The 236714-nt window shown below is 43.4% G+C and overlaps 8 protein-coding genes and 1 long non-coding RNA gene across 25 annotated transcripts; 4 read left to right on the forward strand and 5 right to left on the reverse strand.

Moving 5' to 3' along the window:
• Positions 1-49862: 49862 nt before the first annotated feature.
• Positions 49863-56949, reverse strand: cbx5 (chromobox homolog 5 (HP1 alpha homolog, Drosophila)). The gene is made up of 5 exons (XM_055931120.1): positions 56626-56949; positions 55814-56031; positions 54086-54308; positions 53009-53109; positions 49863-52709 (listed from the first exon to the last, which is right to left on the reverse strand). The coding sequence occupies exons 2-5, from the start codon at positions 55954-55956 to the stop codon at positions 52568-52570; spliced, it is 609 nt and encodes a 202-aa protein (XP_055787095.1). The 5' UTR covers positions 55957-56031; positions 56626-56949; the 3' UTR covers positions 49863-52567.
• Positions 56950-57110: 161 nt separating this feature from the next.
• Positions 57111-62010, forward strand: LOC129860581 (heterogeneous nuclear ribonucleoprotein A1-like). Of its 8 annotated transcripts, XR_008760390.1 has the most exons (11): positions 57111-57220; positions 57714-57830; positions 58007-58364; positions 58460-58555; positions 58779-58865; positions 58960-59049; positions 59234-59425; positions 59760-59951; positions 60122-60203; positions 61742-61812; positions 61902-62010. XR_008760390.1 is itself a non-coding variant. In XM_055931112.1 (10 exons), the coding sequence occupies exons 1-9, from the start codon at positions 57209-57211 to the stop codon at positions 60190-60192; spliced, it is 1215 nt and encodes a 404-aa protein (XP_055787087.1). In that variant the 5' UTR covers positions 57111-57208; the 3' UTR covers positions 60193-60203; positions 60457-60753. The 8 variants fall into 8 exon arrangements, 7 of the variants coding, with proteins under 7 accessions (XP_055787087.1, XP_055787090.1, XP_055787088.1 ...); XM_055931112.1 differs by lacking the exons at positions 61742-61812; positions 61902-62010 and adding an exon at positions 60457-60753; XM_055931115.1 differs by lacking the exons at positions 61742-61812; positions 61902-62010 and adding an exon at positions 60457-60753 and having other exon boundaries at positions 59234-59383.
• nfe2 (nuclear factor, erythroid 2) lies at positions 60634-68838 on the reverse strand. The gene is made up of 4 exons (XM_055931111.1): positions 68574-68838; positions 66441-66519; positions 65962-66105; positions 60634-65719 (listed from the first exon to the last, which is right to left on the reverse strand). Exons 2-4 carry the CDS (start codon positions 66486-66488, stop codon positions 64406-64408), a joined length of 1506 nt encoding a protein of 501 aa, XP_055787086.1. The 5' UTR covers positions 66489-66519; positions 68574-68838; the 3' UTR covers positions 60634-64405.
• A 7388-nt stretch (positions 68839-76226) lies between these two features.
• On the forward strand, positions 76227-88013 carry LOC129860584 (coatomer subunit zeta-1-like). 3 transcript variants are annotated; one of them, XM_055931121.1, is made up of 9 exons: positions 76227-76335; positions 78401-78469; positions 81691-81772; positions 82627-82718; positions 82846-82901; positions 82991-83068; positions 84270-84321; positions 85238-85276; positions 87434-88013. In XM_055931121.1, exons 1-9 carry the CDS (start codon positions 76318-76320, stop codon positions 87479-87481), a joined length of 534 nt encoding a protein of 177 aa, XP_055787096.1. In that variant the 5' UTR covers positions 76227-76317; the 3' UTR covers positions 87482-88013. The 3 variants fall into 3 exon arrangements, with proteins under 3 accessions (XP_055787096.1, XP_055787098.1, XP_055787097.1); XM_055931122.1 differs by lacking the exon at positions 76227-76335 and adding an exon at positions 76695-76860; XM_055931123.1 differs by lacking the exon at positions 78401-78469 and having other exon boundaries at positions 76251-76335.
• Positions 88014-99416: 11403 nt separating this feature from the next.
• Positions 99417-110872, reverse strand: znf740b (zinc finger protein 740b). Of its 5 annotated transcripts, none has more exons than XM_055931126.1 (7): positions 110675-110755; positions 109251-109413; positions 108660-108890; positions 106077-106217; positions 105790-105916; positions 103956-104074; positions 99417-102741 (listed from the first exon to the last, which is right to left on the reverse strand). In XM_055931126.1, the coding sequence occupies exons 2-7, from the start codon at positions 109293-109295 to the stop codon at positions 102556-102558; spliced, it is 849 nt and encodes a 282-aa protein (XP_055787101.1). In that variant the 5' UTR covers positions 109296-109413; positions 110675-110755; the 3' UTR covers positions 99417-102555. The 5 variants fall into 5 exon arrangements, with proteins under 5 accessions (XP_055787101.1, XP_055787103.1, XP_055787102.1 ...); XM_055931128.1 differs by lacking the exon at positions 110675-110755 and adding an exon at positions 110517-110558; XM_055931127.1 differs by lacking the exon at positions 110675-110755 and adding an exon at positions 110045-110508.
• A 12757-nt stretch (positions 110873-123629) lies between these two features.
• On the reverse strand, positions 123630-128119 carry zgc:174906 (uncharacterized protein LOC571548 homolog). 2 transcript variants are annotated; one of them, XM_055931134.1, is made up of 4 exons: positions 128033-128119; positions 126056-126427; positions 125862-125942; positions 123630-125739 (listed from the first exon to the last, which is right to left on the reverse strand). In XM_055931134.1, the coding sequence occupies exons 2-4, from the start codon at positions 126393-126395 to the stop codon at positions 125447-125449; spliced, it is 714 nt and encodes a 237-aa protein (XP_055787109.1). In that variant the 5' UTR covers positions 126396-126427; positions 128033-128119; the 3' UTR covers positions 123630-125446. The 2 variants fall into 2 exon arrangements, with proteins under 2 accessions (XP_055787109.1, XP_055787110.1); XM_055931135.1 differs by lacking the exon at positions 128033-128119 and adding an exon at positions 127005-127764.
• LOC129860590 (uncharacterized) lies at positions 128064-136922 on the forward strand. Its single transcript, XR_008760391.1, has 3 exons — positions 128064-128147; positions 129067-129236; positions 130333-136922. It is a non-coding gene; the product is annotated as an uncharacterized LOC129860590 (long non-coding RNA).
• Positions 136923-138672: 1750 nt separating this feature from the next.
• Positions 138673-152138, forward strand: LOC129860587 (LIM domain and actin-binding protein 1-like). Its single transcript, XM_055931130.1, has 11 exons — positions 138673-138778; positions 140363-140519; positions 141522-141567; positions 142993-143379; positions 148313-148382; positions 148940-149034; positions 149547-149615; positions 149701-149752; positions 149923-149993; positions 150098-150231; positions 150434-152138. The coding sequence occupies exons 2-11, from the start codon at positions 140398-140400 to the stop codon at positions 151551-151553; spliced, it is 2166 nt and encodes a 721-aa protein (XP_055787105.1). The 5' UTR covers positions 138673-138778; positions 140363-140397; the 3' UTR covers positions 151554-152138.
• Positions 152139-153554: 1416 nt separating this feature from the next.
• spryd3 (SPRY domain containing 3) lies at positions 153555-235465 on the reverse strand. 3 transcript variants are annotated; one of them, XM_055931132.1, is made up of 11 exons: positions 235361-235465; positions 231722-231941; positions 219956-220031; positions 205199-205323; positions 204761-204896; positions 202800-202988; positions 185052-185201; positions 170769-170826; positions 166985-167104; positions 158795-158943; positions 153555-157650 (listed from the first exon to the last, which is right to left on the reverse strand). In XM_055931132.1, exons 2-11 carry the CDS (start codon positions 231838-231840, stop codon positions 157516-157518), a joined length of 1257 nt encoding a protein of 418 aa, XP_055787107.1. In that variant the 5' UTR covers positions 231841-231941; positions 235361-235465; the 3' UTR covers positions 153555-157515. The 3 variants fall into 3 exon arrangements, with proteins under 3 accessions (XP_055787107.1, XP_055787106.1, XP_055787108.1); XM_055931131.1 differs by having other exon boundaries at positions 185052-185204; XM_055931133.1 differs by lacking the exon at positions 185052-185201.
• Between the last annotated feature and the right edge of the window lie 1249 nt (positions 235466-236714).

Raw genomic sequence — 236714 nt, forward strand, 5'->3', positions numbered from 1 at the left:
ATTTCTCTGTAAACAAATTAACATCAGACTTTCAGCATGCTTATAGAGAAGGGCACTCAACATGTACTGCACTGACACAAACGACAGATGATTGGTTGAAAGAAATTGGTAAGAATATTGTGGGAGCTGTATTGTTAGATTTCAGTGCAGCCTTTGATATGATTGACCATAACTTGTTTTTGAAAAAAATGTACACTACTGGTCAAAAGTTTTAGAGCACCTCCACATTTTCTTTATTTTTACTAATTTATACATTGTAGAATAGTGAAGACATCAAAACTATGAAATAACACATTAGAATCATGTAGTAAACCAAAAAGTGTTAAACAAATAAAAATGTACTTTATATTTGAGATTCTTCAAATAGCCACCCTTTGCATTGATGACAGCTTTGCACACTCAACCAGCTTCACCTGGAATGCTTTTCCAACCGTCTTAAAACTTCTTATGGCTGGGAGGCGCTATTTTCACGTTCGGATGAAAGCGTGCCCAGAGTGAACTGCCTGCTACTCAGGCCCAGAAGCTGAGATATGCATATTATTAGTAGATTTGGATAGAAAACACTCTGAAGTGATTGCCTATCCAATATACAGTGTAAATCTGGTCTGATTGCACTTCCTAAGGCTTGTTTCAGGCTTCTACTGTGGAGGGGAGAGAATAAGAGCTGTTTGAATCAGGGGTCTGGCAGAAAGCCTTGAGTTTAGTCATGCGTGCAGCCGTGAGCGTGAGCTCCGTTCCTTTTCATTTCTAAAGACAAAGGAATTGTCCGGTTGGAATATTATTGAAGATTTATGATAAAAACATCCTAAAGATTGATTCTATACACATGTTTCTACAAAATGTAATATAACTTCTTTGACTTTTCGTCTGGACTTAGTGCCCGCGCCTTGTGCATTTGGATTACTGGACTTATATTTGGACATAAATGATGGACTTTATCGAACAAAACAAACATTTACTGTGGAACTGGGATTCTTGGGAGTGCATTCCGATGAAGATCATCAAAGGTAAGTGACTATTTATAATGCTATTTCTGACTTTTGTTGACTCCACAACATGGCGGGTATCTGTATGGTGGCTGAGCGCTGTACTCAGATTATCGCATGGTGTGCTTTTGCCGTAAAGCTTTTTTGAAATCTGACACAGCGGTTACATTAAGGAGAAGTATATCTTTAATTCTATGCATAACACATGTATCTTTCATCAACGTTTATGATGATTATTCCTGTAAATTGATGTGGCTCTCTGCAAAATCACCGGATGTTTTGGAGGCAAAACATTACTGAACATAACGCGCCAATGTAAACTGAGATTTTTGGATATAAATATGAACTTTATCGAACAAAACATACATGTATTGTGTAACACGAAGTCCTATGAGTGCCATCTGATGAAGGTCATCAAAGGTCATCAATCTCTATTTCTGCTTTTTGTGACTCTTCTCTTTTTGGCTGGAAAATGGCTGTGTTTTTGTGACTAGGCGCTGACCTAACATAATCGCATGGTATGCTTTCGTCGTAAAGCCTTTTTGAAATCGGACACTGTGGTGGGATTAACAACAAGTTTATCTTTAAAATGGTGTATAATACTTGTATGTTTGAGGAATTTTAATTATGAGATTTCTGTTGTTTGAATTTGGCGCCCTGCACTTTCACTGGCTGTTGTCAAATCGATCCCGTTAACGGGATTTCAGCCGTAAGAAGTTTTAATTAAACGAGTTCCCACATATGCTGAGCACTTGTTGAATGCTTTTCCTTCACTCTGCGTCCGACTCATCCCAAACCATCTCAATTTGGTTGAGGTTGGGGGATTGTGGAGGCCAGGTCATCTGATGCAGCACTCCATCCCTCACCGTCTTGGTCAAATAGCCCTTACACAGCCTGGAGGTGTGCTGGGTCACTGTCCTGTTGAAAAACAAATGATAGTCCCACTAAGCCCAAACCAGATGGGATGGCGTATCACTGCAGAATGCTGTGGTAGCCACAAGCTGGTTAAGTGTGCCTTGAACTCTAAATAAATCACAGACAGTGTCACCAGCAAAGCACCCCCCACACCATAACACCTCCTCCTCCATGCTTTAAGGTGGGAAATACACATGCAGAGTGTCACGTTCTGACCATAGTTCTTTTGTGTTTTCGTTGTTTTAGTGTTGGTCAGGACGTGAGCTGAGTGGGCATTCTATGTTGTGTGTCTAGGTTTCCTGTTTCTATGTTTGGCCTGATATGGTTCTCAATCAGAGGCAGGTGTTAGTCATTGTCTCTGATTGGGAACCATATTTAGGTAGCCTGTTTTGTGTTGGGTTTTGTGGGTGGTTGTCTTCTGTCTTTGTGTTCTATGCACCAGATAGGACTGTTTCGTTTTTTTCACATTAATGTTTTGTAATTTTGTAGTGTTCACGTTTATCGTCTTTATTAAAACATGTTGAACACTAACCGCGCTGCGCTTTGGTCCTCTCCTTCGTCCACAGAAGAAAGCCGTTACACAGAGATCATCCGTTCACCCACACCGTGTCTCACAAAGACACGGCAGTTGGAACCAAAAATTTTCAATTTGGACTCCAGATCAAAGGACAAATTTCCACCTGTCTAATGTCTGTTGCTTGTGTTTCTTGGCCCAAGCAAGTCTCTTCATATTATTGGGGTCCTTTAGTAGTCATTTCTTTGCAGAAATTCCATCATGAAGGCCTGATTCACACAGTCTCCTCTGAACAGTTGATGTTGAGATGTGTTTGTTACTTGAACTCTGTGAAGCATTTATTTGGGCTGCAATTTCTGAGGCTGGTAACTCTAGCATGGAACACAAACCGGCTGCGCGCGTGTGCCATTGTGCATAAATATATTTTGTCCCCCCACACCAAACGTGATCACGACACGCAGGTTAAAATATCAAAACAAACTCTGAACCAATTACATTAATTTGGGGACAGGTCGAAAAGCATTAGATTTTTTGGGCAATTTAGCTAGCTAGTTTGCACTTGCTAGCTAATTTGTCCTATTTAGCTAGCTTGCTGTTGCTAGCTAATTGGTCAACTGAATAATTTCTAGTCATCTCTCCTCCTTCCAGGCTTTTTCTTCTCTTGACTTTATATTGTGATTGGCAACTTTCATAAATTAGGTGCATTACCGCCACCAACCTCATTCATCTATCAGTCACCCACATGGGTATAACCAATGAGGAGATGGCAAGTGGGTACCTGCTTCTATAAACCAATGAAGAGACGGGAGAGGCAGGACTTGCAGCGCAATCTGCGTCACAAATAGAACTGACTTCTATTTTAGCCCTTGGTAACGCAGACGCTCGTTGGCGCGCGCGAGCACTGTGGGTGCAATAATTGAATATTATAGATTTCTAAATTTGTTTTGCAACACTCACGCACGCGACGTGAGCGGTGTAGTCAGGGTATAATGAACTTGTCCTCTGCAGCAGAGGTAACTCTGGGTCTTCCATTCCTGTGGCGGTTCTCATCAGAGCTAGTTTCATCATAGCGCTTGATGGTTTTTGCGAATGCACTTGAAGAAACGTTTAAAGTTCTTGAAATTTCTGTATTGACTGACCTTTATGCCTTAAAGTACTGATGGACTGTCGTTTCTCTTTACTTATTTGAGCTGTTCTTGCCATAATATGGACTTGGTCTTTTACAAGTAGGGCTATCTTCTGTATACCCCCCCCCCCACCTTGTCACAACACAACTGATGGGCTCAAATGCATTAAGAAGGAAAGAAATTCCACAAATTAACTTTTAACAAGGCACACCTGTTAATTTAAATGCATTCCAGGCGACTACCTCTTAAAGCTGGTTGAGAGAATGCCAAGAGTGTGCAAGGCTGTATCAAGGAAAAGGGTGGCTAATTGAAGAATCTCAAATATAAAATATATTTTGATTTGTGTAACACTTTTTTGCTTACTACATGATTCCATATGTGTTATTTCATAGTTTTTATGTATTCACTATTATTCTACAATGTAGAATAATAATAATAAAATAAAAACCTTGAATGAGTAGGTGTTCGAAAACTTTTGACCGGTTGTGTTGTTTTTTTTTCATCGTCTGCCATATCTTGGATTCAGAGCTATCGATCACAAAGAGGGTTTTCTTTAATGGAAGCTAAACATGTAAACTGTTTTGTATCGCAGGGCAGCTCTCTTGGCCCTCTACTCTTTCCTATTTTTTACCAATGACCTGCCACTGGCATTAAACAAAACCTGTGTGTCCATGAACAGTACGTTGATGATTCAACCCTATACTCATCAACAACCACAGCTAGTGAAATCATGGCAACCCTAAACAAAGAGTTGTAGTAAGTTTCAGAACGGATGGCCAGTAACAATCTGGTCCTGAACATCTCTAATCTGATCCTGAACATCTCTAATCTGGTCCTGAACATCTCTAATCTGGTCCTGAACATCTCTAATCTGGTCCTGAACATCTCTAATCTGGTCCTGAACATCTCTAATCTGGTCCTGAACATCTCTAATCTGGTAATGAACATCTCTAATCTGGTAATGAACATCTCTAATCTGGTCCTGAACATCTCTAATCTGGTCCTGAACATCTCTAATCTGGTCCTGAACATCTCTAATCTGGTAATGAATGGCGTGGCTGTTGAACAAGTTGAGGAGACTAAATTACTTAGTGTTAGCTTAGATTGTTAACTGTCATGGTCAAAACATATTGATTCAATGGTTGTAGAGATGGGGAAATGTCTGTACGTGATAAAGAGATGCTAAGGTTTTTTGACACCACACTCCACAAAACAAGTCCTGCAGGGTCTAGTTTGAGCTTATCTTGATTGTCCCGTCATATGGTCAAGTGCTGCAAAGCAGGAACTAGTGCAGCTGCAGCTGGCCCAGAACAGAGTGGCACGTTTTGCTCTTCATTGTAATCAGAGGTCTAATATCAATACTATGCGTTCCAGTCTCTCTTGGTTAAGAGATGAGGAGAGACTGACTGCCTCACGTCTTGTTTTTATAAGAACGTAAGAGTTGCATAGTCAACTGACACACAGCACTGACACTCACACTTACCCCACCAGACATGCCACCAGGGTTCTTTTCACAGTCCCCAGGTCCTGAACAAATTCAAGGAAAGGTACAGTATTGTACAGAACCAGTATTGCATGGAACTCCATTCCATTTTACATAGCGCAAGTGAACAGCAAACCTGGTTTCAAAAAACAAATAAAGCAACACCTCGCGGCACAATGCCTCTCCCCCATGTGACCTACTTTTTGTGTGTATGTAGTGATATGTATGTGTAACTGATAGATGCATACACACACACGTACACACTCACGCACACACACACACACAACAATGTTTTTTAATATATGTAAAATGTCAAGTCTTTTGCCTGTTATGTCTTTTTCATCATGTGTCGGACCCCCGTAAGACTAGCTGTCGCCATTGGCATCGGCTAATGGTGATCCTAATACAATTGAATCAAAAAGAAGCACTGTTTTTTAGCTACCACTCCGCCATGTTTTCTCTTCATTGTACATCAACAAGGCATCTGAAGTGGCTGCTTTCCCATTTCCCCCCATTTTGTCATACTGACAATAACATTAACTCAGATTTGCATGCCACAGTGACCAAGCCCTTGATGAACACCTGGATCTGGGGGAGACACAAGGAAAGACACCTCGACGATTATACATAACAAAGACACTGAAGAGGACAAGAACTCAGGAGCCTAAAATCAATGAATAGAATAGAACAGAATAGAATAGATGACAAAATGTGGAAGTCACCAATCATGACAAGATATTAAACATCATTGCCTTAGAAAACAACAGGGTAGAACACAATACGACTGAGCAGGTAACAGTCCATGAGAGCTGCTGAGCCCTACAGTGGTTCTCCCTCCGGTATCATGATTTATCCCTACCAGGCTGGGCGGGGGGGGGGGGGGGGGGGGGGGGGGGGGGGGTGCTGGGAGGGTAGGCAGGGGTGCGGGTGCTGGGAGGGTAGGCAGGGGTGCGGGTGCTGGCTGCTGCACTGCTGGAGGCTCTAATCCATGACACAGGTCCTATCGGCAAGGATCATTGAGCTAATTAATAACATGGCACAGAGAGGGATGGCAGTCATTAAGGAGCCGCTGTGTGTGTGTGTGTGTGTGTGTGTGTGTGTGTGTGTGTGTGTGTGTGTGTGTGTGTGTGTGTGTGTGTGTGTGTGTGTGTGTGTGTGTGTGTGTGTGTGTGTGTGTGTGTGTGTGTGTTGTGTCTGTACACTAAATACTGGTAGCAGTAGATTTGGAGACTTGGTGAACCAAGTTCTGTAATTCTCCAACTGTGGCCCTTGGATTTTTCTTTGCCTCCTGAACCATCTTCCTCACTGTGCGTGGGAATAAGGTAAACTTGCGTCCTCTACCAGGGAAGTTTGCCCAGGCAGATCGCTCAAGATTGACTTTGAAATTGGATGTCTGTCTATGTCCTGAGGATGTTGGAAAATACCTTCAAAACCGACCAATAGGGGCATCAGTGAGCGCTATTACCATCAAGTAGGTTTGGGTTTTGCTAGGCTTGGGTTGTGTTAGTCTTGGGTTTTTCTAGGATGGTGTGGACGGTGGTGGTGCTTGAGTGTAATCCCATGACTCTGGATCCAAAGGTTGTGTGTTCGATCCCAGTGGTAGACTAACCCTTGCCTTAATTATTCAGAATGAAAGCCTGAACTTAGTGTTTTATGCCTATCCAAAACCTTAAATTTAAAAAATGACTATGGGAGAAAACGGAACAATGTCAAAAACACTTCGAAATTTGACGTTTGGAGTAACTTCGAAATTTGAAGTTTGGAGAAATTTGGAAAAACTTCAGAATCTGAAGTCAAATTGTTAAAACTGTGATATTTGTTGAGTTTAACAATGTTCCAGTGGATTTAAACTTCTTAATTATTTCCCTAAAAGTGGTAAGTGGTATATATTTTTTACATGAAGGTCAACAACCATTTGACTCTTTTCGTTTGTGAGTTCTTTGCCATTCCCCATGGTGATGGATGAAACATTTATTTTATACTCCGGTGAAACAGGAAGCCATGGAAGGCCCTAATACAGTTCCTTAAGCTCAGATGAACTTTTAAAAAGTACAACGTTAATGCACTTTTAATTTTCTTAGATTTAATTTGAATTTTAAACAATCTTTTTGAGATGTATTTGTTATAACTTTTTGATATGTGTGTGAATGTGTGTGTGTGTGTGTGTGATAGCTCAGGCTGTTTCACTAATTAAAGGAAACATCAGGGGCAATTAGCAGAGTTAACAAGGCGCTCAGCAAGGCCCCAGTAGTCCACACAGCCTCCCTCTGACAGCACAGGGACTAACAAACACACACACACACACACACACACTCACAAGCACACACGTACACACACACACTCACACACACACTCACACACACACTAACAGGCTGTGGCTGGAGGTAATTGGGGAAACAGGGAGCCTGAGACAAAATCAATGGCAACACACGTACACACAGAGGATGATTACTCACTGTGGCATGGCGGTCGGAGTGCCGTTCGTTGGTTTGGTGCCCTGGGGACTCAAACACGACAAGGTAATGTAACAGGTTTGACCCTGCCGTAGTCAGGGCAACAGGGAACAGTGTTCGACTAGTGCAGCTCAACAACCTGCAGACACACACACACACACACACACACACACACACACACACACACACACACACACACACACACACACACACACACACACACACACACACACACACATAAGCAAGCTATCGACTGAATGCTGCCACATCAAACATCTTGGTCATTCATTGCACACAGGGCTCACGCAGGTTCTATTTTAAGCGTGCCACTCTCCTTTTGCCAAATCATTGCTATACCTCTGCTTTGTCTGTTTCCTTCTCTTCTCCCTCTCTGTCCGGAGTGAGCCAGCAATATAAAGCACATTAGCATCTGTAGCTACCTGCCTGTGGCTCGGTCATGCAGACAGACAGCTGCAGTAGCTTACACAGACGAGCCACAGCCACGTCTAGTCTGACATCTCTCTTTCAGCGGAGCCACAGGGTAGTAGAGAGTAGAGAGGCTTTACTAATGCAAGAGCCTGGCTGGCTGTCACTCCGTCTCCACAGGTGTTCTGCAGGCCTCATACTCCTCATTCATATCCTGGCTCTGGCCTCCACGGAGGAGGCTGCACAGGGCCATTGGAGTAAGAGATGAGGAACATAGGAGATTCAGCCCAGTCTCCTCGTGTCTAATTAACGCAGCGGAGTGAGTCGTGATCAGGATGTCACGTTGTCCGACGCCTCTCGGTCCACACCGTTCAAAGCCTCATCCTCCAGCCTGCTTCCACCACCACCCCATCAGTCAGACAAAACCTTCCCCACACATCCCCTCCACCTACACCACTACCTTCTTCTTCCTGCCCTCCAAATAGCAGCACATTACAGTCCTGGTGCTCATCAACTGACCTGCCACACAGAGCAGAGACGGATACACCTCCATGGACAATCTGACTCGACACCCTTCATTGACTCATTTGTCTTGCTGATCTAACTACCTTTTAATCCAATGCTGAAGTGTGTGTGTGTGTGTGTGTGTGTGTGTGTGTGTGTGTGTGTGTGTGTGTGTGTGTGTGTGTGTGTGTGTGTGTGTGTGTGTGTGTGTGTGTGTGTGTGTGTGTGTGTGTGTGTGTGTGTGTGTGTGTGCATGTGAGAAGAAGAGTCAACATAAAGTAGTTGATGTGGGTACATGCTTTGCCTGAAAGCATGTCCATGTTTACAATTCCTTCGGGGCCCCAGACACAACTCAAGGTTCAGTCCTTTACTGTCTCTAAAACTAGCGTCAACTTCCATCTAACTTTCAACAGCATATGATAACCTCTCCACCAAGATATTGTGTAAATTATGCTTTGTTACTCATTTATGCATGCTAGCCTCCCACCACCTTCATTAAAAACATGGAAACCCTCATGAAAAAGTACTACTGAATTACGACACAAAACCTATTTGTTCAATAGTGACTATGTAGAGACTTGTAGGAATTGTGTAGTGAATGTGTAGATGATGCACTACTCAAGATACACAAGTAGAGATTTGTAGTGTTCAGATGGAAAACAGTAGTGTTTCCAGTAGTAATCAGGAAGAGATTGTTACTACTTAATGTTGGTAGTAAATAAGTAGTCAAAACACTAGAACTTTGCTACACAGGCTTTTCAATAGTAATCAGGTAGAGTTTTGCAGCTCGTGGCTTCCTGTGCTTGAGACCGCACAAGAAGACAAAGCAGGAAGTTGTTGGTTAGCACAGATGATCGATTATTTTGACCAGATACTCAAGTGGCCATTCTGAAAATGAAAACAAATGTCTTAAAAAACGGAAGGCAGTGCGGAGGAGGGAAGATCAGGTGGGACCATTCTAGCCAATAAGAAGGCAGATACATGTGTGAACAACAGGCACAACTCCAATATAAAGTTTTTTTTTCTCAAAGTTGCCGGGATATCACCTGTCCTACTTACATTTACTTACATACAGTACCCTCTACCAGTACACTAGTAACAACCTAAGCATTGCGAAACTTCTGTTCAGTCAAATAAGCCAGATGTGGCAAATAAGCCATACATTTTTTTGGCAACCAAATTCGACACTCCGTACAAAAAACTCCTCTCTTGGTGAGCGAAAAAAATTACAAAAACACCACCTACTGGAGAAGACAGATTTTGGACCTAGTTATGCCTCTCGCTTCTCCTAGCCCAATTGAAATGTAGCTATGCAGTTGTCGTAATTCTAGCTAATAAGTATGTGTGTTTGAATGCAAATGTACAGTATGTCCATATTAGTAAACTTACCCATTCTACTTACCTCTTTTGACTTGTTGCCAAGGAGGCCTTTGACATAAGCAGACTGGAGGCCATTGTTGGTAAGATTAACATTGTTTATCAAATGTTTTTCTGTATTGTCTTATGTGTCCTCTGTTAGCAAATGATTGATAATGTTTGATGATGGCTTATAATTGGTTATCTCTTGTATTTGTCTTTATCTTCAAAAAGGCTATGTGGCTGCAACTAAAAAGAGGATATTTTTATTTCTTTTATTTCACCTTTATTTAACCAGGTAGGCAAGTTGAGAACAAGTTCTCATTTACAACTGCGACCTGGCCAAGATAAAGCAAAGCAGTGCGACACATACAACAACACAGAGTTACACATGGAATAAACAAACATACAGTCAATAATTGAGAAGGAAAAAGTCTATATACAGTGAGTGCAAATGAGGTAGGATAAGGGAGGTAAGGCAATAAATAGGCCATGGTGGCGAAGTAATTACAATATAGCGATTAAACACTGGAATGGTAGATGTGCAGAAGATGAATGTGCAAGTAGAGATACTTGGTTACAAAGAGATACTTGGGTACAAAGGAGCCAGATAAATAAATAAATACAGTATGGGGATGAGGTAGTTGGATGGGCAATTTACAGATGGGCTATGTACAGGTGCAGGGATCTGTGAGCTGCTCTGACAGCTGATGCTTAAAGCTAGTGAGGGAGATATGAGTCTCCAGCTTCAGTGATTTTTGCAGTTCGTTCCAGTCATTGGCAGCAGAGAACTGGAAGGAAAGGCGGCCAAAGGAAGAATTGGCTTTGGGGGTGACCAGATATACCTGCTGGAGCGCGTGCTACGGGTGGGTGCTGCTATGGTGACCAGTGATCTGAGATAAGGTGGGGCTTTACCTAGCAGAGACTTGTAGATGACCTGGAGCCAGTGGGTTTGGCAACGAGTATGAAGCGAGGGCCAGCCAACGAGAGCATACAGGTCGCAGTGTTGGGTGGTATATGGGGCTTTGGTGACAAAACGGATGGCACTGTGATAGACTGCATCCGATTTGTTGAGTAGAGTGTTGGAGGCTACTTTGTAAATGACATCGCCGAAGTCGAGGATCGGTAGGATGGTCAGTTTAACAAGGGTATGTTTGGCAGCATGAGTGAAGGATGCTTTGTTGCGAAATAGGAAGCTGATTCTAGATTGAATTTTGGATTGGAGATGCTTAATGTGAGTCCGGAAGGAGAGTTTACAGTGTAAACAGACACCTAGGTATTTGTAGTTGTCCACATACTCAAAAGTCAAAACCGTCGAGAGTAGTGATGCTGGATGGGCGGGCAGGTGCAGGCAGCGATCGATTGAAGAGTATGCATTTAGTTTTACTTGCATTTAAGAGCAGTTGGAGGCCACGGAAGGAGAGTTGTATGGCATTGAAGCTCGTCTGGAGGTTAGTTAACACAGTGTCCAAAGAAGGGCCAGAGGTATACAGAATGGTGTCGTCTGTGTAGAGGTGGATCAGAGAATCACCAGCAGCAAGAGCGACATCATTGATGTATACAGAGAAGAGTCGGCCCGAGAATTGAACCCTGTGGCATCCCCATAGAGACTGCCAGATGTCCGGACAACAGGCCCTCCGATTTGACACACTGAACTCTATCAGAGAAGTAGTTGGTGAACCAGGCGAGGCAATAATTTGAGAAATCAAGGCTGTTGACTCTGCCGATAAGAATGTGGTGATTGATAGAGTCGAAAGCCTTGGCGAGGTCGATGAATACGGCTGCACAGTAATGTCTCTTATCGATGGCGGTTATGTTATCGTTTAGGACCTTGAGCGTGGCTGAGGTGCACCCATGACCAGCTCTGAAACCAGATTGCATAGCGGAGAAGGTACGGTGGGATTCGAAATGGTCGGTAATCTGTTTGTTAACTTGGCTTTCGAAGACCTTAGAAAGGCAGGGTAGGATAGATATAGGTCTGTAGCAGTTTGGGTCTAGAGTGTCTCCCCCTTTGAAGAGGGGGATGACTGCGGCAGCTTTCAAATCTTTGGGAATCTCAGATGATACGAAAGAGAGGTTGAACAGGCTAGTAATAGGGGTTTCAACAATTTCGGCAGATCATTTGGTCCCGTGTGGCTCAGTTGGTAGAGCATGGCGCTTGCAACGCCAGGGTTGTGGGTTCAATTCCCACGGGGGGACCAGGGTTCTATTCCCACGGGGGGACCAGGATGAATATGTATGAACTTTCCAATTTGTAAGTCGCTCTGGATAAGAGCGTCTGCTAAATGACTTAAATGTAAATGTAAATCATTTTGTAAAGAGAGGGTCCAGATTGTCTAGCCCGGCTGATTTGTAGGGGTCCAGATTTTGCAGCTCTTTCAGAACATCAGCTATCTGGATTTGGGTGACTGAGAAATGGGGGAGGCTTGGGCGAGATGCTGTGGGGGGTGCAGGGCTGTTGACCAGGGTAGGGGTAGCCAGGTGTAAAGCATGGCCAGCCATAGAAAAATGCTTATTGAAATTCTCAATTATAGTGAATTTATCGGTGGTGACAGTGTTTCCTAGCCTCAGTGCACAGGGCAGCTGGGAGGAGGTGCTCTTATGCACCATGGAATTTTTAGTGTCCCAGAACTTTTTTGAGTTTGTGCTACAGGATGCACATTTCTGCTTGAAAAAGCTAGCCTTAGCTTTCCTAACTGCCTGTGTATATTGGTTCCTAACTTCCCTGAAAAGTTGTAAATCACGGGGGCTATTCGATGCTAATGCAGAACGCCACAGGATGTTTCTGTGCTGGTCAAGAGTAGTCAGATCTGTAGAGAACCAAGGGCTATATCTGTTCCTGGTTCTATTTTTTTTGAAAGGGGCATGCTTATTTAAGATGGTGAAGAAGGCACTTTTAAAGAATAACCAGGCATCCTCTACTGATGGGATGAGGTCAATGTCATTCCAGGATACCCGGGCCAGGTCGATTAAAAGGCCTGCTCGCTGAAGTGTTTTAGGGATCGTTTGACTGTGATGAGGGGTGGTCGTTTGACCGCAGACCCATTACGGACGCAGGCCATGAGGCAGTGATCGCTGAGATCTTGGTTGAAAACAGCAGAGATGTATTTGGAGGTTCATTGATCATTTGTGTGAAATTGAGGGCATCAAGCTTAGATTGTAGGATGGCTGGGGTGTTAAGCATGTCCCAGGTCAGGTCACCTAGCAGCACGAGCTCTGAAGATAGATGGCGGGCAATCAATTCACATATGGTGTCCAGGGCACAGCTGGGGGCAGAGGGAGGTCTATAGCAAGCGTCAACAATGAGAGACTTGTTTCTGGAAAGGTGAATTTTTAAAAGTAGAAGCTCAAATTGTTTGGGTACAGACCTGGATATTAAGACAGAACTCTGCAGGCTATCTCTGCAGTAGATTGCAACACCGCCCCCTTTGGCAGTTCTATCTTGTCGGAAAATGTTATAGTTAGGGATGGACATTTTGGGGTTTTGGTGGTCTTCCTAAGCCAGGATTCAGACACGGCTAGGACATCCGGGTTGGCAGAGTGTGCTAAAGCAGTGAATAAAACAAACTTGGGAAGGAGGCTTCTGATGTTAACATGTATGAAACCAAGGCTTTTACAGTTACAGAGGTCAACAAGATCTGAAGCTAGTTAAGTCAAAGCTGAATGAAGACAAGGCCTCAAAGGGATGAAATAATATATATAAAATAGTCAATGCAATGAAGTTTGTATAAACCTAGTATTTCTTGTTTGATGTTATAACTACAGTTAGAAACTTGAGGAAATAACATGTGCACTAGTCTAATAGTGACACAGTAATGAAATAAGAATTTTGAATAAGCAAACAGTAGTAAATGTTTCTATTTTCAATAGTAACTCCAAAAGGGATTTATGTAGGAAATGAAAAAGTATCAGAAGCAATTCAGTAGCGATCAGTAGTGACTAAACACTACACACACAGATGGCAGTGGTAATTCAATAGGGATTGCATAGGCATACAGAAGTAATGCAGGGGCGCAACATGTCCCCTGCACATTCTGAAATTGTAAAAAATCTACAGTACCAGTCAAAAGTGTGGACATACCTACTCATTCAAGGGTTGTAGAATAATAGTATATTGTAGAATAATAGTGAAGACATCAAAACTATGAAATAACACATATGGAATCATGTAGCCACCAAAAAAACAGCGATATGCCATCCCATCTGGTTTGCGCTTAGTGGGACTATCATTTGTTTTTCAACAGAACAATGACCCAACACACCTCCAGGCTGTGTAAAGGCTATTTGACCAAGAAGGAGAGCGATGGAGTGCTGCATCAGATGATCTGAGATGGTTTGGGATGAGTTGGGCCGCAGAGTGAAGGAAAAGCAACCAACAAGTGCTCAGCATATGTGGGAACTCCTTCAAGACTGTTGGAAAAGCATTCCAGGTGAAGCTGGTTGAGAGAATGCTAAGAGTGTGCAAAGCTGTCAAGGCAAAGGGTGGCTACTTTGACGAATCTCAAATATAACATATATTTTCACTATTATTGTGCAATGTAGAATATAGTAAAAAATACATAAAGACCCTTGAATGAGTAGGTGTGTCCAAACTTTTGACTTACTGTATATCACAACAACCAGGATCTACACATATCTGAGCATGGTCCCAAATCTGTTATTGCTGTTTTTGTCAACTGCTATGGTCATTGTCACACCAAACACAATGACCATAGGAATTGGAAAGACAGCACAAACTGTTCTGGGATCAGGGCCAGGCTACACATATCCCACAAGAGAGACTAAGAAAAATAGGCCACATTCATCACACAGGCTTACTGTCTCAACTATATTGATTAGAGTTAACTGGTTGGGTCCTAATGAATTTATAGAGTAGCAACCCTATAGCAAAGTCATTTGTTTCATCAGTACAATACAACAGTGGGATGGATAAGATAGTGTTCCTTAACAGTAACAGGTTCACTCTGAGATTCATCTCTCCAAAGATCTACAAATGCCAGAACTCATTCCCAAATCAAATCAAGTGAAAATCGAATATGATTTGTCACGTGTGCCGAATTTCGACGGGTGTAGACTTAAACGTGATACGCTTACGAGCCCTTCCCAACGACGGAGAGTTTTAAGAAAACAATAATTAAAAGATATCTTTTAAAGCTGACATATGGAATTGTTCAAGATGGTCATACCAAGGATCATTTAGCTATTTGATTTTAGGACCACTTTAGGTATAAAAAAAAACAACATACGGTATTTGATGAAACATTGAATTTGGCCTTACTGGTATTAGCCAGTATAGAAACGCATTGAATTGCAGATTCATACATGGAATAACATATGTTTTGAAGTGTCTGTTCTTGGCTACATAGCTTATGCCTGCTTGACTGTCCATTAATTCACGGTACTCCATTCTGTTTATTTGTGTTTTATCTGTCGGCTCTGTGCCTTAACTCAGGATCTGTGTGTAGTTAATCCGACCCTCTCTGCCCAGTCGTCGCCATTTTTTACCTTCTGTTGCTGTGTTAGCCGACTAGCTGCTGTTATCTGACCTGCTGTTTTAGCTAGCTCTCCCAATCATGACCTGCAATCACTTTATGCCTTATTGTATGTCTCTCTCAAATATCAATATGCCTTGCATACTGTTGTTCAGGCTAGTTATCATTGTTTTGGTTTGCAATGGACCCCGTAGTTCCACTCTCCGTACCTCTGATACCTCCTTTGTCCCACCCCCCACACATGCGGTGACCTCACCCATTGAGACCAGCATGTCCAGAGATACAACCTCTCTTATCATCACCCAGTGCCTGGGCTTGCCTCCGCTGTACCCGTGCCCCACCATACCCTGGTCTGCACATTATGCCCAGAATCTATTCTACCACGCCCATAAATCTGCTCCTTTTATTCCTTGTCCCCAACGCTCTAGGCGACCAGTTTTGATAGCCTTTAGCCGCACCCTCATCCTACTGCTCCTCTGTTCCTCGGGTGATGTGGAGGTAAACCCAGGCCCTGCATGTCCCCAGTCACCCTCATTTGTTGACTTCTGTGATCGAAAAAGCCTTGGCCTCATGCATGTCAACATCAGAAGCCTCCTGCCTAAGTTTGCCTTACTCACCGCTTTAGCACACTCTGCCAACCCTGATGTCCTTGCCGTGTCTGAATCCTGGCTTAGGAAGGCCACCAAAAACTCTGAGATTTCCATACCCAACTATAACACTTTCCGTCAAGATAGAACTGCCAAAGGGGGAGGAGTTGCAATCTACTGCAGAGATAGCCTGCAAAGTTCTGTCATACTTTCCAAGTCTATGCCCAAACAGTTTGAACTTCTAATTTTAAAAATTAATCTCTCCAGAAATAAGTCTCTCACTGTTGCCGCCTGCTACCGACCCCCCTCAGCTCCCAGCTGTGCCCTGGACACCATCTGTGAATTGATCGCTCCCCATCTAGCTTCAGAGTTTGTTCTGTTAGGTGACCTAAACTGGGATATGCTTAACACCCCGGCAGTCCTACAATCTAAGCTTGATGCCCTCAATCTCACACAAATCATCAAGGAACCCACCAGGTACAACCCCAAATCCGTAAACATGGGCACCCTAATAGACATTATCCTGACCAACTTGCCCTCCAAATACACCTCTGCTGTCTTCAATCAAGATCTCAGCGATCACTGCCTCATTGCCTGTATCCGCCACGGGTCCACGGTCAAACGACCACCCCTCATCACTGTCAAACGCTCCCTGAAACACTTCTGCGAGCAGGCCTTTCTAATCGACCTGGCCCGGGTACCCTGGAAGGATATTGACCTCATCCCGTCAGTTGAGGATGCCTGGTCATTCTTTAAAAGTTACTTCCTCACCATATTAGACAAGCATGCTCCGTTCAAAAAATGCAGAACCAAGAACAGATATAGCCCTTGGTTCACTCCAGACCTGACTGCCCTCGACCAGCACAAAAACATCCTGTGGCGAACTGCGATAGCATCGACGAGCCCCCGTGATATGCAACTGTTCAGGGAAGTCAGGAACCAATACACGCAGTCAGTCAGGAAAGCAAAGGCCAGCTTTTTCAAGCAGAAATTTGCATCCTGTAGCTCTAACTCCAAAAAGTTCTGGGATACTGTAAAGTCCATGGAAAACAAGAGCACCTCCTCCCAGCTGCCCACTGCACTGAGGCTAGATAACACGGTCACCACTGATAAGTCCGTGATAATCGAAAACTTCAACAAACATTTCTCAATGGCTGGCCATGCCTTCCACCTGGCGACTCCAACCTTGGCCAGCAGCCCCGCCCGGCCCGCTGCTACTCGCCCAAGCGTCCCCAGCTTCTCCTTTACCCATATCCAGATAGCAGATGTTCTGAAAGAGCTGGAAAACCTGGACCCATACAAATCAGCTGGGCTTGACAATCTGGACCCCCTATTTCTGAAACTGTCCGCCGCCATTGTCGCACCCCCTATTACCAGCCTGTTCAACCTCTCCTTCGTATCATCTGAGATCCCCAAGGATTGGAAAGCTGCCGCTGTCATTCCCCTCTTCAAAGGGGGAGACACCCTGGACCCAAACTGTTACAGACCTATATCCATCCTGCCCTGCCTAGCTAAGGTCTTCGAAAGCCAAGTCAACAAACAGATCACTGACCATCTCGAATCCCACCGTACCTTCTCCGCTGTGCAATCCGGTTTCCGAGCCGGTCACGTGTGCACCTCAGCCACGCTCAAGGTACTAAACGATATCATAACCGCCAGCGATAAAAGACATTACTGTGCAGCCGTCTTCATCGACCTGGCCAAGGCTTTCGACTCTGTCAATCACCATATTCTTATCGGCAGACTCAATAGCCTCGGTTTTTCTAATGACTGCCTTGCCTGGTTCACCAACTACTTTGCAGACAGAGTTCAGTGTGTCAAATCGGAGGGCATGTTGTCCGGTCCTCTGGCAGTCTCTATGGGGGTACCACAGGGTTCAATTCTCGGGCCGACTCTTTTCTCTGTATACATCAATGATGTCGCTCTTGCTGCGGGCGATTCCCTGATCCACCTCTACGCAGACGACACCATTCTGTATACTTCCGGCCCTTCCCTGGACACTGTGCTATCTAACCTCCAAATGAGCTTCAATGCCATACAACACTCCTTCCGTGGCCTCCAACTGCTCTTAAATGCTAGTAAAACCAAATGCATGCTTTTCAACCGTTCGCTGCCTGCACCCGCACGCCCGACTAGCATCACCACCCTGGACGGTTCCGACCTAGAATATGTGGACATCTATAAGTACTTAGGTGTCTGGCTAGACTGCAAACTCTCCTTCCAGACTCATATCAAACATCTCCAATCCAAAATCAAATCTAGAGTCGGCTTTCTATTCCGGAACAAAGCCTCCTTCACTCACGCCGCCAAACTTACCCTAGTAAAACTGACTATCCTACCGATCCTCGACTTCGGCGATGTCATCTACAAAATAGCTTCCAATACTCTACTTAGCAAACTGGATGCAGTTTATCACAGTGCCATCCGTTTTGTTACTAAAGCACCTTATACGACCCACCACTGCGACCTGTATGCCCTAGTCGGCTGGCCCTCGCTACATGTTCGTCGTCAGACCCACTGGCTCCAGGTCATCTACAAGGCTATGCTAGGTAAAGTGCCGCCTTATCTCAGTTCACTGGTCACGATGGCTACACCCACCCGTAGCACGCGCTCCAGCAGGTGTATCTCACTGATCATCCCTAAAGCCAAAACCTCATTTGGACGCCTTTCCTTCCAGTTCTCTGCTGCCTGCGACTGGAACGAATTGCAAAAATCTCTGAAGTTGGAGACTTTTATCTCCCTCAACAACTTTAAAAATCTGCTATCCGAGCAGCTAACCGATCGCTGCAGCTGTACATAGTCCATCTGTAAACTACCCACCCAATTTACCTACCTCACCCCCATACTGCTTTTATTTATTTACTTTTCTGCTCTTTTGCACACCAGTATCTCTTCTTGCACATGATCATCTGATGATTTATCACTCCAGTGTTAATCTGCTAAATTGTAATTATTCGATTTATTGCCTACCTCATGCCTTTTGCACACATTGTATATAGATTCTCTTTTTCCTACCATGTTATTGACTTGTTTATTGTTTACTCCATGTGTAACTCTGTGTTGTTGTCTGTTCACACTGCTATGCTTTATCTTGGCCAGGTCGCAGTTGCAAATGAGAACTTGTTCTCAACTAGCCTACCTGGTTAAATAAAGGTGAAATAAAATAAAAAATAAATAAAAAATATCTGAGAGATATAAGAAAGATCAGGAAATTATCATTATATATTTTTTTACACATACTTACACCCTTTTTTATGCACTAACCTACTTCCATATATACTTCCATTTGTCACAACCGTGAAAAGAAGAGGACCAAGGTGCAGCGTGGTGAGCGGACATTTTCTTTTATTAATAAAAATAACGCTGAACAAAAACAACAAACACTACAAAAACAAACCGTGAAGCTACAGGCTATGTGCCCTAAACAAAGTCAACTTCCCACAAAGACAGGTGGAAAAAAGGGATACCTAAGTATGGTTCTCAATCAGAGACAACGATAGACAGCTGCCTCTGATTGAGAACCACACCCGGCCAAACACAAAGAAATAGAAAACATAGAAATAAAGAAACTAGAATGCCCACCCTAGTCACACCCTGGCCTAACCAAAACAGAGAATAAACGCCTCTCTATGGCCAGGGCGTGACACCATTAACTGTTTTAACTGGTACCGGGGACCTTCAGACTAACTTGCGAGGCTTGTGGGAGTCCTAGAGCAAAACAACTGACACCTACGTGTTCGTGAGTCCTCTTTTCATAATGGGGTCATAGTTTGGTAGGCCAAACCGTTTTGACACTACTGACGTTTTTCGTGAGAAGACCGATCTGACAAACACCGCTGTAACTCTGCCACCTTTCACCACAGATGCGGATGGCCGACATCTGCGGATGAGGTGGATTGAGACCATGCAATAAAAAAAAATTCCTTTCTGAAAGCACTGTATTGTGAGTCTTGTGAGTGTTTATAGAGTCAGTGCAGATAGTCCGGGAAACCATGAATTAACTATTTAACAGAGTGAACAGTCAATGTTTTAAAAAACATATAAATAATAAAGGCTCGGGTGGCCTGGAGTCTTTAGCAATTTTACGGGCCTTCCTCCGACCTGATATAGAGGTCCTGGATGGCAGGGTGCTTGGCCAAGTGATGTCCTGGGCTGTCCCCACCACCCTCCGTAACGCTTTGCGGTCGAGTGATGCAGCCAGTCAAGATGCTCTCTACGGTGCAGAAGTATAACTTTTTGCCAAATGTTTTTTTGCCTCCAGAAGGGGAAGAGGCGCTGTCGTGCCCTCTTCGCTACTGTGCATGTGGACACCTAGGAACTTGAAGCTCTCGACTCAAATGAATGTAAATCTTTCTCAGGTAGGTTTTGAGCTATGAAATCCGTCAATACCTACCTCTACAGACAGAATCTTTGACCACCATACTAACCAGGGTTGGTTTTCAGCTTCAGTTTCATCCAGATGATCCTCTAGTAGTTGACATTGAGACCCTCTATAAATGAATGGCCCGTCTTTTCCCGTATCTCTCCTCCTGCATTTGACCGTCAACGGCGGTCTCACTCCCTCTGTGTTTTATGTACACAGCTCCACCTATTGGCAGGCCAAAAAAACCGACATGGGAAATCACAATAAATCTTAGTGATGTACACTATGGACCCAGACAGCTTGGGGTATGTCCAAAAATATTAAACAAACCATGCTAAGTTCAATGAGAAGTAGAAAGCATAAATCAATATATGCTTTTAGCTACGCTGAGAAGTGTGTGTGTGTGTGTGTGTGTGTGTGTGTGTGTGTGTGTGTGTGTGTGTGTGTCACAGAGAAACTACCATAGCTTAGATAACTTACGCAACTTTCATACAAAGAGGAGAAAGGAGAGATAAGACCCTCTTGAAGCACTTGAGATAAGCATTCTTCTTGTCTAAGTGGACGAACATTGTTCCAGAAAGCAGGGCTCAGAGGAAAAATACTTGAGTTACTCTACAATCAAAGGGGCTCCAAACCTCACAGAGAAGGTGTTCAATTGCTAACTTAGTGTGTTATATGAAACCGTAAATGACTGTGCATCAATTCATCTAGATTCAAGAGAAATCATCAAAGCAGGAAATTCAAGTAGTTGAACATCAAAGCTTCGTCCGTGACAGCTCTTGCTTTAGCATGACACCAATAACCATTTATCATGTTTGTTTGGGGAAGAAAGCCAGAGGGAGGGGGAAAGAAAGAAAGAAAGAAAGAAAGAAAGAGAGAGAGACGAAAGAAAGAAAGAAAGAAAGAAAGAAAGAAAGAAAGAAAGAAAGAAAGAAAGAAAGGGGGAGAGAGAGGGTGAGAAAAAGCGAACACTTCTGAAATGGGACTCTCCAGGTGTTATGGCTGTGAACTGACATGCCTGTCTCCGACTGCCTTCGAGGGCTCAGACCCAAACCAGGTGGAGTAGCGTCACTAGAAAATAGCTTTTGGATGCCACTGCTGCTTCTTGCTATTAATTATTAGTCACATGCCCTCCCTCTCTTCTCTCTAACTTTTTCTCTCTTTCCCTCTCCCCTTCTCTTCTCTTCTATCTCATTCTTGCTTTCACACTGTCTCCTTTCTCTTCTTCTCTCTCTATCTCTCCTCTATTTCTTTGTCTTCCCATCCCCCTGTCTGTCTATCTCTCCTCTTTATTTGACGTCCGAGGACTCGTCAGTGTCTCTCCATCCTCCGAGACAGTAACTTAACGTCAATCATTTTTAATGTATTAAACGTGCAGTATTTCTAGAATATGTGGTGCTGCCAAATAGTGGTTGCAAGCAGACGTCTTAAAGTCTACACTTGTGTTTGAAAGGGTTTTATATCCCCTGCGGGTGTAGTATTTTCCTCAACACCTCATAAAAGAGCTTGTACTTCTAATTGGGGTTGCAATTAGCAATGCAAGCTACGTCCATCAAGATGTGCCTTATGGCCATCTCAAACCCCAAAAGCCTATTCAACCACAACATCCGTATACGCTTTTAATGAGATATGAAATGGAGAAAAAGGGTGAAAGATGTGAGAAGGGGTAAAGAGGTGAGCCAGATTATAGGACAGCTATAAGATCCACATGATGCAGCCCTGCATCCACAGACTGCTCTGTTCTGTTCTGCTGTCTAGTCGCCAGTTGCCATGGCAGCAGCAGCTGTATCCACCGCCAAGGAGGGAGGCAACAGAACCCCCCCCGGCTCCTGACCCGCTGATGAACCTGGATGGGGGTCAAAAGTCTCGTGGCTCCGAGCGACAGAGTGACAGTGAAGGATGACAAGAGAGAGAATGAGAAAGAGAGTCTCACCACACAGATGGGAAGAAGAGATAAAAAATGAGATAAAGATGGAATGGTTCTTTTTTTAAGAAAATGGCGGCTGTTTGTTTTGCGGCAATCCGTTTTAAATGGAGGCTTATGGGGGGGGGGCGGGGGTTAGGAGCCCCCGAGCACACACTGGTTGAATCAACGTTGTTTCCACGTTCAATGACGTTGAAATGACGTCTGTGCCTGGTGCTCTTGTCTGTGTGGTATCTTGTCTAGTAGTCTGCTGTAAGCACAGGTACGAGTGAAAGTGTTTATTGCACGTGTTGTCCTGAGGTCAGCAGGTCATCCAATAGGTAGACCTCAGGTACGTCTCCTTCTAAAGGGTCAGACAGTTTAGATTAGGTTAGGGTAGAAAACAAATGTGTATTTTCCCCAATATTAGGCATCTGTATATTTAATGTATCTGTGCTATTATACAGGCACATGACATGTATCTGTTCCCTTCAGGTGTACTTTACTCTTCAAATTAGTTTAGTATCACATTTTATAAGCAATAAAGTGTATTTCATTAGAGAAAATAAAATTGTAATTTGTAAAGGTAAATCTGAAATCTGTACTTTACCTTCAGCTCCGCTATCAATAAGCGAATCCACTGTGAGACAATGCCCAGTGGCGTCTCAACACCGTGAGGCTAACAGCAGCCCCTAGTGGCTTCCATCTCTAACAACACTTTGAACCCTGCAGAGCCAAACAAATGTCAACAACCAACCGCCAATACTATCAATCCTCATTCTTATCACTGTATCTAGGAAATAAAGTATCTTCTTTCAAGCGCTGTCTATTTATCAGACAATTTCCTCTCAATGTTTTCAAACAACTGTCAGCATTTCATAGTTTGTGTGTGTCTCTGTGTGTGTCTCTGTGTGTGTGTGTGTGTGTGTGTGTGTGTGTGTGTGTGTGTGTGTGTGTGTGTGTGTGTGTGTCTCTGTGTGTGTCTCTGTGTGTGTGTGTGTGTGTGTGTGTGTGTGTGTGTGTGTGTGTGTGTGTGTGTGTGTGTGTGTGTGTGTGTGTGTGTGTGTGTGTGTGTGAGAGACAAGTGGAATCCTGGAGTCAGTCAGTGCTGCTGTCAGACATCCACACACTAGCGAGCCTAGAGGGAAGCCGCGTCACTGCAGAAGTGTGTGTTTGTGTGTGGAGTGTATTTGTTTTTACCGCCTCACACATGCTAAGTGCACGACAAAACACACGCAGCCCTCTCGCCTCTCGCCTCTCGCCTCTCGCCTCTCGACACAGCGGCAACATTCTTTTTCATTTGCGTGTCTTCCAGATGTCTTGTCCTCTCTGTCACCCCTTCCTTCCCCGCTCCATTGTCGCCCCCCTCCCCCCTCCTCCACCACACACACACACACACCCACACAATCTTCCACCACCGCGCCCTGAGAATTGTCACAGCCCCTAACCGTATCAGCAGCACTGCTAGATTGGAAATAATACAAGAGCTCTCCCTCCATCAATGGAGAGGTGGGGAGAGGGGGGAGAGAGAAAGGGGGAGGGAGAGAGGGGGAAAGAGGAGGGGGGGAGAGAGAGAGATGAGAGAGACAACGATAGACAAAGAGAAAGAATGAAGTAGCGTATAGGTTAGCTACTACAGTGCTGTTTTGGCCACGCTGTCAAGGTCAAAATGAACAGCCTTGATGGACTGCAAGGTCTCAACGATATACCTTTTGGTCTGTGGTTTGCTTTGGACTGCAGGTGTGCTGAAATTTGCTGGATCTCAGCGATGTCTATGAAAACTACCACCGAGCAGGGAGCTGTTACACACAGTCCGAGTAAAAGCGCCTGTAAAATGGGCCTACATAGGGAAAACCTCAGGAGGGTGGGTAGCTGGCTATGAGATGTAATGTGGTCTGTAGCAGCAAGCTGAAGGATGAGCTTGGAGGCTGTGCAGGTGTGCTAGCTTGGCTAGGTGTTTTGTACATGCTATTATGAGTCCTCCGGAACCACATTACAGAGCGATTCCTTTATAAATGCACATACACCAAATTAAATACAACACCTCTACATGCCCCTATTGGATGCACTTGAATGCTGACCAATAGGAATCGCACATTATGTGTCATACGTCCAGTGTTTTATGGCTTGTGTGCATGGTTCACTCTCAGGTTGGCTTGCCACTCTCTCCATCTTCTTATCTGTTGATGTGCCTCTCTAACTCTCTTCTCTCTCCCACTTTCTCCTCCCTTTCTATCTGTCTATTTCTTCTCCCCCTATCTGTCCACCATCTGTACATCAGGACCCCCACATGCAAAGCTGCACATCTTTCTTTCTTCTTCTGACACTCCCCGTCCCTGTCTCTCTCTCCTCTTCCTCCTCCTCTCTCGCTCTCCCTCTCTCATTCTCCCTCTCTCTCTTCCTCCTCCTCTCTCGATCTCCATCTCTCTCATTCTCCCTCTCTCTCTTCTCTCTCTCTCCTCTTCCTCCTCCTCTCTCGCTCTCCCTCTCTCATTCTCCCCCTCTCTCTCCTCTTCCTCATCCTCTCGCTCTCCCTCTCTCATTCTCCCTCTCTCTCTTCTCTCTCTCTCCTCTTCCTCTTCCTCCTCCTCTCTCATTCTCCCTCTCTCTTCTCTTCTCTCTCTCTCTTTCTCTCTCTCTGCTGTGCTGTGTGAGTAATAACCTTCCCCTCCTGGTGAACTCGGCTGATAATCCTGGGGAAGCAGTAAGAGCTCATTGATCAGCCTCGCCGACAGACCCACAAGCCCCAGCACAGAAACAACAAGCTTGCAACATACACACTGCTAGAGGGTCTGCATGTATTGCATACGTGTGTGTGTGTGCGTGCGTGCGTGTGTGTGTGTGTGGGGGGGGAGTTTTGAATCACATGACACACGTAAGTCTACTGATGTCTATGTTTGTAGTGCTTGTTTAATGTAACATGTCATCTGCAGGTCAGTAGACTACCGTAAGTCTACTGATATCTATGGTTGTACTAATGTCAAATGCATGTTGAGTATTGTACGTCATCTACAGAGGTTAAAAGCAGGTTAACACCTACCTTAAAGGAACAATCCGCAATTGCTACATACATTTTTGGACTTTTAAATGAATGATAGAGCCATTTATTCTTGACGAATATAACTTATGAACTGTCTAACCCCGTCAGAACCCAAAATATAAGCTTGTTTAAGTCCACTGTTTGTTAACAATGCATTTGTAAACAAACACTGTGGGCTATAGCCTCAAAACACGGTTCAAATGACAATGTTGATCTCCTGCGTGGTCACGCATCCATAGCTCTGTCTATGAGTTTGAGAGCGGTTACATGTCTCCATCCCTATCCCTAAGCTGTTGACCAAAACATTGTTTGGGTGTGAGCTTTGTTATTGTTTGAATTGCAGATTGCCCCTTTAGGTATACTAATGTCTATATACAGTACTTAGTGTAGGGTCTATGTTTAGTTAATGCTGTCGATTCCCCTCTATGTTCATCCTTCCTCTGCACATGATCTCCCCTCTATATTTCTCTCCTGCTGTGACAAGCATGTGTGTGTATTGGTGTGCATGCGTTTGTGACTGCAGGGTTAATGTGTGTATACAGTATATGCCAGGGTTCCCCAACTTCCCCGAGTTTGGCCCTCGGGTGGTATAATTTGGCCCCCCAATTCTTCTGAGCAATTAATAAATAAATATTTTGTTTTTTTTGGTTTGGGCTTCTTGCGGTCAATTTGCGGTCTACAAATTATTTGTAATTATGTTCCGAGCCCCCAAACATCCGCTCGGGAACAAGACGGCTCGCGACTGAATCTAGTTGATGATCCCTGGTATATTCTGTATGTGTTATGCTGTGTGTCTGTCTGTCTGTCTGTCTGTCTGTCTGTCTAAAATTCAGAGACTCGAACCCTGGCCCAGCAACGGCCAACAGATCCTAACCTTTTGACGAGGTCGCAGAGTGTATGTTAAGGTCGCCACAATATCTACTAGAATCCAGGGAAGGAAAAGATCATGCTAAAGTAAACTTTTTTGCGAGATCCAACCAAATTCACATAGAAATGTCAAAGAAATAGTAGATATGTTCTATGTGCGCTGTTTCTATGCTGCCGGTTCTAAAGTTTCATTTTGGGGTCTTTTATTTTCGGTTTCGTACACCGGCTTCACACAGGTGAAAATACAATATTTTTGGTTATGGAAAACATATTTCACAGCAGTAAACTGAAATTAGGCAAACTATTCTAATTTTAGCAACGAGGAAATGGCAGAGCGATTTCTGCATATTGCATCTTTAAGGATGGTAACACTTTATGTAGCCTCCAAGTATGATGTTTTATTGGTTGTTATTAGCTCGTCTGAGCCTTTAAAACGTATTATCATAATGATATGTCATGTTTCTGTATGTAGGACATTTTCAAAAGGGCTAACTCAAAATTGTTGTTATTTAGTCACGGCCATTATGAGATGATAATAAGACATAATAAGGGAGTCATAAATGCTTATGTCACTTCTTATAATGCATTATAACTGCATCATAAAGCCTAAACGCTGAACTGTAATTCTGTACTTACCTTTGACTCTCTGGTGTCTGTGTTGGTGTGGCCCTGGATCCTACAACCTTTATAGTGAAAGAAATAGGTTTATATTACAAACCTGTGACACATAATACCTGCAGGGGTTAAAGTATTACCCGGATGATAAAACGCATCTGGGATTAATGCGAGGAAATTGAATGTAATGACATTAATTAGTCTTATACTATTGGTTTTGTATGCTACATATACACTGATCTGTGCAATCCCATTTGTCTTGTCCCTTTTTGAACACAACAATAAGCAGCTTTCGCGACTGATCAGAGTTAGAAGGCAGACAGAATAGCCAGCTATAGGACTATTTTAAACTGCGCTGCTTTTTCACTTAGGGAGTTTCACTATTCGTATTTTATAATGTATTATTTTGGTGCTGGTCTGTTTGTAAGTCGTCTTCTGATGGGATTTTCTCTGCTGCCTTGTTCCTAATGTACTATATCATGGTGAGTTCATTAGGTTTACGCTGCCTGCAGCAAACACATTTACGTCCCTGTTTTCATTTTCTACATTTCATTTTGCCCGTGATACACCACAGCACTGCCGACAGTGCGCAAAATGAAGCCAAGTAAGTCAGTGTGGTGGCTGACTCTCTTCCTAGTGAGTGAGGCCTGAGGCGACACCTTGTGGGAGAAATAGAAAACTGCAACCACAACATAGAAAAACTAACTGCCAAGGATTTCCTATGGAAATTCCAATAAAGACAAACTGACACATGTGCTGGGACAAACTCTGCCAGAGAAACGCCCACCATTACTGTCTGTTTCCAACCAAAGGAATAACGAAGGCAGAACCAGACAGAACAGGGGTTGATGAAGATGCACTATTGAAGGCCCTTGAACACATCAAGGTCACACTATAAGTCGAGCAATGACCAATAAATTGAGTCTAACCAAGACAACACGGCATGACCACAAACTGACTAACCCTAAAAGAAACCTGCAACAGGTATTTGTGGTATCTAGGTGGTATGAGAAGGTGTTTCTAAGTGACGATTTTTTCAAATTCTTTGCAAGTGACTTAATCGGAGGGTGGGTGTGCATTCTTGCGTGCGTGTGCCTGCCTCCATGCTTGCGTTTTGTATGTGTGTGTGTGTCTGCCACGGGAATGTGTTCTACGTGTATGTGTCCCATGTGCTTACTTGCTTGCGTGCGCCCAGGTGTCGGTTTGTGTGTTTTGCGGGAGTGAAGTGAAACGCAGTGTGGACATTGACAGATCATACAGGGTTGTACAATTGCAGGTTGCTGCACCCTGCTGTCACTGGGCTCATCTGTCACTGGGCTCATCTGTCACCGAGGCAGGCCTAACTGGGAGGAAGGAGCCTACTCCTCCTCTTCTCCTCCTTTTGTCTGTCTGTCTGTCTGTCTCGTGTGTGTGTGTGTCTGTCTGTCTGTCTGTCTGTCTGTCTGTCTGTCTGTGTCTGTGTCTGTGTCTGTCTCTGTCTCTGTGTGTGTGTGTGTGTGTGTGTGTGTGTGTGTGTGTGTGTGTGTGTGTGTGTGTGTGTGTGTGTGTGTGTGTGTGTGTGTGTGTGTGTGTGTGTGTGTGTGTGTGTGCCATTACCAGGGACCAGGCTTGGTCTTGCTCCCGTGGTACCTTTGAATTGTGATCTTTCTCAGTCACTTCTTCAGTGGAATAACACTGTATCAAGACATTGATGAAAAGGAATAGAGAATAATTGGCAGATGTGTAAGAGGAAGGAGACAATATATTTTATTATCTTGGCCATGGTGTTGTACTGACTGGGGGATCTTTCTGGAGCTGAACTTGGCACACAGGAGACCGTGACAGACAGTGAGCTGGATCATCTTCAGACGACCGCTTCATCCACCAGCACTTCCTTACAGACAGACAGACAGACACACACACACACACACACACACACACACACACACACACACACACACACACACACACACACACACACACACACACACACACACACACATCACTACAGACCCTCCTTAGAAACACGACAGTCCCCTCCTCCTCCTTCTCCCCCCCCCCCCCCCCCCCCCCCCCCCCCCCAATTTGACAATTGGCCAAGGTACTTTAGCAATGTCGCCCTCTGCAGGTAGCTCCAGGTTTTGTTGATCAGTTGAGGACAGAAACAGGAAAAGTCAATTACACCAGACACAGGAATTCGTCTCTCACAGTCTGACAGCAACACAGCACCAGAGAATGAATATATGACACAATATCATCAATATCAATTTAGCATTTCATTTTACATTATTGACTCTAGTTTAAAGAACAAAAATATGACAAAACTTGAAATGTGAAAAATAATCTGTATGTAATTTGATTTAAGTGTCAAACACGATTTAACTAAATTGAACAAAAATATGAACGCAAAATGTAAAGTGTTGGTCCCATGTTTCATGTGCTGAAATAAAATTGTCCATACGCACAAAAGCTTATTTATCTCAAATTTCTTTACATCCCTGTTAGTGAGCATTTCTCCTTTGCAAAGATAATCCATAATCCATAATCCGTGGCATATCAAGAAGCTAACTAGCTAGCCATTTCAAATCCGTTACAATTACACAGGTGTACCTTGTGCTGGGGACAATAAAAGGCCACTCTAAAATGTGCAGTTTTGTCACACAACACAATGCCACAGATGTCTCATGTTTTGAGGGGGCGTGCAATTGGCATGCTGACTGCAGGAATGTCCACCAGAGCTGTTGCCGGAGAATTTCATGTTCATTTCTTTACCATAAGCTGCCTACAACGTTGTTTTAGAGAAGTTGGCAGTACATCCAACCGGCCTCACAAACCGCAGACAATGTGGATGGCGTCGTGCGGGCGAGCAGTTTGCTGATGTCAACGTTGTGAACAGAGTGCCCCATGGTGGCGGTGGGGTTATGGTATGGACAGGCATACACTATGGACAACGAACACAATTGCATTTTATTGAGAAAGAAATACCATGACGAGGTCCTGAGACCCATTGGGAGGCCCATTTTTATAAAGGTATCTGTGACCAACCGATGTATATCTGTATTCCCAGTCACGTGACATGTACAGATTAGGGCCTGATTCATTTCTTTCAATTGACTGATTTCCTCATATGAACTGTGACTCGGTTAAAATCGTTGAAATTGTTGCATGTTGCGTTCATATTTATATAAATCAATGCTCTACAATCAAACACATTATTTGATAAACTTTTGTATACCAGCTCAACAACATCTCTACAAGACTCTACAACGACTACAACTCCTTACTCCCTATAGGTTAGCAGCAGCTGTCTCACCCTGAGGGCTCCATTGCTATTGCAGATGCTTTATGACCGGCAATTTAGCCTCAGCTGCTATCTGAGCCATCTCTGGAATGGACACGCTAGAATCAAATGCAATAAAGCACAGAGTGCCACAGACTGCAGAGAAAGAAGGGGGGGAAGAGAAGGAACAAGCTTGTCTGGACAGCCATTGACAAAAGGAGGGAGTTTGAAGGGGGGGGGGGGTTCCCCCTAAGGACCTTTACACTGACAGAAATTCTCTCACACACACACACAGAGAGAGAGAGAGAGAGGGAGTGAGAAAGAAACGAAAACAGACAAACACACACACCCTTGCCCCGCAGCCAATTTTCTCAGGCTCTAGGCAAGACAGGCGCCCCGGTTCCAGTATCGCAGAAACGTCTGGCCTCCTGGGCTTTTTACGCATGACAGTGTTGAGGGTTTACAGAGAATGGTGAGACAAACAAAAAACATCCAGTCAGCGGCAGTCCTGTGGGTGAAAACAGCTGGTTGATGAGAGGTGGAAGGAGAATGGCAAGAATCGTGCAAGTTAACAGGAGGGCCACAAACAGGCAGATAATGGCGCAGTACGACAGTGGTGTGAAGAACAACATCTCAGAACACACAACTTGTCGGTCCTTTACACAGATGGACTATTGCAGCAGACGACCACACCGGGTTCCACTCCTATCAGCTAAAAACAAGAAGCGTCTCCAATGGGCACGTGATCACCAACACAGGACAACTGAGGAGTGGAAAATCATTGAATCCAGGGTTCCTGTTGCATCATGCTGATGTCAGAGTCAGGATTTGGCTTAGCAGCATGAGTCCATGGCCCTATCCTGCCTGGTGTCAACGGTACAGGCTGGTGGCGGTTGTGTAAGGGTGTGGGGAATGTTTTCCTGGCAGACGTTAGGTCTCTTGATACTAATTGAGCAATGTTTGAACACCACGCCTTGTAGAATTCAAGCTGTTCTAGAGGCAAAGGGGTATCTGACCCGTACTAGATTGGCGTACTTAATAAACTGGCCATACAGTGCCTTCAGAAAGTATTATTTCGCCACATTTTGTTGCGTTACAGCCTTATTCTAAAATTGATTACATCGCTTTTTTCCCTCATCAGTCTACACACAATACCTCATAATTACAAAGCAATTTTTTTTTTTTACATTTTTGCACATTTATTCAAAATAAAAAACGGAGATATTACATTTACATAAGTATTCAGACCCTTTACTCAGTAGTATGCTGAAGCCCCTTTTGGCAGCGATTACAGCATTGAGTCTTCTTGGGTATGTCGCTACAAGCTTGGAACACATGTATTTGGGGAGTTTCTCAGATTCTTCACTGCAGATCCTCTCAAGCTCTGACAGGTTTGATGAGGAGCGTCGCTGCACAGATATTTTCAGGTCTCTCCAGAGATGTTCGATCGGGTTCAAGTCCGGGCTCTCACTGGGCCACTCAAGGACATTCAGAGACTTGTCCTGAAGCCAATCCTACGTTGTCTTGGCTCTGTGCATAGGGTCGTTGTCCTTTGAGAGGTGAACCTTCGCCCCAGTCTGAGGTCCTGAGCGATCTGGAGCAGATTTTCATCAAGGATCTCTCTGTACTTTTCTCTGTTCATCTGTACCTCGATCCTGACTAGACTCCCAGTCCCTGCCACTGAAAATCATCCCGACAGTATGATGCTGCCACCACTATGCTTCACCGTAGGGATGGTGCCAGACGGGACGCTTGGCATTCAGGCCAAAGAGTTCAATCTTGGTTTCATCAGACCAGAGAATCTTGTTTCTCATGATTGGTGGAGTGCTGCAGATTGGTTGTCCTTCTGGAAGGTTCTCCCATCTCCACAGAGGAACTCTAGAGATCTGTCAGAGTGACCATCGGGTTCTTGGTCACCTCCCTGACCAAGGCCCTTCTCCCCCAACTGCTCAGTTTGGCCGGGTGGCCAGCTCTAGGAAGAGTCTTGGTGGTTCCAAATTTCTTCCATTTAAGAATGATGGAGGCCACTGTGTTCTTGTGGACCTAGTGCCAACTGTAAAGTTTGGTGGATGAGGAATAATGGTCTAGGGCTGTTTTCATGGTTCAGGCTAGGCCCCTTAGTTCCAGTGGAGGGAAATCTTAATGCTACAGCATACAATAACATTCTATACGATTATGTGCTTCCAACTTCGTGGCAACAGTTTGGGGAAGGCCCTTTCCTGTTTCAGCATGACAATGCCCCTGTGCACAAAGCGAGGTCCACACAGAAACGGTTTGTCGAGATCGGTGTGGAAGAACTTGACTGGCCTGCACAGAGCCTTGACCTCAATCCCATCGAACACCTTTGGGATGAATTGGAACGCAGACTGCAAGCCAGGCCTAATCGCCCAACGTCAGTGCCTGACCTTACTAATGCTTGTGGTTGAATGGAAGCAAGTCCCGCAGAAATGTTTCAACATCTAGTGGAAAGCCTTCCCAGAAAAGTGGAGGCTGTTAGAGCAGCATAATGGGGACCAGCTCCATGATTTTGGTAATGTAGTGTATATTTATATTCCGGACTCTGACATCGCTCCTTCTGATATTTCTTAAATTCTTTCTTTTTACTTTTGGGATTATGGGTGTATTGTTTTGTATTGCTATGCATTACTGCACTTTTGGAGCTAGAAACACAAGCATTTCACTGCACCTGCGATAACATCTGCAAATCTGTATATGCGACTAATTAACATTGATTTGATTTGACATGATATGGTTGCATCGTTCTCCCCCCTTGTCTCTGCCCCCCTCTCCCATCTCTCTTTTTCTCCCCCCTTCTCTCTGCCCCCTCTCTCTTTTTCTCCCCCCTTCTCTCTGCCCCCTCTCTCCCATCTCTCTTTTTCTCCCCCCTTCTCTCTGCCCCCTCTCTCCCATCTCTCTTTTTCTCCCCCCTTCTCTCTGCCCCCTCTCTCCCATCTCTCTTTTTCTCCCCCCTTCTCTCTGCCCCCTCTCTCCCATCTCTCTTTTTCTCCCCCCTTCTCTCCCATCTCTCCCCCCTTCTCTCTGCCATCTCTCTTGCTCCCCCCTTCTCTCTGCCCCCTCTCTTCCATCTCTCTCTTTCTCCCCCCTTCTCTGCCCCCTCTCTCCCATCTCTCTCCTTATTTTCCTCTCTGCCCCCCTTCTTTCTAGCCCCTCTCTCCCATATCTCTCTCTTTCTCCCCCCTTGTCTCTGCCCCCCTCTCCCATCGCTTTCTTTCTCCCCCCATTCTCTCTGCCCCCCTCTCTCCCATCTCTCTCTTTCCCCCCCCCCTTCTCTCTACCTCCCTCTCTCCCATCTCTCTCTCTCTCTCCCCCTTCTCTCTATCTCTCTTCCCCTTCTCTCTGCCCTCCCTGTCTTTCTCTTCACATACACAAAGTCGCAGTATTTCTGCCAGTGGTAGGTAGCTGCTGAGACAAAAACACATCAGTTTCCAGACAGACAGCCCAGAGCTCAGCTGGGTTTGGAGACAGAGCAGATGTACCACTACCTGCCTCCAGCACAACAGATAAGGGCCAAGATTCCCCTCCTCACTCTTTCGTTCTCTCTCCTTTTATTCTTGTCCCTTTACCTCTCACTCCGCCTCTCTTCTCGTCTCTTCCCCTCTCCCTCTCCCTCCTTTTTTCAACTTCACTTCTGCTCTCTCTATCTTCCCTTCTGCTCTCCTCTCTCTCTCTCTCTCTCTCTCACACTAAGGCCCTGCAACTCACCCACTTAAGGGAACAAAACGATACACCAGAGACCCACTCATTGTTGAGCAGGACAGAGACAGCTGGGGGAGAAAGAACAGACAAAAGGGTAGATAGAAAAAGAAGACAACACTCACACTACAGACAGGGGAAACAGTAGTAACAAATACAGGGAGTATGTAACCCTTTTTGCAATCAATCACACCATGACAGGTCTGAAAGCCTGCCAACTGATACCTGAAGACCTGTCCTGAGGTGGCCTCGATGCAGTACAAGTCTCTGTATAACTCAATTGCAAAGCTTGCCTGAAGTGTCAGATGGGTGGGTTTGCACTTATGTGACAATTCTATTGGTTCCATTGTACCAGGCAAGCTCAATCAAGTCCAGGTGAAGTATTTAGGTACAGTGTTGCAAGTCGGTTTCATGTCGACTTCCTAGGCTCTGTTTACACAGGCAGACCAATTCTGATCTTTTTTCCACTAATTGGTCTTTTGACCAATCACATCAGATCTTTTCACATCAGATCTTTAATAGAGCTAATTTGATTGGTCAAAAGGCCAAATAGTGAAAAAAACATCACAACTGGGCTTCCTGTGTAAGCGCAGACCTAGAGAGGCAGCTGTAAATATAGCTTTTAGTGGGGCGTATTAAAACCTGTTAATGATTCTATTGCTATGTCTGTAGCAATGGACTAGACTCAACCATGCTGTCTCTAGATCTGTGTTGGTGGCCTCACCCCGCACCCTCACTGTTAGCCTGCACACACACACACACACACACACACACACACACACACACACACACACACACACACACACACACACACACACACACACACACACACACACACACACACACACACACACACACACACACACACACACACACACACACACACACACGCACACACACTTATATCTAGCTTACACGTTTGTATGTTTTATTCTTATCTGACCTACTATTGATTCTGTGCTTTTTGTAAAATATCTATACTGGACTTTCTTGATATTGAACACTGCATTGTTGACATTGAGCTTTTAAGTAAGCATTTCACTACTCTTCCTGGGGTCCACACAGGTTGTATCCTGTGAACGTGACTAATAAACGTTGATTTGCCTTGACACACACACCACATGCCACACCACTTAGCCAAACAAGCTCACACACATTACACAACAGTCGCACGCACATGTAAACACACACTCTACCCGCCGTCTTTCTCAGAATGGCTCGGGGTACTTCTGATTTACTGCAGAGTAAATGGCTTTAGTTGCTCATGTCACTCCAACACCTAAACAACTGACAGGCTACTCATAAATAAAGCTTAGCCAGAGTCTGCTGCATGGGTTATCTGCACCTGCACTATCTCTTAAACTAACATGTTACATGTCTCCACTCTATGTTTCATCACTCAGGAGAGAGGAGAGAGGAGGGAAGATGAAGGAGCCAGATGGGGGAGAGGGGATGGGGGTTGGAGCGGGGACTTCAAAGTTCCAAGGCCCAGAGAGAGGGTTGAGGGTCTTGGGAGTGGTTTTGGGGCCCGCGGGGGAGTTGGCTCATCACAGGCGGGGCCCACAGAGGGGCGGGGCCGGCCTGGGTTGTTCTCTTCGGGACTGTGGGAGCCAGTGGTGTGGTCCTGGCCTGGGGCTGGGAGCGTCCCTAGCCTCTGGCCACAGTCATGTACAGACACAAACCTGGCCACAGAACCAGGCAGCAGTAAACTAAGCAGCTGGAAAAAATCAAGGGAGGAACACAGCCACAAGTTCTTCTCCCCCACTTCTCCCTCCATCATAAATCGCCCTTCTTTGTCTCTTATCTCTTTCACTGGGTGAAAACTTATCCTCTTCCATTAAGAATGATGGATCTCAGGCTCTTAGTGCTGTAAGAGCCTCTGGGGTTACTGGTCGTTCAGTTAGATATCCTTTCTACTGAAAGCAAGAGGTAAATAGCCTCCAAAAATGTTGCCTCTAAAATCCTTAAGAGCACAGGCATCTATTTCTGTTCACTTCAAGCACTGCCTTCACAGAGAGCAGGAGGGAAAATGGCCTACATTTGACCTTTTTTTATTTTATTTAACCTTTATTTAAATAGACAGTTACAAACGAATTCTTATTTACAATGACAGCCTACCGGGGAATCAGGGGCAGTAGGCAGATTTATTCACGTTCAAGCAAAAATCGAAAAAATAATAATAATTGAATTGCAATAATTTGGCTTGGATTTGGCTTGATTTGGCTTGGACTATTTGTAACATTTGCATAGCTTGTTGCTGCATATAAAAACGAATTTACATAACCTTGGCTTTGTGTTTCCAACTGTAAGTAAATATGACGCCGAATGCAGAAGATATATCTCAATCTAACTAGATTTGACAGCATCTTGCTCCCTCTGGTGGGCATTTTTAGAATATTTCTAAATATGATTTATTAGCTCTCTAACAAGTCTATCCAGTAGCCTACAGTTGCACTGCATGAAAAAAAATGCATTTTGAAGACACAGCTGTTAACACAAACACATCACTCAACATTATTTCTGACAATTCGTTTATTGAATACTCGTTTTAAATGCTAAGAAGAGTGAAGTACTGCAGCTAACTGGCTCTGGTCTGTTTGAAATGAATGGGAGAACAAAGTCTGGTAGAAGATGTTAAGTGTTCCTTTGCACATGTTACAACAGCTACCTGAGTGGGCTACAACACATGTTACTAGGAGTGCCTGTGTGTTGTAATGGGGCGGTGCAGCTGAAGGAGATGGGTGGCTTTGCTTGTAGCGTGACACTCAAAAGGTAACGTCAGTGCGTTGCGTTCTGGCACTAATTTCACCAATCAGGGCTGAGGAATCTCGAGGAATCTAGCCCAAACATTGGTGCGCCAACCTCCAAAACAGTCCACTGAGGGGTGACGCCCTCTAGTGGTGATATCCTGATATGACAATGGCCAGAGCCCTCGTTCAGCAGCCTTGCAGGGTGAGCCAATTCTTTGAATTATTTGAAAAGTGATACATCCGCATTGTGTTAATACCCACTTCAACCTGAACCAGCTTTAATCATTTATAAATGTGCGTGTGTGTGCGCGCAGGTATGAGTGCATGCAAGTTTATGTACGTAGCCTACGTGTGTGTTTAGACCATACATGCATGGTTTCAGTCAGTGTTGGGGATGCTTATCTGAAAATATAGTTTACCAAACTACCAATTAGTTCAAACTGGAAGAAATTAAGCTAAACTAAAGCTACCAGTAAAACCTTTTAGATATAAAGTCCCCTGTTTTGGGGACCTACAATTTCCAATTTTTTTTTACCAAAAGGTGAGATTTTAACCTTTCTTGGAGTATGCAGCATTACTAGTTGTTGTTTATGGCCCTCATGATAAATAATTACTTTTGGGGATTACATAGATTACATTTACGATTACATTTAGTTACATTTAAGAGGTAATCTATAGTTGCTACATCCACTTATGAATGAATTATATATGCCCATTGATTCTTGAAGAATATAACGTATAAATGCCTCATGAGCTTAGTTCAACTGTTGTACCCCATCAGAACACAAAATATTTGCTTGTTTTACGCCAATGTTTGTAAGCAAAGTAAATGTAAACAAATGCCATACAGCCTCAAAACATGGCTAAAACTATACTTTTGGTATCATGGATGGTACCATGATTCAATCCATAGTCCTGTTTATGATTTTGAGAGTGGTTACATTTATCCAGCCCGTTCCCTCAGCTTTTTACCGAAACAGGAGTGGGGAGTCCTCTTTGTTATTGTTTAAACTATTTATTGTCCCTTTATAAAATATATCGTTTACTTAATGTTACTTTTATAAAATTTATAGTTTACTTAACGTTACTTTGAAAGTAGTTTGCTACATCCAAACTACTTATTGAAAAATGATATGTAAATCTGAAATGGCGGACTACAAATCGCAAGAACAGATCACTTTGGGGTCACATTTTAAGAGTGTGTGTAAATGAGCCTCTATAAAATACAAAACATGATATTTCCTACTTCACCCATATTTTATTTTTGCTAAAAATAGGTAGGGTGTAGATCCAGCAGTTGGCTGCACCGCTATTTGGCAACAACAACAACACAAACTACTGAAGACACTACCTAGATTTCAATTGATTTTGACTACCACTGGAAAATGTAGTGAAATTACTAGTTGAACTACATGTAGTTCACTACACACCAACACTGGTTACAGTGCACTTGTGCTGTGGGCACACCTATAGCTCCTCGTGCTGTGCTCCACCCACTGGACAGTAAAGGCACATAAAGCCTAGTAAATTGCAGGAGGGTAATAAAACAGCCATAAAACGCCAAACATAGTACATGAATCAATCAGCAAAGAGCACTGGGTGTACTGTGTTGAGCTGGAGGAGCTGGTTGAGCTGCTGAGAGGGAAATCATTTCTAGGGTTTATCAGCTCAGTAGTTGCAAATCCCATACTAAGGGCCAGGGGGCAGTGTGGGGCCAAGAGGGTAGGGCTGTTCCCTTCCCACCACACCCGAACCTCAGCAGGCATGATGTGATCAGCCCCGCCGCCACTGTTATATTTTTAACGCTATGAAACAAATGGGTTGATACACTCATTTTCAGTGTACACTCTAATTTCACAATTTACAGTTAAACAAGCAAATAAAGTGATTGAGTGGTAAAGTTACAGGCCTACTCTCGGTGGTGGGAATAGGGACCCCCAGCTTTCAAAATGTTGGCTTTTTTTCTGCAGAACGCTAACTGGGGCATTTTAAGAACTCGTAGCATGTTGATTAAGGGGGTTGGGTTAAATGTGGAAGACACATTTCAGTTGAATGCATTCAGTTGTACAACTGACTAGGTATCCCCCTTTCCTTTCATAGCCCTTGCCTTTCCAGCCCCTCTAGTCCCTCTTCCATCCTTCAGCCTCCCTGTGGCGGCTGCAGAAAGAGACGCCTGCTCAGGAGCACCTGGATTTATGTAGGGGAACCAGACGCAGCAGGTGTTGTAAACTCAAGGCCCAGTGGGTTGGCAGTCAGTAGAATGGAGCAGCTTCAGGAGGGCTGTAAGTGTACCCAGTGGTCAGACTTTATTACAGACAGAAATACACCTCAGCACCCACCCCCCCTCAGTCTTTCACATCTCTCTCCCAATCTTTCACTTCTCTCTCTCTCTCTCTCTCTCCCTCTGTCTCCTCCACTTCCCCGCCCCTCTTTCTCACTCTCTCCTACTCTCTCTCCCCCTCTCTCAATATCTCTCTCTCTCCTACTCTCCTTTTCTCCCCTCTCTCAATCTCTACCTCTTTCTCTCTCTGTCTCGCTACCTTTCTCTCTCTCTCCCCCAGCCAATAGGAAACAGATGAGATACTTAGTCCGAGGCGGCCCTCCTTTGCCCTTCCTGTTGTCAAGGCAACACATCTGACATACATTTGCACATAGTTTGGAGTAAAGTCTCCTTTTTCGAGCCGACCGTTTTGAAAGTAACAACGCACTCAGGAGAGGAAGTCTTTTCAAGTTGAAAGTAGCACGGTTATTTATTACAGTTGGGATTAGGATAACGTTCTTGAACCTAGATATACTGTCCAGTAGCTCTGAGATGTGAAAGAGGTGTATATTTCCCACCTTCTTACCTGGATCAATAGTTCACCTCAGGGAAATAAAGACTATACCATCCATGTTGTATCCCTGACCAGATAAAAGATGACACCCTAGTCTAGCGCCATCATGGAGGAAATATAGTCAAGATCATTATGAGATGACAAAAACACATTATAAGAGGGTAATAGGCCTGCATGCTTATGACAAGCCTTACAATGCATTATAACTGCATCGTAATGCACCTTACCGGCAAGCTTCAAGTGTTACAGATCAATTCAATTTCCCTTTCTACTCTAGTTTAAAATGATCCCTTCCAAAATTGCATGATATACTGTACCTTTCCGACACGGAGTCAGCCTTTTTACAACAACTCACTGAAACAAACCAGGTGGAGGCATGCCATCATAGAGAGGTCAGTAGTGGAAACACATGAAACACGTGATGCTGTCTCTCCTCTCTTTACTCTTATCATGTCTAGTAGATGGTCAAATGCTACGTGGTAAAACGGACCATTAAACCTTGCCGTATCAATATTGTAACATGTATGTCAGGCTGAGTCAGGAAACCAGGGCAGGGTGCCACGGTGGTTCAAAGGCCTAGATACAGAGGGTAGTGAGAGAGGGAGAGAGGGAGGGTGAGTGGTGAGAGAAAGGAGAGAGTTGAGAGATAGAGAAGGGGAGAGGGAGTGAGAGATGTAATTTTTTATTATATCCTAATTATTTTGTGTATTGTATTGCTTTGGCAACATTTGATCGTTCCTGTCATGCCAATAAAGAATATTTGAATTTGAGAGAGGGGAGGTGAAGTTGGTGAGGAAAGATTAGGGGAGGGTACTGGAGAGGGAGGTGTCTGGTGGTGGAGAGGCCATCTGTTCTGTCTGCTCCCCAAATTCACTCACATTTCCTGGATTCTTGCCACGCTAATCTGGGCTACTTTGGGAAGATTGGCTTTATTTCTGGCCAACAGAGAAGAGACGAGATGGACTTGATGTGAAATGTTAGTATGGTGGCCTGTGTGATCCAGCGGTGAGAGCCACTGACTCTGGCATACATGTATGAGTCGGCATGGGTTCGAATCCATCCCACTGCCCTTTGACTCACCCTTCCCTGTTTTTTCAAACACATCTCTTCAATAAAGCAAAAAAAACACAAAATACCTTCAACATTTTTTTGATGTATTATGGTCATGTGGCTCTTCTCAACCACTAGAAATTAAGGATCTGATGATGACACACTGTCTATGATCAAATACATTCTCAACGTAATTAAAGATACTTCCTACTTCTGATATAAAGGGCTTGGAACTGTTGTGAATGCATTACGCATGCGGGTCATTCTATGAAAATGGTGGCTTTTTGAACAGACAACTTTTACAAATTTGAAATCTTTTTTAAAAATCCAAACTTATAGTCAGATAATAGTTAACCCCTTAACATTATAAATCAACATAAATGACATCAACATATTTTTACTACATTACATTTTTGATTAAATGCTTGTGCTGCCTTTTTGTCACTGGTGTTACCTATATTTTAGATGACAATTCAGGCTTTCCAGAATGTAATTTGACTATTTAATTTGCATATATAATCAAAGACAGAAAAAGTTCATGATAATACTGAGGAATTATTTGGATGAGTAATAATTTACTTGAAACATGTAACATTCTATTGTCTGACATTTTTCCATTTGTAAAATAGTTTTTATTTTTTGTAACATTAGAAATAATTGAGGTGGAGTCGTCAAAATTGAATGATCATATCCTTAAAACGTTTACTAATGAATGTAGCAACAGTTAGGTAAATACAAAAAAACGTACTCAATGCAATTGAGCAACTCTGACGCCAGAGCACCAATATGCCATACAGTAATAACAGTTGACACAATGTGAAACCAGTGACAAACGCAAGATCATTTCAAACACATTTTTATCAATTTATTAGTACTATTTTGAATTACAAATCATTTCAGATTTCATGAGGTGGGTTGATTTAATATGAACATAAAAAGGAGGGTTATTGGTCAAAGATTAAGACCGAAAGATGAAGCCTATTGACTAAAATGTGTCTTTCATAACACAACATTGTCATGCAAACATATTAAACATGTCCACTAGAACATTAGAAACACCAACATTGAACATAAACTTAAACTGTTTTCCTAACCACACTGATACCAACATTTTGTCTGCAGTAAAACATGTTCATGGAATTTGTCCTGTATTGTTCTTCACTTTTACTTCAGATATGTTTGTCTTTGCCATGTTATTGTGTCGTGTCCATCTCTTATCATCTCTGAGCCAATCTCCATTGCTTTCTAGCTACTGACGGCGTCTTCACCAGTAGCCAGTTCACGTCTGCCACTTTCACACAGTCAGGTGCTCCTCCAAGTACTTCCAGATACTGTGGCAAATTGAATCTGATCTTTTGTTCACTGGCAGCGGCTCTGGCATCAGACAAACAATCTGGTCATCCCCATACTAGATATCATCTCTTGGGCTCGGCCAGTAGAACTTGTTGACACCATTCCTGTGCATGCACTTAACTTTGACATGATGTTCTTCAACCTCCTGTATAATGCCAGGGTTGTTCGTTGTAGTTCACGATACACCACTGTCCACTGTGGTGAGACTCAACGACATCTGGACGAGGTGGACCTGAGGTATCCAGGTCGATGACATCTGGTTGAATGTGGAGGAGAGATCACGGCCATTAGCCGGCATTGTCGGGAGGGTGACTTCTTGGGAGTCCATAACATGGGCAATCCCACACACCTTCCGCTGCTTGGCAGAGACAACTTCTGTCTCTATATTGTAGGATGCCAAGTGTGATACTTACAACCTGGTGCATTCGCATGGTTCCTTTTATGGTAACCAGAGATACCTCAGACATCTTCTGTGACTTTCTCTCCACCTCTTCCTCGCTGACATAATGCAACTGTATTTGACTGCCAGAGTCCCTCAACTCCTGGTAGAAAGACATTGCATCCGTTATGTCTCTCCCGTGGTGGACCAATAGGTCGGCTGACCTCTTTAATGAACCTCCCCACTCCATCCGGAGCACCTATTCCGTGACTGGCCTCAAAAAAGTTCCTCGTAGTCCCCTGGAAGCCCTTCTTGTAAGGTTCTGTGCAAATCATGTAGAAGTTGCCCGTCTGTTTATATTGTGTGGCAGGGCCATCACTGAAGAAATGAAGGTGTTGCACGGCAGGGTACTGGTGTTTTATCATGTCCAGGATGGGGTCCAGGTGAGCCCATATGGCTGCTGGATCATGCCTTCTGCTGGGTGAGATGGTGCAGAAGGAGATGGGGGGCTCCTCTGCCACATAGAGGACACCAGTGTGGAAATTCAAATTGTTAACATATGAAGAGAGCGCACACTCACCGTGTGCTTTTCAAAATAGTCTCGTCTCCAATGAACCTTTGACCCAGGAAGAATTTGGCAAGGATGTTGCATTTTTTCAAAGTGGTGGTTTTTATACATTTTAACACTAGTGACATGAAATTGAGGGACAGCTATTACTCGTAAATTATTTGTAATATTTTTTTTTTTTTTTTTTTTTTTAAGTAGTCCACTAAATAACTATAATACTTTCCTTTGTATTATGACATTTAAAGAGGGAGTAAAAATATATTTTTAAACTCTAAACATGTCACTAAACCAGGACTCCTGACCTGAGGGACAAGCCAATTTCATGGTACTGACCGTGCTCTACAATGTTAGTTTCTCCCTCTTTAATTGTCATAATACAAATTATTATAGTTATTTTGGGGTCATTATCTCACATTTTTAAGTGTTTTTCCTGGTGAATAAGGCCGGGACAGGAAAGCCTCCATTTTCGTAGAGTTACCCATGCAAATATCCAGAGTAAGAAGGATTGATCATCTACACCACACTTAAACTATGTAACACTAATCCCATGAGCATCAAAAGTCCACTGTGCTTTGTAAACCTGTTTCCTCTTGTGGAAAGGATTCTATTTTGAATCAAAGGCACTTAAAAAAATTAGCCAGATCCAACTCCGTGCTTAATCAATGACTATGAGAACCACATTTTGTGATGAAAGAAATATCGCAGTTGGAAATCTAGAGGATTTCACAGGCTCTTAGAACCATAAGCCCCCATGAAAAGAGTGTGTTTCCTTCTAATGGCCATTTCAGTTACCGTCTGACAATCTCCAGTTGAAATGTATGAAGTGTAGACAGAGCAGACCTGGGTTCAAATAGTATTTGAAATCTTGACACATTCGATTGAGCCTGCCTGGGGTGCAAGATGAGCATTGTTTGCACTTTTGGAACTTCTCCACTTTTCCAGCTGAGTCAAGCACAGTTAAATTATTTGAAAGTAAAATCAAATCTTATTTGAACCCAGGTCTGGTGCATAGGTTAACATTAGACAGATGTGGCCATTTGGTTTTTTTTCTCTCCATTGCCAAATGTGGCTTCTTAGTTCTACAGTCACAGCTGTTTTTTTTTGTAAAAAAAAACAACTTGATCCCCCATATTGAAACCTCAAGCGTATAATACCATTCATTGAGAGAGTGTAACGTTAGATACTTCATGGCGAAGCATTATGCTCAGATAAAGGGAAAGCAGAAACGGTTCTCTGCTTGGCTCTAGCATGCCTTGATCAGTGGTGGGCAGTGGACATGCAGCACCCAGTCAGGGGTTTGGGCAGGGCTAAGAGCCAGAGACCCAGAACGTGTCTAGGCTAAATGTGAGCGGATTAATGCTCACCACACATTTGACCTCTTTAGGAAATACAAGCCGACTTTTCAACGTAAAAGGGCGCCAATAAGGCTCTGTAGTAAAATGCAGGGTCACATGCTGTCTGAAACAGCCCAATAGTCAGGCAGCCGTGATTCCTTTGGGCCAAGGGAGGACAGGGGACACAAAGCTGAGGAGTGAGGCAGGGGGCCTGAGGCTGGGTGATGGAGGATTGTCAGCCGTGATTCCTTTGGGCCAAGGGAGGACAGGGGACACAAAGCTGAGGAGTGAGGCAGGGGGCCTGAGGCTGGGTGATGGAGGATTGTCAGCCGTGATTATTTCCGGCCAAGGGAGGACAGGGGGCGCAAAGGGGCTAGGTGGTGATGAAGAATAGGATAAGGCCAAGGAGCAGGTGTGTACTTTTGACTGTCCTTCCCCTTTTTTCTTTTAAGCCCCAGAATATCTACACTTTCAGCTGTGTGTGTGTGTCCTCCCCAGTGAGGACATCATGGGATGCAGGTATCTTTTCAGTTTTCCACTGAGATCTAATGGTGACTGGCTGCATATCATCACCCTCCCTGTTAGCATATCTGTATCTTCACTCTGGCTGAGGCTCTGTTCCGACATCCATCCTAGCACACGACTTAGAATGAAGCTATGTATTGGCCATGTATTCTAACTGCTGTTCTAGGGTAGATATTAGACAATGCAACCTCCAAAAGGATCCCGTTTAAATGGCTGATCTACATAGCCTGTTTGTGGTACTTCAAAGTCAATCCCTGCTGAGAATGCATTTTCCAACACAAGGGAAGCTCATTATATTCCTTAATTAGCCTCTGAATCACATTGTGCAGCTGCCTGGTAACTTAGGCTTGTCTAATAGGAATTTACACATGGCAAAGAGAGCTCCATCCCAGAAAAAAAATTATTTGAACTGTTGTTAAAATGTTCAGGAAATCCATTGCGACAGTCCCAATCTCCATGTGTAATTTACCAACATGGACGATAAAATGAATCAGGATTCATTTGGGTTTTAGAGCTCTCCTCTTAGCTGCTGCACTGTAAATAAGGAGGACCTGGATTGTATTCATTAGGGCACAATGGAATACGAAAACTTCTTATTGTACAAGTTCAGGTAAATCTAGTTGTCTGTCCCTCCATGTTTTAGTCAATTTTCTTCCATTTGGAGCCTGATGAATACTACCCATGGATCAGTCGCTGCACGGTGGTCAAGAAGAGTGCGCTGAAAAACTATTTGGTCAATCCATAGTATTTGTTACAGTCCAAAGAGTCACACTATTTAATATGATGGATCCCATACTTTTTCTTCTAACAATGTATTACGTTCTTATAACGTATTGCTACGGAGAAAAACTTTTAGTTTATAACAATGTAATAACAATTGTTAGAACAATGAGCTAATTTCAGCTATTTGTGCCTCTTATTTAGCTCCTCACCAAATTACAAATGTATCATCTGAAACTTGCAGGAATATAAAATTTTGTTGTATTGGAATATATTCAGCAAAATATTCTATTATACAATAACTAAAACACTGGAACCATTGAGTGTGTGCCTGCATTGCATATCAATTCATTCCCCCCCACCAATCACGAACGGCATACTTAATGCTTTCAATCTTCTTTCTCTCCCTTTCTTTGGTGCAAATGAATTGATGATGTAATTACAGGACAAGCCAGATCACCATCCTTAACAGATGGCAGAGAAACAGAGCTGGATCATTGAAATCTAGAACGGGATCAATATTCAGAAGCCCATGGTAACACTGAGTATGACACCGGCTGTATTAACATGGAAATATCATTCAATATCATGCATTATATCCAGTAACTAGGCTTTCATTCTTTGCTGGTTTCATTGGTGAGGAGAACTCGAATTACCCCTGTCCCACCACATGTAGGTTACTCAACAACAACATAACAAAGACATGCCCGTAAGAATCTGGTGCTGCTATCAATTTCATCTTCCCCTCTCCCCTTTCCTCCTCATCTCTCCTTTACTGGATTCCCCCTCTTCTCTCAGGGCTAGTCAGTCGTTTCACACTCTGCCTCCAGCATGTAACTCTAGCTAGCCTGTTTAAATTATATCTGCTCATAGGGGCCAATAATTAGCATTTACATTTTATTGGAAGCACTGAGATTTAGAGCGAGGGGTATATCAGCTCTGAGCAGACAGAATTAGTTAACAATGCATTACCTGCCTTTTATGGCAGCTATAACTCTCTGCCCTGGTCAGTAGAAGAGATGAAGGGGAGGAGGGAGGAAAAGAAGGATGGAGGAGGGAAGGGAAGGGAGTCGGTGGAGTGGGTTGGTCCCAATCCCGCCAGCGGAGGGGGACACAACGGGAGTGTCCTAAATGGAACACTATTCTCTATACAGTGCAAAACGCTACGTACTGAAAATGGAGAAGCTCTCTCTGTTGCCTTCTTACTGCACATTAACCATGATAGTGAGTCAAATTAGCGCATCACTCTGCAATCACCTTCATACGGATCAGTGATACTGCACTGTGCTGTGAGAAGCTGATGTCAGAGAATGAGTTCAAATACTATTCAAAATCTTTCAAATACTAAGTGCTTGCTCTAGCCTGCCTGGAGTGCCAGATGGGCGGGGTTTGCCATTTTGGAACTATTTATTTGGTCCATTAAGCCCGGAAAGATCAATCAAACACAGATAAGGTATTTGAAATGACTTCAAATAGTAATTGAACCCAGGTCTGGTTCTGTGCTGTGAGAGGCTGAAGCAGAAGCCGTCACTCACCCACAGAACAACAGCTGGAGGACAGCTATGCAGACCTGATCAGAACACCAGAAGGACCACATGACATGGCATTGGTCTCAGAGATATTCCGACACACAGCCCCTATTGAAATACAGTATCATTATAACTCAACATTTAACAGCAAAATACAATAATAGATGCTGTATAAATTCAGTTGCCGTGTGTGTGTGTTGTTGTTGAACAGGCCATGTAATATTGATCAAGCCCACTGCAGCCATCCTTCCCTTCCCGACTAACAAACCCCAGCTGCACAGTAGCCCCCTCAACACTCATTTGTGATGATGTGCAGCAAGACAACCAACCGATTCCACAGGCAATGCCCTCTGGAACTCATTTACACTGAAAGTGACACAAACACAGAATATGCGGCACGGGCTGTGCTCTGGGAGGCTGGCGCGCACGCTTTTAATGACAGAAAGCAACCCACACACGCTTAATGGTACATGTGCTCAGTCAATTTGTCATGTCTGCTTACACTCCATGACATCACTGCAACAATCCTCCCCTGAAATCCATGTACTGTATTTTAACAGTACACAACAGATACACACAATACCGGGGTGTAATATTAGTGCCTGATATAGCTAGACAGCAAATTCTCGTCCGTAGTCCCTGGCTGGTTTGATTCAACCCTCTCTGTAAGACTGCTCATATTTTTCCAGAGATGCCTCAGCCTTATTCACCACACACATCATGGACAGAGAAAGCTGCCCTGGTCCTGACTAAGGATGCGTTATGATTCTGTACCCTTCTCCAGAAGTGTGTACTTCCTTCACTCCCCCTCATGCATTGGATTGGCGCAAGCATGGTTGGAGGGAGTTTCCACTTTATTCCTTACACCAGTCAGTCCATTCCTTTTAAATCCATAAAGGCAGGTGTACAAGTGCACACTTTGGGAGAATAGCCAATATGAACATGGAGTACTGCAAGTTCTTCAGCAGAGTGAGCAGACAACTCCAGGTTCCATAAAACCCCCTTCTGGACTTAATGGTCCCACGGGCTGGATCATTTACTGGTGACCTTTGCATTCCATTTGGAGTGGAAGAACTTTTTCATGTTTTTTGCTTGGAAAATTCTACCCCCCTAAATGTAGCTATATATAAATAATCGGATCATATATATGAATGAGAGAGATCCGATTGCACCAACGGGCATGGGCGGATTGACCGTCTGGCAATTACTTTAAACGATAATTATTTTATTAGGATGGGATGGGCCAAAAATGGATACGGCCGTCGGCCCATGAGCCTGTTTTTTTCTGACCTTTGCGCTATTTCTGTTGTCATAATGATTCTGTATTGAGCATTTGGCTGACCATCAAACGCACCAAAGAGAATGAAACCCGCTCTGACTCTGTATAAACAGAAAGATGGTGCAGGAAAAAGTTAAACCAAAAAAAGGTTTGAGGCTGACGCTGCCAAACGTGTGAAATTAACCAACTTATTTTCTAAAAGTTCTGGTTCTGCTGGTCCGAGTGCTGTGTCTGTGAGATCATGACAGATCACATGCTGTGGTGCAGTCGAGGTAGGAAGGAAACAGAGACCGACACACTCACTCAGAAATTAATCTGCATTCACATAAACTAGTCCCGGCATCATGCTTCTAGAAACACAGGTTTTATATTGAATTTTAAAAAACAGAGAAAGGGAGAGACTAACAGTTCCTTAATGTATCCATTGGCTACAGCCAAGACATTAAAGAACTGGCAGTCTCCCTCTCTCGAATTATATATAGCCTAATATTTACACACTTTTCTAAAGTGGACAGGGGGGGGGGACACACTTGAAATATGTAGTTAGGCTGTTATATGAGCCAATGGTCATCTAAAAGGTGTTCAGTGATTTTCTTTGTCTAATGTAAGGTATGTGCTTAAAATAAAGTGTTACTAATTCTGGTAGTGATTGAATAAAGGTCAGTAATAAACCATTAATAAATTGTGTGTTCATTTATTTATAATTACTCCTACATTTAACCATTTGCTAATCATGAGTAAAGTATTTTTGCAGTCTCTAATCTAAAGTGAGTGCCATTTACACTTTATAAATACTTTGAGCGACCAGTGTAATTTCTCACAAAAAGATGGACACGCCCTTGGTAGACATTCCTGCAGTACCTGGTAAAGAACAAGCACACAACATTAAAAGGAACTATATAGACGTGTGAATAACCAGCTTACTAACATTTACAAATGTGGGAGTAATTATTATTAAATGGTGAACAAACGGTTTGTAAATATCAAACTGGCAGTACATGTCAGTGTGTCTCTCTCCCCACATCCATTACACGACTGCTGCAGCAGCAGAGATGCCTGTGCTGCTCAGCATCACTGGGACCAGAAGACCACACTGCCTGTGCTGGGCCCAGCAACATCCTAGTACCTATACCTGTAATAGTAATTAACACTTAGGATGGCAGGGGACATATGACAGGCAGGCACTTATATTTGCAATAAGCAGTTAGGCTTTTAAGGTATAAGCCAATGATCATTTATTAGGCATTTATTCAGAAATCATTATCTAAAATGTGTTTATTTATTCACAACTTGGATGTTGCTGGGCCCAGCACAGAAAGACAGATGTACTGCCTGTTCCTTAACGTTGGCACTATATGTAACAGCAATCAACATATAGTGGTGAGTTGTATCTCCAGTGGTGCTTTTACATGTCGTCTTTTAAACACGAGCTGGTTAAAAGGAGGACTATATTTCACCGGTCACTGGCACAGTGATAAACGCTGTACTATAGTTGCCTATGTATACGTGTGAGGGTGTTTTCCTGACCACCATGTGATCAAAGCAGGAATACCTTAAGGGCCTGGTTGTAGTCTTTACTATATAAAGCCTCTTCATACGGGCCAGATGGAAGAGAATATTCCATTGAATTAGCTCAATATACAGAGTTGGACTAATGGAGTCAATATGCCATCTGTCACCTAGATGGTACTCTTGAATTAAACCATTTTTTGAAAGTCTAAAATAGTCTAGGCGATGTATAAAGCAACTATTAGTATATCAATCATTGAATCTCTCGATAGATATAATGCGCATTCTCTGTAATGTGGGGAAATTAGATTAGTTTATGAGCAATAAATACTCAATTAGGTCTATTTCAGGATTTCCTTTGACATGGCTCCATCTGCTGGTTAAATATGACTAGTGCACAGCAGTCTAGCAGAAACATCACCAGTCCGTTGAATGTTGAAAACAGTTTACCACAATACATATAAAACCCAAATTTCAGAGCATTAAAAAAAAATGGTAAGATACACCAAAATGTAGAACACTTTGAAAAAAATAAAATCAAAAAGGACTACAAATGAAAATCTTTGAGTAAATATAAATAAAAAACAGACAACCGTTACATTTGTCCTGAATAGAGGTGTTTCTGAAGAGAGAAGGATATCAAAGTAATCTTTCACTTGTTTCTATGACTACAGTGACAACTCAGGACTCAATTGCTCATTTAAAAAAAGAAATTTGAGTGGGAAAACATCACAAATTGAATACGAGAATATTTGACCACAATACATAGCAATAGCACTCTGTCCATCATCAACTCAATGGTATAGGCTACAAATATACTGGAATACTTTTCCTCTATTCTGTGACTAAACAACCTTGCTCTGTTACCACACATGTGGATATGATATCATTCAACACAAGGGGTGGAAAGCCAAAATGGACAGAATAGGCAGTTAAAACAAATCTGTAATATGAAGCCAATGATGTGGATAACATCTTCCCAAAACATTAAGTATTTAGCATTAACAAGAAAGATGATAAAACAAGAAATTCAGGTCAGGACAAATGATCTTTCTACAAGTGGAACAAATACTCTGTAGGTTGAGTGGACTTAACACTTAATACTCTAAATAAATCAAAAATCATTGACAGGATCTTAAAACGTTCAAATGGATCGATAAGCATTCCCAAGAAGGAACAGTGTCTGGAAGTAAGCACCGATCTGCCTTATCCCATTCTCTAACTCAGGGGACTGGGCAGAGCAAGTCGGCAGAGCCATTTAGCCCCAGGGTGGCATACCTTGATCAAATCAATCAGTATGGTCGTTTGGTGTCACTTTCTACTGCAGAGCATGTGGCATGCTGATTGTCAACTGACTTCTGATCTTAGGGTCGGGTTCCAATTCAGCACCGCTGTGATTATGTCATTCACATTTGCAAATAAAGATGGCTTGAAACATTGGGTACAACTTTTGAAGTGGCCCGTCTGTGCATCTGTAATATTTGCTTAATTGTGCTCGTTGTGGTGATAAAATTGTCTGATAAAAATAAAAAATAAAAATGGGTAATCGGAAGAATCCAATTCCAAGTTAGGAAAAAGCAGCTACTCTGACTATATATGTTCATGATCTTAGCAATGGAATCGGAGCTACATGATTACTTGACCTACAGAACAGCTACATAACAGAAGCCAATGGACAAAAGAGTTTAAATATTAAAATGTAGGTTATTCAAAACTTAGTCGAGCCACAGTACTAGCGAAGAATTGGAGAAATAAAACAAGACATGGAGTACTTACAGGGGACCATATTGACCTTAAAACATCAAAAGGTGGACTAAAACTACTGAACAAAAAAAATAAGCAGGGGAGATTTTCTACCAAGGTGATCTGATTACAATAAAACAATTTTATCTACTGCATAACTACTGTTATGTTCGAGGTTTGATAAGACTTGGAAGGCGATCATCTTCCCAGGAGAAACATGTCGAGGGCTCGTATTCAAAGTTTCCCCAGAGTGCCTGATCTAGGATCAGTTTTTTTATACTTTTTAGATAACAATGAATATGAATATATGGACAGGTGGATCAGCACTCCCACTCTGAGACGCTTTGTGAATGCGCTATGAAAGTCCCCCCTACTTCCTGGATCATGTCCCATACCGTTTTTGAATGGGATTCCAGAGTACATCAAATTCATGAAAAGGGTCATTAAAGATACATGTAAAATGATATTAGTAGATTTACTCCGAACTGATGGCTTTCATGAAGGTAGAAGTAAATGAATCCACTAAAACAAATATATGCTTAGGATGGCGGCGCACAATTGGCCCAACCTCGTCCGGGTTAGGCTGTCATTGTAAATAAGAATTTGTTCTTAACTGACTTGCCTAGTTAAATCAACTTTTTTCCCTTCACGTTTTCATGATTTACTCTTGAATCCCATTCAAAAACAGCCAGTACATGATTCAGGAAGTAGGCGGGACTTTCATACAGGGCACTGGACCATATTTTGATAGACGAGGCCATTTTAACGTTACCTCTTAGTTAAGACGACTACCTTCAAGTCACCTTAAGATGGCTGCCAGTACCTAGACAGGGTACCACAGAATCAAGAATCGTACTTACACAAAAATACAGAAAGGGAATAAAGCAAGAGGAAAGAAAGACAAGCCGTCCCCAGTAGCGAGCCCAGCCAGCCTGTTTCACCACCTCCAAAACCCACAGTCTTCCCTCATCCTTCTCAGTTTGTGTGTAAAACAGCTAGATTGGGCTCTTTGTTATTCAGGGACATTAACCTGTACATTAGGGCATGGAGGGAGGTATCATGAAGTGGGCAGTGTCGTCCATCGTTGGTTTGTGTGTGTTTTTGTTATGGTCATTAGCGGGAGGGGGGGAGGGGGGGGGGGGGGTCTTTCAGTCCCAAATCGCACACAAACCCCCCATTTTGCCTTAACCCGTCACTGGTGGAAAGTATACCACTACACTACTTACACCTACCCAAGCCACAAAAAAAAGGCAATCATAAAAAGTGTTAAGGCCAAGGGGAGGAATAGGGTGCGATTTGGTACTGGTTATATGAGTGTCTCCAGGTTGTCCCTGCAGTCGGGGGGGGGGGGGGGGGGGTCAGTGACCATTCCTGTGATGACACTTCCTGCTTACATGCTCACAGCGCCTTTCTCCTTCTTATCCCCGTCTTCATGCCAGGTGAGGCGCTCTTCGTAGAAAGCTATGACGATCTGCGGGCACTTGTGATTGGCCTCCTTGGCCAGCACCAGATCTGCCTCATCAGAGTCCTTCCTGTAGCGAGACGAAATAAAGAATTAAATAAACATGCTTTATTTACAGGCCTATTACCATGAAGTAAAGACAAGACGCCCTAGTAGACTACTTAGGAAATAACGACAATTCACGATGTCACAAGATTGGATCAGGAAAACCAGAAAGCTCTTAGACCCACTGTCTTGAAGAAGAATAGTTAACAAAATCAACTTTAAGTGAGGAACCACTTCAGTTAATCAGTTTCCGGTCACCAGTTTGAAGACATTCTTAGTGGCGTAATCTAGTGGACGACATATGTCTTAGTACTCAACACTCACCACTTCATGAGGAACATGAGGTCTCCACAGGAGTCTGTGGCTCCAATAATCTTCTCTGGTTCCAGACCTCTCTCAAAGCCTCTCGCAATCAGGACGTCATCCTGGAAGAAAGGAGAAATGACCAATTATTTTACATTACATTTAAGTCATTTAGCAGACGCTCTTATCCAGAGCGACTTACAAATTGGTGCATTCACCTTATGACATCCAGTGGAACAGCCACTTTACAATAGTGCTGATCATCTCTGTTGTACATTAGAAGTGAAACTTAGGTACCACCGCAGGAAACAAGCACAGACAAGAGTTGTATTTCACAAAGCCTTTGTCATTCTAGTGGTGGTAAGCAACACCCAAAAGCTCAACTATTTCAGTTGGAAATGAGGCGTCTTCAGTTGGTTATAAATATGCAAAGGAAAGTTCTCCAAGATGATCAAGCTTTTGTTCTAGCCAACAATTACAATGCTGCAACACTTGCTTGGACACTTAGGAGGTCATAAAAAAAAAAAGAAGAAGTGTTGAATGGCCTATCAGTGAGTTGCAAAAGCTGGAGAGGTAACGAATCTCAATGAAAGTCACACCCTTTCATAAAGTGATGATCTGTTTTGTAGACTTGCAAGTGGCAGTCAATTCACATAGCTCTTATCTAGTGTTAACCAAGCCTGGTCTATGTACCCCCCCCCCTCCTTGATTTTTGTCTATGTAATAACCCCCCCTTATTTTTGCACTTTCACACACACTGCTTCTACTGTTTATTATCCTGTTTGCCTAACCTCTTTTACCCCAGCAACATGTACATATTGTCGCAACTACCTCGTACCGGTACTCCTCATATATAAATCTCATCATTGTTATATTGTGTTACCGTTTCCCTTTCGCAAATGTCTTCATTTCTAACTCCCCATTGTTGGGAAAGGTCTTGTAAGTATGCATTTCACAGCAAAGTCTACACCCGTTGTAGTCGGCACATGTGACAAATACATTTCTATTGGATTACAAACAACTCATTCTCGCCGGGTTTTTTTTGGGGGGGGGGGGGGGGGACTTTGTCCACACGAATTCACGAGGTAGGTTACGCACCTCTTTTTTCCGTTTGGGCTTATTGCTGCTCCCCTCCTCATCATCGTCAGAGTTTCTCCTCTTGCTGCTGCCTTCCTTGCTACGGCCTGATGACCCCGCACTGGACTTGGCTCCTACGCTGCTGGGGGTGGCACCGCCGCTAGGCTTCTTGTAAGTCTTCATAAACTCAGCAATGAGCTCGGGGCAGCCGAGATTCTTCTCTGGCTCCCATGTGTTGTGCTTTCTGCAAAAAATAAATGCATTGTCATAGCAAGAACAAAATATATTCGATAGGGAAAACACACCGCAGGGTTATTTCTGAATATTTTTTATTTTAAGTATTGGGCAGGTGTATACTTAGTATGTAGAAAATTGACCTATTTTAAATAAGATATTTTTCATTTTTTAATGTAAAACTGGTGAAACCATTCCCACCGCCTAAGCCCCATTTTGACACAGAAAAACACCTGCGCTGGCCTTCTCACATGGTTTCCAATTCATTTTACACCCAACCCTCGGTGTGCACGAGTCAGAGCGTTGTACAGAGCATGAAGGTAACCAAAACAGTTCAGCACTGAAAGCCATGAAAAATCAATACCATTATGAATTGTTAGGGGTAGAAATTAGCGAGCAACTGGAAACGTCGTAAAATAATAATTCTCAGTAACATGTAACTAGAACACCAAAATATTTTTCTTCTTGGGATTTTCACCAAAATGTTATCCATGGAAGGGTCCTTTGATGTTCTGTTGACATTTGCTTCTTAAAGCATAATTTTTGCCTTACCCAGGCCCCCTTTAAGATGCCATGTTTTGTCTGCAGGTGCTACAAAGCAAAAGTTAGTGTCATTTGAAGCGTTATGGCTTGTAAACATGAATATTTAAAATATAACATATTTGACATATCAATATTGCTGCATTCCTAACACGTAAAAGACCCAACCTCCTCCACTTATGCCCTTGGGGAATATCCATGGCCATCTTTGCCGTCGGTCCAAACAATTAGCCAAGCAAGGGAAGTTGGCAGCGTAAGCACGTCAGCCCTTGTTTGTGATAAGAGTATGCAATTCTGTTCACGCCAGGGCCTGAAATGCCCCACAATTAAATTTGGGATGATTGTACATCCGCTAAGAAAAGCCTACCAAAATGTAAAGACTAACATCAATATGGAGAAGTCAGCATACAAGTGTAAGCAAAAATGAATGTAAATAAGTTAGACAATAATTACAATCATAGTTGACTGTAGCTCAAATAAAGCACACCACACACCAACTACCGGTGGTTCCATGATCACTGAAAACAACGATAGGATGAACGAGTGGCGATTTCCAGGCAAGGGCGGTCCAATAAAAAGTAACCAAGTGTCCACTTAATTTGAGGGTCTGTCTTTTACGTGTTTGGAATGCAGCTATTGTTTAACATAATATACAAGTTCCAGGGTGGTATCTCTGCGTGCTCCTTGTGTACAGTTGTGCTTGTACATGTGTGAAATTGTACACCCACCAAGTTATATTATGTTCAACAATATTGAAAAGTGAGCCAAATCAAAATTCTAAACACATTACAGAGCAAGCAGTAAAGCTTTATATGACCCCAACTTTTGCTTTGTAGCAACTACTTAAAACTTCAATTAATTATTTCTCAAATATATGTCAACAATACTTTCTCCAAAAGTCCCTTCCATGGATTTACACATTGTAAAAATCTTATTTTGTTATAGTCTCGTCTGGAATCACCCAGATGGACTTACTCTGAATAGCCTTTCCACTTAAGGAAGAATTCAACTCGGCCCTTCACCGTCCTTCTGTCAAGAACCTTCTCCACAATAAATTCTTCCTCTTCTGAAGATGAGCCCGAGGCATCATCATCATTTTCACGCGTCTTCTTTCCCATGATCTGGTAGCGGTACCTCAAATGAGTGAACAGGGGGCACGTCCCAACTTGGAAATGAAACGTTCGAAATAAAACCTAGAAAACATAGAAACAAAGTTAAGTAATGCGTGCAATATAATACATTGGTCAGCACATTACATTACTACTAGCTAGCTACAGCAGATAACTAACCTAACTAGTATAAAATCATGATACAGCTGACTGTCCGTTTAAAGGGAATCACTCGAATTAAAAACCATGCTAACGTTAGTAGGTTAACGTTTGCTAAATTAGCCAACACGGCTAGTTGGCAAGCAGATGCTTTGCTTCCTTGATACAACACATGGCCTGTCCTCTAAAAGAAATAAGGGTAAATTAACTAGTTATCCAATTGCCGTTTTAATTTGTTCCAGTTTGCCAACGATAATGTTACATTTACAGTACATAGAGGCATTTCAATCTAGCTAAATAGCCCTAAGCGCGTGTAGACTTGTGTTTGTCCTAACCCCCGCCTGGCTAGCATGAGAATGAGCTAGCTAGCGGTTCGCCACTGGCTAACGTTAACAATTTATCAAGCGTTATCCTCAATACTTTTTGCTTGAGACGGATTGATTGAAATGGGGGGGGGGGGGGGGTAAACTAGCTAATATTAGTTAAGTAGCTAAGAAATTGCTATATGTATTTACTCACCCTTGCTAGCTTTAGCGGTTTACTGGTTCGTTTTCTTGACGCTGTTGCTGGGCTTTTCGTTTCCCCTCCCAAAACGACTTGCTTGTTTGCCTCGCTGTGCAAGAAAGCGAGCGCCAAAATGCACAATGGCAGACCGTGTACGCCCACGAAACCGTCAAGCCAAATAACTAGGAGATCATCAGTAAATGTTGTAGCTATGTTCACTTAGGAAATATGCGGACGTATTTTTGGTATTACTTCTATCAAATAGACTATTTGCTAAATGTATACAGACTAGCCTGGGAATGGAATGGAATTGAAGTGACGTCTACATAACGTTTTGACAAAACGTAAGCCCACACCCACCACCGGCTAGTATCGTTTTGTTATTGGACATTGCTGATAATTGACTGTAAAATATCCAATTGGAGTTGCAGCGGAAGTGAGAAATTGAATGCAACGGCAATAGATAACCAATCGCTGAATCCAAGAGGCGTATCCTCCCTATTTATTGTACTCTTTGTTTCATTTGCAGGGTCGTTGCATTCTGTCGCAGATCGTCTTTCTTCGAATAAGGCAAAGAAATCGTAAGCTACCATCCACAATGTCGAAAGAGGTAAGTTTCTCTAACGAATATCTACATACAATTTTGTTCTTATGTGCATAAAATTTTAACGTGTACGTTGCCCAATCTAACCAAAAGGGTTTTCCACTCGCGCGTACTTATTAATACAGCCATAGCTCATGTGGGGACGCCGCCATCTTAAAGGCCTCATGGCCTTATTGTTCGTGCGTTTTGCTCAGCCATTTTGCTAGAAAGGACGTATCTTTTTTTCCCCCCATTGCGTTTAATATTAGTCAGATAATTTAATCCATACTTCAACCATCACACATTTCATAGTTTTGGGTCACATTTGCCAAATGCCCCGCCATGTTGACGCCATCTGATATTATTGTTTGACCCCCCCCAACGTGTTTGTTTTTGACAAACTTAACTGCAGGAATATTGACGAACGGTTGGTAATGAACTTTGAGTTCGCTAGAGTGTAGCGTTCGCTTGTTGATCTGCGTCTTTTGTTCTAAATACATTGCAATTTTTTTTTGTCCAGGCCCCACGTGAACCCGAGCAGCTCCGCAAACTGTTCATCGGAGGTCTGAGCTTCGAAACCACGGATGAGAGTTTGCGAGAACACTTCGAACAATGGGGATCTCTTACAGATTGTGTGGTGAGTATAATGCAAGACATATTATCAGCTACAGGGAGAACTGTACCCGAATTGACTACAGCGTCACACAGATTTACATTCCTTGTTAATGCTTGATTGGTAATCCTAAATATCGGTGAATCTGTCGTATTTAATTTTTTTATTAATACTTTTGCCTTAAATTAAATCATCAACAGGTCATGAGAGATCCAGCCAACAAACGCTCTAGAGGTTTTGGGTTTGTCACCTACTCTGGTGTGAACGAGGTCGATGCTGCCATGGAAGCACGCCCCCATAAGGTTGATGGTAGGCTGGTAGAGCCCAAGAGGGCTGTTTCCAGAGAGGACTCTAGCCGTCCAGGCGCTCATGTCACAGTGAAAAAGATATTTGTTGGCGGTATCAAGGAAGACACTGAAGACTCCCACCTACGAGACTACTTTGAGCAATTTGGCAAGATTGAAGTAATAGACATTATGACCGACCGCACCAGTGGCAAGAAGAGGGGCTTCGCCTTTGTCACGTTTGATGACCATGATGCAGTGGACAGGATTGTCAGTAAGTAGCTGTCTGAACAACCTCTTTGTATTGATGAAAATAGTTGACTTTCATGAGTTACCTGCTGTATTTTAACACTGCCATTGTATTTTCAGTCCAGAAATACCACACGTTGAACGGTCACAATTGCGAAGTGAGGAAAGCATTGTCCAGACAGGAGATGCAGACAACAGGAGTGGGTATGAGGGGTGGTAAGTACATTTGCACACAGACGGGACAGGAGTATTTCCTGCTTCGGGACATGTGATATGGCCTGGGAAGGAGTCCACGCCCTTGCGATAAGCAGTATCCCTGTGTAACACATTATGATGCATTTTATATCAGTCACTTAACATAATAGAATTGCCAAGATTGATTCATAGTTAAATAATGAGTTGTTGCGTTGGCACTAATTCTTTGAGTTTTCTTTTCCAGGCCGCGGAGGTGGCGGCAACTATGGCAGAGGTGGAGGATATGGAGGTAATGATTTTGGCCGTGATGGTGGATACTTCGATGGCCGTGGTATGTTGTGGTCCTGCACCACTCTCTCTCTCTCTCGCTCTCTCTGCTTTAACCTGTATGCTTAACCCCTTGTGATTGTTTCAATATACTTTAGGTGACGCTGACTCGTCTGTTTCAGGAGGCAGAGGGGGTGGATACGGAGGAGGAGATGGTGGTTACAACAATGGTTATGGGGGAGGTGACGGTAAGATTTGGATTCCAGAATAGCCATGCAATAGCTTTTCTCACCGGTGGCAATTTTAGCTGGTGAACATGTCATTACAGTAGAAAGAACTTAACACAACATACATTATTTGAGAAGCCACAAGGATATTACCTTTTTTTTTTTAGGTGGCTGTGTATTTAGATTCAAACTTTCCTTTCTATAGGCGGTTATGGTGGAGGCCCTGGTGGTTATGGCGGTGGTAACCGTGGCTACGGCGGAGGACAAGGTTATGGTGGTGGACAGGGTGGCGGCTACGGTGGTGGAAATGGCTATAACGACTACAACAATGGCAATGGTGGAAACTTTGGCGGCGGTAAGTCCATGGCTTCCCCACAAGAAGCAGCCCCAGTTGGTGGTAAGTGGATGGCATCATAGGCTGTGACTTAATTCTCACACTACATTCTGTTTGGTGAAAAGTATTGATATTTTATATCCTGTTTACAAAAAGTAAGCAACAAATGTTACCATACTACACCTGAGATTTCACGTGCTACAAAATCATATTGTAAACTCAAATGGCCTACTAAATGTGAAGTAGTATGAGGACTATGTCATGGCTGACTACGTGAAAGTGATGTACAAAATACTGTTCTCAGCTGTTCTAAACATTCAAAACATCCTTGGGCCTGTGTAAAATGTACAGAACCAATTTCATTATAAGTAATGTGGCTGTTCAAATTGTGTTGCAGGAAACTTTGGCGGTGGTGGTAACAACTACAATGACTTTGGCAACTACAACAACCAGGCTTCCAACTACGGCCCAATGAAGGGTAACAACTTTGGAGGCAGCAGTGGCAGCGGTGGAGGTAGCGGTGGTGGCAGCAGTGGTGGAAGCAGCAGCGGTGGTGGTGGCGGCGGCAGGAGTAGCGGCCCATATGGAGGTAGGTCGCAGACTAGCTTTAGACCAGGCACTGGTTGAGCTGTTAACTCAAGTTGGTTTGGCACGCCTTCAGGTGACTTAGGTTGTGTAATAATTATTTGGCTCACTTGACTAGAAAGCACAAGTTAGTGTGTTTTGTTCAACCTTTGACGGTTTTCTTTTTCATTTCAGGTGGATATGGAGGTAACTCAGGAGGTGGCGGCGGTGGATATGGCGGGGGCTCCGGTGGACGACGATTCTAAATGTTCAAAAGGTATGCTTTTTTTAACGTGACAGATTGAAACCATAACAACCGAAGTGTGTAGATGAGACTAGCATATTCTAGGATTTGTCTTTAAAATGTAGTGTTCAGAAACTACCTCCATTCTTGTACCCTTTGATACATACAATCCTAGTAGTTGTGTTTGATCCAAGCGTTACTAATGCTGGATCTCATGTAGTAGGTTCTGGTTAATCCAACAGTCAGTGCACAGTTTAACTTAATGTTGTTCCGTATTGTTCAACAGGACTCAGTACTTAGGAGAGGAGAGCGAGACAAATGACAGGGCAGCTGCAGGTTTACACCCTAGATCTGCTCAGCCAAACAGTTGTGGCAGGTTACAGCTGCTACAAGAAGAGATGTGTACAATAGAGAAATCATGGAGGGGCTTCATACATTTCTGTACTGTCAAACAGGTTTCTTATGTTTCTGGAAAGCAAGCATTCCAATGAGGTTTTATGTAGATTTTGCATCTATGGTTTTTATTTGTGTAACTGCAACAATCAAGTTGAAATAAACCACCTTTCAGTTTTTTTAAACTGTCGTTCAGTCTTGTTAGCCTCTCTTTTAGGGGATTGGGTGGGAGGGGGAGGTTCTCTTCTGGTTTGTTTTAATGCATTAGACTGTATACAAATCCACATTTGAATGAAAGATGCAGTCAATGGCCATTCTTTAGAAGATGAAGTACCACCTGTCAATGGAGACTGCCTAGCCCAATATGCTTTATTCCTTTCTTACACGAGACATTCTTAGTCTGTTCCAATGCACATACTACAGAATGTAGAACATCTCATATCCCAGCACATCAATGGAAGGTTTGTAACCAAGTAGTGTTACAATAGCGTTGAAGTCCTTGATGAACTCCAATGGATGAAGTTATGGTAGTACAAATACTAAGTCCACACAGAGAGCCCATCTCTTTGAGAACTGCACCAGAGACGTGAGTTGGATGGCTAGATCAGACTTGCCTGTCAGACAGTACAGCTGCCAGCAGAAGGCTAGCTTACATGATGCAGTCTTGAGGCTAGCCAGCCATGGAAGCCAGCTGAGCTGAGGGAGAGACGTAGCAAACAAACCCATCGCCTGGCAGGAAGGAGCAGTGTGAAGCAGGAGAGTGAGTAGCAAGAAGGCATGTGAGACTAGCAGACAGCAGCTCCCAAAGCGCTTAGATGCCGCCTGTAGGTAAGAAGACTTTTCCAACTACTGTCAGTTTGAATAACATGTTCTGTAGTTGGTATGAGCAAACACTAGTTTTATTGTAGAAATTAATAGTATAGCATTAATGACCGTGTACGTTTTATTTGGATGTGCAGTGTTTTATTAGAAACCAATGCCCCCATCTAATACAACGGTCTGGACCTTTTGCGTAACATGGTCTTTACCGGCGTGCCAATCTCATAATGCATGCTGACGTTTGCAGTCAAATCATGGAATATATTTTGCAGTCAAATCATGGAATATATCAGAATAACGCCTTTCATTGGTTTATCTTCTGATACTCATTTGTCTCCTTTTCCTCTGGTGCTTTCTAGGAAAATGACTGATCGAAAGGACAGCTATCCAAAAGCATGATTTTAAGCGGAACATTGTTGCATTGCATATAGTAAGCTACAATAACCTTTTTGATAACTTGGAAATATTAAGGGATTGTGAGGCTGTCCTGATTTTAAACAATGGTCTGTTCTCTTTTAGGGTGACTGGGAAGATGCAATTGGCTATTTTTATACTGCAAAGACTGCTGTGCAGGATGTTAACCTGTTTTACCCACTTCCTGTTTTATCAATAAAATATTTTTTACCAACATACTTTTCCTCATATTATAAATACTGTTCAACTACCACACTGTACACAATTTTCATATTCTGGTATACAGGGACAATTTTACAATAGAATTCCCAGGTGTACATTTTACATTTAAGACTTATTGTATCCAGAACGAGCATAGGCATATGACTGGTTAGCTCATGTTACTACAGTGCCTTCAAAGTGACTTGACTTTCTCCACATTGTCACAGCCTGAATTTAACATTTTATATTGAGCCTGTCACTGGCCTACATACAATACCCCATATCAAGGTGGATTTTTTTGTTTGTAGTTTAGCATAAATTTCAGGAGAAAATGTGCTTAAGTTGCACCAACTGCTGATTATTTTTAAATTTATTTATAATTCCGTCAAACGGAATTTCAACCGATTTGACCTCCAAGACCAGGGAGGTTTTCCAATGCCTCGCAAAGGGCACCTATTGGTATATATTAAATATCCCTGAGCATGGTTAAGTTACTAATTAGACTTGTGATGTATCAATACAAGTCACTACAAAGATACAGGCGGCCTTCCTAACTCTGTTGCTGGAGCGGAAGGAAACCACTCGGGGATTTCACCATGAGGCCAATGGTGATTTTAACAGTTTTATGGCTGTGAAAGAACTGAGGATGGGTCAACAGTTTAGTTACTCTGCAATACTAACCTAAATGACAGTGAAAAGGAAGCCTGTATAGACATTTTCCAAAACATGCATACTATTTGCAGTAAGGCACAAAAGTAATGTGGCAAAGAAATTAACTGCCCTGAATACAAAGTGTTATGTTAGAGGCAAATCCAAGACCATATTTTCAAGCGTGGTGGTGCCTGTATCATGTTATGGGTATGCTTGTCATCGGCAAGGACTAGGGAATTTTTCATGATAAAAACAAACTGAATAGAGCTATGCACAGTTGAAATAGAGGAAAACCTGGTCTGCTTTTCAGGCAACGCATTCACCTTTCAGCAGGACAACTTAAAACACAAGGCCAAATATACACTGTAGTGATATACCAAGACGTCATTGAATGTTGCTGTGTGGCATAGTTTTGAATAAAATCTGTTTAAATCTATGGCAAGATGGGAAAATAGCTGTCACGCAATGCTCAACCAACTTGACAGAGCTTGAAGAATAAAAAATATAATGTGCAAATATTGTACAATCCAGGTGTGCAAAGCTCTTAGACTTACCCAGAAAGACTCTGCTGTATTTGCTGCCAAAGGGGATATCACGTGTTGACTCGGGTGGGAACACTAATGCAAATGAGATGTCTATTTAATTTTCAATGCATTTGCAAACATTTCTTGAAACATGTTTTCACTGTCATTATAGGGTATTTTGTGTAGCTGAACAAAAATATAAACGCAACATGCAAAGTGTTGGTCCCATGTTTCATGAGCTGAAATAAAAGATCCCATAAATGTCCCATACACACAAAAAGCTTATTTCTCTCAAATGTTGTGCACAAATTTGTTTATGTCCCTGTTAGTGAGAATTTCCCCTCTGCCAAGATAATCCATCCACCTGACAGGTGTGGCATATGAAGAAACTGATTAAACAGCATGATCAATACACTGCTGAATTGTACACAGATGCACCTTGTGCTGGGGACAATAAAAGGCCACTCTAAAATGTGCAGTTTTGTCATACAACACAATGCCACAGATGTCTCAAATTTTGAAGGAGCGTGCAATTGTCATGCTGACTGCAGGAATGTCTACCATAGCTGTTGCTAGGGAATTTGAATGTTAATTTCTATACCAGAAGCCGCCTCCCCAACGTTTTAGAGAATTTGGCAAACGGCCTCACAACCACCGACCTCGTGTATGGCGTGGGCAAGCGGTTTGCTGATGTGAACAGAGAACAAACATGGTGGGGTTATGGTATGGGCAAGCATAAGCTACGGACAACGAACACAACTGCATTTTATGGATGGCAATTTGAATGCACAGAAATACTGTGACGAGATCCTGAGGCCTATTTTTATTGAAGGTATCTGTTACCAATAGATGCATATCTATTCCCAGTCTTGTGAAATCCATAGATTTGGGCATAATGCATTTATTTCAATTGACTGATTTCCTCATATGAACTGTTGCGTTTATATTTTTGTCCAGTATATTTGATCCATTTTGAATTCAGGCTATAACAACTAAATGTGGAATAAGTCAAGGGGTATGAATACTTTCTAAAGGCTCTAAGTATTGATTAGTTTGTTTAACATGGTGCCATTTTAGCTGCCATTTTATCTGTTCTCTACATACACTTTTCCATGGTTTTGTATGTAAATATCCTTAATGGCACTTATTGTACTGTAGATTTAGCAACAATTTCATATTGATATATAAACTGAGGCAGTATACAATAACTGTCCAATAGATTTCATCTTTACATTATTCTCCCTCCAACACTTCACTACGAGGCACCAAGTATACGTTCCCATCAGGGGTCTGCTGTAGAGAGTAGTCATCTATAGAGTAGGGATGTCCATCCTCATCCCGGAGCTGAGAAAAGACTTCAGCATACAAGTCTGTGAGGCGGTGTTTAACAATAGTCATGTTGCGTTGGAACTCCAACCTCTCCCTGGCCAGGTGTTCCCTCTGGGCCTGTAGCTGACCCAACTCCCCCTCCAGGTAAACAATGTTCTCCAGTTTCCTCTTCCTGCAGTTCTGGGCTGCCACCTTGTTCTTCCCCCGCCGGCGGATGTCTCTGACGAGGGCGAGCTGGGAGTCCGTGAGGGTGTACTGTGTCAGGAGCTCGTTGAAGTCATCCACAGGTAGGTTGATGATCTTCTCTAGAGGGAAATGGATCTTGAGGGCGAGGGCTCGGCGTTCATCCCGGCTCAGAGGGACAGGAAGTGGGTTACCTCTGGGTTTTACATAGAACGCCTGGGGAGAGCTCTCTCTGGTGGCAGAGCTGTTAAGATGCCGGTCGTTCAAGGCACTGGGTAAACCTGGTTGATGTTTCATTGATATGGGAGGCAGGAAGTGAGGCTGTGGTTGCATTTGGGATGGTTGTGTTACAGGAAAGTAAGAGGAGTGCATCCCTGAGTAGTGGTAGGGGTGATTGGGATGCTGCTGATAGTCCACAGAGTAAAAGAGGCTAGCTCTCCTTCCTTGCTCACCCATATTCTCCATCTCCCTGTGACTATAGTTCAGACCAACCTCTGTGCTTAAATAAGCAGGGACACCAGTCATGGCATCATCTGGTGAGGCTAGTGGTGGGCTGGACCCCAGAGATAGGCCAGAGTCAGATTCCAGATCATCCACAGTGCATGGCGGGTGTTTGCTCTGCCCATGACTTGTCCCTAGCACGTACCGACCCGGGCCCTGAGAGGGGCCAGCATTGTCGTTTCCAACAAGTCCCTCACCACCGACGCTCGGCAGACTCATATGCTCTAGAAGGCCCATCAGCGAGGGCTGTAGAGGGTTCAGAACTCTGGGGTTCAGCTGGGCTCCAGAATGGTTTCCAGAATGTCCGTACAGTGCCTCTGCTGCTGCTTCCCTGGTGGCCTGATGTTGGCAAGCTGGCATTACTTTAGAGTAGGATCCCTCATAAGCAGCATCAGGATTTGTCTCACCACCACAGCGGAGGGGCTCTGTATGAGAGTGAGCCTGAGCCATGCCATAACCTCCCAGAGAGATGGGCAGCTCCATGGGATGGTACTGAATATTTTCATATGGGCTGTCATGTGGGACCTCAAACTCCTGAAATGAAAAAAAAAGGTAAGGCTCATTGGCGGATGCTTTGTCTATGGAAATCTATGCATCGTTACAGTTTATCATTACTATATGTATTGACGACAAATAAAACAATTCGACAAGTTTGTCATTGAGTTTTAAAATGCTGTGTGTATTTGTGAACACGCAAAAGTACATATCACAGGATATGTATGATCTAGGCTATATGGTGACGTAATTGTCAGGTTATTGAATACTCATCCTCCTACCTGAAGCTCAGTAATGGTCATCAGTTCCTGCCAGGCCAAGTCCATCTCTTCGTCGTGTGGGTGGGGGGCTCCATGTGACCAGGCTCCAGGGGCATGGGTGGGCATCGATACCCCCCCACACAGCCTGCCAGGATTCGCCAAGCCCTGGAGAATAGAAATAAACTTATAGCAAATCACCTTAGATATTGATAGCTCATAGGAATTTGTTGGTAATGCTTTATTTTACAGCCCTGTTTTGTCCAATTTACGTGGCATAAGAAGTGGAAACGACAGGTACTTCCTGGTACTTGCTTCAAATAATTAAACACAATCAGTAACAACCTGTCATCAAATCATATGTAGTTTTGCTTGTTTTAATGAATAAAGTGTATGTCTATGGTCTATTACACTACATGATGCTACAGCCCTCCAAAAGAGGAAATATCCGAGCCAGCACAGTTTAGTTCAGCATGATATTGTGAAAAGAGTTTTCGACTCACCTCACTGTGTCTCCTCAATGGGAGCACATAGTTGGCTGCTGCACACATTCAGGACAGGCTGTGGTTGCAGCGCCCCCTCCTGGAAGAGATAGACATTGACAAATATTACTATCAGATATTCAGCCATTAGAAAATGCTGAAATCTACGGATTCAATACGTAGCTGCGAACTAACAAGGAAAACACTCATCTAGACGAAGTCTCCTCAAAGCAAAAACATTACATTTTAAAATATAGAAAATCATGTTATGCTATTGTTATACTATTTGCCCTGCAGAAAGATGTATATACCAAAACTATACCCACTGTGACATGTAACCTACTATATGAGTGTTTGGGTGCTATTCTGTGTTGAACTCTTTGGGACATGCGAAAGCCAGGCACACAGAGTTCCGTTGGGCTGGATCCATCCTATCAGCTGAGCTGTGGTGCTGCTATGCCAGACACCGATAAGGCAATCTCCTGGGAGACAGCACAGCGTTCCCTCCACAGCAGCAGCAAACAGAGGCTGGGGCTGGGGCCTAACCGCAGTCAAGTTCCATATAGTAAAGTGAAAGTCAGAGAGGGCTTTATAACCTTTATAAAGGGTTTAACCTTATGTCTGGGACAGCACATAAATAAGTCCTCAATTGAGAATAGCAGACAGTACATTGTTGTGGTTTTATAGTCATTATACCATGCATGAATTCCATATTTAGTTATGTGTATTGTAGTTGGCACTATAGAATGCAAGGTATTGACTGAGATACTTTGGATGAAGAGAGTTCATGGTCTAACTTTTGAACATTGCAAAAATTAAGTTATGTATTGTCCAGCATTTGCTCTCATTCCTCACTGGCTTTGTTTGGATCTCAACAAATACCCGGGAGAAGAGCAAGAATTCTCTGCAACAGCACAATTATGACCATTCCATCTTCCATGACCACAATTGTTTATTTACTTGAGGTGATCTTTATTTTTCATTTACTTTCCATCTCCTCAGCAACAGAAAATATTTTCACGCAATCTGGATATACTGCTTCACAGTGGAACATTTGATGAGGAATTACTTTGTCTCTCACACTTGCACTCCACTCTACATGTATCTCTCACAATTAGCAGGTGATGGCTCTCACCTGAACACTGTTGCAAAGATATGACCTTATCCCACAAAATACCCACTTGCCTAATTTATCAAACCAACTACAGGTTCATCCATCGTTGTATCTCTACTATGTGATCTGTAGCTACAGGTTCCCATGCATAGAGTAACCAACATGGATGGGCTTGTAACTCTCACCATATCTTGCCACAGCCACTGTTATGTTTGTGGTGATGCTTCCTAAGGCTGTTTCCTCTAGTACTGAGGGGACAAGGTTGCTTGGCCTGTCTAACCAGAACTCTTCTTACATGTCTTACATCAGGTGTTGCATAAACAAGAATATCAGTTGTGAGCACACTGGTAGGGAACATAGATCCATTAGACTACATTTTCATATTTTAAATTGTCTTTAAAATTGTGTCGCATGTCATTATCTGAAGAAATACAATTAAATTTAACAGGGAACACTTACTCACATAACTAAGAGCAAAATACATGTAATATATTTGTATGCAAAACCCATAGACAGTAATGTGGATAGGATTAAAGGATATAATATGCTGTTTGTGTGGATAATCCTTCTTAGCAATGGTCAGTGTGGTAAATTTGACATTAATTACTGAAGAGGGAAAAAGGCTTGTGAGTCAATACTTCACCAAATAAATGGCTACAATAAGTGCTCTGGCCTAAATGCTTTCTACTCTTGAAGATGACAGTTTGATTTGAATTCTATAATATTCCTGTCCTTCAGCTTGAGCATATGATCGTAATATTTGCTTGTGACTCATTTTGAATGAGATACATTTGACAATTTATTGCCATTATATGTTTTCAATTAAGTTACATTTGTTCTTTGAATAACCGCTTCTTAAGTTTGTAGGACCTGTTTTGTACATTAATATGACAAAGTAACAAAGAGTTAATTCAAAACAGATTATATTTGACACTGGAAGGAGACCTGAAAGAGGCAGCAAATCAACCTTATCTAGCAATGAAAAAATATAAACTGCTAAAAAGCTGTAGAGAAGGGGGTTGTGAAAGAACATACTGTACCTGAGCAACATGTCTCTGTGTTTTCAACAGGTGTTCAGGAGAAAAAAATCTTCAGACTGACACGTAAGAAACATAATCCTGGTAAAGAAAAAAAAAAAGTAGAAACAGAACAAAAAAGTCTTTCTATTCAGTTAAGTGAGGACGTCTGTTAATATGTCTGCTTTTAACCGACCATTATAGGGAGTGCATGTGATTTCACTCTCACTCACTCTGTCTCTGTCGCTCTCTCTCTAACTCTCTGCTCTGCTTCACAGACAATCACCAGCATAAATGGGATGTTTCTGCCTGCGATGTAACCAACCTTCCTGTAAAGCAGAAAACCACAAACCAAGGGCCTGACAGATCAAGAAGTATCCCGTTGAATCACCTTTTAAACCAAGGCAAATAGCTTAGCTATGATGAATAGGTGTTTAAATGTTAACTACATTCTGTGACAAATTAACCATTCAATGATACAACACGATGCACAAATCCTTACACAAATCTAACAGATCAGAATTCATCTTCCTTTAACTAACCAAACCCATTACAATAAAATGTCCCAAAAGAAGTCCTCTGAAAGGAGAGGTTTATGGAGTGTGATCTGGAGCACCTAGAGTTAAACCAACCTGGTATTGTTGTTAGAGAGGGCCCTGTGCAGACGGGGGCAGTGGTGGGTTGGAGACAGGCTGGATTGCAACTTAGTTTAGTAGGGATGGAATGTACACCTCCACCAGGTAAGAAAGGACACATTGTTCCTTTATCTGGCAGAGCAACCACTAAAGGGGGGAGGGGGGGGGGGGGGGGGCAGGGGGAGAATGGAGAGAAGCGTGTCTTACATAGCAGGTGACCAGTAGAGTCCTACTCCCCCAAAAATCCCCACACCACTGCCCCAATCCAACACATGCTATATGCATAAAGACAAGCCGAACAAGCCTAAAACTAACATTAGCACGACGGACATTTCTCTAGCCTTAGCAATGCACAACCAGGAGTTGGTAATAAGTCCATTTAACCATTAGAAATAATTTGATGAACTTGGTGGAGTAGTTTTACTTCAGTGCAACAATGGCCGTACAGTCAAAAGGGCTGGTGTGATATTCTCATATTTAAATCTATATTCATAGCAACGACATGCAACATTTATGTTTAGAACAAAAAGAACATGAAAGAGGAATTCTATGAGGGATTTATAGAGGTGGGGTTGGGTTCACATTTCAAAAATGTTGATTAAACAACAAAATACATCAAATTACTTTTAATCGTAGGGGAGAGTGGGGTAAGATGTGCCACCATTGTTTCTAAGAGACCATATACAAAATTAATAATTTCCTCAACTATTTAGGAAGAGTCTGTGAAGGAAGAAAACATATGGAAAGTGGTAAGTAAGCAAGTTAGGTAAAAAATAATAATTCACCAAGTCAAATGAATGTATTGTGTTAGATGTTTCAATAATGCTTGTATCGAAACCAAAATAGATAATTTTAAGATTGATGTCTAGACATCAGTTGGTGCTTCTATAAGCTTCGATATGAGGTCCTAAACCTAGCATGAAAGTGCATCATTGTAGCTGTGTGGGCTAATACAGTAAGTTGGGTTAAGAAAATGGCAAGTTGAGCAAATTGAAGTGTTTTCCTCCCAGGTGTAATGCAAGGCATTATTGCTGGGATATGAGATAACAACAGGGCCTGGTGTTTGTTAGGTGTTAAGCCTGTGTTAAAGCCTGTGCTTTAAGCCTGTGCTTACAATTATTAAAAGACAGACAATAATTGTGATTGTGTTGAATGGTGCTTAGGAAATAAAGATAGACAAGGTTTTTAATGGGTAGTGGTAATATTTAATTCAGTACAGAAGTGTGTAGACGGCCTAAATTACCATATCCCGCGTTTCAACTTACCACATACAAGCTATGTTTTGTAATGTTTACAATGATTTCTGATTATTTCCAGGGATACACAACATCTTGACGTAGATACTGTATCTTTGTAAGAAATAATACTATATTTCGCTTGACAATGATGCTGAATGTAAAAAATGCTCAACACATAAAATAAAATAATCACCCCTACACATAAAATAACAAGCCAGAAGTTTGAAAAAGTCCTATTACAAAGACAGATCCCATCTCCAAGCTATAGTTTATGATGTTTTCGTGTCATTGTTCTCAAAACATGGGAAGAGTAGGTGGCTGACAGAGTCAACAGAGGTGGGTGTTTACCAGGAATAAGAGAGAGAAGGGACTTCCCAACTTCCTAGCACCCAGCGCCCTACTCACCCACCTCCTAAGGATGCTAGAGAGCAGGCTGTTATTACCCCGACCACAGTGGTTTTCACTCTGGCTGCAGTTACCAGCTCAACGCCCCCTCTCTATGGTTGTGTTTGTTTGCTGCAATTGGTCTTTGACATCTTGGGCAAGTACTTTTCAATTTGTTCTCTTAAAGTATCTCATCCATCCTCCTGATTTTTACCACATCTCTGAGAATAATCCCCCAAAGGCACTATTATAGTCCTTCCTTTGTCCCTGTCCCCCAAAGACCTACGTAGTTCCATGTAAGTGTAGGTGTAATGACCTGATGTGCGCCCTCTGCCTTTTGCATGGCACCCTGCCCACACCTAACCCTATATTCTCGTGACCTACAGAATATGGGCTAGAAACCATAGCCATTTATATACATATATGGATACACACAAATAATGGTGTTTCTAGCATAGTCGTATCCATATACACCATCCTAATATTGAGTTGCACACCCTTTCAGCATCAGAACAGTCTCAATTCGTCGGGGCATGGACTTCACAAGGTGTCTAAAGCGTTCCACAGGGATGCTGGCCCATGTTGACTCCAATGCTGGATGTAGTTTAGGTGGTGGACCAGTCTTGATGCACACGGTAAACTGTTGAGCGTGAAAAACCCAGTGGCGTTGCAGTTCTTGACACACTCAAACCGGTGCGCCTAGCACCTTCTACCATACCCTGTTCAAAGGCACTTAAATATTTTGTCTTGCCCATTCACCATATGAATGGCACACATCCATGTCTCAAGGCTTAAAAATCCTTCTTGAACCTGTCTCCTCCCCTTCATCTACACTGATTAAAGTGGATTTTCAGGTCATCAGATCATAGCTTTCACCTGGATTCACCTGGTCAGTCTATGTCATGGAAAGAGCAGATGTTTCCAAATGTTTTGTACACCCAGTGTATATGGATACGGCTATGTCAGAATCACCATTCTTTCCACAGATAATTCTAGAATTAGAACTAGGAGTCAGGTGCATGTTCTACTCCATGATTAATACATTGCTTCTTTCTCGACAAGTATTTTTAATTATTGTCACCATTTTGTCATTGAAGAGATGTGGTATTGGAAATAATGCCTTAACAACCCGAAAACATGATTTATATGATTTGAGCGGAAAAAATACCTCACCACGAATTTGTTTCCCCTGGTTGCGGTCTGGAGAAGGGAAATTCTCTGAGCCAGTAGGCCCACAGCTGTTGGGAAGAGAGGAATAGAGACTGCATGGACAGAGGGGAAAGTGGAAATAGTTCTTTATTGATTATTTAAAATTTAACTACGCAAGTCAGTTAAGATCAAACTCTTATTTACAATGACGTCCTACGAACAGTGGGTTATAACTGCCTTGTTCAGGGGCAGAACGACAGATTTGTACCTTGTCAGCTTGGGGATTCAATCTGCAACCTTCCGGTTCCTGGCCCAGCGCTCTAACCACTAGGCTACCTGCCGCCCCATTCATACCATGGAGGGAAATGTATACTGAACAAAAATATACTGAAGAAAGATATAAACGCAACATGCAACAATTTCTAAGATTTTAATGAGTTACAGTTCATATAAGGAAATCAGTCAATTGAAATAAATACATTAGACCCTAATCTATGGATTTCACATGACTGGGAATACAGATATGCATCTGTTGGTCAAAGATACATTTAAAAAAAAAGATATGGGCGTGGATCAGAAAACCAGTCAGTATCTGGTGTGACCACCATTTGCCTCATGCAGCGCGACACATCTCATTCGCATAGAGTTGATCAGGCTGTTGATTGTGGCCTGTGGAATGTTGTCCCACTCCTCTTCAATGGTTGTGTGAAGTTGCTGGATATTGGCAGGAACTGGAACACGCTGTCATACACGTTAATCCAGAGCATCCCAAACATGCTCAATGGGTGACATGTATGGTGAGTAGGAAGGTCATGGAAGAACTATGACATTTTCAGCTTCCAGGAATTGTAGATCTTTGCGACATGGGGCCGTGCTTTATCATGCTGAAACATGAGGTGATGGCGGCGGATGCCTGCCCATACCATAACCCCATGCCACCATGGGGTGCTCTGTTCACAACGTTGACATCAGCAAACCGCTCTCCCACACGATACATGTGGTCTGCGTTTGTGAGGCCGGTTGGACGTACTGCCACTTCTCTAAAACGACGTTAGAGGTGGCTTATGGTAGAGAAATCAACATTCAATTCTCTGGTAACAGCTGTTGGACATTCCTGCAGTCAGCATGCCAATTGCCCGATCCCTCAAAACTTGAGACATCCTGGCATTGTGTTGTGAGACAAAACTGCAAATTTTAGAGTGTTCTTTTATTGTCCCCAGCACAAGGTACACCTGTGTAATGATCATGCTGTTTAATCAGGTTCTTGATATGACACACCTGTCAGGTGGATGGATTATCTTGGCAAAGGAGAAATGCTCACTAACAGGGATGAAATACAAATTTGTGCACAACATTTGAGAAAAATAAGCTTTTTGTGCATATGGAACATTTCTGGGATCTTTTATTTCAGCTCATGAAACATGGGATCAACACTTTACATGTTGCGTTCATATTTTTGTTCAGTGTAATTATCACCACAAGCATTGGGAATAGATAATGCTCAGAGACAATAGCAAACAGACATGGAAAGGAAAATGTGTTTTTGTATGCTTCATCCAGCATCCCCTATCTCTATATGATGATGTTGTTCAAAATATAACCCATTCCCATTCCTAAGTTAATATCGATGTGTTTTCACATTGCATGGCAAATGCAAGTTTGTGGTGACGGTAGACAGTGGACAACGCCCAGTGTGTTAGTCCAGCATTGTGCAACGGACGGTGCAAGGCAGGGAGGATGGAGGGACAATGCGATAGCATGGGCTGCTCCCTTCTCCCCCTCTCATGGCAAAAACCACAGCAGTTAGCAGCTCCCTTCATAAGCACCCAATGCTGCTTTTATCAGCACCCAGCAGAGTTTCCTCTACCCAATATCCTCCCTTCCCGTCTTCCCTCTTTCTCTCTCTCTTTTTCTCTCTATGCATACACACCACACTGCAACAACAATACACATTCCTGTTGCACGTCATTGAAAAAGTCCAGGTGATAAATGTAATCTTATTATTGTTATAAGATAGTAGTAATAGGCCATAGTCATAGAATAACAACTTTTCAAAATGGGAGGTTTAAAAAGGTGAAATACTCTGTATTGTGAAAGATCACAACTAGGGTAATCTGAACATCTTATCATTGGTCATATTGAGACATTAGCAATGAATGCAATGATAGTGCAGGTTCATGTTCCTCATTTGCTGTTATTCCGATGTAACAATTCGTCAATGGCGAACATTTTACTCAACCTCAACAGACCGTCTTCTGACTATTCTGCAGAATCTCCATGAGCATCAGGTTTGCTGTAATGATGAACATGATAGAACTACCAGATAAAGAGGTTATTTGTTACACCAGTAAATGCTGTTGTTCAATTTAGTCATATTGATTAAGCCGTTAAAAGTGTCTTGAGCATACTTCAGGAAGGGGCATACTGCCAAAGTGTTGCCTTTAGACTTTAGCGTCCACGTCTTGTGATTTTCCATCAGTTACATGAACATTTTTATCCTCTAGCTCAGGGTTTCCTAAACTCGGTCTTGGGGCCCCCAATGGGTGTACGTTTTGTTTCTTGTCCATGCATTACACAACTGATTCAAATAACCAACTCATTAACAAGCGTTGATTCTTTTAATCAGCTGTGTACTGTAGTGCTAGGGTAAAAACCAAAACGTGCACCCATGGCCCCAGGACAGAGTTTGAGAAATCCTGCTTTTGCTCACAATACAAAAAGTGTTTTATTTTATTTGACTATTTAAAACACATGAATATGTTACATCAGGCAACAGATACATATACCAAAATTGCTTCGTATTATATATACAAAAAGTCAAAAGACTTGTTTCCATTGTGGTCCTCTATTGGTAGGTAAGGGATGTTCATTATATACTTTATAAATCTAGTAGTATTTCGCTACACCTGCAATAACATCTGCTAAACACATGTATGTGACCAATAACATTTGATTTGGTTATGGAGGGAGGTCCTCTTTCCTCTCTATTGAATGGAAAACCCATTTGCCCATATTGTATAGAAGTAAATGATGAATACATTTAGGAATTAAACATGTAAAGTACTAACAGTCACTGTTGTCATGGTTATATTAAGAACATGCTATACTGTAAAAACACAGGCATCAAGGATGAGAACAGAGGAATCTGTTAAAAATAAATGTTCTCATACTGCTATACTAAGTACAAGCAATGCCAACATGTGGCATGCCAACATTCTTCTGAGAAGCATTCAGGCTTTTGACTGTACAGTCAAGGCTGCATATTGTGTTTCCTCTCAGACATCAAGGGTTATTTCGAAATCTTTAGTGGTACAATTGTGAAAACCCATTGCTGCATTGCAAAATGTGTCGGTTAGCCACAGAACTGTTGCAAGTGAATTTTTAGATAATATGATCATTTAATGCAGGCTATATAATATATAATATACATTTAGATTTGGAAAAATACATTCTATGACAAAAACAAATAACTTCAATGGCAATGTGTCTTTCCTGTGAAAACAATATTACACTCACAATACTCCTTGCAATAACAGACAGAATTGATGTTCATAACCAAAATGGAGGTTGACACGTAAACACTGCCATTCTGAATAGAGGGGAAACCCCATCACTAGTATGGGTTTCCAGATTGATACTTCCCAGAAGAAACAACCAGGGTAATTAGGTTGGTTTAATGTGGGATGATTCTTAAAAAAAAACTTTTTCATATAACATGACTGACTATACTCAGACACACAATAGGAATCAAAGGGGAGAACAGATGAGCTGAAGCCAGAGAGGAATACAGTTGGCCTACCTTCATTACTGTAGGCCTACCATGTAGGTTATACTGTATTATGCTGTAATGTAAAAACCTAAGGTTTGCAATGGTGGAGTTGAAGCGCATGTCCTTTGGTCAAAGAAATCTAACTGACTTGAAACTTTTATAATACCCACAGAGCAAGCTAGTGGTATACCACCACCCCTGCTTGCTGGAAATGTTACTGCCCAACTGCACAGTCCCTCCCTAACGTTGTCTTAATTAGTACTGTCAGCTCCTCCAACCACAAATGTTGGCCCCTGGCCCTCACAATTAAATCCTGCATAATGAATGATATGAGCAGGTAACCCAATTGTATAATTTGTAGTAACAGAAACTATACATTCAAAGTTTATTCACTCAAGTATTTGCACCTTAATGGTCTGGACTGGTTGGCAAATGCCTTATACCTTTGTACTCTGTACTCAGTACAGAATGGACGGTGTCATTTCGGGGTGTTATGACTGACGCGGAATATCATCCAATGGGAGATCACATAAATATTTAGCTAGGTTGCTAACAAGCTAAGAAGGTTGCTAGCTAGGACCTATTGGAAGAAGATGGATACTGTAACGCTGGTAACGTTTGTTTTGAAAAATAGAGTTTTTTTTATGTTATACTCCTGATGTGACTTATTAAAGTCTAGTGACTTTGACCACGTCACGAGAGATAATGTGTTTGCTGCCTGTCGAGAAATTGGAAGATATTAGCTAGCTAACTCGCCGGATGTTTTAACAAACTAGCTGATGTAGCATTTACAACAGTGTAACTAGCTAGCTAATCAGACGATACAGTATGTAAGTTCAGAAACTCTGTGGCTAAATCCTCTATCTCTGGTCACAATGCTTAGTCAGCTTAGTAATGTAACATGTTTCCGTTAGCGAATGTCCTTATTTCTTGCGTCCTTACCTGCTATCATAGCTAGTTAGCTAACTAGTTGCTAATGTTAGCCAATTAGCTAGCTAACGATTGATGATGTGTAACATAGACAGAGCGAAAGAGGCGAGCGAGAGCCCAACTCCGGCAAAAATGTGCCTTCCCCAGCAGGGGGACATGTTTCGTTTTTTTCGCTTACATTTAAAGCGATGAGTTTTTGTCTGGAGGTCAGTGTCTAATTTGCTCAACAACAAATGTAATGGTTTATTTGTTCGAATATAAGTTTTGTAATGTTTTTTTACAAGTGTTCTGATAAGTAGGGCGTGACAACTCCGATGTTGTGGGATGTCTCGAGCTGGCTATTCTGACATGAGGCTGTTAGCATAGCATCTCTATTCATTGACGTCAACACTATATTAAAAATAATTAGATGTTTCCACCAATCCAAAGAGGAATAAGCGGGAGTTTGACAGCCCGCTGTGCTGCTTTGCGGACAACTACTCCATTGTTTGGAAGGAGAGACAACGATATCGTCAGTGCATCCATCATCTTTGCCTTAAAGCAGGGATTTGGAAACTCCAGTCCTCAGGGGCCGGCGTGGTGTCGCAGCCCTCCCAGCAAACACAGCTGATTTAAACTAAGTGCATTCTAAACTGGAGATCATGATTAGTTGATTATTGGAGTGAGGTGTGTTAGCGAAAGTGTGACTGGCACAAATCAGGCGCCTAGGACCCCATAGAGAAGGATAGAGGCCTCTAGTGGCCAACGCTATTGAGGGCTTCCACCATTTTAAAGACGCATTTTGTTAATTTGAGTCTGTAATGCCCAGAGCACGCAGGACCCTCTACCAGCGAACAATGACCTGAAAACTTGAAAGAGTCATGATTATACAAGCCTCTCGTTCAGCATAGTTGGCTTATTGAAGCTGTCATTTGTGACGGAGACTTGTAAAGGTGTGCTTTAAACAATGTACATTTGTTGATTGCTTGGCGTTCAAATAAGAGTATTTCTTGATATATTTGAAACAATGTCTAGTTGTGGCGGAATGCATAGCTTGACTGCCGCGAGGGTGATAAGTAGCCTGACGACTCGCACTCAATTCTTCTGTTGCTTTGTCATTCGCTACATACTTCTAATTGCTGAGAATAAACTAACGTCCGTAGGCGTGGCGTATCGTTTGTCCGGAGTAAGGAGTCTGGGTAGCCAGGCCTGGTGATAAGCACAGTCGAAAGCGAACTGCACCCCCCCCCCCCCAAACGATAAGTGTTTGAATTTGTTGAGCAGAGGCTGTGTATGTTTTGGTTTTACAAAGCTGTATCCATCCTAACATTAAATAATCAATTAATTGCAGTCATTCTTACACCATGCGATGAAATATCAATTCTAAACATGTCTATTTTCTTGCGCGCATATGACAGACTGTGTGAATTGAGCACGTCTCTGAAGCTGCTGAGCCGGAGGAGCGTGTATTATTCCTGCTGTAGTATTCATTGCAGCCAGCACTAGCAGGTCAAACAAACGACTAAAATGAAAAACGAAATGACTCGAGCCATTAATGAGTTGTTCAAAAATAAATAATAGTTTGCAACTCACTAATTCCTATGGGTGTAGCCTCATTGGCGCTGCCCATGCTGTCACAGACGTTATAATGGCACAGATATAAAGATGAGTCCTCTATCTCTGTGAGTAATTTATTTCGCCACAGAGGAAGAGTACGCCCATATTCCCCTTCACTGCTACTCATGTCTGTGTACATCTGTCTAACAGGAACCATCTTTGTACACTGTGAAAGCAGTCCTCATTCTGGATAATGATGGAGAGAGGCTCTATGCAAAAGTAAGACTTTGATGATTAGGTGTGTTATACTGGGCTTGAACAAAAGCCTGCACACTCAGTAATTCAGAACCGAAGTTGGCAAGCTCTGCTATGTAACTAATTCTGTCGTTATGCAATACCCAGCTGCATTAGTCTACCATTGGAAATGTACTAACAAGGTCGATCCATATGAGTTCAATCACTTTTTGACAGCATCCCTTTTGATTTAAACAAAACTTTCCATACATCTTTGCCCATGGATGAAGTGGTCAGAAAGTGACTTGTTGGACATGAATGTCAAAACATTCAGGAGATAGGGGTGCTCAAAGTTTCCCATTTTGCATACCCCACCCTACCATGAGACATCCATGTCCATCACTGGAGAAGATACATATTTAAGTCTGATATAATTTATAATCTTACAAAACAGGATCTTCAAACAATTTTATTTCATATATTTTTTATTGTTGAATAAAAATCGTTTTTTTTTAACCTTTTTAATGTAAATTATATAATAATGTGTATACTCCAATTTTTATTATATTTTTTTCTTATTTGCATATATAGCTTATACCCTACTTTAAATCTTCAGAGGTTTTTGTGATGTGCCAGCCATCGGTTGAAACACAACATGCTCTTGAGTACAAGGTGGGTGTCATTTCAAACATAGGTCCATTCTATGAATTATATTTCTATCCCTTCAGACCAATGTCAACTTAAATGGTCATGTCTATTCTATTATCTATATTTCTATGATTTCAATATGTATCCTTTGGAGGATTGACAGTATAATTTTAAACTAATAAAAAGCATGAGCTGGCACACACCCAGAGAAAAGTATTTAGTGTAGAGGTGCTGACTAATGGTGAATAAACTGTAAGCTATTAAAACCAGAAGAGCCGCACACTCTATATATAACCGCCCTGTAATTCATTGGGTAAAAAAACATTTCGGCATCACTGTGCCTTCTTCAGGGTGGCACAGTGATACCCAATAAATTACTGGGAGTTTATATATATATATATATATATACACACACACACTGCTCAAAAAAATAAAGGGAACACTTAAACAACACAATGTAACTCCAAGTCAATCACACTTCTGTGAAATCAAACTGTCCACTTAGGAAGCAACACTGATTGACAATAAATTTCACATGCTGTTGTGCAAATGGAATAGACAAAAGGTGGAAATTATAGGCAATTAGCAAGACACCCCCAAAAAAGGAGTGATTCTGCAGGTGGTGACCACAGACCACTTCTCAGTTCCTATGCTTCCTGGCTGATGTTTTGGTCACTTTTGAATGCTGGCGGTGCTCTCACTCTAGTGGTAGCATGAGACGGAGTCTACAACCCACACAAGTGGCTCAGGTAGTGCAGCTCATCCAGGATGGCACATCAATGCGAGCTGTGGCAAGAAGGTTTGCTGTGTCTGTCAGCGTAGTGTCCAGAGCATGGAGGCGCTACCAGGAGACAGGCCAGTACATCAGGAGACGTGGAGGAGGCCGTAGGAGGGCAACTACCCAGCAGCAGGACCGCTACCTCCGCCTTTGTGCAAGGAGGAGCACTGCCAGAGCCCTGCAAAATGACCTCCAGCAGGCCACAAATGTGCATGTGTCAGCATATGGTCTCACAAGGGCTCTGAGGATCTCATCTCGGTACCTAATGGCAGTCAGGCTACCTCTGGCGAGCACATGGAGGGCTGTGCGGACCCACAAAGAGATGCCACCCCACACCATGACTGACCCACCGCCAAACCGGTCATGCTGGAGGATGTTGCAGGCAGCAGAACGCTCTCCACGGCGTCTCCAGACTCTGTCACGTCTGTCACATGTGCTCAGTGTGAACCTGCTTTCATCTGTGAAGAGCACAGGGCGCCAGTGGTGAATTTGCCAATCTTGGTGTTCTCTGGCAAATGCCAAACGTCCTGCACGGTGTTGGGCTGTAAGCACAACCCCCACCTGTGGATGTCGGGCCCTCATACCATCCTCATGGAGTCTGTTTCTGACCGTTTGAGCAGACACATGCACATTTGTGGCCTGCTGGAGGTAATTTTGCAAGGCTCTGGCAGTGCTCCTCCTTGCACAAAGGCGGAGGTAGCGGTCCTGCTGCTGGGTTGTTGCCCTCCTACGGCCTCCTCCACGTCTCCTGATGTACTGGCCTGTCTCCTGGTAGCGCCTCCATGCTCTGGACACTACGCTGACCGACACAGCAAACCTTCTTGCCACAGCTCGCATTGATGTGCCATCCTGGATGAGCTGCACTACCTGAGCCACTTGTGTGGGTTGTAGACTCCGTCTCATGCTACCACTAGAGTGAGAGCACCGCCAGCATTCAAAAGTGACCAAAACATCAGCCAGGAAGCATAGGAACTGAGAAGTGGTCTGTGGTCACCACCTGCAGAATCACTCCTTTATTGGGGGTGTCTTGCTAATTGCCTATAATTTCCACCTTTTGTCTATTCCATTTGCACAACAGCATGTGAAATTTATTGTCAATCAGTGTTGCTTCCAAAGTGGACAGTTTGATTTCACAGAAGTGTGATTGACTTGGAGTTACATTGTGTTGTTTAAGTGTTCCCTTTATTTTTTTGAGCAGTGTATATATATATATATATATATGGAGTATGGGACTTTAAAAAACATTTTTTATAGCTTCCAGTATAATTTAAAACCGGTATTCCCATTCAAGTCAACATTCTCTGATGTACCGCCGGTACCATTTTGAAAGTCTAAATTTCTATTTTATTATTTTAGGACACCCACCCTGTATTCGAGCATGTTGTGCCTCAACCGATGACGTGCACAAAAACCTCAGATGACGTAAAGTAGGGTCTAAGCTACAACATATAAGATTTTTTTGGTTTGTTGAGTTTACACGTTTTTAGATCATTTACGAAGAAAAAAGAAAAGATGACAAAATTATAAAACAGTTTGACAACCCTGTTTGTAAGCTTGTAAATGATATCAATCTCAACCGTTTATCTTTTCAAGACATGGATGTCTCATGGTATGGTGGGGTATGCACCTTCTTATCTCTTGAATGTTTTTGTATTCAGGTCCAAAAAGTCACATTCTGAGCATTTTCTACAATGGGCAAATATGTATGGAAGGTTTCATTCAAATCAAAAGGGGTGCTGTCAAAAAGTGATTGCATTCAAATGGATTTACCCAACAACCAAAAATATTTGTGGTATCAATCCCCTCCTTCTGTTCATGCATTTTACTGCTTTATTGACAGTATTATGATGGCACCTACCCTTCAGTGAAGGAACAGAAAGCTTTTGAGAAGAACATCTTCAGCAAGACACACAGGACTGACAGTAAGAAATGCATTTGAATACACACACGCACGCAGACTAGTTATGTGTAGGTCAGCTTTGTTCACCTGCACCTGCCCATGCAATTGCTAATAACCCATCTTCAACCCCCGACTATTTTTGATAAAGTGAAAATCTGAGGCCCGTACCCGACCCTAAACCACAAAAATATAGAAAATTGACAGTGGGTGCAGGATAAAAAAAAAAAAAAAAACAATTACGCCTAATTTAGATCGCCTACCAAGATGTAGTAAATTATAAGCAGAAACATAAGCCTATATGTTAATCAACTTGTCTATACTTAAATACGCATCTCTTCTGTCGTTACTTGTTTTCCTAGAAGACTAAATGAATCCTTGGTCACCAGAAAATGTCATACAACGATTGAAGCATTCATTCTATCTAGTTGACTACGATTCGGTGCAGTAACTCTCTCTTATTGAATTAAACTCAGACATTGTCCTTTTTGCCTCAGTTGATCGCCGTTAACTTTTTCTGCCCAAATTCCCAAAAGCATTTGGCGCGTGAACAGTTGGTGCGTAAGCCTAAGCTTTACGGCCTAACACCAGATCAAAAAAATATTAAAGAAAAACCTAAATGTAGACTTTAGATATGAATTGCACAATAATTATACATTTATGGATTTTTAATGCAAAGTTTCAATTTTTTTCAACCCACACTCCACCCACATGCCCTTCATCCACACAATATTTCATGACCCTAAACACACCAGCCTCGCGGATATAACCGCAGGGACTGCAGGTTATGAGTCAACTCGCACTTCACTAACACATGCACAGGTCATTGAATCGTGTTTTACCTCTTTGTCTCATTGTCATGTTTCTGTGCCTACTCAGGTGAGATCGCTCTTCTAGAGGGCCTCACAGTCGTCTACAAGAGCAACATTGATCTCTTCTTCTACGTTATTGGAAGCTCACATGAAAATGAGGTCATCATATTGGAAGGACGTGATTGGAAACAATTAATGCATTAATTGTATGTTTCATTTCAGTGCACTCTGCCATTCTCTAAATAACCTTTTTGGTGTGTCGGGTGTTTTTGTTTCCCTCCAACAGTTGATGCTAATGGCTGTTCTGAACTGTCTGTTTGACTCACTTAGCCAAATGTTGAGGTGAGACCTAAAGCTTATTAATTACAGCACATATTTAGTCATCGGTCATCAAAAGGCAAGCCTTGAAAATGATTTGTCTGTCTCTGTAGGAAGAATGTTGAGAGGAGAGCTCTACTTGAGAACATGGAAGGTCTCTTTCTAGCTGTGGATGAAATTGTGGATGGAGGGTGAGTTCTATATTTTATACATTGATAGTTGAGCTGTCCTCTTATCCAGAATGACTTTCATCTTAAGGTAGCTAGGTAAGACGACAACATGTCATAGTAAATACAACTTTTTCTCAGTAAGCAGCTGTCAGTAAAATCAGTGCTAGTAAGACAAGTGTGGGCAGTTGCGTGTATTCATGGTTGCCAAGGGTAGCCAGGCTTCCCCCAAAAATTGACCAGAAAGAAAAAATTATCAGAGCAAACGAAACAGTGCCGATCTGTCTCTGTGTAGGGCATCTATCTGACGCTGTCTGGTCCAAAAGAGTATGACGTTGTTGCTGCCCATAGCATTGAATGCAAGGGATGCCAGTGAACATTTGACGTCACTTCATTTCAAAAAAGTTTAAAAAAGTAGCCAATCAGTGAGATCAACTGTGAATGGTCCTGGCGCACCAAAAAAAAAGTGTCAATGGAAGCCAGTTTGGATTTGGTGTCACTCCTATCAAATCGCGTCGAGAGAAAAACGTCTTTGACAGAAAAACCTGAATGGTTGCATCTCGTTGTGTTGTCCTCCAGTAGCTAGCTAGGTAAAATTGTCCCTTTCCTAAATTAGCCATGGATTGAGAGACATTTGGACCTGTGGTTTTACTTTATTCTCCGTACTGGCCAATGATTGTAATGGCGATTCTGACCCAACCATTAATTCATACATTGTACCTCTGGCCTTTTAGTTGTCACTGTATTAGACTAAGCATTGGTGATTTGATGATGTTGAAATGGTGCTGGAATAGTGGAGGCAGCTCCTGTTTTCTTTGCGACTTGCGGTAACTCTCCGTGGTTCTAAATCCATAGTTGTTTAGTGGTGCGAGTATGTCGGAAATGTTAACTTGCTTGACCATGCTGTAGGTCATGTAACTGTTACATGCAATATGCTTTGTGGACTCCACCGGACAGAGGTTGCTCTCCGGTTTTGTGATGAAACAAAGGTGTGTTTGAAATAATTCTGCCGCTGTGTCTTCTTATTGTCTCTGCCTTTATATCACAGTGGCAAGACATATGAACTAACAGGTTACGCAATTATCACAACACATGGGTTGAAATATGCCTTTATTTCTGGCTTCCCCAGTGGTTATTATTTATTTTATTTTTTTACCCACCCACTGCTCCCTCTGTCCTTGCAGTGTGTGAGTGATAACAAGCTTTTCCCTGCTGTCTCCTACAGCGTGATTCTGGAGAGTGATCCTCAGCAAGTGGTCCACCGCGTAGCTCTAAGGGTAAGTAAAGGTCTCTCTCCTCCCCTCCCATCCTCTCCCTAGAAAGTACTCTTAACTCAACCTAGTGGACCTTAGTGGAAAGTGTTCTGAGTATTGGTGCTGTTGTGTGACCAGGAGCTAAGAACACCTGACAAATGCGGGTAGATTTTTGTAATTTTTGGAAAATGTGTCTATTTCACCAGCCATTGTTGGTGGGTGGTCACGCCTCCACAATGTGAGCATTTCACTAGCATTAGGGAATAAAAAGTCAAGTATGATCACATTTATAGTCAAATAAACGCTGCAGTAGATGTTTTCAAAGTATTTCTGCCATTTTTGTATCATAGCTGGTAAATTAATCTTACAAAATCAAAGAACTACGAATCCTATATAGCCTATCAAACCTTGCGCTGAAACACTGCCTGGCTGGGGGTTGTGCGCAGGTGAAACGAAAGTTTACTGAAGTGAGACTTTATGCTTGTTTCTTGGCTGTTTACATGGTTTTGTAACAAGCTAGGTTGTTTTTCTATGTTTTGAGTTTCAACTGTTAGGGAAGAGAAGATGACACGGCTACTAGTCAGATTAAATCTCACGGGCACAAACATGACTCCAGTCGCGCAACCATGGCAACCTCCCGCCCTTAAAGGGGCAGGTGACATTTTTGTCTCATCTGTGATATTTTGGTTAAAAGACTGAGATGACAAAAAATTACAACTATTCAATATACCAGATTATTTACGTCTTACTAGTAATATTGTTTCAGAAACATTACAAAGCATGCTCATCTGTTTTGTTGGTGTAATTTTTTTTATTTATTTTTTTGACTTGAAAAAAATCTGAGTGGCTGGTAGATTCTTTTTTTTAATCTACCACAGAGGCTGGTGGACCAAAATGTTATTGTTATGCCCTGAAGGCCACTATGTGTTCTCTCCTACAGGGGGAAGATGTGCCTTACTCAGAGCAGACTGTTACCCAGGTGAGGAAAAACATCCCTAATTACCTCGTCCATCTCAACATACTACACTGCTCAGTGTGGAATATGCTCCATTGCATTATTGACTTTCCACTCGCCGGAGACTTAGGGTGTGTCCCAAATGGCACCCTATTCCCTATGTAGTCCACTACTTTTGACCAGGGCCCATAGGATTCTGGTCGAAGTTAGTTCACTATATAGGGAATAGGGTGCCATTTTGGACAGAACCTTAGAGCTGTGCCAAATGTCCTCGCTTGGGAATCCAGACTGAATCACGCTACATTTCACCTCTCTTGTTTTAGTGACAGTGGAGTGAAACAAAAACTGAAACGGAGCTGAATTGAGTCTAGATTTCCAGGCTACCAATGTCCCTCTCTCCTATACATGATGGTGATCCGCATACTTCACCATCTCCAATCCTACCGTGTTGCTTTCACACTTCCTTAGTCCTTTTGGATGTAAATCACACAATTGGAAATGATTGGCTGATGGTATGGTAGCCAGTGGTGGTTTCCATTGTGTGTGCACACGCCTGTGTGCGTCTGCGCTTAGCTCCTCTCCTGATTAATGTTCTCATTTAAGAGGCCTGTGACAGGCTGCCATCCTGCCATCCCTTCCCTCTCTCTCTCTCTCTCTCTCCATCCCTTCTCTCTTTCTCTGTGTCTACTGATTAATGGCTGGCTGTCTTCCTCATGCTTTATGGTTCTGGTTCTCCTTTCCTTCAACGAATTAAGATGATTAATTAATTCCTGCATATTTTCCTTTACTGGCATTACTCATCTTCCTCCATCTAGCCTTTGTTAAACTTTTTGTTGAGGTCAATTTAATGATTTCATTTTTATGTGAATCATATGGTCTCCCTCCATTTCCTTAAAATGGTCAATTGGTCTTCTTAACCAAGGTGGATGAGATTAGATTCAATCGGTGGATTACATTCATTTGTTTCGATAGGGAAAGTCTTTCCTTTTTTTAAGTGCAATAAAAAAAAATGGAAGTCAAAATTGTAGGGATGTAACGATTCCCCGATACGCGTTGGTCCCCAGTTCAAAAGTTTAAGATACGAGTGCATCGCTCCGCAGGAGCCCAAACTGATCCAAATGAAGCATGCATCGGTAAGAAAACCGAATGAAACATTACGAATAGCCTGTTCACTAAAGTTTGTTTACTTATATATTTTTTCTGCCTTATTGGGAAAATACCTATAATCTATTGTGACTGAATTGCTGCGTCCTCTTGTTCAGCCTATTAAACTTTTTTGCATGTAATTGCGATTGAAATTGATCAACAAGTCACCAACGAGGGTTAGGTCTACCCTATCCCTGTTCTAATATTCGTTGGCTACATCTGCGTGACACCTTAAGCATTCTGATGTTTGTAAAAGGGCTTTCGCAATATTAAATCATAGGCTTTATTAATTGAGGGACAACAAATGTAATTTGCTGGGTCATTGTTACCAAAATGCGCTGTAGAAAATGGTGTTTTACTGGTGGAGCTGTGTATGCTACGAATTGAACACTCATATCTTGCTGATTGCACATCCTAACTGCTGATTGGGGCTTTTCGATTGCCAGGTTCACTGTACAAAATCTTTTTGGTAGTTGTGCTTTCAACAGTCAGTGCATTTACATGGACAGGGTAATGGTGTGATGTCATAACAAGACCAGTAATCAGTTTTGTTGGGCCTCACTGGTCTGAACTCGAGACGAGAGCAGCTTTCCTCCGTAAGGTTTCAACTGTCAAAACCATTCGCGTTTGAGATGAGGGTGAATTCCAAAACTGTGTTTTAGTCATTTCTAAAGAGTAACATGTCTATTTATATCTCAACATTTTAATCTGCTATATGACAACTTAATCAGTGGGTGATGAGGATTTCAGATTAAAAGTGGGGGGACAAAAACATAAATTGCCCCTCCTATGGCTCAGCTCAAACACTACATCACACACAATCAAATCGTTTTGAGTAAACGTATTGCTCCTGTATCGTATCGGAGCCCATGTATCTAGATGCATATCGAATCGTGCTTGTAAGGAGAGATGCATGCCCTCATAAAATGGATGTCGTTAACGAAAGCTGGATGCTTATTACACAAACAGGTTTGTTTGTATGTTTACTTGTGTTGGTATGATCTGTTTTATAAGGCCAGTTTTTTTCATCTACAGGTGCTGCAGTCTGCCAAGGAACAGATCAAATGGTCTCTGCTACGATAGAACCTGTCGGCTCCCCTCATTTAACACTGTACCACCATTACCCATGGCTCCTCTCTCTGTGACGCCATCTCTTCCCCTGTGCTCGTTACTCACCATTCCTTCAATCAGGACTGATGAGAGGATGATCGCTCAGCCAATCAGACACTGCCAGGGGAAGGGATATCTGAGTTTTGTCTGTCTGAATCAATCATTTCTAACATGTGTGTGTCTTTACTGTAAAGGTTTATTCTTCTGATATCTAGTTCTAACGCTAGCTATGAGAGATATTGGATGGTAGCGTGTCCATACATTCCAGTAGTTTGGTTCGCGTTTTCTTCCACAGTTCCTTACCACTTCCGTTGACCGCTTCATGCCCCTCATCTCTGATAACATTACATGGGTTGGTACAGACCATAGAAATAACTCCTTTCAAATTCTATGGTCCAGACATATGGTCCGATCAGGCAACATCGTTGTTCGTTACTATGTGCTCTTCGGAATACTTTATGAACTCAGTCATTTAAATCTTTTGAATAAAAAACATTTATAGACACTGAAGCTTCGACTATCATGATATTGTGTGGTTGGTTATGTTCTTGGTCGCCCTATTGATCTTGTCACACATTGAAATATGTTAATGTGAGGTTTTTATAAATGAAAACTGGTAGACTATGCTCCATTACGCTCATACATACATACATACATACACACACCACGGCTGTCAGCCAATCAGCATTCAGGGCTCGAACCCCCACAGTTTAAAATGCCCTGTAGATTATGTGGAATTTCAGTCCACTTGAATCATGTACTGTCTCAGTTGCAACATTCCCATGTCAGACTATGTATTTCCAGAGAACTTGGCTGGCCAAATAGGGAGAGACTCACAGCTAAAGCAAGGGCTCCATCTCCTGGTTGATGCGTCAAAACCCATTGCTGAGGTAAATTATTTTGATGTAACTAAGTGCGTCTTTATTGAGACACTTTCAGTTAACGTTATGTGTTTAGGTGCTGATGAATCAAGTCTTACATGTTTTTACCTTGAGTTACCTTGATTTCCCTTGGTAATCTCTTTACACATCCAATCCAAATTGAGAAGTAGAGAGATAAATTGAAGCATGCAATTCATCTTTTTTTTTTGTAGAGCCCCCCCACCACCACCACATTAATTTTAAATCAATTGAAAGATGCCCTCCAGAGAAATGGGTGCGGAATCAGGCACTATATCACGTTCTTTTAGTGTCTGCATTCCTCCAGCACTGCTGGGTTGTGTTCATAAGGGCACGCAAATTAAAATGTTGTTTAACTTTTCGGAATGGAAATTGATATTAAGAAGTCCAGATGGTCCCTCTCTGTTTGGTGCCTATTGCCCCTAGTGTAGTTACATTCTCAATCTAACTTCTATAAGGTATTTGATGCAAACTGAGATGTGTACCATGTTCCATAACTGGTCTACCATTTATTAATGTGAACCGAATTGGATCAGTATATCATCAGTATGATAATACAATGGCTTTAGTATAATATATATATATATATATTTTTTAAGGCTTGTGAATGTTATAGATTTTCCCTCTGTGTCTTGAATGTACTCACACAGCCTGTTTTAAGTTGACAACCCCAGCATGTACAGACCCATCTCTAGGACAGAGAGCATGTACTGCTAATTGACAATGGATGGATGAGGTTGCTGTTCACCTGGGGCTCCCTTCTCTTTTCTATTCCCTCTATCCTTAATGAGAATTTGGCTCGGATATCAAAGGCGGAAAGAGATGAAGGGAGTGTTCAATTAATGTCCAGTCAGATCAGAGGAGTTTGATAACACCGACACTCATAGTCTCGTTAAAGTAGAACCAAAGCACCCTTTCTTAGCAAGTTTGTGTTTCATAGAACAACAGGCCTCAAACCTGCTAGTGAGGTCTTATAAGCCTTGACATAGACATGATTGTCCTTTGTCTTAAGATGTTTGCTTATTCGACCTGCTCAGACACAATGCCGCTGTTTTTGTCCATCAATTACAAGGCTCGAGCCCACCACACACCCCTGGCTGTTTTACAGCGTGTTATGTACAGCGTGTCAACCGTGGCGTTTCTGACTATTATACTCATTCCTGTATAATTAATATAAATTACCTCTACGGCGTTTTACGATGAAAGATAATTATCTGATGAAAGATAGCCGTTGACTGCCCCAAGGTGCTGCCAGCCCTCCCGTCGGTGGAATATCTAGTTGGAATTAAAGGGACGGCAGGACACACACACACACACAGTGACTGGGACATATAGAACATCTAGATGACAACTACGTGAGTGAATGGCAATACAGGAACTACAAATGTGTGTTTTGTGCGTGCGGGATCCATTTGAACTGTTTCCCTCCGTCCTCTGCTGGGTGAGGACACGGTGAGATGAATCGAAGCACCTACGGCAGTGCTGCTGTCTAGATCTGCTGCTGTCTAACCATGTCCTCTTTAACCTTCACATCTCCCGATTCCCCTCCCGTGAAACCACACACTGACTGAGACATGTGCTATAGGTTGACCTTCAGTATCAGCAAACTGGTTTGATATTGGAGTGAATAAATAGCATGGTACCAGTGATGGTAACACACCTGTCAGTCATGGCATCCTTTTATCCACTTAAAGAGTGGTGGACTTACTAGCAACACAATAGAGGATCTGACTAGAGGCCCGACAGTGGGTCCGTAGGTCAAAGCCCATAACTGTTTCATTACCCACACTTCCTCTTCATCGATCACTGGTATACACCAATGCTCAAACATCCACTCAGCTGCTACTGCAGCGTCCACAATGTGATCATTCAGAAGACATCGGGTTTTTTTTAATCATAGGAAAGACTGACGCGTCACACAAACCAAACATTTGCATCCCTATCTGCCTTCAACAGAATAATGTAGAAAACTAGAGTCATGAGCTGCATTTACTCAATTTAAACCAATCAGAAAATCATTTATTGGCACAGACTGTGTGAACGAGAGCTATAAAGGCTTGTGTATGCATGCGCGCAGTCGTGTGTGTGTGTGTGTGTGTGTGTGTGTGTGTGTGTGTATGTATGGAGGGGAGCTGGGACTGAAAGCACGGATGGAGGAGGGGTAGTAAAGGGGTCTTGGGCTGGTCTCCTCTTCTCAACAGCATCACTACAGTATGGCATGCTTTATGGCTCTGGTCGCCATGGTGGCCCTCAGAGGGGCTGTTTATGGATTCCCATAGAATAGAAAATCATTGCTGCTTTGCTCTGTGGAGTAGCCGGCCAAAAACAACAACACCATCAGAGCACAGACCACAGCACTTTCTCTCTGCCCTGGCCCCCTCAGCCATAACTCAGCACACAGTCTGTTTTTGCGAGAGAAAACAATTATTGTATTAATATCAATGACATAAGATGACGATAAATCACTGATGCAAATGTTTAATTCCGTGTTGATGTATGATAAAAAATGTCACAAGGACCGTAGCTGGTTTATTAGCTGCTGTTGATCCTTTCGGTGGGAAAGTTACATAGGTTTGTTAGGATAACGCTTTTTTTTCCCATCATTGAATAACTTTTGCTTTTACACAAAGCTATTTATCCATCCTTCATCATGTTTCATTTGCTTCTCAAACTGTGTCATATAAATATTCCAACACTTTGATAGGTTAATGGCGTACATTATCCAGGGTGTAGTAAATGGAAAAAATACTCCAACTTGGCTTGTCTTCTCTCCATCTTTGTCCTACCATTCCTCTATGCCTTTTGCAGTTCCTATGCCTTCAGCAGTTTACTTTTGGCAAAATGTTTTTCCTTGTTCCTCACTGAAAGTCTGTTCTCATTAAAACATTTTATAGTATGTTATGTCCTAACACATGTGAAAAGTGTCATACGTGATGTGAACCCTCAGATGTCATTCCGCACAAGGCTGTTGATGTGGGAAGAGGAGCTGGTAGTTTATCTCTGTCTCTCGCTCTCTCTCTCTCTCTTTGTGATTTAGAAGCATAATGAAATCCCTTCAGATCCAGGCCTCTGTCTTGCTGTGCTGTAGTACCCAGACAACAACCGCTCTTCATTTGGACCCGCTGACTGCAGACTGCTGCAGAGAGCTGGAGGAGGGACCACATCTGGTCAGCCAGAGGCCTCTCTGAGCAGAGCATGCAGCTCACAGCCCCTGACCCCTAGACCCGGGGCAGTCTGCCTCCAGCCAGTCAGTCCCACTGTCTGCCCTCATGCCTCCAGCTTGTCCCAGCTTGTCTGCCCACTGATATTGCTGTTTCATGGCTATCAGAGCCAGAGGTGAGTGTTATTATGAAACAGTCAACCTACAGTTTGGACTGGAGGAGTTGGGTAGTGATGCAAAGAGAGGGTGAAAAAATAATTCCCATAACTCATTTTCACTGCAGACATCAGACATACAGCCGTCTGTGGTGGCAGTAAAGGTTTATGGGTATTTTTCCTGGTGTTATCCAACTCCAGTACCATCCCTCGGGGGGGGGGGGGGGGGGGGGGGGGGGGGGGGGGGGCACACATATGTTTCTCCTCTTTTGTGGCTGTGTTTAGTCTTGTTTTTGTCACATTCCTCTGTCTGCCCTCTCTATGCTCTTTAAGTTTTTTAAACAGTATGTTTTGGATGTGACTTTGAACATGGCGTGGCTAAAGAATGAGAGGGAGAAAACAAGCGTTTTATTCTGTGGCATACCGCTGTAGCCTTCAGTTCACCCACCCCTTCTCCCTCCCCTCCTCCCTCTGTCATCTATTCTTTCTCTCTCTCACTTTCTCCCCTCTCTTCCTCCCTCCCCACGGATTCCCCAACCACACCACAACCCCGTTAACAGACATACCCTTGACAGATTTACCGCCGCCGTCTTTCCATTGGCCGCCAGCGCGACGTGTGATTTAGTGCCTTGTCCTGATTGGCCCAGGCGTGACAGGGCAATTTATGGCCGTGCTGTGATTTGATACCAGCTGCCTTTGAAGTGAGTTACAGCTCTGCCGCTTATAGGACACAGAAACGGTGTCAGGTTTCAGTCATAAAATCTTATCCCTGAAGGGAGGTGGTGCTGCCTGCTGGATAACACTGCTGGGCTGACTGACGTCACCATAGGGGAGGAGAGACCCAAACACTAGCCTACTAGTAGAGAGTCGCAGAGAGAAAGACGGATAGTAGGAGAAACCCACTACAACTAGAAAGAGTCACACAGAGAAAGAGGTCAATATAAGAGGCAGCCCGAGTCACACACAACTGCTCCACCATCATCATTGAATTGTGTGTGTCCTGTCCAGATATTTATTTCTCCAACAGTAGACAGGTATCATAAGGATCAGTAACTGCCTCCTCAACCATCCACCCATCTTACTCCGTCCCATACATCCTGTAATCAACGAGGCAGAATTATATCACTTATTATATATCAAAACCTATAATAAGACTTAAAGTGGCAAACTAAATCACTCTCGCATAGCTGATCAATAGAAGCAAACTGCCAGTCATTTTGAATCCCTGTCTATCTGCCCACTGGTACAGTATCTCCTATCAGCGATAAATACAGTTTGCACGCTACACATAATCTATCTACCGCCTAGCTATGTTTCCATCAGCCAGACATAAGTTGACGATAAATCACTGATGCAAATGTTTAATTCCGTGTTGATGTATGATTAAAAAATGTCACAAGGACCGTAGCTGGTTTATTAGCTGCTGTTGATCCTTTCGGTGGGAAAGTTACATAGGTTTGTTAGGATAACGCTTTTTTTTCCATCATTGAATAACTTTTGCTTTTACACTAAGCTATTTATCCATCCTTCATCATGTTTCATGTGCTTCTCAAACTGTGTCAAATAAATATTCCAGCACCTTGATAGGTTAATGACATGCATTATCCAGGGTGTAGTAAATGGAAAAAATACTCTAACTTGGCTTGTCTTCTCTCCATCTTTGTCCTACCATTCCCCTGTGCCTTTTGCAGTTCCTATGCCTTCATTCTATCCTGTGGAGGTCCAAAAGAACCCATGGCCTGTATTCATGAAACGCCTCACAGTAGGAGTGCTGATCTAGGATCAGGTCCCACCCATCTCTCCAACTCTAATCTTTTTTTGTATCTTTTTAAAAATATTAAAACATACAATCTACCTGCAGTGAAGCCACTCAACATTTACATTACATTCAGTCATCTAATCGTCTCCCGTCCAGAGCGACCCACAGGTGCAACCAGGGTCAAGTGCCCCGCCCAAGGGCACGTCGCCAGATCTCCCACCAAGCCAAAACGGGGTCCAGAACCAGTAGCTTCATCTAATTCATTATGATCCAAAAGACAAAACTGATCCTAGATCAGCACTCAATACTCTGAGACGCTTTATAATATTAATAATAATAATAAATAAAGTTAATCCAAATAATGAATATGAGCCCAGAGTGCACTTTTGTACCGGCAGTGACCCGTGAATATCTCTAAGGGTAAATGGTAAGGCCGACCCTGTCTATCAAACCCCAGGGATTCATGCATCATTCACCTGATATCAGATCCCTCCTCACTCCTTCACCTGACACTTACAGGTTAGGTTGGTCTGCTCAAGTGGAAAATTGCTGGAAAATAGAAAGGGAGGGAGAGAGAGAGCGTGAGTGAGAGAGAAAGAAGACCTGGACAACTGCAATGTAATTGCATAATTCCTTGAGAGAGAGAGAGAGACCGGGATATGAACTTGCTTAGCTCGAGTTTAGTACATGGCAGACGCAGACTCACTGTTGCTGTGTTAAAGAGAGAAAACAGGTTCTGCATCTAAACAGCATGGCTCCTCGCTTCTGTGAACTCATGACTGACATTTCGACCACAGATGGGCAAAAGATACGTCTAAGTATCTTGTTACAAATACAAAATATCCGACAGATCAATGTCTCAAAATAAAATAAGAGACACTTGCCAAGTATTGTATCGAGATAAAATACAAGAGGCTTTTGCAAGCAAAGTATTGTATCTACATAAAATATATATTGTTTTGCTATTTTCATTCAAAATACAAAATATATAAAAGTAGATGCCTTAACTACAACAACATTCTCAGTAATGTTTAAAAAAAAAAGTTTTATCATTATTGCTATGACTGATGTGTTTTTTGTTGATCGACCTTAGTTGAATGCACTGACTGTAAGTCGATATGGATAAGAGTGTCTTCTAATCAACCAAAATGTGAATGTAAAAATGAACAATTGCAAAGCACACTGGGTATTATTATTGGCCTTGTTTTGGGGGCAGAGTTCATTAGAATAATACCCAGCATGCTTGCAAGTGTTCATTTAGATTTGTTTTTACATTTACATTTTTGACACTCATTACACCATAGTGCCATCAGACTTCTGATTCCAATGCAGGGTGAGCTGCTATACATTCTTTTTAAATACAGGTCTCGAAAGTATCTTGATACAAATTAAATTGGATTGTATTTCAGGCCGGTGAAATAAAAATGACTCAAAAGTAATTGAAATACGTATTTCAAATACATGTAACAGAAATACTGCCCATCTCTGATTATGACAAGACAGCCTAATCATATCAAAAGCGTATAATAGTTATCAAGTGAGCATTAAAAAAAATATATGTTGCCACAATGTGTAAGGTAAAGCTCTAAACCTTTTTAATGTGCTGTTTTTGATCGCTCCCATCCGCCTCGTTGGGTTAATATGCCATGATTGTATCATATCTCCATGCAGATCGATTTCAGAAATGACTAAGTATGTCATACAGGTTGATTACAAACAGGGCTGGAATATTGCTTTAATAAATCCTCCACATGACTTAAGTGTGTCAGAGCAGAGCAGTCAAGTGATCAGACAGTCTCTCACACCAGGGATGTGTCTCAAATGGTACTCTATTCCATATATAGAGCCTGGTCAAAAGTAGTGCACTAAATAGGGAATAGGGTGTCTTTTGGGATCAGCCCAGAAGTCACACTGCTACAGCTGAGCCTAGAAGTTGAGCCTTGAAGAAGCCTTGTTAAAATTCTCCTCTATAGTGAGCACAGATTAAGGAGACTCATATTTCATGTGCAGCATATCTATGACCTGTACTATATATTTTTTTTTACTTTCTCTAACCTACTTCTTGGTCCTGACTCCTGACATGACATACTGTTGCTGTAGCAGATTCACAGCAACAGTAATCTGTTACTTTTGCCGTAACAGATTCACCCTTGGTGAACTCAGTGACTAAATATGTGAAGGGCCTCTTTAGACAAGCAAAATATGTGAAGGGATTTTTTTTATACCAGCAAAATATGTGAAGGGACTTTTTAGACCAGAAACATATGTATTTAACTAGTCTTCCTGACTTGTGACATACTGAAATATAGCTAACAGGTTTAGGGCTGTATCCTGACTTGAGAGCCGGTGATTACATTTTTGCCCAAGTCTCCAAATGAATGATTTACACACAAGTCTGAGTATTGCCTGCGTATCTCAATTCTGAGTTGGGCCCTTGAGAGACTTTGGAGATCTCAGAGTGACTTACGTAAATAGAGACTAGTAGTGCAGACTACAGCGTGCTGGCTGGGTGGCAGTGACGCCCACCCATGATGTCTTGGCTTGATATTCCCTGAAGAGGGACCAGCCCCGCCGGCCTTGACGGGTCCCAACGAGCTGCAGATTAATGGGGTGGTGGTGGCGTGGGGCCACGGTGGGTTAATGTAGCTGTCTGTCCCAGCTAAACGCCTATGACTCTCTCCGGCCTCCTTCTGTCTGCAGGGGGCTGGGGTGGCAAACCACTCACTGAAGCACCCACCCATGGTGTCTTGGTTTGGAAAGAAAGAAGGGCTGGACTGGGCACCGGCCCGGAAGTGGTATCAATCCTATGCAGGGAATGTGAATGACTATTGAACCAATACAACACCAGATCTCCACTCTCTCAGCATGGGGGTGGACAGAAGGGGAAAACATGAAACTTTGTTCTAGTCTGTGAGTCTCATGGGTTAACACATGAATATGCATGATTTGGTGTGATAAACATGTAAGTAGGCCAATCGTGTGACTGTTTCATCGTTCAAGTCCCTAGTCACTCATCATATGCTCTGATGGTGACAACTTCTCTCCCAGACTTGATCAGATGGGACAGGAGTGTTGAGGAATGGGAATAATATGCTTCAGCTAATTAATCTTGAGTGTTACAAAAATGTCAAAAAGCAGCTAATCGGGTGGTAAACGAACTGTAAATTGGACCTTTTTTTACAGCTTTTGCTTATCGTCCCATATAAAATACATTCTATAGTATCACAGCCAGGGGACATTTTAGTATGTTTTTTTTATCAAGTGATTGCCTGTGCAAAATAGTGCTGCTTTCTATCTTTTTTTTAGTAGGCAAAAGATACATCTAAAACAGTGGAGGCTGCTGAGGGGAGGACGGCTCATAATAATGTCTGGAAAGAAGCTAATGCAATGGCATCAAACACATGGAACCCATGTGTCTGATGTATTTGATACCATTCCACTAATTCCGCTCCAGCTATTACCACGAGCCTGTCCTCCCCAATTAAGGTGCCACCTGTGATCTAAGTCTTATTACATTTTGGTAATTTTGATGACGCTCTCATCACACCATAGTACCATCAGAAGTCTGATAGCAATGCAGGGTGAATGGGGGCAACGAAATTGTGAACTGCTGTAAAAAAAAAAAAAAATGGAACACAAATGTATCTTGTTACAAAAAACATTGGATTGTAGTTCAGGCCGGCAGTGAAATACAAATGACAAAATATTCCAAACGAATTGAAATACATATTTTACAGAATTACTGCCCGTCTCTGCATTTACCCATTAAACCAAATGAATACAACTATTTGGAAGCCATTTTGTCTATCACCCTTATGCAGTAAGTCATATAAGATGGCTGCCATTTTAAGGGTCCATTCTTGCTTTCCTTTTCCCAAGAGAGTACTTCATGCTCACTGATGTCTCGGGTCCTCTGAACAGCTCTTTTATGGGTCTATTATGCCTCTGTGTTATACTGTGTATAAGGATTCAGACCCTCATATATAATTAATTTCAGAATAATTGCATTCAGTATTTCAGAATATAATATTATTTTGGTGTTCATGAAAAAAATATTGTTTTCACAATTTCTTTATGCAGAGCTGTTGGGATTTCAGAAATTATGGAACATGCCTCCTGGTAATGGAAGTGTTTGGTATCTGTTTACTAATAGGCTGTCGTTTGAGAAGCTTTGGAAGATTGTGGTTTACCTTAGAAGCACATCATGATATAAACCATGCTTTACGACTTGGTACTCATTTATAAACCAATTGATCTATCACACTTTTAAGTGACTAAACCTGAACTCTAGGTTTCAAGGGACAAGACCATTTCTGTATTAATATTTTGTCACTGGGTGGCCACACCGCCGGTATGTACTAGGTAGTACCTGTGTGTGTGTGTAGAGGTGGTAGTACCTGTGTGTGTGTGTAGAGGTGGTGTACAACGGGCGGTGGGGTTTGGAGTAACGAGGACGTGAATATTTAATGAAGTGTGCACACACGTTTAAAAGGAACACCTAGCTCTGTCTGTATGCTGGCTTAAATACCAGAGCTAATTAACACAGAGTTGGGCTGTCATGATGAATAGCAGGGAGGGAGGGAGCGCGCGCACACACTCTTCAGCAGCATTCACACAGAGCGGCTGTACCATTTACTAATCAAACATGAAATGAGAAGAGAGGAGGAAAGGCTCTTGGGCCGTGCACCTTGGGGAGAGGGAGATATTGTTGGGACAGAGGGTTTCAATCATATTGGCTGTGTGTGTGTGTGAGGTATTTGACCATAGACAGGAACCAAACCAGGGGTAAGTAAAGAGACCGAACCCTGGAAAAATACAAAATAACCACAGATATTTTTGTAACCTATCAACCTCTTACAATAACAGAGATATTGACAGATTTACATTTGGTTATAATTGTTCATTTGTCTTCAGACTATCCTTAGTGTGTAGGGCCCTAACAGAGCAAAAGTAGCAGGAGAAGAGGGGCTTCTGTCAGGCCAGCCACGCCTCACTCGTCTTGCTGACTGGGTGATAATGGATAACAAAGCAGGCCTCAGTCTCTGCGTCCCAAACGGCACCCTATTTCCAACATTGGTCAAAAGTAGTGCACTGACCCCATAGTGCTGTCTGTAGAATGATTTCAAACCTGGATGATTTCAACACTTTCTGAGATTATGGAGTGGTATCACCCCCTCTCTCACCTCACTTAAGGCAGTACAGTGTTAAGTGCTCTGGCCTGTGGGGACTGTAAATCAGGGGTGGAGAGGGAGCCGATGTCTCCCCAGGGGCAGAGCACACGCTCCCTGGCCTGCAGTCTCCAGTGTAGGCTGATCTAATCCAGCTCATCTCCTTGGAGGTTTAATTACAACGCCTGGCCAATTAGAGGGAGGATAGCTCCAATACAAAGGGGAGAGAGGTTTGGAGAGGAAGGGATGGCCCCAAACAAGAGAGGGGGAGAGGTATAGAAGGGCCTTCCCCACTATGTAGCCTAGTGGTTAGAGCATTGGGTCAGTAACCGAAAAGCTGCTGGATCGAATCCCCGAGCAGGCAAGGTAAAAAACATCTGTCATTCTGTACGAGGAAGGCAGTTAACCCACTGTTCCCCGGGCGCCGAAGACATGGATGTCGATTATGGCAGCCCCCTGCACCTCCCTCATTCAGAGGGCTTGGGTTAAATGAAGACACATTTCAGTTGAATGCATTGTTGTACAACTGACTAGGTATCCCCCCTTTCTCAACTAGATCATGGGATCAAAGCCTGACTGCTGTTGGGTTGCAATCAGTGACATAATGGCTGTGGATAGAGCCTCCTCTAGTGGCGTCTCACGGTCACAGCTATGCAATATCGTTGTCCAGATATGATTTGGAGTCCAATTCAGATGAACCAGTATGGCAAGATGGGTGAAACTACAATTCTCTAAATCATATGAGAAAGCATTGACAGTACCAAATGTTTAAAAAGAAAAACACATTTATTAAAGCTTGAGGCCCTAGTTTTTCCATTCACTACAATATCTTACTGAGTCAAAACTTTATTTTATCACAACTTTACTAGGATTGTGATAATGAAAGTTATTTTACTTTAAAAAAAAATATTTATTTATAAACCATTTTTACGGTCTTTACTAAAAACATTTATACAATATCCCTTCATTTTGGCGATCACAGATGCATGCAAAACTACTAGTAATAAAAAGTTAATGACTGCTACAGTAGACAGGCACTAGTGGCAGTTCTGCCTCTACTCCTAATTGAATTTTAAAATATATTAACTTAAATTCAGAAGTAGAAAACTAACTGCCTTTAGTCTTTGTAAAGGGCCACAAACTCCTTTGACACGACTTACAATCTGACAGTGATGCAATAGTAACTACTGGTCCTCTATAGAAAACCTTCTCGGTCTATACAGATAACTGTTGTATTACCTATATTTTGGGCTTCCTCAATCCAGTGTTTACAGATAGAATGTCAATGATAGCTTGGTCCCAGATCGCTTTGTGCTGTATAGCCAACTTCTATGGTCGTTGGGTATGGCAATGACCATAGGAGTTGGCAAGCCAGTACAAACTGATGTGGGACCAGGCTACCATAATGGAACCCGAGACACTCCAATAAAAATGTGAGTGAAAAGAACCCCAGTGGAACTTCTGTTACCATGGAAATATACTGAATTCTAAACCGACCCCTAGCACCTACTGTTCAGCCATTCCTGTAGATCTGAGAGGACTAGACAGATGGTATTACCAATTCTCTCAGATCTACAGGAGTGCCTAGGTTGTAGGGGTCGATTTGGATTTCAGTAATGGTGATCTTCCCTTAAGATGCTAGAGGTGAATAAAGTGAGCTTAAATTATTGGGAGTGACATTTGTTGTTTTGGCTCTTTACTCCAGCACTTTGGATTTGAAATGATACAATGACTATAAGGTTAAAGTGCAGACTAGACTATCAGCTTTAATTTGAGGGTATTTTCATCAATATCGGGTGAACCGTTTTGAAATTACAACACTTTTTGTAAATAGTCTCCCCATTTTAGGGGGCCAAAAGTATTGGGACAAATTCACTTGTGTTAAAAGTAGTAAAAAGTTTAGTATTTGGTCCCATATTCCTAGCACGCAACGACTACATTAACTTCTTTGTTTCAGATTTTGTGCACAATAGAAATTAATGGTAAATAATGTAGTGTCATTTTAGATGAACTTTTGTTGTAAATAAGAATAGAATGTTTCTAAACACATACATTAATGAGGATGCTACCATGATTCTGGATAATCCTGAATGAATTGTGAAATGCTAACGATTATCCGTAATTATGGTAGCATCCACATCAATGTAGAAGTGTTTCGAAACATTTTCTTATTTACAATAACTGACTCCAAAATGACATTATTTACCATTAATTTCTATTAGGCACAGAATAATCTGAAACACAACCAAAACAAACAGCAAATGCATCCAAGAAATGTGTAGAGTCACAAGCTTGATGTAGTCATTGCATGCTATGAATATTGGACCAAATACTTAACTTTTGACTACTTTAATACACATCCTGTATAAGTGAATTTGTCCCAATACTTTTGGCCCCTTAAACAGGGAGACTATGACCAGAAAGTGCTGTAATTATTTAACGGTTCATCCGATTTGGATGAAAATACCCTCAAACTAAAGCTGACAGTCTGCACTTTAACCTCATGTATCATTCAAATCCAACGTGCTGGAGTACAGAGCGAAAAACAACAAAAACTGTCACAACACTGAGCTCACTGTAGAAACATCAACACGGTATGATATTATAGAGGAAGCATTTGTTCACAAACTGTTCAACTGTCCTGCTTCATGAGATTACCCCTTTAAAATAACACCAGAAATATGACAAGATGGATCGACATACTCAGGACATTTGATAATGAAGGACAAAAATAAAAAAAATTGTGATACTCTTCAGAGTCTGAATGAATATAGAATAAGCTTACATGCACAGATGTCCTTTGAAATAAAACACCTGATTATTCACAACAAAAATACAAGATCACTTAGATAGAAATAGAATACTAGAATGGACATGAGTAATTCCATTTCCATGGCCACTGTCCTCAAAACGGTAGCTATGAGAGGTTCTAGAGTTAAACATCTGACCAGTGTAGCAAATTAGAAAGTTAGAACAAGAAATGTGTCAACTACCCAATGATCTCACTATCAAGGTAGTGTCAGCTAGTTACACAGGTCTATTAGGCTACGGCCATTCACTAACAAGTCAAACCAGGAACTGTTAAGCTAGTAGTAGTAACAGAACCAACTTGAATGAATCTGAGTGGTTCAAGGCCACAAGGATTTGTGTGTTCAACATTGTCCTTCAAATACTTAATAATGTCCATAGTATGTGCTTGGCCACTGAGGCTGCTAGTGGATCAGGAAGAGTGTCCTAGGTTACTGATCAGTATTGTCCAATGTTAAGAGTACACATACAATCAAATAGAGAATTTTTTTTTTGAAGCAAAGACATTTGTTCATATTGGTACGACCAGACCAACCTCACATTAAAGGGCTTTCCAGGCAGGAAGTGGCAGTGGAGTTTCCCATTCAATGGAGCTAGGTGGGGGGGGCGAATTCTATCCAGGCGGAGCGGTCAGCAGTGCACGTGAAAGCTGCCTAGCTCAGATAATAGGAATCTGCTCGATTTTGCCGAACTCCATTCCGAATGTTCACTTACTGTCTGGAAAGAGCTTAAGTCTCCAGTAAAAAAAAAACACTTGTCCAATTGAGGCTAAAACATGTCAGTTAATGAATTCATTATTGCCGTAGTAATATGACAGCTTGCCCAAACTCCTCCCACCCCACCCGAGGTCTCGTCTTCTCCTTCTGTTAAGTACCATGTACGTAACAATACAACATTTATTAAAAAAGTTATTACAAAAAGTAGAAAATAATCCACTATCCCATCAACAGGATATGAGCTAGCTGGTGAGAAAAACTTAAGGTTTGGTGTCTTAGCCAGGTTTATCTGGGCTGAGGGAGGATTCAGTACTGGTCTGCTCTAGTATGTGGTGCCACTGAGCTGAGGACTGTTGTCTGTGAGAGGGTCAGCGGTTAAAGGTCAGACAGCCAGACGGCTGTTCTGCTGCTGTAGGGGGCTCCAGGCAGCCGTGTGCCCAGGTGCATCCTGGGAGTAGGCTCCTCCTCTGCCCTCGCAGGAGAATGACTGGTTCTCCTCCTTGGGAATGCTCCTTCCCGCCCCACACAGACGGCGATGACGTAGCAGACGGTCCGTCCGCGAGAAACTCTGGAACCGGGGCAGAGGGAAAGCATACAAGTAACCACAAATGATGGGAGTCAGTGTAATGTACGTATTAACCCCAAACCCTGGACCATGTTCAGTAGGCAAATGTTGCAGATAGAAATGTCATGAATAGAGCCGATATGATTCCATATTCATACATAACATATTTCTATCTGAACGTTCCACAACGTTGTGCCTTGCTGACAGTGCCCCAGGTGTGTGTGTGTGTGTGTGTGTGTGTGTGTACAGTGTGCACAATGTATACTGAACAGAAATATTAACGCAACAGGTTGTGTTTGTTCGTTGTTTCATGGGCTGAAATTAAAGTTCCCATAAGATTTGTTCGATACGCACAAAAATCGTATTTCTCTCAAATGATGTGCACAAATTTGATTACATCCCTGTTAGTGAGCATTTCTCCTTTGCCAAGATAAACCATCCACCTGACGTGTGGCATATCAAGAAGCTGATGAAACAGCATGATCATTACACAGGTGCACTTTGTGCTGGGAACAAAAGGCCACTCAAATGTGCAGTTATGTCACAGAACATAATGCCACAGATGTCTCAAGTTGAGGGAGCGTGCAATTGGCATGCTGGCTGCAGGAATGTCCACCAGAGCTGTTAAAAGTGAATTTCTCTACCATAAACTGCCTCCAATGTCATTTTAGAGAATTTGGCAGTATGTCCAAACGGCCTCACAACCGCAGACCTGACTGCAGCTCGGCGTCGTAACCGACTTCAGTGGGCAAATGCTCACCGTCGATGGCCACCTGCACGTTGGAGAAGTGTTCTCTTCACGGATTAGTCCCAGGCGATGGGGTTATGGTATGGGCAGGCATAAGCTACAGACAACGAACACAATTGCATTTTATCCATGGCAATTTGAATGCACTGAGATACCTTGACGAGATCCTGAGGCCCATAGTCCTGCCATTCATCCGCCTGATCAACTATGCGAAGGAGATGTGTCGTGCTGCATGAGGCGGTCACACCAGATACTAACTGGTTCTGGTCCACGGCCCTACCTTTTTTTTTAAGGTATCTGTGACCAACCAATGCATCTCTGTATTCCCAGTCATGTGAAATCGATAGATTAGGGCCTAATTTATTGATTTAAAATTGACCGATGTTCTTATATGAACTGTAAATCAGTAAAATCTTTGAAATTGCTGCATGTTGCATTTATATTTTTGTTCAGTGGAGATCTCGCTTACCTGATTGCAGCGATCACACTGGTAGGGCTTCTCTCCACTGTGAACTCTCTTGTGTCTGTCCAGGTGGTATCGCTGAATAAACCGCATGTCACACACGTCACACGCAAACGGCTTCTCCCCTAAACACAAAGACACTGTTCAAAACATAATGCTATAGATTGAATTTGATGGATTTGTACCTTTTGGGGGAGGCATACACCGCCCCCCCAATTTCTTTATTATAGCTTTTTATTTTTTGTTACATTCTACACACATTTGACATGCACAGCACATTTTTTACACAGTAGTTACATAGCAAAATATATATAGTTATTTGATATACATTATTACATCTGGATAGATAGTACTTAAACACATCCAGTATACATTATACACTCAGTGGCTAGTTTATTAGTTACACCCTGTTCAGGAAAATGGTTCACTCCTACAGAAAGTGAGTCACGTGGCCGTGGCTTTCTATTAAAAGCCATCAGACAGACATCGAGGCATTCAGCTACTGTTCGATTGAACGTAAGAATGGGCAAAACGAGTGACCTAAGCGACTTTGAGCGTGATATGATCATCTGTGCCAGACGAGACGGTTCCAGTATCTCTGAAACGGCCAGCCTCCTGAGGTTCACACACGACAGTGTCTAGGGTTTGGCAAAAATGGTGCGACAAAACATCGTCAGCAGCAGTCCTGTGGGCGGAAACAGCTTGTTGATGAGAGGTCGAAGGGGAACGGTAAGAATTGTGCAAGCTAACAGGAGGGCCACAAACAGACAAATAACAGAGCAGTACAACAGTGGTGTGCAGAACAGCATCTCGGAACCCATCGGTCCTTGTCACGGATGAGCGAATGCAGCCACACCAACACTCCTATCAGCTAAAAACAAAAAGCGGCTCTAGTGGGCATGCAATCACCAACACTGGACAATTGAAGAGTGGAAAAACATTGCCTCGCCTGACAAATCCCAGTGTCTGTTGCTTCATGCTGATGGCTCCATGAGACCATGGCACAATCCAGCCTGGTGTCTACGGTACAGGCTGGTGGTGTAATTGTGTGGGGAATGTTTACCTGGCACACGTTTGGTCCCTTGATACCAATTAAGCAATGTTGCCATGCCCCGAAGAGTTCAGGCTTTTCTGGAGTCAAAGGGTGGTCCGACCCGGTACTAGTTGGGTGTACCAAATAAACTGGCCACTGAGTGTATATCGTTTTTTCAGTCATAACTATTATAGATGGTGGTCTTTTAAAAACCACCCCTTAGCGGTTCTCAGCCCACCCATCTCCGTAAAGCACCCTCTTATGATTTCCATGTGCCATATATTTTTTTTAACTGCGCTGTGATATTCACATAAGTTCTGAACCTTTAATCACATAGTATCCACAGATTGTAAAATTAAAGATAAACAGTTTTACTGTTTCCACTAGCACTTAAAATTAGGGCCAAATTCGAGTTGGCTCAAATGTTATTCTCAAATTCGAGCTGGGTCGAGGGAAACCCGGGCCAGCGCAGCTCAGTTTCACGACTGGTCGGGCTGGTGACGCCGTTACTATGCAACCACCAAGCTGATCACTGCTGGTTGCTGACAGCGTTTAGCTAGCTCGTCTGGGCTTGTTGCTGTTAGCTAGTACATGGACAAGCAGTACTGTAGTAGTCAGACATGACAGGAATTACCACCATAGCGGGATCCTTCATTTTAAAAAATAAATAAAAATAAAACATCTGCTTTTAATTGCGAGTCGTGCATGTCTCTCTACTAATGAATGTTCTTTATGACTAGTGTTATAACTTAAAACATTTTATGAGTATTCCTGAGCAAGGAAGGGGAAACGTAATGCGATACAAACCTGTATGAGTGAGAATGTGCCGCTTCAGGTGGTAGCTACTTCGGAATGCTCCATAGCAGTGCTCACAGATAAAGTTCTTCTGTACTTGTGAATTATGATCATCACCGTTAATATCCATCTCCACCTGCTGAGAAACACAATGAGTTTTCAAAATATTACAACTTCTCATATTATATACACACACAATAAGTGTAACGCTACAGCACGCACACACACACACTTCTGTCCTGCAATTGTATCCATCATTGTACATTCCATTTTCCCACTCTCACATAAACACAACTTACCTCCACTTTCTCTCTCAGCTTGTTGGGTGTTGCTGATTTTCTGTGCTTCTTTTTTGTCGGTTGTGTATTCTGGCTGGGCTGCATATCTTTCTCATCCAGCAGCCTGGGTGCGTGAAATGAGTGTCCATCCTTTCTAATAAACTATCGAGAGGAGAGATGGTTGATAATTCATATGTTTCTAACATATGAACCAAAATAAGCTACTGCTTAGATATGTATTCTTTTGTTGTTGTTGATAGATTTACTATAATTATATTAATAAAAAGGGAACACTAAAATAACACATCCTAGATCTGAAAGAATGAACTATTCTTATTAAATACTTTTTTCTTTACATAGTTGAATGTGCTGACAACAAAATTACACAAAAATGATCAATGGAAATAAAATTCATCAACCCATGGAGGTCTGGATTTGGAGTCACACTCATAATTAAAGTCATTTGGAGTCACACTCATAATTAAATTGGAAAACCACACTACAGGCTGACCCAACTTTGATGTAATGTCCTTAAAACAAGTCAAAATGAGGCTCAGTGGTGTGTGGCCTCCACGTGCCTGTATGACCTCCCTACAACGCCTGGGCATGCTCCTGATGAGGTGGTGGATGGTCTCCTGAGGGATCTCCTCCCAGACCTGGACTAAAGCATCCGCCAACTCCTGGACAGTCTGTGGTGCAACATGGCGTTGGTGGATGGAGCGAGACATGATGTCCCAGATGTGCTCAATTGGATTCAGGTCTGGGGAACGGGCGGGCCAGTCCATAGCATCAATGCCTTCCTCTTGCAGGAACTGCTGACACACTCCAGCCACATGAGGTCTAGCATTGTCTTGCATTAGGAGGAACCCAGGGCCAAGCGCACCAGCATATGGTCTCACAAAGGGTCTGAGGATCTCATCTCGGTACCTAATGGCAGTCAGGCTACCTCTGGCGAGCCCATGGAGGGCTGTGCGGCCCCCCAAAGAAATGCCACCCCACACCATGACTGACCCACCGCCAAACCGGTCATGCTGGAGGACGTTGCAGGCAGCAGAACGTTCTCCACGGCATCTCCAGACTGTCACGTCTGTCACATGTGCTCAGTGTGAACCTGCTTTCATCTGTGAAGAGCACAGGGCGCCAGTGGCGAATTTGCCAATCCTGGTGTTCTCTGGCAAATGCCTGCACGTGTTGGGCTGTAAACCCCCACCTGTGGACGTCGGGCCCTCATACCACCCTCATGGAGTCTGTTTCCGACCGTTTGAGCAGACATGCACATTTGTGGCCTGCTGGAGGTCATTTTGCAGGGCTCTGGCAGTGCTCCCCCTGCTCCTCCTTGCACAAAGGCGGAGGTAGCGGTCCTGCTGCTGGGTTGTTGCCCTCCTACGGCCTCCTCCACGTCTCCTGATGTACTGGCCTGTCTCCTGGTAGCGCCTCCATGCTCTGGACACTACGCTGACAGACACAGCAAACCTTCTTGCCACAGCTCGCATTGATGTGCCATCCTGGATGAGCTGCACTACCTGAGCCACTTGTGTGGGTTGTAGACTCCGTCTCATGCTACCACTAGAGTGAAAGCACCGCCAGCATTCAAAAGTGACCAAAACATCAGCCAGGAAGCATAGGAACTGAGAAGTGGTCTGTGGTCACCACCTGCAGAACCACTCCTTTATTGGGGGTGTCTTGCTAATTGCCTATAATTTCCAACTGTTGTCTATTCCATTTGCACAACAGCATGTGACATGTATTGTCAATCAGTGTTGCTTCCTAAGTGGACAGTTTGATTTCACAGAAGTGTGATTGACTTGGAGTTACATTGGGTTGTTTAAGTGTTCCCTTTATTTTTTTGAGCAGTGTATAATTTCAGATTAATTGCCAGATTAACCCCGCAATGTAAAGAGTCAAATAGCTTTCAAATAGCCACATCCTTCTAGTCACCGAATTCCATTTTCTGTGTCATTTTCTTCCCGTTCAGGTTTTTTTTTTTTTTTTTTTTTTCAAACTGACAATTATTTATAGAGAATCAACTAAATTGAATGTCCCGAGTCCATGGCAATGCATAGATCACAACGGTCTGGGAAAAAACGAAAACATTTTGATTTTTTGGTGTAAATCCCCTTTACCTCAAGTGTGTACCTAGTGAGAAAGGAATGCGTTTTGGTAGCAATGTATCTGTACTGCACATGTGAGTTTGCTAAACAAATTCCCACCAATTGATACAAATAATCTGTATATTATTGTCAGGTAGGCCTACTTTGCAGTTAACATTTAATTGAGAAAACGTTTCTGTCTACCCACAAGACGGTTATCATAACCATTGCTAACTGGCTATACAAAGTGAGTCAAACGCGCGCATACACAGACAGGCAAAGTTGCTGGAAATTAATCGCCAGATATTGTGTTATATTTGGATTTTTAAACCAATTGTGGCTAACCAAGGGTGGGATAATGTAAATGTGGATGTGATTGGATAGTATCTGGGAGCTTGTAGTGTCTGATACAGTATTTGTGAGATTTGTTTATGACAGTTTGCGGTTGAACACATGAAAAATGTTTGTTCGGCGAGCTGCTCATAGTCGGGCTGCACGTGTCTCTATTTCTCACCAGGGGTGGACAGCTGACCCCCAAGGGCAGGACCATGTGGCTGTGGTGGGACTGGTGATTGTTGTGGTGTCCATGGTGTGATTGGTGAGACTGCTGCTGGTGGCTCTCAGGGTTGTTGATGTCCCTCTGGCCCTGGTCGTGCTGTGACATCTTCTTTTGTCCCCCAGACATGTTGTTGGCCTGCATTAGGGCCATGCTGGACAGCACTGCCTCACAGCCCAGCAACCCAGCCTGGAGGAACAACACAAACAGCAGTTCAGTTGGACAGTAGTATGGTGGCCTAGGATTGTCATCAACTTAGACTGCAGGAACTACACAGGACAAGCAGCAGCTCAGAGTCAGCATCAGGGTCAATGTCAGGGCCAGTCTCACACATAAAGGCTGACACACAGGGACTGCAGATGGTCATCCACTGACTGTTTTCAGACTATTTTTGGCCTGGTCTGTCAGGCCTCCAATGGAAAGACTAATGGAAAAAGTGAGGATGAGAGAAAGGCTTCAAGCCATGCATGTAATGGAATTGTGGCACAAAGACAAAAAACAAGAGTCAAAATAAATAAAAACAAAAATGGAAAGGAGGATTCAACTGACCCATTTCATGTGGTCTCGAACTGAGTTGTTGGGATGGTGTGTCATCGCCGGTGCGTGGATTGAATGCGTGTGTGTTTGGGGGTACAGGGGCGCATCAAGGGGGTTCACTCAGGATGAGGGGTGTGAGAAGACTACACCCACCCAAATCATCAGGTGGCAAAGCCTGGAAATAGAGGGTTATTGTGAGGCCAAATGATTTGACCATGACTACTGGTATTCAAATTCAGGCCTAATATATCTAATAGAGTGTAATTTGGTTTAATTATCAGGGGTGCTCGGTCATTTCTCATCCATATATTTATATGTACATATTCTTATTCCATCCCTTTACTAAGATGTGTGTGTATTAGGTAGTTGTGGAATTGTTAGGTTACTTGTTAGATATTGCTGCACTGTCAGAACTAGAAGCACGTGCATTTCTCTACACTCGCATTAACATCTGCTAACCATGTGTGACCAATAAAATTAGATTTTATATATTTGGCATGGTCAACAAAGAAAGTTGATCAGGCTTGTAGACAGCAGCCCCAATGGTTAGGTGTATGCCTCTTCTTCCCATGGAAAACAAAAGATTCTTGTCAAATATTGTTGCAATGATAACAGAAATAAAGCTGGAGGAGGACAAACACATTCTGTTCATAAATATGATCTGGAAAAGGGGTTATGATTCATGCATGTGCAAGTTACTCAAGATACCATTCAATATTGACCCAAGTATAGGCTAATGATATACTATCACATGTTAAGAGTCAAGTACAAAAACAAACAGGAAAGCATAGTTACACTATACACACAGTTGATCGATCATCGTGTGTTCCTTCCACTCTACAAACATGTACTCTAGTCTCCATGCAAAGTGCCCGCTAAAGTTGGCTAGAAGTGAGTGGCTAAAGCTGCCTGGAAATGAAGGGCTATCTACCTAGCTTGATAGAGCTCTTCAAATGCAGAATTATTCAATGCAATTAGACTGCACTGCTCTAGTTAACTACAATAACGTCTGAATACTGAGCGAGCTCAACGTTACAGAAGGAGCTAGCTACCTAATTAGCAAGCTAAGTTAGCTGGCTAACGTTAGCCATTTAACGATAGCTAGACATCACTGAGTTTCCGAGGCCAAACACCAACACATAGCTATGGGGTAACGTTAGCTAAGACAATGCGTGAAAATATTGTTTGGTTAAATATTTGGAGAATTAGCAATCAATGAGGTAATTTATGGGGTAAAGCAAGGGTCTGCTTAGGTAAAGCTAGCGCAAGATGACTCACTGGTTGGGTACCCCCCTCAGACAACACAACAACAGCCAGGTAGGGCGTGCGGGTTGAGCGCCGACTACAAACTGTCATTGCCTTACAATTCTGGGAAATAACTTATGCATTGCAACTAGGGTGGCTTTGTTGGGAATTACATTTTAGAATGGGTTTACCTTAGTTTTTTTTTGAGTTTTGCAGATTAATATTTCTTGTCGGAGTTCCAATTTTCTCAGTTTACAAACACAGGAAACTACACCGGAAGTGTTCCCCGGGGAGCACGTCCACGTGAGTTTAATGACGCATGATATCGGCCATGTTGGTAAGGGAAATATAGGGTTTTGCTGTTGTGGCGCCATTTTGGAAGACCAGAGTCAGTCTGGTGGAAGTCCTCCAATCACCCACATGGCTGGCTGCGTTTAAAGTACCAGCGGAAACTTCATAGGGATTACCTATGAGCTATCTAGTTAGCTACAGAAACAGTGTTCAGGTTAACTCAAATGAGCTGCTAAAGTAGTGTAGCGACCCGCACAGACAGCTGTGTGTTATGTGTTAGGCTAGTAGGTGGTTGTGTTCGCGGGGTCCGCCATGTCAGTCAACCTGCTATCTGCCAATCACGGGAATGCCTGGAATGTTCTGATGCCGGGCATCCTGGTGGTTGGCGGAGTGGCGTGGAGGGGGGTTGGGCAGGGGGATGGAGCATTGGAAGTTAAGACCAGGTTTTGCCTTTGTTCTCTCTCTTACGTCTGGGCTTCACAAGAGAAGGTCACAATTGGCATGTGGGTTATCTTTCATTTATTTGGCGTGGGCTACGGCCAAACAGTAGCCTGTGTAAAGTTGGTTTAATAAACCGTCCATTCGTAAACTCAATCCTCTGTCTGGACAGTTGTTCTTTTATGATCTAGTCAGGTCATTACATTGGTGTCAGAAGTAAAAACGTTGATAAAAGTTTGCCAGCTAGCTAGCTGACTTCTGTGGCTAGCTACCGTAGGTGAGAACGGGGGTTGAAAATGCTTCGAGGGAATCCGAAAGTGAAGGTGGAGGTAGGGGACGATTATGGCCAAGGAGATACGTGTGAATGGACGTCGGAGGTTCTGGCTGAGGAGATCGCCAGGGCGTCGGAGCGCAGAGGCCGCTTGAGGGAGGACGCTAGAGTGATGGCGGCTGAAGCGAGGATGAGCGCCTCGTCGACTGTGTTTCGCGCGGATTCTGGTGGGCGGGCCGAAGTGGTGACGTCGACGCGGCGGGACGAGGAATCTGGGGCTCAGGATGTAAACAAACATGGCGGCGCCCAGTTCCCGGCTGCGTCCGTATCTGTTAAGACCCCGAAGTATTCCGGTAAGGCGGATTGGGAAGCTTTTCATGCTCAGTTTGAACTGTTAGCTCATTTTAGGGGGTGGTCGGATGAAGAAAGGGCACTGCAGTTGGCTTTATGCCTCACGGATGAAGCTCTGGCCTGTTTGATATTGATTAGCCCCGAGGACAGACATGATTATGGCGCTTTAGTGGGAGCACTGAGGAGGCGCTATGGACAGTGTGTACAGCCCGGGCTACTGCGCTCCGAACTGAGTAATAGACGCAGGCAGCCTGGAGAGCCTCTACGGGTGTTAGCTAATGACATTGAGAGCCTCTCTCGGCGGGCATATGCTCACATGCCCCCCTCCGTGCAGAGCGAGCTAGCACGGGACCAGTTCATACAGGCGCTCTCTCCTACGGAGCTGCGCATACAGACCCAGCTGGCTCATCCTGAGTCATTGCAGATAGCCTTGGAGATGGCTTTGGAGAGGGAGCTGGTGTGGGCTGGGACTTCAGCTGGGGCTTTGGTGGGGGTGCAGGGAGACACACCCTCTGTGCGAGCTGGGGGGCAGAGCAGCCCGGAGCCGGAAAAGCCTGCATGGGTGGCTGAAATGACAGAACTCATTCGTGCTGTGTCGCTACAGGCGGCACAAAACACACACCCTGGTCCCAGGGTCTGCTGGGGTTGTGGCCAGCCAGGCCATCTGCGCCGAAATTGCCCCATGTCCCCCAGAGCTCAGGGAAACGGCTCGGGGTCCGCATAGACCGGGTAGTGCGGACCCCTGGCTTTCTATCCCAACCACCATCATCTTCAGGAGGAGCCCACCGGCACAGACGGGGAAGCAAGGCTCCACTTCCCCCAGAAGCAGACGAGAGCAAGCGAATGGAGCCTGTTGTTGTGGTGGGCCGGACCTGTGTTGGGGACTTTTGTCATGTCCCTGTCACTGTGGAGGGTGTGCCCTGCTCCGCCCTGGTGGACACTGGGTCCACAGTAACCCTGGTGAGGCCAGATATTGTGCCAGGTTGGACTCAGTGTGAGCCTACAACTGTGCAGCTCCGCACAGTCACAGGTGAGCTGGCACCCATGAAAGGGAAGGGAATAATGACTCTGACAGTAGGGGGCAGGACTGTGCGTCATCCTGTGTGGGTGGCGGCTGTGCAGGACCCTTGTATCCTGGGGTTGGACTTTCTTAGGAGCACAGGCTGCCAGTTAGACCTAAATAGGGGCACACTGAGCTTCCAGGGAGGGCCGGAAGTCACCATGGCCCCCCCTAATGTCACATTCACTCAACCCAACAAACCCTTTACTCCAACAGTTAAAGCAGCAGAGACTCATGGCTGCCCCCCCTCCCCCACAGCTGTGTGTGACTTTTCCCCAGCCCCCCTGTCACCTACTGCGGTGTGTTACATTCCCCCAGCTACCTCCATGACACAGCCCTCTGTGAGCCCAGGCCGCGCCCCCCCAGCCCAGCTACCCCAGATGGGAGAGGAGAGGACACTGTCTGCAGTGAGGGAGATATGGGGGAGGAACTGTGTTGGTCTTGACCCCGAGCAGCAGGAACGGTTGTGGCAGTTGCTGTTTGAATTCAGAGACAGCTTTGCGCTGAGTGAGGAAGAGGTGGGTCAGACTCATCTGGTGCAGCATGAGATCGACACAGGTGATGCTCGACCCATCAAGATGCGTCCCCGCCGTATCCCGCTGGCACGCCAGGAGGCGGCAGACAAGGCTGTGTTGGAGATGCAGCGGGCAGACTTCATTGAGCCCTCAGACAGCCCCTGGGCGGCGCCAGTCGTCATGGTTCCGAAGAAGGGGGGCAAGCTGAGGTTCTGTGCGGACTACAGGCGGCTGAATGAGGTAACCAGGAAGGACTCATACCCCATACCACGTATCGATGAGTCGCTGGACCTGGTTAGGGGGTCCTCCTGGTTCTCCTCACTAGACCTCCGCAGTGGCTACTGGCAGGTGCCCCTCTCCCCAGAGGCCAGAGCCAAAACTGCATTCTCCACTAACAGAGGACACTGGCAGTTCAAGGTCCTGTGCTTTGGCCTGTGCAACGCTCCAGCTACTTTTGAGCGTTTGATGGACAGGGTGCTGGATGGCATCCCCAGACAGCAGTGTCTGGTATACCTCGATGACATCCTGGCCCATGGCAGCTCCTTCCAGTCAGCCCTGGGGGCGCTACGGCGTGTGCTGGAGAGGGTGGCTGCCACAGGTCTGAAGCTCCACCCCGAGAAGTGCCACTTCATGAGGAGAGAGGTGTCCTTCTTGGGCCACCGAGTGGGGAAGGAGGGGATCAGCACCATGGAGGACAAGGTAGGGGCTGTCAGAGACTGGCCCACCCCCACCGACCAGCGTCAGCTGAAGAGCTTCCTGGGCCTGGCCTCGTACTACAAGAGGTTTGTACGGGGCTTCTCAAGCGTTGCTGCTCCACTGAACCGCCTGCTGCCGAAGGACAAAGCTTTCACTTGGACAGTGGAGTGTGAGGAGGCGTTCAACACCCTCAAACGTGCACTGATCGAGGCCCCCGTGCTCGCCCCCCCTGACCTCACCTTGCCCTTTATCCTGGACACAGACGCGAGCAATGTGGGCATGGGTGGGGTGCTGGCCCAGGTGGGGCCAGCGGGGGAGAGAGTGGTGGCGTACTTCAGCAAAACATTTGACAAACATGAGCGCCGCTACTGTGTCACCCGGCGGGAGCTCTTGGCTGTTGTGGCTTCCGTCAAACACTTCAAGTACTACCTGGGTGGTCTGCCCTTTACTGTAAGGACTGACCACTCTGCTCTCCAGTGGCTCATGTCTTTCAGAGAGCCAGAGGGGCAGGTGGCACGCTGGTTGGAGGAGCTTCAGCCGTATGACTTCACAGTGGTGCACAGGGCAGGGGCACGCCACTCCAACGCCGACGCCATGTCCCGTCGGCCCTGTACTGCAGACGGCTGCCGCCACTGCGAACGGAGAGAGGGACGGGAGAGAGAGCTGTGTGCAGAGGGGGTCTGTGCCACAGTGTGTCGGGCGAGCGGGCCTGTCTGCTGTGAGCTGCAGACTGTCGACGTGGCTGAATGGCGGCAGCAGCAGGGACGGGACACAGACCTACAGCCAGTGCTACAGTGGGTAGAGGCGCAGGTGAGGCCACCATGGGAAGAGGTGACAGCGCTCTCACTCGCGACCAAAGGGTTGTGGTCAAAGTTTGAGAGACTGCGGCTGGCTGATGGCGTGCTACAGCGGGCATGGAAGGAGTCAGCTACGGGAGAGGAGAGGTGGCAGGTGGTCCCAAAAGCATTGTGGGAGGCTGTGCTCCAGAGTACTCATGGCGGGGTGGTGACTGGACACTTTGGGGTCACAAAAACACTGCGCCGTCTCCGTCAGGGCTTCTACTGGGGGCAGCACAAGAGGGATGTGGAGGACTTTTGTCGCCGCTGTGACAACTGCACAGCGAGAAAGGGCCCCCCAGGCCGCTCTCATGCTCAGCTCCAACAGTTCCCAGTGGGGGCTCCCATGGAGAGGGTGGGAGTGGATGTAGTTGGGCCGTTCCCCACCACAGACAATGGAAACCGCTGGGTGCTCACGGCCATGGACTATTTCACAAAATGGCCCGAGGCCTATGCTCTGCCTGACCAGGAGGCAGAGACCATCGTCGACGCCCTGACAGCGGGGATGTTCAGCAGGTTTGGAGCTGCAGAGTCCATCCACAGCGACCAGGGCAGAAACTTTGAGTCCCGTGTGTTCGCCACCATGTGTGAGAGGCTGGGTATGCACAAGACCCGCACTACTCCTCTCCATCCTCAAAGTGATGGCCTTGTAGAGCGCTTCAATAAAACGCTTGGACAGCAGCTGGCCATCGTCTCTTCCAAACACCAGCGTGACTGGGACAAGCACCTGCCTATGGTACTCATGGCATGCCGCTCCGCTGTCCAAGACTCCACCTCCTGCACGCCTGCCCTCCTCATGCTGGGGAGAGAGATCCGCACCCCTGCGGAGATGGCGTTTGGTCGGCCCCTGGATAGCCCTCATGTTCCCCCGGGGCCGGAGTATGCCCGGAGACTCCAGGACCGCCTGGAGACAGCCCACGCCTTCGCCAGAGAGCAGCTGGTGAATGCAGGTGTGAGGCAGAAGAGGAACTATGACGTGCACACCCGGGGAAGGCACTTTGTGGCTGGGGAGCTGGTCTGGGTCTACAGCCCGCTAAGGAAAAAAGGCAGATGCCCCAAGTTGGACAGTCACTGGGTGGGACCCTGCAGTGTCCTGGAGAGGGTAGGGGAGGTTGTTTACCGGGTGCAGCTTCCTCCCAGGGGGAGAAAGGTGGCACTGCACCGGGACAGGTTAGCCCCATACAGAGGGGCCTCTTCTCCCCAAACCCCAGGAACCCCCACAATTCCCCTCTCTGGCAATGACATTCTCCAGGCACCCACCCCCAGGTGCCGCAGACAAGGCTCCAGACAGCCCACTCCCCCTGTGTCACCGCGTGGTTCCCCAGAGCCACGGACTGTATTACCCGTTCCCGCTTCCTTGTCCCCCATATCCCTGCCTTCATCCCCTGGTTCCCAGAGGGGCACTCTGCGACCATCACGGCCACGCAGGCAAAGGAGACCTCCGGGTCGCTTCAGAGACTTTGTTTGTTCCCTCGGGGACGAGGGACTTTGTGGTGGGGGGGCTGTGTAGCGACCCGCACAGACAGCTGTGTGTTATGTGTTAGGCTAGTAGGTGGTTGTGTTCGCGGGGTCCGCCATGTCAGTCAACCTGCTATCTGCCAATCACAGGAATGCCTGGAATGTTCTGATGCCGGGCATCCTGGTGGTTGGCGGAGTGGCGTGGAGGGGGGTTGGGCAGGGGGATGGAGCATTGGAAGTTAAGACCAGGTTTTGCCTTTGTTCTCTCTCTTACGTCTGGGCTTCACAAGAGAAGGTCACGATTGGCATGTGGGTTATCTTTCATTTATTTGGCGTGGGCTACGGCCAAACAGTAGCCTGTGTAAAGTTGGTTTAATAAACCGTCCATTCGTAAACTCAATCCTCTGTCTGGACAGTCGTTCTTTTATGATCTAGTCAGGTCATTACAGTAGCTTTACATACTGTATAGTAGGGGTCTCCAACAGTTTGATCCTGAGTTACCAGTAGCTTGCAGCCCACCTTTGAGTAGATCACCAAACAGTTCTGAAACTATTTCCAAGTGTACCACCGCAAACAAATATCAGAAACCAAACTCCCAGCTGCTATATAATCAACGCAAAATTGCTATTATCCCAACCCTGGTTGGCCACTATTGTCTTACAAAGCCAAACCTATCAAAATATCTGTCACTTAATTTCCAGCAGTATTGCCCCTGTCTGTCTGTGGTGCCCGCATTTGTTTATCACTCTTGTGTGTAACCATCTTGTGGGCTGATAGAAATACTTTACCCAAAGCCTTCTCAATTAAATGTTAACTGTAAAGTAGGCTTACCTGGCAGAAGCACTGTATATCATGTAAGTATATCATTTGTATTTGTTATTTGCAAATTTTGACATGAAATTAGCAGCAGCAGTACAACCATTGCTAGACCGGCACATTCCTCACACCATACCTCTTCTGATGTGATTTAAGAATTGACATGGACTTTGAGGCTGGTGAGTAATCAAGGGCTGATTGCTCACCAGCCGAATGGGGCCCATAAAGCTGCCAGAAAAAGCAGCACATGGGAGGGTTGCAGGTAGTGAGAGGTTACTACCAGATAGACGTCTGCATGGTCTGCTAGAACCAAGGGGCTCTGTGTTCTACCCCAGAGGAGACAGCATTCCCTGGAGCCTAGAAGGCTAGAAGGTAACCCGGAAGAGGTCTCCTGGAGGAGACCGATTAATTTTCCTTGTTTTAAATAAACACCTTTGAAACTGAGGTATCACACTTGTGTTCGTGTCTGATCTGTGTAAACATCTTGATCAAACCCCCTGGTCTGCCAAAAGTGATGGCGAATGCGGGCAGACCAGGGTTGACGTTTAAGCAGTATCAGCATAGACAAGTTGATAGCTCAGTTCATTTGGGCCCAACAAGCGCAATAGGACATTCAGGAATGAATGCTGGAAGAACAGCATCTACAGAATTTCTGCCTGCTTGAGGAAGTCCGGAAGCTGTGAGGAGAAACGCAGACTGAATCACATCCCAATCAGTTTTTTATCAAGCTAACTGAGGATAAAGACATTGAGACTTACCTCTCCACGTTTGAATGGACAGCACTCCAAGAAGGATGACCCAAGGCGAAACGGGAGTCTGCTGGCCCTGTTCCTGTCCGGAGATGCCCAAAAGGAGTAGTATAACCTCATCACCGAACAGGCGGCTAACTACGACTGTCTCAAGAGGAAGGTACTCAGCCGCTATGGATACAGCTTGCCCCGTCGGGCCCAATTGGAGGGTCGTGGCGAAGCTTCTCCCCCCCCCCCCCCCCCCCCCCGAGCCCAGATGAGCGACCTATTGTACATCACCAGGGCATGGCTCCTAACCAACATAGCCACCCTCCTGGTTATCGACAAAGTGGTCATGGATTGCTTCTTACGGGCGCTACCTCACAACATGGAGGGCGGCGAGCAGACGTGCGCCCCAGGCCTTGGAGGACCTCTTGGGAGCTGTGGAGAAGCACCAGAATACCGAGGCCCTGCTGAAGGGGACGCAGGCCGAGTCCGGGATCCGTCAGAGGGGAAGGATGACCCCACTACCATACTCTCCAATCCGACAGTCATTCAGGCTAAAGGACTGCAGACCCGCGGAGAGACAGCCGGGGGAGAGTCGACCCGCTGCCGACCCCAGGTGGATGAAGACCAAAGGAGGTGTTTTGAGTGTGGCGCCCGGGGACACCTCGCATGGAATTGCCTGGGTCGAGAGGAGTCAATTCCATCAGCGGGCCCCAGAGACGAGCTGGGCCATGCAGTAAACTACGTCACCTCCTGTTGGGCCCAAGTCGACGGTCATGACACGCTCTGTTGGATAACTCTTGTACTATCGTGCCTGCTGGCCCATCCGAGCGACCATGGTGATGTCCATCTCCTGTGTCCACGGCGACACCACGAGGTATTTGACCGGGCAGGCAACCATCTTGACGCCACAAGGGAGCTGCCAGATAGTGGTGAGTGCCGGGGAGACGGAAACCCCAACAGATTTACCACGTGAACCTGTTGAAGAGGTGGCACGTGAGGACAGCCTTGGCCATGTTGTGATCAAAACCCGGGACATCGACAGGAGCAGTGGTGGTCCCGAGCAATGAGGACCTCGGACCGGCCCAGAAGCAAGTGCTCCGGGAGCGCAGAGATCGGAACACTGCCGCCGGATCGGAATGGCCCACTTTGAACACCACGTCCGCACCCGGCCCAGAGAAACGGTACGAAAGAGGCCATACCGGATCCCCGAGGCTCGAAGGAAGGCCGCACAGCAGGAGGTGGAGGCTCTGCTGAAGATGGGTCATCAAGGTTGCCCACAGCGCATGGTGCAGCCCCATCATGTTGGTGCCCGAACCGAACAGTAGTCTCCGTTTCTGCAATGACTTCGGGGGGGTGAACGACATCATAATTTTGTTCGACGACTTCCCCATGCCGAGGGTGGACGAGCTCATCGACCGGTTGGGAAAGGCCCGGTACATCAGCACCCTGGACTTGACCAAGGGATATTGGCAGGTAACCTTGGCAGCCTCCTCCCGGGAGAAGACGGCGTTCTCGACACCGGATGGCTTATACCAATACCGGGTTCTCCAGTTCGGTCTCCATGGAGCCCCGCCCATGTTCCAGCGCCTGATGGACCGACTCCTCCGACCCCACCAACAGTATGCAGCGATCTATTTGGATGACTTCATCGTCCACAGCCAAGGTTGGGAAGAGCACCTGAAGCGCCTCCAGGTGGTACTGGACGCGTTCAGGCAAGCCGAGTTGACAGGGAATCCCAAGAAATGCAAGCTGGCGTTCGAGAAGGTGGAGTACCTGGGGCATCTGATTGGACGGGGGAACATCAAGCCCAAGGAGAGGGAGGTCCAGGCGGTTCGTGACTGGCCCGTACCAAGAGATCGGTTCTTCCTGGGGCTGGTGGGATACTATAGCTGGTTTATCCCAACTTTGCAGCTATAACCTCTCCACTTACCAATCTGACCAAGCACCCACTTCACCCTGGTCACAGAGTATAATGAATGAACGAATGAATGGTAAATTGAATATTGTATTACTTCAACCATACTGTCTGTTTTCCCCTACTTCTTGAGATGTGAAGACAGACAGTGGAGGGAGGGCCCACAGTCCCTTTAGTTTCACTTCTGGGAAGGTGTGGTATCGTGCCACGTTCATGGCATACATGTTAGACACAGAGCCGCCTGGGCAGAAGATGCCATCTCCCTCTGTCCACCCAAACAGAGAACGTAGTGTGGCGAGGACCTCGTCTTCCATCAGGACAAACACTGGAGTTACCTCATAGGTATACCTGTAAAGAGAATTGTACAACAGTCAATCACAAGCCTCTTCATATCATAACATATGTTATGGTATATACTATACTGCTGGAATGTAGAAACAAATTAAAAGTTAGCGAAAACGTTTAATTTGTCTCAACTCCAGAATTTTGGATTTGAGATCAAATGTTTTACAGAACGTCACCTTTTATTTGAGGGTATTTTCTAACATATCTGTTTACCATTTAGAAATTAAAGCACTTCATGCATCTGGTCCCCCCATTTGAAGGTGTCATAAGTATTTGGACAAGTTCACTTGTAGTATATTACATTTAGTAAAAAGTTTAGTATTTGGTCCAATATTCCTACCACACAATGACTACATCAAGCTTGTGACTCTACAAACTTGTTGGATGTATTTGCAGTTTGTTTTGCTTGCGTTTTGGATTATGTTGTGACCAATATGCTGTGTGAGAAAGTTACAGTGGCACAAAGATCATATCCCCAAAACATGCTAACAGGGAAGGTTCAGAAACATGTTCTGTTCTTATTTACAATAAAAGTGACTCCAAAATTACTCAATACATTATTTACCATTCATTTCTATTGGGCACAAAATTGTTGGAAACACAACCAAAACAAACTGCAAATGCATCCAACAAGTTTATAGAGTCACAAGCTCATCACTAAGCTAAGGTCCCTGGGACTGAACACCACCTTCTGCAACCGGATCCTGGACTTCCTGACGGGCCGCTCCCATGTGGTGAGGATAGGCAACAACACTTCCGCCACGCTGACATTCAACACGGGGGCCCCTCAGGGGTGTGTGCTTAGGTCCCTCCTGTACTCCCTGTTCACCCACGACTGCATATTTTCTACTCGCTATATATAGTCATGTTATTTTCTACTCTCTATATTTTGTCATGTTTATTTTCTACTCGCTATATATAGTCATGTTATTTTCTACTTGCTATATATAGTTATGTCAAGTAAGCATTTCACTGTTAGTCTACGAAGCATGTGACGAATCAAATGAAATTGTATTTGACATTTGTTGATATCACAAGTTTACTGGAGAACTGAGACGAGGTAGAGACTCTGGACAGGGTGGATATTCGTATAATAAAAAGCAGTTTTATTCAGAGGTAAAGATATCTGATACAAGCGTGCACGGACTTGTTCTTTCAGCTCCTTAGGAACCTGCAGACAGAGCCCCGAAACATAGTGCAAATGTATTTTATACAGGTAATAAAGTAGGTTGAGTCTGGTAGATCTGGTCTTCTGGTTGGTCCTGATGAGTTGGGCGAGGTCCACTTCAGGCTAATATCACTGTCCCATTGGCTCTAAGTGGAGTTCTTTGTCTTCAGAAATGTTCAGCTAAAACAGGAGATTAGGTGTGTGCGTAGATGTTCCTATTTTGACATATCTGTGTGTCTCTGTGAAATGTTCAGCTAAAACAGGAGATTTTGTGTGTGCGTAGATGTTCCTGTCTTAATCAGTGTTTATGAAAGGTTTACGTCAGCCCTCTGTTCTTGGGTGTGTGTGTGTGTCTCAGTATCTCGTGAAATGCAGACCCAAGCACCCTTTTGATCAAGGCCTTTCCTGCCTTATCAGTGTTTATGAAAGGTCTGTGCCAGCCTCTGTCCTTGGGTGTGTGTGGGTCTCAGTATCTGCTTATGAGTTTGTGAGAAACCCTGTTTTGAAAGAAGTTAGTTATAACAACGTAATAGCAATATGCTTGTGTTATTTTAAATGGTATTTATTACACAAGCTTGATGTAGTCATTGCGTGGTAGGAATATGGAACCAAATACTAAAAACGTTTTACTGAATTTAAAACACTATAACTGAATTTGTCCAAATACTTATGACAACTTCAAATGGGCTGACCAGATGCAAAAAGTGCTTTCATTTCTAAACGGTAAAACAGATATGAAGGAAAATGCCTTCAAATCTAAAATGCTGCAGTATAGTTTTAGCTTCACTGTCCAAATAAATACATAGGGAAGTGTATATGATATTTATGGTATATATGCATATATTGCTCTCTCATCTCCCTCTGTCTATGTTTCCCTGTGGGGTTGGGGTAGCTCTGGTCCAGGGCGTTAGTGCAGCTTTCTTATTAGTGAAGGAAGGCTCAGCGATAGCAAACCGCCCTAACACCCTGGACCAGAGCTTGGGCTGTGGGGGACTTACTGGTCTTGGCTACGTCCCGTACTCTCTGCAGCAGTTGGTGCTGGGACTCCCCGTTCTCTCTCAGCTCCAGATCCAGTAGAGCAGCCAACTCCTCCGGGTCCCGCCACTCACACACCTGTAGCCCGGGTATAACAAGCACAAGAAACCCCTGAAAATACAGCACTGGGTAGTGTGTACTTCCAATGTTTGATTGTAATGCAAACAATCAGGTGGGAAGATATCAATTAACTTACCGGTACTAGTCCAATGCCCAGTGGTTCCTAATTGTTTTTGCTAAACTATTTTATAATTTCTGGGAAAACAAGTTTTTTAATAAAAACTTTAACCTTTAACATCAATTATCTAAAAACTTGTAAACTCAAGACCCTATTTTACATAATCTAAGGTTTTTAGTTGTGTCCCTCCATCGGTTGAGACACATGCTCTTGAATACAGTGTGGGTGTAATTGAAATAATATAAATATAGTTCATAGAATGGACCTGTAATTCAGACCACTGTAATTTAGCTGGTACACCATTGAAATTAAATAATTTTTATTTCAAAACAAAACATTTGAAGAAATAATGCAATTGTTTGACAACACTGTAAGCTTTTAAATGATCTCAAACTCAACCATTTTTATTTTCCAGTGATGAAGACATGGATGTCTCATGGTATGGTGGGGTATGCAAATTCGGTCAACTTTGATCATCTTTACCTCCTGAATGTTTTGTCATTCAGGTCCAAAAAGTCAGTTTCTGACCACTTCATCCATGGGCAAACATGTATGGAAAGTTATTTTTAAATCAGAAGGGATCCTGTCAAAAAGTGATTGATTTCAAATGGACACAATGCAGGGAGGTTACAGGTTAGACAGAATCATCTTTCAACAGATGGAGTCATTCTAAAGTGACTGCGTTGCCATGAACTATCAGTGCAGATGGTCGTTGCGCTATCTGGGGTAAGACAATGGTTAGACAGACAACTATATAAAGGTGAAGATGGGATGTGAGACCTTCTCATTGATGTCTGTGCCCTTACACAGCACCTCTTCCATGATGACTTTAAAAGCCTGGGTTATGAAGTGCTGGCCCTGTCTGTGGTCCAGAAGTGGTTCATTCAGGCACAGCAGATCATTAGGGGAAGGTTCTGTAGTTGTCCCATAGTCTAATGAAGGAAGATAATGAAGTTGCATAGTTACATGGCAATCAAATGACAGTGTGATGCAAAAATACACACGCACACAAGAATTGAAACCAAACACTCAATAATTTAAATCAAAAAGGTTTTTGCACTACTAGTCAATGTTTTTATTTTACATCAAAATGTTCAGAAGGAAACATCAATGCATTGTAAATATTGAGTCACAGGTTGAAAATCCTGCACAATACGGATGTACACCCTCGCCCCATCAGACATCACAAACATTCCATATCACCTCGCTCCGAAACAACACTCAGATTCCTCCAGCTATTGCGAGAGGAACGCCATACCAGGTTCCAGAATCTCACTAGTTGACACATGGCTTACAAAAGCCTGTCTGTAAATGTGATGTGCATACCATATTGGTAAAATATTGGTAAACAATAGAGCAAATGCATCCCATGACAATTTAATATGCAAATTGCACTTGATTTATATATCTGTACTCTGTAGTAACGTACTCGAAGAAAACAATTTCCAGAGAGCAACAGGATTCATTTTAATAAATCTCCTATGGCAATAAACATCTTAGACTGTGGCTGTTAAAATGGTTCCAGAACAAACCATAAGATTAAGTTGTACAAAACATTTCAAAAATACCTTGGAACTGGATATACAACACAGTAGGTCTATGTCGTAAATGGTCATCTGTGCAAATCTCAGAAACTGAAATCTTGTTCACGATGAACATCACATAGCTAGCACTAGACCCTTAAGAATGGAGTCTACAGTACAAAGTCCATGTTCTTAACATGCATGAAAATGCAGTGTTGAGCTTGACCATGTCATTACTAGGTTTATGGTTCAAGGGTGAGTAAAATTACCCGACCAGAGTGAAACAATAACTACATGAAATCCCAAAGGTCATTATGAACAACAAAGATGATCAGTACACATAGTGGAATATATAATGTAATCTATTTTGAACATGGATTCCCCCACCCCCACCATGAAATGAAAATTAGATTAAAATCCACATTAAAGAGTCAGAAAAGAGTGAGACAGGCAAGTAGAGTGTCTGGTGCCAGCCCGATTTTTTTTGGGGGGGTGCCGACCTCATCCATGGAAACACAAAAGTCTCAGGCTTTAGCCCATTAGCATTGGATATGACTCATTAGCTAATGTACCTGTAATAGTGAAGACACCGAAACTATGAAATAACACATATGGAATCAGCAAATAAGTATTAAACTGATGCTCCAGATACTCAACTAGTCTAAAGAATGCCAGTTTTATTGCTTCTTTAAATCAGAACAACAGTTTCCAGCTGTGCTTACATAATTGCAAAAGGGTTTACTAATGATCAATTAGCCTTTTAAAATGATAAACTTGGATTAGCTAACACAACGTGCAATTGGAACACAGGAGTGATGGTTGCTAATAATGGGCCTCTGTACACCTATGTAGATATTCCATATAAACATCTGCTGTTTCCAGCTACAATAGTAATTTACAACATCTACGCTATTTCTGCTAAATTTGATGTAATTTTAATGGACAAAAAATGTGCTTTTCTTTATAAAACAAGGACATTTCTAAGTGATCCCAAACTTTTGAACGGTAGTGTATATATATATTTTTTTACAAATAAAGAATTAACAAAACAAGAGATGATGCAAAACAAATGTATAAAAGAGATAGGGTTTTTAAAGCTGATCTGGTAAAGAAAATAAAAGACCAATTGTCACCCAGTCTGACCATGAGGATTTCCTCCTGGTATAATGGTAAAGACGTTGAGTTACCATGCAGAAGACTTGGGTTTAAATCCCACCGGTTACGTCCTTTCCCCACTAAACCTCAACCATAGAAACACTAAAATCTGAGGCCAAGCACTGTGGTAAATCCCTGCAGTGGAAATGATGCAATAGCAGCTAAGGCCAGACTGCTAAGGGTCTAAGATGGGGTCCAGGAGAAAGTCTATGCTGTTTGGCAGCAGGGCCCAGTCGCCCTGGCTGAGCAGGGAGTGGAGATTGGCCGCCGTGGCCTCATGCCGTTTCAGTGTGCTCCAGTAGCGCAGCATGGCGAACACACGGTCCACATGGCTGTGTGGATAGTCCTCCAGGATCTGATCCAGCTTGACAGAGGGGATGTCTAGGGCCCCTGTACCAATTGCCCTCCAGGAGCGACCGATATTTTGAGCCACACGCATCAGATCCTTCTCCACCACCATCTTAGAGCCTGCTCAGCAACAGAAGGGTCCAAAATGAAACACCAGACAGACTATCACTAGACAGTCAACATTATAACGTTTTGAATTAAATTATACCCTATATTCCCTTGTTTCAAGAGCGTCAACTCACCATACTTGCATGTCTGTTTAGCGGGAAGGTTCTCTTCGGACTCAAATGTTTGTCTTCTCTTTCTGGTAACTTCATTTCCCCCTAGAAAAACAAAAAACATTATTTAAACGGCATAATTTTTCAGTACAGTAAATATGGTAATATAGAGGGGCGACACCATCCCCCAGGTGAGTCTAAAGAGATGTGTACAGTACCTGTACCCTTTTCACCTGCAGCTCTTTGATCATTCACTGGCAGTTCCTTGAGGAACAGAAGGTTGGGAAACGTATCCTGCATTTCTTTGCCCCTCAGGAGCTGCAGAAGCTGCTCTGCAGCAGTGGGTCCTTTGTTGATCACATGGTCCAGAAGGTCCTGGGCCTGTTTTGATGGGTCAGTGAGTGCTTTGACCTGCTTGTACTCATGCCGGGCCAGTAGGCTGAGGGAGTCTGCATGCTGCAGCACAAAGGCAGGGTCTGCACTTAGAGTATCGATCAACTTGGGCTTCAGACAACGCAGTACCTGCTGGGCTCCACCTAGGGGTTCTTCTTCAGCCATGATCAGCTCGCTATTCCTTTATATCGCTGGACCTGAGAAAATTATGCATTACAGTAGCTATCATTAAATCTGCAAATGAAAACTGTTATGCAAACTGGCATTCAATCTCATCAAATGTAGGCCTATAGTTTGATTTAATTCATTGGAAACTTTTAGTCAAAGTAAATGCTTACAGAGATTGTGTATTTATTCCTTGTGTTATTATACTGAACAAAAATATAAACGTAACATGTTTCATGTACTGAAATAAAAGCAGACAGAAATTTTCCATATGCACAAAAAGCTTATTTTGCTTATATTTTGTACACAAATGTGTTTACATCCCTGTGAGGGAGCATTTCTCCATTACCAAAATAATTAATCCACATGACAGGTGTGGCATATCAAGAAGCTGATTAAACAGCATGATCATTACACAGGTGCTGGGGACAATAAAAGGCCACTAAAATGTGCAGTTGTGTCACAACACAATGTCTGAAGTTGAGGTTGTGTGCAATTGGCATACTGACTGCAGGAATGTCCACCAGAACTGCTGCCAGAGAATTGAATGTTCAATTCTCTACCATAAACCACCTCCGTTGTTTTAAAGAAATAGGCAGTACGTCATACCGGCCTCGCAACCGCAGACCACATGTAACCACGCCAGCCCAGGACCTCCACATCCAGCTTCTTGACATGCGGGATTGTCTTAGACCAGCCACCCGGACAGCTGACGAAACTGAGGAGTATTTCTGTCTGTAATTAAACCCTTGTGTAGTGAAAAACACATTCTAATTGGCTGGGCATGGCTCCCCACTGGGAGGCCCTGGCTCCCAAGTGGGCGGGCCTATGCCCTCTCAGGCCACATCCATGCCCAATCATGTGAAATCCATAGATTAGGGCCTAACATTTATTTCAATTGACTGAGTTCTTTCAATGAACTCAGTAAAATCGTTGCGTTTATATTTCTGTTCAGTATATTTATTTCTAGGTTTTATTATTTTTCTACTATTCCTCTGCATTGTTGGGAAGGGCGGTAAGTAAGCGTTTCACTGTCTACACCTGTTGTTTACGAAGCATGTGACAATGTTATTTGAAGCGTTTGGCTGCCTGATTAGCATACTGCTAATTTGGCCAGGTAAACATTTGAACGTGAAGATCTGAAAATGGAAGGCTACTTTTTTGGCTTTAAATTGAGATTATATTTTTTTCATGGTTCGAGAGATTTAAGCATTTACTGATTTCAGCTCCCAAATTACTTCTGCGCCAAAAATTAGCCTGCAATTACACACACTGTTCTGTGTAATTGTCGGCTATTATTTGTGTGCAGGTGCTAGTCAGAACTAGGACACTCGGAAATATCCATCTTGCGAACTGCTTGAACAGGGCACTTATATAACTACAACCAGCTGGCAAGTCTGAAATGTCCATGTTCTGAGTAGCATTTGAATGCGGCTAGTCAGCTAACGTTACTCATCGAAAAGACTCGAAATGTCCATAACTAAATAATGCAGTCTTGGCAGAGTTTTGTTGATGTCTAAGCAGGAAGTCGCCCCACTATCTTTAAGTCGAACTAAATGCATTTAACGCACGGAACCCAAAACATCATTAACTGAATGTTTTATTTTATCATGTTAAAATCGTATGCAACTTCTTACCAGACACGTTTGAACACACCAGAAGACCCTTCTTCTTCTGTGGGTTTGATGGCGGGACTACAACCCAAAATTGTCTATTGCCGCCACCAACTGGACGGGTTGAAACCAAAACAAGGTAAAAAAAGAAAACCCATACGTGATAGGGAAACTAACTTAATCCACACAAATATAAATAGTACATTAGCAAAACGAAACTCCCACTTCCTTCTTTCAATTATCCGTGGTACGGCTTGTGACAATATTCCATGTATATTCCTCGCAGAGAAATCTTTCAGCCCCAGCAACCGCTCCCACAATGATTTCTATCTTTCTGGACCTTCTCTCCACCTTTGCAGTACCATTTATCACCATAGCTATAAAGGCCACAAAATCCACCTTAACTTTTAAAATGTCAGGATCCTACTGGTGAAAGGCAACCCCTGCAGCCTGCAGTGAAGGCCTATCTACCACCATGGTCTCTTCAAGTGCCCCATTCACACCCTCAACCGTTTTAACAGCAGCTGCATACGATATGCTCTGAATAGCCCTGACTTTGGCCACCTCATTCTCATTCACCCTTGTGGGCATTCGAAAGATGTGGCTTCATGGTTCCCACCACAATTGCAACATGTCACATTTTCATCACTTTAATAACAAATAATATGATCTTTTCCACAACTTGGATATCTCGGCTTCTCCCTTTGCAAGCACTTGACACATGACCAAAAGCTTTACAATGATCACACTGCATTGGTCTTGGGATAAATGCTCTGACACTGCAGTTAATTAATATACCCTAACTGCACTTGATTAGAGAGAGACTACATATCAAAAAACAAAAGAACAGATAGACATCACTTTTTCTTCATTCACCACACAATTAATCCGACGTGCATCAATCACTCCAATAATATTTTTAATCTCTTCAACATCTACTTCCCACGAGACGCCAGATATAACCCCCTTGAGGGGTGCTCTGTTCCTAAGAGATACACACAACACTTCAAACTTATCATATCGGGTGAGACCCAACACACATTTCTTCTGATCCTCAGGAGCACAAAAAAATCTAAGCCAGCCCGCCTCTCGTGATCCTAACAGACTTCACTCTACCCAGCCGACTAAAAACGAGGGCTCAGGGGCTTACGTTGCAAACTTCCCTTGCTTGGCTAATCATTTGGACCACCCTCCAAGATGGCGACGGGGATTCCCCCAAGGGCATAAGGTGAGGGTAAGTGGATGAGGGTGTATCATTAAGTGTTTGGACCACCAGAAGACCCCTGTAGCGACTACTATTATCTTATTTTTCTATGATATAATGGTGGTCTGTAAACAAACGTTAAAGAAGCATGCTGCCACCTACTGTGCTGAAGTGTGTGGTCAATCACGGTTTATAACATTTCTAAATCCTCCTACCTAACTCACTACTTCTGAAAAGTAAAAAAGAGCCCTACTAACTTCTAATTGACCCTCCCCCATCCCTCAAATCCCTTCCCAACCCTGATGACCCTAAACTTCAATCTTTCCCTCTCTTCAACATACTTACGACAATATAGCGACACATGCTCCACCGTTTCATCGACCATTCACTCCAGACACAAACCATTCACATGCTTGCCAACCAGATGTAATGACGAGTTCAATGTACAATGTCCTAAGCACAATCGAAGCAAACACCACCTCTTTCTTCCTAATCTGACCTTTGACTCTTGGTCCACCGACCTTTCTTTGAAGGGCATATAAATGCTGGCCCTTGGGCTCAGAGTCCCATCTCTTCTGCCACACATCTATCAAAATGTCTCTGATCTTACATTTGGCCTCACCTCAACCCAGTGGAACATTAATATCAATTATATCTTGTTTCAAAGCTCTTTTGGCTAACTGGTCTACAATTTCATTCCCTTCCACACCCGAATGTGCTGGGACTCCAAAAATTCTCACTACTACACCCAGTCTCAATTTTCCATAACATTCAAACCTCCAATAGTAGGTCACTCCGATTAGATTTACAAGATGATAAACAACTCAATACAGACAGAGAATCTGAGCATATTATAAATCTAACAGGTTGTACCCACTGGAGGGCAAATAGTATCGCGAAACAGTTCAACTGAGTATACTGACAGTCTATCTGTTATTCTTCTACATATCTGCACATCAAATTCAGGAAGGTAAACGCCTGCTCCTGTGCTCCACTATCTGGGTCCTTGGATCCATCTGTGAAAAGTAGTAAAAAAGCATAACAACTTCTACCAATGTAATTGTCAACCAGTTTCCCTTCATCACTGACTTCTGACCAATATCTCCTTTTCTCTACCAAGGTTAGATCAACAACAGGATCTGGGAGTAACCATGGAGGAACATCCCCTATCAACACAGAAGGGCCAATCTCCAACTCCCTCAAACCCCTCTCATCAACAAGCTTTCCAACTGTCCAACCAAAACCACTGCCTTGTCTACTAGTATATTCCCAACAGTCGTCTAGAGCAGTAGCAGTGGGATTCTCAACCTCACAGCCTTTCAACCTAACCCAATAAGCGAATGACAATTTGTTACGCCGTATATCCAAAGGCATCTCACCTGCCTTCACTAGTAAGGCATATACAGATGTTAATTTAAATGCACCAATACATATCCTTTAAGCTGTATATTGGATTCTGTCCAGCCTCTGAAGCCAAGTTTTCGCCGCTGTTCCATAAACTATACACCCGTAATCAATTGTCGTCCTGATCAGAGCTCTATAAATATCAATCAACAATTGTCTGTCCCCATTCATAACCAGAGACTGAGCGCATAAGATTCACCACCACCTTACACTTTGTTTCAACATTTATGACATGATCTTTCCATGTATATCGCTCATTGAATCATAGACCCAAATATTTATACTTAGAAACCCTCCTCATAGGCTGTCCATACAGAAACAACTGTATATTATGACATGATCTTTCCCTGTATATCGCTCATTGAATCATAGACCCAAATATTTATACTTAGAAACCCTCCTCATAGGCTGTCCATACAGAAACAACTGTATATTATGACATGATCTTTCCCTGTATATCGCTCATTGAATCATAGACCCAAATATTTATACTTAGAAACCCTCCTCATAGGCTGTCCATACAGAAACAACTGTATATTATGACATGATCTTTCCCTGTATATCGCTCATTGAATCATAGACCCAAATATTTATACTTAGAAACCCTCCTCATAGGCTGTCCATACAGAAACAACTGTATATTATCACAATCAGCAACTTTCTTCTTCGAGAAGAACATACAACAAGACTTCGCCACCGACAATTCAAAACCCCAGTTAATCGACCATCTTTCAACATCCACTATAGCTTCTCTTCCAAATGTACTATCTTCTTCTTTGAGTTTTTTATTGGCGGATCACAACCAACTGACAGGTGCATACACCGCCACCTACTGTACTGGAGTGTGAGGCCGGTCACCAGCTGTCTATACCACAATATTCTCTTAATTAACCCTGAATTTCGAACACAGGAGGTTGGTGACAAATACATCAATTTGATGCCATTCTATTCCAGCTATTATTATGAGCCATCCTCCCCTCAGCAGCTTCCTGTGATTTCGAACAAAATGCAAAAATTCCCTACAAACCTCACTATTCCCAAAATACCACCCAATCCCCATTCCCTTCTGACCCTGTCAAACAACCTCTCCCTTTCTGCATCATACATTTCACAAAATAGTAATACATCTTCAACCGTTTCCTCTACCATGCAGCCATTACACATTCCAGTACCATGGTAACCTATCAATCTCAAAGAGGAATTCAATCCCGATCCCGTATGCCCTAATCTCATCCTAGACAACATAACTTCCTCCCTTCTGTTTCCATTTCATGACACTCTATCCCATTCAGATTATTGTACTATCAAAATGTCTGCCAAAATGTTTATCCCATTGTCTCTGCCAACAATCTAACCCATTTTTCAGAATCTGTTTTCATTTCCCCTCTACCCACCTGCACCTGTTTAGAGTGCCACAGTATGAGTCATAATACCCGTAAAACTTAGCTGTCAAAAAAGGAAATTCTAATTGTTTTTCTACAATACATCTTTCCAATACGGGATTTTAGAAACACTTGAAATAAGGGCTGTGTTTCATGTAGGCTTACCCTGGTGTGACGTTTTGATAACCGTGTAAACCTCTCTAAGACAAGGTGACTTATCAATATATTCGGGCTCTATATCCACAATATTATTTTCCACAGCTTTTTTTTGCTATTATAACTACCATATTATTTCCATTAACTCCTGTATGAACCGCAATCCAATAGAACTGAATTTCAATACAATTTCTTTGTAAACCGAACAATAGCATCACCACGTCTAAACATAAATCCTCACGTTCTGACTTTCCAGATCTTAAACTACACAGCCTAGTATCTTCTTCATCGGTGCTGACGTGCATGGCTAGATACTTAGCGCTGCCTGCAGGGTGGAGGGTGGCTGCTGCACACACTGTACTGTTGAGAGCCAGCACGTGTCAAGTGAGTGCTGCATGGTTGACATTCATGAAGCCAGCTAACTAACTCGTAAATTATTAGGTTACTCCTGTGTACTTTTTGTAAGTTAACAAAATTGCATCCAATTGCAAAAGAGTAGAGAAGTCATATTTTGAAGAGCAACTTGAACATGTATTTGAGCAAATTCAGTGATGAGTTCAATTACTGTTGTTGTTTACTGTTTGGCTATGGAGGATGATGATCGTTCATGGCCTTGGCTGTCACCCAGTTGGTCACCAGTCTGAGTTGTTGTTGATGAGAATTGACTGGCAGTTCCAGTAGAGCATACTTTTGGTCATGTAGGGTATGTGGACACATGCTCATCGAACATTTCATAGAGCTGGTCCCTCCTTTGCTGTTTTAACACCCTCCTCTCTTCTTGGAAGGCTTTCCGCTAGATGTTGGAACATTGCTGTGGGGACTTGCTTCCATTAAGCCACAAAAGCATTAGTGAGGTGGGGCACTGATGTTTGGCGATTAGGCCTGGCTCGCAGTTGGCGTTCCAATTCATCCCAAAGGTGTTCGATGGAGTTGAGGTCAAATCAAAGCACATTTTTATTGGTCACATACACATGGTTAGCAGATGTTAATGCGAGTGTAGCGAAATGCTTGTAATAAGCTGGGAGCAACAAAATTGAGTCATGGTCAGATTTGCCGAAGGGAGGGCAGGGGAGGTACTTTGTATGCATCGCGGAAGTTAGAGTAGCAATGGTTGAGAATGCTACCAGCCTGTGTCACGCATTCGATATGCTGATAGAATTTAGGAAGCCTTGTTCTCAGATTAGCTTTGTTAAAATCCCCAGCTACAATAAATACAGCCTCAGGATATGTGGTTTCCAGTTTACATGGAGTCCAGTGAAGTTCTTTCAGGGCCGTCGAGGTGTCTGCTTGGGGGGGATATACACGGCTGTGACTATAATCAAAGATAATTATTTTAGTAGATAATGCGGTAGGCATTTGATTGTAAGGAATTCTAGGTCAGGTGATCAAAAGGACTGAAGTTCCTGTATGTTGTTATGATCACACCATGAGTCGTTAATCATAAGGCATACACCCCCACTCTTCTTCTTACCAGATAGTTGTTTGTTTCTGTCGGCGCGATGCGTGAAGAAACCTGGTGGCTGTACCGACTCTGACAACATATCCCAAGTGAGCCATGTTTCCGTGTAACAGAGAATGTTACAATCTCTGATGTCTCTCTGGAAGGCAACTCGTGCCCTAATTTCATCCACCTTGTTGTCTAGAGATTGGACATTGGCGAGTAATATGCTCGGAAGCGGTGTATGGTGTGCTCGCCTTCTTAGTCTGACCAGTAGGTAGTACCGTCTACCTCTCCTGCGGCGACCGCGTTGTTTTGGGTCGGCCTCTGGGATAAGATCCCACACGGTGTAAGTAGGCACACCACAATGCTATTACACTCCAACTTAGCTCAGGTGCATCCAATTTCCTTTGATCATCCTTAAGATGTCGCTACAACTTGGTTAGAGTTCTCCTTTGGCCAATTAAATTGTTTGGACATAATTTAGAAAGAAACACACCTGTCTATATAAAGTCCCACAGTTGACAGTGCATGTCAGAGCAGAAACTATACAATCAAGTCCAAGGAACTGTCCGTAGATCTCCATGATAGGCATATATCTGGGAAGGGTATAAAACAATTTCTAGAGTGATGAAAGTTTCCAAGAGTACAATGGTCTCCTTCATTTGGAAATGGAAAAAAAATGGAACTACCCAAACTCTGCCTAGATCTGGTCGTCCAACCAAACTGAGCAATCGGGCAAGAAAGACCTTGGTTAGGGAGATGATCAAGAACCCACTGACCACTCTGACAGAACTGCAGAGTTCCTTGGCTGAGATGGTAGAACCTGCCAGAAGGACAACAGTCTCTACAGCACTTCACTAATCTGGGCTTTATGGGAGAGTGGCCATAATATTCTGTGGTCTGATGAAGCAAAAATGTAACTATTTGGCCTGAATGCAAAGCTCTATGTCGGGAGAAAACCAGGCACAGCGCATCACCCATCTAACATCATCCCTACCATGAAGCATGATGGTGGCAGCAGCATGGTCTGGGAAAACATTTATTTAACTAGGCAAGTCAGTTAAGAACAAATTCTTATTTACAATGATGGTCTACCAAAAGGCCTCCTGCGGGGATGGGGGCTGGGATTAAAAATATAGGACAAAACACACATCACGACAAGAGACACCACAACACTACATAAAAAGAGAGACCTAAAGACAACAACATAGCATGGTAGCAACACAACATGGCAGCACCACAACATGGTAGCAGCACAAAACATGCTACAAACATTATTGGGCACAGACAACAGCACAAAGGCAAGAAGGTAGAGACAACAATACATCAGGCGAAGCAGCCACAACTGTCAGTAAGAGTGTCCATGATTGACTCTTTGAATGAAGAGATGGAGATAAAACTGTCCAGTTTGAATGTTTTTTGCAGCTAGTTCCAGTCACTAGCTGCAGCGAACTGAAAAGAGGATGTGGGACCCAGGGATGTGTGTGCTTTGGGGACCTTTAGCAGAATGTGACTGGCAGAATGGATAGAGGGAAAAATGAATGGTGCCAAGTACAGGCAGATCCTTGATGAGAACCTGCTTCAGAGTGCGAACGACCTTAGACTGGGTGAAGATTTTACGTTCCAACAAGACAATGACCCCAAGCATACAGCCAAAGCAACACTGGAGTAACTTCAGAACAAGAATGTCAAAGTCCTTGAGTGGCCCAGCCAAAGCACAGACTTAAATCTCATAAAAAATCTGTGGAAGGACTTGAAGATTGCTGTTCACCGCTGCTCCCCATCTAGCTTAGCAGAGCTTGAGAAAATCTTCAAGGAAGAATTGGAGAAAATAGCCAAATCCAGATGTGCAAAGCTGATATAGACATACCCAAGACGACTCAAAGCTGTAATCGCTGCCAAAGGTGCTTCTACAAAGTATTGACTCAGGAGTGTAAGTGAGATATTTCTGTATTTCATTTTCAATACATTTGCAAAAATGTCTTAACATGTTTGCACTTTGTTATTATGAGGTATTGTATGTAGATGTGTGAGAAAAACATATATTTAATCAACTTTGAATTTAGGCTGTAACACAACTAAATGTGGAATACGGGTATATGAATACATTCTGAAAGCACTATCTTTGACTGCAAAACTAAATAAAATAAAATGACCATCAATAGTTGTATTTTTCTTTTTTCTAAACTTTGTGCAAAAATCAAATGGGGGAACAATGCACACAATGGGGCTTAAGCTTTTTTTTCCGGATGTAATGAATGGGTAGGGCCAGGCGTTAGATTTTTTTGTATTTTAATCATGTGACCTCGAGACCAATATAGCGTCTTCTCACATCACGTGTGAATTAATTGCCACGTGTTCATACCATGATCATCTAACCTAATTATCCAATTAGTTCAAAATAAATGTTGAACCATGTGGATTGACTTCAAATGAAATGCTTATCTTAAGGACATTATCAAAAAAACATTTTAACGTATTGTCTGTTATCAACATTATATGGGAATAATAACCATTTTATCTAAGAAAATGTAGCCTCTTTCCATACAAAGTTACCATTTTCATTCGCTATCCGTGTAAAAGCATAAATGAAGTGCATTCCTTAATACACATGTGAAGAACAGAGGCGCAGTCTGGTCAAAAAGACAGAAGGCATCTCCATAATAACAGACGAATCCACTGACACAAAATACCAATATGTTCTATATATTTTGTAGGAGAGCTGGGTGAAGACGTTCAAGTTGTTCTGGCTGATACAGTGTATTTACAGGCAGTGAACTATTTCAACAGTAGCAGAATATCATTCTGAGTACCTGCGCTTTTATGCGAGTTTTGTGGAGGCAGAGAAGCATATCTCTCCAAATAATGTAGTCTAACAGAGTGTGAGAAATTGCCGGGTGGTTATTTCTATAGCGAATGAAAATAGGCTAGCAATTTATGTTCTGAGAATAGTCTACATTTCCCTCTCTACATTTTCTTATATAAAAAGGCTTATCAATAATGTTTGTACCATGTTTTGTGCTGCTACCATTTTGTGCTCTTGCATGTTGTTGCTACCATGTTTTGTCATGTTGTGTTGCTACCTTGCTGTGTTGTCACGTGTTGCTGCCATTCTATGTTGTTGTCTTAGGTCTCTCTTGTCGTGATGTGTGTTTTGTTCTATCTTTTTGAAATCTTTTTTTTTATCCCAGCCCTTGTCCCCGCAGAAGGCCTTTTGCATTTTGGTAGGCTGTTGTTGTAAATAAAAATTTGTTCTTAACTGTCTTGCCTAATGAAATAAAGGTTTAATAAATGAATAATACCCATATGTTAAGAACAGAAAATGAATGCGTTGTGAAATATTTTTGTTGATTGATATTGTCTTGTTATGTAAGGATGAGACTGTTTCGTTATATCCTCCACAACCTTCTAAGGTAGAAGCATTCTTCTGAGACAGCATAATGTTTTCGTTTTTTTCTTCCGATGACTGTCTATCAAGCCTTTCTGTTTATAATCTGATGCTAAAGTGCAGGTTTTTCAGAATATATTGTTGTCTGCAAAGATTGTCCCAGTGGGGTAATGACATGCTCTTTTGTTCAAGAGATGCTTTTCTGGTTGAATTCATAGTCTCACCCCTTTAGCTGTCACAATTGCCCCATTTTTATAACCTCAGATGATCAGGGATTGAGTCTGTTGGAGAGGATCATCTTGAACAAAGTGAGGTGTAGAATCTCTGATCTACAAATAGTAGAATTGCAGGAAATGAGATTTAAAACTGCTACATTTTCTGCTCTCATGGAATTACGTAGAATTGCAGAAAAGGAGATTTAAAACTGCAAATTTTTCTCTGTGCCAACAAAAGTGTGTGAACAGTTTGGTGTCACATGGGTCACGAGGTGGGGGTTTGTTACTACGCCGATAAATGCCAACATCCATCCATACATTTGCCACCTAGGACATTTGTGTGACAGACCATCTCAAATAGTACTGGAATACCCCTGCTATAGGCCTACACCACATAAATGGCTCCTAGCCTCCCATGCATAACCCTACTTTTATTCCCTAACACTAAGAGTAAAACTAAAGCATATAAAAACTCAATAGAAATGTTTTTATCAAACTGAAACTGAATAAAAAGAGTAAATCAAGTCTGAAACATAAATGAAACTAAACTGAATTTCAAATCAAAATGTAAAAACTAATAGAAATAAAAACAAATAGAAAATCACAACATTTGATTAACTTTGCTCCAAAGACATACAGACCACCCAAAGTAAAGACAGAGTGATTAATCCTGAATCTGATCCACACTGGGTTTTTAGCTGTTACACAACTTTGTATTCTCAAAATAATGTCTGCCATAGACATAGTTGTGTGTCAGGTTACGCTCAATTCTACAGACACAGAGCCCTTCCCTATACACACAGGGAAATCATGTGGTTTGGATTAGACTGTAGTGATGTGTCACTGATGTAGACTAGACCCTGATGCCACACCATCTGAAGCTTAGCAGTCCTGTTTAACCACATGGTAAATTACAGGGCACAATAACAGTGACTTAAACATCTTAGACTAGGTACAACAAGGTATAGAGGGTTGTTTTGGTATGGGTTTACTGATAGACAGAATGGCCAAAAGACAGATAAACATACAGACCTGTTAAGGAGTTGAAGAGGGATGATAACATGGGTTTGATATAGTGATAAGAAGTCTCATCTTTTGATACGAAGTCACACACACACACACACACACACACACACCACACACCGTCAGTTGAGTTTGTCTGGATTGTGAATGACTCACATCCTCTCAGCCTTTGACCTCATGAGAAGGGAGGTGGAGTTTGCTTCACTTCCAGGAATTGAGTGGGATGCTTCCTCGTATGTCATACTGTAAGGAGGTGTAGTCTATACTGTATGTACCCACCTTTTTTGCTTTCAGATTCACTCTGGGGAACACAGTGGTTTGGATGGGAAGGGCAGCTTGTACTGTACCTGCCAGGTGGAAGTAAATGCTGCTATGTTATTGGTTGCAAAGAGTCTCATGGTGTTGATTTGCCCACTCCCATTTTCCCAAGCACACATACTTCCATGAGCACAGCACACAGCAGTGCCAGACAGCAAAGTGTTACTGAGGAGAAGGAAAAGAGGGAGGTTGAAACAAGCATCAAAAAATAAGAGAGGAGTGATAAGAAATACTTGAAGGTATGTAACGTGCCTGAGCTTTCTATGGGGGTAGAGGTGATGGTTTTTAAAAATATTTTGTGTAGAAAGGCTTATCCTAGTACTTAGACATCTTTCTGGAAATACTGATTTGAAAGTTAAGTTGGATGCCTAATTTGGCTGCAATGTTTCTAATCTTTTGCTCTCTGTGCTCAAGTCATTTCCTATTAGTTAAATATTTGATTGTAGTCAGTCATATGCTGCTGGCAATTTCCAAAATGTGTTGTCTGAGGTGATATTTTGATTTGATATGTGTGGTGTTTGATCAGTGGACAAAGAAATAGAGAAGTGTTAAAGGTCCAATGCAGCCATTTTGATCGAAATATCAAATAATTTATGGGTAATAATTAAGTACCTTACTGTGATTATTTTCAATTAAAATGGTCTAAAAGACACAACTTATTAGTAAATAATTTTTCTAGGACTGTCTGGAAGTAGTTTGAGTGGGAGGGGAAAACTGATAACTAGCTGTTATTGGCAGAGAGGTTTGAAACTCTCTTTCTTATTGGTCTATTAACTTATTTACTGCCTGGTGATGTCACCAGGCAGGCCAAAACTCCGGCCCACCAAAACAGGCTGAAATTTCAGGGTCTCTTTTCAAACAGCTCTTACACTAAAAGGGCATTATTATAATTTTCACAGTATTATTCAAATTTCATAGTTTGGAAATATACTGTATATAAAACACAGGAAACCACGTTTTTGACTGCACTGGGCCTTTAAGGCTTGCCTATATTCCAGAGCAGAATATTTGGATTAATGCCAACCTGCTAAATGGGGACTTCACTATTATTAATGTTATTCATAATAATGGTGGTTTATCTGCTGGTGGTGGATGTGTGCAAGGTGTCTCATATTTCTCATTACCAAGGAAAAGTCTAGGTCTACCTGTCCTGTCTTACCATATCTGTTTAAAAAGGAAATTTAAACCAACAGGCTAGTTTGACAGTACAGTACATGTTAGCTCATTAAACTGTACAGAACCATAGAGGCTATTTCCTAACTAGAATCCTCAACATCCTCCACATTGGCTAATTGTTTTTCTACTGTGAACCATGTGTAATTCTGAAATGACAGTTGAAATGAAAGTGCATACTGTATAACAGTAAGACAGAGTGAATGCATGTATCTGCTTGCCCTGGCTTCCAGACAGAAAGTCTGTGTGGCGTCCCAGGAAACAAGTGGACACTTCACTGTCTCTGTATGACACTGAGAAAGATGACCAGGCAAGGCCTGTGTATGCTGTGAGTAGTAGCTTGGGGTCTTGAAGTTCATGAGTTCAGTGTCTCAATGAGAGGCCGGAATTGGATGAGTAACTGCTGTGTGCTGGCTAGTGCCTTACTCCTTGCTGATTTATTCATCCACAGGAACCATGAGTCATCTTACACAATAGTGGCCTACTGTCGCTCACTGCAGACTACTCATACCATAGACCTATGGCTTACACACATAGTCTCCTCACACATGCTGAGATACGAGGAGTATGATTGTCTAGGGTAGAATCTTATTTTTGTTCCTTCAATTGTGAGGTAAATGTAATATCCTATATTTTATCTTCCTATCCAGCCAGCTAGAGCAGTTTTTCCCTGAGAATAACCGAGATGGCTGTCCCTCCGTTCAGTCGCAGACAGTGGGCCTCCCAGTCCCTCAGAGTCACAGCTACGGAATTGTCCATAGTCGGCACCAAAGGAAAGAACAATGCCATCGCTGAGCGCTTCTCGAAGTAAGTGGCGTACAGTAGTATCAAATATATTTATAAATAACTCAAGATAGTTCATATGTGTCGTTTACAGTGGGAGCAATTTAAGGATAGTGGGCAGAATAAACAAGGAGTCGGACCAAGCCATGCGCGAGCGAGATCCTATCCGCGCGTTGTAGTATGTATTTGCATATTTCTGTTAGGGAACGCATCATTTGTGAAATGTGCACAAACTCAATTGAACCTTGCACTCCTTCTAAACAACGCAATTTAACCCCCAAAAACTTTGGCAAAGCGAAAAGTCTAGAAAACTTAGAGCACTGTGTTCGTAACAGATTCTAGTTTTGGGAACAGAAAACAAAAAAAATTGCAGAATGTCGGCCCAGGTTCACCTAGTTCCATTCTTTCCCACTACCCGGGAGCTTTATAGCCCCAGTCACGTGTCTGGGTTACCCTTTCAGTCTGTGGTAGTATCGCTCTCATTCACCTTAACTGTTACTCACTTTCTCTTCTTGCTCTCTGATGACTCTTCACACGTAAAGTCACCCAGTTGTATCTATTGCGCTCACTCTCTTCCTATTGTACATACCCTCATACTTGTTCCAAGGTAGAAACGCAAATACTCACTTCAGTGTTACGTTTATCTCTCCCTCTCCTACTGACCACTGATAGCTTTTTCCATCCCAGTCCGTTCTGCTGCTTGAAACCATAGCATTAGATCACACACTCCCTCCCACTCTCTGTCCTCTCTGTGTCTGCTGGATCGGTACAAGATAAGACAATTACACCAGCAATATTTTGAAACTGGATTTAATTGTGCCAGTCTGCTTGTGCTATCATGCCAACTCATTGTCATGGAGTAGGCAAGAGCACAAACAGATCTGGGACCAGGCTAGAGTTTTACCAGTTTGTCTAGCCAAATGTGGAAACAGCACTGGCTAAACCATGATACAGCCAAAAATGTCTGAGATCCAATTGATCTGTTATGTAACCCTATCCTCACAACCCCCTCCATCCTCTTCCAAGGTACCAACTGGCTGCAGAGGAAGCCAACTTGGAGAGGAAGAAAGCCGTAAGTACCCAGGCAAGGTTGAAGGGACTAATATCTAACAAAGCTAGAGATATTGGGATGAACCTATGTCTCTCTCAGGCCTAAACACGCACAGTCATGCCTGTCCACATATTGCACTTGGAGGATACACTAGTAAAGCTTTAATCCTTCTTCAGAGACTTTTAATCTGAAGGTAGATAACCTCTGTCCCTCCCAGTACCTCGCATCACTTCTACGCTTCTGTTACAGACCTGTTCAATTAACACTGGGTGGTCACACACTTCACAGGCATGAAGGACTACAATGTAATGCCAGATCCCACCTGGGAAATACAGACACACTTCCTAGAGGTGTGTTGGTGGGGCCTGGGAATGTCACCTGAGGGGATATAAACAGATAGCAGGGAATTTAGTTTTTTTTCATTAAGCTTTTTCAATCCCAGGTAGTATGTGTCTGAGTCTGGAATAAGTCGACTGTCAGCTGTTGTATTGTATTGTGAGCAAGGCTTGAAGTATTGTTTGGATGCAGGACTGTACTGTTAATATTTTGAAGCCTATATTCTATAAGAGGTACCAGGTATTAAAGCATTAGAACAGGTTCGAGCCCAATTCAATCTCTGATTTATAGGGTGCATGTTCTGGGCGTTGGCCTAGGTAGAATTTAGTCATTTCAAGGTACTTTCAAGGCATTTAGTGGGATTTTTTGTTGTTGTTGCTACAATTATGTACATTGTCACTGTTAGCAGAAGAACTTAACATAAGAAAATCTGTTAGTCTTCACAGTTTGTGGAGGGGGACATGCTGCTGGTCTCTGTCCTCAAACAGTTAATTTCTCCAAAAATGACCATTTCCTGCTTTCTCGTTTTTGGGATTTTCCCCTTCTTTCAATTGACCTTTTCTGTTTCTGTTTTTTTCCCTCTCTCTCTCTCTCTTACTCATCCTCTTTCTGTCCTTTCTCTTCATCTCTTTCTATGTTCCCCCCCTTTCTCTTCCACTCTGTTTCTCTCACACTCTCCTGGCGTAGAGGGGTGGGCTAGCTAGCTCCGTAATGCAGATCTTTTCTTGAAGCTCACATCTGGGAGAGTTTTTATCATTTTCACCCAACAGACACAGAGCCAACTGGATCTCCAGGTTACTGGGCTTTCCAAGGTTTTTACTATTTTTCTTTAACAAAAGGAGACAGACGGTACTGAAGGGAAAACTATGCATTTTTAAGGTCCTTATTTCGCATTAATTTAAATGGCGGATGAAACCTTTAGCTACACTTATCTTACTGTTATGGTTGTCTAAACAGAGGACAATGCGTCCGTTGTTTACTTGAAAGTAAGCATTGAAGCTCGTGTTAAAAACCCCTTAGAGTGTTCTCGTCATATGGTCCTAGTCATTTGATGAGCATGAGAAACTGTGTAGTCAGACTGAGACTGTCTGTCTTTACCCCCTCCTCCAGGCTGCGGAGCCGTCGCCACAGACTTTCCGCAGTTGCAACCTGAGTGTGTTGAAGAAGCTTTGGGAGCAGCCTGTCCAGTCAGTCACACCTTATGCCCCGCTACCCCACACTCGCCGCTTACTCCCCTCAGATCCTAACGCCAAGCACCAGATCCAGACCCAGGCAACTCAGGCCCAGCCACCTCTCTCACCAGACCCCAACACCAGTCCCACAGCCGCAGAGGACCAGGCAGGACCAGGTATGGAGAGGAGACGGCAGCAGAGAGACCGAGAGGGGCGGGAGGGAGGAGCAGCAGCAGAAGTGCCTTGCGTCCCCAGTGAGAAGCCCGACATACCCCTCAACAACCTCAAGATGATGTTCGAGAAAGGAGAGAACCTTCAGAACAAAGTAAGTCCAAACTTACTGATCTATAAGCTACATGCCCCTAAATATTTTAATAGGATATATGTAATTTTTCTGCCATTTCCCACCACATAAATGATAAGAAATTAAAATGGCTAAACAGGAGCAAAGCTGACGAACTACTGCAAAATGCATTGTTTGTTTAATCTTTTATTTTTATCAAAGTCGTTTGTTTCTTCAAATCTGTGGTTTCCACATGTATTTTGGAGAAACACTTGTATATTGTTTAAGTATTAGAAGTCCAGTGTGGTCATGTTGATCAGGTGTTGTGAGGCCTTCAACTCTGTGACAGTGACTTAAAAATGTGCCTTTCTTTCAAAAACAAGGACATTTCTAAGTGACCCCAAACTTTTGAACGGTAGTGTACATGCATACATACTAACATACATACAGTGCATTCGGAAAGTATTCAGACCCCTTGACTTTTTCCACATGTTGCTACGTTACAGCCTTATTCTAAAATGGATTAAATAAAATACAAATCTCAATCTACACACAATGCCCCATAATGACAAAGAGAAAACAGGTTTTTAGAAATGGATGCATGTTTTTATATAAAACTGAAAAACCTTATTTACATAAGTATTCAAACCCTTTGCAACGAGACTCGATATTGAGCTCAGGTGCATCCTGTTTCCAATGATCCTCCTGATGTTTCTACAAGATCTGGGGAAGGGTACCAATACATTTCTGCAGCATCGAACTCTTTGGCCTGAGTGCTAAGCGTCACATCTTGAGGAAACCTGGCACCATCCCTACGTTGAAGCATGGTGGTGGCAGCATCATGCTGTGGAGATGTTTTTTCAGCAGCAGGGACTGGGAGACTAGTCAGGATTGAGGGAAAGATGAATGGAGCAAAGTACAGAGAGATACTTGGTGAAAAAAACCTGCTCCAGAGCACTCAGGACCACAGACTGGTGCGAAGGTTCACCTTCCAACAGGATAATGACCCTGAGAACACAGCCACGACAACGCAGGTGTCGCTTCGGGACAAGTCTCTGAATGTCCTTGAGCCCAGCCAGAGCCCGGACTTGAACCCGATAAACATCTCTGGAGAGACCTGAAAATAGCTGTGCAGCAACGCTCCCCATCCAACCTGACAGAGCTTGAGAGGATCTGCAGAGAAGAATGGAAGAAACTCCCCAAATACAGGTGTGCCAAGCTTGTAGCGTCATACCCAAGAAGACTTGAGGCGGTAATCGCTGCCAAAGGTGCTTCAATAAAGTACTGAGTAAAGGGTCTGAATACTTATGTAAATTATATTTCCACCCCTCCCTAATTGGAGTAAACTAATGGAAAACACCACTTAGGCTTCTACTTTCAGCTTATACGTACTATATAGATTTTACGGACATGCCTAGTTGAATAAACAATGTATTTTACAATAGTTATCTTGTTTTTTTTGTCTATCTCTGAACACCATCCAGTTTTGATTTCTATGGGCCATATACATTTCAACTGTGCTGTGATGTTTCACAAAAGTTCAGAACATTTCTATTCTCATAGTCTCTACAGATTGCAAACCAAAGATAAACACCTTTGCTAAAAGTATTATATTATTGATCGATTGACTAGGACTTGTCAAATCACCCAGCAGTGACAGTGACTTAGATGTGTTTACTAAGGAAAGGCCCTGTGAAGCAGCCCTATGAATTGTAGAGTTTTGAATGATTTTTTCTGAAGATGTAGCATTGTGGTTGAGACAACAGGTCTGTGTGTCGTCAATGTTCCTGTTCCAGAAGTAAAGAATGTTGTGCTGTGTGTTCTCCAGGGGTCAGAGCCCTCCTGGGGTTAGTCATGCTGCCAGTCACATGCATCGCTCTGAGTGTTCTCATCTCACAGTACATTCCTAGAGATGGGCTAGATATAAACATGCCCTCAGGCAGATAGGAGGGTAGGATGGGGGGCTTCAAAACAAACACTGTCCTCCTCACACTCACTTTGGAGGTTAACAGCCATTTTGATAATAGAAAAGTGGATAAGATCGTTTAGAAGCAAAGGATCCTTTTTAAACCTTTTTACTCTAGGCTAATAGTCGATATTTTGTTTATTTTCCCTGGCTTGTATGAAATATTAGGTGTTGGAAATGAAAGGCCAGACTTTCAATGGGACTTCCTTACGAGGTAGAGTTTTTGGTTGATTGTTGATCAAGATTCAGACCTTCATTTTTTTTTTTTAAACTAAAGCTAGTTTACTAGTCGGTTTTTGAACATGGGCACCCGCCTGGACACCAGATCAGAGGATTGTTTTGTAGCAGCTTAATGAGTTGCCTCGCCACACCCCAGCTGGTTGAACCTTCCTTCCTTCCTTCCTTAAGCACATTAGCAGCTTTCTCTCTCCCAGCTGAAAGCCAGGAAGTGACCTGGGCTCCCCCCCCCCCCACACACCCTGGCCTCGACCCACACCTCCACATCCAGCCCTGACTGGCTCCCTGCTCCTTGGCCTGTAGGCCTAGCCCCTCTCCTCGCTTCTCTTCCAGGGGTGGTGATGTCATGGGGCGGTGATGTCATGGGGCAGGCATTGCACGTGACTGCAGTAGAGATGAGCAACTGAGCCTCCTCAGATAACTCTTCCTCCCCTGGTCTCTGGTTTATCAAAGAAAAGGCCTTCTCCCCCTCCTCTCCCTGGAGGAGACGGTCACGAGGGAGAGGCACTTAATTGACCCAACTTCATCCCCCCTGTCACCCCCAACCTCTTTAGCCCCCCACTCCCCTCCATATGCCCCCTTGAAGGCCTCCCCTCCCCTCTGCTCCTCTCTCTCTCTGTGTGACTGTGACGAGGCAGAAAGGAAGGAGGCACCAGTCCAGTCGGGGTCCCTGCTCTGCTCTGTCAGGCAGCCCAGTCCAGTGGAGCCACAGTCTAATGAACACAATTGAGTTAGCTGCGGTTGATGTTCCAAACTCCTCCAGGACAGGTATGAGTGCTCTAGCGTAACAGTCTTCTCTCCTCCACTCGTGCTTCGGTCCGCTTCTCTCTGTAGCTCCTAGCGTTGTTTTGCGAGAGGTAAATATGTCTTTTTTTTTTTCTTTGTTTGGTCTCAAACCCCTCGACCTCGGACCTCCTTGAGCTCACTTTTATTATTGCGGCTCTGAAACATAAATCGGAGACTATCTGGGGTCTGCTTTAATTGCTTGTTATTGGATTAGTATGTTTGTATTAGGTTATAGAGCATTATGCTGTGAATTGAATCTTTTGATGGGAGGGCTAGCATATACACTGACTACACTATGGTTGATGAAAGTACTGGTCTGTCAGTGAATAGGGCTTTTCAAGGACTTTGTTTTTGTCAATGGTGGTTTTGTGCTATATGTAGCCTAGCCTACAACTCACTTTGATTTGAATTGGCCTTTTTTCTTGTTATTGTTCTGGGCCCCAGGCAGCCAGCCGGCAGGCGGTAGGCTGTAGGGAGGAGCCTCAGTCTGTCTCCGGGGGTTTTAATTGTCAGTGGGATTAGTGTCAGAGCTCTTTGTCTGGGCCGCTGATCAGTTCCTCCCTCTCTAAGCTCAGCTGCCTTCTGGCTGTTTGTTTGTTTACATCCTCCGCCTGCTCCCTCATATTTGTTGAGGCACCACCCGTGACCACCGTCTGGAGAGGGGTTGAGAGGAGAGGGATCAGGCTGAAGAGTGGCCACGCTTGGGAAGGGGCCTCTGGCTGCGTTAGAGAGAGGTCTCTCTGCCTGGGGTCCGTCTGGGCCAGCTGGGGTCTGGCTTCCTCTGTCTGGAGTCTAGAGCCTAGATTAATCCACTCTGGAGGATGGAACAGCACGTATCACCCCCTTCTGCGAATGCAAATCTAAAATCCAGATGGCCACGAATGCACAACTCTATATAGACTTTTCCCCCGGAACAGCACTGCTCTGTCCCGTCCTTTTGCCACCCTTTGCCTCCTCATCTCTCTCGGTCTGTCTGTGTGGCACCAACTGGCTTTGTGGCACCCTGCTGCTCCTCTAATCTCTGATACCGATCACACCCGTGGCTTACAGACACAAGCGGTACAGACGGATAGGAGGCAGGAAACAGTGCGCGTTCCAAATGGCACCCTATTCCCTACACAGTGCACTACTTTTGACCAGAGCCCTCTTTGCCCTGGTCAAAAGTAGTGCCCTATATTATAGGCAATACGGCAACATTTGGGGCTCAACCATAGGCTGTTCTGGCATTGAGCGGGTAGAGGCCAGGTGAAGCCAGGCTTAACTTGAGTCTCTGCTATTACAGGTGTGCCAAGAACAGCATGTCTTCTCCTCTCGGCTTTTACCACTGACCTTTGGCTCTACGAAATCCCTCTCTCACCGATGGCCTGATCACTGAAACGAGAGTTGAAAAGTTGGTTGAAAAGCAGGCAGCCACTCTGTCTTGTCTTCAGCTGTGTTCAGAATGCGCCGTGCCGTGTGTCAGGCAGGAGGGTGACTGGTGAGTCTCCTGGCGGGTGCTGGTGTTGACTGGGGATGTGGGACTGTGGACAGGAAGACAGACTGGGGTGTTCGGCTCGCCTTTTCTCCCTAAGGTTCTAGCTCACAAGGGGATTAGAGCAGAGGAGGGCTGGGCTGAGCACGAGAGGCAGACAGCTGGGACGGATGCTGGACAACAAGCCAGGCTGATACTGCAGCTGACTCCCTGACAGGCTGCCACACCTCCTCTCCACCTCTCTCACCTATTTCCTTCTCATCTCTCCTCACCACTCTTCTCCTCTTCTCACTGTCAGAGCACTGGGCTCAGAGCTGTCTGATGGATGGCCCAGGTTCTCCCCTGCCTTAAATTTAGTTTCAGCGACGTGAGCATCATATGGTTCTGTATGGAAAGCACGAGGCAAGTGCTGCTGGCCTTATTCCGTATGTTCAGAGCCTGCTCAATCTACAATGTAAAGGCTACCGTAATGGAATATACCGTCCTGATAACATGGCTTGGTTCTGTGTTTCCAGGTGTCCAGAGAGCCTGTGAGGATTGGAGGGACCGGAGGCATCACTGACAACATGGATCAGCTACTTGGAGGTACTATTACGCTGACAGAGCGCTCTCTCACTCAGACACCAGAGTTAAAAGCAAATGTACTGTTCTCCACGAGGATGCACGTATTGTTTCACTCGGCTAGAGAGGCGTACAGACAGACTAAGCATATGTTAGTTGTCCAGACTTCTTCTTTCCTGTAAATGTACTGGGTCAGTGACTGTAGATGGCTCCTTCCTAAAGTGCCATGATCAGCAGAATGTCTGATTACAGGAAGAATGATAGTTACGGGAAGAGGGCTTTTCCCTTCTATTCCCCCTGTGACCCTGTGTTCCCGTCGCAGCCTGACAAACACCATGGGCATGTCCCAAATAGCATCCTATTCCCTAATTAGTGCACAACTGTTGACCAAAGCCAATAGGTTCTGGGGGGGGGGGGGGGGGGGGGGCAGGCGCACTATATAGGGAATAGGGTGCCACTTGGGACACATCCCATGACCCAGTCAGTCTGTATTGTGCTGAAGGGATCACCTGTACTGTCGTCTCCATAGCTTATGAGAGTTGTGTGTGTGTAACCTGTGCTTCTCTCTGTCGGTCTCCTAGATGCAGGGAGCATAGAGTCCATGCCCCTGAAGGACAGGATGGCCATGTACCAGGCTGCTGTGTCTAAAACAGAGGTGTTATCCTCCTCAGTCAGCGTGAGTACCTGTCATTTACTCTGCTTCACTGCCTACCTGCCATGGAAGATCATGTAAGAAGTCCATGGTTGCACTTCTTAAACCTGACTAGCCCCGTAAGGTATAACGATCCTGAAGTCTTGCGAGCTTACGAGCTTACATTCTGTTCAAGAAACGAGAGCACAGCGGTGGTCTTGGATCAGGCTAGAACTTGACCCCAAAGTGAGAACTTCAGGCCCATCCCGGCCAGAAGCTGTCAGTTACGAGTTACTTGTATTTTATTTATTCATTTAACCAGGCAAATTAGTTAACAAATTCTTATTTACAATGACGGCCTACCCCGGCCTAACTCTAAAGACGCTGGGCCAATCGTGCGCCGCCCTATGGGACTCCCAATCACGGTTGGTTGTGATACAACCTAGAATCGAACCAGGGTCTGTAGTGACGCCTCTAGCACTGAGATGCAGTGCCTTAGACCGCTGCGCCACTTATCCCAACTCTAAAACACGTCCCTGTTTTTCTCTCTCTGACAGAGTGATCAGCTGGACTTTGACCTCTGCAGCAAACAGAAGGAGAATGTACCCCCAGGCAGTGTGGACACGGTGAGGGATTGTGTTCTCGTGTGTGTGTGTGTGTGTGTGTGTGTGTGTGATACACCTAAATCACCACCTCTCCCTCTCCTCTCAGGGTCCGGACTCAGAGCCCAACAGTAGGAAAGCATCTTCCACAGAGAGCAATGGTAACTGATTTGGTGCTCCACTGCATTTCACCAGATCTACAGTATATTCTTGTCTGTCATTATTTATGTCTCCTCTATAGGTTTCAGCTTGTAAACGTTAGGTCAGTATTTTCATAACAGCTCCCTCTGGTGTCCAGTGTGTGCCATTACTGATTTTAGTCTCATCACAGCAAGCTCCAGTACCGGCACCTCCTCTGCATCCTCGACTCAGAAGGACCAAGCTCAGCCCAAGACCTCCAGGGTGAATTCAACAGTCCCTTTTCTGTATTTGTCTCACAGCAATTGCCAAACCAACCATTCACTCTCCTAACGTGCCTTGAATGCCTCTATTTTGTGTGTGTACAGAGCTTCTGCTTGCCTGCACGGGAGAGTTGTGTGTCATGTCAGAAGACAGTCTACCCTTTAGAGCGTCTGGTAGCCAACCAAAAGGTCTACCACAACACTTGTTTCAGGTGCTCCCACTGCAACACCAAACTCAGGTGAGGGGATAGAATGGGACAGACACCATGCAGCAAGGAATTGTTTATTTGTTAAAACATCTGTTAATCTCACTCTTAGTGGAATTGATATTGTCTTTAGGTCCACAGTGTTATTCCTCTTGAGTTAAGGATCAGGGTTTATGCTGCAAGATTAGATTTTTTTTTTCTCAATGTGTTGTCTTTGTCTCCCTCTGCCGGCCAGCCTGGGGACCTACGCCTCTCTGCACAGCCACGTCTACTGCAAGCCTCACTTCTGCCAGCTGTTCAAGGCCAAGGGCAACTACGACGAGGGCTTCGGCCTGCGCCCTCACAAGGAGCTGTGGGAGACCAAAGGAGAGAGTGGGACTGGGGAGCAACCCAGGACAGAGCTGACTACCAAGGCCACCTCCTTTTCCAAAGACAAGCTGAAGAAGTGCGCCTCTACTGGCACGCTGTTGTTCAGCCCAGCGGTAGAGGAGTCTCAACTGGCCAAGGTCAACGTGGTGATGGCCTCCCTGGAGACCTGCGCCCAGAGCTCAACAGAGAAGGACAAGCCAGTGGAAACACGTCGGCTGAAGATCTCCTGGCCGCCCCGCACTGAAGGAGACGGAGAGGGGGGTAACATTGGGGCCAGCCCCACCTCAGACGGGAGCTCCGCTGGGAAACAATCCCGTGCTAAGTGGCCCCCAGAGGATGACTCAGCCTTCACCGACCAGAGCCCAGAGTCCACCGTACGCTCCACCCTCTGCAGGAGCGCCTCCCTCAAGGAGCGTAGCCGACCCTTCTCATTGGCCATGGCCTCCCATGCTCCCGCTCTTGCTGCCAGTCAGACAGCCAATCCTGAGCCACTTGAGAGGAGGTGCTCATTCGAGGCCAGGGAGCCTGAACTGGCCTGTAGCCCTGAGGAACAAGGCATGGAGGACCAGGAACAACCAAACAGCCTGTCACCTGACTACCACACGCCTTCTGACGACAGCTACGTGGACATCCACACCAGCTCTGAGGACGAGGGGATGGAGGGGAGTGTCGCACGTCTGAAAGACCACCACGAATTACTAGAAGCAAACCATGAACAGGGAACAAAGAATGACGGGGAGGAAGAAGAGGAAGAGGAAAAGCTGGAGGGAGCAGGAAAAGAGGGGGAAGGGTCACCTTCTCAAAACTGCCAGACTGGCTCGTCAGAGATTGACGTGCCCCCCTCATCTCTGGAGACTGAGCCGAGGTTCAAGACCAGCCGCACGTCTCAGGATGTGGGATTCTGGAACGGCGAGGAGGCCGTGTCTGTAGAGGAGATGATTAAGAGGAACCGCTACTATGAGGAAGATGAGGAAGACGAGGACTGAAAGAGACTGGACTGGCGTTTCTCATGCCATGAAAACGATCAGCCATTATCACCACACTGACTGTTAACTTCCTCCCCTCTCTTCATTTCCCTGTTACTAAGGAACAGTGTCTGGCTGCGTTTGGTGCAATGTCAGGTGTTATACTCTCTCTGAGCTCCATTTGTGCCTCTGAACTATCACCTCAATTGGAGTGTGCAAGTCCTCAGAATATCTACATTGTTAGTTTTCCATAATATAGATTTATTGGAGCACAGATCAGTCTTATGTTTGTGTATCATTCAACGCTAATTTTAAGATATTCCATTATCTGAAACTACCTATTGTGATCATTTATTTCTGTCTATTCTACCTTAGCTCTGGATGATGGTACAGTAAAAAACAAACGAATGCTGATGATACCAACTGAACCCAGTGAATGAGACATATGAGTCTGTATTTAAAGAGTCCGATGAATGTTTTTAAGGTGGATTGTTTGATAAGAACAGCAGGAGAGCTCAGCTGAAAGGACAGGATGGGTTTTCACCATATTCATTCTGCTTGTTATCATTGTTTGTATGAATAAAAAAAAAGGAGGCACACAAAATATTCTGTGACTTTTAGTCTCATTCTAGTTTGGACACCTACTCATTCAAGGGGTTTCTTTATTTTGATTTTACTACACTGTAGAATAACAGAAGACAAACTATGAAATTACACATATGGAATTATGTAGTACCCCAAAAAGTGTTAAACAAATCAAAAAATATTTTATATTTCAGATTCTTCAAAAGTAGCCACCCTTTGCCGTTAAGACAGCGTTGCACACTCTTGGCATTCTCTCAACCAGCTTCACCTGGAATGCTTTTCCAACAGTCTTGAAGGAGTTCCCACATGCTGAGCACTTGCAGGCTGCTTTTCCTTCACTCTGCGGTCCAACTCATCCCAAACCATCTCAATTGGGTTGAGGTCGGGTGATAGCAGAGGCCAGGTCATCTGATGCAACACTCCATCACTCTCCTTTTTGGTCAAATAGCCATTACACAGCCTGGAGGTGTGTGGGTCATTGTCCTGTTGAAAAACAAATAATAGTCCCACTAAGCACATACCAGATGGGATGGTGTATTGCTGCAGAATGCTGTGGTAGCCATGCTGCTTAAGTGTGGATTGAATTCTAAATAAATCAGTGTCACCAGCAAAGCACCTCCTCCATGCTTCACGTGGGAACCACACATGCGGAGATCATCTGTTGACCTACTCTCCGTCTCAAGGACTTATCAGACCAAGGACAGATTTCTACCAGTTTAATGTCCATTGCTCGTGTTTCTTGACCCAAGCTAGTTTCTTCTTCTGATTGGTGTCCTTTAGTACTGGTTTCTTTGCAGCAATTCGACCATGAAGGCCTGATTCACGCAGTCTCTGAACAGTTGATGTTGAGATGTGTCTGTTACTTGAACTCTGTGAAGCATTTATTTGGGCTGCAATTTGAGGATGGTAACTAATGAACTTATCCTCTGTAGCAGAGGTAACTCTGGGTCTTCCATTCCTGTGGCGGTCCTCATGAGAGCCAGTTTCATCATAGCGCTTGATGGTTTTTGCGACTGCACTTGAAGAAACTGTCATTTCTCTTCGCTTATTTGTTCTGTTCTTGCCATAATATGGACTTGGTCTTTTACCAAATAGGGCTATCTTCTGTATACCACCCCTACATTGTCACAACACCACTGATTGGCTCAAACACATTAAGGATAGAAATTCCACAAATTAACTTTTATCAAGGCACACCTGTTAATTGAAATGCATTCCAGGTGACTGCCTCATGAAGCTGGTTGAGAGAATGCAAAGAGTGTACAAAGCTGCCATCAAGGCAAAGAGTGGCTACTTTGAAGAATCTCAAATATAAAATACAAGTCTTTATTCCACAATGTAGAAAATAGTAAAAATAAAGAAAAACCCTGGAATGAGTAGGTGTGTCAACTTTTGACTGGTACTGTATATCAAACAATGAAAGTCAAACAATTGTAGTATGGAAATAACTACCTTTTAATGCATATATTAATTAGTAAGACAGCCTTCCTGGAAGTAGGCAAGGTGCTAACATTTACATTGAGATCATGGTTGATAATTTCAGGTTTTCCATCAATCCTGTCTGGAAGATTCAGGAGGGAATACGCAGGAAATCCAGAATCCTCCAACCACGATTTCTGGAAAACCTGAGAATTATTGGAAAGTTACAATTTTGCAACCCTAATTGAGATACAAGTACAGGCTTCTTTCTGGTGCTTATATGTCATCTATGAATAAGCATGTCTATGGTCTTCATGATGCCTGAACCATAACTACAGAGGTGCTGCTGTGTGGGATTGTGTCAATATCAAGGGAATGAGGCAAGTCCAGGTGACAGACAATGTCCCAAATGGCACCCTATTCCCTATATAGTGCACTACTTTTGACCAGGGACTATAGTGCTCTGGTTAAAAGTAGTGCGCTATATAGGGAATACGTTGCCATTTGGGACATTGTCTGTCACCTGGACGTGCCTCATTTGGGATGCACACAGAAACATCTCATGGCGAATTAAATCATACAAATAGAAATGCAATATGGCGGATTGATCAGAATCACAAAAGCTGCCAAACCTTAAACATTTGGCATAGATCGGAACAAGTTTCGTAAACCTTAAGAACAAATGACAAGAGCTCCGCCTCTTCCTCTGTATACATTTCGACACGCGGTCTCAAATGGCACCCTATTCCCTACATAGTGCACTACTTTTGACCAGTGGGCCCTGGTAAAATAATAATAATAGTGCACCATGTGGGGAATAGGGTGCCATTTGGGACTACAAACAAACATTCCTCTCAGATTGGGCTGAACAGGATGCTGATCGCACTCTGCTGGTTCTACTGAGTACTACAGACACCACCCGACTCAACCATTTCTAACGTGCTTGTGACAAAAGCATACTGTTGCAGAAGACATTGTCAACATATTGATAATCTCGTGTGCAGTTGATCTATTATCCTCAACCAAAATATGTTAATCTGCTTTGATTGCAATGAAGATATGTTCATGAAAAATGAATCGGAACATATAATTATGCAAAAAGTAACCGCCAATTACATTGGGAGTGGATAGAGTCCACTTAAAAAGTACTAAGGATTTTTAACTAAACCCTCACCACCCATCCCCCCTATTACAAAAAGCCAACAGTCTCTCTCTTACGTCTTCAGTTATAGAATTCCATGTGGAGAGAAATCTAGGAAAATATATAGGAGATTATGAATCTATACAGTCAAACATATAGGATATAGAATTTATACATACACTACATGGCCAAAGGTATATGGACACCTGCTCGTCGAACACCTCATTCTAAAATCATTGGCATTAATATGGAGATGGTCCCCCTTTTGCTGCTATAACAGCCTCCACTCTTCTGGGAAGGCTTTCCACTAGATGTTGGAACTTTGCTGAGGGGACTTGCTTCCATTCAGCCATAAGAGAATTAGTGAGGTCGGGTACTGATGTTGGGCGATTAGGCCTGGCTCGCAGTATGCGTTCCAATTCATCCCAAAGGCGTTCGATGAGATTGAGGTCAGGGCTCTGTGCAGGCCAGTCAAGTTCTTCCACACAGATCTCGACAAACCATTTCTGTATGGACCTTGCTTTGTACACGGGGGCATTGACATGCTGAAACAGGAAAGGGCCTTCCCCAAACGGTTGCCACAAAGTTGGAAGCTGGCTCGATTGTATACACCTGTCAGCAACGGTTCTGGCTGAAATAGTCAAATCCACTCATTTGAACGGCTGTCCATATACTTTTGTCCACATACCATGTAGTGTATATTCACACATTTACATAACCTCCAGTCTTCGATAAAGGGTTACTTGATACCAGGATGCCATCCATGTGATATGGAGAATATCATTTTTACTCCCACCTAGCCCAGCTCTAGCCTGGTCCCAAATCTGTGTATACATGTTTGGCATGACAATGACCATAAGAGTTGGCTATAAAGCACTAGCAGATCTGGGGCCTAGCAAGCTCAGCTCAGCTCCAGGAGGCAGGTTAGTGAGCACTCACAGGAGGGCACTACTCACTCAATCACACACAGAATCTACCGGCGTCCCAAATGTCACCATATTCCCTATATAGTGCATTATTTTTGTCCAGGGCAAATAGGGCACTAGTCAAAAGTGGTGCACTATATAAGGGATAGGAGAGCACTACTCACTCACTAGTGCCTATAACATGAACTGCCAGCAGGCTCTTGGACTCTGTTGGACATGCATTGCTATGTTTGGGGCCATGACAAATGAAATAAACAAAGTGTGCCAGTAGACCTCATGAGAGACATTTTAGGGGCTCCGCTGTTTTAGAGCCCAGGATCAGGCAGGACTGACTATTTGCTTTGACAGGGGAAAAAATGTGGCTTGATGAAAAATGATAAAACAAATTGCACAGAATTATCCAACAACTCTGTCTTAGGCTAAGCCTTTAGTTTTGCCACAGTGAGTCCTGATGGTAGTTTTTCCACAGTGAGTCCTGATGGTAGTTTTGCCACAGTGAGTCCTGATGGTAGTTTTGCCACAGTGAGTCCTGATGGTAGTTTTGCCACAGTGAGTCCTGATGGTAGTTTTGCCACAGTGAGTCCTGATGGTAGTTTTGCCACAGTGAGTCCTGATGGTAGTTTTGCCACAGTGAGTCCTGATGGTAGTTTTGCCACAGTGAGTCCTGATGGTAGTTTTTCCACAGTGAGTCCTGATGGTAGTTTTGCCACAGTGAGTCCTGATGGTAGTTTTGCCACAGTGAGTCCTGATGGTAGTTTTGCCACAGTGAGTCCTGATGGTAGTTTTGCCACAGTGAGTCCTGATGGTAGTTTTGCCACAGTGAGTCCTGATGGTAGTTTTGCCACAGTGAGTCCTGATGGTAGTTTTGCCACAGTGAGTCCTGATGGTAGTTTTGCCACAGTCAGTCCTGATGGTAGTTTTGCCACAGTCAGTCCTGATGGTAGTTTTGCCACAGTCAGTCCTGATGGTAGTTTAGCCACAGTGAATCCTGATGGTAGTTTTGCCACAGTGAGTCCTGATGGTAGTTTAGCCACAGTGAGTCCTGATGGTAGTTTTGCCACAGTGAGTCCTGATGGTAGTTTTGCCACAGTGAGTCCTGATGGTAGTTTTGCCACAGTGAGTCCTGATGGTAGTTTTGCCACAGTGAGTCCTGATGGTAGTTTTGCCACAGTGAGTCCTGATGGTAGTTTTGCCACAGTCAGTCCTGATGGTAGTTTAGCCACAGTGAATCCTGATGGTAGTTTTGCCACAGTGAGTCTTGATGGTAGTTTTGCCACAGTGAGTCCTGATGGTAGTTTTGCCACAGTCAGTCCTGATGGTAGTCTTGCCACAGTCAGTCCTGATGGTAGTTTTGCCACAGTCAGTCCTGATGGTAGTTTTGCCACAGTGAATCCTGATGGTAGTTTTGCCACAGTGAGTCCTGATGGTAGTTTTAGTAGTCGCTGGTTCGAATACCCAAGACAACAATGTGAGAGAAAAAAAAAATCGATGTTCCCTTGAGCAAGGCACTTTACCCTAATTTGCCAAACTACTATTGCTGACCCTGTAAAACAACACATATCACTGCACCAGTGTATATATATATATTTTTTGCTACAGTAGACCTGATGGTTGTGACTAAGGCTGGGATTCTATTCAAGTTGTGTTACAGGGCAGCACCCTATACAGCCCACAATATGCCTTTTAACAGCATTTTCCCAGACGTTTGCAGAGATCAAATAAATGGTAAACGCTCAAGCATAAAATTCCTTTAAAAGTCAGTTATAGAATGCCATGGAATGAATCCCTGCCCTAGTTTCACTACGCTGATCCCCAGTAAGGCTTGATGTGGTCACTGGTCAGGCGATGACAGGGTGCAGTGTTCGGTTTCTGGACTCATCTTATCCACTAAGAGGATGCAGGTTGGTCAGGTTCATCCACTGAGGGGGTGCAGGTCCACCTTGACCTTTTCTCCGCTGCTCAGCATCCCCACGGTGGGGTAGAATCCCCCTGGGGGCACCACCACCTCACGGCGACCCATCAGCTTCCCGTTCCGTGTGAAGAACACCTGCCACACAGCCACAGGGGGGCGCCAAAAAGACACAGATTCACTACTGTTTACATTCACATTTGAGTAATTTAGCAGACCCTCTTATCCACAAAGACTTAGGTCAGGATTCAATCAGAGGAGCATTGTAGACTACAGGCAATGCACCTTTTTAAGGCAATTTCACGGTACTTGCAGAGATCGCTGTGGACGTTGGCTCCAATGTAAATTGCCTTTAAAAGTCAAGTTCAATGTGATTGGCTAAAACGTGCCTTTGATTGAATCCCAAGCTTCAACTGAGGTAGGCAAAACCACCACATCATAAATGAAGAACACCTGCATAGCCACAACGGGACGCCCGAAGACATTCCCTACAGTTACTGACACTCACTCGCTCAAATCACACATCAAATATTTACCCAATCATTCTAAAAGCAGCTCTTTATATGAAGGCCTATAGAGTTTCATGTCTTTGATGAATGATGTTTAAAAAATGGCAGAGCTGCCATTTTGTCAATATCGCCTTTCTCATGTAGCTGTGAAATTACTACACCCTTAGTGACTCCAGTGTGTGTGTGTGTGTGTGTGTGTGTGTGTGTGTGTGTGTGTGTGTGTGTGTGTGTGTGTGTGTGTGTGTGTGGTGCAGTACGGTGCCAGAGTGTTCTGTAATGTCAAAGCAGGCTTTGTTGGTAATGTGTCCCACTGAATAAATATGAACAAATCCCTGGATTACAGCTTGGCCAATTCTATTCTCACTCTCTAAGGTTGCAACAGCAGCACAGATGGCACCCTATTTCCTACATAGTGCACTACTTTTTTTAAACCAGAGCCCTGGTCAAAATTACACTATGTGGGGAATAGGATGCCATCTGGGACGCAGCCTACAGTCTTGCTGACCCCTCGTTGCACAATGCAGCAGTGAGACAAGGGCCAAGGCTGGCAGCCATATGAGACATATGATCTCTGTAAAGAATGCTGCTTCACCATTCCAGCAGCTACAGTCAATCAAAATAACAACAAACAAACCGGATCAAACCACAACGCAGATTCAATTCATGATTTTACATCAAAGGATTTGCATGTGAGAAGGTAAGTGACACAAGTGACTGAGTCTAGAGTATTGTGTTGTGTGTTTGTGTGTGTGTGCCCAATGACATGTGCTCACCATGACCTTCCTGCCGTCATGCTCCTGGTCCAGTTCGTCCCCCTCTTCCTCCTCCTCCTCCTCATCATCATTCAGGTACAGAACGTTCTGGATGCGCCCCTCGCCCTGCCTCGGCAGCACCTCCAATGGGTCCCACTCATCTATGTCATCTGAGGACAAAAAACAAAGGGGCAAATATTAACTTTCATTATTTCCATCAGGGGCACAACTTTCACTAGGGACATGTCCCCCACATTCAGATTTGTTTTTTGTCCCCCCCAATTTTATCATTGTACTGTGATACAAAAACACGGCGCTGGTGTGCTTTAGGACCATGCATACGCCTCAGAGCTGTCGGGTAGGCTGGTTTCTGGTTTCAGTCGGCTGGATTTAGGACCTGACGGACACCACAGAGCAGAGCGTGCAGACAGGCTGTGTGAAGGCAAAGCTTCTGAACCGCTGCAGTGTAGGACCATTATGGGAGAGATGGACAGAGGCAGCTGCTGTCTGTGTTGCGCTTTCTTTCAGAGTTTTAAAAGCAAGTAGAGCCGAAACTGGATACTCTTTAGTTGACTAATCTAGCTGGCAAGGCAACTGCTGTTTGACAGAAGAAAAAACTAATATTCCCAATGCTGAGCTAGAAGTGTAACTGACATGTTAAGTTAGCTAATGTTTCATCCCCTCTGGACTTAAGTTAATGAACTACTAGCAGGTAGTTAGCTAGATAATACAGACAGTTCAGCTCTAGCTATCTGTCAGGTAGCGGTATCTAACAGCTGTTGTGTGTATGGAAATGTTTTGTAGCCTCTGTTTTGTCCCATTTCAACAGAAGTAAATTTGATGATTTACCATTCGCTAGATTTAGCCAAAAGTTGGCTAACATTAGCTAGCTAGCTCACTAACTTTAGCTAGCTAGCTCACTAACTTTAGCTAGCTACCTCACTAACTTTAGCTAGCTACCTCACAAACTTTAGCTAGCTAGCTCACTAACTTTAGCTAGCTAGCTCACTAACTTTAGCTAGCTAGCTCACTAACTTTAGCTAGCTAGCTCACTAACTTTAGCTAGCTAGCTCACTAACTTTAGCTAGCTAGCTCACTAACTTTAGCTAGCTAGCTCACTAACTTTAGCTAGCTAGCTCACTAACTTTAGCTAGCTAGCTCACTAACTTTAGCTAGCTAGCTCACTAACTTTAGCTAGCTAGCTCACTAACTTTAGCTAGCTAGCTCACTAACTTCAGCTATAATTTTTGCCTCAATCACACTAGATCTAAATCAAATGATGAAACCAGCAGCCAAACGATTGAAGACCGATATTCTGACATTTCTTCAGCGCATTGAGTTTTTATCAGTCAGTATAGCAATGTAACGTTATCTGTCAGTTTACATAGCAAACTCCCTACTTCTCACACTGACACAGTATGAACAGCTCTACAGGCTTCACTGTCATGATGCACAGTCAGTACACAACACTATGCTCATCATGTCTTAGCAGGATCAGATGGTGACAGGCCAGGTGAATTTTACAGTACATTATAACAATCAGTGAATGGATACAAAGTTCCATCTTGAGTTGATGGTGACAGGGTGTCTTGTCAGGGTCAGACGGTGACAGGGTGTCTCGTCAGGGTCAGACGGTGACAGGGTGTCTCGTCAGGGTCAGACGGTGACAGGGTGTCTCGTCAGGGTCAGACGGTGACAGGGTGTCTCGTCAGGGTCAGACGGTGACAGGGTGTCTCGTCAGGGTCAGACGGTGACAGGGTGTCTCGTCAGGGTCAGACGGTGACAGGGTGTCTCGTCAGGGTCAGACGGTGACAGGGTGTCTCGTCAGGGTCGGACGGTGACAGGGTGTCTCGTCAGGGTCGGACGGTGACAGGGTGTCTCGTCAGGGTCGGACGGTGACAGGGTGTCTCGTCAGGGTCGGACGGTGACAGGGTGTCTCGTCAGGGTCGGACGGTGACAGGGTGTCTCGTCAGGGTCAGATGGTGACAAAAGGAGTCTGTATTGAAAACATGCCCACGTCAGGAGAGATACCTATTTATGCAATCCCTAGCTGCTGGGCTGCTCAGTCTTGACCCTGGGGTTCTGTTGGACTGTTGTTCATCACTCTGGCCTTGGCCTAACACACCTGAAACCAATGAGGAATGTTTCACTAAGATCCTAAAGCTGAGTTGGTGTGTTGGGTTGGGGCGCTACAGGGCCGTGGACCCCTAGGGGCAGGACGGGGTGACCCAGCTCTATTGTATGCAAGTAAATAGAGTACTCTACAGTACTATTAGCCCTACGATATTAATTATATGGAGGATGGACTGTTTGTGTGTTAATGTGTAGGTGCGTTTTTTTTTTTTTTACTTTTGTTTTTCAAACCTTTCCCTTGAGACAAAAAAGAAAATAAAAAAAAGATGGGAAGGCAGTTGTGCTGGGGAGAGTTGAGGTATTCCAAGGTGGCTTAGCAGTTCAGACGTCTTTTCCGTATTGTCTTGTCGTGTCCTGTATATATATATATTTACACCTTTTCTCCACATATCTTTTATTTATTTTAATATCCAAGAACTCAACTACAAAAGCTTTCCTGCAAAAGCTTTCCTGCAACCCGCTTCACCAATTACAATAAGTATTATTTACCTCAATCTGAAAATCCATCGTGGAAGATAGCCAGGGGCTAATTCAGAAGCTAGCCTGAAAGCTAACCAGAAGCTACTCCGATAGCTAGCCAGAAGCTAATCTGTAGCTGCCCCGAAATTAGCCGGTTTGCTAGCTAGCGTTGGTGTTTCAGCTGCCCACGTTTTGCGGTCATCAGCTATTCCTTTAGCTCGATAATCTACCGGCACTTTTGTGCAACGCCACTCGGACCGGAGCATTCCGGGACTTTTTTTCTCTCAGTTTCCCCGGATTCCAACCGCAGGCTCTGGACACTTGCACCTTGATTTCGCAGCTAGCTAGCTGCATACCGTGTGACTATTGGCTTACGTCGACCCCGGAGCAAACTCAAATCATGCTGGAGCTAGCCAGCTGAGGAGTTCCATCACCATCCGGACCCGTTTCTTTTGTTGCTGCTGCAGATACGGAACCCCACCGGGCCTTCACGACTGACTGCCGACGTTATCTGCCCGAGGGATTTATCCAACCGGCAAATCCGCCCCGACGTTACCTGAACGCTCACCTGAGGCCCGCTAATCGTTAGCTGTCCTATCGGCTGCTATCTGAACAAAACCCCACTACACGGAACCTACCGACGGAAACGCACGAGGTATCTACAAACAGACCTCCATCCTATGCTGCTACCGATAGCCATATACCCGGCCAGCTGTCTGGATTGCCACGACCCCAACCAACCTCTACTCACTGGACCCTTACTGATCACTCGATTAAGCATGCCTCTCCTTAATGTAAATATGCCTTGTCCATTGCTGTTCTGGTTAGTGTTTATTGGCTTATTTCACTGTAGAGATTCTAGCCCTGCTCTCTATACCATATCCAACCTCTCAGTTCCACCACCCACATATGCGATGACATCACCTGGTTTCAATGATGTTTCTAGAGACAAGATCTCTCTCATCATCACTCAATACCTAGGTTTACCTCCACTGTATTCACATCCTACCATACCTTTGTCTGTACATTATTCCTTTAAACTATTTTATCGCCCCCAGAAACTTCCTTTTACTCTCTGCTCTAGTAGCTCTAGGCGACCAATTCTCATAGCTTTTAGCCGTACCATTATCCTACTTCTCCTCTGTTCCTCTGGTGATGTAGAGGTGAATCCAGGCCCTGCAGTGCCTGGCTCCACTCCTATTCCCCAGGCGCTCTCTTTTGATGACTTCTGTAACCGTAATAGCCTTGGCTTCATGCATGTTAACATTAGAAGCCTCCTCCCTAAGTTTGTTTTGTTCACTGCTTTAGCACACTCTACCAACCCGGATGTTTTAGCCGTGTCTGAATCCTGGCTTAGAAAGACCACCAAAAATTCAGACATTTTTATCCCCAATTACAATATTTTCAGACAAGATAGAACGGCCAAAGGGGGCGGTGTTGCAATCTACTGCAAAGACTGCCTGCAGAGTTCTGTTATACTATCCAGGTCTGTTCCCAAACAATTTGAACTTCTACTTTTAAAAATCCACCTCTCTAAAAACAAGTCTCTCACCGTTGCCGCCTGCTATAGACCACCCTCTGCCCCCAGCTGTGCTCTGGACACTATATGTGAACTGATTGCCCCCCATCTATCTTCAGAGCTCGTGCTGCTAGGCGACCTAAATTTGAACATGCTCAACACCCCAGCCACCCTACAATCTAAGCTTGATGCCCTCAATCTCACACAAATTATCAATGAACCTACCAGGTACCACCCCAATTCCGTAAACACGGGTACCCTCATAGATATCATCCTAACAAACTTGCCCTCCAAATACACCTCTGCTGTTTTCAACCAAGATCTCAGCGATCACTGCCTCATTGCCTGCATCCGTAATGGGTCAGCGGTCAAACGACCTCCACTCATCACTGTCAAACGCTCCCTGAAACACTTCAGCGAGCAGGCCTTCCTAATCGACCTGGCCGGGATATCCTGGAAGGATATTGATCTCATCCCGTCAGTAGAGGATGCCTGGTCATTTTTTTTAAATGCCTTCCTCACCATCTTGAATAAGCATGCCCCATTCAAGAAATTTAGAACCAGGAACAGATATAGCCCTTGGTTCTCTCCTGACCTGACTGCCCTTAACCATCAGAAAAACATCCTATGGCGTTCTGCATTAGCATCGAACAGCCCCCGTGATATGCAACTTTTCAGGGAAGCCAGAAACCAATATACACAGGCAGTTAGAACAGCCAAGGCTAGCTTTTTCAAGCAGAAATTTGCTTCCTGCAACACAAATTCAAAAAAGTTCTGGGACACCGTAAAGTCCATGGAGAATAAGAACACCTCCTCCCAGCTTCCAACCGCTCTGAAGATAGGAAACACTGTCACCACCGACAAATCCACTATAATTGAGAATTTCAATAAGCATTTTTCTACGGCTGGCCATGCTTTCCACCTGGCTACCCCTACCCCGGACAACAGCACTGCCCTCCCCTCTGCTACTCGCCCAAGCCTTCCCCATTTCTCTTTCTCCCAAATTCAGTCAGCTGATGTTCTTAATGAGCTGCAAAATCTGGACCCTTACAAATCAGCCGGGCTAGATAATCTGGACCCTTTCTTTCTAAAACTATCTGCTGAAATTGTTGCCACCCCTATTACTAGCCTCTTCAACCTCTCTTTCGTGTCGTCTGAGATCCCCAAAGATTGGAAAGCAGCTGCGGTTATCCCCCTCTTCAAAGGGGGGGGACACCCTTGACCCTAACTGCTACAGACCTATATCTATCCTACCCTGCCTTTCTAAGGTCTTCGAAAGCCAAGTCAACAAACAGATTACCGACCATTTCGAATCACACCACACCTTCTCCGCTATGCAATCTGGTTTCAGAGCTGGTCATGGGTGCACCTCAGCCACGCTCAAGGTCATAAACGATATCGTAACCGCCATCGATAGGAAACAATCCTGTGCAGCCGTATTCATTGACCTGGCCAAGGCTTTTGACTCTGTCAATCACCACATCCTCATTGGCAGACTCGACAGCCTTGGTTTCTCTAATGATTGCCTCGCCTGGTTCACCAACTACTTCTCTGATAGAGTTCAGTGTGTCAAATCGGAGGGTCTGTTGTCCGGGCCTCTGGCAGTCTCTATGGGGGTGCCACAGGGTTCAATTCTTGGACCGACTCTCTTCTCTGTTAACATCAATGATGTCGCTCTTGCTGCTGGTGATTCTCTGATCCACCTCTACGCAGACGACACTATTCTGTATACTTCTGGCCCTTCTTTTGACTCTGTGTTAACAACCCTCCAGGCGAGCTTCAATGCCATACAACTCTCCTTCCGTGGCCTCCAACTGCTCTTAAATACAAGTAAAACCAAATGCATGCTCTTCAACCGATCGCTGCCTGCTCCTGCCCGCCTGTCCAACATCACTACTTTGGACGGCTCTGACTTAGAATATGTGGACAACTACAAATACCTAGGTGTCTGGTTAGACTGTAAACTCTCCTTCCAGACCCACATCAAACATCTCCAATCCAAAGTCAAATCTAGAATTGGCTTCCTATTCCGCAACAAAGCATCCTTTACTCATGCTGCCAAACATACCCTTGTAAAACTGACCATCCTACCAATCCTCGACTTCGGTGATGTCATTTACAAAATAGCCTCCAAAACCCTACTCAATAAATTGGATGCAGTCTATCACAGTGCCATCCGTTTTGTCACCAAAGCCCCATATACTACCCACCACTGCGACCTGTACACTCTCGTTGGCTGGCCCCGCTTCATACTCGTCGCCAAACCCACTGGTTCCAGGTCATCTACAAGACCCTGCTAGGTAAAGTCCCCCCTTATCTCAGCTCGCTGGTCACCATAGCAGCACCTACCTGTAGCACGCGCTCCAGCAGGTATATCTCTCTAGTCACCCCCAAAACCAATTCTTCCTTTGGACGCCTCTCCTTCCAGTTCTCTGCTGCCAATGACTGGAACGAACTACAAAAATCTCTGAAACTGGAAACACCTATCTCCCTCACTAGCTTTAAGCACCAGCTGTCAGAGCAGCTCATAGATTACTGCACCTGTACATAACCCATCTACAATTTAGCCCAAACAACTACCTCTTTACCTACTGTATTTATTTATTAATTTATTTTGCTCCTTTGCACCCCATTATTTCTGTCTCTACTTTGCACTTTCTTCCAATGCAAACCAACCATTCCAGTGTTTTTTAGTTTTTATTTTACTTGCTGTGTTGTACTCACTTCGCCTCCATGGCCTTTTTATATTTTATTTATTTATACATATATCTGTTTGCCTTCACCTCCCTTATCTCACCTCACTTGCTCACATTGTATATAGACTTATTTTTTTTCACTGTATTATTGACTATATGTTTGTTTTTACTCCATGTGTAACTATGTGTTGTTGTATGTGTCGAACTGCTTTGCTTTATCTTGGCCAGGTCGCAATTGTAAATGAGAACGTGTTCTCAATTTGCCTACCTGGTTAAATAAAGGTTAAATAAATTAAATAAATAAATAAATAAAATTGACTCGGGCAGGCGGAGGACGTCTTAATAAAGACAATCGAAAGAATTGATACTTTATTTGTAAGAGTTGTTCATTTGTTAGGTTATTGGTTAAAGGTGCAACACAATATTGATTATTGAATTATCATGGATCTAGTTCAGTCTTATCAATCACTTAAACATATTTAATAACGATCTCTTAGCTTGACTGTGGGCATTTTCGCTTACTTTTTGTTGTTCTAAACAGAGACGGCTAGAAGGGCCATGGGTCATATTAGATTGTGTAGAATTACAGGAAATTAGCTTTAGATGCCCCAAAAAATGGGAGAACCCCCCCGCCAAGTTATGTACCCCCCACTTCTAAAGCCAAAGTTGTGCCCCTGATTTCCATTGACATCAATGTATGACTAAGTGAAAATTGGGCGGAAGTGAAGATTCGCCCCCAAATAGCTGAATCATCTAACATTCACTCTCAACTCAGGCAAGTGTCACTACTTCCTCACTATTCTACAACACATCTGTAGGTTGCAGGGAGGAACGGTCATGTCATTAATGGGAACAGGTGACATTGAAAACTCTTTTAAAGGGATTCTCCGGTACTTTTGTAGACTTCTTAGCCAGTAGTTCTGAAAGTAACCCTCACGATCAAAAAGTGTTTCACGAAAATTGCGTACTACATCACATATGTGCAGAAAACTATGTGCACAACTGCCATTTGTTTCGCTCTCTCTCTCACTCTGCTGTGTGTGCATCTTGCTAGCTGTCAGTCATATGGCAAGGGGCTGAAGCTCATTGGTTGAACTCGAATTGCTAGGGGGCTGGCCCACTTGGGGAAAAATGAAGGGAAAATGGCACAGCTTCCAGAAAAACAGTTGCTTTCAAACTAGGAATTTCATCAGACAGTAATTCTACTCATAGATTATGCATGTATGAACTACACACTCACACATCCAGCCCAAAGCGGGAGATAAAAAAAAAAAAAATACTAGTCAGTTGCCAAAGTTCCGGAGCATGTCTTTAACCTCCGCTACTGTAAACAAATTGCCATTCGGGAACAATAAAGATCTATTGAATTGAACTGAAAATGTGCCCCTATCTTATTGTTCTTACCTTCACCATCCAATATGTAGTCCCGTGGGAACATGATGCCACAGCCCATGATGTCACCCTCGATACAGCGAGGACCAAACGGCTCCCCAACCCCACTACCATGGAAGATCTTCCCATCATCTGAGAAAGAGAGGGAGAGATAGAAAATGAGAGAGAGAGGCACAGAAAGAGAAAGAGAGGGGGAGACATCTTGTCACTGTGTGAGGACTGTTGATGTAAAAAGGGCTAAATGGGATTTATTTGTTTACTGATAGCTAGATAATCCAGCTGTATTATGCTACAATCTTTTTGAACTTTCACCAAGAGGGCAACATTGTCACCTAATTGTTCTTCGCAAAAAACTAAATGTTACTAGAAACACTTCCAGTGGGATTTCACATGAAACTCTTTTTAGGATGTCCACAAGAAAGCAAGGATCATCTAAGTAAACAGCTAGGTAAATGTGTTGCACACGATGCTCTAATATTTCCAATCTTATTCTGGATTTAGTGCCGTGCCATCTATTCAAAATGACATGGTCTACGTTGCACACCGTGTACAGTGATTACCAAGGGTAAATGTTCCTCCGTCCCAATGTTCCAGGGACATGATCATTGGGACAAACAGGCCTCTACACCTACATAACACTACTTCAGTATTCTTTCAGTAAAACAAATCCAATCTCTGGTGGAAAAACAACAAAACAAGAAAGAAGTAAAGCACGCACACACACGTGTGCACACACGAGAGAAAGAGAACAATAAAAAAAGAATGAAAAACACTAAAAGGTAGCCTGCAGACATGATCCTCCACGGTGCGCTGCGCCTGGTTTCTGGTAAATATTTGTGGAGTTGTCATGGGAGCCGTCCCCGGCTCAGGATACTGTTTAAACAATCTTTATCTGAGATTGTGTGTGTGTGTGTGTGTGTGTGTGTGTGTGTGTGTGTGTGTGTGTGTGTGTGTGTGTAGGATGGGGAGGGAGATGGAGACACTATCATTAGGGCTCCCATGTGGGCCCCTGTCACAACACACACAGCAAACACTGGTTCCACGACGGGGAAAGATATGAGGGGGAAGATGAGAGGGGGAAGAGAGGAGAGGAGGAGGGCGGCTAAAAATAGCAGTGTGGAGCGTGGATAAAGAAATGGCTCTGGCTAGAGAAGGCAAGGCTTCTGGCACCTGAGACACCAGCTCGCCAGGCCAGGAAATTTGTCTGACACCTGGCTGGAAGACAGCTGAAGACCGGAGGGACGGAGGAAAAGAGAGGTGTGAACGAGAGAACAGGGCCCCTTGGCGTTCATAATAGGAGGGTATGTATGTCTGGAAAACACAGGGGCTTCCCTGAATCCCTCCCTGGCCTGGCCCAGGGAACTTTGACTCAACAACAACATCTAGAATATGTGCATGGATTTTAACACCACAGCCACTGACCTAGAAGATACATACAGTAGGTCTTCATTGTTAAAATGTGGCTATGGTGGTTGTAGGGCGTTGTAGGGTGGGGCCTGGGCTAGTTCGGCAAGGCGGTGGTGGTAGGGTAAGGTGGGGCCTGTGCCAGTGACAAAGAAGCAAGGCTGTGATGGTAAGGTAGGGCGTATGCCAGGTCTGGCTCTGTGGTGGGCCAGTGCCAGCCAGGTTAGGTAGTGCTGGTTGTTGTAGGGCAGGGCATCGTGCTGGTGTTGAGTCAGAGCGTGAGTCACTGATGAGGAGTGGCGATAGGGTCGTGCTCTGAAAGCGTAGCGCCTGCCAAGGTGACAGGGTTAATGAGGCTTGGTGAGCTGCTGCCTCACAGGCTGCTACTAACAGGGCACCACAACACGCCGCACACACACACACACACACACAACAGGGTGCTGCGCCTTGGTCCGCTCAGAGCAGAGAAAATGGACCACGGCCCATCGACACAGTCAGCAACATCACACTGTGGCAACACATGGAATGGAGGTTCTCACTGTCTGTGCCAATATCGCAACAGTCAGACTTTTGATTGATGTGAGTGAAATGATACGCTGGCAGCCACTTGCCCTCTGGAACGTGAGGAGAACATAAAAACAGATATGGTTGATTCCCAAATGGCTGACTATTCCCTTTATATGGGCCTCTGGTCAAAGGTAGTGCACTATATAGGGAATAGGGTGCGATTGGGGACGCAGCCATGGTCGTGAGCTAAACAGACGACTGAGTTGATAAACCAAACAGACGTACCTTTTCACAATGTTCCATCTTGGCCCGCCACTGTTTTTGTGTCTGTAAAAAAAGCTAAACAGCAAGAAGCCCTCTCTCAAAACTCAGTAAGGCAAAAGACACAAATTGAACAATCGGCCTTCCCTATTATTATTGCGTACATAGATAGTTTGGATATTAGTTTGTCTTGCGTGTGCATATTGTGAAGTCCTGAGTTATTGCGCTGCTGACTTTGCTGAAGGCTTGCTTGGATGGATGGATGGCTGGCTGGCGAGGATATAACTAAGAGGTTCTAATAGGCCTCTTGTTCCCTACGTAGTGCACTACTTTTGACCAGATGTAGGGAATAGGGTCACTTCTGGGACGCATCCTATGAGGTACTAGGAGTCCTGTTGATGTAGACTGAAGGAGCTGGACGGAGCCTGTATGTGAACCCAAGCATGGGAAGGCAAACCTCAGAAACAGTGTGGAAAACCACATCTATCATTTTTGTCTCTAACAAATAAGATTAATGGGGAGCTGTGCTTGGGCATGCAAATTCTTGTGGAGTCTTCCACACGCCAGCCAAACCGGAGCAGGAGCCCACATATAGAACCCAAAGGGATTGACCGTGGTGCCCCAATCCATCCCTCAGTCAGAACTGGCTGTATAATCTCCAGCCCTCCTATGGTTACATCCCAAATAGCACCCCATTCCCTTTGTAGTGCACTATTTTTGACCAGGGCCCATGAGGGTCCTGGTCAAAAGTAGTGCACTAGGAAATAGGGTGCCATTTGGGAGGCAGACTAGGAGAGCTAGCAGATTACTCTAGTCAAAAGTCGTGCACTACACTGTATAGTCATTTGGGAATAGGATGCAGGCTACCTTTTAGCCATTTCAGACACACCACACACCTTCTAAACCATCGACGATGATGGATTTAACAACGAGGTCCTTCCGACTGGCCTCTGTGTAGATAACTCTTAGCGCCCACATGATACATTCCCTCTAGCGCTGATACAGTAGCAGACCTAGCAGCACTTGATAGCTAATCAACAGTGATAAGTCTTTAGTGATAGATAGCGGTGGGATGCCGGAGGCTTTGGGACGGCAGATGCCTGGAGACAGAGACAGCAGCAGTTGGTAACAGGGCCCGTCTTCACAAAGGGCCACAGTGAGCAGTTATACAACCGTAGCAAGATAACTGCAACTGATTCCTTGATTGGAGAAGGAGAGATCACTCCCCGAGGAATGAGATATCATCCCCCTTTCTTCCTCAGACGTTTTGCCGTTCTCTTCTTTATCGCCCTGCGTGATCCTACTCTATCTGCCCTGGCCCCCTCCAGCTGAGATGGTGCCCAGAGATGCTGGGTTTGAAACTGTGTGTATCAGAGAGATGCAAAGGAAACAGCTGTGATCCATCAGCCATCTAAAACATGAGTTGGGTCAAAACCCACATACTCAGGGAATGAGCTAAGCAGTAAGCAAGACAGGCCAGTAGAGAGAAAGATAAGACAGAAAACAAGTTAGGAAGAGCACAGAGTAATGTTGACGAAGAGCACAGAGTAATGTTGACGAAGAGCACAGAGTAATGTTGACAAAGAGCACAGGAAAAATTGTGATGAAGAGCACCAAGTCTCACCTGCGTGATAAGCCACTGAGCCTTGGCTCCAGCCTGGGTGTCTGTTCTTGGGGTAGTCCTAAAGACAGACACACAAGTTACAATCACAGCTCACTCCACACATTCAAGTCCTCTCTAAAATACATAACTTTTCCCACAGGCCTGCAAAATAAACACTTGTATTGGCTTTTATGTGTTCCCACATTTTCTTTGTCCAGTGTACTCCCCTGGTTAGTCTGTCAGCCGATTAGTGTTTGTTAAGTGTACTTTTTATATTCTTGCTGATTGTAACATATAATTTTATTGCTTTGTTATTAATCTGGCTGATTTATTATGTAAAGTGATGGTGTCTGACACCTACCCTCATTAAAGTTTTTCTCCCTCAAATCAAACCAGTGTTTGTTGCCACAGCGGTGCACACTAAAAGTACACATAGGAAGAGGATACATATTTTCTATACAGGTTCTCCATGCCAACAGAAACAATAAAAAAGGGCTAAGTAAGGTTTGGATAAGATCAGTCAGTGTGACTCACGACTCAGCGAGTTAATCAGCAGAGATGTTTTTTGTTCTCTACGGGTTTACTCATTCTCCATAAGTAGAGAGCCAACCATCCACAGCCCAAAGAGGAACACAACTCCTTTTCATTCCACATTCAACAAAAATAAAATTTCTGCTGTTCATCGTCCATGTAGCAGAATTGCTAATAAATAAACCCCCGGAACATGCCACAGGTCATTATTGATTTTTGAAGCGGTTAAGAAAACGAATACAACCCTTTACTTAAATGGACCACACTTCAGTGGAGATGAGTGTACCTACAGACACAGGCCGTGTCTGAAATCGGTCTCGCCTACTACTTACTGAAACGGCATACTGTGTATTAATCGCGCTACACACTATTTAGAACGTACTGTTTAGTAAAAACTAATGCAGTAAGCAACAAATATCAACCTACTAGGCTCATCCTACTGAGAATGCGTCATATAACGTGCAATTGCGTTGATTCCCGCCGTTCGTTCATTTTGGTACAGCGCGTCCCCTCAGATGATTATCAGCTGTTGTCAAACACACAAGTCTCAGAAGACGATTCTCTTCCTCAATAATGTGCAGCGAATTCTACTAGATGAAAAGCTGCAATGAGTATGACATCCTGGCATTTAATGCATACAAAATGTTGTCACATAATATAAAAAAAATGTTTTTCGTATACCCAAAATGCGTAATACTATATTTAGAATGCAAGTACGGGTATTCGGACAAAGCCACTGTCTAGTGATCTCTACACAGGTGGGAAAGATGCCATGATGGGCCTTCAGTTGGGTCCTAATGGAGAGGCCACAGACAGCTGCTTCATCAGGTCAGATGAGACAGAGAGAGGAAGCCATGGCGGGGTTAGTCTATCTGACAGCCTCACTGAGGGTGGAGGAGAGCTGGAAGAGCGGGAGAAGGAAGCGAGCGAGAGCAGAGGAAAAACACAGAGGACCAGGAGGAATGCAGATCCTGCTCCAAGCCATGTCTACTCTCTTTCTTTTCCCGTTTTCAACCACAAGCCCTGGAATCTCTCTGGCTGGCCCCGTCTCCAGGATGACAACGCTAAGCTTGGATTGTTTGGGGTTTTGTTCCAGTAGAGGCTATGGACCCTGGTCAAAAGTAGTACACTATATTAGGAAATAGGATGCCATGTAGGATGGAGGTTCTGAGGGTGAAAGCCAAAAGGATCACTGGGCTCATTGAATCTGTTCATCTAATTCATGTGGACTGTAAGTGATGGATTTACAGTCAAGTCGCAGTGAAACCACAGACCTGTGTCTTAGCACAGTAATACCCCTCAGTTTAATTCCCAAACCAGTCTGCCAGCTACCATGTTGTTTTCTGACTGGTATGTTTTCTGACATATTATGGTACTTGAGCAATCATTTTTATTGATTTTTTTTTTTTTTTTTAACTAGACAAGTCAGTTAAGAACAAATTCTTGTTTACAATGACTGCCTACCGGGGAACAGTGGGTTAACTGCCTTGTTCAGGGGCAGAATGACAGATTTTTACTTTGTCAGCTCGGGGATTCAATCTAGCAACTTTTCGGTTACTGGTCCAACGCTCTAACCACTAGGCTACCTGCCGCCCTCCTTAAAGCAGCAGTAACTTCATTCAAAGCGTATAGTTTGTTCACACACAAACACATCTCTCCCTCGGACGGTATAAATCTGCATAAAAGTTTAACCTCGGTCTAGTACTTCACCATGAACCGCAATGTTCTGCAGAAGCCATTAGTCAAAAACTAAGCTGCTTCCAAGAACAACAAAGAGTAGCGTTCTGTCTGTCCAGACCTCTATCTGATCCTCAGGGGCTTTATCAGTGGCATTGGAGCTAGCCTGCATTTCCACACTGTGACAGAGTCAACAAGCTGGAGCTGCTGGCCTTCCCTGGCCGGGCCCTGTTGGATTCATGGAGGCAGATACTCATCTCTCTTCTCATCTCTCTCTTATAGCCGAGTCCCCCGGCTATAAATATCACCACAGGGATTACTGTAGGAGAAGCCAGGTGAGCGTGTGTTTGTGTGTGTGCCCACAACCCCTCAGAGAGAGACAGAGAGAGAGGGGGGGGGGGGGGGGGGGGTAATTGTAAGGAGTGGTGGTGATGCAGGTTTGTTTGTGTAACCCCTTGTCATCGTGTAAAAACCACCATCGTGAAATACCAGGGCAAAGAGATGGAGATCAGAGATCAGCACTTGATGGGAATGAATAGAACAACAGCCTGTGTGTGTGTGCCCTGTCTATTATATTGCTGCTACAGTAAACCAGATAGACAGAGGCCTTGGCTTTTGCGCTCAGGTCCTTTGTTCAGCCAGATAGTCAACTTGTTAAAAGGCTCTGGTTCTGCACCAGGGAGCATTCCAAAGGCAGTGAGGACACAGAGACACAGCCACAGGGATAGGTCAGGCCATAGTAAACACACACACATTAACCTGACCAACAATAACCATGCCAAACAAAGAAGAGGACAGTCTCGCTTGTGCAGGTGAAAGATATTTTAAAGCAACAAAAATAATTCTACAAGGAGCTGTTACAACTGCAGGAGAAGAGCTTCAAAAGTTTCACATACGGAAAAAATGAAAAAATGTGTGTGTGTTAAAAATGGCCAAATAATGTATTTTTCCAGCATTGGAACACTGCTGCCAGGACTTGCTTCCATTCAGCCACAAGAGTATTAGTGAGGTTGGGCACTGATGTTGGGCGATTAGGCCTGGCTCGCAGTCGGAGCTCCAATTCATCCCAAAGGTTTTGATGGGGTTGAGGTCAGGGCTCTGTGCAGGCCAGTTAAGTTCTTCCACACTGATCTCGACAAACAATTTCTGTATGGACCCCGCTTTGTGCATGGGGGCATTGTCATGTTGAAACAGGAAAGGGCCTTCCCCAAACCGTTGCCACAAAGTTGGAAGACCAGAATTGTCTAGAATATAATTGTATGTTGTAGCATTAAGATGTCCCTTCACTGGAACTAAGGGGCCTAGCCCGAACCATGGAAAATAGGCCCAGATCCTTATTCCTCCTCCAACAAACTTTACTTTGCATTGGGGCAGGTAGCATTCTCCTGGCATCCGCAAAACCCAGATTCGTCCGTAGGACTGTCAGATGACGTACAGTTTTTGTGCTGACGTTGAATCCAGAGGCAGTTTTGAACATGGTTGGGAGTGTTGCAACCGAGGACAGACAATTTTTATGCGCTACGTGCTTCATCCCTCGGCGGTCCCGTTCTGTGAGCTTGTGTGGCTGAGCCATTGTTGCTCCTAGACGTTTCCATTTCGCAATAACAGCACTTACAGTTGACCGGGGCAGCTCTAGCAGGACAGAAATTTGATGAACTGACTTGTTGGAAAGGTGGCATCCTATGGCAGTGCCACATTGAAAGTCACTGAGCTCTTCAGTAAGGTCATTCTAATGTTAATGTTTGTCTATGGAGATTACATGGCGGTGTACTCAACTTTATAAACCTGTCAGCTACAGGTGTGGCTGAAACAGCTAAATCCACCATGTTAAAGGGGTGTCCACATACTTTTGTATACATACTGTATGCGTGAAATGCTTGATAGTGTGTGTGAGCTAAAGAGAGAAGTCTACTTTCTTGGGGACCTGAATATTGACTGGTTTTCATCAAGCTGTCCGCTCAAGAGGAAGCTTCTCACTGTAACCAGTGCCTGTAATCTGGTTCAGGTTATTAATCAACCTACCAGGGTGTTTACAAACACTACAGGAACAAGATCATCCACATGTATTGACCACATTTGAACTAATACTGTAGAACTTTGTTCTAAAGCTGTATCTGTCCCCATTGGATGCAGTGATCACAATATAGTGGCTATGTCCAGGAAAGCTAAAGTTACAACAGCTGGGCCTAAAATAGTGTATAAGAGATCATACAAAAGATTTTGCTGTGACTCTTATGTGGATGGTGTTAAAAATATTTGTTGGTCTGATGTGATTAATAAGGAGCATCCAGACGCTGCACTTGATGAATTTTTGAAATTCCTTTTTCCAATTATTGATAAACATGCACCTGTTATGAAATGGATTGTTAAGGCTCCATGGATTCATGAGGAATTTAAAAACTGTATGGTTGAAATAGAGGGGGCAATAGGAGTGGCTAATAAGTCTGGCTGCACATCTGACTGGCTGACTTACTGCAAATTGAGAAATGATGTGACTAAACTCAAACAAAAAGAAGAAACTGTATTATGAAGCCAAGACCAATGACATGAAGAATAGTAGAAAGGAGGAAGGGAAGCACTACTAAGGTACACTATAGTATATTTTGGTAGATAGAAGGTGCTCTTTGGTAAAAGGGGTAAATTGGTCATCAAAAAGAAAGGAGGACCAAGGCACTCTTCATTTAATTAATTAAAATGCCTTTATTAGTCCTCCTTTCTTTTTGATGAAGAATAGTAGAACAACTTTTGATTACTTTAAATCAAATTATTGTCAGAAATACCAATTCAACTCCATCTGTCATTGAATCAGATGGCTTATACATCACAAAACAATTTGATGTTGCCAATTATTTTAATGAATACTTCATTGGCAAAGTGGGGAAACTTGGGCAGGAAATGTTAACAACGAACATCAGGTAATCGTACTCAAGCATAAAAAAAAGAATAATGAAAAGAAAACATTGTAAGTTTGAATTTTGTAAACTTGATTGGAGTCCACCTGTGGTAAATTCAATTGACTGGACACGATTTGGCAAGGCACACACCTGCCTATATTAGGGTCCCACAGTTGACAGTGAATGTCAGAGCAAAAACCAAGCCATGAGGTCAAAGGAATTGTCCGTAGAGCTCCGAGACTGGATTGTGTGGGAAGGGTACCAAAACATTTCTGCAGCATTCAAGGTCCCCAAGAACACAGTAGCCTCCATCATTCTTAAATGAAAGAAGTTTGGAATCACCAAGACTCTTCCTAGAGCTGACCGCCAGGCCAAACTGAGCAATCAGGGGAGAAGGGCCTTGGACAGGGAGGTGACCAAGAACCCAATGCTCACTCTGACAGAGCTCCAGACTTCCTCTGTGGAGATGGAAAACCTTCCAGAAGGACAACCATCTCTGCATTGCTCCACCAATTAGGCCTTTACGGACGGAAGCCACTCCTCAGCAAAAAGCACACGACAGCCCACTTAGAGTTTGCCAAAAGGCACCTAAAGGACTCTCAGACCATGAGAAACAAGATTCACATCTGGAGGAAACCTGGCACCATCCCTACGGTGAAGCATGGTGGTGGCAGCATCATGCTGTGGGGATGTTTTTCAGTGCCAGGGACTGGGATACTAGTCAGAATCGAGGGGAAAGATGAACGGAGAAAAGTACAGAAAAATCCTTAATGAAAACCAGCTCCAGAGCGCTCAGGACCTCAGACTGGGGCAAAGGTTCACTGGACTTGAACCCAATCGAAAAAAGCTGTTCAGCAATGCTCCCCATCCCACCCGACAGAACTTGAGTGGATCTGCAGAGAAGAATGGGAGAAATTCCCCGAATACAAGTGTGCCAAGATTGTAACGTCATAATTGATCGAGGCTGTAATTGCTGCCAAAGGTGCTTCAACAAAGTACTGAGTAAAGGGTCTGAATACTTATGAAAATGTAATATATTTCAGTTTTTAAAAAAGTACCTGTTTTTACTTTGTTTAGATTGATGAGAAAAAATACTATATTCAATCCATTTTAGAATAAGGCTGTAACGTAACAAAATGTGGAAAAAGTCAAGATTTTTATAATTTAGCTAAAATTTCCAAAAACCTATTTTCACTTTTTCATTATGGGGTTTTATGTGTAGATTGATGAGGAAAAAATATAATTTCATCAATTTTAAAATAAAGCTGTAACATAACAAAATTTGGAAAAAGTCAAGAGGTCTGAATAATTTCCAAATGCACTGTATGTATATGGTGTGTATAGACAGTATGGTAATAGAAAATATGTGTACAGCAGTAGGTATACAGGATAAGCCCTGACTAGAATACAGTACATACCACAGGAGGCTGCTGAGGGGAGGATGGCTCAAAATAATTGCCGAAATGGAGCAAATGGAATGGCATCAAACACATAACTGTGTGTTTGATGTACACTGAACAAATATATGAACACAACATGTAAAACGATGTTTCATCAGCTGCAATAAAAGATCCCAGGAATATTCCATATGTACAAAAAGCTTATTTCTCTCAAATTCTATGCACAAGTTTGTTTACATTCCTGTTAGTGAGCATTTTGCCAAGATAATCCAGCCCCCGGACAGCTGATGAAACTGTGGGTTTGCACAATCAAAGAATTTCTGCACAAACTGTCAGAAACTGTCTCAGGGAAGCTCATCTGGGTTCACGTCGTCCTCACCAGGGTCTTGACCTGACTGCAGTTCGGTGTTGTAACCGACTTCAGTGGGAAAATGCTCACCTTCAATGGCCACTGGCACACTGGAGAAGTAGGCTCTTTATGGATAAATCCTAGTACCAACTGTACTGGGCAGATTTCAACCGTGTGGGCGAGCGGTTTGCTGATGTCAACGTTGAGAACAGAGTGCCACATGGTGGCGGTGGGGTTATGGTATGGGCAGGCATACGCTATGGGCAACAAACACAATTGCATTTTATCGATGGCAATTTAAATGCAGAGATACCGTAGCGAGATCCTGAGGCCCATTGTTGTGCCATTCATCTGCTGCCATCACCTCATGTTTCAGCATGATAATCCACAGCCCCATGTCGCAAGGATCTGTAAACAATTCCTGGAAGCTGAAAATGTCCCAGTTCTTCAATGGCCTGCATTATCACCAGACATGTCACCCATTGAGCAGTTTTGGGGTGCTTTGGATCGTACAACAGTGTGTTCCAGTTCCCACCAATATCCAGCAACTTCTCACAGCCCACGAAGAGGAGTGGGACAACATTCCACAGGCCAAAATCAACAGCCTGATCAACTCTCTGTGAAGGAGATGTGTCACACTGCATGAGGCAAATGGTGGTCAGACTAGATACTGACTGGTTTTCTGATCCACACCCCTACAGGTATCTGTGACCAACAGATGCATATTTGTATTCCCAGTCATGTGAAATCCATAGATTAGGGCCAAATGAATTTATTTCAATGGACTGATTTCCTTGTATGAACTGTAACTCAGTAAAATCTTAGAAATTGTTGCATGTTGAGTTTATATTTTTGTTCAGTGTATTTGATACCATTCTACTTATTGTGCTCCAGCCATTACCACAAGCACATCCTCCCCAAGGTGCCACCAACCTCCTGTGGTAAATAGATATAAAGTAGTTAAAGCAGTATGTAAACATTATTAAAGTTACCAATGTTCAATGACTCTGTACAGTGCCTTCGGAAAGTATTCATACTCCTTGACTTATTCCACATTTTGTTGTGTTATAGTCTGAATAAAATAAAAATAAAAATCCCATTTCTTTCTCTAACACATCTATCTACACACAATACCCCATAATGACAAAGTTGTTGTGAGGTGTTTACAGAACAACCGGTGCTGTGAGATTAGGATATCAGGACCTGCTTAGACAAAGCAATTGTAACAGTAGAGCAAAGGATCTAATATATGGGAAAATGAATGACTGCAGTGTTGCCGTTATAATGAGTACATGATGCACGGAATGCCAAGGCATAAATGTATGGAAGCATAAATTCTTATTTTAAATATATGTAGTTTTGTCCTTGTCTATTAATGTTATGTACTGTATATGTAATGTTTTATGTGGACCCCAGGAAGAGCAGCTGTTGCTTTAGCATTAGCTAATGGGGATCCTAATAAATACACACACAGTGTGGGGGTTGAGGAGGGGGGCTGAAACAGCCCGCGGGGACGGAAGGAAAAGGGCAGAGGAAAGGGCCGACGGGGAATGGACGGGAACGGAAGGCCAGCCAGCAAGATAACGGCACGCACACACGCACGCAAGCCATGGCTGCTCAGGCAGGCACCACTGATTGCACCTCGCCACCCCACTCAGGGCAAGATCTCTCTCCTTGTCCTGCACCTTAGCAACCAGTGTGTATCTCCGGATGAAAGCCGAAGTGCTTCCAAGCAGCACACATACATCTAAACTCTTATCTGCAGAGAGAGGAAGGAGAGCGAGAGTAGAGGTAGCGCCAAGTCTAGGAAGGGGAGATCATAGATTACATCTCCCCCCCAACACACACATACATAAACAAACATATAAACAATGTGTGCCTTTACCTGGTATCTAAAATCATATTGCTGCGGAGCTAAAGCGTCAGTGATTCGATACTTCCCAAACCGGTCATCCGTCTTCTGGCAGGGTTCTAGACCAACTTTTTCCACTGGTGGCAATGACCTGACCTCTGACCCATAATGTACCTGCATTCCATACAGGACCAGGCTAATAACATCTATCCATCTTTTAAATTAGCACGCCCTTGCAGTGCTTGACATTCAAGTTAATTTGCCAGGAGCACACTGGGCCAGTGCCAACTGAAAGCTACTGGCCCGAATGAAAGGAATACTGGCCCACGAAAGCGGATGACCTACAGTACCCTCCACGCACAAATAATTACATTTTAATTTGACAGTATTGATTGTATGGAGGGAAAAGATTAAGTGGTTGCTCAATCTCAAAGGGTGTGTAACAATGGTAAATGTAATAACTTTTCATGTAATAAACCCAGTAAATGTAATAACTTGCCGGTAAACGCAATAAAATGTTGAACAGTAAACGTAACTTATTACATTTAGAGGAAAAAGTTATTACATTAAGCGCTGATTATTACATTAACTGGTGAGTAACAACCTTTTCTTGGGTCTAGACTTGGCAGTGTTGAGGTACAGTGTGGCGGATGTGTTGATACCTACCCTTACCACCTGGGAGTGGCCCGTCAGGAAGTCCAGCATCCAGTTGCAGAGGGAGGTGTTTAGTCCCAGGATCCTTAGTTTAGTGATGAGCTTTGAGGGCACTATGGGGTTGAACGCTGAGCTGTAGTCAATGAATAGCATTCTCACATAGGTGTTCCTTTTGTCCAGGTGTGAAAGGGAAGTGTGGAGTGCAATAGAGATTGCATCATCTGTGGATCTGTTGGGGCGGTATGCAAATTGGAGTGGGTCTAGGGTTTCTGGGATAATGGTTTTGATGTGAGCCATGATCAGCCTTTCAAAGCATTTCATGGCTACAGATGTGAGCGCTACAGGCCGGTAGTCATTTAGGCAGGTTACCTTAGTGTTCTTGGGCACAGGGCCTATGGTGGTCTGCTTGAAACATGTTGGTATTACAGACAGACAGGGAGAGGTTGAAAATGTCAGTGAAGACACTTGCCAGTTGGTCAGCATATACTCGGAGTACACGCCCTGGTAATCCATTTGGCCCTGCGGCTTTGTGAATGTTGACCTGTTTAAAAGGTTTTACTCACATCGGCTGCGTAGAGCGTGATTAAGTTTCAGTGTTACTTGCATCAAAGCGAGCATAGAAGTTATTTAGCTCGCCTGGTAGGCTCGTGTCAATGGGCAGCTCTCGGCTGTGCTTCTCTTTGTAGTCTGTAATAGCTTGCAAGCCCTGCCACAACCGACGAGCATCGGAGCCGGTGTAGTACGATTCAATCTTAGTCCTGTATTGACGCTTTGCCTGTTTGATGGTTCGTCGGAGGGTATAGCGGGATTTCTTAGAAGCTTCCAGGTTAGAGTCCTGCTCCTTGAAAGTGGCAACTCTACCCTTTAGCTCAGTGCGAATGTTGCCTGTAATCCATGGCTTCTGGTTGGGGTATGTACGTACAATCACTGTGGGGACTACGTCATCGATGCACTTATTGAGGAAGCCAGTGACTGATGTGGTGTACTCCTCAATGCCATCGGAAGAATCCCGGAACATATTCCAGTCTGTGCTTGCAACAGTCCTGTAGTTGCTTCTTCTGACCACTTTTTTTGTGCTGCTTCTTGCTTTAATTTCTGCTTGTAAGCAGGAATCAGGAGGATAGAATTATGGTCAGATTTGCCAAATGAAGGGCGAAGGAGAGCTTTGTACGTGTCTGTGTGTGGAGTAAAGGTGGTATAGAATATTTTTCCCTCCAGTTGCACATTTAACATGCTGATAGAAATGAGGTAAAACTGATTTAAGTTTCCCTGCATTAAAGTCCCTGGCCACTCGGAGCACTGCCTCTGGATGAGCATTTTCCTGTTTGGTTATGGCAGAATACAGCTCATTGAGCGCGGTTTTAGTGCCAGCATCGGTCTGTGTTGGTATGTAGACAGCTACGAAAACTCTCTTGGTAGATAGAGTATGTCATGATAAACTGTAGACCACACTATCTTAGGAGAGCAAAACCTTGAGACTTCCTTAGATATTGTGCACCAGCTTTTGTTTACAAATATACATAGGCCGTTAACAAATATACATACACTCTATCCTGCCGATAGAGTGTATAACTCGCCAGCTGTATGTTAATGTCATCGTTCAGCCACGACTCTGTAAAACATAAGATAATACAGTTTTAATGTCCCGTTGGTAGGATATACATGCTTTCACTTCGTCCCATTGATTTTCCAGCAATTGAACGTTGGCTAACAGTATTGGCAAAGACAGATTAGCCACTCGTTGCCTGATCCTAACAAAGCACCCCAATCTCTTTCCGCGAATTCGGGGATGAGGGCCTGTTTGGGTGTTTGGAGTATATCCTTCCCGTCCGACTCATCCAATTCGAGGTGAGTAATCGCTGTTCTTATGTCCAGAAGCTCTTTTCGGTCATAAGAGACAGTAGCAGCAACATTATATACAAAATAAGTTACAAAAAATGTGAAAAACCGAACAAAATAGCACTGTTGGTTTAGCCAATAAAACGTCAGCCATCCTCTCCGGCGCCATCTTATGTTTGTTTATGTGTTTATGAAAGTAAAAACATTGATTTTGGTATGTTATTCCATGACTGGTTGAAGTTATTACATTATTAATCAAAATTGTTGTTACTCACCTGTTAATGTAATATGCACTGGTTAATGTGATAACTTTTCCTGCTAAATGTAATAAGTTTTGTTTACCATTCAACATTTTATTACGTTTACCAGCAAGTTATTAGATTTACCTGGTTGATTACATAAAAAATTGAAACGTTATTACAAATAGAAAATGTATTACATTTACCGGTGTTCTTATGTTTACAATTGTTACAAGGTGTAATTCAGGGTTTTCCAAACTTGGTCCTCGTTTTAACGTTTAAACAGTCACACCCCTATTTTGCACCAAGCAATGTACAGTTTAGGCTACATGTGATGGCAGAGTTTACTAAACAAATGCCCCACAATTGATACAAATCATCATGATATTCTGCCAGCTAAGCCTACTTTGCAGTGAACATTTAATTCAGAAGGTTTTTGGGGAAAGCCTTTAGAAATGTTCATTCAAACATCACATGATGACTGAATGGCGCATCACAAAGATTCAACCAAACACATGGTTGTCTAAGTCTTAATTTAAAGGGAAAAAAACAAAAACCAGCAGACACTAGGCCGTCCATGGAATGACTTTGACATCCTTCCTCTACTGGGTTAGAGTAACTGTACGGTGCCACCAGTCAGTCAACCAGGCCAGGTAGGCAGTCAGTCAACCGGGCCAGGCAGTCAGTCAACCGGGCCAGGCAGGCAGTCAGACAGAGTGTGTGTGTGTGTGCACGTGCGAGGGTGTGTGTGTTGGGCATCTACTCTGAGACATCTAGCAAGATGCTCTCGGAGTGAAGTAACTGATCCCAACAACATGTAACATTCTGGTGAGTAAACAGCGATTAACCAGCCCTTCAATTATCTGCTTTATCACCTCAGTTGTTCTTTGGAGAAGGGAGGCCATAATGTCTCTGTAAACAAACACAAATTCAGAGAGACTGAGGGGGACAAAGTCTTAAGGGGCGGCAAACGTTATGGAGTTAGTTATCACTAACAGCAATGTCTTCTTTTATTCAGAGTGGAAGGGAGGAGGAGCAGGTCGGTCTGGTCGGCAGACCTGGATTCAATACTATTTGAAATCATTGATAGACTGAGCTTGCCTGTTGCAATGGAACCGATAGACAAGTACCAAAAGAACAAACACTGCTCACTTGGCATTCCAAGCAGGCTAAAGCAAACACTCAAATAATTTAAAATATATATTTTTTAAATGTATTGAACCCAAGTCTGGTTGGTCGGACCCAGTGACCTTGGACTTAAATCAACCTTCCCTTTCACAAGACAAGACTAGTTTCAGTCTGCGGTCGCCGGTCGGTTCAAGACCTGAGAGTAATTAGTCTCTGTCTACAGTGAGCCATGCCCATGGCCACAGAGAGATCAGAGCGAGCATGACAGGACAGGGCAACTCCACGTAGACCAGGCCTTGGGTTGTGGCTGGCGTTCATTACACCTCATGACTGATGTTCCTAGGTCAGACCTACACAGTCAGTCCCAGACCTTTTCATCCTCTACAGACAGTATGAGCAATGCAAATGGGTGATATAACTCGGTCATTGAGCATCTCTCAGTCTTGGCCTTCCATTGATACCTATGTATATTATGGATACGTCTAAAATTGTATACTATTCCCTATACTATGCACTACTTTTGGCCATAGGGGCAACCTGTATTATTTTTGCTCTGTTCCAGTCTACAATGGTGTAAGACCAGATGTTGCTCATTGTTTTGATCAGTTCCCGTACAACTGTTTGTTGTGTTAGGCTTCAAGGCACACAGGTTATTATGGAAAGTCTAGCAGCTCCTGTCCTGTGCTAACATTAGATGGGAACCGCATGTGCATTCTTTGGAAAACGAGATGAGGGGTTTGAATTAGTCGTGCTAAAATTTCTTTAATTGTTTTTTCCTTCTTCATCAAGCACACTGTGTTCTATTCCTACAACAAAGGCTTTGAATAATGAGGGAAGTATGTAGGTACAGTGCATTCGAAAGTATTCAGAGCCCTTTCCAGTACTGACTTACCACTCATGTATGTTGCAAATAAGTAGAGAAGACGTATTATTGAGTAGAACTTGTAAGGTAGTCATGAAAAGTAAGTAATTTTTTCCCCCATGAGGTTGTGGCAACATACTGCCATCTGATGGCGACTAGAATCAATTGCATAATAGGAACTACTTAAAATTGATGGTCCTTGAAAATAAATATTAGTGCTTGACAAAGTAATTGAAAGTCCTTGAATTTGACTTGCCACTGTCTGTACGAACCCTGTACGGTACCTAAATGTGTTTTACGATTGTACTATTAACTTCCTCAACTTCAAAACAAGCAGAATCTGACTAAATAAATGCCACCTATACTTCTCTGTAGTGCTGATGGTTAAAAACGGCATACAGAGTTATGAATGCTTACCCTTAGGCTATGGCCAGACAGAGATTTTGTCTCAGAAAATTACAGATTGAGCCAATGTTATTTTTTGTTGTTATAATTTTTACCCACTTTCTCTTCCCAATCTCGTGATTATGATCTTGTATCATTGCTGCAACTCCCCAATGGGCTCGGGAGAGACTAAGGTCGAGTCATGCGTCCACCGAAACATGACCAGCCAAGCCGTGCTCTTAACACCCGCTTGATTAACCCGGAAGCCAGCTGCACCAATGTGTCGGAGGAAACACCGTTCAACTGACGATCATTGTCAGCCTCCGAGTCATTTGTTGACAGATGGACAATGGAGATCATTGCCAAACACTCACGCAACTCTTCCGAAAATAGTTGACCAACTTTTGACAAAAATTGAAAATTGATGAATGCATGTGATTTCATCTGTCTCTGTGTGGCCGTAAGTTTACTGATGTGCAATTGTAGAGTGCTTACCCTTCTGGCCAGGCCCAGGGCGATGTAGCACTTCTCTCCAGCGTCCACTATCTCCACCTCAAAGTAGTGGCAGCGTGTGCTGAGGGGCTGCCTGGCCTGGGCCAGACCCACGTCCAGGATGCTCTTCCCCTTCCCGACGTACTCCAGGAGCTGCTAAAGTGTGTGTGTGTGTGGGGGGGGGGGGGGTATAGGGTCAGTATTCATATACAACATACTGTAGTTTTGACTAAGTTGGCCTTTCGCGAACACGCTTGGAGTACTCAAAAGATAGATACACCGAAAGCCGGGCGTACACTACACGATTTTGTCCCCGATTTAGCTGTCCCAGACGGGAGACAAAATCCACATGTTGTTGCCTCGCGCGACCGTCACCGACGTTCGTTTAACGTGAGTGGGTCAGAGACGCAGTCTAAGGTCTACCGAGCACATCTTTGAGCCGTCCCAGAGGTCCCGATATTTTCAAACATGTTTGATTTTATCGGCACAAAATCTGCTATGCTCTTGTAGTGTGAGATGTGCAACAACAAGTTTTGAGAATGGTGATCAGCAATTGCCAATGAGAGCTTGCCAGAGAAGATGCCAGTGAGATGATGATGTTGTATCGCATCACCCACAATGTGTAGACTCTCGAGCAGGAACCATGACTACTACTGGTAGCCTATACTTGCAACCACCATGTGACACAGCTTTGTAGTTCACAAACAATGCTGTTCAATAAAAAATGTAAAGCAATGCTATTCAATAAAACATTTATTGGCTAGATATTTCAACTCTGTATGGCATGCATGAATGTTTGAGGCTGGTTTGAGCTACAGCTCATTCTAGCTACGTTAACAATCTAATCACATCGCCACCTTGTTTTTGCGAGACATCGAGAACCCTCACGACCAAGTGAAGAATCTTGTCATGTGTGACCCCCCCCCCGTCTATGCCACTTCATTTAGTATGCATTGGCAAGACAAAAAACTACAGGAAACACAGAGGCAGAGATGTTAGGATTTTGGAAGTCGTGTAGTGTACAACCGGAATAAGGAGGAAGTCACCAAGTACAGACTAGCAAATGTACTAAATAGGGAATTGGGTTCCATTTTGGGACACAGCCATGCAGTCATACTCCCACTGTAACAGGCACGCCCAGGTTGATCATGCGTAAATAGTCTCGCCAAATATTCCACTGATTGAACATTATAATAACTTCTCCATGGAAGGCTTAACAGATCCTATAGGAAAAACACATTACTAAGCCTCAGAAGAACAGGTTTCTATGGGAAGGGCAAGTAGGTGGGCAGCTAGGCAACCAAGTGCTGCTCCTATTTTTCCATCCAGTGTGTCATAGAGAATAGAGAGACCGAAGGAACGCCTTCAGTTTGAAGTGGAAGAGAAAAGATGACAGACAAAGTGGGGGTGGACTCCTCTAATAAGCTTGTGACAACACCTGGGTGCGTTAAGGTAATAGGCCTACAGCGGTTTTGAGTTATACTTCAAAAGGAAAGGTTTCCCTCAATTAAATGATGATGAATGTTGCCTGGTTATCCATCCAGTGGAAATAAATAACTTCCTAACTAGGTCTCAGTCAAGAAAATATAGTTTTCTTTCAATTATTCTGTGACAGATTGAATGAAGAACCAATCCAGGTAGTGTTCCTTACAGTACCTGGGCATACTACCTCACACCCAAATTACATACTCCTTACACCAGCAATATCAAGCGAGAAAGGACAAACACAGGCCAGGACCAACTTTGTCAAACTCCACTCTCAACATGAAAACTCTCAACCATATATTCTGGAGTGGCCCTTGAGACAGCGTTTTCCATCACCATCAACAAAACACAAAATGATGGAATTTCTTGTAGAAGAATGGTGTCACATCCCTCCAATAGAGTTCCAGACACTTGTAGAATCTATGCCAAGGTGCATTGAAGCTGTTCTGGCTCGTGGTGGCCCAACGCCTTACGACACTCTGTTGATGTTACCTTTATTTTGGCAGTTACCTGTATAATACTGCTGACGACCCAGATGCTACAGTCTGGAATGGAATCTGCACATGAAAGCTATATTTAAAGTGGACAGGGATCGTGAAAGTTGATCATGTGAAAAATGTTCATTTATTGGCAAATACTTTTAATCTTCCAAGTCACAATCTGGTTATTACACGTCCTAAAACTCAGACATGAAAGACATAGTCAGCATCTGACAAAACGAAAAAAAATCTTCCTTTTAAAATAACATAATTCATTCTATTACTGACTCTGTCTGGACAGTTACAAAAAAATACAAAAATGAGTGCCCTGTCTTGTCTTGTGTGTCCTCAACTCACAGGCCTGCTCTACATTAATGAGTACCCACATCTTTACAATCTTGTTTTTAGACTGTCCTTTCTTGTTCGCTTGCTGCTATCTTATCCTTCTCCTCAACCTCTTCAACTTTCATGCCTGGACAGTAGCTGTTATTTTGAGGGGGAGAGGGAGTTGCAGCGAGTGTGTTGTCACACCTTCCCGCCTCTGTGATGCTGAGTAATGGAGAGAGAGAAAGAGAGAGGTAGAGAGAGCGAGAGAGAGGTTTTTAATCAGCTCTCCCTCCCAGCAGCTTGGAACACGCTTCAGTGAGAGTGCTGACAGATGCCTGCAGTCATTCTCTCTGCTCTCCCTTTCGCTCTCTCACTCTCTATCTCTTCCCTTTCTCCTTCTCTCTCTGATCATGGCACCATCCGAGGTGGTGGTGTCAGAGCTGGTGGTAGGGCTAGTGTGTGTGTGTGTGTGTGTGTGTGGGGGGGGGGGGGGGGGGCTAGGTCTTCCAAGTTCCCTGTCACTCCTGGAGGCATTTGGAACAAACGTAGGAGATTAGAGGGCCTCTCCCTCCCAACCAGCCCACTTGGGCTTGGTACCTGTTTGGCTGCCACTGTGTGCTGCCTGTGTAAAATGTTCTACTGCACCCCAAAATGGCACCATATTCCCTATTTAATGCACTACTTTGGTCCAGGGCTCTGGTCAAAAGTAGTAACGACACTAAATAGGGAATAGGGTGCAATTCGTGAATCAGACGATTACTCACCAGTTGTCTACCAAATTACCTATCCATCAACTTACTTAGCCATACTTAGCCAATTGATCCCAAATAACCTAGAAGAAGACCCTGGACTATTTACATTGACATGCCCACCCTCCCTTTTGTTTTTACACTGCTGCTATTTTGTACTTTATTTACTAAATATCTTCTTAACTCTTTCTTGAACTGCATTGTTCGTTAAGGGCTTGTGAGTAAGCATTTCACGGTAAGGTTTACACCCGTTTTATTCGGAGCAAGTGACAAATAAAAATTGATTTGACTGACCAAAACACAACCAACTATAATTTTGACACAGACCATTGATAGCCAAAAAGCTGGCACGCAGGCCGCGCAGTCTGTGCTGAAGCAATACAGCAGCACCTGAAAGTGTGTAATTGAAACTGAGTCAACATACTGCAGAATCAAAACACACTCCAAAAATAGAAATAATCAATCACTCATTCCCTCACTTTTACTTGGTAAATAAACTCACCACAGATGCCAAATTCAGAGGAATGTTTTGAACACACACTGGGGTGAGGCTGTGAAGGTCTGAGAGAGAGGGAGACAGAGAAAGAGAGAGAGGGAGTATGAGATTATTTTTCTACAGCACCCAATTAAATCAATCACTCACTCAGGACAATGACTCCAAAGTCTGTTTACATTGACTGTCTGTCAGGTGAACTGTAGGTCTACATGACAGGTGGCGTGGAACATAGAAATAGAATGAAGTAGGGCATAGAACGGCCGCTGGTCCACCCATCACGGAACGTTGACTTGAAAGGAAATAACCATTCGAGTCTTATGTCTATGGCGTGTGAAGACACGTGGAGTGATGTGGACAGTGGAGTAGGCCTAGATAAAAGCAGAACCTGCAAGAGGACAGGGATCAAAACACAGCCTTTGCTTACCACAGTACAGAAAGCAACACTAGCTTCGTAGCCTATGGTGTGGTCTCTTACATCCATCACCTTCCTGTGTTTGACTAGCCAAAGAAAGGCCCACAGGGGGATGCTTCTTATTTGAAAAGTTGAAGTAGTGACTCCTTAGTTTTAAAACATTTTCTTATAAGCTGTCTTCCGGATGTACTCAACACAACAACACCAGACAGTCATGGCCCCACTGCAGATGAAGAGAAACCTTTCATTTGGCTGTACATTTACATTTTAGCAGACACTTACCCAGAACAACTTAAGAGTTAGTGCATTCATCTTAAGATAGCTAGGTGGGACAACCAAATTTCAGTCATAGTAAGTACATTTTTCTCCTCAATAAAATAGCTCAGCGAAGTCAGATAGTAAGGGGGAGAAAAGTAAAGTGTGAGTGTTAGTTCACTTGTACTTATATGATACAACTTTTTGGGGGGGTGGGGGGCTGTGTCATCGACTCCCATCCCTTTCATGCAGACTCCTGCATGGTTTCCACTTTCCACCTTTAATCTCTTCCTTCCACTTCTGAGTGTAAGTTGAGTCGAGTAACTTTCTTTCAAAAGAAAAGAAGCAGCTGTTACCTAAAAGGTGTTTAGAAAGTCATTATTACACTTTGTGACATAAGTGAGTCAGTGTAAAAAAAAAAAAAAATGGTTTTAAACTCCCTTAGCAAAAATCTCCCAGTTGGGGCCAGGAATGACCTTTATATAATTCTTCAACCGCACGCGCACGCGCACGCGCACGCACACGCACACGCACACGCACACACACACACACACACACACATACACACACACACACACACCCCTACTCCCCACATGATGTGATATTAAGACCATAATTGCCTGCAGCAGAAGCTTCTTGCTACCCCCTACCCCCACTGATAATCTCTGGTTCGTTAGCTCCAGGGAGGGGGTGGGGGGCGAGAGAAAGAGAAGAGAGAATGTTAGTTACCTCCAATGAAAGAGAGGAGCTTCTAATAGTTTTGTGGTGATAGCTGGGAAACAAATGAACTCTGACTGTTTTATTTCCTCTGCAGAAAAACAGAGAGATGAGACGTCCCTGCTGTTGTTTTCCTGGTCACCAGCGTACCAGCATCAAGTCACATTATGCTGGCTTGCAAAGTGATGTCGAATTCCTATTGGACTCCAGCACCAAGTGGGGATACAGTGCCTTTGGAAAGTATTCAGACCCCTCGACTTTTTCCACATTTTCTTACGTTACAACCTTGTTCTAAAATGGATTAAATAAATAAATAGATCCTCAGCAATCTACATACAATATCCCATAATGACAGTGAAAAGTTATTTATTTTTGCAAATGTATTACAAATAAAAAACTGAAATACCTTATTTGCAATAGTATTCAGACCCTTTGCTATGAGACTCGAAATTGAGCTCAGGCACACACCTGTCTATTTAAGGTCCCACACTTGTCAGAGCACAAACCAAGCCATGAGGTCGAAGGAATCGTACGTAGAGCTCAGAGACAGGATTGTGTCGAGACACAGACCTGGGATAGGGTACCAAAAATGTTGTTCAGCATTGAAGGTCCCCAAGAACAGATTCCTCTGTCATTCTTAAATGGATACATTTTGGAACCACCAAGAATCTTCCTAGAGCATGTCGCCCGGCCAAACTGAGCAATCGGGGGAGAAGGGCCTTGGTCAGGGAGTTGACCATGAACCCGATGGTCACTCTGACAGAGCTCCAGAGTTCCTGTGGAGAAGGTTGTCTTTCTGGAAGTGTCTCCCATCTCTGCAGCACTCCACCAAATCAGGCCTTTATGGTAGTGGCCAGACGGAAGACACTTTTTAGTTAAAGGCAATTGACAGCCCGCTTGGAGTTTGCCAAAAGGCACCTAAAGACTCTAAGACCATGAGAAACAATATTCTCTGGTCTGATGAAACCAAGATTGAACTCTTTGGCCCGAATGCCAAGCGTCACGTCTGGAGGAAACCTGGCACAATCCCTACAGTGAAGCATTGTGGTGGCAGCATCATGCCTTGGGGATGTTTTTCAGAGGCAGGCACTGGGAAACTAGTCAGGATCGAGGCAAAGATGAATGGAGCAAAGTACAGAGAGATCCTTGATGAAAACCTGTTCCAGAGCACTCAGGACCTCAGACTGGGGCAAAGGTTAAACATCCAACAGGACAACGACCCTAAGCACACAGCCAAGACAACGTAGGAGTGGCTTTGGAACAAGTCTCAATGTCCTTGAGTGGCCCAGCCAGAGCCCGAACCCGCTCTAACATCACTGGAGAGACCTGAAAAAAGCTGTGCATCGACGCTGCCCATCCAACCTGACAGAGCTTGAGAGGATCTGCAGAGAAGAACGGGAGAAACCCCCCAAATACAGGTGTGCCAAGCGTGTAGCATCATACCCAAGAACACTTAATGCTGTAATCGCTGGCAAAAGTCCTTCAACGAAGTACTGAGTAAAGGGTCTGAATACTTATGTAAATGTATAATCTAAGTTGTTTTCAAAATGTATAAAAAAACAGTTTTTGCAATGTCATTATGGGGTATTGTGTGTAGTTTAATGAGGGGGGGGGGGGAACTATGTAATCAATTTTAGAATAAGGCTGTAATGTAATAAAATGTGGAGAAAGTCAAGGGGTCCAAAGACTTTCTGAAGGCACTCTATATTTCTGTTGACCCCCTGCAGTACCTCTGTGGACCCCCGGTTAAATACCCCTGGCCAATTTGAATTCTAGCTACTTTTGAACCACACGTTGTGCCCTAGAAACTAATATGTAACACTGTAAATACATTGGTTTATTATAAAAGTGAAACATTTTGATACAAATACCGGTCGTTGAAATTACAAAATCATTTATGGAATATTTGGTTTCTACATTGTGTAAAAGCACTATTTTCCTATTGGGATGCAATACACTGAAAATGGTACACTGTTTCTTTAAAAACGTCAGGTTTGTGATGTCAACATACAAGAGATCTATCATTCATTCATTGCTATGATCATTGATCTCCTGAAGAAGATATTCCTTTTCCTTTATTTCTGTGCCCCCAAATGTTTGCATATACTGGTAAAGTTACTAGGTTGTTAGATAGCTAGCCAATGAGGTAACATTACTGAACAAAGTGTAAACAAATGGTTAACGACGTCGCCAGTTTTAGAACGGCCAACGACATGGTTTATGAATGTAAAATGCAGTCTCTGTGATCCGCTATAATAAGATAAAAATGTTGCGGCAGTAATATTGGTCAGATCTTTTGACCTGGAAGTAAGCCACTTTTGCTGTAGTACTCATTTGTTTCTCTAGGGTAGGAGGAAACAAGGGTAGAGCAAAGCCTTATCATTACAACAATTATTATCTGGGAGATTTTGCTAGTTTTCCTACAGCAAAATATTTTGTCGTACTTTAGAGCTCTGATGGTAAATTTTTCTACCCAATATTTTGGAAATAAGGTACAATCATCACTGCGCTTTGAAATGTAGGTGAAGGCAATTTACCTGTAACACACCAAATACGACAAGACACAGACCATGCTGGTCTTCTAGGCACAGTTCCTCTGTCCAGTGTCTGTGTTCTTTTAACCATCTTAATCTTTTGTTTTTATTGGCCAGTCCGAGATATGGATTTTTCTTTGCAACTCTGCCTAAAAGGCCAACATCCCGGAGTCGCCTCTTCACTGTTGACGTTGAGACTGGTGTTTTGCGGGTACTATTTAATGAAGCTGCCAGTTGAGGACTTGTGAGGCATCTTTCTCAAACTAGATACTCCATTGTACTTGTCCTCTTGCTCAGTTGTGCACCGGGGCCTCCCACTCATCTTTCTATTCTGGTTAGAGCCAGTTTGCGCTGTTCTGTGAAGGGAGTAGTACACAGCTTTGTACGAGATCTTCAGTTTCTTGGCAACTTCTCGGATGGAATAGCCTTCATTTCTCAGAACAAGAATAGACTGATGACTTTCAGAAGAAAGTTTGTTTCTGGCCATTTCGAGCCTGTAATCAAACCCACAAATGCTGATGCTTCAGATACTCAACGAGTCTAAAGGCCAGTTGTATTGCTTCTTTAAATCAGAACAACAGTTTTCAGCTGTGCTAACATGATTGCAAAAGGGTTTTCTAGTGATCAATTAGCCTTTTAAAATAATAAACTTGGATTAGCTAACACAATGTGCCATTGGAACACAGGAGTGATGGTTGCTGATAATGGGCCTCTGTACACCTACGTAGATATTCCATAAAAATAAAAATCAGTCATTTCCAGCAATAGTCAGTAACAACATTAACAATGTCTACACTGTATTTCTGATCAATTTGATGTTGTTTTAAAAATGGACAAAAAAAATAGCTTTTCTTTCAAAAACAAGGACATTTCTAAGTGATCCCAAACGTTTGAACGGTAGTGTATATTTTGAAATAGAGCATTGGTGAAATTTCCCTTTAAGTCAAGTAAATGTATTGCAGTTAATTTTTTTTGAATTGTTTGTTACAAAATCTGTTTTGCATTTACATTGATTGATTAAATCAATAAATGTATCTTATGCTACACAAAGATTTTTAAAAAACGTATCCTATCCGTTTATTGCACCCGTTACTGAAATGGTTGTTCCAGTTTAAATGGTTTACGTCAGGGATGGGCAACTTTTATGGGGTCGGGGCCACAAAAATTCTGGGGGGGGGGCCGCAGTTGCTCGAGGGTCTGCGTAAACACATCCATGCCCACACATGCAGTCATAGCCTTCCTAGCCTTCTGAGGGTCCTAAGCGAAATTTGGTTCGGGCCCCCCCACCTTGCAAGCAAAACATTTTAGCGGCCCCCCTCTTGACAGCGGAGAGAAAGACGTCATTTTAGAGTTCATTTCCTGCAATTCTACACATTTTGCCATGGGACGTAGTGAACATTTTGTAGTTTTAAAGCAAGTTTGCTGCAAATCTAAACATTTTGCCATAGGGTGGAGATAAATGTTTGTAGTTTGTAATATAATATCTGAGTGACTTGGGGGCCCCCCGGTCGGTTATTCAACCATAATTCCTACAAGTTTAGATATCTGGATGCTAGACTAACTTAACAATCACATGGGCTAATTGAGTGACTGTCATGAGAAAAACTCCTGATGCACAAACAAATAAAAAAATTGCACTTCGTTCAATCTACTCTTCTAACTCTCAACAGTAAGTTGAAAACACAATGAATGCTGGTCAGCCAGCACAACCAGTTAGACCATGCTAGTTGGCTTGCAGAACCAGCGAGACCATGCTGGTCAGACCAGCATCAGACCAGCACAGACCAGCTTAAAATTCATGCTGGTCTATGCTGTTTTTTTCAAAAGGGCTAAAGAGAATGGAACATACGAGAGAAGAAACATCTCTATTGTCTGTGGTTGCACCCCAAATGGCACTCTATTCCCTATATAGTGCATAACTTTTGATCAGAACCCTAATGACCATCAAAAGTAATGCACTATATAGGAAAAAGTGTGTAGAACAGCTCAACTAACTAACAACTTGGCTAAACTATGATGAACCAGAACCAATATTTTGAATATCATCAAGAGTCACAGTCTTACTTTCAACTGTAGCTGGCTATTTAAATCAACAAAATTCTTAATCTGCGTCACTGTCATTCGTGTGAGATATCTCTCACCATCTAGGACATTTTTCAGAAATTATGCAGACTTAAGCGGAAATTTTCAGTGAGATGTCTAGTTAAAGAAGCAGGTTGGCCCGGCCTCGCCTAAACCTCCCACATGCAGTATTCATCAGAGCTTCCTTTCATACTCACAAACACACACTTTCTCACGCTGTTCTGTTCCCATCGTGGAGACAGTCAGAGGACACTCTGGTCGATGCCACTGCCTATAGTGTCTGCCTGCCTGCCTAGTGGTTCTCAACAGGGGAATTACACAGTTTATGGGAAACTGATGAACTTCAGCAGATCAAACAGTATCATGATGGGATGCATGACAACTGTTCCTCCAAGGAAGGAACCAGGCAACTTTAGACGGGTGTTAGCTCCTCTAGCAAATGGAAATAACATGACTGGTGGTTCAGATAGAACTCTATGGAGAGGTGCATGTGTTGGCTGGAGACCAGCACAGATGATAATATATTTTATGTGCTGCTCAACTTTGGGTCGGGGAACCTGGAAGGGGCAAGAGAACATGATGATTTGATCTTTCTAGGTTAATTGACACACTAAGAAGAATAACTTGGGATTTAATACTAGAACAGTCAGCCCATTTAAAACTTCAGGAGGACACGTGTGTGTGTGTGTGTGTGTGTGTGTGTGTGTGTGTGTGTGTGTGTGTGTGTGTGTGTGTGTGTGTGTGTGTATGTGTGTGTGTGTGTGTGTGTTTTTGGTTTTACTATCCTTGTGGGGACCAGAAGTCCTCACAAGGTCAGTAAAGCAAAGAACATTCTGACAAGGAGACATTTCACAAGTCCCCACAAGGAGAAATTATATTTTAGGCTTAGGGGTTAGGTTTAGGGTTATGGTTACAATTAGGGTTCGGTTTAGAGAAAATAGGATTTTGATTGGGAATCAATTGTTTGGTCCCCACAAGGATAGTAAAACAAATGTGGGTGGCAGATAGACTAAAAGTTAAGATGGTTCAAATCCCAGAGCCGGCAAGGTGAGAAAAAATCTGCCATTCTGCCCTTGAGCAAGGCAGCTAACCCACAACAACCACAACTGCTCCCTGGGTGCCGATGACGTCCGATTAAGGCAGCCCCCAGCACTGCTCTGATTCAGAGGGTTTTAGTTAAATGCAGAAGACACATTTCAGTTGAATGCATTCAGTTGTGCAATTGACTAGGTATGCCCTTTTTCCCCAATGCAGCCCACGGGCGGTAAGTGTAAAAGTGTCTAGCCAGAACATTATGGGGGTGGGGGGTTGCAAACTCAATATACTTTGAAATGAATAAAACCAAATCGAAAACTGTGTAGAAATGAACCTACATTCATATAGTTACTTGACGGTGTCCAGCTCACTGATAATCACCAAAATGAAAGCTAGAGAGTCAGGGAGCATAGAAAATGGTGTTATATTGGTGACAACAGAAAGACAGGGTCAGCCATGCAGGTGTATGTGCGTGCGTGCATGTAAGCGAGGTGTGTGTGTGTGTGTGTGTGTGTGTGTGTGTGTGTGTGTGTGTGTGTGAGGGAGAGCTCAGTCATTCCAGCAGCAGACTGAGATGCTGCCCAGTCCTCTGCAGCACTATGCTGGGTGGGGGGGATTAGCTTGGTGGGGACAGCCGCTGCTGTGGCAACAGGGAGAGAGGGATTTGGCTGCTTGCATTTGTATCAAGCAGCACGTACGCAGCACAGCCAGCCAAATGCCTCCACACAAGACAAAACATACAGGAGCAAGAGCATAGTGGCGGACAATGCAACTTATAACATGTCTTATTTCAATTGGGAGTTTTAGTCTATTAGTCAAAACTGATTTATATGGATTACACAATACGTGTTCTGTCTGTTTTGTGTACCTAACATTAAAAACCATGACAAAAGGAGTTCAATAAATCAGTAATTATGACATTAAGGGAATTGAGCAATCCCCCATCCCAAGAATAACAGACAGAGACAGACCAGTCAAACATTTACACACACCTACTCATTCAAGGGTTTTTCTTTATTTTTACTATTTTCTACATTGTAGAATAATAGTAAAGACATCAAAACTATGAAATAACCTGATTGCTCAGATTAGAGCTGTCCGCCTGGCCAGGAAGAGTCTTGGTGGTTCCAAATTTCTTCCATTTAAGAATGACGGAGGCCTCTGCTCTAGGGGACCTTCAATCCAGCAAAACATTTTTGGTACCCTTTCCCAGATCTGTGTCTCGGCACAATCCTGTCTCGGAGCTCTAAGGACAATTACTTCGACCTCAATGTAGAAAATAAAAATGATTAAAAACCCTTGAATGAGTAGGTGTGTCATAACTTTTTTATTTTTTTATTTAATTTTATCCCATTTTCTCCCCAATTTTCGTGGTATCCAATCGCTAGTAATTACTACCTTGTCTCATCGCTACAACTCCCGTACGGGCTCGGGAGAGACGAAGGTCGAAAGCCATGCGTCCTCCGAAGCACAACCCAACCAGCCGTACTGCTTCTTAACACAGCGCGCCTCCAACCCGGAAGCCAGCCGCACCAATGTGTCGGAGGAAACACCGTGTACCTGGCCCCCTTGGTTGGCGCGCACTGCGCCCGGCCCGCCACAGGAGTCGCTGGAGCGCGATGAGACAAGGATATCCCTACCGGCCAAACCCTCCCTACCCCGGACGACGCTATGCCAATTGTGCGTCGCCCCACGGACCTCCCGGTCGCGGCCAGCTGCGACAGAGCCTGGGCGCGAACCCAGAGACTCTGGTGGCGCAGTTAGCACTGCGATGCAGTGCCCTAGACCACTGCGCCACCCGGGAGGCCATGTGTCATAACTTTTGACTGGTACAAATTATACATACAAACGTAGGTACACACACACATACATAAACACACACATACATAAACACACACACATACATAAACACACACATACATAAACACACACATACATAAACACACACATACATAAATACATACAGTTGAAGTCGGAAGTTTACATACACTTAGGTTGGAGTCATTAAAACTTGTTTTTCAACCATTCCACAAATTTATTGTTAACAAACTATATTTTTGGCAAGTCGGTTAGGACATCTACTTTGTGCATGACACAAGTAATTCTTCCAACAATTGTTTACAGACAGATTATTTCACTTATAATTCACTGTATCCCAATTCCAGTGCGTCAGAAATGTACATACCCTAAGTTGACTGTGCCTTTAAACAGCTTGGAAAATTCCAGAAAATGATGTCATGGCTTTAGAAGTCTCTGATAGGCTAATTGACATAATTTGAGTCAATTGGAGGTGTACCTGTGGATGTATTTCAAGGCCTACCTTCAAACTCAGTGCCTCTTTGCTTGACATCATGGGAAAATCTAAAGAAATCGGCCAAAACTTCAGGGGGAAAAAATGTAGACCTCCCCAAGTCTGGTTCATCCTTGGGATCAATTTCCAAACGCCTGAAGGTACCACGTTCATCTGTACAAACAATAGTACGCAAGTATAAACACCATGGGACCACGCAGCCGTCATACGACTCAGCAAGGAGACGCGTTCTCCTAGAGATGAATGTACTTTGCTGCGAAAATTGCAAATCTATCCCAGAACAACAGCAAAGGATCTTGTGAAGATGCTGGAGGAAACAGGTACAAAAGTATCTATATCCACAGTAAAACAAGTCCTATATCGACATAACCTGAAAGGCCACTCAGCCTTTAAAAAAGCCAGACTATGGTTTGTAACTGCACATGGGGACAAAGATTGCACTTTTTGGAGAAATGTCCTCTGGTCTGATGAAACAAAAATAGAACTGTTTGGCCATAATGACAATTGATATGTTTGGAGGGAAAAGGGGGAGGCTTGCAAGCCAAAAAACACCATCCTAACCGTGAAGCATGGGGGTGGCAGCATCATGTTGTGGGGGTGCTTTGCTGCAGGAGGGACTGGTGCACTTCACAAAATAGATGGCATACAAAATAGATGGCATACTTCCAAAGTTGTGCAAAATGGCTTAAGGACAACAAAGTCAAGGTATTGGAGTGGCCTTCACAGAGCCCTGACCTCAATCCTATAGAAAATATGTGGGCAGAACTGAAAAAGCGTGTGGGCCAAAATTCACCCAACCTATTGTGGGAAGCTTGTGGAAGGCTACCCGAAACGTTTGACCCAAGTTAAACAATTTAAAGGCAATGCTACCAAATACTAATTGAGTGTATGTAAACTTCTGACTCACTGGGAATGTGATGAAACAAATAAAAACTGAAATATATAATTCTCTCTACTATTATTCTGACATTTCACATTCTTAAAATAAAGTGGTGATCCTAACTGACCTAAAACTGAATTTTTACTAGGATTAAATGTCAGGAATTGTGAAAAACTGTGTTTAAATGTATTTTGCTGAGCTGTATGTAATCTTCCGACTTCAACTGTACATACACACACACACACACACACACACACACACCCCCCCCCATCGGAAAAGAAGTTGGGGAGAATGGGACCACCCTATAATATATATATGATAACTTTTCTATTACATTGATTCTATGAGTTTGACAATCTCAAGGAACATAAACTATAACAGCAATGTACATTTGAAAATGGAGGACATAGCCTATGTTATTATAGAGAGGAAAACTTGTGGTGGATGGGTTTAGGGTTTTGCTAGACAGGCGTGATGCTGACAGTTGGTAAACAGCTGGGATCTGATACCCACTTATCTAAACAGGAGCGCCCGTCCCGCCAACTGCAATGTAAACAGTGTTCAAAGACAAGGACTCCATGGAAGGCAAGTCAGTGCCATCCCCATTGTACTACTCTGCATTCTGTGGCTTTGCACTTCTCAATTCAAGCCCCATAAAAATCACACTTGTCAGAAAAGTAATTTACAGTGCCTTCAGAAAGTAGTCATACCCCTTGACGTATTCCACATGTACGTAGATCTCTGACATAGAATTCTGATGAGGCTTATATCTGAGAAGGGTATAAAACAATTTCTAGAGTGATGAAAGTTTCCAAGAGTACAATGGTCTCCATCATTTGGAAATGGAAAAAACATGGAACTACCCAAACTCTGCCTAGAACTGGTCGTCCAACCAAACTGAGCAATCGGGCAAGAAAGACCTTGGTTAGGGAGATGACCAAGAACCCACTGACCACTCTGACAGAACTACAGAGTTCCTTGGCCGAGATGGGAGAACCTGCCAGAAGGACAACAGTCTCTACAGCACTTCACTAATCTGGGCTTTATGGGAGAGTGGCCATAAAGAAGCCACTCCTGAGAAAAAGGCACATAACAGCACGCCTGGAGTTTGCAAAAAGGCATGTGAAAGACTGAGATCTTAAGCCAAAAGATTGTGGTCTGATCAGACAAAAATGTAACTCTTCGGCCTAATTGCAAAGAGCTATGTCTGGAGAAAACCAGGCATAGCTCATCACCAATTAACCCTGTCCCTACAGTGAAGCATAGTTGTGGCAGCAACTTTTCAGCAGCAGGGAATGAGAGACTGTTAAGGATAGAGGGAACAATGAATGGTGCCAAATACAGGCAAGTCCTTGATGAGAACCTGCTTCAGAGTGCAAACAACCTTAGACTGGGGTGAAGATTTACGTTCCAACAGGACAATGACCCCAAACATACAGCCAAAGCAATGCTGGAAATGGCTTCAGAACAAGAATGTTAAAGTCCTTGAGCGGCCCAGCCAAAGCACAGAGTCGAATCCCATTGAAAATCTGTGGAATGACTTGAAGATTGATGTTCACTGCTGCTCCCCATCTAACTTAGCAAGGCTTGAGAAAATTCCCAAATCCAGAAGTGCAAAGCTGATATAGACATACCCTAGACAACTCAATGCTGTAATCACCACCAAAGGTGCTTCTACAAAGTATTGACTCAGGGGTGTAAATTACATATCTGTACTTTATTTTTAAAACATTTGCAAAAATGTTTAAAAACATGTTTTCACTTTTTCATTATGGGGTATTGTGTGTCAATGGGTGAGAAGAAAAAACAACAACATTTTCATCCATTTGGAATTCAGGCTGTAACAACAAAATATGGAATAAGTCAAGGAGTATGAATACTTTCTGCTCTGTACCTTTCTTGTGGCATCATAATTCTTTGTCCCTTTTCTACCATCTGCTAGGACGCTTATCATTCAGAACCAGAACCGTTTTTATAGTTCTAAAGAACAACACATAAAAGTATTCCATTCTGTGGCAAAGGTTACAAATGGTGATGCTGGCAAAGTAAACAACGCCAGGAAAGAATACGGTACAATAACGTAGGCCTAAGTGGTATAAAATGATAAGACGCTTATCCGCGATGCACACTGTATAGCTATGTCATCGGAAACTTTCACTGGAAAGCTCCGTTGCATAGCTACAGTACATATGAAAGAGGGATAATATTTGCATTGCTTCTAATTACTATACATCAGATTAATACTCTCAATCAACGGAGGGACTAACATGACATGTGAGGGAGGGAAAAACCCACACACACGTCTGACGCACGCACACTGTTTAGAAAACTATGAGACTAGCCAGGTGTTTTTTATGGAACAATTGTTAACACATCATGAGAGAGAGGTTTGCTTCTCACCAAAAGAGATAAAAGTTTGAAGTATTGGTTTTCATTTGCTGAATGTTGAAACTAAAACCCACAGAGATCCACCCAGGGCTATTAAAGTGCAACTCTACCGCCCTGATATTCCAAGTAGGTTATTTAGAGAGCCAGGCAAGCTCTGTCAAGTGCAGCTTGAAGTATTTGAAATGAAACAAATATTATTTGAACCCTGGTCTGTTCAGATTCAGAAACAACTATGTTGTACTAGTCTTGTGTGAAGAGAATGGTTGTAATGTCATGTTAAAAGACCCAAGAGACCAGTCTCAGATCTCCACCCGAAAAGACCTTGAGCTTGTCAAAACTCGCCCTTATCGGTTTCCAGCATCAACAGAAGCACCATCATCACCCTCTCCTCATGTTGATGAGGGCTACTTTACTCACTTGCTCCTAAAGTAAGACACAAAAAAAGAACTAAACAAAATGGTTGTCTGCAGGACACACACAAACACAGCTGAACACCCCAGCTGTGAAAACCTCCGACCACATGAGACAGAGTAAAAGATTCCTTGGAGTCCCGCTACTCCCCTTACTGAATTTTTACAACCTGGTGAGCTGCCAGGCCTTGCCTCGTACCATCCCGTTCCGTGCCACTGCCAACCATTAGTCCAGGAAAGCAGAGCTGAGAAATAATTTGGTCTTAACCCGCAGACCCTCTTTTATGACCTCAGTCTACCCTCACTACTCACAGATGATGGTCTCTCTCAGTCCTCTCAACTGGAGGTGTCACGACCTGTGGATGAACAAATCTGTCACGCAACCTGTGTGTGTGCGCGTGCGCGCGCCCGCATGCCTCTAGTACCAACATATATAACCTGGATTCTTTGAATCTCTCCGTATTAGAGATGAGTGGGGTCTGATCTACGTACCCACAACACAAACATAACCCCGGATGTTACCGTTTCTCTTAACTTTTCTAAACACTGCTGGGAAACTAACAGAAACAGCAGCCAAATCCATCCTGACCCCCACTACTGGCTGTCGCAACCAACAGCACCTTGGCACACAAATGCAAGTGGGAAGGTGCCAGCTAACAACATTACTAATTGACACAGTTTTACAGTTAGCCAAGAAGGTCTTGTGGAGTCAAGAAGCTAGGGCAGGGAGAGGGGAGTCATAATTGGGGCAAAACCTCTCCTCAAATCCCCATTCCTTTAACCACTTCCAGTAACAGCCACCAGATAGCTACATGTCTAAAACAATGGTCAATCCTCTGGACAAAAGGCTTGCTGGACAAAACTTGTCCATTGTGCCTGCTGATAATAAAACTAAATAAAACCTAATACTTAATTTGCGAGTGCTGTTCCTCTTTTTCATACATGTCATATCTGTTGGCCATGCATGTTCCTCCAAAACTGGCCATTCAGTAGCTTGTGCCCTTGTGGCCTGTTGGTTGTGTTACGTTGAGGTGGTTACAGAAAGACAGGGGCAGCAATGGAGGTGTGTGTGCGCGCATGCATGTACGCGCATGCGTACGTACGTGTGTGTGTGTGAGAGAGCTCAGTCATTCCAGCAGCATAAAAAGGGAGTGACAGAATGGGAGGACGCTATTCTGTATTACTCCTTACCGTGCCAGTGACCCTGATGTCGTAGAGACGTCCCCAGTCGTCCTCGTGGCTGTCCACCATCATGACGCTGTCCGCCTCCTCCATGTCCCACTCTGCCTGGAGGTCCAGCCTCACTTCCTCTCCCAAAGAGTGCATCCCGATGGCTGGGAACAGGCCCTCTGCCGCTACCGGGAACACCAACGAGCCCACCTGGAACAAAACACACGGAGGTCGGACGCATGAACGCAGACGCACACACACACAGACGTAGACACACAAACACGCAGGTGCAAACATACACACACACACAGGATGTCTTAGCTCTTCTTCTCAAGGATGTTAGGCTTAAGGGGGAACAGAAGCACTAGGTTCTAGAACGCCAGCTAACTGTAAATTACCTTTCTTCATATTATTACGTCCCTGAGTAGTCAAACATTTTAGAATGTTGATTTATGATGGCCTGTAAATGCTTGTTTCTCAAGACGTTTTCAGGTCAATTCTATTTGTCTAATGGTTGTAAACTCTTAGATCTTATTTTTCATAGTAGGCCTACTGGTCTCTGCCTGTCCGTCGCGTCCTACAACTGAGATCACATCATTGTACTCTCCCACATTTCAAACTTTTCCCCACCAGTCAATTTGGCCTATGCTGTATTTTAAATTAGGCAAGCAAGAGCAAGGTTGGTTCTGTCCTCGAATAGGCTAACAGTAAAACAATCTTGAAAATACAGTGACGGTATGTACATATCCTAACCAGAAGCCATGGATTACAGGCAACATCCGCACCAAGCAAAAGGCTAGTCCGGACGCTTAAAAGAAATCCTGCTATGCCATCAGACGAACCATCAAACAGGCAAAGCGTCAATACAGGACTAAGATTGAATCCTACTACACCGTGTCTGACACTTGGCTAACGTTTCCACAGAGTCCACAGAGCCCAATGGCGGCGAGCTTTACACTGCGCATGGTGGTGATCTTAAGCTTGTGAGAGGCAGTTCAGTGTTGTGTGCTGTCTGTGCTGACGAACAGTTCTTGTGCTGACATTGCTTCCAGAGGCAGTTTGGAACTCAGTAGCAAGTGTTGCAGAGGACAGACGATTTTTCACGCTATGCGCTACAGCACTCGGCGGTCACGTTCTGTGAGCTTGTGTGGCCTACCACTTCGTGCCTGAGCCGTTGTTGTTCCTAGACATTTCCACTTCACAATCACAGCACTTACAGTTGACCGGGGCAGCTCTAGCAAGGCAGAAATTTCACGAAATGACGGAAAGGTGGCATCCTATGACAGTGCCACGTTGAAAGTCACTGAGCTCTTCAGTAAGGCCATTCTACTGCCAATGTTTGTCTATGGAGATTGCATGGCGGTGTGCTTGATTTTATTCACCAGTCAGAAACAGGTGTAGGAAGGAGGTGTCCACATACACTATATATACAAAAGTATGTGACCAACAAGTTGTAGCCTAGTTTTACCTGGGACTCAACAAGGAATAGCTGGAAGGCCTGCTGAGAGGCAAGCGGAGGTGTGTACTTGCGCAGGAGAACAGTGAAGATAGATAGGCTAAAGATCATCAACCTATTTAGAAGCTCATTCATAAGCATAATTCGTATGCTAAATATAAGGCCTAATGCTGCAGTGAATTAACCACCCATGTTTGGCAAGACAGAATAAATCTCTGCCGGTTTAAAGAGTGTACTCAGAATTAAAATGTGGTGTCAGCATTGACCACCTGCTTCACTAAAATTGATCAACGGTTAATCAATATGTACAGGTAACTGCCAAAATAATGAAGAAAATTAGGGATACAAAGTATCAAAATTACTGCCTCTGCGATTCTTATGTTTTAACAACGCTTAGCGACATTTGACCTAGCTTGTAAAACACTTCCATTCCCCTTTAAGCAGCGGTCAAGGGCACTGAAGTTAAGCCCCAATTATTTGATGGTCTCTCATTGTGGAATTTGGGCAAAAGCAAGGAGCAACTCACCTCTTTGCCATTCTTGGTGAAAAAGACTGTGGTCAACCCAGCCTCGATGGTATCACAGTATATTCCACAGCCAATCCTGTCACCACGGTTGCATTTGGGCCCAAACTGCTGGCCCACAGGGTTTCCATCGTACAGCCTATACAAAAGAAATAGGATAACAGTGACTCATTGAGCCTTATTCACACTGGACAATGCTGTAGAACATAATCATGCCTGTGGTGTGACTATTTTTGTTGTTGTAAAAAAATAGACATTGGTCTTAAAAATGGGACTTTCTGCTGAAATAAGGGTGAAATAAATAAATAAAAATAAGGTCCATAGCATCTCTGAAAGTCCCTGCAATTAGCCTACATCCGTAACAAAACACCTTAGAGGTCAAACTGAGGAGCTGGTATGACTGAGGCCTACTTGCGGTCATCTGCATGGTGTGAGACTTACTTGCCGTCATCAGCGTGGTAGGCTACAGACTGTGGCAGCCAGCCTGGCTGATGGTCCAGCTTGTAGAACTGTGGCACCAGGCCTACTGCTATCGTCCCTCTCACCCCTGTGTCCATTATGGTCACCTAGGTCAAGAAATAAAGAAAGTGCACCCTTAGGTAATGTGCTGACTAACGGAAGATAAACGGAACAATTGAAAAAGATATTCGCACTCTCATCTCTCCTTGAAGTGGATTTAGGCTATTTGAACATAACACACAGCCCACTGTAACAGCCAGAAACAATACCTACATGATTCTTAACAATTCACCTATGTAAGAAGACACAAGCATGATAAATAATAAGTAGTCTATTCAAGAAAGTAAAGATGTGGCACACACACATTCTCATATGGGAAAGAATATTGATGCATATGTGACCAATGTTCCCTCAAAATTATTTTCGGCATTGCGCAAATTTCAGGTCTGCTGAGCGCAAACTTGAACATTGTGAAAATTTTGTAGAAGTTTACTGTAAACACTGAGGCTGTACCCACCTTAAGTTACAGTTATAACAGTGGCCAAATAGGCTACTCTGGCTATTTGATCATAATGTAGGCCTATCAGAGTGGCCTACCATTAAAGAAAATATGGAGAAAATACCATAACATTTTAACATGGAAATAGCAGTTCTATCATTAAGCCTGTAGTAGCAGCCAATGTGAGGTTTTCAATGTAGGCATACATTCCATTAACCTGGTTATCCACTTGTCCTTCAGAAAAGGAGGTGACTGAAAATGTTGTGATGTTTGATGCAAGAAACCACTTTACTAAATAAAATTCCTTATTCCCATACCATTATTATAGAAAATCTGACAAATTATGCTACCCTCTGCCAATTGGCTACATAGCTTATTCAGGCCCGTCTCAAAATACAACACTGCCTCAAAATACAAGACTGCCCCTTACAGACAAAAAGCTCTTTACCGGACATGAAATGCACACATTTTCTGCTTTTTAGGAAGCAATCACTCCCCCATTGCGGACTAGAAATGAGCTATAACTGGACTAATAACTCACTAACAAAGAATATGATCAAATGTACACACCTGGCTACATGCAGCTCTTGCTTTGATCTCAAAACAAGCGCATCTACTCACGACCACTCATGCTGTAAACACAGTGCAGGTCAAATTGAATGACACAGATCCATATATGGCAATGGTCTATTTGCATATTGGGATACTGCAGCTCTGATTGGTTATTGCGCACAGATCTGTGTAGTTTGGGCCAGAGTCATGCCTGTGAATGCAATAAAATCCTACTCCAATGCACTCTGCCTACAAGAAAATCACTTGCACAGTTGTTTTTGTTTCGGTATGTTGCACTGAAAGTGGCTAATATTGCGTTGATTCGATCACAATTCGAACAATAGAGGGAAACTTTGATAGATATAACTAAAGGGGGAAACTAGAAAGTTGAGTGAAGTTCAATGTGCTTCTCTGCGCAAGCTGATATTTCTTCTGCGCGCCAGTCCGGAGCTGCGCACCCACAGCTTAGAAGGAACATTGTATGTGACACATACCCAAGTGTGTGCCACAATGCTGGTGTTTCACAATTAGATCGGGGAGGAGTGAGACATATAGGCCTAACAGAAAATCGAACTGTCAACAGTTACTGTGAGAACTTCACTGAGTCACAACTTTAAATGGAAAACTGCTGTCAGGGGCTGCTATTAAATCATTGACTTTTCAACCCCAGCCTCTCCTCTCTCTCACATAAGCACACACCCGGCCCACCGATGGTGGCCCACCGCCTCCCCACTGCCCTGGGGAAGCACCCCACTCTGCCTTCTCAGCCAGCCAGGCAGGGAGAGAGAGAGCTACAATTACCGCCAGCGGCTGGCAGTAGAGCCAAGCATAATTAGGTGAAAGGTGATCCAGCCCATACAGGAGAAGGTAGTCCTCCTGCGCCTCTGGCTGCGAACCTGTCCAACACTCACTCTCTCTGAAAACACAGTGGAAGTCCCTCTAGCTCAGTGGAAGTCTTGACCCATTGTTCACTAGTCTTGGGATACCCGGTTCAAATGCAGACCGTTCTACCTCCCGAGAGAGAATTTCAGCTGTTATCGTGACTGCTGTATATATTCCAGAACAAGAAAAACAACAAGTTGGCACTTAAACTGTATGAGGCTATAAACAAGCAGGAAATCTTGTACCCGGAGGCTGCGTTTCTTGTTGCCGGTGAATTTAATTCTGCGTCATTAAGACACGTGGTGCCCAACTTCCATCAACAAGTTCCCTTCGCCTAGACAACTGTTACTCTACCCACAAGCAAGCATACAAGGCCCTCGTTCGTAGCAGAAGCTCCTAGCAGAAGCTCAGGCAGGAAGTACCCATGATGCACAGAGGCTATGCTACAGGACTGATGTGCTAGCACTGACTGGAATAAGTTCCGGGACTACGCCGATAGCGTCAACGAGCTAACCACCTCAGTCACTGGCTCCGCAGCCCACCGTATGTGGCAGGGGCTACAGTCCATTACAGATTACAAAGGAAGACTCAGCCATGATCTGCCCAACGATGCCTCTGTACCAGAGGACCCCAACGCATTTTATACACGCTTCGACAAAAAACAGCGGGCCATGCATGAGGGCCCCCGCTGACTCAGAGGACTGGGGGATCTCACTCTCCGAGACCGACGTGAGTAAGGTTTTTAAATCAGGTCAACACCCGTGGGCTGTGTTCTCAGCGCATGCGCAAAACAGCTGGCAGGTATATTCAGTCATTCTCAACCTCTCCTTGTCCCAATCTGTAATCCCAAATGTCTCAAGCTGACCACCATCATTCTCGTTCCCAAGAACTCTAAGGCTACCTGCCACAATGACTACCGCCCTGTATCACTCATCTGTAATCATGAAGTGCTTTGAAAGGCTGTTTATAGCACACAACTCAAATCATCCCAGCCACCCTACACCAGGGATCATCAACTAGATTCAGCCAGGGGACAATTTTGTTTCTGAGCGGATGGTCAAAGGGGCTCGAACATAATTACAAATCATTTGTAGACTTCAAATTCACTGCAAGAAGCCCCAGGGGTCGCGTTAAGAGTCAGGAAATCAGCATTTTCAAGAACGCAGAACATCAAAAACGTGTGCTGTAAACTATTTCACCTGCGTTTTATATTGAAAATAAACAGTTTTCTTTGCTTCAACAGACTGATCAGGGGCATGCAACTATAGTTTCCATTCAGCAGAAAATAGCTTAATAAACATCAGATTACAACAGAAGTGCAATGCGATTTAGCTAGCAGCCACACAAGTAAATAAGCTTAAAATGAAAAAGCATGGTCTTGTTTTGCAAAAATGTTCCATTGCCATCATATTTATAATGTTTATCATAGAAGGAATGCAGTCAGCAACATTGACTGAGTATTTTGCTATACAGTGCCTTCGGAATGTATTCAGACCCTTTGACTTTTCCACATTTTGTTAGGTTACAGCATTATTCTACACACAATACCCCATAATGACAAAGCAAAAACAGTTTAAAAAAAATGTGTTGCTAAATATCACATACGTACGTTTTTAGACCTTTACTCAGTACTTTGTTGAAGAACCTTTGGCAGAGATTACAGCCTCGAGTGATCTTGGGTATGACGCTACAAGCGCGGCACACCTGTATACCGGGAGTTTCTCCCATTCTTCTCTGTAGATCCTCTCAAGCTCTGTCAAGTTGGATGGGGAGCGTAGCTACAGAGTTATTTTCAGGTCTCTCCAGAGAAGTTTGATCGAGTTCAAGTCTGGGCTCTGGCTGGGCCACTCATGGACATTCAGGGACTTGTCCTGAAGCCACTCCTGCATTGTCTTGGCTGTGTGCTTAGGGTCGTTGTCCTGTTGGAAGGTGAACCTTCGCCCCAGTCTGAGGTCCTGACCGCTCTGGAGCAGGTTTTCATCAAGGATCTTGCTGTACTTTGCTCCATTCATCTTTGCATCGATCCTGACTAGTCTCCCAGTCCCTGCCGCTGAAAAAACATCCCCACAGCATGCTGCACAGCATGCTGCACAGCATCCCCACCACCATGCTTCACCGTAGGGATGGTGCCAGGTTTCCTCCAGATGTGATATTTGTCATGCAGCCCAAAGAGTTCAATCTTGGTTTCATCAGACCAGAGAATATTGATTATCATGGTCTGAGAGTCTTTTAGGTGCCTTTTGGCAAACTCCAAGCGGGCTGTCATGTACCTTTTACTGAGGAGTGGCTCCCATCTGGCCACTCTACCATAAATGCCTAATTGGTGGAGTACTGCAGAGTTGGACCATCATGGATCATGGATCAGACCCCCGATTGCTCAGTTTGGCCGGGCAGCCAGGTCTAGGAAAAGTCTTGGTGGTACCAAACTTCTTCCATTTAAGAATGACGGAGGCATCTGTTTTTGGTGACCTTCAATGCTGCAGAATTTTTTGGGTTACCCTTCCCTAGATCTGTGCTTCGATACAATCCTGTCTCGGAGCTCTATGGACAATTACTACGACCTCATGGCTTTGTTTGTGCTCTGACATGCACTGTCAACTGTGGGACATTACTTTTTCATTATGGGGTATTGTGTGCATTGCTGTGGATTTTTTAAATTTATTTAACCCATTTTAGAATAAGGCTGTAACTTAACAAAATGTGGAAAATGTCAAGGGGTCTGAATACTTTCCGAAGGCAATCTTCGGGAAAGTCTTCGAAAAGCAGGCAATCTTCGAAAAGCAGGCTACACCGAGAAAAGTACGAGAGAAAAATAGAGTGCCTACAGAAAGAATTCACACCCCTTTTTTTACCCCATTTTGTTGTCTTAGAGACGGAATTTAAAATGGATTAAACTGAAATTTTATGTTACTGGCCTACATACAATATCCCTTATTGTTTTTAGACATTTTAAAGATGAAAAGCTGAAATGTCTTCAGTCAAAAAGTATTTCAACCCCTTTGATATGGTAAGCATCAGGAGTAAAAATTTGCATAGACTCACTCTGTGTGCAATGATGGTGTTTAACATGATCTTTGAGTTACTACCTCATCTCTGTACTCCACACATACATGTACAATTATCTCTAAGGTCCCTCAGTCGAGCAGTGCATTTCAAACACAGATTCAACCACAATGACCAGGGAGATTTTCCAATGCCTCGCATAGAAGGGCACCTATTGGTAAATGGGTAAAAAAATAAAAATCAGACATTGAATATCCCTTTGAGCATGGCGAAGTTATTAATTACACTTTGAATGGTATATCGATACACCCAGTCACAACAAAGCTCCCGAGTGGCTCAGCGGTTTAAGGCACCGCATCTCAGCGCAAGAGGCGTCACTACAGTCCCTGGCTCAAATACAGGCGGTACCACATCCGGCAATGATTGGGAGTCCCATAGGGTGGCGCACAACAGGCCCAGCGTTGTCCGGGTTTGGCCAGGGTAGGCCGTCGTTGTAAATAAGAATTTGTTCTTGTCTTGCCAAGTTAAATAAAGGTTAAATCAATTAAAAAGAAAAAGGCATCCTTCTTAACTCAGATACCGGAGAGGAACAAAACTGCTCAGGGATTTCACAATGAGGCCAATGGCGACTTTAAAACAGTTAGTGTTTAATGGCTGGGATAGGAGAAGACCGGATGGATCAACTACGAGTGAAAAGATGGAAGAATAAAAATATTCCAAAACATGCATCCTGTTTTTAACAAGTCACTAAAGTAAAACTGCAAAAAATGTGGCAAAGAAATATACTTTATGTCCTGAATACAAAGCGTTATGTTTGGGGCAAATCCAACACATCACTGAGTACCACTCTTCATATTTTCAAGCATGGTGGTGGCTGAATCGTATTATGGGTATGCTTGTAATTGGAAAGGATTAGGGAGTTTTGGGGGGGATAAAAAGAAACAGAATAGAGCTAAGCACAGGCAAAATCCTAAAGGAAAACCTGGTTGTCTGCTTTCCATCAGACACTGGGAGATAAATTCACCGTTCAGCAGGACAATAACCTAAAACAAAGCCAAATATATCCTTGAGTTGCTTACCAAGACGACATTGAACGTTCCCTAAGTGGCCTAGTTACAGTTTTGATTTAAAATCGTCTTGAAAATCTGTTAAGATTTGAAAATGGTTGTCTAGCAATAATCAACTTGACAGAGCTTGAAGAATAAAAAAAATGTGGTGCAAATATTGTACAATCCAGGTGTGCAAAGCTCTTAGAGACTTGTATTGACTAAGGGGTGTGAATACTTATGTAAATTAGATATTTATGTATTCCATTTAAAAAAAAGAATTGCTAAAATTTCTAAAAACATGTTTTCACTTTTTCATTATGGGGTATTGTGTCGATTGATGAGAAAAAAAACTTTAACCCATTTAGAATTTAGGCTGCAACAACAAAATGTGGAATAAGTCAAGGGGTGTGAATACTTTCTGAAGGCACTGTAGCTACACATCAGTCAGAGCCCTGTCTACTGATCGAATGCCCGTTGAGAAGTGCAAATGAAGCACAAAATGAGTCTGACACTGAGCAGAAACTACAAGAACTGTTTACAAAACTCAGCAAGATATTCCTTATGCGTTTTATAATGATATTTTTTCTGGGTAAAAAAATGCTGAATTCTGTGTTAACGTGACCCCAGTGCCCAAACAGATAAAATATTTGACTTACACAAATATTTTCAAACCTTGCTTACATTTACATCTCTCTCTTATATGTGGGAATAATTTGGGAAAGATTTCTAAAATAAAAATATCTTGGAACTGATTTGCTGGTGTTTTTACAGTCTTATGAACAACAATTATTCTATTTATTTTTTTTAATCAGTTGAGGAAACTTGCCCTAGACCCACTTCAATTTGCATACCGCCCCAACAGACCCAGACTTAGTCATCTCAATTGCACTCCACACTACCCTCATCCACCTAAACAAAAGGAATACCTGTGTGAGAATTCTGTTTATCGACTACAGATCAGCGTTAAACACAATAGTCCCCTCCAGGCTCGTCACCAAGCTTGGGACCCTGGGTCTGAACACCTCCCTATGCAACTGGACTTCCGGACGGGCCAACCCCAGCTGGTGAGTGTAGGTAACATCACAGTACATCACTGGGGCCAAGCTCCGTGCCATCCAGGACCTCTATATCAGGCGGTGGGAAAGGAAGGCCCAAGTCATACACTGTTCTCTCTGCTTACGTATGGCAAGCGGTACCCGAGCAACAAGTCTGACAACAACATGCTCCTGAACAGCTTTTATCCACTAGCCATAAGACCGCTTAAATATCTAACAAGAATTGGCTTCCTTGGACTATCTGCATTTACCTTTTTTTCTTGAACCGGCTCTATGCACACTTACATGACTCTACACTCACACTCACTTAATTTGCTCACACACATTCATAGTGACGCTACACACACACCGTATGACAGCGAGATGTTTTATTATCTCGCTGTCAAACTGTGTTCTACCGTGTTTGATCTTGCCTGGCCATCTTGTTTCAAGGACCACAATGGAAACTAGTCCAATACTTTGTGTGCTATCCTCGATGATTTTACTCATGTGCATGTATGGCTTTTTCAAGTTTTATGTGTACTTGTTTTTAAAATGGTCAAATTAATAAACACTCACATTCAAAATCATATACGCTGCTGCTACTCTGTTTATCATATTGTATATCCTGATGCCTGATTACCCTACACATACAGTATCTACCCCGATCACGCCAATATCCCTGCACATTGTAAATATGGTATTGGAATTGACCCTGGAACTGACCCTGTGTATGTATAGCTTACTTTCTCGGTTTATTCTTATTTCTATTTCTCGTTTTTGTTCTACTTTCCAAAGGCTGGGCCTAATTTAGTGCATAAGAGATCAAACACGAGGTTTTGTAGTGCATCCTATTGTCACGTTCTGACCTTAGTTCTTTTGTTATTTCTTTGTTTTAGTATGGTCAGGGCGTGAGTTGGGTGGGTTATCCATGTTTGTTTTTCTATGTTGTTTTTTGTTGTTGTTTGGCCTGATATGGTTCTTAATCAGAGGCAGGTGTTTGTCGTTGTCTCTGATTGGGAACCATATTTAGGGAGGTTGTTTTCTATTGTGTTTTGTGGGTGGTTGTCTTCCGTGTCTGTGTGTTCCACACGGAACTGTTTCGGTTTTCGTTCGTTCAATTTATTGTTTGTGTTCAGTTTGTTCTATTAAAGTTTCATTATGAACACTTACCACGATGCGCTTTGGTTCTCCTCTCTTTCTCCAGACGAAGATCGTTACACCTATGTTGAAGATGTAAAGAGTATTTGCTGGTCTGTTGTATGTAATGAGGAGCAACCAGATGCTGCACTTGATGCATTCATGAAATTGCTTATTCCAGTTACTAATAAGCATGCACCCAATGACTAAAAACTGCTAAAACCCTGTGGATTGATGAGGAATTTAAAAATTGTACGGTTGAGAGGGACGAGGCAAAAGGAATGGCAAATAAGTCTGGCTGCACAGCTGATCGTCAAACGTACTGTAAATTGAGAAAACATGCGACTAAAACTAAAGAGGGAAAAAAACGTATTATGAAACAAAGATAAATTATATAAAGAATAGGGCTGGGCGTTGTACCGTATTTGACTATATAGTGGTATTGATGCACGGACTGGTTTGCGTTTTAACTCTACCATCTATAACGGTATTTAAATGTTTGGTTTGTTAAATGTGATACGCTGTGTGTAACATCCATTACTATAATTTACTCCGCTACTTGAGTCATCTCACTCTTTTCACACAAACCTAGCCCTGCCCCGTCACTCAAGGAACACATTTGTTGTTGCTCACCATAAGACAGCTGTGTTCAGTCAATGCAGCACAACAATGTTGATGACAACGATGCCGTTTCCACTTTGGGTCTTAATATAAATCCATTCTATAATTTAACTATTAGTTTGTTTCTCTTACATCTGCAAACATCTAGTTCTTAGCAAGCTGTGGCTAAATCATGTTAACCGCTAACGCAAATCACTAGCTAATAAATGTACTGAGTCAAAGCAAATGTAGCTAGCTATACAGCCTGATACCAGTGATGGTGTAGGCCTAAATCAGCATGTTGTTTGTGCAACAGTATCTTCTAAACAAAAGAGGATTAGGTGAAGCATGAATATGTTAGCTACATGAAGTATCTAAAAGAAAACATTTTATGTAGCCAAAGATTATAGGGTCCCCTAGGAAACACTGACCAACACTTTGGTTCCTACCCTGTTACAATAACTCCTCCCTGGCATTTTTGTTCGTTGTCATGTCAAACACTGTATTCAAAGCGCCCACTATTATGTTCCAACTATAGAATTATAAATCATTCCATTTCCATGATGCCAAGTGTTTTCAATCTAAATCGCAAGTCAAATCACAATTGCAACATTTGGTTAAAAATAAGGCATAGATCTTTTGCCAATATCATGCAGCCCTACATGGCAGTGTGAAAACAATCTCAAATGAGTGTAGGAAAGGCAGTAATTGATTAAAATGCAGAAAATAATTTGGGGTTGAAGTTTAATTGAACAGAATAAAGCAAAACAGAATGAAGAAAGACCCATTGGAATCACTTAAAATGTATGTTTTGCCACCCTAGGGTCACTCACTACTCATAAAGCAAAATTGAATTTGTATTAATCTAAAACATAAAATACCGTCAAATGATATTTTGGAAATATCGCCAAGCCCTAATAAAGAATGATGGTAAAAAGCTTTGTGCGTAAACTCACTCCATCCTTCATTGAATCAGATGGCTCATTCATCACAAAACCAACTGATATTGCCAACTAATAATTTTTTTAATTCGCTGGCAAGATTAGCAAACTTAGGCATGCCAACAACAAACTCTGAACCTACACAGCCATTCATAACTCACCAAATTATGAAAGACAAGCATTGTAATTTTTTTATCCATGAAGTGAGTGTGTAAGCATTGAAAAAATTATTGTTGTCTATCAACAATGACAAGCCACCTGGGGCTGGATGGAAATTTACTGAGGATGATAGCGGACAATATTGCCACTCCTATTTGCCATCTCTTTAAACTAAGCCTACAGAACAGTGTGTGCCCTCAGGCCTGGAAGGAAGCAAAAGTCATTCCACTACAGAAGAATAGCAAAGCAGGGAGGGGCACTCAAAATGTACGGCACTTACACAAATGACTGATGATTGGCTGAAAGAAATGTATAAGAAGCTAGTAGGAGTTGTTATTTTAGACTTTAGTGCAGCTTTTGACATTATTGATCATAATAGGCTGCTGGACAAATGCACATGTTAAGGCTTTACATCCCCTGCTTTATTGTAGATTGAGAGTTCCCTATTTAACAGAACACAGAAGGTGTTCTTTAATGGAAGCCTCTCCAACATAATCCAGTTAGAGTCGGGCATTCCCCAGGGCAGTTGTCTGGGCCCCTTACGTTTTTCAATCTTTACTAATGACCTGTCACTGTTACTGAGTAAAGCCTGTGTGTCTATGTATGCTGATGACTAAACATTATACACATCAGCTACCACAGCAAGTTAAATCACTGCAATACTTAACAAATAACTGCAGTCCGTTTTAGAATGGGTGGAAAGTAATAAGCTAGTACTAAATATTTCAAAAACAAAATATATTTTATTTGGGACAAACCATTCACTAAACCCTAAACATCAACTAAATCTTGAAATGAATGTGGAAATTGAGTAACTTAAGGAGACTAAACTGCTTTGGGTAACCCTGGATTGTAAACTGTCATGGTCAAAATATATTGATGCAACAGTAGCTAAAATGGGGAGAGGTCTGTCTGTAATAAAGCGCTTCTCTGCTTTCTTGACATTGCTCAGCAAAACAAGTCCTACAGGCCCTAGTTTTGTTCACACCTGGACTACTCTCCAGTCATATGGTCAAGTGCCACCAAGAGAGACATAGGCAAATTACAGTTGGCCCAGAACAGAGCAGCACAGCTGACTCTTAAATATACCCAGAGAGCTAACATCAATGACATACATGTCAATCTCTCCTGGCTCAAAGTAGAGGACAGATTGACTGCATCAATACTTGTCTTTGTGAGAGGTTTTAACATGTTGAAAGCACCAAGCTGTCTGTTCAAATTACTAGCACACAGCTCAGAGACCCATGCATACCCCACAAGACATGTCACCAGGGGTCTCTTGCCACTCCCCATGTCCAGAAGAGACTCCGGGAAACGCACACTACTGCACAGCCATGACTTCATGGAACTCTTTCCACATCAAGTAACTCATGCGAGCAGTAAAATCAGATTTAAAGAACAGAAAACTACACCTTATGGAAAAACACAGACTGTGAAGAGACACAGGCACACACACGCTAGCACACACACACATACATGTTAATATTGTTTTATGGCGTTATTATACACTTTGTGTTGTAGAAATGTTGTGGTGTAATGATGTTGTATGATGTACAGTTTTTGTTGTTGGTATATGTTTTTGTGTGATGTGCCTTAATGCGCTTGGAACCCAGGAAGAGTAGCCGCTGCTTTGGCAGAGGAACCAATGGGATAGTCCTAAAAGTGCAAATTCTGCCTATCCGGCAATTTAGACCAGCTCAATCACATTAAGTTTTTGAAAGAAAACACTATTTGAACCCAGATTCTGGGCTGGATCCCACGTGATTATTCACAGTCTGAAACTGAACTCCTTGGGTTTTTCTGAGTGAAAGTCCAGGTCTCACTCACCTGCTCTCCTCTGCACTCATTCGAGGATACTTTTTGATCAGTTCAGTTCAATCTCTAGGCTTTTACAGTACTGGCTGTACTGCACTTGACACTTGACAGGTTCAAATACATTAGTAGAAGGTACTTAAAAGCTTATAAATGTCTGAATGAAAGATTCACAGACGCAGCTGGGCTTAGATAGGCTGATGAAATTGGAATGGACTTTGAATGGATTGAAATGGAATTCAAATAAAATGTTGAAATAAGTGGAATGCCACAAATCCCAGATGTTCTGCTGGATTCACTGAAGACAGATAGGCCTAGATTTGAGTGCACAGGGGCAGTGTCTGACGAAGGTGAAATTATTTCCTTGTGAAAGCATAATGAGGAAACATGAGGATACTAGTGACGCATATTCTGACAGGCAAATGACCTTTATGGGAAAGAATGCCCCCAAACTTTCAATATCTGGGGGAATTTCACAGGATGTGCGTCACGCCGAATAAGAATTGAGAACCGGATCACATAAAGTACGGACGTGGAGTTCTTTAAAGATCACTCTAAACTTCTAACTGTAAATGTCAAACTCATTTAATCTAACTTGCAGATAGCCATCAGACTCCAACTGTGACTAGCATTTGAGAATTATTTTGGTTTTCTTTGATAAAAAGGGATCAGGTTCTGAGAAACTCTGGTATCTTGCTTGGAAAATGGCCTCTAGCTTGCGCACATACACATCTCATATAGGCTAGGAGCGTGAGGAACATCACTTTCAACAACATGTCAGCACTGACGCTACTAAGAAAAGCTTTATGCATAAAATTACACTGCACTGTTATAATATTCTCATATTAGGCTAAGTTTACAACCTAAGTTTAGTATGGTAACATGTTACATACTTAAAAGGATTTATAAAGGGGTTATACAGTAAGTAAGCCTAGCATATAAACAATTATCAACTACTTATAAACCCTTTATTCTTAATCTATACCTCAAGGCTCATGGATTTTAATGCTTATTTGCTTGAATTTGCACACACACAAAAGAAATCGGCAATTTGGATAACTAGGGCCACTATCAACTTGCTGTGGAGTCGTGGAGACAAGCTGTGGATCAGTGAAGAGGCGACTCCTGGATGCTGGCCTTCTAGGCAGAGTTCCTCTGTCCAGTGTCTGTGTTCTTTTGCCCATCTTAATCTTTTATTGGCCAGTCTGAGATATGGATTTTTCTTTGCAACTCTGTCTAGAAGGCAAGCAAGTCACCTCTTTACTGTTGACGTTCAGGCTGGTGTTTTGCGGGTACTATTTAATGAAGCTGCCAGTTGAGGACTTGTGAGGCGTCTGTTTCTCAAACTAGGCACTCTAATGTACTTTTCTTCTTGCTCAGTTGTGCACCGGGGCCTCCCACTCCTCGTTCTATTCTGGTTAGGGACAGTTTGTGCTGTTCTGTGAAGGGAGTAGTACACAGATTTGTACCAGATCTTCAGTTTCTTGGCAATTTCTCTCATGGAATAGCCTTCATTTCTCAGAACAAGAATAGACTGACAAGTTTCAGAAGAAAGTTCTTTGTTTCTGCCCATTTCGAGCCTGTAATCGAACTCACAAATGCTGATGCTCTAGATACTCAACTAAGAAGGCCAGTTGAATTGCTTCTTTTATCAGAATAACAGTTTCCAGCTGTGCTTTTCTAATGATCAATTAGTCTTTTAAAATTATAAACTTGGATTAGCAAACACAACATGCCATTGGAACACAGGGGTGATGTTTGCTGATATGGGGCCTCTGTACGCCTATGTAGATATTCCATAAAACATATATATATATTTTTTTTAATCGGCTGTTTCCAGCAATAGTCATTTACAACATTAACAATGTCTACACTGTATTTCTGATCATTTTTTTGTTATTTTAAATGGACAAAAAAAAGTGTTTTTCTTTCAAAAACAAAACAACTTTTGAACGGTAGTGTATCCTCCAAACACTGGCTTCGAGGGCATTATCATTTTTATACAACGGGTTACCAACATATTCAAATAATGATATACATATTTCCATGGGAAAATTGTATTTTGATGAATTTATTCATACCATTTCATCCTTCCACAAGATATACTCCCGACACAAATCTAGGGTTGCTACCCAAGCCGGCTGGTCGTTCGTTCTATCGGTTCGGTTGCCAGTCATTGAGTCTTTTTGTTCTGTATCTATGGACAGTCATTTGTTCTAAATGTTCTATTGCCATATATACAGCACCAGTCAAAAGTTTGGACACACCTACTCATTGCAGGGTTTGTATTTATTTATACATTGTAGAATAATAGTGAAGACACCAAAACTATGAAATAACATATGGAATCATGTAGTAACCCAAAAAGTGTTAAACAACTCAAAATATATTTTACATTTGAGATTCTTCAAAGTAGCCACCCTTTGCCTTGATGACACCTTTGCACACTCTTGGCATTCCTTCACTAGGAATGCTTTTCCAACACTCTTGAAGGAGTTCCCACATATGCTGAACACTTGTTGGCTGCTTTTCCTTCACTCTGTGGTCCAACTCATCCCGAACCATCTCAATTAGGTTTGGGTAATGTCTAGATGTTTTTATAGTGCAGATCAAGTTTATAAATTGCCTGGCTGGGCTGATGAGACAGTGGATTGCGCAGTCAAATGGAACAGAGTAAATAGGCATTTTAACGTCATAGCTTTAGCCGGTGATAACTTGTGGAATAGACAGCGGCTGGAATCCGATTTTAACCAATCAGCATTCAGGATTTTTTAACAAATTCTTATTTACAATGACGGCCTAGGAACAGTGGGTTAATTGCCTTGTTCAGGGGCAGAACGACATGTCAGCTCAGGGTTTCGATCTAGCAACCTTTCGGTTACTGGCCTGGCCTAATGCTCTAACCACTAGGCTACCTGCTGCCCCTATTAGCATTAGACCCACCCATTGTACAATTGAAAATAATAACTGCTTAGAAGTGTGCAAGGCACACACATTTCAAAAGATAAGGCTATCATCGTCTAAGGATACTAATCATTAGTGAAAATAAAACAGGTGTTAACACTTACCTCAAAGTAGCAGTTTCCCTTTGATAAGGGACTGGGAGCCACATAGCAGCCAACCTCATCAGAGTTCCCTTGATAGCTGAAGAGAAATAACAAAGAAACACTTCCACTCAGACATCTGCCAATTAGAAGGTGAAGATCCTAGTTTGAGATAAGAGCCAGGGGCACTTTTTGGGGGCCATAAGCTGAATTTAGTTGTCGTATAATAATAGTCATAATCGTTTTAATACATTCAGTTTTAGGAGAAGGGGGATTCAATGTTATATTCAAGTAGCTATAGTTACCCAATAGCAGTTTTTCCATTTTCACATTATTTTACAAGCAGAACGGAACGTTTGGGAGAAGCTTAATTTCCAACATTTCTAAGCGATCAAAAGCATTATTTTTTGAGACAGAGGTGTCACCAAAGCTGTGTTGTATTAAGTACTGTATGTCGTAGTTGTATTCATTAGGTACAGTGCCTTCGGAAACTATTCAGATCCCTTCCCTTTTTCCAGTTACGTTACAGCCTTATTCTAAAATGGATTAATATATATATCTCCTCAGCAATCTACACACAATACCCAATAACGACAAAGCGGAAACAGGTTTTTAGAACTCATTGCGAATGTTCTGAATATACATAAGTATTCAGACCCTTTGCTATGGGACTCGAAATTCAGCTCAGGGGCATCCTGTTTCCAGGCCACCTGTGGTAAATTTGTTTATATGTTGTTTATCCTGTGGTAAAGATGTTTATACAACTTGATTGGAGTCCACCTGTGCTAAATTCAATTGATTGGACATGATTTGGAAAGGAACACACCCGGTCTATATAAAGGTCCCACAATTGACAGTGCATGTCAGAGCAAAAACCAAGCCATGATGTCGAAGGAATTGTCCGTAGAGCTCTGAGACAGGAAAGTGTCGAGGCACAGATCTAGGGAAGGGAACCAAAGCATTTCTGCAGCATTGAAGGTCTCCAAGAACACAGTGGCCTCCATCCTCCTTAAAAGGAAGAAGATTGGAACCACCAAGACTCTTCCTAGGGCTGGCCGCCCAGGCAAACTCAGCAATCGGGGAGAAGGGTCTTGGTCAGGGAGGTGACCAAGAACCCAATGGTCACTCTGACAGAACTCCAGAGTTCCTCTGTGGAGATGGGAGAAACTTCCATACGGACAACCATCTCCGCAGCACCAAATCAGGCCTTTATGTTAGTGGCCAGACGGCAGCCACTCCTCAGTAAAAGGCACATGACAGCCCACTTGGAGTTTGCCAAAAGGCACATAAAGACTCTTAGACCATGATAAATTATATTATCTGGTCTGATGAAACCAAGATTGAACTCTTTGGCCTGAATGTCAAGCGTTACGTTTGGAAGAAACCTGGCACCATCCCTAAGGTGAAGCATGGTGGTGACAGCATCATGCAGTGGGGACGTTTTTCAGAGGCAGGGACTAGGAGACTAGTCAGGATCGAGGAAAAGATGAATGGAGCAAAGTACAGATAGATCCTTGATGAAAACCTAGTTTGGAGTTAACTTTCTAGTTAATAGGCTTTTAGAGTTTATACTTCATCCAATTATAATGTGGGGAGGTCAAAATAATGAAAATTAATCTACCAAATCAATTAATTTAAAAATGTTGATTACTTGTCTTATCCACTGAATTATAATGGCAAGGACATGTGGACATAAACATGTTTTGCTAACATGGGGGTCCCAGGGTCACCGGATTCTCTGGGCGGGGGTCCCTGAGCAAGAATAGGTTGAATACCCCTGGTTTAGATAGCTGGCTCGACCAACTCCCCAATCTAAAAAAAAAATTGCTGATATGGGCTAATTGAGTGACTTTCAGTGACTGACACTAAAACAGAAAAAACACATTTCAAAATGTCACCTTGTGTATTCTACTACTCTAACTCAAAAGTAAGTTGAGAACACGACGGAGTTTCAAAAAAAGTACAAATATATTTATTTTGGGGGGGGGGGGGGCGCCAGTTGCCCATCCCTGTTATAGAAGCACCATATTTTAATTAAAGACTACCAGATAGGCCTACATGCAAAGAGTTTCATAAAGCTTAAACACATTCAATTAAACAACAATCACGAGTCTTTAAAACCCCCATGCAGTACATCAAACAAAGTGATCATAAACATTGACACTGTATATGACAGTTGATTTATGAAATCAACAAAAAATGTATTGGTCGCATACACATATTTAGCAGATGTTATTGGAGGTGCAGCAAAATGCTTGTCTTCCTAGCTCCAACTGTGCAGTAATAAAAAATAAAAAAAAATACTCCAAAGTTTCTTCGGAGCTAGGAGCTAGGAACCAGGTGACCATGTCTATCGGCGCCATCTTGTCTATGATATGGAAATGTGAAGTTCCCATTTGGACTCACGGGTGTATGGCTTGCTTGTACGACATCAAAGTGGTTTTTATTATAATCCTCAACATCTCATCTTTCAAAAAACATAGTCCTCTTACACAGCATTTCCCTCACTCAGACAACAAAACATTTGCAAAAGTTGCCCAATTAGCAGGAGTGATGGGGGCAACTTACTGTCGCGCGAGGTGCTCAAATTCAGAACAGCTTTCAGTCAAAGCCCATACAGCGCTGTGAAGCACAGAGCCAGAGCTCTACATCATGTATAGCATGTTACTGCACTGCGTTCCAATTTAGGCATTTATAATAATATATTCAGTAGTGTTCTCAAAGCTCAACATAGTAAACAATACAAATTTATATACAATATAAATCATCATACATTTAGAATCAAGGCAGGAAATAGCAATACATCCTAAAGGGACTTTCCAGATTAGGACTATAGGAAAGAGTCTGTAGAAATGTGTTTTAAGGGCAGTTAAAAGTTCTGATTGATGGAGCGGCTCTCAGATGATCAGGGAGAACATTCCATAGGCGAGGGGCAAGGGAGCAGAAGGCTCGGTCCCCCATAGTACGGAGATATGTCTTGGGGAATTGAAGAAATAGGGAGTTGCTCGAGAAACTCCCTACTTTCTATCATTGATAGAAATGTGGTCCCTGATGTAGGTGGGACCCAATCCATTTGAGGTTAAAAACACTAGGAAGATTAAAGTCAACCGGTAGCCAGTGGAGTTCAAGGACGGGGAGATGTGGACTGACTTCTTGGTCCTGATCAGTACTCTGGCAGAGTTGTATTCTCTGAAGTGATTTGGCTGGAAGGCCCACCAAACAGAGTGTTTTGCCGTAATCAAGCCAGGAGAAGTTGAAGACGTGAACAAGTTTCTCTGCATCTGGCTGGGAGAGCAATTGTTTGAGCTGGGCGATGTTTCTCAGACGGAAAAATTATGTTTTGCAGATGTTTTATATGGGCATCAAAGACAGAGAAGAATCAATCTTGACTCCCAGGTTGGAGAGATGACAAAGGACAGATGGATGTCTTGGCCGTCAATTGTAGGGCAGCACTGGGGACCTGCTTGGGTGTCCCAATAAGCATAGCTTCAGGCTTTCTGCTGTTCAGCTGGAGGAAGTTCTCTATATCCATGCCCTGATGTCATCTATGCAGCTGCTACATTTTGCTAGGGCTGAGATGGTGTCCGGTTTGGTGTTAATATATACTTGGGTGTCATCAGCGTAGCAGTGGACGTTGATGTTTGGCCGAGAGGGAACATGTAGATAAGGGACAGAATAGGCCCCAAAACAGACCACTGTGGGACACCAAATGTGACTGAAGACTTCTCAGATCTGGACTCTCCAATCGTGATGTATTGCTTCCCATTGGAGCGGTAGGAGGATAACCTATTCAGAGCAGTTCTAAGAGGAGGAGGAGGCTAGCTAATCCAGAATCTGCAGCCATCAGTAGGTAATTGGTAACTTGCACCAGAGCTGTTTCGGTGCAAGGGCCAGAAGAGAGACTGGAAAACTTTGTACAGCGGATTGGAAGACAGACGGGATTGAAGCTGGTTTGCGACTTATTTTTCCAGTCTTTTGATATGAAGGGGAGGTTGGCGATAAGCCGGGGAGGTTGGAGATAGTGTTATTTATACAGGCGATAGCCTGTAGTTGGATAGAATGTCATAGTCAAGGTTGAGTTTCTTCAATAAGGGGGTGACTGCAGCGGTTTTTAAGAGTGATGGTATCTCCCCAGTCAGCAGTGACTTGTTGATGAGGGTGGTATCAAACTGAAGCAGGCTAGATGAGCAGGTTTGGAGTAGGGATGTAGGGATAGGGTCAAGGGAGCAAGTGGTGACCTTCACTTTAAAGATGATTGACTGCACAGCAGTTTATGTTGCTGAGGGGAGGGGCAGACTGCGTTGGGGGCTCAGGAGGTGGGGTGCAGGTCGTCTTGGAAGCCATGATGTTTGTTCTAATGTTGTCAACCTTACTCTGAGAAGCGCTTGCACTGCTCAGATGAGCCTGCAGGAGAGCATGAGTTTGCAGGGTTAAGAAGGCGGTTGATGGTTGAGAACAGGGTTCTGGGGTTAGTTTTGTTCGTGTCAATCATGGTAGAAGGCAGCAGTAGAAGTGTGATCCTGCTGCTTTTAGGGCAGCAGAGTAGCTTGTTTGGTGGTCTTTGTAGGCCAGTAGATGGACAGTGAGGCCATCCTTCCACCAGCGCTTCTCAAGCTTACAGCCATGACTATTTATTCCGCACAGTTCATCAGTGAACCAGGGTGAAGAGCGTTGGACGGTTACTTTGCATTTGTTTCAGGAGCAAGGATGTTCAGGGTAGTACTCAGAGTTTTGTTATACAGGTTGACCATGTCGCTGAGGGCCAGCTCACTGCAGTCAGACTCAAAGTTGGGCTGGATGTGTTCCAGGAAGAGGGATTCGTTGTTTCGTGAATTTAATGGTCCTATTTGGGCAGTGTTGCGGAGTGTGTGCCATCAGAGATAATGTCACAGCCTTGTGGTCAGATACGCCAAGTTCGAGGACATCCAGGTCAGAGGCAGGGACATCTCCAGGAATAATGACATCTAATGTGTGTCCACGGTTGTGATGGGTAACATTAATATGTTGCAAAAGGTTTAGACAGTCCAGCAAGTTGAGGAAATCAGCAGCAATACATCCCTTTGGTGAGTCAATATGGATGTTAAAGTCACCCAAAATCACACTGGAGAAGGTGGTTCATACAGAGGTTAATATTTCAGAAAACTTAGGCATAAAAGAGGTGCTTGTCTTGGGGGGAGGAGGGGGGGGGGGGTTAACAAGGATAACAGGGAGAGGATTTGGTTGTTTAAATTTAAAAAGCAAGGCACCCAAAAGACTGAAAATCAGCAACAGTCAATAGGTTTAAAATAAAGCAGTCTCTGTATAAAACAGCAAGGCCTCCATTACGTCTGATGGAGGCCTTGTGTGCCTTTTCAATGTATTTATATCCAGGCAGAGCTGCCTCATTTAGTTGGTAAAAGTCCTCCTCTTGTGTCAGTGAAGCAGGTCATGTAAAATGCATTGTCTAAGATGAACTCATACAAAAGAGGAGAATTGTTTGTTAAAGACTAGACATAGTAGAGTGCAAAACACTGGAAACAGTTTCATTACATGTTGGTTGATCAACTGCGCTCTGTATGGACTGTATAGACTTGGAGTGGGTGACGTCATTTGCCTGAGGGTCAGCCTGCAGAAATGGCTGTCCATTACCATCCAACTCCAGTGCTGTATTGCTCTCAATATGAATGTGCACAATATACTTTAGTTTGTTAATTAGTCTCCTACCACCTAGTCGTCTGCATGTTTTCCCATAAGAGCCTGTATTGAAAGAGGCTGTTCTTAAACTCCTTACACAGGGATGTTTTAATCTGTGCAAAACTTCAGGAGGAATCCTTCTGTGTGTAGTGAATGAAGGTTGCTGCCATTTATGAATATTCTGGTCCAGTAGATGGTAGTTGAGGATCTAGGAAGATCTAGCTAGGCTGGTATTTGAATCTAAACTATTTGCTAGTTGATTGAAAAGGTTGGAGAAGTAGCTAAATATGTTAACTAACATAACATTGATGATAAAAAAAAACTGTTTTACATGATTCCTGTGTTCCATACTTGATAAGCTATCAAATAAAACTAAAAGGTTGATAAAAACAATGTGCATTAAAAGAAAAACTCTTAAAACGAATAATTATGGATCATTTTGCAGGAATAGACTACCAAGGCAGTCTCTAGGCGCCATGAAATCTCATATTTGTAATCTTGTTTATCAGTGCCCAAATCTGCAATTTTCAACCCGTATACGTATACGAGCGTAAAGGACTAATGAAAATAACTCCAAAATATATGTTTTATCATTTATTTCCCTGAGCCTCCTTTGGCCCTTGAAATGCTCAGTCTGATCGTATTGGCTGTAGGAAACTAATTTGAAGAGATTTAGATACACAGCCCTGATTGGCTGATCGGATGTTCTAGAGCCCACCCCCTTACCGAGATGAACAGTTGGAAAAAAATAAAGGGGCTGCTTTTTCCACTTGGAACCGGTACGTTCGCTAGGACCTTATGGTTTCCTCTCGCATGAAGGTGGTGGAATTATGAGGGAATTAAGTCAAGGTCAGAACACGGTGTATCTGTAGACACACCACCGCCACACCTTCATTTAACTTCAACCCCAAACGAATAGCAGGTGAATAGCATGCTATTGTCATGCTTAAGTTCAAGGTCACAATACGAGTAGAGAAAAGTGCATAGAAAGGGAATCACATTTCATTTACGCACGGTGAACTCGAGTCAGAATTGCCCCATATAGCCTATCTGTACCATCTTTTCATAGGACAACCCTGTTTTTACTGATTTGGCATATTGATTTACAGAACTGTACCTTTTCAGTGTTTTGTAAAAAAAAAAAAAATAGCAAAGCATAAGGATTGAGCACATGAATACGACAACTTGGCCGTCTACCTCGTCATGAAACAGTTTCCATCAGTGACATTCATGGTAGGCCCAACCTCATCCCCAGACTATGTCGCACAGCTTGGGGAGGAACCCGTTTTTTGCCGAGACAGTATAATGATGCATTAGCCTAACACTTTGATGAACTGCATTATGGGCCAGGTGGTCCCAGCTCAGTTTGTGCTCCTGCCAACTCTGTTGCTGTCATCTTGTTTTGTTCAAATACCAGAGCATGACTACATCAATATTACTCTGCTTCGGTCAGTAGGACGTTCATTGATTTTGGGTCGGGTGAGTCAAATGTTCAGATCATGTGCTAGAAATTAGTTAGTGGTGTACCGAGTATCCCCTAAAATGTTTTCAATGATTTCAATCACTGTGTATCATAACAGACCTCATGACATGAATTAATATGAACAGAAGGGACACTGAAACTACGGTAACACTATACTTGACACCCAGTACGGTCATAACTATGTCATAACAGCTGACATAACTTGTCATACATAACCTGTCATAATATGGTAATAACACTATGACCCATATACATGGATCGTACAGACAGTGGCAAGTCAAATTCAAGGACTTAAATACTTTTTACAGCACTAATATTTGCTGTATTCTATAACAATTTGAAGAGAAACAAGTTATTAATGTGTTTGATACAATTAAAGATTCTCTCATTTACATTTTAGGGGACCCCACATTGGGTTCCAGACCCCAAGTTTGGGAACAACTGTACTAACCTCTCTCCCTGCTCGCTTCAATGTTTCCACTCTCTGTGTATCTCCTTTATTGAAGCCTGAAGGCCAAACGGAACGCGAACAAGCGTGTACACGCTGGAATTAGAATGCACGGTAGTAAAGTACAGAACACAGACGTGCCGCGAGCGTCAACGTCATCAAAAGTGTCATGTTCTTCAAACTAGAAAGCAAGTAAATTTCTCTGTCTCTCCAAAGCAATGCTCATTCGCGGTTCATTTGATTTGGCCTTCACTCACCACTCTCTCTCACTACTCACTGTAAAGGAAAAGGTATTTTGTTATGAGAACTTACAGTAGTCCATGTTTTGATTATAGCTAGCTTCATTTCTGTCGACTGCTCCTGTTGAGATCAGGCTCCGTTCAACGTTAGCTTCTAACTTAATCCGTCTAACCAGATAGTTATAGCTAGCTACCTGGCTATCAGCCAGAGCCCTTGAGCTACCTAGCTAGTTAACTAGAAATCTGACTGAAATATCAGTGACTATTTACCAGTTGTACACTAAGTCTTCGAAAGCCAGGTTTTTTTTGTTTGGTGGCAGGAGTCAAGGGGTGTTTAAAGAAAATCCCACTGTGAGCGGCGTCTCTGCCACTGTAGGTCTGGGCTGAGTTTCCCGTTGGACAGAGTGGAGAGTGAATGTGCCGCTAACAAGGCAAAGGTGGGGGAGCAGGCGGACATAACGAGCACACATGAATCATTCATGATTCCACTTGTTCGCAAATGTAAGCGCAATTAGAACTCATATCAAGAAGCCTTTGAGTATTGATCAACGCTGGGAACGCAATAATATGCGGGTAAACGATAATTAACTCAATAAAAAAAGGTGAGTAAACGCTATTTCACAAATAGGTACATGAACAGCGTTTACCCTCTACATCCCTGGATGGGTCTGGCAAAACCATTCATAAACATCAATATCCTTCCAGGCAGGCTTGAATCTACATTTGCCCGGCATTTTAGCTATCGATGTGATGTTTGGCAGCGCCCAATCAGTCAGTTATGTACCTGCCTGGCTGAGTGGCAGTGTGGGTGGAATGAGCAGGATTGCCTGGCAACCAGTGCGCGAAACACATGAGGAAATAAAATTCGGTAGTCTACCTGGAAATTAATTTGTAAGACCAATACATTTTTCTAATCTTTTTCATATTAACATATTTGATCATTTATCTGTACTTTTTAAATACCAACTTGCCAAAACATCAGATTTTCAAGGTATTCGAATACTTGAATTTCAGAGTGTCAAATTCAAATATTTTAAGCACCTTGTGCCAACCCTGCATTTATTTACACCTGTTGTGACATACATTGCATTCTTTTATGTGGCTGGTTATGACACCTATATAAGAGTGTCAACAACCACATTCATTAAAATTCAGTTTTTTCCCCTGCCAATAAGTTTCCTTTTGCTTGTTTTTTTCCTTAATCATATTTAAATTACTTGAAGAAAATACACTTCATGACACTGTCATGAAGCATTATGACCATCCTGTGTCACTTCACTTCACTTGGACTAAGAAAATACACTATGACCATCATCATAATATAAGCCAGATAGGCCTCACATATATGCCCTTATATCAGTCATCAGTCAAAAAGAGGGTGTCTTGTCCCGCTCCTGAAACACACTAAGACAGTCGTGAATAGGACACGACAAAGCCTATTCCCCTCAGGAGACTGAAAAGATTTTGCATGGGTCCTCAGATCCTCAAAAGGTTCTACAGCTGCACCATCGAGAGCATCCTGACTAGTTGCATCACTGCCTGGTATGGCAACTGCTCGGCCTCCGACCGCAAGGCACTACAGCGGGGAGTGCGAGCGGCCCAGTAAATCACTAGGGCCAAGCTTCCTGCCATCCAGGACCTCTATACCAGGCAGTGTCAGAGGAAGGCCTGAAAAAATTGACAAAGACTCCAGCCACCCTAGTCATAGACTGTTCTCTCTGCTACCACATGGGAAGCGATACCGGAGCGCCAAGTCTAGATCCAAGAGGCTTCTAAACAGCTTCTACCCCCAAGCCATAAGACTCCTGAACATCTAGTCAAATGGCTCCCCAGACTATTTGCCTCCCCACACACACACCACTGCCACTGTCAATGCGTGGCGGCAGGTAGCCTAGTAGTTGGACTAGTAACCGAAGGGTTGCAAGATCGAATCCCCAAGCTGACAAGGTAAAAATCTGTCGTTCTGCCCTTGAACAAGGCAGTTAACCCACTGTCCCTAGGCCGTCATTGAAAATAAGAATTTGCCTAGTTAAATAAAGGTTAAAAAAACAAAACAAAAAAATATGCATAAGACACCATACTCGTGGTCTGCGGTTGTGGGGCCGGTTGAACGTACTGCCAAATTTGGAGGCAGCTTATGGTAGAGAAATGAACATTCATTTCTCTGGCAACAGTTCTAGTGGACATTCCTGCAGTCAATTGCAGGCTCCCTCAAAACTTGAGACATCTGTGCGTTACAGGGAAGACATCCTCCTCCCTCATGTGGTACCCTTCCTGCAGGCTCATCCTGACATGACCCTCCAGCATGACAATGCCACCAGCCATACTGCTTGTTCTGTGTGTGATTTCCTGCAAGACAGGAATCTCAGTGTTCTGCCATGGCCAGCAAAGACCCCGGGTCTCAATCCCATTGAGCATGTCTGGGACCTGTTGGATCGGAGGGTGACATGCTGACCAGACCGGACACGTCGCGTGCGCGAGCGTCGCAAAATAAATTTAGAAATCCATGATATTCAATTATTGCACCCACACTGCTCGCGAGCGTCTACGACGCCAAGGGCTAAAATAGAACTCATTCCTATTTCTGACGCAGATCGCGCTGCAAGTCCTGCCTCTCCCATCTCCTCATTGGTTTATAGAAGCAGGTACCCACGTGCCATCTCCTCATTGGTTATACCCACGTGGGTGATCGAAAGACGAACTGTTTTGCCAGTTGTCTAGGTAATACAATGACAGTTTAGATGCGATCACCATATAATTTAAACGATGAAAAAGCCTGGAAGGAGGAGAGATGACTAGAAACGATTCGGTTGGCCATTTTATGTATGGATTAATTGTCGGAGTAGAGGTCCTTGTGCATTTCAGGTAAAATAACAACTCAATGTTTATATCCCAGGACAAATTAGCTAGCAACAGCAAGCTAGCTAAATAGGACAAATTAACATTAGCTAGCAAGTGCAAGCTAACTAGCTATACATGTTTAATGCTTTTCGACTTGTCCCCAAATTAATGTCATTGGTTCAGAGTTTGTTTTGATATTTTAACCTGCGTGTCGTGATCGCGCTTGGTGTGGGGGGGGGGGGGGGGGGGCAAAATACATTGCATCTGCGCACACGCGCAGCCGGTTTGGGTTCCGTGTGAGGGCTAGGGCCATTCCCCCCAGAAATGTCAGGGAACTTGCAGGTGCCTTGGTGGAAGAGTGGGGTAACTCCTCACAGCAAGAACTGGCACATCTGGTGCAGTCCATGAGGAGATGCACTGCAGTACTTAATGCAACTGTTGGCCACACCAGATACTGACTGTTAATTTGATTTTGACCCCCCCCCCCTTTGTTCAGGGACACATTATTCAATTTCCGTTAGTCACATGTCTGTGGAACTTGTTCAGTTTGTCTCAGTTGTTGAATCTTGTTATGATCATACAAATATTTACACATGTTAAGTTTGCGGAAAATAAACGCAGTTGACAGTGAGAAGACGTTTCTTTTTTTGGTGAGTTTATATGTTGAGTACAGAGATGAGGTAGCCATTAAAAAATAATGTTAAACACTACTAAGTTGCATGAATCAATGCAACTTGTGACTTGTTAAGCAAATTTGAACTTATTTAGGCTTGCCATAACAAAGGGGTTGAAATACTTATGACTTTTCATTTTGAATTAATACATAATAACACTTTGATATTATGGAGTATTGGTGTGTAGGCCAGTGAAAAAAATCTCAATTGAATCAATTTTAAATTCAGGCTGTAACACAACAAAATGTCGAAGAAGTCAAGAGGTGTGAATACTTTCTGAAGGCACTGTAAATGTGTAGCCTAATACATGGGCATGGGTAGAGTTGTAATCTTCAACCAGTTTACAACCAGAATTGATTGCAATCTCGTTGTGATGACATTTCAAACTTGTGGATCCGCTGGGAACCCTCTTGCCACTCATAACAGGCTCACCTGAGTGTGTCTCCATTCTTCAGCATTCTTTTGTAGCGCTCCTGAAAGCGTACAGCACGCACGTCTCTGATCCTCCTCCGCCAGTTCAGGAACCTGTAGTGTTGGTTGATGTCATCCATCTTGACTTGAGGTCAGGATTGGCTAAATCCAGTGAGTTCGGGTAGGGCTAGCGTAAAAACCAGCACACTCAGTAGCTTTCCAGAAGACGGGTTGGTTACCCCTGTATTTGAGGGAGGGGTGACAGGGTGAGTCAAATTCTCTACTTGGAAGCTAATTGGTAGAAACCTAGGTGAGCAAGGTGCAAATTACAGGGTAGCCAGGAGGGGCTCAGATCCCCTGAATGAGACGTTAGCTCCCCTAAACGCAACAAAAGTCAAACTTTGGGGTGTCTCTAAATAATGCTAATTTAACCATTCTCCTATTTGTTTACAATGTAGTGGTAAATATGTTGTACAGTGGTAATTATGAAAATAAATGTGATCCCCCCCACCTCTCTGTCATGGTTTAAACCATTTATTTCTATGTGACGGCGCTGTCTGCTTAGTAGGGCTGAATTTCGGCCTCAGCTGAGCTGCTTTATGTATAGATTTTAATTTGTACATCTTCATTTTTTCCATTTGTTTGCCATGCGTCCTTGATTTTTTTTTTTTGCCTTTATTCCAATGCGTTAGATTTATCTGTTGATTTATCATTGTTTGCTTTTGTCAGTCAGCTGTTTAGAGCGCTCATTGCTTGCCAGAAGAAGAAGTAGATCATTTATTTAGCTTTATTATATTTGTTTTCTTTCCTGGATCAGCTGATGGTTGAAAAATATCACTAGACAACTAGATGCCAATTTGCATCCAATCCGTACAACAAGAAGACTATACGTTAATGACAGTAGGCCTATATAGTGACTCTTTCGGTTAGAAGAGGTTTTAACGTTCGGTTAGAAGCATTCGATTTTGTAATGGCATAGGCTTACCTTATTTTGGATTTGTGTTCCCATGAGAACTGTTTTCACAGCAAAACTTAGAGCATTTTCTGAGATCTACAAGATCCATGATTCGTACAGGGTTGAAGTTCAATGATCTAATTAAATTGTTAAATGCTTAGTATTGACAAATAACACTGTCATAAATGTTATTAATTTAATAAAAGAAAGGTAGTGTTTTGTGTCACACGATCTGTGAAGACAAAGCATGACTTATGGGCAACTCATGAACTAGAGTGTAAAACATGTTCTGATTCAACATGTTTTATATTGAATGTAGGGTCCCTGTTCTGTGTGTAAAATTGCCACGGCTGAGAGGGTAGACTACCGGCAGTGGTGTAAGCTCTATTTATCACTCCTTCAATCGCCTCCAACTGCTCTTAAATGCTAGTAAAACGAAATACATGCTCTTCAACCGATCGCTGCCCGCACCCGCTCGCCCGACGAGCATCACTACTCTGGACGGTTCTGACTTGGAATATGTTGGCAACTATAAATATCTAGGTTTCTGGCTAGACTGTAAACTCTCCTTCCAGACTCATATTAAGCATCTCCAATCCGAAGTTAAATCTATAATCGGCTTCCTATTTCACAACAAAGCCTCCTTCATTCATGCTGCCAAACTTACCTTCGTAAAACTGACTATCCTACCGATCCTTCACTTCGGCGATGTCATTTACAAATTAGCCTCCAACACTCTACTCAGCAAATTAGATGCAGTCTATCCCAGTGCCATCCGTTTTGTCACCAAAGCCCCATATACTACCCACCACTGCGACCTGTATGCTCTCGTTGGCTGGTCCTCGCTGCATATTTGTCGCCAAAACCACTGGCTCCAGGTCATCTATAAGTCTTTGCTAGGTATAGCTCCACCTTATCTTAGCTCACTGGTCACCATAGCAACACCCACCCGTAGCACACGCTCCAACAGGTATATCTCACTGGCCACCCCCAAAGCCAACACCTCCTTTGGCCTCCTTTCCTTCCAGTTCTCTGCTGCCAATGACTGGAACAAATTGCATAAATAGCTGAAGTTGGAGACATATATATCTCCCTCACTAACTTTAAGCGTCAGCGCTGCACGCAGCCCATCCAACCAACTACATCCCCATATTTGTTTTTCTGCTCCTTTGCACCAGTATTTCTACTTGCACATCCTCATCTGCACATATATCACACCAGTGTAAATTGCTAAATTGTAATTACTTTGCCACAATTGGCCTATTTATTGACTTACCTCCTTACTTCATTTGCACACACTGTATACAGCTTTTTCTATTGTGTTATTGACTGTACATTTGTTTATCCCATGTGTAACTCTGTGTTGTTTTTGTCGCACTGCTTTGCTTTATCTTGGCCAGGTCTCAGTTGTAAATGAAAACTTGTTCTCAACTGGCCTACCTGGCTAAATAAAGGTGAAATATATATATATTTATTTTTTTAAGCATGGTGGAGGGTAAACTCAAGTAAATTATGTTGACACACCTTTGTCTGATAAATGCATTTAAATACAGGGAGTGTTACTTTTTATTTTTTTACTGTGACCAGCAATCAGAGTTTACCCACCACTTGTTTTAACACTAGATCACTGGCTAACGGTAGGCCTATTAGAAGTTCATGGTAATACACATTGTAGACTACTAGCCTACTAAATTGACCATATGTGTTAGGGTGTCCATCCTGTTTTCCTGGTACAGTTTCACCCCCATTTCATTCTCCCGACTTTTCAGGCTACAAAAAATGTACATTTGTCATACAATACGCATCATTTAATGTAGGCCTAATCAATGGCAATCACTGAATGACATTAGGCACACTGTGTTTTGTAACAGATGTCTATTTCCATTCATCAAATGGCGCGAGTATAGGCTACATGCAGTTTGGATGCTGTAATTATTTGAGTGGACTAACATGCACTAATTTAAAATGGTTTGTTTGACAATCAGAATAAAATATAATGACTTGTGTTCATGCTAAGCGCGTGCACTCTATAGAGAATGTCATGGTATAATTCGCACCGAGTTTGGGAAACCCTTAGCTATTGAATACTCTAGCAAGCATTCTGCCTTCTCCCTAGTTTTCAGGCATTAGCGTCGCCCACGACAAGCTCATGTGAACTACAATCTCGACGCTTTGTTCAACTTTTAGGAACGTCAATAATCATCCCTTAAGATATGGCTTTCGAAACATATGGCCCTTATCTTTCATCAGCGAGAAAGAATCCTTTAAATAAAATAGGCACTTACTCTAGTAGTTTTGCACAGGTCCATACAGCTATGGGTGCCTCCATCAAACGAAACTAAACTTCCCAAGTCAAACTTGCACACGGGTGTTTGGAGCCTGCAAGATAGCTAATTAGCATAGGTGGTCGCCTCATGTTTTCCGTAAACAAGCGCAACATGGAGATATGGCTGTGTGGGAACACTAACCCCATAGATGTGTATATAAATTTAACCTAAGCTATTTAGCTAGTGGCACCTAACGTTACCGGTATTGGCATAACAATTTGAGCAACGCTTCAGTAGCTAACGTTACCTACGTAGCATACTAGCTAGCTAGCTCACATCGGACAAATAGATTCCCTAGCTAATAACGTTACTAGCTTGTGAATTCACTTGCTAGAGCCGTGGCTACACAGCATACCACTATTCTTGTGAATTGCTTACCATTTGTCCAGTATGTGTTTAAATAATTAATTCAAAGGCACTTGTGTTCATTTGGTAAGACTCCAAAACGTTACAGTAGAAAAACTTTGTAAATGTATGGCGCTTCCAACTGACATCAGACACCGGTAACTTCAGTGAGCCAATCAAAGCTACCCATGAGAAAGACTGACAAGCTGTGAAACCAATTCCATATCAGAATCATAAAATCATATTTTGTGATATCGAATAGGTCTGTCTGTGTACAGAGACGTGTTTCCAGAGGCAGTGGTGCTCCCTGATAAAAGGAACCAATGAGATATTGTAAATAGTTGTTCCCACAAAATGAATTGTCCTGGACACAGTATGTCAAGTATGTCACTATCTGAGCTAGTGACAACTTGTGCCCTTGCCTTACCCTATGGGAAAACTGTTTGCTACCATAGGCATTGGACACAAATGGAGTTTCCCAGATACTGTAGCATAAGGTGGTTAAAAGGTGTGGAGGGCAAGCAGTCATTGTAGTCTATATTTTGTGAGAAGAGGAGAGGAGGAAATAATAGGAGTAGCCTACATCTGACTCAATAGAGACCTGAGAGGGGTGGGGGTAGAAGGTGGGAGGAAAAATGAGTAATCCAGGGAGTGTGGGAAAAAAGAGCCCCCATTGGTCTGGCGTGTCTCTTGGAACGTTCTCCTGACCGAACATGTGGAAACAGACTAGCTAGGGCTGTAGCTGCTGTAGCTAGCATTGATGGGAACACAAGACGGCAGGTGATTTCTGTTCTTAGTGCCAAGATTAATCATTCCTAATAATAACACCAGGCGGCTGAAAACCAAGAAGGTTTTCACCAAGTGGGGTTCCGGAACTATTGCGATGTAGTCTAGTTTGTGTGTTTCAGAATATCTATGGGTTCCGGAGCTTTGGGAAGTAGTGACCTGCCGCTGTGTTCTAGATAGAATTTTGCCCAAAGATACAGCAGGTGGTCCAGCAGGTTGGTCAAGAGCCAATCATCTATATATGTGCTTTTATTTTAGTGGTGCTTTGCCATTACAATTTCAATGTTGTTAGATCAACATCTTTTTAATTCCTGTTCAATGCTCTCTGAAAGGCTAATTTGTCTTTTGATATCGTTGTGTTGATGTTGCCTCATGACAACAGTTTATTGTCCTTACAGGAACCTCCTTCATGGTAGTGACCTCAGACAAACTATAGCACCCAACACTATGAAATAGATGGCCTAGATAAGAGTGGATTTCTAACCTATGGGGCTCTAACACTTAGAAATAGAATTAGCCATTGTAATTCTAATGATTAATTAGAGTCATTCTAATTCTAATGGGTCAATCTAAATCTCTGCTCTATGATCCTCCAGCTAAG

Source organism: Salvelinus fontinalis, chromosome 8 (assembly GCF_029448725.1).
Source record: "Salvelinus fontinalis isolate EN_2023a chromosome 8, ASM2944872v1, whole genome shotgun sequence".
In the NCBI taxonomy this organism is placed as follows: Eukaryota; Metazoa; Chordata; class Actinopteri; order Salmoniformes; family Salmonidae; genus Salvelinus; species Salvelinus fontinalis.

Coding starts and splice junctions, on each gene's coding strand:
- zgc:174906 (XM_055931134.1), bottom strand. CDS start 126,395: ATGGCTGAAGAAGAACCCCTAGGTGGAGCCCAGCAGGTACTGCGTTGT. Junction 125,943..126,055: donor TGCAGGTGAAAAGGGTACAG/GTACTGTACACA, acceptor TTGTTTTTCTAG/GGGGAAATGAAGTTACCAGA. Junction 125,740..125,861: donor TAAACAGACATGCAAGTATG/GTGAGTTGACGC, acceptor GTTGCTGAGCAG/GCTCTAAGATGGTGGTGGAG.
- cbx5 (XM_055931120.1), bottom strand. CDS start 55,956: ATGGGAAAGAAGACGCGTGAAAATGATGATGATGCCTCGGGCTCATCT. Junction 53,110..54,085: donor AGCCCAAACGGAAAAAAGAG/GTGCGTAACCTA, acceptor CCTTTCTTCCAG/GATGACGTCCTGATTGCGAG. Junction 52,710..53,008: donor CTCATGTTCCTCATGAAGTG/GTGAGTGTTGAG, acceptor GTCTCGCTACAG/GAAGGACTCTGATGAGGCAG.
- LOC129860587 (XM_055931130.1), top strand. CDS start 140,398: ATGGCTGTCCCTCCGTTCAGTCGCAGACAGTGGGCCTCCCAGTCCCTC. Junction 148,383..148,939: donor CATGGATCAGCTACTTGGAG/GTACTATTACGC, acceptor TCGGTCTCCTAG/ATGCAGGGAGCATAGAGTCC. Junction 149,753..149,922: donor ATCTTCCACAGAGAGCAATG/GTAACTGATTTG, acceptor GTCTCATCACAG/CAAGCTCCAGTACCGGCACC.
- znf740b (XM_055931124.1), bottom strand. CDS start 110,857: ATGGCGCCACAACAGCAAAACCCTATATTTCCCTTACCAACATGGCCG. Junction 105,917..106,076: donor AGCTGAGAGAGAAAGTGGAG/GTAAGTTGTGTT, acceptor TGTGTTTCTCAG/CAGGTGGAGATGGATATTAA. Junction 102,742..103,955: donor AGTGTGATCGCTGCAATCAG/GTAAGCGAGATC, acceptor CCCCGGTTCCAG/AGTTTCTCGCGGACGGACCG.
- LOC129860581 (XM_055931112.1), top strand. Junction 58,866..58,959: donor TGGATACTTCGATGGCCGTG/GTATGTTGTGGT, acceptor AATATACTTTAG/GTGACGCTGACTCGTCTGTT. Junction 59,426..59,759: donor AGAAGCAGCCCCAGTTGGTG/GTAAGTGGATGG, acceptor ATTGTGTTGCAG/GAAACTTTGGCGGTGGTGGT.
- LOC129860584 (XM_055931121.1), top strand. Junction 78,470..81,690: donor GAGAGAGGCTCTATGCAAAA/GTAAGACTTTGA, acceptor CTTTATTGACAG/TATTATGATGGCACCTACCC. Junction 85,277..87,433: donor CAGAGCAGACTGTTACCCAG/GTGAGGAAAAAC, acceptor TTTCATCTACAG/GTGCTGCAGTCTGCCAAGGA.
- spryd3 (XM_055931131.1), bottom strand. CDS start 231,840: ATGGATGACATCAACCAACACTACAGGTTCCTGAACTGGCGGAGGAGG. Junction 204,897..205,198: donor TACCACGCTGATGACGGCAA/GTAAGTCTCACA, acceptor TCTTTTGTATAG/GCTGTACGATGGAAACCCTG. Junction 157,651..158,794: donor ATGACGGCAGGAAGGTCATG/GTGAGCACATGT, acceptor GCTGTGTGGCAG/GTGTTCTTCACACGGAACGG.
- nfe2 (XM_055931111.1), bottom strand. CDS start 66,488: ATGTGTGCAGCAGCCAACTATGTGCTCCCATTGAGGAGACACAGTGAG. Junction 66,106..66,440: donor CATTGAGGAGACACAGTGAG/GTGAGTCGAAAA, acceptor TCTATTCTCCAG/GGCTTGGCGAATCCTGGCAG. Junction 65,720..65,961: donor TGACCATTACTGAGCTTCAG/GTAGGAGGATGA, acceptor TTTTCATTTCAG/GAGTTTGAGGTCCCACATGA.